This window comes from Panthera pardus, unplaced genomic scaffold (genome assembly GCF_024362965.1).
Source record: "Panthera pardus isolate Hobbes unplaced genomic scaffold, ASM2436296v1 HiC_scaffold_17, whole genome shotgun sequence".
In the NCBI taxonomy this organism is placed as follows: domain Eukaryota; kingdom Metazoa; phylum Chordata; class Mammalia; order Carnivora; family Felidae; genus Panthera; species Panthera pardus.
This window is the reverse complement of record NW_026526732.1, coordinates 145,313,579-145,572,465: the sequence shown is the minus strand read 5'-3', so window position 1 is coordinate 145,572,465 and position 258,887 is coordinate 145,313,579. Positions and strand designations below refer to the sequence as shown.

The 258,887-nt window shown below is 42.0% G+C and overlaps 3 protein-coding genes, 2 long non-coding RNA genes and 2 pseudogenes across 13 annotated transcripts; 5 read left to right on the top strand and 2 right to left on the bottom strand.

The window, feature by feature from the left end:
• Window positions 1-4,036: 4,036 nt before the first annotated feature.
• Window positions 4,037-5,688, top strand: LOC109271379 (suppressor of cytokine signaling 5-like; annotated as a pseudogene).
• A 1,415-nt stretch (window positions 5,689-7,103) lies between these two features.
• LOC128777832 (peptidyl-prolyl cis-trans isomerase A-like) lies at window positions 7,104-7,580 on the top strand (annotated as a pseudogene).
• A 21,740-nt stretch (window positions 7,581-29,320) lies between these two features.
• SLC26A8 (solute carrier family 26 member 8) lies at window positions 29,321-113,804 on the bottom strand. 3 transcript variants are annotated; one of them, XM_019456902.2, is made up of 20 exons: window positions 113,455-113,804; window positions 101,439-101,625; window positions 94,715-94,854; window positions 83,072-83,188; window positions 81,210-81,391; window positions 73,332-73,496; window positions 72,480-72,629; window positions 66,634-66,716; window positions 56,091-56,238; window positions 54,690-54,803; window positions 49,127-49,204; window positions 46,472-46,591; window positions 45,246-45,352; window positions 45,095-45,164; window positions 44,569-44,661; window positions 44,322-44,453; window positions 39,741-40,112; window positions 35,834-35,888; window positions 35,553-35,737; window positions 29,321-30,138 (listed from the first exon to the last, which is right to left on the bottom strand). In XM_019456902.2, the coding sequence occupies exons 2-20, from the start codon at window positions 101,621-101,623 to the stop codon at window positions 29,689-29,691; spliced, it is 2,946 nt and encodes a 981-aa protein (XP_019312447.2). In that variant the 5' UTR covers window positions 101,624-101,625; window positions 113,455-113,804; the 3' UTR covers window positions 29,321-29,688. The 3 variants fall into 3 exon arrangements, with proteins under 3 accessions (XP_019312447.2, XP_053761064.1, XP_019312446.2); XM_053905089.1 differs by lacking the exon at window positions 113,455-113,804 and adding an exon at window positions 111,353-111,491; XM_019456901.2 differs by lacking the exon at window positions 113,455-113,804 and adding an exon at window positions 111,353-111,491 and having other exon boundaries at window positions 46,496-46,591.
• Window positions 113,805-113,886: 82 nt separating this feature from the next.
• On the top strand, window positions 113,887-188,214 carry MAPK14 (mitogen-activated protein kinase 14). 6 transcript variants are annotated; one of them, XM_019456905.2, is made up of 12 exons: window positions 113,912-114,355; window positions 138,501-138,630; window positions 145,555-145,613; window positions 159,371-159,482; window positions 160,205-160,234; window positions 160,564-160,611; window positions 161,751-161,865; window positions 162,442-162,513; window positions 179,486-179,565; window positions 181,907-181,985; window positions 184,789-184,962; window positions 185,786-188,214. In XM_019456905.2, exons 1-12 carry the CDS (start codon window positions 114,240-114,242, stop codon window positions 185,851-185,853), a joined length of 1,083 nt encoding a protein of 360 aa, XP_019312450.1. In that variant the 5' UTR covers window positions 113,912-114,239; the 3' UTR covers window positions 185,854-188,214. The 6 variants fall into 6 exon arrangements, 5 of the variants coding, with proteins under 5 accessions (XP_019312451.1, XP_019312453.1, XP_019312452.1 ...); XM_019456904.2 differs by lacking the exon at window positions 179,486-179,565 and adding an exon at window positions 175,373-175,452 and having other exon boundaries at window positions 113,916-114,355; XR_002081992.2 differs by lacking the exons at window positions 179,486-179,565; window positions 181,907-181,985; window positions 184,789-184,962; window positions 185,786-188,214 and adding exons at window positions 175,373-175,452; window positions 176,286-176,426; window positions 178,504-178,600 and having other exon boundaries at window positions 113,896-114,355.
• LOC109271513 (uncharacterized) lies at window positions 116,279-126,103 on the top strand. The gene is made up of 2 exons (XR_002081993.2): window positions 116,279-120,834; window positions 120,959-126,103. It is a non-coding gene; the product is annotated as an uncharacterized LOC109271513 (long non-coding RNA).
• A 5,130-nt stretch (window positions 188,215-193,344) lies between the features above and the next one.
• Window positions 193,345-195,787, bottom strand: LOC109271514 (uncharacterized). Its single transcript, XR_002081994.2, has 3 exons — window positions 195,679-195,787; window positions 194,922-195,136; window positions 193,345-193,937 (listed from the first exon to the last, which is right to left on the bottom strand). It is a non-coding gene; the product is annotated as an uncharacterized LOC109271514 (long non-coding RNA).
• A 10,764-nt stretch (window positions 195,788-206,551) lies between these two features.
• MAPK13 (mitogen-activated protein kinase 13) lies at window positions 206,552-215,102 on the top strand. 2 transcript variants are annotated; one of them, XM_019456912.2, is made up of 12 exons: window positions 206,554-206,796; window positions 207,657-207,786; window positions 208,777-208,835; window positions 211,750-211,858; window positions 212,054-212,083; window positions 212,475-212,522; window positions 212,639-212,753; window positions 212,897-212,968; window positions 213,765-213,844; window positions 214,111-214,189; window positions 214,300-214,476; window positions 214,761-215,102. In XM_019456912.2, the coding sequence occupies exons 1-12, from the start codon at window positions 206,678-206,680 to the stop codon at window positions 214,841-214,843; spliced, it is 1,101 nt and encodes a 366-aa protein (XP_019312457.1). In that variant the 5' UTR covers window positions 206,554-206,677; the 3' UTR covers window positions 214,844-215,102. The 2 variants fall into 2 exon arrangements, with proteins under 2 accessions (XP_019312459.1, XP_019312457.1); XM_019456914.2 differs by lacking the exon at window positions 212,054-212,083 and having other exon boundaries at window positions 206,552-206,796.
• The last annotated feature ends 43,785 nt before the right edge of the window (window positions 215,103-258,887 follow it).

Below are 258,887 nucleotides of genomic sequence, written 5' to 3'. Positions count from 1 at the left end.
CTGAGGTCTTAGTGTCTCTGTCATTTTGGATGCTCTGCCCACCGCAGGAAAGTTAGGGGAAACAGGAGATTCTCTGGCAATGAGGAGGTTACAGAGATCGGTGGTTCCAGAGGCAGCTAGAGCCCTTGCCCTGCTCCCTGGAAGTGCTCCAGGGAGACAGCAAGGTGTTGCAAACTGACCTAAGATGATCATGTCCAACTCGGCCTTCTTTTTTTTGTTGGTTACAGTAGCTGCCAGAGAAGTCCGAAGTGACGAGGGGTTGCCTGCTTCACATCCTTACTCCCAGAATATGTAAAGAAAACGTTGCAGTCTAAAATCTGCCACAACCACACACACACACACACACACACACACACACACACCATTTATTAAACACTCATTAGCAGGCAGGCACAAAACAGCTCCTATGACTATATAGCTTCTTTGAGGTCTCTCTGTCCTTTTGGATGCTCTGGCCACGGCATGAATCAAAGCTTTACTCAGGGTGGGGCAACGGTGTCACAGAGGGAGGACTCTGTCTCCCACATGGGAGGCATCAGAGAACCAGAGAGGGAGTCTGCTTTCAACTTCGTTATGCTGTTCCAATCCTGATCAACCCCAGAGGTGACATCAGAAGCAGGTTTCCTCTCACGAGGTGAGCTGATGTCAATTTGTGTAATCATTGTCATTTTAAAAAGCTGTCGTTAGCGGGATTCGTGGTAATCGATTACCCTGAACCCTTGGTCGAAGCCATCTTCTGACTAGGATGCTCGCAAAGCACCCCTGGCAGAGGAATTGCAGATTACAGTACAAGCTGCCCCAGGGGGTGACTATGAGTAGTGCCTACAAGTGTCATTCTGTCTTTGCCCAAAGTTTTAATATGCCCCAAGTATTTTCTTTTGAAAGGGTGGGTTCATTTCTTGAAAAATGCCAATTAAAGAAAAAGGAAGAAACATGGGAGTCCAACACCAGAGGAACGATTCAGAAAGTTTTACAGCACCTCCCCTCCAGGTGAGTTGCCAAAACAGGGATACATCGAATCCTCTCTATGGTTCTGTAGGTACCAGAAGCCCCCAGGAGGCTGCCGGCCAGGCAAAGATGCTCTGCTATACTAAATACGTTCCAGGGGCCATGCAGACTTGGACAATAAAAATAACGGACTGGAGATCGGAAGTATGTACCCTATTTTCTGAGCAGTGCCTAAACCTCCCAAGCTCTTATGTGACCCTAGGGAGAGGAAGCCCATAATGACAGGGATTTAATTTCTCCAGTCTGGCAATCTCAGGGGCAGAGCGAAGGCAGTGTAGGCAATACACAGCAATGGTTTACACACTCGAATTCTGGAATCGACCTGCTGTGCCATGTTGAACCCATCTTGCTTTTCCTTCTCGCAGGTACTTGCCGCCATGCTCACCCTTCGTGACGAATTTATTGAGCGCCCGCCCGCAGGCCAGGGCCGTGAGAAGCAGAGAAGGAAAACACCAACTCCTTGCCCTATAGGACTTAATAGCTAACTCATATAATAATTACTGTTTACTAGACACTGTTGTCGCTCAGCTGTCAAACAACACTACCAAATCGGTGCTATTATCAGCATCTCTGGCAGATGAAGAAACTGAGGCATAACCAAGGCCACCCAGAGCGCCCAGGTGGCTCAGCCTTTAAGCATCTGACTTCGGCTCAGGTCACGAACTCACAGTTTGTGAGTTCACGCGGAGTGAGTTTGAGCCCCGCATCAGGTGGAACACAAGGCCCACTTCAGGTGAGGCCCAGCTTTCCCTGCCCCCCCCCCCTTTCTCTCTCTCTGTCCCTCACTCACTTGCGCCCTCTAAATAAATAAATAAATAGATACATAAATAAATAAATAACCAAGGCCACCCAAAGTAGTAAGAGGCAGGGTTTTGAATCTGGGCTGTCAGGTTCCTGAATCCACACTGTTGGCTGCAAACCATATCGCCTATCTAGTTTAGTGAGGGATGGACAGGTAGATAAATAATTCACATAGAGCACAATGGTCGAAGCACGAAGTACCATGGCAGCACAAAATGAGACCCTGACAGCTCAGGATCTGAGGAGGGATGGGGAGAGAGGTATCTCCCGAATGAGATGACACCTGGACAGCGCTGGAAAGCATGAATCGGTGCCAGCTGGGAACAGAAGAGAGGGGAGAGAACTCTGGCCACATAAGCAGGGTATTGGGGAGTGGGGGCGGGGCCTAAACACCGCAGCGTCACCAGAGAATAAAATGCCAGGGGGGAGGTGGGACACAGTTTGCTGGACAAATGTTTGTTGGGCCTCTTATATGTGCAGGACTGTGCTTATTGCCGAGGGTATAGCAGGGACAGGGTGTCCAAGGAGCCTGAACTTGAGCTTTCGAACATTTTGCTCCCCTAACTTACTAAAATAGCTCTTTAAGACTACCCCCATGCGAAACATTCAACACACTGGAAAAGGAAGGGAACTTCCTCAATCTGATAAAGGGCATCTCTGAAAACCCCCACAGCTAACATCGTATTTAATGGGGAGAGACTGAATGCCTTCCCTCTAAGGTCAGGAATAAGACAGGGATGTCCACTCTTCCCACTTCTCTTCAGTATTGAACCGGAGGTTCCAGCTAGAGTCACTAGGCAAGAAGATTAAATAAAAGCAAACAAACTGGAAAGGAAATTGACACTTTACAATAAAAGTGTTACAGGGGCACCTGGGTGGCTCGGTTGGTTGGGCGTCTGACTCTTGATTTTGGCTCGGGTCAAGATCTCATGGTAGTGGGATCGAGCCCCCGCCTCATCAGGCTCCGCGCGGAGGGTGGAGCTTGCTTGGGATTCTCTCCCTCTCACTGCGCGTGCTTTCTCAAAATAAATAAACATTTTCAAAAATAAAAGTGTTACATCAGCTTTGAATGCCATCCAGCGGAATTTAAATACTACAGCAGTTTGATGGCCACCATCATCCATTTATATGTAAATAAAGTAAAACGACTTTGTTAACTACAAGAAATGCTACATTATTCCTTTTTCTCCTTGAATTTGCGTTTTTATTCCATTTTACTCTTGCAGAAGTTTATCCTCAAGTAGTATAATTTTATGCCTGAAAGTTCTTATTGATCACCCTATGATACTTCTTTACCACAGAAATGTGCATTTACACTGAAATTCAATTTTTAAAAACATTTCCTGGGGCGCCTGGGTGGCGCAGTCGGTTAAGCGTCCGACTTCAGCCAGGTCACGATCTCGCGGTCTGTGAGTTCGAGCCCCACGTCAGGCTCTGGGCTGATGGCTCGGAGCCTGGAGCCTGTTTCCGATTCTGTGTCTCCCCCTCTCTCTGCCCCTCCCCGTTCATGCTGTGTCTCTCTCTGTCCCAAAAATAAAATAAAAAAAAAACGTTGAAAAGAAAAAAAAAACATTTCCTGTGATCATAGTCTTCTAAAAACTTTCTACCTATTATTACAAGGATTCTTATTGCAGAATTAATCAAAATAACGTACAGCATCATTTTTTGATAAATGAAGTCTTGTTGCAAATACTACCTCAGTAGAAGGGAGGTGATTTTTCTCAACGGGTCCTGTGTCGTTCTGTTCCTATTTTTTTTTTGGTAATGGCCAAGACAATTGGCTTGTATAAAACAAGTAGATGGGAATAAAAAGAGTTTTGCCATCAGCAATGTAATTCTCGGAGTTCTTTGGCAACTCCTTCCAAAGAATTTGCCAAAAATCATGCAGTAACCATCACCAAAGCTTGTCTTAATGACCCATCAACTGACAATTCCAGGAGGCGCTCATTGAATTTTATCAAAACCAAATAATTTGAAACTATCTGGCTTGCGGGCGCCTGGGTAGCTCAGTTGGTTAAGCGTCTGGCTTCAGCTCAGGTTGTGATCTCACAGCTCATGGGTTCAAGCTCCGCATTGCGCTCTGTGCCGACAGCTCAGAGCTGGCCTGGAGCCTGCTTCGGATTCTGTGTCTCCCTCTCTCTCCGCCCCTCCCCTGCTCACATTGTCTCTCTCTCAAAAATAAATAAGCATTAAAAAAAACTTTTTTAATTACCTGATTTGCATAAAGATGTGCTACCTGGTCATTAACGTTGTTTACTTGCTCAATCCAGACACCAGTATTTCAATATATATACATGTGTGTGTGTGTGTGTGTTTAATATTTATTTTTGAGAGAGAGAGACAGAGCACAAGTGGGAGAGGGGCAGAGAGAGAGACACAACACACACAGAATCAGAAGCAGGGTCCAGACTCTGAGATGGTAGCACAGAGCCCGACACAGGGCTCAAACTCATGGCCCATGAGATCATGACCTGAGCTGAAGTCAGAGTTAACCGACTGAGCCACCCAGGTGCCCCAGACACCAGTATTTCAATATGTCCCTTTGTTTGGACCCCTGAAAGGAAGTCAGTCTGTGGGACAAAGGTTGCAAGAACTGTGGGCTTGTGTTTTCCCACGAGAACTTACAACAAGTAGTTAAAGCCCTTCTTTTCTAAAAAAGAAAAATACACCTGTCTGAATCAAGCCTTTTAATACACCTTTCTAAATCCTGAAAATGCCCTTTTCCTGCTGGCTCAGATTTAGCTCCAAAATGGCATTTGATTACATAAGCATTCAGCCCCTGTGAAACCACATTCAACATTTTTTTTTTTGATACATTTGATCCATATTTGGCTTCTATAGAGGATAAAGAAGATAAGCTTAGAAAAAGAAGGTGGCTTAGTATTGCAGAAGGTTGACACCCCTCCTAATACACAAATACATCCATTGAAGCCACTGCACAGGCTAGTTGGTTATATTAAGTGGGACCGAAGTTAGCTGCTGGAATGCCTGAAATAAGTGGGGACGGTTTTGCCATTTCACAAGCTAGTTGTGACACAGAAGAGGACACAACCACCCTGTGTTTGCAGTCACGTAGGCAGAAGCAACGTCAGGTATCTGGAGATAGCTATCCACAGATTGGTTACGTCCACTGCCTCCTGTCTAATTTTTTTCTGATTACAGGGAATCCCCGTTGCTGGAGAGTGTTCCAAAGCAGAAGCCCTTTTTTAAAAAAAAAAAAATTATTTTTGAGACAGAGTACAAGCAGGGGAGGGGCAGGAGAGAGAGAGAGAGAGAGAGAGAGAGAGAGAGAGAGAGAGAGAGAATCCAAAGCAGGCTCCAGGCTCTGAGCTATCAGCACACAGCCCAACACGGGGCTCGAACCCGCAAACTGTGAGATCATGACCTGAGCTGAATTTGGACACTCAACCGACTGAGCCACCCAGGCGCCCCGGAAACCCTTCCTGAAGGGAAAGCTGCATTTTTGCTCAGGGGCTCTGGGCAAAAGGACTCCCTCTTCTCCGTGAGCTTCCAAGGCTACAGCAGATCCCTTCATGCCCAAATTGAACACTGGAACCCCAACTTTGATTTTGATGTTCACGCCCTGTGTCTATTTCACTCCTCCGCTGTTAACAGGATTTTTGGAACATGAAAAAGACCCCAGTTCTTACATGTATTTCGAGCCATTGCTTACGATATCACTAAATAGGACTTTGCCTTTTAGCCTGCAACATATCTGCCAAGCAGTAATGTGCAGAAACACTACATGTGATGGAACTGATGGGCTCCCTTTACCGTCAATGTCATGGGATTGTTTTTTTTTTTTTTTTAAAGAGTATCATTATAAATGAAAGGTTGAGAGTTCCTTGCTTAGAACAAGAACCAGTCAAGGCAAAGTAAACTCTCCTGTTCCCAAAGGGCATTAACTAGATCTGCTTTTACGTGCATCGGACACATGTCCATGTGAGGCAAGCACACATGTCTATGTTAGGCTTGGTCAGTACAGTGTACAAGCTTAGCGTTAGTACCTGTCAGATGTGATCTGCTGTTACTTAGGTAAGCGCGGTGCCTATTGAGGCAACAGAGGATAGAGCTACAGGTGTTCAGTAAGGCTACAGAAACATCTTGCCGATTTAACAGATTGGTTTTTAATATCTGCGGTAACTGAGTGACGCAACTCTGGGGCACTTGCTATAAAGAATTCTATTTCTGGGGCACCTGGGTGGCTCAGTTGGCTGAGTGGCCGACTTCAGCTCAGCTCATGATCTCGCAGTCCGTGAGCTCGAGCCCTGCGTCGGGCTCTGTGCTGGCAGCTGGGAGCCTGGAGCCTGCTGGGATTCTGAGTCTCCTTCTCTCTCTGCCCCTCCCCCACTTGCCCTCTATCTCTCTCTGTCTCTCAAAAATAAATAAATGTTAAAAAAAATTTAAAAAATAATTCTATTTCTTATTGAAGAGTGAATTATTTATATTGGGTGAGTGTTTCAACAGTATGACTAATTTTTTTTTAATGTTTATTTTTGAGCCAGACAGAGTGCGAGCTGGGGAAGGGCAGAGAGAGAGTGACACACAGAATCTCAGACAGGCTCCAGGCTCTGAGCTGTCAGCACAGAGCCCGATGCGGGGCTCAAACCCACAAACCGTGAGATCATGACCTGAGTTGAAGTTGGATGCTTAACTGACTGAGCCACCCAGGCACCCCGAGTATGGCTAATTTTTAAGTTATTTTTTTAAAAAGAATTTCTCTATAATCTTCCAAAAGCAGTGGTGCTTTTAGTTACATAAAGTAGGCTTTGGAAGTCCGAAAAATAAAGACTGCTTTCCTTTTAGGAAAAAAAAAAAAAATGCGATTTTCTGGCCACAAGGGCATAGTACAGTTCACTTAAGTGTTGATATAGTTTATATTCAGTCTCCTTGTCGCTTCTGCAAAAGGTTAAGTGAACTGTTAAGTAAACTGGTTTTCTAAATAACACTCATCAAAATTTCAGATTTATAAAGTTGGTAGTAAAGGTGTTTTTTTTTTTTAATGTTAATTAATTTTTTTAAGAGAGAGAGAGACAGAGTGCGAGCAGGGGAGGGGCAGAGAGAGAAGACGACACGATCTGAAGCAGGCTCCAGGCTCTGAGCTGTAGGCCCAGAGCCTGGCGCAGGGCTTGTATTCACGACGGTGAGATCATCCCCTGAGCCAAGGTCTGACGCTCGACCGACTGAGCCCCCCAGGTGCCCCAAGTTGGTAGTAGAATTTTATTTAAAGCCCTTAGCTACTAATAGTTCAATGAGTGCCTTAACTTAAAACGGACGTTTCAGGCCGTCCAGCCATGATCAACCCCACAGTGGCGTTCTTTGACATTGGCGGTGACAGCGAGCCGTGGGGCCGCATCTCTGTTCCAAAGATAGCAGAGAACTTTAGTGCTCCGAGCACTGGGGAGCAAGGCTTTGATTATAAAGGCTCCTGCCTTCACAGGCTTATTCCGGGATTTATGTGCCAGGGTGGTGACTTCACGTGCTGTAATGGCACTGGCCGTGAGTCCATCTATGGGGAGAAATTTGATGATGAGAATTTCACCCGTGAAGCACACGGGTCCTGGCATCTTGTCCATGGCAAGTACTGGACCCAAACAAACGCTTCCCAGTTCTTCATCTGCGTTGCCAACGCTGAGCGATTGGGTGACGGGCTTGTGGTCTTGGACAAGGTGAGAGAGGGCAGGAATATCCAGGAAGCCACGGAACACTTCGGCTCCAGGCATGGCAAGGCCGGCAAGAAGATCGTCATTGCAAACTGTGGACAAATCTAATAAATTTGACTCGTGTTTTTGTCTTCGCTGTAAGACTATTCCTTCTGTAGCCGGGAGCTACCCCGTTGTCCCCATCTGCTCGAAATACCCTTTAATCTTTGTGTTCTCACTGCAGTTCTGTGGGACCCATATTTTCCTTACCCTCCTCTGAGTCTAGCTGGATTGCAGAGTTAAGTTTATGGCTATGAAATAAACACCAAACAAGAACAACAACCCGCACTCCCTCCACCCCAAACTAAAAAACAGACATTTGGAACAGCTGTTGCAATGTAATCCTGTGTGTGACTTTTTAAACATTTTTTTTTAATGTGTGTTTATTTTTGAGAGAGAGAGCGAGTGGAGGAGGGGCAGAGAGAGAAAGAATCTGAAGCAGGCTCCACGCTGCCAGTGCAAAGGCCGACATGGGGCTTGAGCCCATGAACCGTGAGATCATGACCTGAGCAGCAGTCGGATGCTCAACCGACTGAGCCACCCAGGTGCCCCCTGTGTGTGACTTTTAAGTTGACGTGTGTAAGTCTAATCATTGATTCCCATGCTGAGTTCCTAGTCCCATGATAGTTTTGTGAACCAAAGAGAAAGTGAGACTAGACACTGCCCAGACAAATCAGATAATAGTAACTCCAGTGGCTGCTGATGTTGAAGTAATTGTTAAACTGTAATTAATAATTCGGAGGGCGGTATTTCTCTCTTTGTTGTAAACCCTAATAGCCAAGTTGCTTAAGTACAATTTATCGAGTTTCAGGGCAGTTACTTTTTAATGGAGAACCTGAAACCTAAATTGCAGATTTATTTTTAAAAAAAATTTTTTTTTAACGTTTATTTATTTTTGAGACAGAGAGAGACAGAACATGAATGGGGGAGGGTCAGAGAGAGAGGGAGACACAGAATCTGAAACAGGCTCCAGGCTCTGAGCTGTCAGCACAGAGCCCGACGCGGGGCTCGAACTCACGGACCGTGATGTCGTGACCTGAGCCGAAGTCGGACGCTCAACCGACTGAGCCACCCAGGCGCCCCCTAAATTGCAGATTTAAAAGGGACTGTTCAACCATTGTATCTGTAAATAAGTTTATTTGCACCCTTTTGTCACTCAGAATAGTACGAGATACTACTTGAGTGAACTATTGGGAAGTAATATCAAGTTTTAGTGTTTGCTTCGTAGTATTGAACTGAATTTACAGTTCTATCCTAGACATTTGTCACTAAGGTGGTCGAATCCATTCACAAGAATGGATTCTTTCACAAGAATGGAGTCTTTTTGTTAATGTGCTCAGAACCACTGGCGAGTGTCCCTGAGTTTCCTGACCGGTGCTGCAGAATGTTAGTTTACATCCCTCTGGCTATGGGCAAGGCTACAAAAGAAAAACAGCTATAATTGTATATAACCCTAACCCTTTGACTGCTAAGGTATGTTTCTACTTCATGTGCCTTGTGATGGCTGCTTTTTTGAGAGCTAATAAAGTATTTTTGGTGTTCTTGTAAAAACCAGAAACAAACCAACCAGCCCAAGCTAAAATACCTTCCTGATGCTCCCAGCAGAGGGTGACATAGAGTCCTGCCCCCTCTTTGCCCTTAAAGCCCTGCAGCATTTTCAAACTAAGGATCAGTGTATTTAGCATTACAGTCCTTGGGTTATAGCTGTCTCCTCCTCCAGCCTATGATTTCCTCCAGATTCATTCTGTAAAAACCCAGACTAGCATAAGGCTCAGCACTTGGCAAGCACTCAAATGTTCCCTAAGTGAAAAAATCTGGACGTGAACTGCTGACAGCATGGGTTGGCCCAGGACAACTTGCTCTGAGACTGGAGAGGCAGCCATGACCAAGGCTTCCTAAAAAAGAGGGTGAGAAGGGCACCTGGGTGGCTCAGTTGGTTAAGTGTCCGACTTCGGCTCAGGCCACGGTCTCCCGGTTTGTGACATTGAGCCCTGCATCGGGCTCTGTGCTGACAGCACAGAATGGAGCCCGCTTGGGATTCTCTGTCTCCCTCTCTCTCTGCCCCTCCCCCCGTCTCAAAATAAACAAATAAACTTAAAAAAAAATCACCTTGAGAACAAGAAATGCATGTTAGTATGGGTGATTTTCTCCTAGATTTAATCAAAGAAGCACCCTAATTTGCTGAAGTTTTAAAAAGTTCTATAACTTTGGGAGGGGAGCATCCTTCCATTGCTCTGAGAAAGCCCGTGCTCTCTAGTAAAGCAAAGAAAGTACCTCAGAATGTTAACAGAATTTATCTCTAGGGAATGGACGTACAAGGGATTCTTTTTTCCTGCTTTTCTGCATTTTGTAGATTTTCACTTAACAGCAAGTATTACTCTTAGAATGGAAAACTTTATTTTCACAAATGTATATTATGAGCCCCCAAAAGTCTCCATATGCAGATTGATAAAATAACGCAAAATTAATTAGAGCCTGAGGCTCCTGTGACTATGTTAAATCCAATATTCAGAGCATTGGCTATATTTAGAAAGATTTTTTCTCTCAGTTTAGGGGGAACATTAGCCCTAGACTAAACGCTGCTCTGGTCTCACCTAACGAAACATAAATAATACTTGAAGCGGTCAAAATGTTTCCAACCCATTGAACCATATCCCGGAACAAAGCTCAAGAATATTTCTAGGAATGCAATTGTATCCCATCCCCCAAAAGAGAAAATATCCAATATCTAATACGATTGGCCCAGTATCCAGTAAAAGTTCATGTGTATGCAAAGAAGTAGAAAAACGTGACCCTTAATGAGAAGGAAATGCTACCAACTGACATTAATCCAGAATGTATATTGATAGAATTAGTAGAAAAGTACATGAAGAACAACTATAACTGTATTCTGTATGTTTAGGAAACTATAGGAAATATTGAATACGTTAAATACAAATGTAAAAGATGTTAAAGAAAAAGGCCAATATTAAACTTCTAGAGGGGCGCCTGGGTGGCTCAGTCGGTTAAGCGTCCCACTTCGGCTCAGGTCACGATCTCACGGTCCGTGAGTTCGAGCCCAGCGTCAGGCTCTGGGCTGACGGCTCAGAGCCTGGAGCCTGTTTCCGATTCTGTGTCTCCCTCTCTCTCTCTGCCCCTCCCCCGTTCATGCTCTGTCTCTCTCTGTCTCAAAAATAAATAAACGTTAAAAAAAAATTAAATAAATAAACTTCTAGAAAAGAGAACAATAACGTCTGAGATGAAAAAATCTACTGTATGGGATTAACAGCTGAACAGACATTGCAGAAGGAAAAAAAATCAGTGAACCCGAAGCTCTCACTACAGAGGCTATCCAAAACGAAACACAGAAAGAAAGAATAAAGAAAATAAATAGAGAGGTGCCTGGGTGGCTCAGTCGGATGAGCGTCCGACTTCGGCTCAGGTCATGATCTCACGGTTCATGGGTTCAAGCCCTGCGTCGGGCTCTGTGCTGACAGCTCAGAGCCTGGAACCTGCTTCGGTTTCTCTGTCTCCCTCTCTGTCTCTGCTCCTTCCTTGCTTGTGCTCTCTCTCAAAAATAAATAAACGTTAAAAAATAATAATAAAATAAAATCTTAAAAGAAAAAAGAAAACTATACCAAAGCACATCATAACCAAATTGCTTAAAACCACTAATAAAGAGCAAATTCTTAATAAAACTAAGCAAAAATTAAAGTCCTGGTAATTCTTTTTTTAAATTTTTTTAATGTTTATTTATTTTTTTGAGAGAGAGAGAGTGTGTGAGCAGGGGAGAAGCAGAGAGACAGAGAGACACAGAATCCGAAGCGGGCTCCAGGCTTTGTCAGCACAGAACCTGACTTGGGGCTCAAACTTGCAAACTGCAAGATCATGACCTGAGCTGAAGTCAGACGCTCAACTGACTTGACTGACACTCAACTAGGATAAAATTGAATCACTAATAATATTCAATTAATGCAGATGAAGGCAGAAAAAGGAAAAATGGAACAAAGAACAAATGATACACGTAAAAAATAGCAAATGATAGACTCAAACCTAACCCTAGCAGGGATCACATTATATGCAGTTGTCTAAATATCCCAAAGTTGAGCCACCCAGGGGCCCCAAAAGGGAACAAATCCTAAAGGCAGTAGGAGATAAAAGACACATTACATGCAGGAGAACCAAAAAGAGTTGACAGCAGATTTTTCTGTAGAAACCACGCAAGCCAGGGATGCCTGGGTGGCTCAGCCAGTGGAGTGACTGACTCTTGATTTCAGCTCAGGTTATGATCCCGGGGTCGAGCCCTGCATTGGGCTCCTCACTGGGTGTGGAGTCTGCTTGGGATTCTCTTTCTCTCTCTCTGTCTCCCACTGTTCCTCTCCCCTGCCTTGTGCTCTCTCTCTTTCAAGAAAGAAAGAAAGAAAGAAAGAAAAGAAGCCATGCAAACCAAAAGAGAGTGGAGCAACCTCTTTGAAATATTGAAGACTGCCAAACCTAGGTTCTACTTAGTGAAAGCATCTTTCAAAACCAAAGATGAAATACAGACTTTTTTTGGACACAAAAAATCTGGAAGACCTACACTACAAGAAATGTTCAAGGAAGTCATTCGAGCAGAAGGAAAGTGATTCCAGATAGAAACATAGATCTAACCTAGGAGTGAAAAGCAATAGAAACACAATGTGGATAAATAAAGAACAATAAAATAAAGAAAATAAAATAAAGAAAATAAATTTTGTTCTTTTTATTTAAATCTTCTTAAAGATAATTAACTTGTTTAAAGTAAAAAACATAGTAGCAATACATTTGAGGGCTTCTAATATACATAGAAGTAAAACGTATGATCACAGTAGCATGAAGATTTTAAGGGAAGATATACAAGTATACAGGTGTAAGGTTCTTATATTATACATGAAGCCACACAATATTACTTGAAGGTAGACTGTGATAAGTTAAATATGCAACCACTAAAACAACCCAGTGAAGAGTTGTAGCTAACAATCCAACAAAAAGGATAAAGTTGCATCACTAATAATACTTAATGCAGAAGAAGGCAGAAAAAGGAAAAATGAAACAAAGAACAAACGATACAGATAAGAAATAGCAAATGATAGACTCAAACCTAACCCTAACAGTGATCACATTATATGCAGTGGTCTAAATATCCCAAATAAAGGTGAGAGATTTTTAGAGAGAAAAAAACAAGACAAAACCAAGATCAAATTATACACCACCTACAAGAAAACCGCTTTATTTATTTATTTTTAATTAATTAATTACTTAATTAAAGATGATTTATTGTCAAGTTGGCTAACGTACAGGGTACACAGTGAGCTCTCGGTTTGGGGTGTAGATTTCCGTGAGTCATCGCTTATATACAACACCCAGTGCTCACCCCAACAAGTGCCATCCTCAATGCCCATCACCCATTTTCCCCTCTCCACCCCCTCCATCAACCCTCAGTTTGTTCTCCGTATTAAGAGTCTCTTATGGTTTGCCTCCTAAGTGAAGAAAGTCAATCAGAGAAAGACATATCGTATGTTTTCATTCATATGTGCAACTTGAGAAACTTAACAGAAGACCACGGGGGAAGGGAAGGGGAAAAAGAGTTACAAAAAGAAACCCACTTTAAATATAAAGATACAAATATGTTAAAAATAAAAGGATAGAAAAAAGAAGACTTACCATGTAACACTATTCTAAAGAAAGCCCTAATGGCAATAGTAATATTAGACAAATGGCAACAATAATATTAGACAAAGCAAATTTCAGAGCAAAAGTATCACCAGGCACAAAGAGTGCCATTTCATAAAGAATGAATGTGTCCATTCATCAGGAAGACATAACAAAGCTAAGTATTAAGAATCTAAGAACAGAGCATCAATATACATAAGCAAAATTAACAGAATGCAAAGAGAAATTGACAAACCTATAATTGTAGTTGGAGTTTTCTTTTTCTTTTCTTTTCTTTTTTTTTTTAAAGATTTTATTTTATTTTACTTCAAGTAATCTCTGTACACTCAACGTGGGGCTTGAACTTACAACTCTGAGATCAAGGGTCGCACGCTCTTCCGATTGAGGCAGCCAGGTACCACAATAGTTGGAGTTTTTAATACCCCTGTCTCCATAATTGATAGAACAAGTGGACAAAAAATCAGTAATGATTTAGAAGATTTGAACAACACTATCAACCAACTTGACCTTATTGACATTTATAAAATAATCTTTCCAACCACAGCAGAACACATTGTTTTTAAGTGCACATGGACCAGTTGCCAAGGCAGACCTTCTCTGGGATCATAAAACAAGTCTCAAAAATTTTTAAAGGAATCAAATCATGCGAAGTGTGTTCTCTCACCACAAAGCAATTAAGTTAGAAATAAATGAAAGGTATCTAGAAAATCCCCCAAATATCTGGAAACTAAATAACACACCTCTAAATATTCCAGGGGTCAAAGAAATCAAGAGTTAAATCATTAAGTATTTTGAACTGAATAAAAACATAACATATTAACATTTGTGGAATGTTGCTAAAGCAGCAGGTGGATGGAAATTTATAGCATTGTAACACCAGTATTAAAACAGAAGTTCTCAAATCAATGACCTCAGCTTCCACCGTAAGAATCTAATGAAATAAGGGCAAATGAAGCCCAAAGCAAGCAAAGAAAAGAAATAAAGATCAGAGTAGAAATCAATGAAATAAGATCAGACAAACCGTATTGCAAATCAATAAAACTAAAAGATACGTGAATATAAAACAAGCATATGAGATCATTTTCAACATTATTGGCCACTAGGAAAGACAAATTAAAACCACAGTGAAATATAACTATATAGCTATTGAAACATCTTAAATTAAAAAGACTGAACAAAACTAGTGTGGATGAGGAGAGGGAGCAACTGAATTCTCAGACGCTGCTGGTGGAGACATCAAATAGTACAAACATTTTCAGAAATTCATTAATCACACGTTTACCATTTGACTCAGCCATTCTATCGCTGAGAAAAGTGGAAGTCTATGTTCATGCAAAGACTTTTGCATTACTGTTTATAGCAACGTTATTTTTAATACCCCCAAATTAGAAACAACCTTTATCCATAAGGAGATGAATGGATAAACAGACTATGAGATGCCTACACAGTGGAAAACTACATAGCAACAAAAAGGGATGAATTCTTGGTACGTGCAGCAACATGCATGAATCTTAAAGTAATTATGCTGGTTGGAGGGAAGATGGCGGCATAGGAGGACGCTGGGCTCACCGCGCGTCCTGCTGATCACTTAGATTCCACCTACACCTGCCTAAAGAACCCAGAAAACCGCCAGAGGATTAGCAGAACGGAGTCTCCAGAGCCAAGCCCACGGAAGAGGGTAGGAAGGGCGGCGAGGCGGTGCGTGCTCCACGGACTGGCGGGAGGGAGCCGGGGCGGAGGGGCGGCTCGCCAGCCAAGCAGAGCCCCCGAGTCTGGCTGGCAAAAGCGGAGGGGCCGGACAGACTGTGTTCCCACAGCAAGCGCGACTTAGCGTCTGGGAGGTCATAAGTTAACAGCTCTGCTCGGAAAGCGGGAAGGCTGGAGGACAAAGGGAGGGAGAGCTGCTGAGCCCCCGGACGACAGAGCTCAGTTTGGTGGGGAACAAAGGCGCTCGCCAGCGCCATCTCCCCTGCCCATCCCCCAGCCAAAATCCCAAAGGGAACCGGTTCCTGCCAGGGAACTTGCTCGCTCCACGCAAACACCCAACTCTGTGCTTCTGCGGAGCCAAACCTCCGGCAGCGGATCTGACTCCCTCCCGCTGACACAGGGCCCCTCCTGAAGTGGATCACCTAAGGAGAAGCGAGCTAAGCCTGCCCCTCCTGCCCCCGTGCACCTTGCCTACCCACCCCAGCTAATACGCCAGATCCCCAGCACCACAAGCCCGGCAGTGTGCAAGTAGCCCAGATGGGCCACGCCACCCCACAGTGAATCCCGCCCCTAGGAGAGGGGAAGAGAAGGCACACACCAGTCTGACTGTGGCCCCAGCGGTGGGCTGGGGGCAGACATCAGGACTGACTGCAGCCCTGCCCACCAACTCCAGTTATACACCACAGCACAGGGGAAGTGCCCTGCAGGTCCACACCACTCCAGGGACTATCCAAAATGACCAAACGGAAGAATTCCCCTCAAAAGAAACTACAGGAAATAACAACAGCCAATGAGCTGATCAAAAAGGATTTAAATAATATAACAGAAAGTGAATTTAGAATAATAGTCATAAAATTAATCGCTGGGCTTGAAAACAGTATACAGGACAGCAGAGAATCTCTTGCCACAGAGATCAAGGGACTAAGGAACAGTCACGAGGAGCTGAAAAGCGCTTTAAACGAAATGCAAAACAAAATGGAAACGACGACGGCTCGGATTGAAGAGGCAGAGGAGAGAATAGGTGAACTAGAAGATAAAGTTATGGAAAAAGAGGAAGCTGAGAGAAAGAGAGATAAAAAAATCCAGGAGTATGAGGGAAAAATTAGAGAACTAAGTGATACACTAAAAAGAAATAATATACACATAATTGGTATCCCAGAGGAGGAAGAGAGAGGGAAAGGTGCTGAAGGGGTACTTGAAGAAATTATAGCTGAGAACTTCCCTGAACTGGGGAAGGAAAAAGGCACTGAAATCCAAGAGGCACAGAGAACTCCCTTCAGACGTAACTTGAATCGATCTTCTGCACGACATATCATAGTGAAACTGGCAAAATACAAGGATAAAGAGAAAATTCTGAAAGCAGCAAGGGATAAACGTGCCCTCACATATAAAGGGAGACCTATAAGACTCGTGACTGATCTCTCCTTTGAAACTTGGCAGGCCAGAAAGGCTTGGCACGATATCTTCAGTGTGCTAAACAGAAAAAATATGCAGCCAAGAATCCTTTATCCAGCAAGTCTGTCATTTAGAATAGAAGGAGAGATAAAGGTTTTCCCAAACAAACAAAAACTGAAGGAATTCATCACCACTAAACCAGCCCTACAAGAGATCCTAAGGGGGATCCTGTGAGACAAAGTACCAGAGACATACAGACATACATAAAACATACAGACATCACAATGACTCTAAACCCATATCTTTCTATAATAACACTGAATGTAAATGGATTAAATGCGCCAACCAAAAGACATAGGGTATCAGAATGGATAAAAAAACAAGACCCATCTATTTGCTGTCTACAAGAGACTCATTTTAGATCTGAGGACACCTTTAGATTGAGAGTGAGGGGATGGAGAACTATTTATCATGCTACTGGAAGCCAAAAGAAAGCTGGAGTAGCCATACTTATATCAGACAAACTAGACTTTAAATTAAAGGCTGTAACAAGAGATGAAGAAGGGCATTATATAACAATTACAGGGTCTATCCATCAGGAAGAGCTAACAATTATAAATGTCTATGCGCCGAATACCGGAGCCCCCAGATATATAAAACAATTACTCATAAACATAAGCAACCTTATTGATAAGAATGTGGTCATTGCAGGGGACTTTAACACCCCACTTACAGAAATGGATAGATCATCTAGACACACAGTCAATAAAGAAACAAGGGCCCTGAATGATACATTGGATCAGATGGACTTGACAGATCTATTTAGAACTCTGCATCCCAAAGCAACAGAATATACTTTCTTCTCGAGTGCACATGGAACATTCTCCAAGATAGATCATATACTGGGTCACAAAACAGCCCTTCATAAGTTTACAAGAATTGAAATTATACCATGCATACTTTCAGACCACAATGCTATGAAGCTTGAAATCAACCACAGGAAAAAGTCTGGAAAACCTCCAAAAGCATGGAGGTTAAAGAACACCCTACTAACGAATGAGTGGGTCAACCAGGCAATTAGAGAAGAAATTAAACAATATATGGAAACAAACGAAAATGAAAATACAACAATCCAAACGCTTTGGGATGCAGCGAAGGCAGTCCTGAGAGGAAAATACATTGCAATCCAGGCCTATCTCAAGAAACAAGAAAAATCCCAAATACAAAATCTAACAGCACACCTAAAGGAAATAGAAGCAGAACAGCAAAGGCAGCCTAAACCCAGCAGAAGAAGAGAAATAATAAAGATCAGAGCAGAAATAAACAATATAGAATCTAAAAAAACTGTAGAGCAGATCAACGAAACCAAGAGTTGGTTTTTTGAAAAAATAAACAAAATTGACAAACCTCTAGCCAGGCTTCTCAAAAAGAAAAGCCAGATGACCCAAATAGATAAAATCATGAATGAAAATGGAATGATTACAACCAATCCCTCAGAGATACAAACAATTATCAAGGAATACTATGAAAAATTATATGCCAACAAATTGGACAACCTGGAAGAAATGGACAAACTCCTAAACACCCACACTCTTCCAAAACTCAATCAGGAGGAAATAGAAAGCTTGAACAGACCCATAACCAGTGAAGAAATTGAATCGGTTATCAGAAATCTCCCAACACATAAGAGTCCAGGACCAGATGGCTTCCCAGGGGAGTTCTACCAGACGTTTAAAGCAGAGATAATACCTATCCTTCTCAAGCTATTCCAAGAAATAGAAAGGGAAGGAAAACTTCCAGACTCATTCTATGAAGCCAGTATTACTTTGATTCCTAAACCAGACAGAGACCCAGTAAAAAAAGAGAACTACAGGCCAATATCCCTGATGAATATGGATGCAAAAATTCTCAATAAGATACTAGCAAATCGAATTCAACAGCATATAAAAAGAATTATTCACCATGATCAAGTGGGATTCATTCCTGGGATGCAGGGCTGGCAACATTCGCAAATCGATCAACGTGATAAATCACATTAACAAAAAAAAAGAGAAGAACCATATGATCCTGTCAATCGATGCAGAAAAGGCCTTTGACAAAATCCAGCACCCTTTCTTAATAAAAACCCTTGAGAAAGTCGGGATAGAAGGAACATACTTAAAGATCATAAAAGCCATTTATGAAAAGCCCACAGCTAACATCATCCTCAACGGGGAAAAACTGAGAGCTTTTTCCCTGAGATCAGGAACACGACAGGGATGCCCACTTTCACCGCTGTTGTTTAACATAGTGCTGGAAGTTCTAGCATCAGCAATCAGACAACAAAAGGAAATCAAAGGCATCAAAATTGGCAAAGATGAAGTCAAGCTTTCGCTTTTTGCAGATGACATGATATTATACATGGAAAATCCGATAGACTCCACCAAAAGTCTGCTAGAACTGATCCATGAATTCAGCAAAGTTGCAGGATACAAAATCAATGTACAGAAATCAGTTGCATTCTTATACACTAACAATGAAGCAACAGAAAGACAAATAAAGAAACTGATCCCATTCACAATTGCACCAAGAAGCATAAAATACCTAGGAATAAATCTAACCAAAGATGTAAAAGATCTGTATGCTGCAAACTATAGAAAGCTTATGCAGGTAATTGAAGAAGATATAAAGAAATGGAAAGACATTCCCTGCTCATGGATTGGAAGAATAAATATTGTCAAAATGTCAATACTACCCAAAGCTATCTACACATTCAATGTAATCCCAATCAAAATTGCACCAGCATTCTTCTCGAAACTAGAACAAGCAATCCTAAAATTCATATGGAACCACAAAAGGCCCCGAATAGCCAAAGTCATTTTGAAGAAGAAGACCAAAGCAGGAGGCATCACAATCCCAGACTTTAGCCTCTACTACAAAGCTGTTATCATCAAGACAGCATGGTATTGGCATAAAAACAGACACATAGACCAATGGAATAGAATAGAAACCCCAGAACTAGACCCACAAACGTATGGCCAACTCATCTTTGACAAAGCAGGAAAGAACATCCAATGGAAAAAAGACAGTCTCTTTAACAAATGGTGCTGGGAGAACTGGACAGCAACATGCAGAAGGTTGAAACTAGACCACTTTCTCACACCATTCACAAAAATAAACTCAAAATGGATAAAGGACCTAAATGTGAGACAGGAAACCATCAAAACCTTAGAGGAGAAAGCAGGAAAAGACCTCTCTGACCTCAGCCGTAGCAATCTCTTACTCAGCACATCCCCAAAGGCAAGGGAATTAAAAGCAAAAGTGAATTACTGGGACCTTACGAAGATAAAAAGCTTCTGCACAGCAAAGGAAATAACCAACAAAACTAAAAGGCAACCAACGGAATGGGAAAAGATATTTGCAAATGACATATCGGACAAAGGGCTAGTATCCAAAATCTATAAAGAGCTCACCAAACTCCACACCCGAAAAACGAATAACCCAATGAAGAAATGGGCAGAAAACATGAATAGACACTTCTCTAAAGAAGACATCCGGATGGCCAACAGGCACATGAAAAGATGTTCGACGTCGCTCCTTATCAGGGAAATACAAATCAAAACCACACTCAGATATCACCTCACGCCAGTCAGAGTGGCCAAAATGAAGAAATCAGGAGACTATAGATGCTGGAGAGGATGTGGAGAAACGGGAACCCTCTTGCACTGTTGGTGGGAATGCAAATTGGTGCAGCCACTCTGGAAAGCAGTGTGGAGGTTCCTCAGAAAATTAAAAATAGACCTACCCTATGACCCAGCAATAGCACTGCTAGGAATTTATCCAATGGATACAGGAGTACTGATGCATAGGGGCACTTGTACCCCAATGTTTATAGCAGCACTCTCAACAATAGCCAAATTGTGGAAAGAGCCTAAATGTCCATCAACTGATGAATGGATAAAGAAATTGTGGTTTATATACACAATGGAGTACTACGTGGCAATGAGAAAGAATGAAATATGGCCCTTTGTAGCAACGTGGATGGAACTGGAGAGTGTGATGCTAAGTGAAATAAGCCATACAGAGAGGGACAGATACCATATGTTTTTACTCTTATGTGGATCCTGAGAAGCTTAACAGAAACCCATGGGGGAGGGGAAGAAAAAAAAAAAAAAAAGAGGTTAGAGTGGGAGAGAGCCAAAGCATAAGAGACTGTTAAAAACTGAGAACAAACTGAGGGGTGATGGGGGGTGGGAGGGAGGGTAGGGTGGGTGATGGGTATTGAGGAGGGCACCTTTTGGGATGAGCACTGGGTGTTGTATGGAAACCAATTTGACAGTAAATTTCATATATTAAAAAATTAAAAAAAACAAAAACAAAAACAAAAAATAATTACGCTGAGTTAAAGAAGTCAGCTCACTCACGCTCCCCAGAAACAACACCTACTGTGTCTTTCGATTTTTGCAAAAGTCTAGAAAATGAGAACCAATCTCTGGTGACAGAGGGCAGGTTAGCGGTTGTCTGGGAATGGAGACTTGGTTGGAGAGAGCCAGGAGCACGGTCTTACAAGAAGGCACAAGAAAATTTTGGGGGGTGACCAATATGTTCATCTTGATTGTGGGGATGGTTTCACAGGTGTATACATAGGTCAGAACACCAAATTGGGCACTTAAAAAATGTGTCATTTATTATATGCCAGTTATGGCTCCATAAAGCTGTTGAAAATCAAAAATGACCTGAAGTCTGAGACCAAAACAAAACAAAACAAAACAAAAAAAATCAATCAAACAAACCAGAAAACCCTCCTTCAGATCAGTATCAATACTATAAATCTCCAAGATCGTTTTTTTTAAAAGAGGAAGTTGCCAAACATATTTAATAACCATTTGGGCAAGAAAAAGGGAACATAAGACTGTATGGTCACACTTACCCCTATTTGCATAAAGAAATAGCCGCACTGTTTTTGCATAAAGACCTACTAGAAGGTCCTAGAAACGCACAAAGGGAAGTCGTAGTAGTGGTTATCTGGGTGGGGCAGGGAAAAAGGAATATGGGAATGGGGGTGTGGGACAGGGCTAGGAGCAAAGATTCCTCACTGTCTTAACTGAGTAGTTTTTATTTTTTGAACTATGCAACTACTTTTACTATTTTATTTTTTCATTATTATTTTTATGTTTAGTTTTGAGGGAGAGAGTGAGAGAGCGCGTGAGCAGGGGAGGGGAGAGAGAGAGGGAGACAGGATCTGAGGTGAGCTCTGCACGGACAGTAGAGACTGTGAGATCAAGAGTCAGACACTCAACTGACGGAGCCGCCCAGGCGCCCCCGCTACACATATTTAATCTGAAATAAGGCATTAATCACGATCTCTGTCTTCCTCCTGAAAAATACAAGGCCTTTAGAATCCTTTGTTTCTGTACTGAGAGAATTGTGTTAAAAATCTCCAACTGTGCTCTGAGATTTGTCTCTTTCTCCTCTTATTTTTGTCATTTTGCATTATGTATTTTGTTTATTTTATTTTTAAGTAAGTTCTACTCCCAGAGTGGGGCTTGAACTCACAGCTCTGAGATCAAGAGTCACATGCTCTACTGAGTCAGCTTTATGTATTTTGAAACTGTGTTATTATCCGCACGCAAAGTTAGGATTGTTATGTTGTCCTGTTTCATTGACCCTTTCATCACTGAGAAACCTTTAACCTTTAGGAATATTTTCTGCCTTATGCTCTACTTTGTCTGATATTAACATTGCCACTGCAGCTTTCTTTTGGTTGCTATTCACTTGTTGTATTTTTCCGTCCTTCTACTGTGTATATATTTGCATATTCATATTTACATTGTGTCTCTCATAAATAGATAGTTGGGTCTTTTTAAAACATCCATCCAAAAAAGTCTGTATCTGTAAACTTTTTTTTTTTAACGTTTATTTATTTATTTTTTCAAGAGAGCGCTAGCAAGCAGGAGAGGGCCAGGAATAAGGAGACAGAGGATCCGGAGCAGGCTTCGCTCAGTGAATGCAGAGCCCGATGCTCACAAACCCAGAAGCCGTGAGATCATGACCTGAGCCGAAATCAAGAGTTGGCCACTTAACTGACTGAGCCACCCAGGTGCCCCCCAAAAGTCGGTATCTTAATTAGAATACTTAATTTATTTAGTTATGGATATAGTTGAGTTTGATTGCCATCTTGGAATTTCTTTTCTACTTGTCCTATATGTTGTTTTCTTATTCCAGTATTCCTTTGGATTCATGAAGTGTTTTCATTATTCCATTTATCTCCTTTATTAATCAAAAAATTTTTTAATGTTTATTTATTTTTGAGAGTGACAGAGACAGACCATGAGTGAGGGAGGCGTAGAGAAAGAGGGAGACATAGAATCGGAAGCAGGCTCCAGGCTCCATGCTGTCAGCACAGAGCCTGACGCCCCTCAAGCGCCCCTCTCCTCTATTAATTTTTAGTTATACCTTCTTTGCATTATTATTTTATATTTTTAAATTTTTAAAAATGTTTTTGTTTATTTTTGAGACAGAGAGAGACAGAGCACGAGTAGGGGAGGGGCAGAGAGAGAGGGAGACACAGAATCCGAAGCAGGCTCCAGGTTCCGAGCTGTCAGCACAGAGCCCGACGTGGGACTCGAACTCACAGACCGTGAGATCATGACCTGAGCCGAAGTCGGACGCTCAACCCACTGAGCCACCCAGGTGCTCCTGCATTATTATTTTAAAAGTTTCTTCTACCTTAAATTAGTTCTTTACCACTTTGTGAACACTTTATCTCCATTTACCATTTTGCTTTTTGCATTTTTGTAGTCTTATACTTTTAACATGTTATAAACTGCACACGATATAGTTATTATTGCTTTAAATGATTACAATCCATATTCTTTTATATGTTTCCACATATTTAACCCTTCCAACGCTCTTCATTCCTTTTTACAGTTCTGAACTTCCCCCTAGAGTAATTTTCCTTCAGCCTGAAGAATTTTCTTTTTATTATTATTTTTAAAGATTTTATTTCTAAGCAATCTCCACACCCAACATGGGGCTGGAACTCACAACCCGAGATCAAGTGTTGCACACTTTACCAATTGAGCCCACCAGGCACCCCAGCCTAAAGAACTTTCTTTAATATTTCTTGTAGAGTGAAGTGTAGGTAATGAATTCTCTTAATTTGTTAAAAATCTTTATTTCATCTTTATTTTTAGAGGATATTTTCACTGGTTACAGAATTTCAGGTCAGCAGATTTTTCACTTCTTTCAGAACTTAAAAGATATCACCCTTTGGTCTTCGGGTCTCCAGAAGTTCTGTTAAAAAGTCAGCAATAAGTGTTATTGTTGTTTTGCAAGTATGTGTCTTTTTTCTCTGGTTGCTTTTAAGCTTGGTTTTCTTCCTATTTTGCTTAGGGTTTTTTTTTTTTTTTATAATTTATTTTTGAGAGAGAGACAGAGAGACACAGACAGAGAGAGGAGTGTGAGCATGGGAGGGGCAGAGAGAGAGAGGGAGACACAGAATCTGAAACAGGCTCCAGGCACAGAGCCCGACGTGGGGCTCAAACCCACAAACTGTGAGATCATGACCTGAGTTGATGTCAGATGCTTAACCAACTGAGCCACCCAAGAGCCCCTATTTTGCTTAGGGTTTGCTAAGCCTCTTGAATCTTAGAGTTGCTATTTTTCACGTTTTGGGAAATTCTCAGTCGTCGTGTCTTCAAATATTCTCGTCTCTTCTCTCTTTCTTGGACTCCTATACACGTATATTAGGTCATTAGACTATGCTCTACATGTCTTGAATGTTCTCTTTGGTCTTTTCTATGTTTTTCTCTATGTACTTCATCTTGAAGATCTTGTGTTTACTGTCTTTCAGCAATATAATCTTAGCTTGTGCTATGTCCAGTCTGTTGATACACATGTCCAGTGAGTGTTCAGTTTCCAGTCCTAGAATGTCCATTTGATTCTTTTTCTATTATAATTCTCTTTTGAAATTACCCACTTTTTCATTATTTTTTTCCCTCTTTTAGTCCACTTTCTTAAATATATTTATAATAGTTTTTTTTTTTTTTTTTTTAAGTCTTTCACTGCTAACTACAACACCTGGATCATCTCTGGGACAGCTTCTATTGTATACTCTTTTTTCCCTTAATTATCAAGCATTTTTTCCTGTTTCTTCAAATGCCTTGTGATTTTTATTATTTATTTTATTTTATTTTTATTTTTTTAACAGTTATTTATTTTTGAGAGACAGAGAGAGGCAGAGCATGAGCAGGGGAGGGAGAGAGAGAGAGAGAGAGATACAGAATCCGAAGCGGGCTCCAGGCTCTGAGCTGTCAGCACAGAGCCCGACGTGGGGCTCGAACTCACGAACTGCAAGACCATGACCTGAGCTGAAGTTGGAAGCTCAGCTGACTGAGCCACCCAGGCACCCCTGCCTTGTGATTTTTAAAAATTATGTGCTGGAGGTGGTGCCTGCGTGGCTTAGTCAGTTAAGCGTTCAACTCTTGGTTTTGCCTCAGGTCTCACAGTTTTGTGAGTTCGAGCCCTGCCTTGGGCTCTGCACTGACAACAGGGAGACTGCTTAGGATTCTCTCTCTCCCTCTCTCTCTGTGCCCCTCCCCCCCACACACTGTGTCTCTCTCAAAAGAAACTTTTTAAAAATTTATAAAAAATGTAAATTAAAAAATAAAAATCATATGCTGGAGGTTGTGCAAAAAAGAGAAACTGAAGTCAATGTTATTTCTTCCTACATAGGATACATACTTCTGATTCGGCAAAAAAGTGAGGGACAGGTCATTCCTAACTGTATTAGAAATTGAGCTGTGTTGTGGCTTTAGCTAGACTCAGTCCATCTCTGGCTCCAAATGTCTCAAGGGCAAGGTCTTTTGTATGCTTATTAAAGGCCCCTTCCTCTCGTGGACTTTGTGTCTAGACAAAGGTACTTTGAGACTTGGGAGATTTCATTTTGCCTTTGTAGACCAATCCCTAACCTCCTGAGTGACCCTGGCACTCAGTGTCTCTGAGAGGAAACCAGTCAACCTACCAGCTTAAGTGGCCATCAAAAGCTTCATTAGTTTTTTTTCCTGGCAGAGTCCCTCTGCCTAAGAAAAGCTTGATTCCAAATTCAGCAAATAACCCTGAAGGAAAAAAAAAAAAAAGGCCAATAACCTCAACTCACCTAGGAAGGTATGAATTTATAGATTTTCCATGCTTCGTTTTTGTATTTGTTTTTTAACTTATTTGTTGAAGAAACTGGCTCATTTGTCCTGTTGAGTTTAAAAAAAAAAATTTTTTTTTTAACGTTTATTTATTTTTGAGACAGGGAGAGACAGAGCATGAACTGGGGAGGGTCAGAGAGAGGGAGACACAGAATCTGAAACAGGCTCCAGGCTCTGAGCACAGAGCCCGACACAGGGCTCGAAATCACGGACTGCAAGATAATGAACTGAGCCAAAGTCGGCCGCTTAACCGACTGAGCCACCCAGGTGCCCCTGTCCTGTTGAGTTTTTAGATTCCACTGATTGCCTCTACTCAGTGTCATTTAACATGTTCTTCTGACCCCTGTATTTCCTATAATCTGATAGTGAGACTCACAGGGTTGACAATATTCAGGTTCAATTTTTTTTTGGCAAGATTATTTCATAGGTTATGAAACCTCTTTTATCGTATAATTCCTATGTATTCTTTTTTCAAATACACTTTTTTTTTTTTTTTTTTTTAGAGAGAGAGAGTGCATGCACAAGGAGGGGAGGGGCACAAATAGAGAATCTTAAGCAGGCTCCACACTCAGTGTGGAGCCCAATGCAGGGCTTGATCTTACAACTGTGAGATCATGACCCGAGCTGAAATCAAGAGTCAGACGCTCAACCAACTGAGCTAGCCAGGCGTCCCTCAAACAAACGTTTTAATTGAAGAATAGTTGGCAATTTCTACATATTCTTTTTTTTTTTTTAATTTTTTTTTAACGTTTATTTATTTTTGAGACAGAGAGAGACAGAGCATGAACGGGGGAGGGTCAGAGAGAGGGAGACACAGAATCCGAAACAGGCTCCAGGCTCTGAGTTGTCAGCACAGAGCCCGACGCGGGGCTCAAACTCACGGACCGCGAGATCATGACGTGAGCTGAAGTCGGCCACTTAACCGACTGAGCCACCCAGGTGCCCCAATTTCTACATATTCTTAATGCCCAGCTCCAATATCATTTCTTCTTGGTAACTGTTTCCCCGGATCTACACTCTTTCTAACCCCTCCTCTCATCTACATTTCCATAGTACTGTACCTCTCACTGTCACCTTTTCATTTAGGAGTCTGTGACGCTCCCTCCTGCAATGCCTGTTTGTAGTTTGGGAGCTGTATGAGGGCAGAAATCATACTTTATTCACTATTTTATCCTCAGACCATGATGTCTTAGTTCAATTGGGTGCCTCTAACAAGATACTGCAGGCTACTGCCTTATAAACAACAGAAATTTATTTCTCCCGGCTCTGGAGGCTGGGAGGTCCAAGACCAGAGTGCTGGCAGATTAGGCATCTAGTGAGAACCCACTTCCTGATTCACAGATGATCATCTTCTTGCTTTGGAAGGCAGGAGGGGGTGGAAAGTAGGAGGGCTGTCTCTGAGGCCTTTTATAAGGACACTAATCCCATTAGTAATGAATAATAAGGGTGACCTAATCACCTCCCAATGGCCCCACCTTCTAATACCTCCACCTTGGGGATTATCATTTAAACATACAATATTGGGGGGGATATATTCAGACCAGAGCATTCCACTTCTGCCCCCCCAAGTTCTTGTCTTTCTCACATGTCATGAACCCGAAGGTCTAAGTCCAATGTCTCATCTACATATCGTCGAAATCAGATATGTATGAGACTCATGTTACAATTTGTTAGGCTTTGCGATATTTAACATATTTAGACACAGATAACCTAATGTTACCTATTTTGACCAGTTTCTTTTCCAGACCTACTGTTCTGCAGGCCTAATGATTCTACTTAGTTCTTCATATTTAAAAATCACACCGCAAGCCCCATTTACTATAGAACATGAGCTGCTTTGAGGTTTGTTTTTCTTTTTTCGGTAATGGAGAAAAATTTGTGCTAAGACACTTTCAGATCCGATCTGTACTGGTTTTTCAGTTTTTAGCATTTTTCTCTAGTCTCTCATTGATGATAAAGGCTGCAATGATGACCATGCTATGAAAAGTGGGCTAAGCAACCAAAACCAACCAAAACCGTAGTATTTTATAGAATTTGAAATATCTTAGAATCTCAGGTGATTCGCATTTTGGAAGAAGACTCAGCCCTTGAATTGTTACTTTATGTTTTCTTTAATGCCGTAGTAATTACAATCAATTAACCATTTGTATTTATGTTATTACTTTGGGGAAGGCTGGATGTTATGGGTTTATAGTAGCATATTCTTTAAAGATAGCCTGTAGTCCAAGCATTTAGTTGGGTCTTTCTGATGTCATGCACCAATGCCAAGATTTAGCTATGTTGTAGTTGCAGCAGAAAGCACCAGAGTCTAAACTCTACCACTTGCTAGTCAAGTGTCAGAAGCCAACTCATTCTGTATTTAAAGGCCTTCCTCTGATGGGAATGCAGGAATAGAAGGCAGCTGGTGTGAGAGGGAGGCAGTCCACAGAAACTGGGCTCTCCAAATATTTCTAGTCTCCTGTTTTAAGTGTGAAATACTTTCTTGGTCTTGACAAATTACTGTGCCTGCCCTTGCCACCTTGACAATTCATTCTGGGTCTGACCCAGTTTCTGATTGAGCCCTTGGTGCCATAGCAATTACCATAAGGTTACACCTAGCTGTGTTCCTGGGTACTCAGATTTTGTACCTACCCATGGCCACCACTCTTGGTTTCCCATTTGTCTCTGCCCTCCTAGCATTCATTGGAACTTGCTTTAGGTCTAACTTCTACTCATCCTTCAGGTGCCAGGTCATAGGTCATTGCTGTAGGGAGAACTTCTTTGACACCTGAGGTAGGTTCAGGCCCTCCTAATGTATGCCTGTAGACTTTCTTATATTTTACCTTCAAGGTACTTATCACAATTTATAATCATTTTTGTCGTCTCTTCTGTTCATCTTGTATCTTCAGCACCTGGGACAGTTCCTGGCACACAGTAGGAGTTCAATAAATGTATAATGTAAGCATGAACAAAGGAAGCCTGTGACTTGCGCTCCCACCTCTTTTAGGGTACAGTTGTATATGACCTCGGGCTAGTTACAAAACTTATCCGAGCCTCAGTTTATACGTATAAAGTAGGGCTAATATTGTTCTATCTACTGCACTGTTTGGGGTGTGCGTGGAGCAGATGCTTAGTGAATGTTTGTAGACTGAGTGATTGCACATGTCATCTCTGTGATAAGAGACATATTTTAATAAGAATTTCTTTAACCCAACGGGTGAGAGAAATTAAGTATCCAAGCAAGAGGAGTCTTGTTTATTGAGTGGAAAAGGATTCCATAAACCTTTGCCCAGGGGTCTATATTTATCTTTTGCTTGTAGCTTAAGGTATTTTTTAACGGGGGAGGGGGAAATTTTTAAAATGGATTTGCACCAAACTAGTAATGACTGACTTTTCCAATTCCTAAGAGGTTGTGTCTGTCATAGACTCCAAGTTTGGTCCACCAAGAATACAGATTCTAGATTACTTGTATCTTAAAAACTTGTAAGGACGAAACAGTGGTGAATATGAATCTGGATACCAAATAGAGCTCTATAGAGCTAACCTTCTCATCAGTTGGTACAGCTGACTAGTCTTCTGAAACAGTGGTAGGATTAGGAAAACATCCTGCTCTCGGAGTGATGACAAAAGTGTTTTCAGAGTAACAGTTCCTTAGATTATAAGCCTTGCAGGCTGGCTTAACTTAACCTATCTACTTCCCCATTTCCACCACCAGTGTAATGAAGATACCTTGCATATAAAATACAAACGCCACCGAGTTTTTCTTTTTCTTGCTTATATCTTCTTCACCATGTCCACCCACTTCTGGAATTTCTCCCACCCAACCTTTCTTTAGGCATATAGACTATAGAGAAGGGAAAGATGCAGGAAGTGTCCAAATGTAACTAGAGTTGTATATTTTATTTGAGTCTCATCTCTTTGGAGAAAGGGGAACGGAGATGAGAGGAGGAAGTTAGAGATGCTTGGACAAAACCCCCAGAGTACGGGGTGTGCAAAGAAGGAAATCCTTTACTAGAATATCTGCTGATGGTGAGATGAGGTAAGCCTAGATAGGGAATTCAGAGATAACTCTTGGTGTTTAGCATTGTGATCTGGGAGTGAGATCCGTGTTGAGAAGGAAGAGGCCAGCAGATGAAGGAGTCCCAAATCGAGTATTGCTAGTTTGTAACTAGTCTAGGTCTTCTGACCAAGTGACCCCATTTGGGTGGGAAGGGTTTGCCAAGGGAATCTTATTCCCAGTTCATTTCCTAACAGTCTTCAGTATTATTGTCCTTGGGTGAATATGAATTCATATGTTGACGCCTCCTCTCAACTGACGGTGTCCCACGCCGAGCCTGAACTGGAGATCTGGGAAGTGTAGACGGATACAGAGACCAGTACTGCTGCCAAGGATAAGTGTGAGCCCTTGGCCTGGGTTTGAGCTCAGCCTCGGGCTCGGGCTCAGGCTCCAACTCAGGCTCTAACTCAGGCTCTAGCTCAGATTCAGGCTCTAGCTCTGACTCAGGCTCCATCCCATGAGTCAGGTCCAGCTCGAGATCTAGTCCAGTCTCTTGTTCTGATTCCACTGTGGGCTCCAGCTCCAGGTCTAGCTCCAACTCCTCCTTTGTTATCGGTTCCTGCATCATGATGTAGTCTGGATTTGCGTTTTTAGAGACTTCTAGAAGATTGCTGCTCATTTCATGTCTTGGCTCTCCATTCTAAAATACACACAATTAGATGGGTTAAAATTTACAACTTAATTTAGCTTTTGAACAGCCAAGGAATTTCAGAATACAAAAGGACTTAAGACACCAAGAAATCATGAGTTCCTGGCAAAATAGGAAATCTTCCCGGCCACATCTGCTTTTCATCTTTGCAACCTCTGGTTCCTCAGTTACTCACTATTCTTCAGGCTCTATCAATCCATAACTTCTGATTTCTTTGGCTTTTCTAGCTAGCCTGGGTTTCATGGTCAACCGTTAAAACAGCAGTGGTCTTGATAGCATTCTGAAACATCTTGTCTTCTTGATCTTACTTGTCTTTCCAACCCCATGTATGATTCTTGGCAGGGCATGTAAGGCCCTTCGTGACCTGACTTCTTGTCATCTTCTTTAGCTTTACCTGTGTCTGTGGTCCCCACCACTACTCTGGCCATAAAGTTAACTAAAGAGTCCTGACTTCTGCTTACCTTTGCTCATGCTGTTCCCTGTGCCTGCCTTGTCCTTCTCCATCTTATCCACATACACTTATTCATTGTTCCAGATTCAGATCAAAGACGATCAACCAGGATCTCAGCTTCCTTTGTGTTTCATCTATACTTCACTCACACTTCTGTCATAGTGCCAGTAATGTATTGCTTTTTGTAATTTATAAATCTATTTCCCCTATTAGACTCTAAGCTCTTTGAGGTGGGGCAGTGCCTGGTTTTTGATATCCCCAGTACCAGTGACTGAGCCTATCACCTAGCAGATGCCCCATAGGCTTGGTCAATCAGTTTTACAGCAGCATTCCATAGAATTATCAACTTTCACCTCTCCTGAAATAGTTTTCTCTCTTCTGTCACACAATACTCTTTGGCTTTTCCTCTTTCCTCCCTGGTTGCTTCTTTCTGGTCTCCTTGTTGTCTCCTCTATTTCTTTTGGATTTCTAAATGTTGGCAAGCCTCAGGGCTTCTCTTCTGCATCTACACTCCTTCCATAGGCAATTTTATTTAGTCCCATAATTTTCATTATCATCTATGTGCCAGTGACTTTTTGATCATAACCCTTCCCCTGATCTGTTTGTTCAGGTACCCACTGCCATTCTGACATTTCCCCTTGGATGTTTAACAGGCATCTTGAATGCAATACATCTGTAGTAGAACTTGCTCCTCTCCTAGGCTTCCCTAGTTTAAATGCTAGAAAAAAATTTGACATATTCAATACAAAGTCTTAATGTAAGTCCTGATAAGAATGTTAGTAAACTAGAAAAATACTTTTTTTAAAAAAACACAGTAAATATAATGTCTGTCTTAAGCCAACTGTTACCACCTTACTAGAAATGCATAAGAAGTTTGTCTCGTAAAATTCAGGAGTAAGACAAGACCACCCACTAGTACTTACATTGTTCTGGGAGATGTAGCTCATGCTATAATATATGATACTGAGATAAGAATTTTGACAACTGGAAAATAAGGTATTTATATTATTTGTAGAAAATATTTTTTTTCAATCTGGAAAGCTCAAGAGAATTACCAATGAAACCTCTTGGGTCTGGTAAAAGGATTCACAAATGTAGCCAAATAATTTTATGCAAATCAATAGGTTTATCACAGGCTGGCAATTGCCAGGTAGAAAATGTAATTAAAAAAGAATGTTAATTTCAAAAAGCAATACATATGTAAAACAAAGTATAAAGTATCTAGGATTTGTCTATACAAAGAAAGTCACAGGGACACCTGGGTGGCTCTGGATGGTTGAGTGTCTGACTCAGGTCATAATCTCACAGGTTCATAGGTTTGAGCCCCACATCAGGCTCTTTGCACTGACAGAGCCTGCTTGGGATCCTCTCTCTCCCTCTCACTCTGCCTCTCCTGCGCATGCTCTCTCTCTCTCTCTCTAAATAAATAAATAAATAAACTTAAAAAAAAAAGAAATTTAAAAAAAGGAAAGAAAGTCACAAAACCTTACTATGAATGCAACATTTAAAAGACTGAATGGGGTGCCTGAGTGGCTCAGTCCGTTAAGCCTCCGACTCCTGATTTCAGCTCAGGTCACCATCTCACAGCTTGTGAATTCCAAGCCCCGCATCAGGCTCTGTGCTGACAATGTGGAGCCTGCTTGGGATGCTCTTTCTTTCCCTCTCTCTCTGCCCCTCTGGAATTCACTATCTCTCAGAATAAATAAATAAACTTAAAAATAAAGACTGTATAAATACAAAGACAGCTCATGTTCTTCAATAAGATGAACAAATACTGGAAAGATATCAATTCTCAATTTATTTTATATTTCTAATGCAATTGTAATGAGAATTCCAATGGGATTCTTTTGTGGGGGGATGCTAACAAAAGATTCAAAAATTTGCTTGGAGGAATAAATTGGTGAGAATGATTTAGCAAATTTTGAAGTAGACTTCAAACCAAACAGTAAATATGTTATAAATCTATATTAAAGCTATTAACAACAATGAAACAAAAACTATGCTACAAATAGACTTCAGTTTTCATAATAATGTAATATTTTATGAAAATAGCATTTCAAATCAGCAGAGGAAAGAAAGCTTATTCAATAGATGAGTTTTCTCAGAATTGTTAGCTGTACAGATAAAAAATAAAAGATTATTCTTTAACCCCATACACTGAAATACATTTTACCTAGATTAAAAAGCATAATATATAAACACTTAAAACATTAAAATCTAGAAGAAAACATAAATGATTAGTTTACTTCCTAAGTGAGAATGACATTCTAAACAAAAGGCAAACAGAAAATAAGAAAGGTTAATATGGGAAAGGCAATGTAATATATAACGTAAATCTGTCAAGTGTATCATAATTTATAAATAAAACAGAGAAACTTTCACTTATAGAAAAGGCAGACTACGTAATTCAGACCCACCCTCCTACTGAGGACAGCCAGGAGAGCTGGGTAAAATATTTTATTTTTATTTATTTTTTAAAGTTTATTTATTTATTTTGAGAGAGAGAGAGAGAGAGCACACGCACAGGAGGGGCAGAGAGAGAGGGAGAGTGAGAGAATCCCAAGTAGGCTCCACACTGTCACTGCAGAGCTTGATGTGAGACTCAAACTCATAAACCATGAGTTCATGACCTGAGCCAAAACCAAGAGTTGGACACTTAATTGACTAAGCCACCCAGGTGCCCCTGAATAAAATATTTTAAAACTTCTGCTTGAAGATACCATAAAGCTAACAAGATTATAATGAAGATTTGGAAAAGGTGAAAATCTATAGAGGTGAGTCTGGCATTTGGGACCACTTTTGTAGAAGGTATTTGATGATCTCGAAGTGGCACATATATGCAGAGAACAGTGCTTTTGACAGCTTTGAGGGCTTAAGGTTGCCAAAATTGCATTCTAGGGTCTGCCAAGGGAGGGACTGTGGCATACCTTCCCAGAGACTGCAGCTGGGCTGTGGGTCATCTGGATGGCCTAGAACACCTTGAGTCCTAAAATCAGATCAGTTACCCTGGATTGCTAGTGCCTCCAGGGACTTGGCAAAACAATGAAGTTCTTTCCAGAAGAAAAACATCATCCTGGATCTCAGAGTATTTTTATAAACATTTTCTAAATACAATGTCTGGCACACACCCAAAGATTGCCGGGCACACTAGACTTTGATAGCAAAAAATGCACATTGAATCTCTAAGGCAGTGGTTCTCAAAGTGTAGTTTCTGTATTGTTAGCATCAGTATTACCCAGTACTTGTTGGCAATGCAAATTCTCAGACCCTACCCCAGACCCATTGAATCAGAAATTTAGGGGAGATGGGGCTACAGAGAGGGCCCAGCAGTCTGTGTTTTAACAGCAGATTTTGGTGACTCAGACACATACTAACGTTTGAGAACCACAGGAAATCTCCAAACATAAGCAGAGGGACCGCTGGCCAGACATGTTGTTAAAAGAATGGTTACTCCAGGTGGGAATGGGCCTAAGAAGCTCTGAGATTTCTTCCAACTGAAAGGTTTTGTGACTCTGTGATTTTATAGACGGGAGTGGACTATAGAGCAGAATAGAAAAAATATGTCCATTGAGGAAAAAGTTGCTCTGGATAAGCGGAGGCACATAACCTGTGAGAATTCTCAATAAGCAAGGGAAAGACATTACGTTAAAAAGAAGAAGAAAGAAAAAGGCCATGTTTTATAAGCTTGGATATCTTTTACTTCTTAAAGTTTTCAAAAAAAAATCCACACTTTATTGCTCTGGTAATACTTCTCTTGTCATAAAAAATTCAAACATGATTAAAATGTAATAAGTCAAAGAATCAGGGATTTAATTAAAAAATAATTTCTAGGGGTGCCTGGGTGGCTCAGTTGGTTGAGCGTCCAACCTCAGCTCTGGTCATGATTTTACAGTTTGGTTCGTGAGTTCAACCCCGCGTTGGGATCTGTGCTGACAGCTCAGAGCCCTGAGCCTTCTTCAGATTCTATGTCTTCCTCTCTCTCTGCCTCCCCGCCCCCCGCTTGCACTCTGTCTCTCTCTCTCTCTCAAAAATATAGGTTAAAAAAATTAAAAAAAAATAATTTCTAGTTGTTAGATAATATTTGGTGCCCATCTGTGTTTTAATTTCCTTTTCTTTGTGGGGGGGGCACATTTAACCTTCACAGACTCTGATTTAAAAACACTGAAGTAGGGGGGCACCTGGGTGGCTCAGTCAGTTAAGCTGCCCACTTCAGCTCAGGTCGTGATCTCATGGTTTGTGAGTTCAAGTCCCACATCAGGCTCTGTGCTGACAGCTTGGAGCCCGCTTCATATCCTGTGTCCTCCTTGCTCTCTGCCCTTCCCCCACTCATTCCCTCGCTCTCTCTCTCTCGCTCTCTCTCTCTCTCAAAAATAAATAAACTTAAAAAAATAAAAATAAAATAAAAACACTGCAGTTGACCCGGGCCTTTACTTAGTATTAATAGACAGCTAAAAGTTCTGGCTTATGTATCATTCTCCTTTGCATTTTTCAGGTTGAGTAAATCTTATATATTACTCACAATGTAAATAATAGCCAAAATGTTAGACTGGCAGATCTTTACCTCTGTGAGTTCATTAGTTCTATTTTTCATCCCAAGGGTGGTGTAGGCATGGATTCTAAAGGTATAGCTGGTGGAGATATTTAAAATATTCAGGAATTTGGGATGGCACTGGCACTAATCAAGCTTGCTATAAAAGAATCCTTGAGACCTCTGCTGGGTTGGGTAACCCTCCTTTCAGTTGGGAAAGGGTCCTGAATACACCCAGATGCCACGGCAGTGGGGGAACTTGGGATTCAGGTCCACTGTTATTTACCAACTGATAAGGGAGCACTTCAACATCTCAAAGTCTGGCCCAGCCATACTCAAAAGCCTTTCCTAGACATTGCTCATCTCTACTTAATCAGGTGTCTCCCCACTGCTCGCCCCACACCGTGATGCTTCACATCATCCAACCTTGTCACTTTCTGAGTAGGCTTCCCGTATCACTGTCTCGGATTCATCCACGCTTAACTCGGAGGACTCTGGAAACTTCCTTGACAAGGCAAATAGCACGGCATCGTGGAGGGTGAGGAACAGCTGGGCCTTGGTGATGCCGGCGTCAAAGAAATCATTCTTCTCAAATGCCTTGACCACAGAAGCTGCAAACCAAACCCAGAACATACACAGGGTCAGACGCCTGAGGAGGACAGCACCCAGGGTACAAACAGTCCTCTCATAGGGTGAAGGATACTCACTGTGACACCCTGAAAAGAGCACCAAAATGTTGGCATTTTGGAAAGCGTTGCACATCTGTGGGGAGAGAGTAAATCAGCGTTAGTGATCTTCATACGCACTACGAAAGAGCCTTCTAATTAGAGGAGTTTTAATACCCCTTTGGCCATTCACTTGTCTGGGTATATGTACCTCTGCATTCCAGTTCAGCTCTATAAACATTTGATGCGTGGACTTCCATATGCCAGGAAATGTCTAAAGTGCTAGGAATACAAAAGAGAATCAGATGGTCTCATGTGAGGTGGGGAGTGAGAGGGAGTGTTGCCCATGGTCTCTTGGGGGCGGGGGGTGGGAAACAGTTCCCATAAAGAGGTAATGCTTCTGGGGAGCCTGGGTGGCTCAGTTGTTTAAGTATCTGACTCTTGATTTAGGCTCGGGTCATGGTCTCATGATTCACGAGATCGAGCCCAGTGTCAGGCTCTGTGCTAATAGTGTGGAGCCTACTTGGTATTCTCTCTCCCTCCCTCTCTCTCTGCCCCGCCCCTTCCAAATAAATACATAAACTTAAAAGAGAGAGAGAGAGAGAGAGAGAGAGAGAGAGAATGCTACTGAGGACAGTGCTAGAAGAGAGACAGGCATGGGTATGATGGGAACACAACGGAAAGCCTTCATGAACAGCCGTTCTTGGTATTATTGTTTAGTGTATGCATGTGACCCCCTTCTTCCTGGAGTTCGCTGAGCAGAGGAGGAAAACGAGGCTCAGAGCTGGTCAAGTGATATTGTAGAGAATGGAATTCAGGAGTCCTGAAGGTCATATCTGGAACTTCTCTGCAAAGTTGCATTTAACTTTAGTAAAACAGCAGATATTTAGGAGTAGCAGATCAGTAAACATCGGATACTGACCTCAAGTTTACTTCAGCCAGTATATCTGCTCTGGTGTGATAACTTTTAAAGTCCATGTTAACCTTAACACTCTCAGATTGAATAGACTCCAACCCTGAGCGTGGAGTTAAAATATCAAAAGACACAAATGAAACGGACTCTACTTGGGGCACTTAGGTGGCTCAGTTGATTGAGCATCTGACTCTTGACTTCAGTCCAGGTCATGATCTCGTGGTCTTGAGATCAAGCCCCACATTGGGCTCCATGTGGGCGTGGTGCCTGCTTGTGACTCTCTCTCTCTCTCTCTCTCTCTCTCTCTCTGCCCCTCTCCTCTGCCCATGCTCTCTCTCTTTCTCAACCAAACCAAACCAAATCAAAACAAAACAAAAACACAAAAACCTGATACTTCTTTTACTACCAAGAGGAAACAAGAAAATCATTCTTGATCATGGTCATTTGATAAAGAGCCACTATGGACATACTTTGTTTGTTTGTTTGTTTGTTTGTTTGTTTATTGGCAGAGGGAGAGAGAGAGAGAGAGAGAGAGAGAATCTTAAGAAAGCTCCACACCCAGCATGAAGCTCCATGCGAGTCTCCATCTCACAACTATGAGATCCTGACCTGAGCTGAAATCAAGAGACGGACACTTAACCGACTGAGCCACCCAAGTGCCTCTGGACATTCTCTAAATGACAAGCAATGGGAGAGTGACATTTCATGAATTAGGAAGAAGCTTAAATTGCATGATTGTCTCTAATAAGAATGACTGCTGGGATTTTTTTCAGTAAATTTAAGTTTTCAAAGTTAAAGTAAACAAAAAATAATGATTTCCTCCAATTGGGCTGTCTAAAACAATTAGAGAACGGTGGGGCGCCTGGGGGCTCAGTCCGTTAAGTGTCCGACTTCGGCTCAGGTCATGATCTCACAGTTTGTGAGTTCAAGCCCCACATCCAAGCCCCCGCTTTGGATCCTCTGTCCCCTTCTCTCTCTCTTCCCCTCCCCTGCTTATGCTCTTTCTCAAAAACAAATAAACATTTAAATCTTTTTAAAAATAAAAGAACAATTACAGAAGGAATGAAGAAATGTGTAACTTTAAGGTGAGAAAGTGCACCTCGAATCTCTGAAGGCTGTAAAGTAAAGGTGTCTACATTGCCTCTACATTGGGCTGGAGTAGAAAGTCATTAACACAGGCCAGGTGTGGATGGGTTATGCCAAGGACCAGAACATATGGTGCCTCCACAAAAAAAAGGAAAGCAAGAGGGGAGAGACAGAATAGCACAACTCTTACTACAGAACAGGAGGAAGAATGGTATAAAGTCAGATGCTTTGAGTCCCCATGCTGGGCAGGCCGCTTACTAGCTGTGAGCCTAGAACTCCTAAGGGGGAGTATGACTTGCCTCTCAGGGCTAGTGGGAGAATTAAATGAAATAGTGTATATGAATGTGCCCAACTCAGTCTGCCGTGTAGCAGGCATTTGATGATGTAGGTTTAATGACATCTAAAGCAGTAACTATCAAGTGAGAATGGGAGAAGAGAACGCACCCCAGCAGTACATCCTAAGATGGAGAAGCCCATAAGTTGAGACATCACCAAGTAGAACTGAATCTGCAAATGGGGTGGAGAAGAGGATGTCTTAGATGGGAAAGCCCTTAACGTTCATCTCTTCCAAGTCTCGTTTTATTTATTTATTTTTTACATATTTATTTGTTTTTGGGAGAACACAAGCAAGAGGGGCAGAGAGAGGGGGACAGAGGATCTGAAGCGGGCTCTGCACTGACAGGCTGACAGCAGCGAGCCTGATGTGGGGCTCGAATTCATGAACCGCGAGATCGTGACCTGAATCCAATCAAAGTTGGATGCTCAACCGACTGAGCCACCCAGGTGCCCCCCCCCGCCCAGGTCTCTCGTTTTCTAGATGAGCAAACGAAGGCCCGGTGCAATTTAGTAAATTACCTCAGGTCTGATGGACAGTGAACAGTAGCAAACCCAGGACAGAGTACACACCCACAGAGTGCCAACCAGAGTTCTTTCTGCTACGAGAAGCTTCCTGTTGCCTCAAACCAAAGAGGAACTGGACTCACTTAAGACAGAATCATATTTCTTTAGGAATAAAGTTTGATAAAATAGGATAAAAGAATAGGATAAAATAGGAATAAAGTTTGATAAAATAGGATAAAAGAAGGAAAGTCAACCAACGGAGCAGGTCTCAAAAAACAAAACAAAACAAAACAAAACAAAACAAGTGGGTGCAGTCAGCGTCCAGGAAGTGGGTGTTCAGGATGTTTAAACCTGAGCCACCACCAAAAGGAGCAAGAGTGAGGCAGAGGGCTGTAAACTGAGATAAGCTGGCTGAAAGGCAGATACAGTACTTATAAGACATCAACAATAAAAACCGATACAGTTAGCTGTGCATCTAAACTGTCCATGCTGTATAGAAGGAGAGGAATGAAAATTGTCAAGAGAAATCAGAGTAGGAGAGAAGCCGGGACTCAGGGTTACGGCTTCTGAAGGAGAAGTCTTCCCTGCCCTTTGCACCCAATGATGCAGGCAATGAGGAGGGAACTGGGGGAGATCCTGTAGGCTCCGGACTGGGCAGCCCCAGGCTTGCCAGGGCCATGTTATCATGTCTTCACATCTGAGGGTGTTTTACAATGTCTACCTCAGAGCAGATGAAGAGTGAGAGTTCTTGGTGTGCTTTTTTTTTTCCCTGTAGCATTCAGACCTATTGAAAAGATGTGCAGTGAACTCCCAGGAGATCCTGGGAGTTGCTGGGTGTGGCACAGATTGCTGTTTTCCATTTTGGATTTTTTGAGAAGTAACATGCCTTGCTTACAGAGCCAACCCCAGTTCAAAAGACAGGGTTGGTTTCTTTCCTTTTCATTCCAGTTGACCTTAAACTATCTTTAGTGTCCAAGTTTCTAGTGGCCCTGGGGTCACAAAGCAGCTGATCAGTGACTCAGAGGATTCGATCAGGGTCGGGGCTGGTGGGGGGGGGGGGCAGTGGTAGGAGGGGATCGGAGGTCTTGTGAAAGTCTGCTTAGTACTTACTTGTCTTAAGGACACTGAAGCCTGTGAATCCACGAAATGTACCATGGAGAAATCCAGGATAATGGTGTGGATGCTGGGTAGATGAGAGGTATCCGAGAAGGGAAGGAGTGACCTGTTCCTCTCTTGGGTTTCCACAGCGTCAGGCAGTGGCATCAAGCTGTTTCTACGGGGGTCATTAGAAACCCAAACTTTGTCCATGTCCTCGTAGTTTTGCCCTTGACTTCTGTAAGACGTGGAAGATACGATGTACGGTACTTCCTCATGGGACACGGATTGGCACATGTTCATGCTGTCGAAATGCGAGCAGCGGATCAGGTTAATGGAGGATGAGTCGCGGTCCTGTCTACTTTCAAATCGTTCTGTGTAGACAACCTGGGACAACAGAGTTAGGGGAGGACCGTGAGGAGGCTCGAGCAGGGGCTACAAGTACCTGCAATGATGCCATTTCTGTCTCCTGACTCACCTCCCTCTCCCTCAGGAAACCTCCCCACAGACCAGGTGCTTGGGTTTCGCTTGGACACCTCACTGTCACTTCACGCTCGTGACCGAAAAAGCCGCATTCGTCTTGCCATATCCTTGCCGCTCACGGCATTGCCCTCCCAACTTCCCTCTGCGTACCGAGGATGCTTTCATTGCCCTGTGAGCCAGACTTAAGATAATCTTTGGTTTATTCCTTCCCCTCATCCCTGGGCTCTAGTTTGTCTGGGTGCCTACTAAGAGTTTGTTTGAAGGGTTTCTTCCATCAGTCCCTTTTCTCAACACTTCCATCTTTCATCAGGCTTCCTTAAGAAGACAGAAATTACTCGCGCGGGCCTATTTTTCCCTTTCACTCCTTTCATCCTAATAGGCTTGGAGAGCCTGCCGTGGCTTAAGGACAGCACCAAGCACCGGGAATACAATGGCAGGGAAGAGGTGAATGCCCACTTTGCAGTCACAGGTAATGACTACGCGTCCCACCTTCTACCTGGGGAGAGGGCACGTGTCCGTTCAAAGCATCAACAACAACAGAGATGGACAAAAACCATGAGGCACTTGCTAGAGTGGTACAGTCTGGGCGATATTGTGCTTATTATATTGCTTATAAAATAAAAAGTTTTAAATACAAAAATGGGGGGGGCATCTGGGTGGCTCAGTCGGTTAAGCATCTGACTCTTGCTTTTTTTTTTTTTAAACAATTTTTTAAAGTTTTTAAATTTACTTTAAGAGAGAGAGAGAGAGAGAGAGAGAGAGAGAGCAAGTGGGGTGGGGACAGAGAGAGAGGGGAGAGAGTGAATCCCAAGCACACTCTGCATGGTCAGTGCAGAGCCTGATGCAGGGCTCGAACTCACCAATGGTGAGATCATGACCTGAGCCGAAATCAAGAGTTGGGCGCTTAACTGACTGAGCCACCCAGGCACCCCTAACTGACTCTTTTTTTTTTTTTTTAATTTTTTTTAACGTTTATTTATTTTTGAGACAGAGAGAGAGCATGAACAGGGGGAGGGTCAGAGAGAGGGAGACACAGAATCTGAAACAGGCTCCAGGCTCTGAGCTGTCAGCACAGAGCCCGACGCGGGGCTCGAACTCACAGACCGCGAGATCATGACCTGAGCTGAAGTCAGCCGCCCAACCGACTGAGCCACCCAGGCGCCCCCCTAACTGACTCTTGCTTTCGGCTCACGAGCTCGCGATTCGTGGGTTCAAACCCTGCATCAGGCTCTGTGGTGACAGCATGGAGCCTGTCTGGGATTCTCTCCCTCTGCCCGTACCTCCCCCCACTCAAAATAAATAAATACACATTTAAACAAGTACAAAAACATTAAGGTAAAAACTGTACGAGGTAGTATATTTTGCATAACAGAAAAAAAAGTGGTATGCACAGATAATAAGTTACGGTTCAAAGGACAGGGGTGTTCCTTAAGGCTTCGGAGTCACCGAGGCCAGGCCTCTGGAGGACAGGCACAGTGACAGGGAGATGCAAGATCCTTCAGGCAGAAGGAGACCTCTGAGAGCCTCCCTTTTCTCTCCTTCATCCACTCTACACTCTTGTCCTTCAAAGACTTTCATGATCCACTCGCGCTGTGTCTGCCTGAACTTACTTTCCAGGCCAAGCCTCTTGCTGTTGAGGACCTCATAGTTGTTTCTACCTCAGCGTCTTTGTTCAAGTCCGTCCACAGACGGAGAGTCCTCTTTTTTCCTATCTGACCTAAATCCAAATTTCTCTCTCCTGCCTAGCTCAAGCCCATTGCTATCAAGAAGTTGTTTCCTGACTTCTCGAACTCATGCTGATCTCCCTTTAAAATTGTTAAAATCTTTACTTAGAGTTGTTAAAATCTAAAGACACAGTTTTGAACGTGACAATATACTGTGTGGAATGGTTTACTCTCCTACTTCATCAATTTTAAGGTGTCCCACTACTTTCTATATTATCAAGAAAGAAAAGAAATCACTGCAAATTAAACTGTGGCATGCCATCAGCTGTGCCCTGAATCCAAATTTCAGAGATGTGAAAAAACATGGAGCATAGGATTGACAAAATACAATAATAGCCATGTAGGTCACATTAACAGAGAGTCATCTCCCTAGTTTGATTTACAATTCCATGAACTGGGGCGCCTGGCTGGCTCAGTGAGTGGAGTGTGCAACTCTTGATCTCGGGGTTGTGAGTTCGAGCCCCATGTTGGGTGCACAGATTACTCAAAAATAAAATCTTTTAAAAAAATTTCATGAATTGCTACAAAATAACTCTCGGAGTGGGTGTAGAGATGAAACAAAGTTGTCCATGAACTGATCAATCTTAAGGTGGATGGTGGGTACACAGAGGCTCATTATACTTGTGTCTACTTTTGTCAATGTTTTGAAGGACAAATGTCCTTTTTAAAAAAGGACAACCTGGGGGCGCCTGGGTGGCTCCATCGGTTGAACGTCCAACTCTTGATTTTGGCTCAGGTCATGATCTCACAGTTCGTGAGTTCCAGCCCCGCGTCGGGCTCTGCACTGACCGTGCAGAGCTTGCTTTGAATTCTCTGTCTCCCTTTCTCTCTGCCCCTTCCCTGCTCACGCTCACTCTCTCTTTCTCTCTCTCAAAATAAATAAACATTAAAACAATTAAAAATGAATGAATGAATAAATAAATAAATAAAATTAAAAAGGGCAGCCTGGATGAACCTTGAGGACATTATACTAAGTGAAGTAAGCCAGTCACAAAAAGACAAATACCGTATGATTCCACTTAATGAGGTATCTGGAATAGTCAAATTCATAGAGACAGAAGGTAGAGTGGTGGTAGCCAGGGGCTGGGCAGGGGGTGGGGGGGAAGGAGGAAACAGGGAGCTCTTGTTTAATGGGTACAGAGCTCCAGTTTTGCAAGATGAAAAAATTCTGGAGGTAGGTGGTAGTGATGCTTACACAACAATGGGAATATATTTAACACTACTGACTGTACACTTAAAAATAGTTACCATGGTAAGTTTTATGTTATATGTCTTTTTGCCACAAGAAAAAAGAAAAAGAAAACAGAGCTACTTAAGGGCAGAGACCCTTAAAATTCATTTTCTTTTTTCATTGCATCACAGTTCTGGGCACAGGGTAGAAACTCAAATGCTATGTGATCCTATTCTACTCTGAAGTGTATTTGCTGATGTCCTGTAAACATCCTCTACAATGCTCAGTGCAGTGTGGATACTGAACAAAAATTTGATACAGTGTTAATTCCATCCTCTTGGCAGGAAAGTTGGTGTTTTCAGGGAGTTCGGTAGAGCCTACACTCCACTAGGGTATATGGGAAGGAGAGTGTGTGCTTGGCGTTTGCAAGGGCCAACATGAGGAGGGGGACAGGAGATGTTTGTGGTGGGGGAGTAAATTGTGTGTGTGTGTGTGTGTGTGTGTGTGTGTGTGTGTGTGTATGTGTGTGTAGATAGAGCTGCCCCTCCAGGGTATAAGTATAGGCTGGGTGAAAGGCCCCCAAAGCTAGAAATGAGCAGCCCTGCTGAGGGGAAAGGAAATAAATATTAGATGAAGGGAATTAATTTAATTTAGATCAAGTCTGAATTGGAAATAATGAGCACTTTATAATTCATCAGCCAAAATAGCCTTCAGATGGTGTGAAGTTTCCATCTTTGCTTACCCCCCACCACCATTTCCTCGGTCACAGGCAGACATCAGGAGACCCTGGCATGTCCTTGAGAACAGCAGCCACCTTAACTCTGCTGCTTTTGTTGGAACTGGAAAACAATCTTTCAGCCACTTGTTTTCAGAAATCGAAAGCCAGGCAGGTGAAAGTCAGGGAAATAGGTATAACTAGGGTATTACCGTCAATCTCGGTAGGCAAACTGTGCTCTCTGTGCTCAGGTCAGTCACTGGCCATTGAGTAGCGACCCAAACATCTCCTCCTACCTACTAAGGTCAAGATCTACATCTCAAAAGGGGACCTGTGCCTTCATTGCTGGGTAGAAATCTCTGATTTCCAGTTACCCATGGTCCATCTAAGAGTCAAAGCCCCTGAGGGGGTTTTGATTTTCTTTCCTTACTTCTTCTTCAACTACCAGTGCACTTCTTTATAAAATGTGGAGAAAAATGCAGAAAGGAAAAGAGGTTTCCAACCCTGGGTGGTGGCTCCTGTTCGTCACAGTTGCAGAAACACTGACAAATCTTTTCTTCCTGTGAGCTGTCTTCATTTTGATTAAACAGGTGGAACACTTCTTCTTCTTTAAGAGGCACCCTAACCATTTCAACCTGAGAGATGTAAGAGAGAGGCCAGATGGTGAGTGGGGGAAGGAAGAGGGGGTGTCCCTGGGGAGGGGGCGGGGGAGGGGAGCAGGTGGAGAAAGGCAGGGGAGGAAGCCATCACCTCTTTTAATAGCTTGTGCTTTAGCTGATCAACATTGACGAATGTAATGGAGTTGCAGCACTGGAAGATTTTCACCCCAGGAATGTTTTTAACCTGCAAGACAAATGTGAAGTGGAGGGAAACTTCTCAGCTCTTTTGTAGAATAAGAAAGAATCTCTAGAACTCCCTAGAGAATCTGGATTCTTCTTCGTAAGAAGCCAGGATTAGCAAATTCTTCCCTGTCATTTTCACCCCCTGCTTTTCCTGCTTTCTTCTCCGCCTTCCATTTGTTCTTTTCTTTTCCTTGGCCTTCCCCACCGCCCCTCCCCACCAAGGACATGATCCTTAACTGGCTGCAGCACTCTGAGGATTTACCTACTTAAGTTCCCCACCTCCACCGTCCTGCATCACTTTCCCCGCCTCTGCAAACATGTGTCTGTAGGTTAGCAAACAACAACAGCAAAGGGATTGTTGCAGAAAAACCAAGCAGCGGGCCTGGTCCAGACCATCCTTTGGACAAAGGAGCGGGACTGATCTGGAATCTTACCTCCCGATAGTCATTGAAGCTTCTATAGATGTTGGTGTTAGGGATCTGACCCAGGAGGAAAATCTTAGTTCTGAAAGGAAACATATGTGCTTTCAGGTCATAGTTGCCTTACCTCGCCACAGCCAGCCTCCTATCACCTGAGACAAAGTACCTGTGTGACCGAACAGCGATGATGAAGAAGGCAAAGGCTAGTGAAACGAGTAGTCCCGCATCCAGTCCCAGGAAAATTGCAGATACGAAAGTAACCATCCAGATAATCTTATGGAGAAGTGGGGGGAAGGAAGAAGGGGAAGGGAAGACCATGACCATAAGCACAAGTGGGAAGATCAGTTGTATCTCTCAACCCATCTTCTCCTTCCCGCTCCCTCCCGAAACCCAGGGTGCAGAGAACAAACTGCACAGCCCTCTGGGCCGTCGCCTTCACAAATGATTGGGCCCCAACGCTGCCTAGCCATTCTTGCAGGTGTCCTTGATCACTCCTCTCTTCAATTCTCTCTTGAAACCTCATGTGCAAAATAGGGATAACAAAATCTACTTTATAGGCTTTTTTTGTGTGTGATTAAAAATATCATCCCCAAAGCAACACAGAGCACTCACCAAATAGTAGTTGCTATTTTAAGACCTTTTGTGGCTATTGGGAATCTTTAACATCCTTTTTGGCCCCTTACCTCACCACCTTCTCCATCGCTCTCAGCAAGCCACTTGACTTTCATCTTCATAGTGTGAATAGGCTAAAACTCCCTTGAATATTTGCTCCCCCCCCCCACCGCCACCTGCTACTTGTTAGTTACTGTCCCCACGTCATTCTCCCTCCCTGTCTCCAGTCCTGCTGGAAGGGCTACCCCTCTTCCTAGAAGTGGTACCTGTGCACTGGACCACATACCCTCTTAGCTCCTCAGGGACCTGGATCCGAAAACTACCCCCTTTCATTTCTCTTTGCCTCTATGGGGTTCCTCTCCTTTCATCGTATTATATCCCCCATATTTTATTTTTTGCTGTTTCCCCTTTGTGTCCCCAGTTTTGTGCTCTAGATGGGAGGAGGGTTCTCCAGCAGCTCTGCCTCTCAAGACACCGCCTTCTCATAGCAGGATTTGTCTCTCCTATCCTGGCATGCAATCACACTGACTGGATTAAAAGTCATTCGACTACTTAATGTGTGGCAAACCCTTTTTACTAGATTCATACCTAACTGTGGCCACTTCTGTCCTTTTCATTTAGTTTTGCATAGGTGGAATGACATTTCAGCATTCCATGCACCCATTTTTTCTTTTTTGAGGCTTGAGTATCAGCTGTCGACGAATTGCTAGGGTACTTCACCCTGATCTCTTTGTTTGTTCTCGTGCCCTTTTTCCGACCTTCCCCCCTGTCCTTCCCTACCTCAGCCAGCGCGTCTGTACTCACACAGTCATACTGGTTCTGCCTCCACAGATTGGGTACGTTGTAAATGGTTTCAAGGTAGGGGAAGATGTTGCTCAGAATAATACCAGCCAGCACAGCCTGCGGGGGGGGCGGGGGGGGAGGGGAAGGTAAGCCCTGTTTCATTTTCCCTTTGGAGAAAATTTGGGGTGGGGAGGGGTGGGGGTGGGGAGGTAAAACTCCCAAATCTTCACAAAGGTACCACAAAAAGTCACCCTTGCCACTCAAATGTAAAAAATCACCAGGACCTCAAAGCAGAATCTGGGGGCACCTGGGTGGCAAGTCGATTAAGCATCTGACTTCGGCTCCGCAGTTTATGGGTTTGAGCCCTGTGTGGGGGGGCTCTGGGCTGACAGCTCGGAGCCTGGAGCCTGCTTCAGATTCTGTGTCTCCCTCTTTCTCTCTCCCCCTCCCCCGTTTGTGCTCTCTCTTTCCCTCACTCAAAAATAAACAAGCATTAAAAAATGATAAATAAAAATAAAAGATAAAGCAGACTCTCACCTACTCTAAGAAACATTTTCTTGTTTTCATGAAGTCCCTGCATGAGGGTCACATTTCTCAGCCTTTTTCTAGCCATCTCTTCTGTATATGCTCTGCCTGGGCATTAGACTGATCCTGCCACCAGGAATGGCAGGTTACTCCAGTTTTCTGAGGTGACTTGGTGACCAGTGGGCTCAGTAGGTCAGCAGAGGAGGGAAGGGGCAAGGATGAAGTCAGCAGGAATCACTTCTCTCCAATCTCCATCCTCAGTCAAGAATCTCCACATGCTCTGCGCATTGCAGGAGGATGCGGTGGGAAGGAAAAGAAACTCAACCTCACGAGGTTCTTGCAAGAAGAGTAGGGAGTGTGAAGAAGAAACAAATCCTTTCACAAAGTCATACACCATAAAAATTTTACCTTTCTGAATGTGAACCTTCACATTGTGTTGGTCCCCTTGCCGACCAGTTGAGATCCTGGCCAGGATGCCCCAGCAATTACTCCAATAAGGATTTTGTAACAAGGGGTCCATAATCTCTCAAGGATGAAGGGCTCATTCATAGTTTAATACTCACAGAGCCCCATTATTAAAGCTATTCAGATATCCCACTGATCAGATGGTGTTCACATTTTCCCACCCAGAAAATGGTATAAAAATAATGTGACATAGCATGGTTAGCCAAAAGCAAGGGCTGTTCTGTCTCTAATGTATTGATAATAAAGGAGTGCCCTTAGTGGATTCTGACAGATCTTTAGTCTTTTTTTAAAAACATTTATTTATTTTTGAGAGAGAGAGAGAAAGAGAGAGAGAGAGGCAGAGAGGGAGACAGAGGATCCAAAGTGGGCTCTTCGCCAACAGCAGAGAGCCCCGTGCGGGGCTCGAACGCATAAACTGTGAGATCGTGACCTGAGCCAGAGTCGGACACTTAACTGACTGAGCCACCCAGGGGGGACCCCCTGACAGATTTTCATATGTTTGCAATTTTTAAAAATTCTGATCCTTCCAGCTGTAGAGAAAAAAAAAAAAAAATCACGTTCAGAGTAAATTAGTGAGTGGCCCTCCGAAGACAGACTTTCAGAGTGATGGCACCAAAGGTGCTATGTAAACTAAATTTTGGAGATGACTTCTGCTGGGCATCAGAAGACAGCTTGTGTGATGAATACAAGCTTGATCCCACCTTCTGTGCATAGATTCTGGGGCTGGGCTCCAAGGTCTCCGAATCACAAGAGCAGAAGGCAGCAACAGCCTTGAGGCAGTCCTGCTCTTCAGAAACCTGACTATTCACCGGGCGGGACGGAGATATTCAAAAGGATGGGGCTAACATTTACCACCACTCCGGCTTCAGGGACGGCCACCTCAGTGTCACCAAGCTGCTACCCCAGAAATGAAACCTCCTTCCTTCCACCTCCCTCAGCACTATCTAAAAATGGCTAACGGGAACATTAAGGAAATTTAAAAGGAAGTCATGGTGACTGAGCTGTGATCTATATGGTGACAGAAAACAAATTGATTATAGCCAATATGTAATGCACCTCTAAATGCAAGGTCATCAGTCTCTCACAAAGGGAAGAAATGGCACAGAAGTATAGAAGTGCACAGAGGTGGCTTTGCTGAACAGAGTTAAAAACTCAACTTTCAGACCCCTGCTTTCTAGTGTTGTGAACCAACCACAAGGCAGAGAGACTGTCACAGGGCAACTGAGTTCATATGAATGCAGAACAAGGCCTTCTGGAAACGGCTTGGGAAACAGATGGCATGCATACACAATGAGTTTCCAAGCCTGAGTCGGTGAGGGGCGTTCTGGCATCTGAAGTCTATTTTGGTCATCTTTAACTGAATCTTTACTTATACAGCTTACTTTCTAGCGTAAGCCATAAAATGAAGGTCAACGAAAATGAGAATAATTATATTATCTAATATTTCTTGAGCACGTATGACTAGCTCAACACCATTCTGTTTATATTAGAAATATCATCTTATTTACTCACCACTCCTGTGAAGTGGTTGCTATTAATTTAAAGGCAAGGGATGAGAGATAGGGTGGGGCGACCGCTGGGAACAAGGTGAATGCCCCACCAAGACGCAGTGGGGAGATCTGGTCTTTTCTCTACTCCACGTTCTTTATCAGTGCTACTTACATTTGGCAGTTCGTAGAAAAAGGGTCCCACCTTGACCATCAGGAGCAACATCACACCAGCGCCTACCAGAGATGCAAACTGAGGAGACAGAGCCAGTTGGAGAGAGACCATCGGGAACGTATTGGTCCCTGTCTGCAACTGATGCCTTATGCATGGTGAGAAGCGTGTCATTTTTGCTTAAAAGGAGTTGAATGTCACCATCCAGCACAAGTGCATTTTCACTGAACTGATATTTTCAGGTCTTGTCAAAGTGCTAAACACATACTAGGTACTCAATCAATATTTGTCGAATGAATGCGTGAATGCTTTCTGCAAAGTGCCAAACTGTCTCAGGTATTTGGATCTTTATTGCCATAGCATTGTGCTGTGCATCTGGAGTCTCCTAAAGTCTGGCTTGCCTTCCCTCCCAACTTTAACTCCTCCTGGAACAGTCTAGAAAAGCCTTAGTAGACTCGTCACTGTCAGCCCTAAAATCCCAACCAGTCCACTTTTCATATCAGTAAATATCTCCCTCCTCGCTCTCCTGTTTGGAGCTTGGATAGCTTCCCATTTAACAGTTTCAGTGGTGTTTCGTTTTTTAAAAATGTTGATTTATTTATATTGAGACGGGGGGAGGGGCAGAGAGAGGGAGAGAGGGAGAGAGAGAATCCCACAGGCTCCGTTTTATCGGTTCGGGGCCCAATATGGAGCCTGATCCCACGAACGGTGAGATCATGACCTGAGCTGAAATCAAGAGTCAGACACTTAAGCCACTGAGCCATCCAGGCGCCCCTCGGTAGCGTTTTATCTTAAAACTGCAACGATAATCATTTCTGATTTCCCTACTTCAGTTTTTCTCTGCTTCATTGCCATAAAAAAGGGTACAAATGTGAGCCAGGGCTGCAAATAGCAGCTCTGGGTCCTACACTGGCTGGGTTGATGACTCTGGGCTCAGCGTTGCTTGGCAAGCAGTGGTTGATTGGCAGATACAGAGAGCAAGCTAAGTTACGGTCTCAAGACTCTCTGGACATAGTCTTGAACTCAATACATCCTCTATGGATACGTTTCCATTGGTTAAGCCCCTAAAAATAAAAACTGATGGAAAGCAGTATAATCTCTCACTGCACTGGGGGATGTGTGTGTGGGAGAATAAAACTAACCACAAATCAGAACAATGGCATATACAAGCAAGAGCTGAGGGAGTCCCTCAAAGCTAAACTATCAAGTGACTGTTCAGCAGTGATTCTCCCATTTTTCTCTTTATTTCTTAGGTGTGAAAAAAAAGGAAAAAAGAAAAACCCTTCCTACTGGATTCCCTCTCACTGCGCACTGCTATTTGCATATAAATGCGCCACTGAAACTAACAGCGATGAAATCAATTTCCTACTTCCTTCTTTCCCCGTCCCAGCTGCTTCATAGTTGACACCAGGTGATGGTAGTACAAAAAGGGGGATTTAGGAAAATGGACCACTACAACAGAAAGTCAGGAAGTTCTAAGGGCAAGCATTTTATGCCTCGTGGAACTGAAACAAGTAACTGAGGCCATAAACTCCTTCAGCCAATGTACACATCAACCTGTTGTTGGATCTAATCTAAGCGTCTTGCTTTAGGTGGTCTTTGTTGGCTCTATAGAAAAACTACTTCGATCAGCACAGGAAAATACATCAGGACTTCCTATCGCTTCTTCCTTCACCTATCTTCCTATCATTTCTTCTTTGTTGGTGTTTTGTTTTGTGTTTTGCGTCCCTGTCCCTGGGTAGGCTCGACCTACCACTTCTTTTCTCCAAATTCTTCTGATTTAAAGAAACAAAGACATGCAGATGCTAAAATAAGCTGCGTTAAACCTAGATTTAAATGAGTACAGGGGTGCCTGGCTGGCTCAGTCAGAAGAGCACGTGACTCTTAATCTTGGGGTTGTGAGTTCAGCTCCATGCGGGGTGAAGAGTTACTTAACTAAATAAAACTTAAAAAAAAAAAATAAATGAGTACAAACTGGACAGTGAATCCCATAAAATTTGCGGCTGAGACAGGGTTGGGAGGTCTGCCAATAACGGTGTGTCTCCCCTGGCTGTGCACGCAAAAGGAGTGGGCTTTGGGACCACAGGGCAATCCTCGGTGGCATTGTGCCTTAGGAGGATGCTTGATGGCTCTCCGAATCTCAGCCTCTGTGTCTGAACAGGGTCTACAGACAGCAAACATGGAGAAGTCTACAACTCGTGCATATTTTGCTATTCCGTTCTCATTTCCATCACTTTCCCAGGCTTTCTTGAAGAAAAACGGGGACTCTGCCTTCTCTTTGGGAATTCAAGGCAATGTGAGTTCCCATAAGCCACAGCCACTGTGGACATGCAGACCCTCAGACACCAATTACTTCATACATAGTGGGTTCCATGAAGCAGAAGTGTTGTAGATTGCCAAGCACTGGCCGGGGCCCTAGGGAGCTAGGGTAGAAGCTGTGATTTTTGAACCTCTTAAGTGACAGGCACTATGATAGGCACTATTGTCACCTAATTTAATTCTCATAACCGAAAAGTTATCTTTATTCCCATTTTCCAGATGAGGACTAGAGCCTCAAAAAGCAAAAGTCCCAGGTCACACACACATCTAGGAACCACTGAGTCAGGATTCAATCTACCTGACCGGCTGACTCTGAAATCTAGGCTCTCTCCACTGTCCCGTTTGCTCCCTCTAAAAAGAATACAACACATATCTTTCTTTTATAATCTCTTTCTTATCTTTTTTAATTAAAAAAATGTTTTATTTATTTGGCGGGGGGAGAGGGGGGAGGGCAGAGAGAGGGGGAGACACAGAATCTAAAGCAGGCTCCAGGCTCTGAGCTGTCAGCACAGAGCCTGACTTGGAGCTCGAACTCACGAACCATGAGATCCTGACCTGAGCCTAAGCCAGACACTTAGCTGACTGAGCCACCCAGGCACCCCTCTTTCTTTTATAATAATTAATTTTTTAAGCAGTTCTGAGAGTCTGGGGACATGGCAAGACGGCCAGTCCTTGGAAAGCAGGGAATAAGGAAAGGAACCCAGTTGTGGAGCACAGAGAAACCCAGTGGTTAGAACTAGATGAGCCAGAAGACAGAGTGGGGGACAGTCCAACTGGCCATGGGTCTGGGGCTCTTCACATCCTCTCTGTCATGGCCTGCCAACACGGCAGGCCCAGGCTGTGGCAGCAAGAGTCAATAGGTTTTGCTGCAACCAGTGAAGGCAAGTGGGTTCTAGACAAGGAGAATTATGAAATCCAGGTACACATACACAGTTTGTATTTATGCCAGATTAAAAAAAAAAAAATAAAGTGGCCCTTGGTGGCAGGTCAGGTCTGAGAGGTACAGAGGCAGCCCCTTGCTTCTCTTTCCTATAGTCCTGAGGAACTTTGAAGAAGCAAGGGTGTTCTCAGGCAAAGTGACTCAAAAATCCCCCGAGAGAAGAGATAGAGCATCGGCCGCTGTGAGATGAAGAAGACAAAATGAATCTCAGGGGCCTTTGCTTGTCCAGATCGGAAGGGTGGAGGCTGGGTAGCTCCAATGCCTCCAGGGCTGGGGGCCAGCAGCGTTCTCTGCTCGAACTGGCGATTTACCCGATTTACCAGGCTCTCAGGGAAGGACTTAACCAGCATTCCTAGAAGAATGCCCCAACGTGAAGTGTCACAGCCCCGCAGAGACATATCATTGGTAGGGGAATGTGCTGCACAGGAGAACAGTGTAGCAGCAGAAAACAGAATGAGAGCCACAGGCTGCCTTTGAAGCAGGCACTTTGTCTGACAGGCTAAAGGCAACTCTGAGGCTGAACTGAAGCCCTTCTTCCTTCCGGCTATCTCTACATATCCTAACCCTCTTTCAATAATCCATGAAAATCCACTTCCTCCCTCATTCTCCTTCTTGTAATATTTATGGCACTTTTTATTTATGAGGCTTATTCTGCACTTAATGTTACTTGCCGTGTGATTTAATTTTTTCCACCTGTGTGCCTTTTTTTCTCCCCAAATGTATGTCATGCTTATATACCAAATAAACGAAGCATGTTGTCAAAGTTAGTGGGGACTGGGGCGCCTGGGTGGGTCAGTCGGTTGAGCGTCCGACTTCGGCTCAGGTCATGATCTCGTAGTCTATGAGTTCGGGCCCCGTGTCGGGCTCTGTGCTGACAGCTCAGAACCTGTAGCCTGCTTCAGATTCTGTGTCTCCCTCTCTCTCTCTGCCCCTCCCCCGCTCATGCTTTGTCTCTCTCTCTCTCTCTCTCTCTCTGTCAAAAATAAATAAACCTTAAAAAGTTAGTGGGGACTAATGTCTGGGAACGCCATTTCTACTTCTTATCATGAAATCCTCTCGTATGGATGTCAACGTTTTTGCACACTTGCACAGAACATTCTTCTTTTCTCCATAGCCCAAGTTCCTTCTTTCCATCAAACGGGAGTGGAAAAGAGGTATACCTTCAAGGCCAGCATGTCTGGCAGAAGCTTTATGACAAAACTCAGTCCACATGAAGTGATAGGACACGATCTTACTCTAGACCCAAGATCCCGCCCCTTCTGACTTTTATTGGCTTTCACCTTATATTTCAGCTCTATTTACCTATGGACTGGGACAGTTTGTCTTCCCCCCCACCCCAATGCAAATTTAGTGTCCATTTGTCTGACACTTCCGTTTCTGACCATTGCTGTACCTTTCTACCACACGTCTGTGGCCTAAGCTTCTTGTTGACCTCTGTCGTTATTTCTCTGCCTTCTGAGTCCTAACCCATTCCCTGGGCTTACTCCAGTTTTGATTCTGAGAGTTCTTTGACATTTCATCATGCTACATAGCTGAGCTGGGACATATCCCATGTCATAGAGCTGGAACTTTAATCTAGTTCAGAACCCGTGAACATTGGACTTATAAAATATCATGTCTGCAATTAGACAGAGTTCACCTTTAGAGCCTTCTCTGCTGGCATTCTCCCTCTCCCTCTTCTTCTCCCTCTCCCTCTCCCCTCTGCCCCACACATTTAGTTTACTAATTCGGAGCACCTGAAGAAAATCTGACTTGGATAATTTTCTCATATTCAAAGGCAGAACAGTCATAAATTCTCTAGGTTCATCTAGACAAAGGCCTTACTCTCTCTCATGAAAGGCTCTTATCATGCGCCTTGAGGAAGCTAGGGAAGTTTCTAGTTCTGGAGCTAGGATGGGGAGAGTTGTATTATTACTTCCCCAGACTAGGACCGGGAATATACCCTTCCATAGAAAGCAATGTTAATAGGTGATGGTTAGTTTACCTGAAATACTACTCTTTGGGGTGTGCTACATGGAAAATAGGTTTTTACAGACTAATCCATAGAAACCACTAAAATAGAATAATATTTCTATAGAAAATGACTTTCAAGTTCAACGTTGACAAATAGCTTTTAAGACAAAAAAAAAAATCTAAGCAAAAAATTAGGCAAGTGTGAAATCCAGGTTCCTCCAAGAGATCTTGCCTAACAAACATAACATTAAAGCAGCAACATGATTAAACTAAGAAAATCCCCTTCTGGGAATATACATGTGAATAGATATAAATATGCTTTTATATTAGGAAGAAGATTCTATTTCAACATACCTGTTGTCTTCCTCCAGACTTATCTTGGATAATAGTCCTGACAACAGCACTAGTAAACACACAAGATCTGAAAAATGAGCTGACGACATTGCAAAGGCCGATGGCTATTAAATCCTGGAAAGACATGGCAAACGTGTTAGGCCCGCTTTTGTTGAAGAAGGCAGACTTGGGTTTGAGCTAAAGACACACCGTCCATTTCCTATGTACGAAGACAGGATTGTTTACTTCACTTCAAACAACACAGAAATATTCCGTTTTAAAAAAAATGTTTATTTTTGAGAGAGACAGTGTGAGAGAGCACGAGCAGGGGAGGGGTAGAGAGAGGGAAGGACACAGAATGTGAAGCAGGCTCCAGGCTCTGAGCTGTCAGAGTGGCACCGAACATGGGGTTCCACCTTGCCAACTTGCGGGATCATGACCTGAGCTGAAGTCAGATGCTTAACCGGCTGTGCCACGCAGGTGCCCCGGAAATACTCTTACAAAGAACAAAAGGATGCCAAATCTGATTTCCGGATTAACTTGAATCTTCATTTTAGCTACCCATCCTAAGAAAAGCACTTTTTTCAAAGTGAGAAATGAAATTTTTGTCTTATTATTCCCTTTCACTGGGACTTCGGATGACAGGAGGAAACATAATACTAATTTTTCTCCCTTCCTTCCATACTATCTTAAAATCAAAGTGGGACAACTCTTTCTTCCACATTTCTCTTTTGAGTTCTAGGAAAAGGGCCAAACTCAGAATAGCTGGGAGATTAAAAAAAAAAAACAAAAAACAAGGACTGTTTCTGGGAGACCAATTTAATTATGCTAGTAGCCTGGCTTTGATATTCCCTAGCATTTCTTATCGCACCTCGGTATGTGGTTGACTCCTAAGAACTTGGAAAGGAGGATGAAATTAAGAGGAGAGGAATTCTGTTAGCTTAACAACATGATGCCATATGTTATCTTCTTGCCTCCCCACACCATAGCTGTTCTGGGCGAATAACACTCATGTTAATTTAAGTGACTTCAAAGTTAAGTATGCCATGCTTCTCAAAAATCCTTTGGTAATTATAATTCAAATTTTGGTCTCACTGACTCTCTAGTTACAAAAGAATGCAGTCTTGGGGCACCTGGGTGGCTCAGTCTGTTAAGTGGTTAAGCTAAGCGTCAGACTTTGGCTTAGGTCATGATCTCACGGTTCATGGATTCGAGCCCCACATGGGGGCAGGGGGTCAGAGCCTGGAGGCTGTTTCGGATTCTGTGTCTCCCTCTCTCTCTGCCCCTCCCCCATTCATGCTCTGTCTCTCTCAAAAATAAACATTAAAAAAATGCAATCTTCATGTTGACAGGAGGCTCAGATTGGAGAACAAAGACTTAAGGGTCAGAGGAAATAACAGAAATAACAGCCTCTCATCTCACCTGGTTGGAATTAACACGGTAGTTATGGCGACTGGCAACCTTCTTGCCCACAAATACCAGCAGAGAGGAGCTCACTAAAGCTAAGGAGAAGGCTTCTAAAATTAATTCAGGAAGAATGTTGAAATCTGGCATCACAGGAAACAGGAAGCTGGAATAAAATGGTGGAATTATTCCTAGAAAGCAGGAACCATTTATTGGCTCCTTCCCCACTCCAGCCTTATCATGTGGGGCAGGCAGGCCTGACCCTTTTTTGAAAATAACAATAAGAGGGGCGCCGGGCTGGCTCAGTGAGTTGAGCGCCTTCGGCCTCTTAATTTCGGCTCAGATCATGATCTCAGGGTTGTGAGATGGAGCCCTGTGCTGGGCTCCGTGCTGAGCCTGGAGCCCACTTAAGATTCTCCCTCTCTCTCTGCCCCTCCCCTGTTGGCATGCACGCACTGTCTCTCTCCAAAAAAAAAAAAAAAAAAAGTAATAACAACAAAAGATAGAAGAGTACTGAGGCAGCAGCCTGCCCAAACTGCCGGGAAACCCAGCCAGGTTACAAAAGCCACTGAGAGAACACTTGCTATCTTCCAGTTCGACATTCTTGCCATGTAGCAATAGCAACAAATAGGATAGGCAAACCACAAAGACTGACAGAAAATGGCCCCACCTACACTGTTAGGGACCATACCAGCGGATAAACAATAGGCAGATACCACATCTCAGATGGTTTGGAGCCAAAATCCCAATGAATCCCCTTGTATTCACACTCAAATCTTTTAGGGTATAATTTTATATACATTTTTTACGTCTTTACCTCTTTTATATAAATTACTTCCAATTCTACCTACACCTTCCCCCCTATAGTTTTCTCCCCCTCATTTCTTTTCAGTGTGGTACATATGCATTGCATGAAATCCACCATCTCACCCATTTTTAAGCGTGCCATTCAGTGGTGTTAAATACACTCGGAACGCGCAACCGTCTCCACCATCCACGCTGTAACTCTTTTCACCTTGTAAAACTGAAACCCTATTAATCCGGTTAACCAATAGCTCTCCATTTCCTCTTCCTCCAGCCCTGGCAACTACCATTCTCCCTTCTGTCTTGATGATTTGGACTACCCTGAGCACCTCATGTAAGTGGAATCATACAGGGTTTGTCTTCTTCTGACTGGTTTAGTCCACTCAGCATAAAGTCCTCAAGGTCAACCATGTTGTAGCATATGTCAGAATTTCCTTCCTTTTCAAGGCTGAATGATATGTATATATATTTTGCTTATCCATTCATCGTTGAATTATGAATTCTTCCACATCTTACCTATTGTGAATAATGCTGCTATGAGCACGGGTGCATGAATATCTATTCAAGACCCTGCTTTCAATTTTGTGGGGTATATATCCAGAAGTAGAATTGCTGGATCATCTGGTAATTCTGTTTAATTTTTTGAGGAACCACCATATTGCTTTCCACAGTGGCTGTACCATTTTGTATTTCTACTAACAGTGCACAAAGAAATCTACATCCTCACCAACTTTTGTTATTTTCTGTCTTAGATGCACACACACACACTGGTATAGGTTTATGTATATATGCGCATATATGTGTATGTGTATGTGTGTGTGTATGCACAAACACAGTAGCCATCCTAATGGGTATGAGGTCATATCTCACTATAGTTTCAGTTTGCATTTCCCAAATAATTGGTAATATTGTGTCTTATCATGTGCTTATATTTATGAAGATTTTTGTATCACTGATCATCAATGTTCCTAAGTTTTCTTTTCTTGTAGTGTCTTTGTCTGGCTTTGGTATCAGGGTAATGCTGGCCTCATAGAACGTGTTGGAAAGAGTTTCCTCCTCTTCAATATTTTGGAAAAGTTTGAACAGTTCTTTAATGTTTGGTAGAATTCGCCAATGAAGCCATCAGGGTCAGGATTTTTCTTTGTCAGGATATTTTTGATAACTGGTTCAATCTCCTTACTAGTTATAGGTCTATTCAGACTTTTTTTTCTTCATGATTTAGTCTTGGTAGATTTTGTGTTTCTAGGAATTTTCCACTTCATCTAGGTTATCAAATTTGTTGGCACATAGTAACAGTACTCTGTTATAGTCATCTTTATTCTGTAGTCATCTTTATTTCTGTAGAATTGGTAGTAATATCCTCATTTTAATTTCTGATTTGATCTCTTCCCTTTTTTTCTTAGAGCATCTAGCTAAAGGTTTGTCAGTTGTGTTGATTTTTTTAATGAACCGACTTGGTTTCATTGATTTCCTCTATTGTCTTTCTATTCTTTATTTCATCTATTTCTGCTCTTATCTTTGTTTCCTTCCTTCTGCTAGCTTTAGGTTTAGTTCATTCTTCCTTGAGTTGTAAAGTTGGGTTGTTGATTTGAGATCTTGCTTGTTGGTTTATTTTTAAAATGCAAGCATTTATGGCTACAAATTTCTCTCTTGGCACTGTTTTTTTTTTGTGTATTGTATGTTGTGGTATGTTGTGTTTTTGTTTCCATGTATCTCTGTATTTTCTAACTTCTCCTGTGACTTCATTGATCTATTGATTAAGAGTGTGTTAATTTCCACAAATTTGTGAATTTTTATGTTTTACTTTTGTTATTGATTTCTAACTTCATCTCATTGTGGTCAGACAAAATACTTTGTACAATATCTATCTTTTATAATCTATTGAGACTTAGGGCCCCTGGCTGGCTCAGTCAATGGAGCATGTGATTCTTGATCCCCAGGTTGTAAGTTCAAGCCCCACATTGGGTATAGAGATTGCTTAATAATAAAATCTTTAAAAAAATTTTTTTAGGGGCCTGGGTGGCTCAGTCAGTTAATTGTCCAACTTTGGTTCAGGTCATGATCTTGCGGTTCATGGGTTCAAGCCCCACGTCAGGCTCTATGCTGACAGCCTGGAGCCTGGTTTGGATCCTATGTCTCCCTTTCTCTCTGCCCCTCCCCCATTCATGCTCGCTCTCTCTCTCTCTCTCTCTCTCTCTCTCAAAAATAAAACGTTAAAAAAAATTTTTTTTAAAATTTTTAAATCTATTGAGACTTAATCTGTGACCTAAGTGTGGTCTATCCTGGAAAGTAGCCCATGTGCACTTGAGAAGAATATGTATGCTGTTGTTCAGTACAGTGTTCTGTGTATGTCTGTTAGATCTGATTGGTCTATTATGTGTTGGTTAGGACCTGTCTCCTTACTTATCTTCTGCCTGGGTGTTCTATCTACTACTGAGAGTGGGGTATTGAAGTCACCAACTGTTACTGTAGAACTGTCTATTTCTTCCTTTAATTCTGTCCTTTTTTGCTTCATGTATTTTGACGGTTTGTCATTAGGTGTGTAAATGTTCATAACTGCTTAATAATTATTGGATTATTTATAGCATACAAATAATTGGTTTGTTTATAACATATAATGTCCTTCTTTGTCTCTTGTAAACTTTTTAAACTTAAAGCCTGTTTTGTCTTATATTTGTATACCCACTTCTGTTCTCTTTTGGTTACCATATCTTTTCTCATTCTTTTACTTTTAATCTATTTGTGTCTGTGGATCTAAAGCACTTCTCTCTCTTTTTTTTAATGTTTATTTCTTTATTTTGAGAGAGAGAGAGAAAACGAGAGAGAGAGCAAGGGAGGAGCAGAGAGAGAGGGGAGAGAGAGAATCCCAAGCGGGCTCTGTGCTGTCAGTGGACAGCCTGACCCAGGGCTTGAACCCACCAACTGTAAGATCATGACCTGAGCTGAAATCAAGAGTCAGACGCTTAACTGACTGAGCCACCCAGGTGCCCCTAAAATGAGTCTCTTACAGATACCATATAGTTGGATGATGTGTTTTATCCAATCTTCCAATTTCTCTTTTGACCGGAGAGTTTAATCCATTTACATTTAAAGTAATTACTGATATGAAGGGACTTCTGTTATTTTGCTATTTGTTTTCTATATGTCTTATAGTTTTATATGTCCTTCATTTCCTGCATTACTATCTTCTTTTGTGTTTAGTTGATTTTTTTGTAGTGAAATGTTTAAATTCCTTTCTAATTTCCTTTTGTATATACTCTATAACTATTTTCTTTGTGGTCACCATGGGGGTTACATTTAACATCCTAAAGTTATAACACTCTAGTTTGAATTTACACCAGCTTAGCTTCAATAACGTACAAAAACTCTGCTCCTTTACAGCTCTATTCATACCCTTTTCTGTTACTGATGTCACAAAATTATACCTTTATACATTGTATACCTCAAAACATAAAGTAGTGATTTTTTTAAATGCACTGGTCTCTTAAATTATGTAAAAAATAAAATGTTGAATTAAAAACCATTGTTAATAATACTAGCTTTTATAATTTTCCAATATTTACCTTTACTGAGACCTTTATTTCTCCATACAGCTTTAAGTTACTGTAAATTATCCTATCATTTTACCCTGCAGAACTCCCTTGAGTATATCTTCCAAGGCAGGTCCAGTGGTAATAAACTCGCTTAGCTTTTATTTATCTGAGAATGATTTAACTTCTTTACTTTTGAAGGAAAATTTTGCTGGATATAGGATCTTGGTTGATGGTTTGTTTTTTTTTTTTTCTTTTAGCACTTTGTTGGCCCACTGCATTCTGGCCTCCAGAGTTTCTGACGAGAAGTCTCTCATTACTTTATTGATAAGCCCTTACGTATGAGTCACTTCTCTTTTCCTTTTCAAGATTCTCTTTGTCTTTTGAAGTTTGATTATATATCTAGGTATGGGTCTCTTTGAGTTTCTCTTACTAGGAATTTGTTAGAGTGACACGTTTACACTCATGTTTTTAAATCAAGTTTGGGAAGTTTTCAGCCATTATTTCTTCAAATGTTGTTCTCATCCCTTTCTTTCTCTCTTCTCCTTCTGAGTCTCCCACTGAGTGTGTGTTGCTCTGCTTGATGGTGTCCCATAAGTCCCTAAAATTCTGTTCATTTTTCTCTAATCTTTTTTCCTTCTGTTCCTCAGACTCAATAATTTCCATTATCTTATCCTCAAGTTCACTGATTCTTCCTTCTGACTTTTCAAATCTTCTGACTTTTCAAATCCTTCTGACTTTTCAAATCAGCAGTTCAAATCTGCTTTTGAATCTCTCTAGTGAATTTTTCCTTTCAGTTATTGTGCTTCTTAGCCCCATAACTTCTTTTTGGTTTCTTTTAAGTTTGCTATTTCTTTTTTGATATTTCCATTTTGTTCATACATTGTTTACTTTCTCTACATTTTCCTTTAGTTCTTTAAGTATCTTTAAGACAATTGTTTTCAAGTCTTTGTCTAGTAGATCTGCCATCAAGTCTTTTTCAGGACAATTTCTATTGTTGTTGTTTTCATTTTAATGAGCCATACTTCCTGTTCCTTTATCTGCCTTGACATTTTTGTTGAACATTGGATATTTGAATCTAATAATGTAGTACCTCTGGAAATCAGATTCTCCCCATTCCTAGGGTTTGTTGTTTTTTGTTATTGTTGTTGTTGGCTGTTTTTGTGTCAAGGATAAGACTTCAGTTGAAGAAAACGTTAAACTTAAGGTTTTCTCAGGTCTTTTCTGAGCCTGTTCCTTTCTCCAGGCATGTGTGGTTATTTTCTAATTTTCCCTGTAAGTGCAGGTATTTTTTAATGTCCTAATCTTTAATGTATGACTTCCAAAAAGGGAGAAAAAGAAAAAAAATGAAGAAGAAAAAATGGGGTGCCAGTTCTTTAAATCCCTTGGAAGTCACTTTTGCCAGAGGGGGAGGGACTTGAAACAATGGGAGTGAGGTGCAACAACAATGACTGCTCACCTTGTTGTCTGCACCTTTGTGACCAGAAGGAGCAAATTGGAACCTTTGTGCATTATTGGCAGGAAAGTAAATGGTGCAGTGTGGAGAGTAGTTTGGCAACTCCTCAACAAGTTCAACATAGAGTTACCATATGACTCAGCAAATCTACTCCTAGGTATATCCTCAAAAGGAAAGAAAACAGGTACTCAAAGAAAAACTTGGCACCTGAATGTTCATAGGAGCACTATTCATAATAACCAAAAGCTGGAAATAACTGAAATGTCCATCAACTGATGAACTGATTAACAAAATGTGGTATATCCATATATACCATAAGTATACTGTTCAGCCATAAGTAGGAATGATCCATGGTACAATATGGATGGATCTTGAGAACATTATGCTCAGTGAAGGAGGCCAGAGTCAAAAGGCCACATATTTTATGATTCCAGAATAGGCAAATCCTTAGAGGTAGAAAATAGATTGAGTGGCACCTGGCTGGCTCAGTAGGTAGAACATGTGACTCTTGAATTTGGGGTTGTGAGTTCAAGTCCCACGTGTGGTGTGGAGTTTACTTAAAATAAAAGAAAAAGAAAGTAGATAAAGTAGTAGCCAAGGGCTAAGGAGAGGGACAAATGGGACAGGGTTTCTTTTTGGGGGTGATAAAATATTTTGAAATTAGATGGTGATGATGGTTGTACCACTCTGAGCATATACTAAAATCCACAAAAGTGTACACTTTAAAATGGTGAGTTTTATGGTATATAAATTATATATTAATAATGCTGTTTACTAAAACAAGATAGTAAGAGAACATAAATAACTTTTTACCAATATATTTGACAACTTAGATTAAATGGGCAAATTTGTTCAATCACCAGGGAGCCTGGGTGGCTCAGTCTGTTAAGCATCTGACTCTTGATTTCAGCTCAGGTCATGATCTCATGGTTTGTGAGATCAAACCCCTCACTGGGCTCTGTGCTGACAGCAGGCAGGCTGCTTAGGATTCTCTCTCTCCCTCTCTCTCTGACCCTCCCTTGCTCATACAGGCTCATGCTCTCTCTCTGTCTCAAAATACATAAATAAATAAACATTAAAAAAAATTCTGTGAGTCACAAAAACTAACAGTACTCTCAAGAAGAAATAGATAACCTGAATTATAGACAATGCTTATGTAATTTAATAATAATTGTACTTAATAGACTATTAAAAAATTAAATTTGTAGAAAAAAAATTAAATTTTTGGTTAAGAACCTGCCCACAATGAAAACTCCAGGCAGGCCTAAATATTTTCACTGATGAATTCTACCAAATATTTTAGAAATAAATAATGCCAATTCTATAGAAACTCTTCCAGAAATTAAAGACAAGAGAATACATCCCAATTCCTTTTATGATGTCTACAATACTCTGATACTAAAGCCAGATGCAGATATTACAAGAAAAGAAACTCTCAGGACAATATTCTTCATATACATGAATGCAAAAATTCTTAACAACATCTTTGTGAATCAATATATAAAATGATAATACACGATTACCAAGTGAGGTTTATCTAAGGATGAAATGTTGGTTTAACATTCAAAAATCAATCATGACATTAACAGACTAAAAAAAGGAAAAGAAATTTTCATGATTTGGGGGCCAGTGTTATTTTCCCATAGATTCATAGAATAATCCTTTAAACTGAGTTTGGAAGCACAAATATGCTTTGGTTTCTATACCTCTAGGTTTATTTTCTAAGTAAAAAAAAAAAAAAATCTTCTAAGTGTTTTAGATGAGATTTACTATTTGAAATGTTTATTCTTTTGATTATTTTTATCATTTCACCAAGACACAGTTTTATGACTCAAAATTGACTTCTAAAGTTTTGTGTAAAATCTAAATTCAGTAAAATGAGCAATGTATTACCTACGACTTGGAAAAATTATTTTAAAATAAATTTTGTGATGTATTTTTAATCCTTTATCTAATTAAAATTTATTAGTTTATGCATTTTTAATTTCATTTTCCTTAAAGTAGGAAGCATCACTTAAAGTACTCAAAGCACTATCTCCTCCTGTTTTCCTATTTCATACCATTATTATGTACAGGAATCTAAATTCCTATTTTTGAATATCTTTTCCTTCACCATTTAACTATGTCTATGTTAGTTCCCTGTTTATTATATACTTATAATTTACAAGCACCTGGGTGTTTTCCAGGTAATGAATGAGCTAGTTAGAAATATAACTAAATACTCAAAGGCAGTTAGATATTTAACCTTTGGTTAAATTTCCCCTTTGTGTTCTTTTAAGAAGTTAGTTAAGAATGTGGCTATTCCCCCTCCCCCCCCACCAAAAAAAAAAAAGAATGTGGCTGTCCCAGGAGCACCTGGGTGGCTCGGTTGGTTAAGCATCTGACTCTTGATTTCAGCTCAGGTCATGATCTCACGGTTTGTGAGTTCTAGCCTCTCTGCACTGACAGCGCAGAGCCTGCTTGGGATTCTCTCTCTCCTTCTCTCTGCCCCTCCCCCCCCCAAAATAAATAAATAAACTTAAAAAAATATATATTGTGGCTTTCCCAAAGAAGTATACAGTAAATGAAATCTATTGCCTAAATCTGTGTTAGTAAACCTTAAATATTTATGTTTTTTCCTTTTTGATGTTCTCTCACATTTAATTCTTTCTTAGCTTAGGTTAAAAGGGGACACGGACACAGAAAGAACTAACTTAAATTGTTCAATTTTTCTAATCTTTAGCAACTTTGGATAAATATATAATAAAAAGGGAAGTTTATGGGAATGCAAGCTGGTGCAGCTACTCTGGAAAACAGTATGGAGGTTCCTCAGAAAACTAAAAATAAAACTACCCTACGACCCAGCAATTGCACCACTAGGCATTTATCCACGGGATACAGGTGTGCTGTTTCGAAGGGACACATGCACCCCCATGTTTATAGCAGCACTATCGACAGTAGCCAAAGTATGGAAAGAGCGCAAATGTCCATTGATGGATGAATGGATAAAGAAGATGTGTATATATACACAATGGAGTATTACTCAGCAATCAAAAAGAATGCAATCTTGCCATTTGCAACTATGTGGATGGAACTGGAGGGTATTATGTTAAGTGACATTAGTCAGAGAAAGACACAAACCATATTAATTCACTCATATGAAGACTTTAAGAGACAAAACAGATAACATAGGGGAAGGGAAACAAAAATAATATAACACAGGGAGGGGGACAAAACAGAAGAGACTCATAAATATGGAGAACAAACTGAGGGTTGCTGGAGGGGTTGTGGGAGGGGGATGGGCTAAATGGGTAAGGGGCACTAAGGAATCTACTCCTGAAATCATTGTTGCACTAGATGCTAACTAATTTGGATGTAAATTTGAAAAAATAAAAAATAAAATTAAAAAAATAAAGTGTATAAATGGTCATACATTACAATTTGAAAAAAAGAAAAAGGGAAGTTCAAAGCATTACATTTTGAAATGTTCACTTGTCTATCTATACTCTGAATCTTAGGATAAAACATAAGCAAAAGTTGACTGTGTGGTTTTTAAGTCATCAATAACAGAAGCATACTGAGTGTGTATGATAGAGTGATTATAATCATAAATTTTGGAATTAAAGAGAAATGGGTTCAAAAGTAGCTCTGCCCTTGACCGACTGTGTGATCACGGACAAGTAATTTAAATTTGGTAAGCCTTAGTTTCCTCAGCCATAAAAAGGAGTACTACTGTGAGGTGCAAATGAAATAAAATAATTATGCAAAACATCGGTCTTATTGTTGTTATTGTTATTTTTTTCAGTCTTATTTACCATTGCACTTCCTGGTGCCTCGGTGGTCTGCTCACATTTTTTTTTTTTTTTACATTTTTTTTTTTTTTTTTTAATTGAACAGAATTTCAAGTGACTTAGTCATCATCAGATTTCACGGAGAACTAACTGGTAGGACATGAGACTAATCCCATCTGCCTTCATCAAAGTAGCCTACGTTGTGTTCTCCTGGAGTCTGCCAGTATCGCGGACTCTGCAGTATTCCTTACTGAACAGCCTCAGGAAATGAACACTGCTCTTCCAGAGCCTGCCTGTGGGTGGAGAAACTGCAGTGCATTGCCTTCCTTAGCCAAAGTGATTCATCCGATCAAGGTTACGAGGTGTTGTTCCCTGTTGGTCTAGTGGTTAGGATCCAGCGCTCTCATCTGATCAGGGTTACGGAAATTAAACTTTCTTAACAGAAGCAAGAGTGACCCATAGTCACCGGTAAGAATCATAATGTAAATTAATCGCAAGTCCTTAAGAACTGCATATGCCCGACTACTCGAAGATAGCTTCCGACGCCGAGTGAGAAAATGTTTAAGGACCCCGATTCAGTCTAAGTGGGTGAAGACAGAAAGGAACACTCATCTCCTGAGCACTGAGCTCCAGGAGAGAGGCCAGGAAAAGAGGCATCTCTTGTTCCATCCTTGAGGGTTAGTTAGATAGGTGCAGAGGTTGAGAAGGCTCATGATATACTGCGGAAAAAACTGCGTGAATCTCTCTGGTTTCCAGCACATCCAACAGTTTCCTTGTGTAAGGAGACTGGCTCAACTATGAGAGTTAAGAGGCTGAGCAGAGACAAAACACAGGGTTGTCCTAGCCCATCCTCCTTCATGAGCTTCTGTATTCTAAAATGAATTTGAGCCCATTACCCAAATTTGACTGCTAGTGGAGACCATCAATCAGGCTGTCTGGTCAGAGGCTAAGCGAAGGTTAACACAGAGGGAAAAGTAATCCTGAAAAGTGGAGTTACCGACCTATAAGGAATCATATCGATGAGCGTCCTGCTGGTTTCTGTGGCCATGCTTATCTTGTTTGCAAATGCAGTGAAGCCAAGAATCTGTAGGGGTTAAAATAAAATGCATATGATCATCTAGATATTATATTTTGCTTCTAGGAGTAGAGCTTATAGCCTCTGGCAAGACAGGGAATGAGATATGTGGCACTCCCTACACAGAAGGTTGGAGAGAGAGGTGGGGCCAGGTCCATGGAGCAGGCATGGCAGAAATCCTCTCTGGCTCTTGGTTCCCGAACCTCTTGTTAGCACTGTAGCCAGAATGAAAAGCAAATTCAGCCTTGGTCTCTGACATAACAATGGGAACAAATGGATGTCCTCACCAACCTTAAACATCTGGACCCAGTATAAACATGTTTTCAGGTAATAGCTATACAAAGGCCTCAGGTGTAAAAGTCTTTAGATCTAGGTACTCTGTGTCAATATAAAGAATCCGTTGGGGGATTGTTGAGGTAAACTGAGAATCATTACTGACTAACCCACTAACCCTTAATAATAAGTAATGGAGTAGCGTTTGACAGCACAAAGAAAAAGTCTTCAGCAAAGCAATTACTTGCCTTTTTTTTTTTAAATCACCCTTTCATTTCCTCCTAAAATGGCAAGTCTCCCTTCCATTTCAACAAGCAGGAAAATAGACAACCCAGCAGCTGTGACACCTTACAGAGACCTCACACCAAAGCAAATCAAGCCAGTGACGGCAGAACTCAATGCCCAGGTCTTAGAATAATAAATATGGAGCTGCTGTACCCCATTTTCCCTACCAACACATAAATCTGCTCTGCGAGTTCAACCAGACAGCAAGCAGGATCGCAATTGGTTTGCCTGTGATGCTGTGATCTGATGAAAACACTGGGGAACCCTACAGATCGGAATGGAAAGAAGAATCTGGATCATAGCTTGAGTCAGAGAAGAGTTTTGTTCTTTACCTAGTTAAGGGACAGGAAGTGTACACACTGGCCAAGGAACTCTTTTATTTCCAATGTAAGGTAGTATTGGCTTATAAAGGAACACAGAGAAAATATGAAAAATTAAAAAGCAGAAACAAATCACCCAAAGACAGCTATTTTGATGCTTTCTTGGTGTTTGCCGTACAACTTACATAAACACATCCACAAATACACACACATATACATATATGTAAATTATGAACCTAAAATATGCATCATCTCTTATAGCTATAGGATTCTTGAATTATTTATCAGTGTCTTCTACCTGGGTCCCAGATATTGCCTTGAAACTTTCCCTTACTGTTTGACGCTACTGTGTTAAGGACAGACTGGTGGGTGTTTTTCTTCCAGCACATCCAGACAGTAGTGTCTTGGTGGGTGCCGTAAGAAGCTTTTTATACCCTCAGGCAGAACAGCTCTCACCCTCCCTCTCCCATTTTCTTCACTGCCAGGGGAAACATGGAGGTCTTTCCCCAGTTCGAAATGATATCCCCTTGCTCCTTGGCAGAAAGTGTTCCCAATCACTTGACTTGACATAAGTATATGTAATGCACTGCAGGCTTTGATAACCTTTGAGTATAAAGTAGGTCACAAAAAAGTTTAATGTCTCAACTGCAACAATTCTAAGTCTCCACTGACTTTTACTGCTGGACCTCAGTTTCCTCCCCCACCTGACTCCACGGTGCATCCTAATTATTTACAGCGTTTCCCAAAGGAATGTCTTAACTGTGGCTCACAAACTAATCTGTCAGCCATAGTCCACCACAGCACCCTCTATACTCATTGCCTTTCCTCATAACTTAACAGTCATTGCCTTTGAGGTTGCTTGAAGGAATGTCACTATGATTCCTGCTGTTGCTGTCTCTCAAGAGAGGGTTGATTTGGGGCACCTGGGTGGCTCGGTCAGTTGAGCATCTGATTCTTGATTTTAGCTCAGGTCATGATCCCAGGGTGGTGGGATCAAGCCCTGCGTTGGGCTCCACGCTGAGCGTGGAGCCTGTTTAAAATTCTCAGTCTCTCTCTCTCTCTCTCCCTCTGACCCCCTCCGCAATCACACTCTCTCTAAGATAAAAAAAAAAAAAAAAAAAAAGAGAGAGAGAGGGATTTGATTTGTGACAACATGGATGAACCTGGAGGGTATTATGCTAAATGAAATAAGCCAGACAGAGAAAGACAAATACTGTATGGTATCCCTTATACGTGCAATCTAAAAACAAAAACAGGGCCCTTGGGTGGCTCAGTTGGTTAAGCGTCTGACTTTGGCTCAGGTCATGATCTCACAGTTCGTGAGTTCGAGCCCTGTATCGAGCTTGCTGCCTGTCAGTGCAGAGCCAGCTTTGGATCCTCTGTCCCCCTCGCTCTCTGTCCCTCCCCCACTTGGGCTTTCTCAGGAATAAATACACATTTAGAAAATAAATAAGTAAAAACAAAAACAAAACAGCCACACTCATAGAAACAGAAAGGAGAGAAGTGGTTGCCAGGAGCTGTGGGTGGGGGAAATGGGGAAAGTTTGATAAAAGCGTAGAAACATTCAGGTTTAAGATGAATAAGGTCTGAGGATCTAGTGGAAAGTATGGTGACTATAGTTGCTAACATTGCACTGTATAATTGACATTTGCTAAGAGTAGGGGGGCACCTGAGTGGCTCAGTCAGTTAAACGTTCGACTTCGGCTCAGGTCATGATCTCGAGAGGTTCAGGGGTGCGAGCCCCACATCAAAGTGTGGAGCCTGCTTGGGATTCTCTCTCTCTCTCTCTCTCTCTCAAAATAAATAAACTTTAAAAAAACAAATTGGCTAGGAGTCGAACATAAATGTTCTCTCAGCACAGATGCACGCACACGCAAGATAAATACGTGAGGTGACGGAAGTGTCCATTAACTAGATGGGTGAATCCTTTCACAATATATATGCACGTGCGATCACCACGATGTACACTTTAAATCTCTTACCACTTTAGATGTCAATTATACCTCAATAAAGCTGAAATTAAAGAGAGAGAGAGAGAGAGAGAGAGAGAGAGAGAGAGGACTGATATCTGCATCACAGATGCCATCTGCTGGTGACTCCAAAGCCTCAGCTGAGGTACTGGGAATATTTGCTCAAGGGTGCCAGAGCTGAGCTGGGTTCCATGAAAAGGAGAGGTTGCCTGTGACCCTGCTCCTCATATTCCATGTGCACATTGTCCCCTGGGCTCTAGGGCACCATTATTTATGCACAGTGATTGGGAAAGTCTCCTACAAAAGTAGTCTTTCCGTTTCTGGACTTTGTGAATTAATAGCTTTTCAACTATTCCAAGGAAGGAAGAATATTCACGTCTCCAAGCAGTAGACGACAGTTATGAGATAGAGCTTGGTCTCAATTTCCAAAGCAATTCCCATCCTCTTTCAATCATGCAGAGTACAGACCTGGATTATTTAGTATAGAATAGGTTATGCTGTGGTAACATACAAACCATGAGATCTTAGTGTTATTTTTTTTGCCCTCACAGAGTGTTGTGGGTCAGTGTCTCTCCAGGGCAACTTCTTTGCAAATAGTGCCTCAGGGATCCAGGCTAATTCCACCTGGGGGACTATATTATTTTAACATACAGTCCTATGATTATCACACCAGGGAAAGAACATGGAGACTCACACCCTTTCTCCTATGCTTTGGCCCCAAAGTCACATGGTTCTGCCTAACTACGGGGCACCTGGGAAATAGACGGGAATACATGGACGTTTGGTGAACTTTTGGGATCTCTGCAACAGGACACTTCTTAAGGAGGAATTAATTCTCATGGACACCCAAGCACTCAGTGATCCTAGTATGAGAAATGCTGACTTTAAAAACCTGAGCTTTATTTATGAAAATGTCTTTATCATTGTAAAAATGTTAATTATAACTGCAAAAGATTAATTTTATCAGTGGACTTTTTTAAAAGAAAGAAGAGGGGTGCCTGGGTGGCTCAGTCGATTAAGTGTTCAGCTTTAGCTCAGGTCTTGATGTTGCAGTTCATGAGTTCAAGCCCCGCGTCAGGCTCTGTGCTGACAGCTCAGAGCCTGGAGCCTGCTTCGGGTTCTGTGTCTCCCTGTCTCTCTGCCCCTCCCCTGCTCATGCTCTGTCTCTTTCTCTCTCTCAAAAATAAACATTAAAAAAACAATTTAAAAGAAAGAAGAAATATTGCTATTAGATAGTGGTGAGCCCCAGCTCTGCCACTTACTAGTGACACGGACTAGGCAATCCATTTGACATCTCATCTCCCTCAATTTCTCTACTGTAGCATAGTGAGGATTAAAGGAGGCTGGATAACAGAATGATCACAACACTATTAAAATAGAAACAGGGGTGCCTGGGTGGCCTAGTTGGTTGAGCATCTGACTTCAGGTCATAATCTTTTTGTACGTGGGTTCAAGCCCTCTGCTGTCAGCATAGGGCTCACTTCGGATCCTCTGTCCCCCTCTCTCTGCCCCTCTCCCCTCTTTCCCTCACTCTGCCTCTCCCCAGCCCGTGCATTCTCTCTCAAAAATAAGTATTTACTTTTTTAAGTGTATTTATTTATTTTGAGAGAGAGAGAACACAAGTAGGGGAGGCACAGAGACAGAGGGAGAGAGGGAGAATCCCAAGCAGGCTCTGCACTGCCAGCACAGAGCCTGATACAGGGCTCGAATCATGAACCGTGAGATCATGACCTGAGCCGAAATCAAGAGTCAGATGCTTAACTGACTGAGCCACCCAGGTGTCCCAATAAAGAAACATACATACATACATACATACATACATACATACATACATAAGAAACAAGGGCATGGGCTTGCTCAGTCAGTGGAATATGTGACTCTTGATCTCAAGGTTGTGAGTTTGAGCCCCACACTGGGGATAGAGATTACTTAAAAAATAAAAAAAAGTAAAATAGAAACAAAATTCTACATAGAAGAAGATGGAAATTCACCAACACTGAGCATAAGCCTGTCATATATTTGAAAGAAGGAAACAGTGAATAAGTGAAAACCCCAAATTATTAATTGTAGTTGATTTCGGGAGGTGCAGCCACAGGACTTTCTTTTCTTCTATTTTTTTCTTATGTTTTTCAAAATTGCTAAAATGAGCCTGGATTGCTTTCATAAGGAAAAAAAAAAACTACTTATGAAATAGTATGAAAAAGAAGCAATGGAGAAAAATACTTTAAAAATAAGCATGTTTGGGGCACGTGGGTGGCTCAGTCATTAAGCATCCAACTCTTGATTTTGGCTCAGATCATGATCTCATGGTTTGTGGGTTCAAGACCCACACAGGGCATTGCTGTCAGTGTAGAGCCCACTTGGGATTCTCTGTCTCCCTCTCTCTCTGTCCCTCCCCTGCTTTTGCACACACACACACTCTCTCTCAAAATAAACAAATCAACTTAAAAAATAAGAAATTTATTGAAAAATAAAAATAAGCATGTTTTACAAATAAAAGCTAGTACTTAAAATTAAATATATTCTGCTTTGTCACGATTTAACATATGTTTTTTAAACATCATTTTTATAGTATCCTCTGATCTCTCCCTTCCTAGGTTGCTTGCTTTTAATTAAAATTTTTTTTTTAGGGGCGTCTGGGTGGCTCGGTCAGTTAAGCGTCCAACTTTGGCTCAGGTCATGATCTCACGGTCCGTGAGTTCGAGCCCCACGTCGGGCTCTGTGCTGACCGCTCAGAGCCTGGAGCCTGTTTCAGATTCTGTGTCTCCCTCTCTCTCTGCCCCTCCCCTGTTCATGCTCTGTCTCTCTCTGTCTCAAAAATAAATAAACGTTAAAAAAATTTTAAAAAAATAAAAATTTTTTTTTTTAGAAAGTAGGCATTTTAAATGATCTAAACCATGAATTGGGGGCATCAAAACACCTACCAGAAACACTTCCATGGGAAACTCGATGGGATACTGATTGAAGGACATTCTGATACATTTGTTGCTTCTCAGGGCTACAACAGCAGTTAGAAATAGTAGGATGCTGGTAGAATTAGCTTTTGGGAGAGTTACACAGTAGTTAACTATGTTCTGAAAGAAAACAAAATTACAGAGGCTTAGAAAGGGGTATGATAATTGCCTAAATCTAGAAGGTGACACTCCCTCAAGATTAGTTCAAAAAGAAATCCTTAGGCACAAAGGTCATTATGAGCATTACTAGCACAGTGAAGGGAAATGGGAGGATGCACATTTTTTTAAGTTGAAAAAGAGATATTAAAATATAATAATGCCCAATAAGGAGAGAATACACTTTATGTGTTTCAGTATAATGGAAAAGGACCCAGGAGTTCTGCTTACAGCCTATTCTTTACTATTTTTTCTAGACCATATATGCTCTTTAGAGTGACTCCTACACCATTCTTTTAAGGGACTACTTAGCCATTTTGTGTTCTTTAGATGTTTTAGAATACATGTCTGTTATGAGGCATGTAATGGGAAGAATTATGATAGATTACAGTATTCTAAAAACCAAAGTTTAATGCAAATCGTGTTTGTTTAAAAGGGCTGGGCAAAATGGTAATGAACTGAGAACATGTTAAATTAGAACTGTATATAACATGGTCCAACTGGCATCTGCAATTAATTCAGACTGTAAATCTAGAAGAGCTGAGATTATGTCTAGGACGGTGTTGACTCTGCTCCCTAGGCAGCAGTCTCTCCACTCGGGTCCACTTCCTTTTGGAGGCAAGGGGAGGGCACTGGTATCTCTGGGTGAAGGTAGAAATTACTCACATAGAAGAAGGAGATGGGACCAGAGTGGAAGCTAATCACAATCCCGAAGATGCAAGTCAGCTGGGACAGAATAACGTGTAGTGCCGTGGCCGCCAGGTAAGCGCTGATTGCCGCTTCCGGAAGGTAAGTGGCAATGAAGCCGAAACCTAACAAGCCCATTGATAGCTGTAGAAGGTTCAGATGAAAGAAAACCACAGTGAGAGGCAACCCACAATGGTGTCAATTAGGCACTCTCCAGGGGGCTTCCAACAAAAAAGTTCAGTTAGGCCCCTTGGATAAACTCTTCTCTCTTTTTCTCATCAACTGATATTGAAGATACAAGGAAGTCCTTGGTGTTGATTCAGCAGCTCTGTACAGGCACCAGACCACACTTCTTTCTTCAGGAGCACTTAAGCTAAAGTTCTTGCCCCAGAATCTAGTGACCTTATCAATGTGACGTTAACAGTGACCAAGTGATCAGAACAAGCTTTTGCCTTTTTAAAGCCCCTTTTGTTGCAAGCTTTGATAGCTCCTTTAAGGAGATGTTAATATCCCAGTGAGGAATGTGGCTTTTCACAAAGGAAAAGACAATTTAAAAAACTCCAGCTCAAACTTCTTGGCCTTCGACTTTTGTCTTTACTAAGAATGATTAAACTGAATTTGTCTTCAGGATTACATATAATATAATCTATTATAATATAGCTATATATGTATAATATATATATTATGTATACATATAGTATGTATGTATATGTATATATGTATAATGTATAGAATGTATGTATAATGTAAATATGTATATATGTAATCCTGAAATATATTATATATACATGTATTATAATAGATTATATTATATGTAATCCTGAAGACAAATTTAGTTTCTATAAGTTCAGTGTATATAATAAATGATTTAGATGTTATACATTCATATGTACATGTAAAATACTATATTATAATATATATATAGTATATATTATATATAATAAGTTATAAACATATTGTATCATATATTATATATTAAATATAATGTTATAACAAAGTATTTTATATGTACTTATACATATATAATATATAAATTATATATGTGTCTTATATATTTGTATTTCTAAATATATAAAGAATCTAAAAGGTTACACCCCGAACTATTATCAGAAGTTATCTTTAGGGGCGCCTGGGTAGCTCAGTCAGTTAGGCTGGAAACCAACTCTTGGTTTCCGCTCAGAACATGATCTCACTATTTGGTGAGTTCAAGCCCCATGTTGGACTCTGCGTTGGCACACAACCTGCTTTGGATTCTCTCTCCCTCCCTCTCTCTCTGCCCCTCCCCCACTCACTCTGTCTCTGTCCTCTCAAAATAAATAAATAAACTTAAAAAAAAAAAAAAGAAGTTACCTTTGGGGAATGGAATTAAAGGTTGAGGCAATACTTTAAAATTCATGCATTTTTTTTTTATTACTTGAGACTTTTGCAATCTACCTTTTTTTTTTCTTCAAGTAGGCTCCATGCCCAACATGGGGATTGAACTCAAGACCCTAAGATCAAGAGTTGCATGCTCTACTGACTTAGCCAACCAGGCACCCCCCATTTTTTATAATAAAAAACAATGAGAAAACTGATGGACAGGGCTGCCCGGGGGGCTCAGTTGGTTAAGTGTCCGGCTCTTGATTTTGGCTCAGGTCATGAACTCGTGGTTCGTGAGATCGAGCCTCAAGTCAGGCTCTGCTCTGACCGCGTGGAGCCTGCTTGAGATTCTCTCTCTCTCCCTCTCTCTCTGCCCTGCTTGCGTTTGTGCTTTCTCTCTCTCTCAAAATAAATAAACTTTAAAAAAAAAAAAAAGGAAAATTGATGGACAGACAGAGGGTGAGCTCCAATTCCCTTAAGAAGGCAGGTTAAGAAAACTTACAGAGCCTAGTGAAGAAAATGGGGAAAGATAAACAAGTGTTGAACCTACTACTGTTCGCATTTCGTCTGCCACTGCACTGGGACCTCAGAAAACAAACTTGGAAGAACCAATCTTCTAAGTTTAAAAGCTTTTTGTTTCCAAGCTTTCAGTCAGTTGGACACTGGGTCTCTAGAATCTCTGGTCATTACTGCCCAGTAGGCACCACTACTCTGGTCGGGCCAGTTAGCTTCTTGTCTTTTGTGTGATTTCTGTTTCTGTGCTTGTGCACAGAAATTTTTTTTTTCCATTCCTGCCAATCCATGTCCATCATCTCTTTCAAGAGCTCAGGAAAATTCCTCTTCTTCAGGAGATGTGGTGAAAAGAGCATGATTCCTAGGGATGAAGACCTTGGCTTTCGATCCTGGCTCTGCCACTCACTAGCTGTGTGAGCTTGGACAAGTTAACTAAACTCTCTGAGCCTGTTTCCCCATCTATAAAAAGTGAATAATACTCAACATGCAGTGTTTTGAATGAATTACATTGCTCATTTTTAATACCATTTCTTCCTTCCACCATGTAAGTGGCAAATATCTATAACCATAAAACTCTTTCTTGCTCAGCTGTGATGTAGCACCGGAATCTGTGTTAATATAATTTTGTAGGCAGCCAATGTCAGTCAGTCAGAGTTGGCCTAGGACATGAAACCTATCTGCTATTCTTATAGAAAGCAGGTACTAGGGGCACCTGGGTGGCTCAGTTGGTTGAGTGTCCAACTCTTGATTTCTATTCAGGTCATGATCTCACGGTTCATGGGATCCAGCCATGAGTCAGGCTCCCTGCTGACAGCATGGAGCCTGCTTGGGGTTCTCTCTCTCTTCTCTCTCTGCCCCTCCCCTAGCTCATATGCATGTACTTTCCCTCTTTCAAAATAAATAAATAAGCATTAAAAAAAAAAAGAAAGTACTAAAGGTTCAGTGAATGAAGAAAAGTCTCAATGTGTGGTTGTTTCCTTCACAGACAACTCCAACCAACTAAAGGTTATTCCTGTACTTTATATTCTTTTGACACAAAACACTTCACTTTTAGTAATATTAGCTTGAACTTTAAAATTATCTGAAGTGTGGATTCTGGAGGTAGACAACCATCAGTCTAATTCCCAGTTGGGATCTTACTGGCTGTGTGACCTTGGGCAATTCTCTTAACCTCTCTATACCTTTGTTCCCTTAAAATAGGGTCATAGTAATACCTACCTTCATACAAGGAGTCATAAGGATCAGATGAGATGATTAATGTAAAGTGTTTTGAACAGTGACTAGCACGTAGCCTTAAATGTTAAACATTATTATCTGGTGCAGATTTCTTTTTTAAATTTAAACTTTTTATTTTAGATAAGTGTAGTTTGATATGCAGTTGTAAGAAACAGTACAGAGAGATCTGGTGTACTCTTTACTCAGTTTGCCCTAATAGTAGCATCTTGCCGAACTACAGTTGATCCTGAGTACCACAGAGGTTAGGGGCACCAACCCTCCCCTCAAAACACACAGTTGAAAATCCATGTATAACTTTGATTCCCTAAAAGCTTAACTCCTTTTTAAATTTTTTTATTAAATTGTTTAAAAATATTTATTTATTTTTGAAGGAGAGACAGAGCATGAGCAGGGGAGGAGCCGAGAGAGAGGGAGACACAAAATTAGAAGCAGGCTCCAGGCTCTGAGCTGTCAGCACAGAGCCCGATGTGGGGCTTGAACTCATGAGCCATGAGATCATGACCTGAGCTGAAGTTGGACACTCAACCGACTGAGCCACCCAGGTGTCCCTTAACTCCTTTTTAAAAAAGATTTAACTGTAAGTAATCTCTACACCCAACATGGAGCTTGAACTCACAATCCCAAGATCAAGAATCATATGTCCCACATACTGAGCCAGCCGGGCGCCCCCCAAAAACATAACTCCTATTAGCCTACTGTTGACTGGAAACCTTACCAATAACATAAATAACTGATAAACACATACTTGGTATGTTATGTGTATTACATACTATATTATTACAATAAAGTAGGCTAGAGAAAAGGAAATGTTAAGAAAATCATAAGGAAGAGAAAATACATTTATAGTACTGCACTATATTTATCTTTTAAAAACTGCATATAAGCAGACCTGTGTGGTTCAAACTCATGGTGTTCAAAGGTCAATGGTAATTGTTTTAAATATTCCTGTCATATACATTTTGAATCACATCAGTGTTGTAATTTCGCCTCAACCATCAAACATAATTTAGAAAGCACAGGAGGACAAGGAAAATCTATCATATTCATCCATATTTTTACTCTTTCCATTGTTCTTTCTTCCTTCCAGTGTTCCAAGATTCTTTCTTTTATCATTTCCTTTCTGTTTAGAGAACTTTCTTTAGCCTTTCTCTTAGGGTAGGTCTGCTGGTAGCAAATTCTCTTAGTTTTTCTTCATGTGAGAACGTCTTGATTTCCCTTTTATTCTTGAAGGATATTTTCACTGGGTAAAGGATTTTGGATTGACAGTTCTTTTCTTCAGCAAATGGAAAATATTGTGCAACTTCCTTCTGGACTCTATGGATAAGAAATCTGCTGTCATATGAGTTGTCCACCCCCCCTACCCCATAGGTAAAGTGTTTCTCTCACTGATTTCAAGATTGTTTTCATTGTCTTTAGTTTTCAGAATAGTGACTATGATTCGTCTTAGTGTGTATTTCTATGGATTTAGTTTTTGAAAATTTCTCAGCTTTTTGAATCTGTAGGATTATGTCTTTTGCCGAATTTCAGGAGTTTTCAGCTGTTATTTCTTCAAGTAATTCAGCCCCATCTTTTTTCTCCTCTCTTTCTGGGACTCTTGTGATACCAATATTAGGTATATTAGGTATATCATTATCACCCTACTTGCCTCTGAGGTTTTGTTCATTTCTTTTTCCTGTCTACTTTCTCTCAGTTGTTCAGGTTGGATGATTTCTATTGCTCTTTCTTTGAATTCATTCATTCTTTCCTCTGTCTCCTCTATCCTCCTATTGAGTCCATTCTTTCCATTTTGAATTTTGGTTATTGTATTTCTCAGCTCTAAAACTTCCATTTGCTTCTTCACACTTTGTTTATTTGCTGAGAGTTTCTATTTTCTCACTTGTTTCAGGAATGTTCATTATTCCTCACTGAGGCATGTTTAGGATGGCTGCTTTAAAATCTTTGCCAGAGGATTCTAACATCTCTGTCATCATAGTATTGGCATCTTTTCACTGTCTTTTTTCATTCAAGTTGAGATTTTCCTGGTTCTTGATATGACAAGTAATTTTCAGTTCAGTTGTAGACATTTTGGGCACTGTGCTAGAAGATGCTAGATCTTATTTAAATATTCTGTTTTAGCTAGCTTATTTTGACAAAGTGCTGGCAGGGGAAGGGGCAGGTGCCATCTTGTTACTGCCTATAGATGTAGAAGCCCAGGTTCTCCCCTCAGTTTCCACTGACTGCTGAGGCAGTGGGGACTCCTCATTATTGTCGGGCAGGGGTGGGAGTTCTGGCTCCCCACTAGCCCTCTGCTCATATTATCCTGGCTGGAAGAGACAAGAATGTCTTTACTTCTTCCCACTTGGCCTCCATGGACACTGCAGCAGAGAGGGTTGTCCCCTTTATGAGGCCATCTCTGACACCACCCCAGCAAAGGGTGGAAAGAGTGTCTCATTACTGCCCAATGGGAGTGCAAGTGTTGACTCCCTATTTGGCCTTCTCTGACAACCCCCCAGTTGGGAGTGGGTGGGCACCTCATTACAGGTGGGTAAGAGTGATATGGTCTGGGCTCTTCAGTTGGCCTTTGCTGGTATGAGGGGGCTGATACCACAGTTTTGTTTTGTTTTTCCTTGGTGTTTGTCTGGAGTATAGTAGTTATTATGTAAAATAACTTTTCAGTCTTGCTAGCCTCTTCTTGGTGCTGTGGCTATAAAGAACAGACATCTGTTAGGGCTTCTTTTTTTTCTTCCTATTTTTCTTTGTCTTCACCTATTAGCATTTTGGGTTTCTGGCTTCTTCAGCACCAAGTCTGAAATATACGAGGCAAAAAGAAAACCCAGGGAATTCATCACTGTGTTGTTCCTTGGGTCCGGTGGTTCTGAGTCAGTTTGCCCTCTTCTCTCCACTTTTCAGAGTGTTCTTATGTTTGCTTTATGTATAACGTTCCAAGGTTTTTAGTTGTACTTAGCAGGAGGAATAGGGAAAAGTATATCGATTTCATCTTCCTGGAAATGGAACGTCTCCTCCTTTATTAAAATTTTTTTTAATGTTTATTTATTTTTGAGACAGAGAGAGAGAGAGACAGACGCGAGCAGGGGAGGGGCGGAGAAAGAGGGAGATACAGAATCTGAAGCAGGCTCCAGGCTCTGAGCTGTCAGCACAGAGCCCGACACGGGGCTTGAACTCATGGACTGCGAGATCATGACCTGAGCCGAAGTCAGACGCTCAACCAATTGAGCCACCCAGGTGCCCCAATTTAAAAAAATTTTTGGGGCGCCTGGGTGGCGCAGTCGGTTAAGCGTCCGACTTCAGCCAGGTCACGATCTCGCGGTCTGTGAGTTCGAGCCCCGCGTCAGGCTCTGGGCTGATGGCTCGGAGCCTGGAGCCTGTTTCCGATTCTGTGTCTCCCTCTCTCTCTGCCCCTCCCCCGTTCATGCTCTGTCTCTCTCTGTCCCAAAAATAAATAAAAAAAAAAAAAAAAAAACGTTGAAGAAAAAAAAAAAATTTTTTTTAAAATGTTTATTTATTTTTGAGGTACTGACTCAAAAACAAATGAGTTTTAATGTTTATTTTTGAGGGTGCTGACTGCCCATTATTTTGTCTTCTCTTACAAGACTGAATTTTTTAACCACAGGAATTATATTTACTTTTTTATTTTTGATCTCTGTCAAAGTACCAAATTCATTATTTCTGTGCCCAGTAATTATAACATATCGATGCTTACTATGTGACAGGCTCTGAGCTGAGTGCTTTACATGCATTTTCTCATTTAATCCTAAGAGTCCTGCAAATGTTATTATTTCCATTTTATACACGAGGAAACCAAGGCTCATAAAGGTAAGGTGATTTAGGTAAGTTATATAGCTGGTATCAGGGTCGGAGTCAGCTCACTCTGGGAGCCTGATGTAGGTTCCCAATAAATCCTTACCTAATAAAAGATGGTCTCAGGAGAGATCAGCAAAAATTAGCTAGAGAGAGGATTGATTGGTTGAGAAGAAAGAGAAATAAAGCTAGCATATGTGACTTTAGGTCAATGGATGAAGCTTTAGATGGTAAATTCTCACAGAGAATCAAAGACATGCCAAAAATAAGTTTTGATATCTTAATAAGTCATGGATATTATTGTCCTTTAACTGTGCTTCTGTCATTGAAGAAAAGAACTCCAGGTCTGACTCTAATGCTTACTTAACCCAAGATATAGTATGTGAGCCTACAAGTGCTATTCTTGTTGAAAAAATACAAAGAATTTAAAAAACTTTTTTTAATGTTTATTTTTGAGAGAGAGAGAGACAGACAGACAGAGCACGAACAGGGGAGGAGCAGAGAGACGGGGAGACACAGAATCCGGAAGCAGGCTCCAGGCTCCGAGCTGTCAGCACAGAGCCTGATGCAGGGCTCAAACCCACAAGCCGCAAGATCATGACCTGAGCTGAAGTCAGACGCTCAACCAACTGAGCCGCCCAAGCACCCCAAAAGAATTTTTTTTAAACGTGAAATCGTGAATAGAACTCTAGACCATAGTCCCTGGAACCCTTCTTTAGCTTTATGGAAGGGACTGATGAGACTGTTCAGTATCTCATCCTGAATCAGTGGTGGGTGGAGGAGGAAGAAGTTTCGTCACTGAGGAGAGTGTATCTACACATCCCATAGGCTTCCCCCAAATAAATCACTAAAGTTCCACATACATCACAATGGATGACAGGACCAACAAAAGGAAGAGGTCTGTTTGTAGCTCCTTTGTTTATTTCAGGGGTTCAGAGACTCAGATCCTACCTGAATAATCCCAGTCAGAAAAGTTGTGGATGCCACCACACTCAAGGATCTGTTATAGTCCTCAAAGAAGGAGGGCTTAGAAAAGTCATCCTTGATGAAAGCCCCCAGAATCAGGTGGCCACTGTTGAACGGGTACAATCTCAGGACATTGATCATCAGAGCACTCACAAGGAAGTAGGAACCTATGAAAGAAGGTGTTTAGGCAGAAAAGAGAAGTTTAAAACAAAAATTTTTAGTGTTTATTTTTTAAGAGAGAGACTGTGAGCAGGGAAGGGGCAGAGAGAGAGGGAGACACAGAATCCGAAGCAGGCTCCAGGTTCTGAGCTGTCAGCACAGAGCCCAACATGGGGCTTGAACTCATGGACTGTGAGATCATGACTTGAACCTGAGTCGAACCCTCAACCGACTAAGCCACCCAGGCGCCCCGCTGAAGTTTTAAATGCAGGTAAACTGACATATTGGACAGAAGGAAGGTATGGTGTGATGTTGTTTTGCCTCTGACCTCAAGAACTTTTCTCTTTTGAAAGTGGCCACTGAGAAGTAAGAAAGAGCAGAGGAAAGAACTCTGGTTCCACATGCTGTGACCAACTCCTAGCATTTAGGTCTTGGTGTCCACATATTACCCTCTCTGCAATGGGGGCATATGGAGTGGGATCAAGGGGAAATTGCATATGAGGCTCAGCCACTTTACCTGGTCTTAGAGACAGTAAAAAGTGAGATGGTGGTGAGAGGATCAGAAAACAAAGCTAATCAATAAGAAGAAGAAGAAGAAAATAACACCTAACACTTATGAAGGATTTACTAGGTGCAAGATGACACTGAGCTTAGCCTGTTTCAAACATAATTTCATTTAGTCCTCACATCGACATATGGGAACAAAGGCAAATCTTACCTTTAAACTACCTAACAGAAATAAAACTCTAAGTGCCTTATTGTCTGTACTTGGAAATGATTGCAGTGTGCCCCAGGAGCCTGGAAATATGGCAGTAAAAGTGTCCTCTCAGTGTCCAAATGTAAAATCAACACATAATGGATTTTAGTAAAGACGTGGGATATTGTCCTTAAAAAAGGCAGGGTAGCACTCTGCATCTAGGACAATGGGATGGTAACCAGCCTCAATATATAAACACATCTGGAGAAAAAGTGTGTCAGTCAAAATGGTCAAGGTTGCCTGGGTGGTCAGTCGTTCAGTGGGGAAGCGCAGGAAAAGGCACTTCACTAGGCAGCTATTGGCAATGCCCTTCCAACATTATTGGGCGTTTTGTATTTGATTGCTATGCCGGTTTACCTAGGTGAAGAAAATGTGCTGCTTCTATGACCTTCAACCAGTGTGGTGCCTGTAACAATCATTTCTAAATATAAATTAGGAGTCGGACTTTTGACTCAGGGAAGGGACGTGCTTATCCTTGGATTTGAATGCTTTGATTACTGTGGCAGCATTTTCTTACTGTAAATTATAAGCTAACACAACTATTAGAAAGTAGGCCCATGGACTTTGGTTATTAAAGGTCCAGATGAAAGATGGATGCACTCTAGGAATACTGGCAAAATTGCCTCTGAATCTTCCAGGTTGAGGGCAGTCAGATTTCAAACGTGTGGTAATTTCACCAAGGGAAGTACCTCCTGCCACTTAATTCCTTTGGGAAACAGCTCGCTGGCCGATTTGTCTGGAGGTGGCATTGATAATGACACACTGGAAGTGTTCAGTGTCTAAAATCTGAACACTGAAATGGATAGAATGTCCATCTTCTGCCTCCATTTTTTTGTACCTGAAACATAGTTTTAATTTGGGTTCTTGGCAATAAGGAAACGATTAAGACAGAGACTCTATCCACCTCCTGTGGTTCCAGTGCTGAACTCACCAATGGACATTTGATGACACGATCCAAAAATGACATAAATTACTGAAGAACAGAAAGCTGCGTAACAGACGTTGAGAGGAGGAATCAGCTGCCTTGCCAGCAAACTAAACGTCAGGGCTGAAAAACAAGATAATTTAAGTAAGCAAAGGTAGGCTGGCTTTTAAAAGCCACCCTGAATAAAAACTGTAAAGAATATTTAAAATAAAAACAATCCAGTATGTAGCTGACAGAGTGTGGGAACAATATCTCTGGATATAAGGCTCTTAATTAGCAGCTTTATCATCTCCTTTGATTCCTAGCTTCTACTTCTACTACATGCTTTTTACACCTCAATTCTAAATCAGAGGCTTAAACACCCTTCACTGCAAGGTCTTCATGCTAATCATGGAAAACAGACATCATAACAATGAGACCTCTAATTCCAACAGCTCAGAAGCAGCCCCTAGAAGCTAACTAGAAGCTAGTCTAGTTAGCAGAAGACCATGGGAATCCTCTAGGACTGGAAATAAAGCTGGAGAGCGAGGCAAGGATCCCACTTAACTGACATGATTCCAATTTGGTATGTGTTGTCTCTCTTCCATATGCCAATCACTCCAGTCTCTTCTTTCAGCTCCTTCTTCTATGCTTACTTTCTTTTCTTTTCTTTTTTTAAAGTTTATTTATTTTTCAGAGTGGGGGATGGGTAGAGAGAGAGAGGGGGACAGAGGAACCGAAGTGGGCTTTGCACTGGCAGCAGAGAGCCTGACATGGAGCTTGAACCCACGAACCTCAAGATCATGACCTGAGCCGAAGTTGGACACTTAACCGACTGAGCCACCCAGGTGCCCCTACTTTTTAAGAAGCACCATGAGAATTCGGAAGTTTTGAAGCAAATGGATTAACATGCATGGTGGCATCCTTTGATGTCTCAAGCCCACAGCTCCTGCCCTGAGGGCCTATCTTCAACTTACATCATTCTGTGTGCTCATCTGAATTCAGTTATGAGTTTAGTGAGCTGATTTAGTGTCTTAGACAAAACAAGGCTCTGTGTGTGTGTGTGTGTGTGTGTGTGTGTGTGTGTGTGTATAGAAGGTCAAACACATACAAAAATAGAGTATAATGAACTCCCATGTACCCATCACCTGCTTCAACAGTGGTCATCTCATGGCCAGTCTTGTCTCCTCTATTCCCTCACTCCTCTCCCACTCCATATTAGTTTGAAGCAAATCCAAGACATCAAATTATGTCATCTGCAGATATTTCAGTATATATCTTTAAAAGAAAACCCTCTTTTTTTTTTTTAAAGTAATCTTTATGCCCAACAAGGAGCTCAAACTCATGACCCTGAGATCAAGAGTCTCATGCTCTTACTGACTGAGCCAGCCAGGTGCCCCAAAAGCAAACCCTCTTTTAATTTAACTACAATACCATCATTATACCTAAGCAATTAATAATAGTCAGTGTTCAAATTTCCCTGCTTATCTCATAAATAGTTGTTGCAGTAGACAGCCCTTAAGATGATTTGCTCATTGCTATCCATGCCTTTGTGTGACCCCCACCCCCTCAGTGTGAGATGGACCTAGTAACTTACATCTAATAAACAGACTACAACAAAAATGGTAGGGTGTCACTTTTGAGAGTAGGTTGCAAGAAGACTGTGGCCTCTGTCTTGGTTGCTCTCTGACTCTGTCTCTTTCATCCAGGTCACCAGTTGCCAGACTTGGCTTCAAAGGGGTGTGACCAATGCAATTACACGGGCTCAGAAGGCTCCACACTTGGCTTAATACTCTATGACTATTTTGAAATTCTGAATAATTTTTGAACTAGGGGTTCCGCATGTCGTCGGCCCCTGCCAGCTGTCATGTTGTGAGGATACTCAAGCACTGATGGAGAGGCCCCCAAGGTGAGAAGCACATGAGGGAGCCTGAAGGCTGATCCTCCAGCCTCAGTAGAGCCTTGAGATGACTGACAGCTTGACTACAACCACGTGAAAAACCATAAGCCAAAGATATGGTGGGTTTGGGGGTGATCTTTAAAAAAAAGCATTTGCTGGGGCACCTGGGTGGCTCAGCCAGTTAAGCGTCCAACTCCTGATCTCTACTCAGGTCATGATCTCATGGTTCTTGAGATCGAGCCCCATGTCAGGCTCTGTGCTGACAGCATGGAGCCTGCTTGGAATTCTCTCTCTCTCCCTCTCACTCTCTCTGCTCCTGTCCCACTCCTCTCTCTCTCTGACTCTTTCTCTCAAAATAAATAAACATTTAAAAAAAGCCAAACTGTTTTCCAAATGGCTTTATAATTTACACTCCCACCAGCATTGTGTGACAGTTCCCATCAACTGCATCTGGGTTAGCATATGATAGTGTCAGATTTTAAATTTCAGTGTGTATGAGTTAGCATGTAACTCATTTAAATTTCACTTTTCACTGCATGGATTGTCAATAATATTGATCAATCTCATTGCGTTGTTTCCTTACAGATATGTGGGAGTATATATATTACAGATTTGAATCCTTTGTTGGGTGTATGTGTGACAAATATCTCTCTGATTCTGTGGTTCGCTTTTCAATCTTTATGTATCTTTGAATGAACAAGACTTTTACTTAATTTATTAATCTTTTCCTTTTAGGTGAGTGCTTCTTATATCTTGTTTAAGAAATTATTTTCTGCTTCAAGATCATGAAGACATCCACCTCCTAAATAATTCTAAAAAATATTTATTATTTTACCTTTCACATTTAGGTCTTTAATGTACCAGGAGGAGGTTTTTGTATATGGCATGGAGTAGAGATCTAAAAATTGTTTTTTCATATAAGTATCAGGTTGTTTCATATCATTCATCAAAAAGTTTATTTCTAGGGACACGTGGGTGGCTCGGTCAGTTAGGTGCCTGACTCTTGGTTTCAGATCAGGTCATGATTTCATGGTTCATGAGTTCTAGCCCCTCCATTGGCCTCTGCACTGATGTTATTGAGCCTGCTTGAAATTCTCTACATAAATAAATAAATAAATAAATAAATAAATAAATAAATACATAAATACATAAATAAATACATAAATAAATAAATAAAAATAAATAAATAAATAATTTTTAAAGCATTTTTCTATAGCGACACATCTGATATAAGCTAATATATATGCGTGTCTCTTTTCCGTTCCATTGGTCTAATAGTCTATTTCTGCAATACCACAGCCTTACTATCTTGTAGTAATTAGTTTAGTAATAATTTTGGTGTTAGTAATGGCCTATTTTTATTGTGAAATGTAATGCACATATATAAAGTGCATTAAAACAGATTTTGAGCTGAATAAATACTCATAAAACAAACACCTTTGTTATCACCACCCCAGTATTTGATTACAATTCCATCTATCCCCACAAAAGTATTCATTATTTTGATTTTTGTGACAATACTTTCTTTGCTTTTCTTTATAGTTTTACCACTAGTGTACAGATGGAGTTATTACACTGAATACAATTTTTATTTCTGCTCTTTTGCTCCGTATTATATATATGACAGACTTCCATGTTGGGGTGAGTTGCTTGAGACTGCCCATGTTTCTTCTGTGTATTCCAATATATGCATATATGAGTGTTTGTTTATTCTGTCCACTTTTAATGAACATTATCTTAAATATTATAACTTTATATTAAGTCTTGATAATTGGAGGAGCAAGTCCTCCCATGTTGCTTTTCTCCAAAGAATTTGACCATTCTTGGCTTTTGAATTTACATATACATCTTAGAATCTTCTTAAAATGTTCCATTAAAAAATGGATTTACATTAAAATTATAATGAATCTATAAAACTTATTTTGAGAGAGCTGAGATCTTTAAATATTGAGTTTTCTTTTTTTTTATGTTTTATTTTATATTTGAGAAACAGAGACAGACAGACAGAGCGTGAGCAGGGGAGGGGCAGAGAGACTGAGACAGACTCTGAAGCAGGCTCCAGGCTCCAAGCTGTCAGCACAGAGCCAGATGCAGGGCTCAAACTCATGAGCAGTGAGATCATGACCTGAGCCAAAGTCAGACACTTAACCAACTGACCCACCCAGGCACCCCTAAATATTCAATCTTCTAACCCATGAACATGTTATATTTCAATTAATTTCCATTAACTTAATTAATTAATATTACTCAGTAAAGTTGTATAATTTCTCTAAATGGGTATTACACATCTTTTCTTAGTTTCATTATAATTTACTTCATATTTATTATGCTTTGGTAAATGGCATCTTTTTAAAAATTTCACTTCTTGTTTCCTGCAGGTATATAGAAATATAATTGATTTTTATATGCTGATCTTGTATCCAGCAACCTTGACAAAATCTCATTAATTCTATTAATTTATTTGTAGATTGTTTTCTTCATTAAAAATTATCGTCTATGAATAATGAAGTTTTATTTCTTCCTTTACAATCCTTACACCTTATATTTCTTTTTCCTACTTTAATACACTATGAATTCCAGTATAATGTTGAATAGCTCCTATTTACTCTTGATAAGCAACATATAGCATAAAGAGAAAGCCTTTTGAAATGTAGGGTTTCAAATAATTTACCAATACAAGGAAGTTAGAGAATTACTTGGTAAGTGCCTGAGAACTAAGTGATCTAGTCTCAGGTAAGCTTAGGCTGTGGAGAAATAAAGGGAAACCAAGTTTCCAAACTTTCCAACACTTTAACATTTTTTTAAATTTTGAGCTAGTTTTAGACTTACAGAAAGTTACAAAAATAATAGAGAGTTTCCATATATCCCTTACCTAGCATCTCTTGATGTTAACATTTTTTATAGTCTTGGTATAATTATCAGAATCAGGGAATTAACATTACAAATTAACTAAAGACTTAATTTGAATCTCATCACCGTTTTCTCACTAATTTCCTTTTTCTGTTCCACGACTCTATCCAGAGTCCCACATTGTATTTGGTTATTATTTCTCCTTACCCTGCAATCTGTAATAGTTCCTCAGTCTTTGTCTTTCTGGACTTTGACGCTTTGAAAGAGTATTAATAGATCAGTTATTTTGTCAAATGCCTCTCATTTTGGGGTAGTCTTTAGGTTTCCTCATGAGTGTACTAAGGTTACACATTTTTGGCGAGAATGCTACAGACCTCATCTGTTGTGTCCTTCTTAGTGCATCATATCACAGGATTCATGATCTCTAAATGCCTTACTGTTGGTGATATAGCATTGGTTGTTTCAAGTTGTTTCTCCCAGATTCTCTAATGTAGAGTAGTGGAGTAGTTAACAAATATCTTTAGGAAGATACTTTGAAACTATGCAAATCTCTACATAATTTGCAAGCTTTCACCCACTAATTTTAACATCAGTTAGTGGATTTTATCATGACAATTATGACTGTGGTGTTTCCCTAATGGTGATTTTGTATTTTCTTTTACATTTATAAATTGGAATTCTACTATGAGGAAGATCTAGCAGTTTTTATCTATCTATCTATTTATTTAATTTTTTAAAAGATTTTATTTTTTTAAGTGTATTTATTTATTTTGAGAGAGAGCACAAGCAAGGGAGGAGCAGAGAGAGGGGGAGAGAGAAAATCCCAAGCAAGATCTGCACTGTCAGTGCAGAGCCCGACATGGGGCTCAAACCCACAGTCTGTGAGATCATAACCTGAGCTGAACTCAAGAGTCAGACACTTAACCAAGTGGGCCACCTAGGTGCCCCCTAAAAGATTTTATTTTTAAGTAATCTCTACACCTAACACGGGGCTCAAACTCACAACCCCAAGATCAAGAGTCACATGCTCTACCAACTGAGCCAGCCGGGCACCCCTAGCACTTTTTAAATAAGTTCTTCACCGTGAAGTACTTTTGTTTCATTTGAGAAAATCATTAAATGTCAGGTACTACCTATTCAAATGTAAGTAAAACTTTTGAATTATTTACACTACAAATTATTCCATTATTCACACTACTTAAAATAATACACAATCTCTCAGCCAGTTAGCAAGAGTTGCTCAGATTCATGCATTTATATAGTCATGTGATCATTATTATTCCACAAAGATCTTGAGTACCCACTATGTGTTAGATACTGTGCTGGGTACTAGGTATACTTACATGTCCTAATGCCATTCTTCTTTTGGTATGAAATTACACTGATGATTTGGTAATTTAGCAATGAGACATCCACAACTTTGACCATAAATAAAGGACCTTTCATAAGTGGCAGTGGGTAGAAGGCTCACAGTTAAAGAATCAGTGCCAAGAGTTCAGGTCTCTCATTGCAGCCCCACAGGAATGCTCTAGAGACTTTCTGATATTTTCCTGGAAGTGAAGGTACTCACATGAATGGATCATTTTGGTTTACAGCCGCCACATAGAAATTTGAAAAGGTACTCCTTTATTCCAGGAATGCAAGGCTAATTCAATATTTAAATATCAATGTAATCTACCATATTAATGGTCTAAAGAGAAAAATCACATGGTCATATCAATAATACAGAAAAAGCATTTGACAAAATACAACATCCACTCATGATAAAAATTCTCAGTGAACTAGAATAGAATGGAAAATTCCTCCACCTAATAAAGGGCATCTACAAAAATCCTACAGCTAACATCATACTTAATGGTGAGAGATTGAATGTTTTCCGTCCGAAGATCAGCAACATGTCAAAAATATCTATTCTCACCACTCTTATTCAACACAGAGTACATATAAGTCTTAGTCAGTACAATAAGCAAGAGAAAGTCATAAAAGCCATTCAGATTAGAAAGAAACACAACTGTCCCTATTTACAGATGACATGATTATCAATGTAGTAAGTCCCAAGGGATCTACAAAAGATTCTTGGAACTAATAAATGAGTTACAGGACACAAGGTGAATAGACAAATCAATTGTATTTCTATATGCAAACAATGAATAATTGGAAACCAAACACGTTTTTAATCGCCACACAGAGTATCTCCAAAATGAAACACTCAGTCTAATTCTAACAGCAAATGGGCAGGATCTGTATGCTGAAAACTCCAAATGCTAATGAAAGAAATCAAGGAAAACGAAAGTAAATGGAGAGACATACTGTGATCATGAACTGGAAACTCAATATAATAAAGACATCAATTATCCCCAAAGTGATCTATGGACTTAATGCAGCAGCTATCAAAATCTCCATAGGGTTTTTTGGTAGGTTAAACAAGCTGATTCTAAAAATTATATAAAATAGCTAAAACAGCTTTGAAAAAGAACAAAATTGGAAGGATCACACTATCCAATTTTAAGACTCATTATAAAGACAGAATAATCAAGACATGGTATTGGTAAAGGGATAGACAAGTAGATCAATGGGACAGAATAGAAAGTCCAGAAATAGACATACAAAAATATGGCTCTTTGATCTTTGACAAAAGTGCAAAAACAATTCATTTAAGGATAGTCTTTAAAAATCATGTTGAAAACACAACAAAAAATAAAGCTTGACCTAAACTTCACACTTTATGTAAAGATTAACTCAAAATGGATCATGGATCTAAATGTAAAACATAAAGCTATAAGTCTTTTAGAAAAAAACATAAAAGAAAATCTTTGTGACCTGGGGATTAGGTGTAAAGTTCTTACATACAGTAGGAAATTCATAATCCATAAAAGGAAAAAAAATGGATAAACTGGACTTATTAAAATTAAAACCTTTTGTCCTGTCAAAGACACTCTCAAGAGAAAAAAAAGATAAGCTACACACTGAGGAAAACTATTTGCAAATTGTATGTATGACAAAAGATTGGTATCTAGAATACATAAAGAAGTCTCAAAAATTAACAATAAGAAAAGAGAATTTTTTTTTTCAATTAAAAAATGGGCAAAGGACTTGAACAGGCACTTCACCGAAGAGATTATGAGGATGGTGAATACGAACATGAAAAGATGTTCAACCCCATCAGCCATTAGGGAAATACAAATTAAAACCACAATGAGATCTCACTACATACCTCTTTTAATGGCTACAAGAAAAAATACTAAAAACTAGTCCTCATCAAAATTGAGAATTTTGCTCTGTAAATACTCTGAAAAGACAGGCTACAGATTGGGAGAAATTATCTGCAAAACACAAAAGACAAAGGACTAATATCTAGACTATAAATAACTCTTGAACCTCAACAGTGAAAATGCAAACAATCCAATTAGAACATGAGCAAAAGACAAGAGCCATTTCATTAAAATATTTAGGTGAGTAAATTAGCATACGAAAAAATGTTAAACATCATTGGCCATTAGGGAAATGCAAACTGAAACCACAAGAGACCTCACCACATCCCTACTAAAATGGCTAAAATAAAAAGTAGTGACAAATGCTAGTGGGAATGCAGAGCAACTGTATCAGAGATTGCTGGTAGGAACATAAAATGATACAACCATTCTAGGAAATAGCTTGGCAATTACTTAAAACTCTAAACCTGTAACTACCGTACAATCCCATAATTGTGCTCCTGGACGATTATCCCAGAGAAAAGAAGACTATGTTCATTAACCTACACACAAATGTTTCATAGCAGCTATATTTGTAATAGCCAAAAACTTGAAAATGATCCAGATGTACTTTAAGGGTAAATGTTTAAATAAGATGTGGTGCGGGGTGCCTGGGTGGCTCATCAGTTAAGTGTCCAACTTTGGCTCAGGTCATGATCCACAGTTTGCGGGTTCCAGCCCTGCATCAAGCTCTGTGCCTGACAGCTCAGAGCCTGGAGCCTGCTATGGATTCTGTGTCTCCCTCTCTCTCTGTCCCTCCCACCCTCACACTCTGTCTCTGTCTCTGTGTCTCTCTCAAAAATAAATAAACATTAAAAATTTATTTTTTTTATTTAAAAAAAATTTTTTTTAACGTTTATTTATTTTTGAGACAGAGAGAGACAGAGCATGAACGGGGGAGGGTCAGAGAGAGGGAGAAACAGAATCCGAAACAGGCTATAGGCTGTCAGCACAGAGCCCGATGCGGGGCTCGAACTCACGGACCGCGAGATCGTGACCTGAGCCGAAGTCGGCCACTCAACCGACTGAGCCACCCAGGTGCCCCAAACATTAAAAATTTTTAAATAAACTGTGGTGCATCCATACCATGGAATACTACTCAGCAATAAAAAAAAGGAATAAACTATTGATACATACAACAACCTAGATGAATCTCCAGAGAATTAAGATGGGGGGAGGGGGAAGGCAATCTCAAAGAGTTACATACTATATGACCCTATTTATGTAACTTTCTCAAAGTGACAACATTCTAGAAAAGAACAGTTTAGTGGTTTCCAGGGTTAAGGAGGGGATGGGGGCAAGGGGTAAGTGGGGGTAACTATAGAAGGGAAACATGAGGGACGCCTGGATGGCTCATTTGGTTGAGCATCTGACAACTGATTTTGGCTCCGGGTCATGATCCCAAGGTTGTAGGATCGGGCCTTGCATTGGGCTCTGCACTGAGCTCAGAGCCTGCTTAAGAGTCTTTCACTCTCTCTCTCTCTCTCTCTCTCCCTCTCCCTTTGCCCCTCTCCCCCGCTCGCAATCTCTCTCTCAAAAAATAAAACAAAACCAAAACCAAAACAAAACAAAACAACCTTAAAAATAAAGGGCAACATGAGGGATCCTTGTGCTGGTGGAAATAAATAAAAAATACAGACAATATAAAATGAAGGGTGTGGAGGAACTAGAATTCTCATACCTTGCTGGTCGGAATGTAAAATGGCAGGTACAGCCACTCAGGTACATAGATTGACAGTTTCTTATAAAGTTAAACACACACCTACCACATGACCAACCATATCACCTTAGAGAGATGAGAGCTATGTTTACATAAAAACCTGTGCCTGGGGTGCCTGGATGGCTCAGTCAGTTAAGCATCAGTTTCTTGATGTCGGCTCAAATCACGATCTTGGTTCGTGAGATTGAGCTCCTAGTCAGCCTCTGTGCTGACAGCATGGAGCATGCTTGGGATTCTCTGATTCTCTCTCTCCCTCTTTCTCTGCTCCTTCCCCCGCCCCCCACAAAATAAATAAGTAAACATTTTTTAAAAACCACCTGTACCTGAATGTCCATGGCAACTTTATTTTTGACAACCAAAAACTGGAAACAAAATATCTATCAATAAGTAAATAAATAAATAAACAAACCATCCTATGGACTGTTACTCAGTCCAGCCATCCTATGGACTATTACTCAGCAATGAAAAGGAACAAGCTATTGATGCATATTACAGTTTGCATCAATTTCAAAGACATCATGCTGAATTCAAGAAGCCAGCCTTTAAAAGTTATATACTGCATGAATCCATTTACATGATATTCTCAAAAAGGCAAAACTATGGTGATAGAGAACAGATTAGTGGCTGCCAGGGGAGGATGTGACTTAAAGAGGCGGCATAAGAGCATTTGGGGGCTGATGGAACTGTTCTGGATCTTCACTGTGGTGGTAGTTACAGAAATCCATACATGTGTTTAAATTTATAGAACTGAACACCAAAAGGAAAAAAGTCAATTTTACTGCAGGGTAATTAATTATTTAAAAAGGGATCCCTTTGGGGGGCGCCTGGGTGGCTCAGTCAGTTAAGCGTCAGACTTCAGCTCAGGTCATGATCTCACGGTTCGTGGGTTCGAACCCTGTGTCAGGCTCTGTGCTGATAGCTCAGAGCCTGGAGCCTGCTTCGGATTCCGTGTCTCCCTCTCTCTCTGCCCCTCCCCTGCTCATGCTCTGTCTCTCAAAAATAAATAAATGTTAAAAAATTTTTTTTTTTAATTAAAAGGGATCCCTTTTCTTCAATGATCAGCCTTGTGCCACATTTGGATGTCCGGTACCTACCACTTGCTCCTTTGCTTGGCCTCTTTGTGCTTTGCACAACCTGTATGATCACAGGATTCAATCCTACCTGGCTGGCTCCAGAAAAATAGAGAAATAGTATTTAAACAATACTACGTAGGGAATTGCGTGGTACTCTGAGTAAAGAATGAATACAATCTTTTCACTTTCTCTGTGGATAAATTTGATGTTGGGTTCACTTTCCAGTTGTTTCTTTGGAAACCTGGTAATGGTGGAATGTCAGCTGTGTTCCCAGCTAATGCTGGTTATGGTAAAAATGAGCCCAATTAGTCTACTATACCTGGACCAAGAAGACTGGTCCAGAACAATAAATACCCAGTGGGAATCCCTAGTTTTGGGCTTCTTGGAGCACAATAACTCTTGTAATGGGGCATGCCATTTGTGGGACTCTGGAAGCAACAGATAAGAGAATGACAAGAGATGTTGGTTCTATTTGGGAAATGAGGCTTCTAAAACCCAGATAGCTCCCATACTTATCCTCCACCTTCTTAAGAAAAACTAATGCCCACTGAGGTCTATTGTAGCTGTGTGAACATGAAATAACTAGTCAAGCAAAAAAAACACAAAAAACAAAACAAAACAAAACAAAAAAATGACCATTGAATGGGCATTGCAAATAATCTGGAAGATATTTATAGCTCTAAACTGAATCTTTTGGAACCATGCTGGAAGAGTTCGAAATCTGGCTGGTAAGGGAAGAAATGATAATAATGTGAGTGGAACTCACCTATTTTTTTTTTTTTTTTTTCTATTCGCCTAGCAAAGTAAATTGTTTAATCTGGGTAAGCAGACAAGGCCTGATAGGTTGTGGGTGAAAAGGCTTTGTATCTTCCTTACCTTGGGGAACTTGCACAAGGCCAACACTTATACCGGCAAGTAGGTCTCCGAGAAGCCAATCCTTGAATCGGTACAAACACATCCACTCCAGGAAGGGAAAGATCGTTAGCATGCATCTTAGGAACTTGTGCCATGAGCAGCTGCGAGAAAGAACAGAGACTTGATTCGGTTTTCCGAAGAAAAAGCCCGCATAGCCAAGAAAAGGCACAGTGCGTCGTTCTTCCCATACAGCAGAGTTTCTTGTCAGCACTGTTGATGTTCTGACAAGCCAGGCTAGATGACTCTTTGTTGTGGGACCGTCCTGTGCACTGCAGGATGTTTAGCAGCATCCTTGGGCCTCTACCCACCAGATGCCAATAGCATGCCCTCCTCAACTCGTGACAAGCAAAAAAAAGTCTCTAAACATTGCCAAATGTTCCCTCGGGGACGAAATTGCCTCTGGTTGGGAACCAAATGCCATACATATGACAAGAACTCAGCCTTATAGTCTAGCATACAAAACAGGATGTTTGGAAAGAATTAAACCTAGAAACTTTCTAGTAGAAAAATGGACTGTTATTGCTTTCTCTTGATAAGCACAGTGTTTTGAGATGTGATATTGATGGAAACCAGGGGCAATTAACACATCCGTGTCATTCCATATGCTTTTTTTTTTTTTTTTACTGAAAATTAACTATATTTGGTTTTGATCTGTAGTATGTCGAAATTTATAGAAAATATAGGCAATGGAGGGGCGCCTGGGTGGCTCAGTTGGTTAAGTGTCAGATTTTGATGGAGGTCATGATCTCGTGGTTTGTGAGTTCAAGCCCCGCATCCTGTGTGCCGTCAGTACAGAGCCTGCTTCAGATCCTCTGTCTGCCTTTCTCTCTGCCTATTCCCCCACCTCTCTCTCTCTACCTCTCTCAAAAATAAGTAAATATTAAAGAAGAAGAAGAAGAAGAAGAAGAAGAAGAAGAAGAAGAAGAAGAAGAAGAAAATGTAGTGGATGGAATCCTGTGCTTTAGGAGTTAGCTATGTAAAGAAAAGGCATTAAAATAAAGCTTTATTGGGGCGCCTGGGTGGCTCAGTCGGTTAAGTGGCCGACTTCGGCTCAGGTCATGATCTCACGGTCTGTGGGTTCGAGCCCCGCGTCAGGCTCTGTGCTGAAAGCTCAGAGCCTGGAGCCTGTTTCAGATTCTGTGTCTCCCTCTCTCTGACCCTTCCCCATTCATGCTCTGTCTCTCTCTGTCTCAAAAATAAATAAATGTTAAAAAAAAAATTAAAAAAATAAATAAATAAAATAAAGCTTTATTATCCTTTAACCTAGTGGACATCAATCAGAAACAATTTTGTCATTCAGGGGTCATTTGGCAATGTCTGGAGACATTTTTAATTGTCAACAACTCAGGGAGGGGGTGCTATTGGTAGGCAGTGAGTAGAGGCCAGGGATGTTGCTAAACATCCTTCAGTGCATAGGACAACCCCCCACAGGAAACAATGTTCTGGTCCAAAGTGTTAATGATGCTGAGATTGAGAAAACCCACTTTAACTTTTATTTTACTTATTTATTTTTAAATGTTTATTTATTTATTTATTTTGAGAGACAGGGAGAGAGTGTGGGGGAGGGGCAGAGAGAAGAAAAAGAGAATCCCAAGTAGGCTCCGCACCATCAGTGTCAAGCCTGATGCAGGGCTTGATCTCAGGAACAATGAAATCATGACCTGGGCTAAAATCAAGAGTCAGACGCTTAACAGACTGAGCCACCAGGAGCCCTTTATTTATTTTTAAAATAAATTGATTAATCTACCTCCCTGGAAATACTTTTTCTAAAGTAGGCTTCACGCTCAGCCCAGAACCCAACACAGGGCTTGAACTCATGACCCTAAGACCCGAGCTGAGCTCAAGAGTCAGATGGTTAACCAACTGAGCCGCTCAGGCACCCCTAATACTTAGATCATCTAAAACAGCAGAATCGTTGTGAATCAATCAGTCGCTCAGCTAATCAGTCAGCCAGTTTATTTATTTTTGAGAGAGAGAGACAGACAGAGGGTGAGCAGGGAAGGGACACAGAAAGAGGGGGACACAGAATCTGCAGCAGGCTCCAGGCTCTGAGCTGTCAGCACAGAGCCCGACACAGGGCTCTAACTCATGAACCAGGAGATCATGACCTGAGCCGAAGTCAGATGCTTAACCACCTGAGCCACCCAGGCGCCCCAAAACTAATTTAGTTTTAAATTGCTCTTTGCTGCTTATATTTTAGTGTGGGCTGAAAGCAAAATGTATGAAGGTTTTCCATGTGTGCGCTATAGTTGGATAGCTGAGATTTGACTATAGTAACAAATATAACTTTAGTGTATGCAAGGCTAAAATGTGTGCTTAGAAAGAATTTCACATGTTTGATTCCCACAACTATGAGCCTCACTTTCCCTAAGGTAATTAAGACCAACTAAGTGTAAGTGACTTTTCCAAGGTCGCAGTAGTGTGGGCAGAGCTGGGGCTATAAACCACCGGGTCTTCTGATTTCTACTTCCGTGTTCTGTACACTCTATTACCACCACAATTCCTACTGACAGCTATTGAATTCTGTTTGGGAGCCAGGAACAAGACCATTGGTTTGGAAGGAACATCACATTGCTATTTTTATGAGAGTCCCTGGATGTTAGGCAGGTGCACACAGTGTGCTCTCTCCAATTATAGCCCCCAAAGGGGAGAGCAGAGCATGTCACTGGGACAATTTGTTTCTTCATCCGGTCCAGTCTCTCCTTCTCTCCATATGCCACTTGGCAGAAGACAAGCCACTGTAGGCAGAGTCATCAAAGCTCATTAGCATGGAAAAAAAAAATACACAGGACCTCGAATGACAAGGCTCTAAAACTGAAAGAAAATCAAGGAAGGAGCTAGAGGAATAGGAATTAAAGCCAGTGGGGGAAACAGTATAAGCATTTCAACATGAACCTGGATTTGACTTAAGGCATCATTAAAGTGAGGAATGTAAGAGTCATTGTGAAAGCACACTCCCTTGACAACAAAGGGAGTATTTGTGGTTGCTAATAAAAAGGGAGAAAATGAGGAAAGAGATGAGGTTTTCTGTAAAAGAGGTAGAGTTCAAAGATTTTTTTAAAACTAAAAACCCCCACCCATATAGTGTTTTCTATTTGGTAGGTGCCTTACAAATACTCTTTAAATCCTCACAATCCCCTTATCAAGTAGCCGTAAGCATCATCCTCATTTTTACAGATGAGGAAACTGAGGCAAAGTAGGGTTGGAGAGCTTACCTAATGTCACACAGTTGGGAAGCAGCAGAATTGGGATTCAAAACCAGGCAATCTGGCCTCTGAGTCTTGCTCTTAACCACGGAGCTGTGCTACCTTTCACGTTAAAACCCAGAAGTGGATATAACTGTACATTTTAGAAGTAGGGAGTAAGACAAAAGCCCATGGGAGGCAGAATTGATCAGATTTAAGTGTCTAAGGATAGGGCAGGTGGAGGGGAGTTAGGCTGAAATTTCTTTGATTGAAACTTTTAAAAAAATTTTTTATTTAAAAAAAATTTTTTAATGTTTATTTATTTATTGTGTGTGTGTGTGTGTGTGTGTGAGAGAGAGAGAGAGAGAGAGCGAGCAAGAGAGCAAGCCAGCTGCACTGTCAGCACAGAGCTCAATGGGGAGCTTGAACTCAAACTCTGAGATCATGACCTGAGCCGAAAGCAAGACCTCAACTGACTGAGCCACCCATGCCTCTTTGGTCATACATTTTTGTGATGAAGTATAAGTCAGGAAAAGACTCTTATTTTGTAGAGACAAAGCCAATGTGCCCCCAATCTCCTTCTTTGACATATGACCTCTGACCCATCAGGAGCAAAGAACATGAGAGTAGTGATGTAGGACTAGGGAGGGTCTCTGAGACTACAACTTGCAAAAGGCAGGATATGGACAAAGGAGAAGGCCTCAATAAGGAAGGTCTACAATTGGGCTGCATGGAGGCCTTTCTTTTTTGTCACCCAACACATGCCAATAGTAGTGATAAATCAAGGGATGAGAGGGACTGAAAATCCCAAGTATGAGTGAGAACAACTTGAATAATTAGGGCTAATACTATGATATAGGTCACAAAGGGTCCTTAACCTGAGGTCTATGGACCCCCAAGGGGTCTATGGATAGAATTTGTAGAGGTTTACGAACTTAGGAAAAATTCTATCTTTGTTTTCGTTACCTCCTAACTGAAATTTAGCATTTCCTTCAATTATGAACATTGACAGCAAACCACTATAGTATCAGCAGAACCTGACTTTGTCACTAATAGAAATCACAATATTTTCATATTACACTAAAATTGCTGCAGAGATCATAAAACATCATTTATTTCATCACTACTTTGAAATTATGGCAGTTACTAGATCCACATTATTAAATAACATAATAGTGGTATTTTTTCTATTCTGAGAACTGTATTTCAACTGGTTTCCTTTATAATCCTATGTATTTTATGCATTAAAAAATATTCTGGGGGTGCCTGGGTGGCTCAGTCTGTTGAGCGTTCAACTTTGGCTCAGGTCATGATCTCGCTGTTTGTGAGTTCGAGCCCCGAATCCGACTCTGTGCTGACAGCTCAGAGCCTGGAGCTTGCTTCAGATTCTGTGTCTCTCCATCTCTTGGCCCCTCCCCTGCTCATGTTCTGTGTCTCTCTGTCTCTCAATAATGAATAAACGTTAAAAAAAAAATTCTGGCCAAGATCATTCAGTGGGGGAAAGAACTGTCGTCTCTTCAACAAAGGTGTTGGGAAAACAGAATATCCACATGGAAAGAATGAAGTCGGGCCCTTACTTTATACCATATACAAAATTAACTCAAAATGGAAAACAATCTAAATTTAAGAGCTAAAACTATAAAACTCTTAGAAGAAAAGATAGAGGAAGATCTTCATAATCTTGGATTTCACAATAGTTTCTTAACTATGACACAAAAATCACAGGCAACAAAACCAAAAAAATAGATAAATCAGATTTCATTAAAATTAAAAACTGTTGTGCATTAAAAACTGTGACACTATCAATCCACAGAAAGACAATCCACAAAATGGGAGAAAACATTTGCAAAATATATATCTGATAAGGGTTTAATATCCAAGATATATAGAGAACTACTACAACTCAACAACAAAAAGGCAATCTAATTTTAAAAGGAGCAAAAGAAATAAATAGACATTTCCTCAAAGAAGATATACAAATGACCAATAAGCACATGAAGAGATGCTCAACACATTTAGTTATCAGGAAAATTCAAAAAACAAAACAAAACCCCACAATGAGATACCGCTTCATGTCTAGTAGGATGACTTTATTTTTAAAAAATGGAAAATAACACAAGTTGAAGAGGACACAGAGCGATTGGAACACTTGTACATTGCCAGTGTGAATGTACAATGGTGTACTACTGTGAAAAAGTTTGGTAGTTTCTCAAAAAATTAAACATAGAGTCACCATATGATCCAACAATTCTACTCTCAGGTATACACCTTAAAGAATTGGCAACAAGTTCTCAAACAGATACTCCTATGCCAATATTCACAGCAGCATTATTCACAATAGCCCCAAAGTGGAAACAACCCAAGTGTCCATCAACAGATGAAGAGATAAACAAAACGTGATATATACACACAATGGGATATCATCAGCCATAAAATGAAATGAAGTACTGATCAGGTTACAGCATAGATAAACTTTGAAAACATTATGCTAAGTGAAACAAACCAGACATGAAAGACAAAAATTGTGTGATTACACTTAAATGAAATATCAAGGGGGCCTGTGTGGCTCCGTCTGTTAAGCATCTGACTCTTGATTTCAGCTCAGGTCATGATCTCACAGTTTGTGAGTTCGAGCCCGCGTCGGGCTCTGCGCTGACAGTGCAGAGCCTGCTTGGGAGTCTCTCTCTCTCTTTCCCTCTCTCTGCCCCTCCCCTGATGGTGTTCTCTCTCTCGCTGTCCCAAAATAAACTTAAATAAGAAAAGGAAATATCTAGAAGAGGCACAGCGATGGAACATAGAGGAGAGGTTACCAAGGGGTAGGGTGAGGGGGAAATGGGGAATTATTGCTTAATGGGTACAAAGTTTCTGTTTGGGATGATGAAAAAGTTTTGAAAACAGTGGTGATGGTTGCACAACATCATGATTTGTACATTTCAAATGGGTTAAAACGGCCAATTTTACGTGATACGTGTTTTACCACAGTTTTTAAAAGTAAAAAAAAAATATTCTGAAAAGATGTTCATAAGCTTTACTAGATTGCTAAAAGACTCGCAGCACAAAAACAGGTTAAGAGCCCCTCAACTTCGGACTTACACAATCACACTGGGTATCAGGGGGGTAAGTCCTATGTTGTACGACTACAAGGACTTGGTGGGCACCACTGGCTATGAGGTTAGAAGGATCCCATTCTGCTACCATTAATTAGTCCATCCCAGTTGCTTCTTGTTAGGAAACTGGTAATAGTGGTTAACCGAACAATGTATTTATTAAATATCATCCCTAGATGCTGTGGGGGGCATCCAAGGTCTTTATGCCCAAGAAATTTATAATCAAGAGGGTGCTACAAGACAAACCACAAACAAGTGACTGAAGAAAAATTGCACAGTAAACTAAGGGTCCTGATGACAGGAGTTCAGAGGAAGAAGACAGAAGTCATCACCAGAGGAATAGAGTTTTGGTGCTGACAGCTTGGAGGCAGTTGAATGACCCCACACACCCACCGGCACTGGATGTGGTGTCTGAAGGTAGTGATGTCAATATCCAAGTTCCCAGAGGAAATGCTCTTCCTTCTGTGGTCTTGTTGAAAGGTCTCCTCATTGTACACATCTCGCTGGACGTCATAGGCAAAAGAATTTTGCTTACGTTTAAAGCCAAAACCCTGGAAGTCTTTCTCTGGTTGCATCATTTCTGGTTGAGTGGAAAGAGATAAAAAAAAATTTTTTTTTAATCTAGATTCTCAGTACACTTTTATGGAAATAGAATTTCCATATAATGATATTTTACATTTGCATAACAATGCTGTTTTGCAAAACTTTCTCTTGTACAATTTTATACTCAAAACCACCCTATAAAAAAAATTCAAGGCATATATTAATCTCATTTTCCAAATGGAGAAACACAGAAGGTTAAACAGCCTTGGTTGTCTAATAATTAGAATTGGGGCTAAAGCCCAAGTGTCTTGCTGGGAAGCCTAGTTTTCTTTACATTCAATTATGTTGCTATGTTGTGGGGAAGTGATTAAGAGGTAAAAGTCAGTATCACCTCCAATTTTCACCAAAAATACTAAAGATTAACTGGTCAATACAACATCTTCCCTTTATCCTTTCCTTTTCTTCATAGCACTTGTCAGGACCTGATTCAATGTTTGTCCATTCATCTAAACCCAAGAGGCAGGACTTTTTTCATGGTTGTGTCCACAGGTGCCAGAATAGTGCCTGATACTTAAGATTGCTATTTCTTAAATGACTGTCAAGTACCCAGTTAGTGGCACCACAGTGTAGCAGAAAAAACACTGCACAGGGTATCAGGAGACTGGGGTTCCAGCCTTGGCTGTTTTTCTAACTAATGGTATTATTGGGCTTAAGTTTCTCAGAAACTGAGTTTCAGTTTCCTTCAGTTTCATGCATAAAATAACATGGTTGGAACACACAGTCTCAAAGGGTCACAGTAAACTTTAAAAATCTATATCATCCTGGGGCACCTGGGTGGCTCAGTGGGTTAAGTATGTGCCTTTGGCTCTTGGGACATGATCTTACAATTCATGATTTTGAGCCTGGCATTGGGCTCTCTGCTGTCTGTGCAGAGCCAACTTCAGATCCTCTGTCCCCCTCTCTCTCTGCCCCTCCCCCACCCCTTTCTCTCAAAAATAAATAATAAAAACTTAAAAACCAAATCTATATCATCCTGCTTTTTTTTCATCCTGCTCTTTTAAGAAAATGAGGAGGGACCCCTGATTGGCTCAGTCAGTTAAGTGTCTGACTCTTGATTTTTGGCTCAGACTATGATCTCATGGTTCATGAGTTCAAGCCCCGTGTCCATCTCTGTGCTGACAGTCTGGAACCTGCTTGGGGTTCTCTATCTCCCTCTCTCTCTGCCCCTCCTGTGCTTGCACTCTCTCCCTCTCTCTCCCTCTCCTTCCCTCTCTCTCCTTCCGTCTCTCTCTTTCAAAAACAAATATTAAAAAAAAAAAAAAAGAAAATGAGAAGGAGGAGTTACTGAGGATAGCTATAGATTCATTTGTGGAAGAAAGTACAGTCTTGTTTAAGTTTTTATTTATTTATTTTGAGAGAGAGAGACAAATCGAGAGAAGAGAGAGAGAGAGAGAGAGAGAGGGAGAATTCCAAGCAGGCTCCCCACTGTCAGTGCAAAACTTGACATGGGGCTTGAACCCATGATCCATGAGATCATGACCTGAGCTGAAATCAACAGTCAGATGCTCAACTGACTGAGTCACACAGGTGCCCCAGTCATTCTTGATCATCTATGTTTTTGAATAATAAAAAAAGCATAAACTCTAAATTGCTTCCCACATAAATATGGAAAAGTGTGTACACACACACACACACACACACACACACACACACATATCACATAGCTATAAGATACTCCAAATATGTAGATTACCCAAGTAGTTCTTTTATAGGTGAAGCTGAAAACAAGTTTAATGTGTCGGCAATGTTGTTTTCCTTCAGAATGCTCATTTATTATCATCATCATCATCACCAATATTTATAGAGCACTTACTATATACCAAGCATTGCACTCAATTTTTTTCACGAGTTATTTCATGTAATTTCCACAACAATCCTAATATTGCTGTTATCCCCATTTTATAGGTGATAAAACCGAGATTTTTGAAAAGTGAACTGATTGGGCCATAGTCCAATATTGTATTTTTACTTTCAAAGCACTGGGTAGCAGTTGTGTGTTGTATAGCCAGTCCTGTGAATTAAAGATCACAATTCAATAAAGTGAGAATGTGGTTGGGGAATATAAAAGAGGATGGAAGAGGTATTTTACAATGTATCACTTAAGAGAATTAGTAATTTGTAGGAATGCAAGCTGGTGTAGCCACTCTGGAAAACAGTATGGAGGTTCCTCAAAAAACTAAAAATAGAACTACCCTACGACCCGGCAATTGCACTCCTAGGCATTTATCCACGGGATACAGGTGTGCTGTTTCGAAGGGACACATGCACCCTTATGTTTATAGCAGCACTATCAGCAATAGCCCAAGCATGGAAAGAGCCCAAATGTCCATCAATGGATGAATGGATAAAGAAAATGTGGTATATATATACAATGGAGTATTACTTGGCAATCAAAAAGAATGAAATCTTTCCATTTGCAACTACGTGGATGGAACTGGAGGGTATTATGCTAAGTGAAATTAGTCAGAGAAAGACACAAACCATATTAATTCACTCATATGAAGACTTTAAGAGACAAAACAGATAACATAGGGGAAGGGAAACAAAAATAATATAAAAACAGGGAGGGGGACAAAACAGATTCTTAAATATGGAGAACAAACAGAGGGTTACTGGAGGGGTTGTGGGAGGGGGGATGGGCTAAATGGGTAAGGGGCACTAAGGAATCTACTCCTGAAATCATTGTTGCGCTAGATGCTAACTAGTTTGGATGTAAATTTTAAAAAAATTAAAAATTAAAAAACAAGAGAGAATTAGTAATTTGTGTCTTTTACAGAAAGAAACAGAACTGTACGTTAAAATAAGCAATATTTTTCCCTTTCTTTCCCCCACCTGTAGGAATATTCATCCAGTCTTCCTTACTTTTCCCATGTAATATTTTTTTTAATGTTTAGTTTTGAGAAAGAGAAAAAAAAAAGTGTGAATGGGGGAGGGGACGAAGGGTGGGGACAGAGGATCTGAAGCAGGCTCTTTGCTGACAGTAGAGAGACCAGTGCAGGGCTCGAAGCTACAAACTGTGAGGTCATGACCTGAGATGAAGTCAGACACTTAACCAGCTGAGCCACCCAGGCGCCCCTTCCTATGTAATCTTACAACAAGCTTCCTTTACTGGAATGTATCTGTTCCTGGCAACTGAGAGAGCCCAGTAACCTGCTGAGTATAATGAGATGATGAAAACTGCCATCCTGGGTTGGGTCCAGGGTCTTGAATCCAGCATTTTGTTCCTGAAAATGGCACTAAGGTGGGGTTGGCATGAAGCAGGCAATATATGCCCATCGAGGTACTGGGTGGGGGGTGGGGTGGAGGGACACTGGAGCTGACAGAGGCACCAAAGGCTACTCATTTCCAGCTGGCATGGGTCACGTGGGGCCCAGCATGACCAGATCAGATCTTTTTCTTCCTTTCTTTATTTAAAAAAAAATTTTTTTTTAATTTTTTTTAACGTTTATTTATTTTTGAGACAGAGAGAGACAGAGCATGAATGGGGGAGGGTCAGAGAGAGGGAGACACAGAATCTGAAACAGGCTCCAGGCTCTGAGCTGTCAGCACAGAGCCCGACGCGGGGCTCGAACTCACGAACCGTGAGATCATGACCTGAGCCAAAGTCGGCTGCGTAACCGACTGAGCCACCCAGGCGCCCCTAAAAAAACTTTTTTATGTTTATTTATTTTTGAAGGAGAGAGAGACTGAGCAGAGGGAGGGGCAGAGAGAGGGAGACACCGAATCTGAAGCAGGCTCCAGGCTGTCAGCACAGAGCCCAACTCAGGGCTGGAACTCAGGAACTGTGAGGTCATGACCTGAACCGAAGTCAGAAGCTTAACCGACTGAGTCATCCAGGTACCCACAGATTGGATCTTTTTCAAGAGAAGCCATAATTTTTTATCTCAGATTTTTATCTGACTTGGAAGTGTTGTCCATCACTTTACATATCCCATTGAACAAAACACCTCTGCAGGCCAGAAATCAGCCAATGGACCATCAGGGTGTGGCCTTTGCACCAAGAGCTTTTTCCCCCAAGAATTTCTCTCTCTTTCCACGCTAAAGTGTATACGTTTTCTGTTGTCACACCCTTTGGAGGTATTGTATCCCACTAGTTCACTTACAGAAAGTAAGATTTCATTTTATTGTCTTCAATCTACATCACTGATATTTTGAGAGGTAGCCCCCATCTACCAGACTAAGTTTGGATAGGTCTGTCTGCTTTTATTTTCACAATTTTATAAATTTCTACCATATGTACTCTTGGCCTTCCTTTATTTAAAACATTTTTTTAATGTTCATTTATTTTTGAGGGAGAGAGAGAGAGAGAGAGAGAACAAGCAGGGGAGGGGCAGAGAGTGAGAGGGAGACACAGAATCTGAAGCAGGCTCTAGGCTGTCAGCATGGAGCCTGATGCAGGGCTTGAACTCACGAACCATGAGATCATGACCTGAGCTGAAGTCGTACACTTAACCGACTGAGCCACCCAGGTGTCTCTCTTGGCCTTCATTTGTGACTTAAGAATTCACCTACTATTTCATCTGTGGTCAATTAATTTAGTATCCCACAAACATTTGCTGAATGCTAGGTGCTCTGGGGATACAAAAGAACAAAGACTCTGTAGTTTAGTAGAATAAAAATCCCAAAATATAGTGCTGTAAGAGTTTAGAAGTGGGAAAGACAGGTATTAACATTTATTGCTGCCCTGCTATTTGGCAGGTTCTTCACACACATCCTCTCAAGAGAGGTAGTATTTTCCTGATACTGATTGTACCCATTTTACTGATGAGTTTAGTTTGAGTTTCTCAGAGTCAAATAGCAGAGCCAGAACCTGAACTCCATCTTTCTGGCTCCAAAAAATGCTACATCCAAATACCATGTGACCTACAGAGTCGGGTTAATAATTCCAACCTAGGGGGATGAGAAAGGCCTCCTGGGGGAGGGGGGATATGATTTGAGCTCTGCACTGTCTAAACTGGGGGCAGGGAGAAGAATCAGGTATTTCAGGAAGAAAATAAGATAAAATTACAGAGATAATATAAAGCAAGTAATTTAGTAGATGGAGTAAAGTCAGTGTCAAGCCCAAAAAGGTAGGTTGAGGCCTATTCCTGGAGGGCCTAAAATGCTGGGTTGAACCTGGATTTTTTAGCTACTTAGTATTTGAAACAGCATTTTTCCCAGAATTAGAACAATCTTAATATTTGTATGGAACCACAAAAGACACCAAATAGACAAAGCAATCTTGAATAAGAAAAACAAAACCAGAGGTATAACAATTCCAGGCTTCAAGTTATATTACAAAGTGATAGTAATTAAAACTGTATGGTACCGGCACAAAAACAGACACAAAGGTCAATACACTAGAATAGAAAACCCAGAAATAAACCCCCAATTATATGGTCAATTAATCTTTGACAAAGGAGGAATAAATACACAGTGAGAAAAAGTCTTTTCCACAAATGGTGTCAGGAAAACTGGACAGCAACATGCAAAAGAATGAAACTGGACACTTTCTTACACCATACACAAAAATAAACTCAAGGGGTGCCTGGGTGGCTCTCGGTTAAGCATCTGACTCTTGATTTCAATTCAGGTCATGATCTCACAGTTCGTGTGATGGAGCCCCACATAGGGCTCTGTGCTGACAGCGCAGAGGCTGCTTGGGATTGTCTCTCTCTTTCTCTCTCTGCCCCTCCCCACTCACACACATGCTCTCTCACTCTCTCTTTCCCTCAAAATAAATAAATAAACATTTTTTTTTAAAAACCCTCAAAATGAATTAAAGACCTAAATGCAAGACTTGAAGCTATAACAATCCTTGAAGAGAACACAGGCAGTAATTTCTCTGACATTGACTGTAGCAACATTTTTCTAGCTATGCCTCCTGAGGCAAAGGAAATAAAAGCAAAAACAATTATTGGGACTACATCAAAATAAAGTTTCTGGACAGTGAAGGAAACAATCAACAAAACTAAAAGGCAACCTACGGAATGGGAGAAGATAGTTGCAAATCACATATCTGAAAAAAGATTAGTATCTGAAATATATAAAGAAGGGATACAACTCAATACCCCAAAGATAAGTAATACAATTAAAAATGGTCAGAAAACATGAACAGACATTTCTCCAAAGAAAATATCCAAATGACCAACAGACACATGAAAAGATCTTTGTCATCACTTAATATCAGGGAAATGCAAATCAAAACACAATGAAATATCACTCATACCTGTCAGAATGGCCAAAATCAAAAACATAAGAAATAGCAAATGCTGGCAAGGATGTGGAGAAAAAGGGATGTTGGTGGGAATGCAAACTGGTGCAGCCACTATGGAAACAGTATGGAGGTTCCTTAAAACATTAAAAATAGAACCACTATTGCATTACTGGGCATTTCCCCGAAATACAAAAACACTAATTCAAAGGGATATATGCACCCCTCTGTTTATTGCAGCATTATTTGCAATAGTCAAACTACTGAAGCAGCCCAAGTATCCATCAATAGGTGAATGAATGAATGAAGATGTGGTGTGTGTGTGTGTGTGTGTGTGTGTGTGTGTGTGTGTGTATGCAGCCATGAAATATATATGTGGTGTGTATATATATATATATATATATATATATATATATATATATATTCAGCCATGAAAAATAATTAAATCTTGCTATTTGCAACAACATGGATGGAGCTAGAGAGTATAATGCTAAGCCAAATAAGTCAGTCAGAGAAAGACATATGATCTCACTCATATGTGGAAGTTAGGAAACAAATGAGCAAAGGAAAAAGAGAGAGAGAGAGAGAAACCAAGAAACAGATTTTTAACTGTAGAGAAAAAACTGATGGTTACTAGAGGGGAGGGGGTCGTGGGGATGTGTGAAACTGGTGATAGGGATCAAAGAGTACACTTATCATGACAAAAAAGAAAGTGTTTGAGCAGGACTAGTAATATGCACAGAGAAGTGCTTTTTGGCAAGACAAAGTGTCAGTGGTATGGTCTAGAGCTATACTATCCAGCATGGTAGCCACTGGCTACCTGTGGCTATTTAAATTTAACTTAATTAAAATAAAATGAAATGAAAGCTTCAGTTTTTCAGTTGCACTAGCTACAGTTCAAGTGCTCAGCAGCCCCATGGGGCAGAGGCTACCATACTGAATATGAATAGTGCGGGTATAAAACATTTCCATCACCACAGAAAGTTCTATTGGACAGTGCTGGAAATGAAAGAGACTGAGGCAGAAAGTCCAGTTGGAGACCATTATTATTACTGTAGCTTAGGGGGAAAGTAATAAAGTCATCACTCATGGGAGGGACCACAGCGAGGCTGGTTAGGAGGGACAGGAGGAAAGCTGTCTTTAAAGAACTCATCACATGATAAAGATAAAACACATGATTCCTTATTGGTTTTTTTTTTTTTCAGTCATCTCTAGACTTTGTGCAGCTCCATTATGTCTTTCTTGATTTCATAGGAACCCTATTGGTTGATTTTCATGCATTAGCAGGACACTTCTGATGATAAGAAGCTCCTATTTACAAGTGGCAGATGCAGTTTGGTGTGGAGAAGGTGGTACATTTCAGAAAAAAGTTATCAAAATACACTGATGGGAATGACCTTTCAGCTGAGACACAACACAAGAGGGGGTCTCTGTTGCTGACTCCTGAGGGCATCAATGTGATGGGTCTTTGCACATGGTGTGATCAATAACATGCTAAGTTCCACCCATAATCTTGAAGCTAAGTGTCTGCTTAGAAAACAATTCCCTGATGCTTCTTGACATCAGACAAAATATTTAGGTGGGTGGACTATGGGTCTGAAGTTCCTAGGGTTTCATTTTCTTTTTCTACAAACGTGATTCTGGGCATCTGGCTTCACTACCAACAAATTATTTTCATCTGTGTAGCCCACACTTGGTGCCCACACAAATAGCATCAGCATAATCTGGGAACATGTTAGAAATACAAATTCTCAGGTCCCACCTAGCAAGACCTAATTAATCAGAAACTCTGCGGATGGGCCAGCAGTTGGTTTAAGAAACCTCCAGGTGATTCTGCTACACAATAAAGTGTGAGGACTGCTGTAAGTATAGCCAATTATTTATTTATCATTTATTTGGTTAGTCTTCCCATGCTCAATTTGGGGGCATTGTTAAAAACAGGCACTTTTACTGTCTCTCTCTCCTTCAAAAATAAATAAGCAAAAAAAAAAAAAAAATGTTAAAAAGGGGGCATCTGGGTGGCTCAGTCGATCAAGCGTCCCACTTTGGCTCAGGTCATGATTTCACAGTTCATGAATTCAAGCCCCACATCGGGCTCTGGGCTGACCGCTCAGAGCCTGGAGCCTGCTTCAAGTTCTGTGTCTCCCTCTCTCACTGCCCCTCCCCCGCTCATGCTGTCTCTGTCTCTGTCTCTCTCTCTCCCCCCCCTTCAAAAACAAATAAACATTTTTAAAAATGTTTTTTTAAAAACAGGCACTCTTGGGATACCTGAGTGGTTCAGTCGGTTGAATGTCCGACTTTCGCTCAGGTTATGATCTCACGGTTCACAAGTTTGGGTCCCACATGGGGCTAGCTGCTGTCAGTACAGAGTCTGCTTTGGATGCTCTGCCCCTCTCTCTGCTCCTGCCCGCTTGCACTCTCTCTGTGTCTCAAAAAATAAATAAACATTAAAAAATAAAAAAGGCACATTTGACCTAGCCCCTGCATTCCCCAAACTACCCCTGTCTATCAACCATCTGTTGATTTATTTACATAATATGTTGAAAGTATTTTAAAGGCCAATAATAAAAAACTTAAATGCAACCCAAATTTCTGACTATTAACCTGATTGATAGATGTGAAATCCTGAACCTTAGTTTAGTTGCAAGAATATCTTTTGCCTCGTACTGTCATCTTTCCTATATTCTCTATAATCATGGTAAGGTAATATCCACTTCCAAAATTTCAAATAAGCATTTGTAATTTCATCAGAAACAACAGCCCTTTGCCCGTTACTACCTCCATTTTTATAGGGAATGTATTTGGGATATAGCAAAGGCACAAGCGGGGTGCACTGCTTTTAGTATCCTTCAGTTATGCTGTCTGGTGGCTGCGGATGAAGAGCCTTGAGGACTGGGTCGACAGCCATCAAAAGCATACACAACTACCTTCGATGCGTCCAGTGGGGTGTGTTGGAGAGAAACTCATTGTCAGGGTGAGGATGTTGGAGAAGGCTTCACAGGGGGGCACTGATACATCAATAGGAGTTGAAAGAAAGAGAAGGGAGCCATGGCAGGTGGGAGTGGGGGCGCAGTCCGAAAGAATAAAATGAACAGGGCGGTGAGGTCTGAAAGAAGAAGGCGCGCCTGGGCAGTGGGGCCGCAGGAGGAGACAGACGGTGGTAGCGAGAGGATCAGGCTGCAGCTCAGCTCTGGGGCTTCTGGCAACTCGGACCAAAGAGTTTGAAAGGCTCCGATTGCGAATCGCATGCATCGCCCCCTGTCCTTGCGGTTCGGCGGCCTTTCATCAAGCAGAGAAGATACCTCTGAGAGATAAGCTCTCAGGGATACCGTCATTCATTCATGCCACAAACACTGAGCGCCCGCGACGCGCCGGGCCCTGCCGGCCACTGACGCAGCCCCCGCCCCGGGACTTCGGAGGGCAACCGGGGCTGGTGCCCCGCACCCGGACGCCCGCGCCCGCCTCCACCCTGCAGCCCCCGGCCCCGGGCGGCTCTCTGCCACGGCTCCACCTGGGTCTCCCTGCGGGGACGCGGGGGCGGACGCTGAGGTCCCACGCAGCTGCGGCCTGGCTGGCGGCGCTGTAGACGCGGACGCCGGCCGTTCCCGAGCCGTTGCGGCCGAACCCGAGGGCATTCTGGCGGGCGGGGCACCAGAGAGGGGGGCGAGGAAGGAGAGCAAGGGCAGCTACGGTGCGGAGCCCCGAGCGGGGGCTCCTGGGGCCAGGGAAGCCCTTTAATCTGTGCCACCCAGGCCTCCACTTGCTTTGGGGTTTGACTGCTCTTGATTGGGGGCCCTCTTGATGCCAGCCCTCGTGCCCGGCACGCCGCACACAGTAATTCACTTAAATCACGCGACGACCTTGTCAGGTCGGAAGACACACAAGGAAAACTGAGGCTATAAGGTCACCCAGGTCTCCAACCCTAGCTCTCTGCCATCATTAGCCTGGCTCCTCCCACGGAAGGACACTCTCCAGCCCAAGTCTCTTGCTCTGCTCCCTGCCCTTTAACCTTCTGAAGTTTACTCAGTCCCTGTCACTGTCTCTAACTATGCCTTGTATTCCTGCTTGGCCCCTTTGCAGTTTTAGACTTGACTCGATTACTGTGTTAGTGTGTAACGCATCATTCACTGGACCTATTCCTTTTTGTAAACTGTCACCCCCATAAGGGCGGGGAATTTCATCTCGTTCATTAACTGCTGTATTATCCGTGCCTAAACAATGTGGTAGATGCAGTAAGTGCTCAATAAATTTGTGTTGAACGATTGGATGATTGCCCTGCTGTTACTGTAAACTCCATGTAGGCAGCATGTTTGCGGATCCCCATTAATCGGAAGTGCCCCGCACCTAGGAGGCATTCAGTACAGATTTGTTGAAGGAGTGAGTGAATGGATTGCCTCCTGAATCTTTACCCTTTCAGTCACTCTCACCTCACCATCCCCATTTGTTGGATAATTATATGAATTCCGTAGGATTCCATCGTCCATTCATCTCCTTGATTTTCCACTCCCACTTGCCATTTTTTTTTTTTCAGTGACATTTTTGCTCTCATTTCCTCCTTCAGCCTTCATTCTTTCTTGGAAAGCTCCCTAACCTGCAGGTTGTCCTGGGACATTTTCAAGCAGCATGTCCTCCTAGGCAAGAGAATCCAGGCTAAGCCACACAATCCCCCCCAAGAAAGACTTTCCACAAATCATCCACGACTCTGGTTTTTGTTTTTGTTTTCTTTGAGGAGAACTAAGGATCCTGCACCACCTCCTAAGGGAGATCCTGCTCATTATTCATAATTTGTTCAATAAATATTTATGAGGTACCTATTATGTTCTAGGCACTGTGCTAGATGCTGTGACAAGCATAAGCAAAATCTGAGCACTCCAAGGGAAGCATAACACCAAAGAGAATAATCATGGGAAGTGTTGAGAAGTGTCCTGGATTGGATCTAGTTATTTCTAAGAGAGATTGGAACAAACTTTAACAAAGGAATAGGATTGGTAACAGTGGGGGGTAGGTATGGGTTTATAATACCTTGCCCATTTACACTTTATTATCTTGTTCAGCTTTACAAATGACCCTGTTAGGTGGGAATGTAAGGCAGGAATTTTTTTTTTTTGCAGAAACTGGAACTAGGGTCAAGAAAGGTCAATTGACTTGCCTAATGCAACACTTCCATAAAACAGTGTAATCTCTGCCTTGTTACTCCTTAATCTGAGAGGAGTGAATCAAATGCTTAAAATCATCTTCGCTGGAAGCTCTTCAGAGCAGGGCTCGGTTTCAAATCCTCAGAGTAATGATTTCAGAAATCCTTCTCAAAGGGAGATACCGGAGACTTTTCCTGAATCAGAACTGCCTGGGGCATATTGTAAAAATGCGCATTCTTGGCGCCTTCACCGACCCTATACTCTTAGACTCCCTGTGCGTCCTGGGACTCTGCATTTTTAAGCACCCGAAATGATTCTTCTGCACATAAAAGTTTAAGAACCACTAAGAGTGTGGAAAAACCTCAGCCTTCATGCAGGGCTAATATTTGCTTTGGGGACAGTTTTCGTCATAATTCCGAAGAATAAGCCATATGTCCTTGAACGGATGGAATACAACGGCTTTCTGGCCAGAACCTACCTTTTTAAATGTATTTCTTGGAAATTAAGGGTTCCACTGAGCAGATGCTCGGCTGTTGGTGACTACCCGCAGTTCAAAGATCTTTCGGTTCTTTTGCCGACACCCTATTAGTCACTGTCGCTCTCCAGCACCGAACCAGGCATTCGCCCCGGTGACCACGGTGGGGCGCACGCGGCATGTGTTGCCCACTTATCCCTCCTTCCCGGGTCCGCCTTCGCGCCCTTAAGAACAGTCCCTGAGAGTTCCTGCCTCTGGTCGCCAGCTGTTGCTCTTTTCTCGCGAGAAGTACTCCTCCCATCCTCTCCCGTCGTCAACCCCCTCCCGTGGGCGGGTTCCATATTGGGTAAAATCTCGACTCGCTGAGAGTCCCGGGAGCTGTTCTCGCGAGATTACGGCCAGAGGCTCCTGTTCGCTGGCTCTGGAACCGCGACCACTGGAACCTCAGCGGGCGCTGCAGCTGGAGCGGTACTCCCGCGGCGCAGTCTAGAGTCGGCCCGGTGGGGGAGAGGGTGCAGGGGGAGCGTGGTGGTCGCAGCCTCGAACCCCGGAGCGTGCCCTTGCCCTCAGCCGGGCTCGCTCCCCGTCGCTGAGGCGCTTCCAGCAGCTGCGGCTGACAGGGGCCGCGCGGGCGCGGGACTCGGCGGGGTCGCGTCTGCAGCACCTGCGCCGCCTGCCAGCGCCGGGTCCCCCGCCCGGCCAGGCGGGCGACGAGGGCCGGGGAGCCGGTGCGGGCGCAGGCGGGGCCCCTTAGGGCCACCTCCTAGCCCCGCGGCCGCCGCTGGAAGATGTCTCAGGAGAGGCCCACGTTCTACCGGCAGGAGCTGAACAAGACAATCTGGGAGGTGCCGGAGCGTTACCAGAACCTGTCCCCGGTGGGCTCCGGTGCCTATGGCTCCGTGTGGTGAGTGTCACCCGGCCTGGGGCTGCGGTGGGGCTGGGTGGCCCTCAATGCCCCAGAGCCAGGCCTGCCCCCACAGCTCAGCGATGCACCAAGCGGCAGGAATTTTCCTTGGGGGAGGGCATCGCTGCCCTTCGACCCTTGCCCTGCACTCCCTGTACCCCTTGCACCCCTCACTCTGCACTCCAGGTAGGTGGTCAGTTGTGTGCAAGATGCAGGTCTTCGGCGGGCGGTGGTGCCGGAGCTCGGCCCTGGCTCGCACCCTGCGCCTGTCGGCTGGGGGTGGGGGGTGGGGTTCTGTTCCGGGGGCTGGCCTGGAGGCGGGGGTGTCTCATCGGGGGTCTCCCTGCCCGCATGGAGCAGAAAGACCCTCTCCGGAGGTGCTCCCGCTTTGGGCGCCGAGCGTGCCCTCTAAGCAGACGACAAGCCCTGGGAGCTGCGGGGAGAAGCAGAAGGGCAAAGCTCGACCGGGAGAGCGCGGTCGTCTGAACAAAACTGACGACGAAGGGCGTTCTGTCCCGGCTTCTTTTGCAAACCTCTTTCGAAATCTCCTTTTGAGAAGCATTCTTTTTGAATTCGCACTTGAATCAGCAGCGACCCATAGAGCCCGAAATACCGACTTTATCTCGGCGAGCCCAGTGCCAGCTTGAGTGGTGTGTTTCCGATTCGGCTGAAAGCGTATTTCCTTTTCGCAGAGTGGGGGTGGGTGGTAGTGCCTGCAAGAATACTGCAGCTTGAGAAACTGGCGGCCTCACTGATTAGTCACATACCGCTGCTCATTTAGGTATTGTTTGACAAAACAGTTTTCTCCTTTGGAGCAAGTGAGATTCAGACCCGTTGGACGCGCTCGAGGTCAAAAAGTTGTTGACAATGCTGGGAGGTATTGTAAATGTTGTTTTTTTAATTGCAAGACATCTTGCGAATAACTGTGTTTTCAAAGTCCCTTAGAGAGTTTGCAGGGAACTTGTCTCCATTTGTAGCGTGAGGTACACCATGGTTTTCATAAGGATATGGAATGTAACCCAGAGGAAGGAAGAGACACATCTCAGCTTTCATTCACATTGTGTGTTTTAAATGAAATTGATATAAAACTTCTGGATCCGAAATGTTTCACTAACTTAGGTTTTATACACTGTAGTTTAGATTTACTGTGTCTTGAGAGCTGCTGATCTGAGAGTAATTCATGTATTCATGCGCATGCATCATTTGAAAAGGGCCTTTATAAAATTATTTTTTTTGTTTTGGAACAAACTCCAGGCTTTTGGACGTGTTAATCTTTGTAATTCCTGTGTTTCTTAAAGTCACATTATGAATTTCCTGTTTGGTAGAATCTTCTGGGTAATTGAGATTGTGCAACTGTGTCAAGCAACAGATCATATTGCATTTTCTAGTTCAAGCTGCTTGAGTTAAGTTGCTGATGATACCACCTTGACATCTTTCCCCATTTTTATAGTGCGACAGTTTACATTTTAAGGGAATTTGCAACATTTTACTACATATACACATATATGTGTGTGTGTTATTTGTTTGCTCATTTTCAAAGATGTATTTGGATTGTGGCTCCTTTAATAGCTGATTATTTTACCTCTATTTTTCATTCTTGAATTGACACGTTAATTTTTGTAGTACCAAGTTTTTGTTTCCAATGATGCTTAAACTTTAATGGAATGGTAAAGCAGAATATCTTAACTATGGGGAGTTGAGTGAACTTCAAAAGAACTGCTTGCAGTTTTCCTGTTGTTGGTATGAACAGCTTTGCACTGGAACTAGAGATCCAGATTTACAGTAAAGTGTCATTAAAATGACCTTTACATTTCTTTAGTACTATGCTTTCTGGCTTACAGAAGCCTGCAGTTTCTGACACTTTGAAGTACTTTGTTAAACAGATTTTTAAAAATAGGTAATACATTCCACATTGAAAAGCCTCATTTCCTTTCTTGTTCCCCAACCTTGCTATTCCTTTCCTCAGAGACCTCCACTGTTAAGTTTCTTAAGTGTTTTTACAGGGAGGCAGAGCTTGTTCATTGTTTTTTAGTAGTATTTCCCCAAGGGATTGGAAGTGTAACCTATGGTATATTGGTGGAGGAATATACATCTGATACTATGTGACAATTGACTGTAAATAAATGTAACTGATTTTGGATTGAAAATATCAAAATTTGGATTTACAAGTAAGTGTTCTCTCATTCAGAGTTACATGAAGATTTTCTTTCAATTAGCAGTTTTTCGGGTGTTGCAGAAAACTTTTTTTTTTTTTTTTTTTAAATTTCTTTTAGTATCCTTTCTGGAGCCTGTGTTATTTTTTGCTACCTTCATCCTTTGGGAGCAGATTTGACTTTAGGGAATAACAAAATCAAACTGAATCCAAATAAGAGAGTTTGTACTCACGTCTGGTGAAAAAGATTAGGCATTCAAGTTGATGATACAGTTTTAGGTCAAATAGGAGTTGTAACTGTAAAGTAATGACAGAATTTCTTGTGTGACTCGTAGAACTGGATCTGAGGTCTGTTCCAAAAAAGAATCTCTGAAAGTGTTTCAAGGAATGCAGCCTCACTAAAATATGTGTCAGTTTCCTAATTTGATTGCTCTGAAGTGTGATACGCTTTGATGTATAAGTTAAAAAGTTTTCTTATATTAAGCCTATTTTCATTATTTTAATTTGTACTAAGTATATAGTAAAAAAGCAAGTAGCAGCCTGTATGATAACCAACTATGAATCAAAGATCAAGGAATCAGACTAGAAATTGAGAGTTGATAAGGTTTTATAAATATGCCCTTCCTTTTTAGGGGGTAAAGGGAACTAAACCAAGTCTTGAAGTTTTAAGGAACTTTGTGCATTGTCAGTGAGGGGAAATGAAGCAAAATCGTTTAAGAATACATTGTTGCGAAGCATTGATTTTCTGGTTTGGAGACAGAAGGGGGGACTCTTTGTGGTGACTTTAAGGAAATATAAACAGGAACTTAAATGCCTTTCCTCTGGGTATGGTTTTTCCAGACCTTTGCTGTTGATTAGAGGAGGTGGAACACTGGCAGCCATAAAATAGGCGAGAGTTGAGAATTACTCTTAAGTCATATTCAGTTGTTTATTCAACAATACTGAATACCAACTACGGATTAGGTAACGGGCTAGGTTTCTTGAGATAGAGCCCTGAACAAGACAGAACGAGGTAATCCATTCCCTCGGAGAGCTTATAGCCTAATGCGAATAATAACTACATTTTATGGATTGCTTACTATGTTCTAGGCATTTTGATATGTGGTTTATATTTATCATCAGTATATAAAGCACATACAAGATTTTTAGTAAGAGGATGGCAAAATTTACTAAGATATCAAATCCAGCTTCCTGAATGCTTTGTGGAACAAGATTGTATATACATAAATATAATAAAAATAAACAAAGCTAAGTTTTAGTGTTACTAGCCATTCACCATTTTTAATCTTCTTTTTTTTCCTTTTAGGATGAGCCAGGGCACAAATAAATGAATATACATCATTGTTGACTATGCAAAGATGACTTTCTTGACTCCTGATCAGTAAGGGGGGCATGCCCTTTATTTTTCTAGTGGTGATAATAGGCCCATGCTGATCTTTCTTCCCGTTTGCTTTTGTTTGTAACCAAAAGCAAGGTGATTGGCTGCATGTTACCAGTACCAACCAATAAGTATTTAAAGATAGTGGCAAATATTTATATTATTTATATATAAAGACTTTTAAGAAAGAATTCAGTCAAGTTTGTTATAAAGTCGTATTTTATTTATTGAATCCTTTTTTTTTTTTTTTTAACTGATGCTTTTCTGCTGGCTCCCATTTTTAAATAAGAGTATTCTGAATCTCTGGCTTTTCAGTTCTGCCAGTTTAATTTCTTGATACTGAAGAGTGCTCTGTTTTTGATTTCCCTCTAGCTCAGCTTCAGAGGTGATCTGTGTGTTGACTTTGGCCTTTCATGGGCAACAGTGCACATGGCATTGAGCCCCTGAGGCTTAGGATCCAAAGGTGGAAAAATTCACTGGGCTAGATCACTCTCACTTTAGTATACATTGACATTTGTATGGGATTTTACACTATAAAGTATTTTCACTCAGAGCATTATCGTTCAGTCTTCACCTGCTCTCTGAAGGCTGGTGTTATTAACCTAGTTATATAGGTGAAGAACGAGATTCATCCGTTGAAGGAAATGGCTTGCTTGCCAGTGGTACCTTGGATTTGGTTCTAGGGTTTCGACACTTTAGAAGTCGTCTTTCCTCTACATGTAAGCTGCTGAGGTTGTGTGATGACATCTCTTGTGCTGTTTGTCCTTCCCTCTTCTTTTGTGAAGAAGGGTTGCTGAGTCACTTGCAATAGAGCTGTGACTGTAGAGCTCCAATCCTACCACCATCATTGCCTAGGTGATCTGAGGGGTAGTGACCTAACTTATTAAAGTTACCCCTCTTCCTCAGAATTGATAGACCAAAAATGAACTCATTGCCCAGATTACATTTTTTCCCCCAAGTAATTATTAGTGCAAATAGTTATTTCCTGAATTTATGAATCCTGTTGGTTTGGAATTCTTCAATGTGCATTTTGTAAAGTTGGGACTATCTGTACATATTTGTGTTATATAACTATAGAAATAGTTGCTTATCCAGGCTTTTGAAAATACATTAGATTTTTGCTTTTTACTGTGAAATTTTGTATTGATTTGTTCCTATCTAAGAGGTATCATTACTGTAATGCTCAATAAAAAACTCATAAAGTGAGTTTCCCTGACCTGGAACCTAGGGATTTCCTCTCATGGTTGCCATGTAGTTAGAAGTCACGCGCATGTTTTTTCAGGACAAGAGAAACAAACAAAAAACAAAAACAAAAAGAGAACTATTTAAACTTGAAAAATTTTTTTGTAAATAAAGCTTTCAGGGATTTTCATAAATTAAGTGCATGTGTGTTAAAGATTTATAAAATTAGCTGGTTTTCCAGCATTTCAACCTGTTAAGAATTTATTTTTAAGAATGAGGAAAATGGTGGTCTGTAAATTCTGCACTTTTGACAAATGGGTCCTGGATTCTGAGTTGTTGGCTCCTAGGTGGAAGGTGGGGGAGAAAGAGTATAGAAGAGAGGAGTCTAGGATTACCCCTAAGTTTTGACTATGGACAAATGGATAGATTTTAGTGCCATTATCTGAACTTTGGAGTATTGTAAGGATTGTGAAAGCAAAGGGAAAGAAAGATGGGTTCCTTGAGGATAGGACTGTGTGTTAAACTGATACCCTGAGCGTCTACTATGTATGGGTCGTTCTTCAGGTGTTGGAAATGGAGTATGAACAATCAGACAAAAATTTTTGCCCATAAGAAATTATATTCTAAGAGGGATGAAAGTAGAAGTAGATAATAAATTTAAAAAAATTTTTAGTATGTCAGATGGTTGGTGCTGTGGGGGAAATGAAGCAAGGTAAGGAGAGGAATTACTGGGATGGCTGTGTTGCACTTTTAAGCAGGATAGTCAGGATGGGCCTGGATGATGAAGTGACAGTTGAGCAAAGACCTGCAGGAAGTGATCTAGAACACTGGTTGGACTTGGGTGTGGAGGGAAGAACATTCCAGGCTGAAGGATCAGGAGTTGCAAAGGCTCTGAGGCAAAGGCCTCTTTCTCCAGAATAGCTAGGAGACCAGTCTGGCTAGCACTGAATGAACCAGGGGCCAAACAGTAGTAGAAGAGGGTGGAGGGGCTGCAGATGCACAGGGATCACGAAGGACCTTACTTGGCCTTATAAGAACTTTTGTAAGAACTGTTAGCACCCATTAGAGGTGCTAATAATACTTCAGGGTAGAATGGGGGAGTCCGATGAGTTGGTGCATTGCCCCAACCCATGCGCACAACTGTCATTCCAGAAGGCTCTGAGTACTGGAGCCAGTACTTTTGTTGGGCCCTAGAAATTCAGGGTATTCCAGTCCAGCTCTTTAAATAACATGGGCTTATTTCACTTTTTCAGGTTTCTGTTGCCAAAAGGAAGGGAGCAAAGAGATTAGCTCTAGACTTCTGCTGACAAAAGAAGATTAGCCTGCTGGCAGGTTGAATGTTTTCTAACTTCTTTGGGCTTCTAGGTTTTTTCGTACTATTGGGTCATATTTTAAAAGACATTTTTACCTGCCTTCAGCATTGCAGATCTCATTTATTTTTTGTTTTATTTGGCTCTGCATCTGCTTTACATTCCTCCACCTTCCCCCGATGACTGTTACCTGTTACTAATGTTTTAGCTGTGAGGCTCCAAAGCCGTCTCTGTTAACTTGAATGAATTGAAATAGATCGATTAATTTGAATAGATTGAAAGATCCTGCATGTATGTGACCTTACAAAACCCCATAGGATTTATTGTCTTCCTTGCCTTTATAGATACAGGCTTCTCTCCTCTTTCACGGGAGCTATCCCCCTTTTACTGCTCTATCATCTAGTTGCGGAAAATAAGTGTTCCTAAACACAGATTCCCATGGCAACATAACAAAAAGGTAATAGAACAAATGTTTATTTTGTCTAGCTGCTGTCTGAGTAACTTTAGACCCTGAACACGTTGGCTCCTGTTACTTTGAATGATGTTGTTACAGATTTCCTTGTTTTCCTCAAAACCTCTAGGCCTTGGTGGTATTGTCACTGTGCCTGTGACATGAAGGAAGGTATGTGAGTATGTGTGTTTTACTGTCAGTCTGCCCACAAGTATGCATTGGTTGCTTTTGCAGGCTTATGGTCCAGAGTGTAGGCATCACACAACACACAACCATGCCACAAAAAAAAAAAAAAAGGCAAAAAAGCATACCAACTGTCCCCTTTGTTTTCTTGAATTCATTAATTCAATATTGGCAGTGCTAAGCACTGTGTTAGGTGTTGTGTTTATAAAGATAAAAAAAAAAAAACTGAAAAAGCAGGAAGGGTGCCTGCTTTTGAACATACCAGTCTAAAAGGGACACGTTTACATTGGTTCCTCAGAGGTTGCTTTGGATGTCCTCTGTAGCTGTTCTATTCTGCATTCTTTCACTTAAGTTGCCATCTCATATCTACCTTTAGGTTTCTACTGCTTCCCTTGAAATTTTCTTTTAGATTCTTTTGTGTCTCTCTTGACTCTAGTGATATACTGGTCACTTTTTATATCTAAGGCAACTTTGTGTAAGGATATGTATTGGATATCTGTGTCAGAGAAGCCTTTTCATCTGATGATTCACATCTAGAAAGTGATGACATCAGCACGTGCCCACAATAGGTCAGAACTTCTTCTTTTGATCTGCCTAGGGCTCAGGGAGGCTGTGTTTTAGGGGAAGCAAGGGACTGTGAGGGTAGAGGTCCTTTAGATTCTTAACCCAGTCCTGTACTTCCACTTGGGATGGTGCCCTTAATCATGCCCTTAGTCTGTCCTGTGACATTCAGCCTGAAGTGTCTGGGTTATGCAAGTGTAATATCGAATTCTTCTTTTTTGTATTTCCTCATTCCTGTGGTAAAAAGAACTTTATCCCCAGAAATAAATGCTTTATTCTTAATATCCCCAAGAGCTATTTCTTTCTTTTTTTTTTTTACCCCCCTCTTCTGTCCTATCCATGTAGGGCTTTAGCTAACTTGAGCCTCTTGAACTTAGACTTTTGCATAATAGTTTCTATTTACGTTTTCTGCTCCAGGCTACCAAATGCTCGGAAAATCTTAGTTATCTTCCTCATTTGGTGTAATAAAATTAGGCTTCCTAATGATTTTAGTACTAAGTCGAAGTGAAATATCGATGTTGACATCTTATATTGATAAACTTCTAATAGTTTTCTTGACATTATACGTTTGTCTTACTTCATTTTCTATCCTAGTTTAGCGTCCTAAGTGCCTTCTTTATGCTTTGAATGATCTCCTTTGAGGTTAGCAATCTCAATAAGTTAAATGATATCGATGCTAAAAGGAACCAAAGGGAGGAAAATAGCAAATTAAGAAAACTGACAGTTTTATGAACATCTATCAAGCTGTGTTTACATTTCCAAATATAATATAACCTATTGACATTTTGGCTGAGATAATTTTTTTTGTTGGTGGGAGGCTCTTAGGCATTGTAGGATGTTTAGCAGCATCCCTGTACCCTACTTGTTAGATGCCAGTAGCAACCTCCAGTTGTAACAACGAAAAATGTCTCTAGACGTTGCCATATGTCCCCTGGGGACAAATCACCCTTTGTTGAGACCTACTTATATAACCCTACATATTTGGATTGATTAACCCTGAGGAAAAACTAGATAGGATAACTTGAACCTTCCACCTCCAAAAAGATAGAAAAACTATACTTTCTGTACATATTCTTTTTGAATTCATCATCTGATACAATCTTAACAGTAGCCTTGCTCATACACTTGTATGTCCATATTTGTATTTCCAAACCTTATCTCAGAAATATCTAACCCTTTGGATTTCAAGTCCATTGAAATGTAATGTTTCATGCTTTCCCTTGATAATTTTTCTACACATTGCTTGAGGATGATCTCAAATGTGGCACTAACTACCCTATGAATAGATTGATGTTATAAGCTTATATGGTTCATCCTAAGAGATATGGAGGTGATGTTTGAAGGAAGCTTTCATTGGCACTGATAAATGACAGTGCTCATGAAAACTGCAATCATATAATGAGTCAAGTACCTGAAGGTTTCTGTAACTAATATTAAGGCAGCATGATTTTGAGAGTTAGAAATGTGTGTGTATATGTATTCGTTTATGCTTTGGATTTACTGTAGTGAAGAAAATCTGTTGGTCATCCATTAGTGTTAAATGTCCATCAATGTTAAAAGAAGTAGACATAAAATATAAGTGAACTGTGTATATAAAAAAGGTATTGATGTGTCTAGAGGTATGGGTGCGTTGTGGGCTTTTGTAGTTTGAGTGGTTTCATGGAAGAAAAAGCATTTGAAGATTATTTTGAAAGATGGGTAGTATTTGGAGAGGAGGAGAGGGAATGTTTTAAGGTAACAGGAGAAAACATAACTAAGAGAATTAGCTATGAGATGGACTAGCTTGACAGCAAGAATATCTCAGGTAGGGTGAACCCAGTTGTGATTCTCATTCCGGTTGTACTTCAGAATCATTTGTGGAGCTTTTGTAGATTCTGGTTATACTTCCGAATCATTTGTAGGCACTTGGGTCCTACACCCAGAAATGAAGAACTAGGTCTGGAATAGGGCTAAGGCAGTTGCATTTTTCTAGGCCATGGAGGGCTGTTAAAGTTTCTTGAGTTGTAAAGTATCGTGAGAAAAGTGTTTTAAAATTGATACTGACTGGAGTGTGTAGAATGGATTGGAAGAAGCAAATGTATTGCTTTTAAAAGTCTTCAGTGATTTGTTTATGTGAGTATTTATTCTGACTCCCCAGCTAGATTTCTCAGTTTCTTGAGGTCAAGAACTACCTGTTTTGGTATGTATTTATTAATCTTGCATTATGTTCCAGGTACTGGAGGATACACAGATCACCTATAGCTTCTGCTCTCCTTCATGGGAAGGAGAAACAAATAATAAAGGGATTTTTTTTGTTTTTTGTTTTAGTTCAGTGTCTAAAATATTGGCTACATTATGTTGCTGATTGTAGTCTTAGATCCTATCTAATTGCTGAATAATGTATATTTTAACTTGAGGAAACTATATTTTAGTTATCCATATCATGACAACAAATGATCAAGGATTTGGTCCCTCAATTATATTTTAATTTCTCTATTTTACTGTTATCTCAGAGGTTTACTCAACCTCAGATTTGAGAATAAGAGATCTAAAAATACATATTGAGAATCTACTATGTGTTAAACCCCATGCTGGAAGCTGATTGTGAAACTATTTTATAATAGCATGTTATTTCAACTTAAAACATTTAAATTTTTTTTAATGTTTATTTATTTTTGAGAGAGAGAGACAGAATGCAGGTGGGTTAGGGACAGAGAGAGAGGGAGACACAGAATCTGAAGCAGGCTCCAGGCTCTGAGCTGTCAGCACAGAGCCCGACGTGGGGCTTGAACTCATGAGCTGTGAGATCATGACCTGAGCCGAAGTCGGACGCTCAACTGACTGAGCCACCCAGGCACCCCTCAACTTAAAACATTTAAAACTATCTTTTATAGTTCGTAAAGTAGTCACATAATCTTATTTGAACCTCAAAACAGCATTGTGAGATAAAGAGAGCTGGTGATACCCCCATTTTATTGATTTGGGAACAGGCTTGTAGAAACTTTGTCTGAGATCACCTGCTAGGAAGTGCCAGAACCAAAACTAGAACTCAGATCTTTTGACTACTAGTTTACTTTTCTCTGTATCACACCGCATACGTTTATGCTTAATAGAAAAATTTGAGATTAGAGCATCAAAATCCCTCAGAGACCATTCACTAGGATGAAAAGTAGCTTTGTTAAATGGAATTCCAGTGATTTTTCTTGGGCAGTAAAAAGATTCTTAAGTAATACAATATTCCCAAAAGTAACTGAGATATCTCGAAAATTCCAATATTTTGTTTAAAAAAATCAAGTCACTCTGTTTAGTGATTTAAAAATATGACCATAAATTATTTGATGCTTCTCCTTTACAGAGGTGGAGCTCATAATCTTCACCCTCAGTGAAGGTTGGACTTACTGACTCACTGTTCTAATATATGGAATGTGTAGTAATGATGGAGTGTGATTTCTAAGGGTAGGTCATAAAAGATATGTGGCCCCCATCTTGCTCTTTTCTCTGAACGTTTCTCTGAAATGAGTTTCCCTAGAGCAGTTTTTCAACTTCAGCACTATTGACATTTTGGGCCAGATAACTCTTTGCTGTGAGGGATGTTTAGCAGTATCCCTGGCCTCTACCCATACAGAGATGCCAATAGCACCCCCCTCCCCAGCCCCCTCAACACTGCCCCCCCCTCAAGTGTAATAGGCAAAAATGACTCAGCCATTATCCAATATCCCCTGGGGGAAAACTGCCTTCAGTTGAGAACCACCACTTCAGGGATAGCCAGCAGCTATGCTGAGAAGACACCCAAGCAGTCCCGAAGAGAAGCCCGCATTGCGAAGAACTGAGGCCTGCCAAAGCCATGTAAGGCAGCCATCCTGGAAGTGGCACTTCCAGCCTCGGTCAAGCCTTCAGATGACTGTAGCCAACTAAGGCCAGCATCCTGACTGCACCCTCATGAGAGACTATGAGCCAGAACCACTCAGCATCCTGCTCCCCAATTCCTGACTCACAAAAACTGTCAGATAATAAATCTTGTTTAAGCCACCAAATTTGGGGGTAATACATTAAATGTTACTGTAAAATATATGTCATATAAGATGGAGAGTCACAGACTAAGCAAACCAAAAATTGTGAAGGCACGTTAATGCCTGTTACATGCATCTATAGATACTCATGTTCATAGCATATACTTGTAAGGGTGCTTTTCTGGATATGAAGCCTATCAGCACTATTACTGTAAAAGCCTTTTAATTGTAGTAGCAAAGCAAAGTTCATTGATTGTAATACTAAACAGTTACAATGTAACATGGTTAGTTTATTTCATATTTGCTTGCATGCAGTTAAAAATTATTTAATGATAACTTCAAAACGTTTGTTACTGAAGTTTTCAAACACAAAAGTAGAGAAGATAAACCCATGGTGACAACATTCTAATGGGGCTTGGGAAAATAATGCCACATGTAATAAAATAATCCACATGTAATATTTTTGTAATCAATATGACGTAACTATTGTTCTTGATGCATATGTATCATTTTGCATTTGCAATAAAAAAAATACGTTAACAGGGGCACCTGAGTGGCTCAGTTGGTGGAGCATTGGGCTCTTGGTTTCAGCTCAGGTCATGATCCCAGGTTGGTGGGATTGAGCCCCACGTCGGGCTCTGCACTGAGCATGGAGCCTGCTTGTGACTCTTTCTCTCCCTCTCTCTCTGCCCTTCCCCTGCTTGTACTGTCTCTCTCTCTCTAAAATAAAAAATAAAGTAAAAAAAATATGGTAATAGACACCACTGTGGCATTTATTTACTTATTTATAAAGTTTATTTGTTTATTTTGAGAAAGAGAGAGAATCCCAACTAGGCTCTGTGCTGTCAGCACAGAGTCTAATGTGGGGCTCAATCTCAGGAACCATGAGATCATGACCTGAGCCAAAATCAAGAGCTGGAGGCTTAACTGACCGAGCCACCCAGACATCCCTCCACTGCGACTTTTAAAGCTTCAATGAAGAAATATCTTACAAAAATCATTTTATTTTCTTTCTTGTTTTGTTTTTGTTTTGTTGTTTTTTAGAAGGGGAGGGGGAATGAGCAGGGGAGGGACAACAGGAGAGAGAGAGAGAGAGAGAGAGAGAGAGAGAGAGAGAGAGAGAACGAACCTTAGGCTCTGCACCCAGAGCAGTGGGTGGGGCTCGATCTCACCACCTTGAGATCATGACCTGAGCCGAAATCCTGAGTCCAATGTTTAACAAACTGAGCCACTCAGGCGCCCCAGTTTGGGTTTTTAGACTGCACGTCTAAGTGAATTTCTGCATTGTTTGAATTTAAGTTTTCATCAGGCTAATAAAAATTGAAGCAATTGTGAAAAACATTTTTGCTCCAGTTGCTTAGAAGTTTTGCAGCAAGAATTGGGCCAATCAGGAGTGGCAAGTATCTCGTATATGTGTTGTCATGCCCTGAATTCCAGCCACATAACTAGTGTCCCTGATAAATGCTGTCACAAATACATTTTCCTATCTGAATGAGATTTTCATGAAAATACTGAATTTGCATAAAAGTTCTTAATAGTTATGTAAGGCGAGTTATGTGGTCAATTAAATTCCTTTTTCCATTCAGGGTACTAATCTGTTGATAGGGTTTTTTATATGTTATTTGTGTTTTGAGCTTCTTTGAGAGGAATATTTAAAACTGAAAAGCTAGAGAACTGGTCATGTTGTACATACTTGTAACAATTGTGTTAATAACATCTGTTGTTCTGCCCATAAGTATGAAAGTGTTATTGTAAGAAATTCCACTTAAAAGTACTATATATAGTTGCAAATAGTCAAATAATTTTGTGATTTTTTAAAAAAAATCAAAGTGTTATTTAGAAAAAGTATTTGAGAGTTAGTGAAGATATTTTAAAAAAAACTAATAATGTTTCAAATGTTACAAGTTTTTAAAGTCCGTTTTAAGTTTTAAGTTTCTTGCTTCTCTGAATATTTTTTGAGGTTCCTAAATCAAAACTTGAGTTCTAGTTTTTGCATAAATTTGCCTTATTTTCATGACATTATTTCCAAAATGGAGGGGTAGAGCATAAAAATAAAAAACTCCAGGGATACTTGCACATTTGCCTGAATTTAGAAGAAAGGAAAAGTGGATTTCTGTAATAGAGGGAGATGTGTGCCAAAAAATATTTCCAGTATGCTGTATATTGAAATTTGTATCAGGTGTTCTAGGTAAAGAGAAAGTTCCCAAGTTAGTAGTATAAATTACTTAGTTATTTAAAAGGCACATTTTAAAGGCTGTTATCCATTAACCTGAATTCAATTGGAAAAAAGCCTCAAACTGTATGATCGGGAGAAGAGATGTCATGTTTTTGCAAACTATTTCTTTCCCCTTAGATACACATTAAAGTCTATTTATTTTGAGAGAGAGCGCACACGTGCGTGAGCAGGGGAGGGGCAGAGAGAGAGAGAGAAAAAACCCCAAGCAGGCTTCATGTCAGCACAGAGCCAGGCGTGGGACTGGATCCCATGAACCATGAGATCATGACCTGAGCCCAAATCTAGTTGATGCTTAACCCCTTGAGCCACGCAGGTACCTCTCCCCTTAGGTATTTTAATTAATGCACTAATGAGAATTTGTTAATTCATTGTAACTACAAATTTTAATATATTTACATTTTTCATTAGTTTCCAAAAATAAAATTGTGTTTGTCTTTTTAACCATGATTGAGGGTTCATTTTTTTCTCATTAACATCATTCAGGGATTAGTGAAGTCATCTACGACCATTGAAAGAAACTGTAAAACCACTTCTGATCCCCACAGATTACTCAGAGACTTGTCAGGTGATTGCTCATTCTTCATTCTGTTGCGGAAAACCCCAATTGTTTTTTGAGGAAAGACCTGGTGCTGTCATTTGTACACTCCCACACACTGTGAGTGTGGGCACTTGTCCTCGGTACGCAGCCCCTCGCCTTTCTTAAGGGGCTGTCTCTCTTCCTCTACCTAGCAGCTCACCTGGCGGGGAGCGTGTATTGATCTGCCTCTACTTTGCGACACAAAATCTGCAAGCTAGGTGCCAGCCACGGAGCAGAAACAAAACCTGTGTCTCTAAACCTATCAAAAGCTCAGTTGGTGAAAATCCTCTTTGGAGGATTCTGAGGAACATGGAACTTACTCTCTTTTTTCTAAACACACTTAAAAGTTCCTCTTTGATTAAGTCTGTCAGAGAGCAGAGTGCCATGCTATCATGTGCTCTCCACCCACCTTTGCTAATAATGAACTGTATGTTGGCTTTATGAAAGTCTCCACTGATGGATACTCTAAGAAAAGAACCATCAGAAACCCACTATTATATTTGTGTAAGAATGGTGATTAGGACATTTTTACCACATTATACAGTGTCTCCTTCATAAACATACGCAGGAGGAACTTTTCCCTGGTTTTACTACAGGAATAATTATGCCTTTCTTCAGTTCTCCTGAGTACCCAGTTTGTTTTTATTATATGGTTCCTGTGACTCATGTCTTAACTGGTTGTGTTCTCTTGTTGTGTGATGGCTTTAGTGGACTCAGAGCCAAAATTGAGACCCACCTCTAATGGGTATTTAGAAAGGACCTCACAATATACATTTTTTTTTCAATTTTTTAAATGGTTATTTTTGAGAGAGAGCATGATTGGAGGAGGGGCAGAGAGAGAGGGAGACACAGAATCCCAAGCAGCCTCCAGGCTCTGAGCTGTCAGCACAGAGCCTGATGCGGGGCTTGAACTCACAAACTGCAGGATCAAGACCTAGGCTGTAGTCGGACGTAACTGAGGCACCCAGGCGCCCCTCATAATATATATTTGTATATTAACCTCATCCGTCCAGAGTTTATTCTCCTGTTATCACTGTCATTTCAAATTATGTGTGTACAGTTCCAGGTTGCTTTAAATCCATTGTGGAATAAAGTAGGATAAATAAATTTAGAAGTTAAACAATTATATTAGGCTATATTAAGAATCTAGTAAGCCAGTTTTTTTCAGGGAGGGAGGAGGCAAGTATGAATGTGTACTTAACCATTCAGTTTTATTTAGTGAATATTATATCCTATGCACTGGATTCATAGCAGATGAGTGACTGCGACATAACTGCTTTCAGTGAGTTTTACATTTTTTTTCTTTAGTTTTTTCTTTACCATATCAATAACTTTATAAAATGTGAGTTAATTTTAGAACTTTGGGAGACTTTATGTGAATTTACAGTTGGAGGAAAAACTTATTAAGCAATGTATCCTGAGTTTTAGTTTGGAGAACCTCACCATTGTAAAGATAATTCCATTTTATGATGTTGTTCATGAAAACAAGGTTTTTATTTGTAGCTCTAATTTAAAAAATGTGATTAAGAGGCCCAACTGGTAATACTAGTAAGTGAATCATTATCATAAAGGCAAAGCCAGTAGCTGCTCCTTGGGTTGCCCTTAATCCTGGGCAGTTTGGCATTCTGGAAAAAGAGTGAACACTGAAATTAGACCAATCTAGGTTTGAATCCCACTGTGTATGAGTTACATGACCTTGGGTGAGTTGCTAATATTTCTGACCATCAGTTTCTTATTTTGGAAAGTAAATATAACTATCTCAAAAAGTTATTATAAGGATTAAACATTTCCCAGATAGTATGTGACATGGTCAGGTGTTCAGTAAATTTGAATTTCTTTCCTTTGAGTATTTAATTGGTTTTATTAGGTGATTAAGAAATTATTAATAATTTCTGCTTTGGGTGATCACAGTGTTCAATTTAGGATTAAATGAGTGATTTCTCCTCTCTCCAAACATTGCTTTGATTAGTGATAGTAACGGGAGGCTAGGTCAGAGCAATTAAATGCTTAAAGCAGTGGTGTTGGGGATGGGTCGTATATTCCTTGTTTCAGTAGCTTTGCTATAGGGATTCTGCTTAACTGATAAACAGAAAGCAGTTTCTCTGAACAATTCCTGCGTGTTCTCTTTTGTAAGCGTATTATGTTTTAAAAAGTGCAAGTGTATGTCCTTTGAAGTAAAAATTATTTGTTCTAGGGAAATCATGCAATTATTGATGAAGCAGTATGAATTAAGATGTCCATTGTAGTATGTGAATGAATAGAATGGCTATAATGCCCATCAATAAAGAGAATAGTTAAGTAGATTGTGGTGCAGATATTTAAGGAAATTACTGTAAATTATTGTTTAGTAAAATGGAAAATGCGTATGGCTTATGAATAGAGGATACAAATTTATGTTCTGTGAGTATAGCTATGTAAGTATCATTTGAAGGAGATACAATGTTAATAGTGGCTTTATTAAAGTTAGTACCTATTTTTTTATTTTAGGTTAATAGAACAATATAGATGACTTATGCTTGTAATTTACTAATGACCTTATTAAAAGATATAAGCTCATTTTTTTAAAAATCAGAGGATAGAAAAATATAAATAAGTAAAAATGTTAAAATTCTGAATATTTTAGATATTTCTTGTCTGCACATGTATATATACATGTATAAGCACACTTTTTTTTTCCCACAGATAGGCTCATTCTTTACTTCTGAAAGTTGTTTCTTCCCATCAATAATATAACATGTACATGTTAGTACTACGTGGAGATTCTTGTTAATGGCTACAATATATGGGAGAATGTACCATAATCTAAATTCTCTGTCGTTGGACATTAAGGTCATTTCTGGTTTTGTTCTTGTGAACAGGCTGCAGTAAACATTTGTATATTTTGAACCCAATTTATATACTATATGTAATTTTTATTATTTTTATTTAATCTAATTTTTTTAGAGAGCGAGAACACACAAGTGAGAGCGTGTGAGCAGGAGAGGGGCAGAAAGAGTGGAGGGAGGAGGGGGAGAGAGAGAATATTAACCCACACTGGGCTTGATCTCACGACCCTGAGATTGTGACCTGAGCCAAAATCAAGAGCTGGACGCTTAACCAACTGAGACACCCAGGCACCCCATAAGTACATTTTTTTTTTTAAGTTTTATTTAAGTAATCTCTACACCTCACGTGAGGCTGGAACTCACAACTTTGAGATGAAGAGTCACATGCTCTTGCGACTGAGCCAGCTGGACGCCACTATATATAAATTTGTATACTCAATGTATATGTTTTTGAACCCACTTTGTAGAAACGTGGTCAACTGTGTATAGTTACACTGTGTTGTTGGGCGTTCTTTGCTTTCATGTATGTTTCATAATCTCAGATGGCAAGTTCTGTGATATCAGGTACTATGTTTAGTGTTTCTTTTATATCCATAAAGCTCTCGTGAAGGAGATATTTCAGCAAATACTCAGGAAATGATACTTTGGTATTTGTAAGAAACCACATCATTGACTCCATCAGTGTCCTAGATTCACAGGGAGTAGTTAGAACTTTAGGGATTGAGAAACTTCCCCTACATAAAGTAATGCATCCAGAGTGAAAGTTTTTTCTTCTGAAATGCTTATTAATGCTATCCTGAGTTCAATGTAAAATTACAAGAAATACTTTGTCCATATGAAATGCAATTAATTATAGTAGGAAGCATTTTAGAAAAGCAGAGTTCATATAATTAGGATATATTTAAAATGGACTGAACTGTTGGCAAAGTTGAACTTCATTATTCTTTAAGAGTTCCATTCAGAGATCCATTAAGTAGTCATTCAATGGTATCCATTAAGAGTTCGTGCTTGAAAACATACCAGTTGAATCTGAATGTCAGCTCTGCCATTTTCTGTCCATACTGTGGGCACATTGTTTAATCGCTTTGTGCCTCAGTTTTCTCATCTGTACAATGGAAATAACAATAATGTCTTTCTTTTAAGAGAGTGAGAGCATGCACCAGCTGAGGAAAGGGGCAGAGAGAGAGAGAATCCCAAGCAGGCTCCATGCTCAGCAGGGAGCCCAACGCTGGGCTTGATCCCCTGACCCTGGAATCATGACCTGAGCCGAAACCAAGAGTTGGATGCTCAACCAATGAGCTACCCAGGAGCCCCAATAATGATGTCTTTTTGATAAAGATGTTCATTTATGTAAAGATCTAAAAACAGTATCTTGCAATAACAAAGCACTCAATGATTGTATGTTTTTAACATTACTATCAGTTTCTTGTTGGATGCTATTGAATTTATTTTTCTTTTAAGATTTTATTTTTAAGTAATTCTACACCCTACGTGGGGCTCGAAATTACAACCCGAGATCGTAAGTCGAACACTCCACCGACTGAGCCAGCTGGGTGCCCCTGGATGCTACTGAATTTGTAAAAATTGAGAGCCAAATAATAAAGTTGAAGATTTTTCTTTCATGTTTCAGATAACTGCATTACAAAATACTCTTTCATGCTTTTGTTAAGCATATTTTGAGAGTGTGCCCCTGCCGGGCATTATGCTAAGTACTGTGCAATACAGAAGTGATAAACCAGAAGACAGTAACTGCCCTCCAGGTGCTTATGATGAATGGGAAAGGCAGACATTATTAATGTCTAATAATTAAGCTTTACTATAGGCCAGGCCCTTTTGCTAAAGCTACTACAAAAGTTATCACATTTAATCTTAACAAGCATTCTCCTTATTAGATACGTACCTTATCCTCATTTTATATATAAGCCCGAGAGAATTTAATTAACTTTCTCAAGATTATATAGCTACTAAGTGACAGAATTTGAATTAAAATCCAGATTGTCTAATACCAAACCCTTATTTAACCACCCTGCTGGGTGGTAAATAAACATACAGTAATAAATTTTTATTATTGGGATAGGGTACTGATTAATCCTAGCCTACCTTTTGCTGAATAGATACAGGAGTCAAATAGAGATGAAAATATGTACTTTATTACTGTAAAGCTGGCATGGAGAACAGCTTGGACAGGCAGCTCAAGTAGCCTTCTTATTTTTTCCCTACTGAGTTTAACTTGCACATTCAGTCATAGGCAGGTCAGCTAGAAACCTGATGACATTCCTTGCTCCAGGAGGTCCCCAAGGGCTTATCAGTGGAGGAGAGAACATGTTCAGCCCACAGGTGGGCAGGCAAACTGAGGTGGAGAGTTGAGGAGGATGGGTCACATAGCAGGGGCCATTTTCTGTCTCACAAGAGCCATTGAGGGGTTTAGAGAAGAGTCTAAGTTTACTTGGTACTTCCAAGAGGGAAGAAGTTATTATTTTATGGGTTTGTAGGAACAGGAGTGGGAGAGAAGAGAACACCCCCTCCCTTTTTGTAGGATAAGGAAGGAAACAAGAAGGAGGGTGTTGTGACAGAGAATAACAGACCTGTTGATACATCTCTGAGGGGGATGGCTATTTAAACCAATGCTTGAAGAAGAAGGATTCGGCTGTAGGGTAGAGTGGAGGTGGGAGAGAAGAGCAGCTCAGGAACCAGAAACAGCCTGTCTGAAGAGTTTAAGGAACTAAAAGGAGCCAGCATGTTCAAAACATAGTGGTGGGGGAAAGGAGAGAGTCATGCAGGAGCAGGTTAGAGTGGTCATTGGTGGTCAGGTCATCTGAGCCTTGTAGGCTATGATAGGAAACTTGCATTTTATTTTATGTACCAAGGAAATTTCTTGAAGGATTTGAAGCAGTAGGTAGTGTCATCTAATTTATATTTTTAAAAGATTGAATTGGATGCTTGTGGTGAGTATATTAGAATGTAACAAAACAGGGGCACCTGGGTGGCTCAGTCGGTTAAGCGGCCGACTTCGGCTCGGGTCATGATCTCTCGGTCCGTGAGTTCAAGCCCCGTGTCAGTCTCTGTGCTGACAGCTCAGAGCCTGAAGCCTGTTTCAGATTCTGTGTCTCCCTCTCTCTGACCCTCCCCCATTCATGCTCTGTCTCTCTCTGTCTCAAAAATAAATAAATGTTAAAAAAAAAAAAAAAAGAAAAAAAAAAAGAAAAAGAATGTCACAAAACAGGAGGTAGGGAGACCAGCAGAAGGCGGCAGGCTGGTGACGAGGATGATTTGGACTAGTATGTTAGCAGTGCAATGAAGAGAAGTTGAATTAGAGATGTATTTTGGAGATGGGAAACTACAAGACTTGCTGATAGGTTTGGATGGGGACCAGGAGGCTGGAGCTGGAGGAAAGGGAGAAAACAAATGATACTCAGATGTCTGACTTGAGCAATTGGATGAAAGTCCATTTATTGAAATATAAGAGACAAGGAGAGGAAAATTATAGGTGTTTTGAACTTGCTAAGCTTTAAGGTGCTTATGTGTTTTTCATATGGAGATGTTAGGAAGGCAGTCAGGCTCAGAGAAGGGATTTCAGTGAGAGACTTGGGAGTTTTCAATATAAGATGGCATTTAAGTCTTGGACATAGATGAGATTATCCAGAGATAATGTAGGAGAGAGAAGAGGGCCTAGTGCCATGCCCTGAGGAACTAACAGAGAGTTCAAGTAGAGGAACCACATGCAATGAGGACAGAGAGGGAGCTGCCATAGAGGTCACAGAAAACCAGTAGAATGTGCTGATACGGACTCCAGAATGGAGAGTGTTTAGAGAAAGGGGAAGTGTTAACCATGTCAATTTCTAATCCAGAAAAGTGGCAGTTGGATTTGGTAACAGGTCATTAATGACCCGAGAAGAACGGTTTCAGTGTAATGGGTTGAGGAAAGAATGGGAGCCAAGGAAATGACTCACACCTTAAGATACACATGAATTACCTGGAGATCTTGTCAAAATGTAGATTCTACTTTAAGGCCTGAGAGTCTGCATTTCTAAAGAGCTCCCACATAATGCCAGTGTTGCTGGTCTGTGGAATGGCAGAGGTAAAGACTTCACTGTGGGTTAGAGTTTTGTGGCGGGCTTCATAAAATACAGATTGCCGGACCCACTTCAGGGTTTCCAATTCAGTAGGTCTAGGGTGACACCTGAGAATGTGCATTTCTTATAAGTTCCCAGGTGACACGAATGCTACTGGTCTAGGAACCATACTTTGAGAACCCTTGGAGAACATTAACATTAACCCTTGGGGGAACTTTCAAGGTTAAGTTTTTGTTTGTTTGTTGAGGGTGGGAAATACCTAGAGCATATTTATGTTGATGAGAATGATCCAAAAGATAGGCAGAAACTCAGAATGGAGAGAGAAAAGGAATGAAGGAGTAAAGAACTTGAAAGGAGGAGGGAGATGGCTCCAAAGTGAGAGCCATCTTGGATTTTTGTAAGAAAGGACATGTGTTCTTAGAGCAAGAGACAAAGCAGAGAAGATAGGTCCAACTGCAGGTGGTTTTGTAGACTTACCCAGGAGGCAGATGGAGCTTCCCTCTGATGGTTTCTATTTTCCCAATGAAGCCAAGGACAACTTTGAGGGAAGAGAGTGAATTGGAGGTTTGAAGAGAGTGACAGTGTAAAATGATGACTTTGAGTAAGAAAATGGACTTCCTAGGGAAAAAAAAATGGCAGTTTTAGGGCACTTGGGTGGCTCGGTTGAGTGTCCAGCTCTTGGTTTCAGCTCAGGTCATGATCTCACGGTTCATGAGTTCAAGCCCCGTGTTGCATTCTGCACTGACAGTGCAGAGCCTACTAGGGGTTCTCTCTCTTCCTTTCTCTCTCTCCCTCTTTCTCCGCCCCTTCCCTGCTCATGTTCTTTCTCTCAAAATAAATGAGTAAACTTAAAAAAAAAATTCTTAAAAAAAAAAGTGGCAGTTTTGAGAGCCTTATTTGCGGGTAAGGCCAGAAATTAAGAATGAAACCAGTCTGTATGATTGTCCATTTTTTTTTTTCTTCAACCACAATTTGTTCTTGGATTCAGACAAGGGAAATAAAAATAGTTGAGATCACCCAAAGTCGGACTTTATCCAGGTGAGTATGGGAGAGAGAGGCAAACACACAAGGGAACATGTAATCTAAGCCAGGCGAGAAGGAAAATGAAGATGGGAGAGGGCTTGAAGGGTCGAATCAGGCAATGATGATGAGGTCCACAAATTGTTGTAGTCAGGATACAATTAAACTAGAAGTAAACTGAAAGGCAAAGAAGGTTTGTGATGGAAAACGGGTGCTGGCATTCAAAATTGTGTAGGCAGGGCAGCTTTTGGTGGAGACAGAGGTCCAGGGTGTGACCATGGAGGTGGCTGGACGAGGTGGAGTTTCCTGGAGAGGTCAGGAAACCGAGAGGCCAGGATGTTGGATGTGCCTTCCACCTGGATGTTGAAGTTGCCAAGAATGATGACAGATGTTGAGGGTGGAGAGGGACTTTGAGATAGGAACTAACTTTTTGGTAAATAATGGAAAATTCCAGGTCAGTGGATTATAGCAGCAGGGAGAATGGAACTAATGGAGAATTAGAGGCTGGAAGTAGGCATGGTTGGCAAGGAGGACATCTGCCCCACCTGCTAGCTTTGAGGTACTGGGATGTGCCCGCTAAGGGCAGGGCTGTAAGACAAGTAGTGTCTTCAAGGTAGAGCCTAGTTTCAATTAAATCAAAGAGTTGGAGGGAAGGCTCAGAAAAGAGGTTGAAGATTTACAGGAGTTGATAACAAATTGGGAGTTGAAGAGTAAGGACATAGTGTAAGGATTTGGGAGTGAAGGGAGGGGAACTTCTGGAACAAGTACAGAGTCACATGGGAAAGAGTTTGGTCATGGTAGATGATCCCAAAGTCTTGGATGCCCATTAGAGGCTGAGATAAACAGGAGGATGCGGCATGATTGGATTAGCCCAGTCTCTAAAAATAATTAAAATATACATCAGGATTCTTGCTGTAGTTGTCCTACATGATCTAGCCTCTGCCCATGCCTCTGACCTCATTCTTTTCTACTCTCCCCTTGCTCCTTGTGTCCCACCTACACAGGCCATCTTTATGCCCTCCAGCACGCCATATTTTTTCTACCACTGTTTCTTTTTTCCTTTGTTTGCACTAGCTCTTCTGAGAGGCAGCATGGCAAAGTGGTTAATAGCATGAGCTGTGGATCCAGATTCCCTGCTCCTGCCACTTTCTAGCTTTGTGATCATGGTCAAGTTCTTAATCTCTCCGTGCTTCAGTTTCCGAATTTCTGACTGGGGGAATGATAATAGCATTCACTTTGTAGGGGTGTTAGGGATTAAAAATTATTTTTATTTTAATTTTAAAAATTAATGTAAAGGGCCTAGAATAGTTTCTGGTATGTGATAAAGACTCCATAAATATTAATAATACTGTTGTTGTTTTTTTCTGTTTGAAGTTCTTTTTCCCTATACCTTTATATGGCTATTGCTTTCTCATCATTCAGTCGTCTCAGCTCAAATGTACTTCCTCAGACATTCTAGCTAAAGTAGCAAAACCCCACTGGCTGTCTTCATTTGTCCCATTCTGTTTTATTTAGTCCTAACATTCATCACTATTTGAAATTATTTTTATTATCCTGCTCTTCCCTCCCCCCATCCCCTGAGGGCTGAGATTTGTTGACCTGTTCCTTACTACATCTAAGCTTCTAAAAAGTGGCAGATACTTTGTAGATGCTCAGGAAATTGTTGTGCCAACTCATTGCCCTGAAAGCATCCCAAGCCCTCCTCTCTGGTCAGGCAGTATTTGGTGGCAAGGTGACAGTGAAGGCTACATCAGAGAAGACAGAGTCCAGCTCTTTATATATCAGTCTACTGGATCATGTAGATGAAGTGGCTGCTTATTTTCGTGTTAATTGGAACACAACTACATCCATTTTTAAATTTATTGTCTAGCTGCTTTCTATGACCACAGAGTTGTTGAGGAGTTGTGACAAAGACCCTAAGCCTCCCAGAGTCTAAAATATTTACTATCTGGTCCTTCATAGAAAAAATTTTCTGATCCCTGATTTAGATGCATCAAAAAAAAGATGAGAAGGAAACACCAAAAATAACAGATTACTTTGGATAGTGGGATTATAGGTTGTTTTAGTTTTTATGTTTATCCTTTATACTTTTTATGTATCTTTGTGTAGACCCATTTAATCTGAAAATGGAAAAGCCTTATAAATACTGATTTTGAAATATTTAAAGCACATTTAATGATGAATTCTTCCTGTTTTTTTTTCCCTTAGTGCTGCCTTTGACACAAAAACTGGGTTACGTGTGGCAGTGAAGAAGCTCTCCAGACCGTTTCAGTCCATCATTCATGCCAAAAGGACCTACAGAGAACTGCGGTTACTTAAACATATGAAACATGAAAATGTAAGTTATTCATTCAAGGAAGAATAAATGCTGCTGTTGAATAAACTGGAAAAAGTTGTGTTTTAATTGCTGCAAATGGGCGTACATTAGAAGGCATCACGCTGTGGACCGTGCCTCTCGTACTGGGGTGTAGTGGCCACTGCATTGAACAGACTTTTTTTAATGAAAGGATTTTTGAGAGAAAATATTAAACAAATTTGCATTCTTTACTACATTTACTTCAGGCTGTAGTGTCCAAATATGGGAGTCCAAGGCTATTTTATGTTATTATGGATTATTTCAGTGGGGAAGTTTGAGGCAGCATGTGTTAGGCTCACTGAATGTCCTTTCAAAGGTGGCTGTTATTTTATGGATAATTTAATATTATAATTTTCCTTTTTAATCTTTTTCAAGACAGATTTTCCAAATTCAGACATTTTAATAAATGTGACAAAGACATTGTTTAAGTTAAATATAACTTTTTCTTTTCTGCCAGTTTGGGAACTTGAAAGCAATGCCATACTGCAAAAAATCCTAAAATCCTAGAAAATCCTAATACCGTGGGGGCGTTTGGGTGGCTCTGTCGGTTGAGCATCCGACTCTTGATTTCAGCTCAGGTCATGATCTCATGTTCCGTGAGATTGAGCCCCGAGTAGGGCTCTGTGCTTGCCTGCTTGTGACAGCACAGAGCCTGCTTGGGGTTCTCTTCCTCTCTCTCTGCCCCACCCCCACTCTGCTCACTGGCACGAGTGCACACACATACACACACTCTCTCTTTTTGAAAATAAATAAATAAACGTAAAAACCCTAATACAGTAAATAAAGGGATGCAATTGCAATGTTAGCTGAAAGAGAAAAAAACGATTGAAGATACTTTCCTAAATTTCAAAATCAAGTTTAAAAGAACTTATGTGATTGTGTATGAAAGGATCTGTAAAATTTGTAGCATTGTAGAAACAGTGGCGATAGAGATTTTAGAATCATTTGACCCTATGGATTGTTACTGTGTAGAAAAAAATTCAAAATCTGTAAATTTATTACTTGGCTATTCAGACCTTTTCTGTCTTAATAATTGATTTTTTTTCCCATGGTAAGAAAAAAATTACAGAGATGTGATCCTTTATTAACATACATTTGCTTCCCAAGGTACAAATTTCTTCTACATTGGGAGCATTGAGACTTAAATTTGGAATTGGATTATGGATGCTCTTGTAATTATAGCTGTAGCTTCTTATTTATTTTCATATTTTGCTTTAATTGCATCCTATTGAGCAAGTTGTTCTCCACAGGTAACCTGTATTCCTGGGTATAGTGTGCATAAGCATCCATGTGCAAACCTGAGTTTTTAAAGAGTTCCGTGCAGAGCTGCAGCCTTCCTAATCAGTGACATGTTTACAAGAAGTTGATATACATGGAAAAAGCCAGCAGGAGAAGCTCTCTTCCAGGGTCTGCATAAAATCAAGGTGGCCTGGCAGCTTAACCGATGTGTTTACATTTGGTTTTTAACACAGTTGAGTGTGTATGCTGTTTTTCATTACACGTTAATAAATGTGACAAAGACATTATCATAGCTTTTAAATAAAGAATACTTTGAAAATGGAATACAAGCCAAACATTTATGGAACCCCAAAGCACTTTCAGGAGGCCTTGGGATCCCACCGATGCTGCCAGCGCTCATTTACGAACATCTGGTTTAGATTACCAGCGCCACACTTTATTGTTCTGCCTCGCTTCATAGACCATTTAAGCCAATGTTTAGGGCAGGGATTCTTTTGGGTTATCTGAATCCATGCCTTGGCTTTTCTACTGGTCATAAGAAACAACCTTATTTAGTTTTTTGTGCTTTAGTTTTCTGTGATGAGACACTTCAAAATGTGTCTTATATGATATTAGGCTGGTTACATTTGGGTCACTCTGTAGAAACGAAAAGGCCACAGTGATGGGATATAATTGTTCTAATTTAGGAGAGGCTAAAAGAATCTTTTAAAAAAGAGGACTGATAGTATTAGGATTTTAATCTACACAAGGTGTTGTATAAGCAGCTTGCTTAATAACAGTTGGTCTTTTTATGGTAACATGTTTAGGTTTTAGCGGTATGAATGTAGCACACCTGTACTTACGTATTGGTGATTTGGTTTTGAACAAAAGAAGGCACATGGCTGAACGTTTCAGAGTTCTCTCTTCTGTTGGCAAGTATTTGAAGGAGGAATGGGAAGGGGCTAACAGACTTTGACTCCATGTAGAAAAATTCCTGAACTTCAGCCTATTCTACAAACCCTTAGGAACTGACAGTGTAAAAGTAGTTTTACCCAGGGAAGAGCCAAGGCTTCCAAGTAAGTTTAATCGAGGATTTTAAGAGGAGTTCCTCTCCTTCATCTTCCTCTTTCTCTTCCTCTTTCTTTTTCTTAAATGACTTTTTTGGGGGTTGCCTCCCTGACCCAGTCAGTAGAGCATGTGACTCTTGATCTCCGGGTTGTGAATTTGAGCCCCACATTGGGTATAGATATCACTTAAAAATAAAATCTGTAAAATAAATAAGTAAATGACTCTTTTGGGCCACGGTACCTCCAAAAACACCAGGCCTCCAAAAACAGTAGCAGCTTAAAACTCTTGACAATATTAAGTATTGGTAACAAATGTAATTTCTAGGTGCCAAATGCACATGTGATCTTTTCCCCAAAAATGCTGGACTCAGAATCAATATGTCATCTTGAGTTTATTTCTTCTATTAGTGATAACGAATGACAGACACACATTTACCAGATGGGTAAAGGGGAATGAGCTAGGGAGAATATCCTCTGTGCCTATAAGAGTTATTCTTTGAACAAAGTTACCTGGTGCATTCCTGATTGAACTTGCGACCTTGATCTCATTAACACCTGCTCTAAGGAAACATGAAAGGGGAGCATCTTGCCAGCTGCATCTTTTTGCCTTCTGGGTAGGTACTGTAAAGATTGCCTGGAGTTAAGGGCCTGGAGATCTGTGCATTTTGAAATTTAAAACTATTCAAGGAATCCTTTAAAAATTTTTATTTGGGATCTACCTTACCGTGGTAGATCCGGTCATTGTTTTGGTGCACTTGTGTTAAAGATATTAAATATTGTTGGTTTCTGAGTTAAAGTGGGTTTTCTCTTGAGTGTGTGCCAATTTGGGAAAAATGTATCACTTCTGTCTATCAGTTTTTGACCATTGTACGACAGTCATCAGGGACATTTGCTGATTATTTGTATTGTAAATGTCTTTTCTAAATAATTGATTCCTGGGTTACTTTTGGGTGTCTGAAAGCAGGAGTAAAGAAACAGGCTAAAATACAACTTGAATTAAAAGGAAATTTCCATTCAAGAAATGGGAAATAGGGGCACCTGGGTGGCTCAGTTGGTTCAGCATCCAACTGTTGATTTTGGCTCAGATCATGATCTCACGGTGTGGGATAGAGCTCCTTGTTGGGCTCCGTGCTGAGCATGGAGCCTGCTTGGGATCCTCTCTCCCTCTCTCTGCCTCTACCCCACTCGTGCTCTCTCTCTCTCAAAGTCAATAAACAAACAAACATTTAGCAAAATAAGAATTGAGAAGTGAATAGATTATGGAATGTTCCCCCAAGTTCCCCAGTTTAATGCTGGGAAACTCGTTTTATAGTATTTTCCTTTTCGTGAGTACTCCATAAATACAATTAATGTAATGTAATTAATGTAAAAGCCCACAAAAAATTAAAGATACTTTGATGTAACATGGGTAGTTTTAATCTCATAAGATGTGTCCTTTTAAAGAAATTAAAATTTGATAGACTGTTTACTGACATGCTTGTGCTGTTATTTTTTCCAAATCAGTTTATTGTGCTTCTTGCAGGCATGCTTCTTAGTCATTTGAATAATTTAGATTAGCTTTGTATCTCAGATTTCGTTACTGGAAGTAGCTGCTTCAGATTGTTTCTGTGATTTGTATTTTGTAATTCTTTATAAACTCTAAGGACTGTGATCACCACTTAATTTGGTAATCCACAGAGGGTCAGTCCTTTGTGCTAGGCACCTTCAGTTACACTGTCTCCTTAATCTTCCTCGCAATGTGATAAAAATACGCATCCCCCTCTCTTTCATATGAGGAAAATGAGGCTCAGAGAGGATTCCTTTCTTTCATTTATTTAACAAATATTACTTGAGGTGCTGTGTGCCAGACAGTATTCCAAGTGCTGGGGTTACTGGAATGAAAAAGACATAAGTTCATGGATCCAGGAAATCACAAACTGACTGTGGAGTTCAGACTTACAGCTGTTTGATTCCAAAATGCTTGTTGTGTTTTCAAATTGAAGTTGGAGCTTTATTTTAAAATATTTTGGACTCACATTGTTTTACTATCTTTAAGGTAACTCTTACATGAAAAATCCTATGTAAATTGACATCTAGTGTTTTAATTTTACTTTAATTTGAGGATTTTCACAATCACAATTGAAATAATGTAAAACAATGTAAATTGTTTTAAACTTTTCCTGTCGTATTGGGGAGATGGAACATCTCACATAATAAGAATCAATGATTAAAAAATATTGGAACAGTTGAACAAAATCGACTTCTAGATCTCAGTTAACTAAAGTACAAGTGGGGATGGGCAGAGTAATCAAAAGACCAAAGATCTTAAGCCAGGAGTATATCAGACTCAAGAAAAACAGTTATGGTTTAGATGGAGAAGGTAAAAGAAAATGATTTGACTTAAATTTAAAGCACGATTCAGAGCTGTTATAAGGTCACAGATACACTATTGGTGGGAATGTAAATTGACCTCAGCTTTATGTAGAACAATTTGACAATACTAAGATCTTTAAATGTATCAGTATCCTTTGATGCTGTAATTCTATTTGTTGAAATTTATTTTCTGGAAGGAAATACAGGATGTGCAAAATATATATTACATACACATGTACATGCACACTTGCAGTGTTCCTTAAATGTCCAAAGATAGGAAATTGGTTAATTAACGGTATATACAAATGGTAGAGCATGAAAAATATTTGAGGATATGAGAATAGTCATTATATAGTGACAAGGCAGGATATAAAACTGTATGCAGAATATAACTCCAACTTATTTTACATATATCAGAAAAATCAAAGGAAATATCTCAAAATGTTAATGATAGTTATAATGGGTAGTACAGTTATAAAGAATTTTGGTTTTCCTTTTTTTTTTTAAGTTTATTTTGAGAAAGAGAGAAAGCATGAGCAGGAAGGGGCAGAGAGAGGGGGAGAGAGAGAATCCCAAGCAGGCTCTGTGCTGTCAACAAGGAGCCAATGTGGGGCTCGATCTCACAAACTGCAAGGTCATGACCTGAGCCGAAATCGAGTTTGACATGTAATCATCTGAGCCACCCAGACATCCCAGTTTTGGTTTTCTTGTATACAGTTGTCTGGGTAATGATCTTACAGGTACCTTTCCTTTGGAATAAGATGGAAAGTTTTGGAAAGCTATTCTCCTTGACTTCCAAGGCCTTTCCCTTTTGGGTTCAGGCTATATAATTGAAATATAATTGAAATTGCTTTTAAAAGCCTGATAGTTGAATGAGTGGAGTAACATTCCAATTAAAAGTGTTCTTTTTCATGATAAGGTTTTGAGCATTGGTGTATTTTACTTTCAGAGCTGTTTGTTTAGCTTGGTTGGTTAGAGCAAGATGCTAATGAGGCCACTGTCATGGGTCAATTTTCATGAAGGCCATTTGGCTTTCATTTGTTTCATTTCCAGATATTCTTTTTTTTTTTAATATATGAAATTTATTGTCAAATTGGTTTCCATACAACACCCAGTGGTCATCCCAAAAGATGCCCTCTTCAATACCCATTACCCACCCTCCCCTCCCTCCCACCCCACATAGCCCTCAGTTGGTTCTCATTTTTTAAGAGTCTCTTATGCTTTGGCTCTCTCCCCCTCTAACCTCTCTTTTTTTTTTTTTTTTCCCTTCCCCTCCCCCGTGGGTTCCTGTTAAGTTTCTCAGGATCATTTCCAAATATTCTTAACTCTTGTTTTAGAAGTAACTGATGGTGGTTGGGGGATGGTGGTGGTATAAATGGATTGATCAATATAACTCCACGACCAGAAAAACTGCAAAGACCATGGATTACTGAGTATTAAGTAGTTTTCTCTTTATCCTTGCATAAAGATAGCCTTTTGAAAAAAGCTTTAAATTTTCTGATCCAAATACCTGATGATGATTAAGAAAAGTATCTGAATTTTAAGACTATTGTAAGAATAATACCAAGATTATATACTAAGAGAATATTTTGGAGCTCAAAAATATCAGTCTTGAAGACTACATCTGGAAAATTTTCATGGAATGATAATACGTTTAAAAAAGATACATGATGCTGGGGCACCTGTGTGGCTTAGTTGGTTAAGTGTCCTACTCTTGATCTCTGCTTGGGTTATGATCTCATGGTTTGTGAGATTGAGCACCGTGTTGGGCTCTGTGCTGATAGTGCAGAACCTTTGTGATTCTCTTCCTCTTTCTCTGCCCCTCCCCCACTTGCATGCATACTCGCGCTCTCTCTCTCTCTCTCTCAAAATAAATAAGTAAATGAACATTAAAAAAAAGAAACATGATATTGTAACAATAGTTCTAGAAGTCTGACCTTTTTCTGCTTGTTAATCATTAGTCTATTAGTGCATATGTGAGTCAAGAGCCCTAAATCTTTTTGCTTCTTATTTACAAGTGGCTAAATGTGAGCAAATTCTAAAGAGATGAAGTTTTTAGTGGTAAAATATGTTACGGGAAATGATGTTAACAAGTAAAAATCAAAACCATAATATGGGTAAAAAATAAGTTGTAGTTAAATGTATGATGTTGTGGTGTTGTTGAACTGAGATGGTAGGATTTGAAATTCGTTCCTATTAAAATGACTAAGCTTGATGGGTACTATGGTTCTATATTTATTTACTGTCTGATTTTTCTGTTTTCTCATAGGTGATTGGTCTGTTGGATGTTTTTACACCTGCAAGGTCTCTGGAGGAATTCAATGATGTGTGAGTGAACCTTTTGCATTTGCCTTCCTTAGCTAGATGATGAATGGCAGTCTATTTCTATTCCTGTTTAGCAGTAAACAGACTTCAAAAGATTCTTTATTCCTGTCATCCAGCTCTTCTAGGGGATGGGGATGAACACAGAGATGGTATATTATGTGTGGTGTAAATCTGCATGGGAGGGGTCGGTGCCCAAACTCCTGCTTTGTTCAAGGGTCACCTACATAGTAGTATCTTCATCATTTTAAGGCACATTGTGAAGATTCAGTAGTGAGTCCTTGCAGAGTTCCATGGAAAGGAGTATAGGGAGTTTTGACTATGACTTTTGTTCTCACATTGACTGTCCCAGTTCTTAAAGAGACGCCTTTCCACGTTACATCATTAAATTTGCATCATTAAATTTACATCAAAAAACCAGGACCTGGTTTTATACAAGTTCTTCTCTCTTTTTTGTCCCACTTGCGTGTGGAAATGATACTAGACTTGCACACTCTTCTTTGAAGAACTGGATTTCTGTCCTGGGACAAGGGGTGGACCTCACGTGTTGAGAAAGCTGATGAATTGTGCTGATTCTCCCAGTTGTGACCATCTCTGTTGTGTCAAGCCTGCGACCCACCCTGGAAAACAGACCCTGAGATTCTCAGAAACCAGTAGTAGGGGCTTGGGAAAATGAAGCAGGAAAGAAAGCTGCTATAAGGTTATTTATTTAGGAGGTCACTACTGTGGGCAGTTGGGCTGAAAACTGCCAGAATCTTCTAGGAAGCAGTTTCAATGTACCTCAGATGGGGAACATTTATCCCCTGGCCCCTGACCCCATTGGCAAGGGTTGCTCTATGGGGAATTAATGACCTCACATGCCCAGGTTGCACATGTATGAGTTCAAGATAGATTCCAGCAGGTGTTCTTGTGCATGGAACAATCTACTGTAGCTTTCCCAGTATCTGAATTAGCACACCTCCCTCTCATCCCTAATTCACAGATACACTATGCCGTAAGAGAGAAGTAACACCTTAAATTCCAGCTTTATTGAAATGTAATTGACATAGAACGTTGTGTAAGTTGAGTTCTGATTTTTTTTTTTTTAAGTTTATTTCGAGAGAGAGAGAGCAAGCACAAGTAGGGGAGGGGCAGAGAGAGAGAGAGAGAGAGAGAGAGAGAGAGAGAATCCCAAGCAGGCTCTGTGCTGCTAGCACAGAGTCCAACTCAGGGCTCAAAGTCACGAACCCCAAGATCATGACCTGAGCCAAAACCAAGAGTCGGATACTTAACTGACTGAGCCACCCAGGTGCCCCAGGTTCTGATTACAGTAAAACCTTGGATTGCAAGTAACTTGTTCTGCGAGTGTTTTGCAAGACAAGTAAACATTTCTAATAGATTTTAACTTGATAAACGAGCAATGTCTTGCAATACAAATAGTACATGATGCCAAACATCACATTATCACAACTGAGCCAATGGTTCTTGAAATTCCCTTTGATATACAAGTGCTTTGGACTATAAGCTTGTTTCCAGAAAGAATTATGCTCACAAACCAAGGTTTTACTGGATTTATAAACAAGAACTGAGTTTATCTCTTAGGAGGAAATCTCAGTACCACTTATTGAATATTTGCTGAGCAGAGTGTTAGAAAAAGCCTCAAAATAATGGAAAACACTACTCTTTGCCCTTGACAAATCAAAATCTTACTGGGGGAAGGAAGTAAATTTAAAACACATTTGTAATCAAGAAACGAATTGGCTATAGGACCTTGGACTAGTCACGTTGCCTCCCTGGGCCCCCAGTGGTTCTCTAATTAAACCTAATAGGCAAATAATGAAAATTGGGGTGGTTGACTTCTGAAGCTTTTTTAATACTGGAGAATCTCGGAAAACAGAATGGTGAACCTAAGGTTGCCTTAAGAAAATGTTTCATTGTCTATTTTTCTATAATGTTTATATCACTGAAAAAAATTAGTGCTTGTCCAGGACTGTGGTTATTTCAGAGTTTTCCAAAGTCATTTCAGAATTTGCATAAGAGACCAAACATCTTTGCCTACAATTAATTGCAAGGTTTGCAAATTTAAATACTTCTAGGGACAACTAACATAAATGAGGCTCAGCATTATACAACTGGGAGTGGGTGTGTGTGGTAAAACAAAATACTGGTACTGTACTTCCTTAAAATAGTCAAATTCACATTAAAACAAAGCAGGCAGATAAAAACCCACTATTCTGGCCAAATCAGACGCGCTGAAGGCTAGAGTGGTTCTGTAGCCTGCCAGGTTTAGAGTAGGCTGTAATTTTGAACATGAATTTTTTTTTGTGCTAATTAATAAAATCTCTAGTTACTTTTCATATTTACAGTTGAATTTTAATCATGTGTTATGTGTATTTGTGCCTTTATGTTGCAGTTAGCATTTTTCATTTATCATACAATTCAAATACAATTTTCCTGAATTTGTAACTTCTTGGTTACTAGGCATTGTGCATACTTCATTTGTAAGACTATATACTTTTTTATTTTAAAAAAAATTTTTTTATTACGTTTATTTATTTTTGATAGAGACAGCAAAAGTGGGGGAGGGGCAGAGAGAGAAGGAGACAGAATCAGAAGCAGGCTCCAGGCTCAGAGCTGTCAGCACAGAGCTGGACATGGGGCTTGAACCTACAAGCCGCGAGCATGACCTGAGCCGAAGTTGGACGCTTAACCAACCGAGCCATCCAGGCGCCCCAAGACTATGTCCTTTTTTAAATTTAAACTTTATTTTGAAGTAATTTCTGCCCCCAACATGGGGCTTGAACTCAGAATCCTGAGATCAAGAGTCACATGATCTACTGACTGAGCCAGCCAGGTGCCCCTGTGAGAACATAACTTTTGAGAAAGGAACAATAGGTAGTGAGTTTTGGTCATTAGGAACAATGTGAATCTAACAGAGAGAGAGATTGTTTGGGAAATGTGGAGTTAAAAGATGAATATATGAAGCTGTTCTTGACTGCCATATGATGTCATACAGATGGCAAAATTTTGTAGTTTGGTGACTGAAAATCATTTGGACATTTCTCTTGGCTTCTTGATGGTAATGTTTGCTGGGAGGTGGCATGTATATGCATATGTATGCTTCAAATACTTAGTTCCCAATAGAAACCCAAAGAAATTATTTTTTAAAGTGTTTATTTACTTATTTTGAGAGAGAGAGAACACATGAGTGAGGGAGACAGGCAAAAGGAGAGAGGGAGAGAATCCCAAGCAGGCTCCACCCTCAGCGTGGAGCCCTATGCGGGGCTCAGTCTCACAACCATGAGATCATGACCTGAGCTGAAGTCAAGAGTCAGTCTCTTAACCAACTGAGCCACACAGGCACCCCAGAAATCCAGAAATTTTAAATGGCACTGGCCATTTAATACTTGATTAGAACCTAGCCCCTAGAGAAAGCTGCAACTTTGTGCAACAATATTGCCTTTTCTTGGGGGTGTCAGTTCTCTAATCAAGCTTATAGGCAATGAAGAGTCTTTGGACTCTTAGTGGGAACGATTTCCTCAAATTTCAGGAAAGCTGAATTGTCATGGTAAGTGGAATTTTCTACTGCTTTTTGCATTTTTTGTTTTTTACACCTTCACATTGCAGGTTTCTTATACCTGAGTTCCTTATCTCTGCTTAGTTCTTGAAGAGGAAATAGAAGGGTTTTAGAATCTGCTGTGATCTAGCAGAAGACCTTACAACAGGGTCAGCCAGCAACCATTGCTTCAGTGAAAACCAGTGTGCAAATTATCACCTTGTGTAGAGTTACACTTGATAAAAATGACTGTTCATCTAACAAGTGTAGCTTTTTTCCTTTAAAAATTTTTTTTAACGTTTGTTTTTGAGACAGAGACAGAGCATGAACACGGGAGGGGCAGAGAGAGGGAGACACAGAATCTGAAGCAGGCTCCAGGCTCTGAGCTGTCAGCACAGAACCCAACTCGGGGCTTAAACTCATGGACCGTGAATCATGACCTGAGCTGAAGTCTGATGCTTAACCGACTGAGCCACCCAGGGACCCCTAACAAGTGTAGCTTTTTTACGTCATTGTAAATAAAAGCTGCTGAGCATACTGCATTGGTAAAGAGAGTTTCTGGATTTACATTTAATCTGATTTCATTCAGTATTTGAACACCCATCCTATGCTAGGCACGGTACTAGTTTCTGAGGAATGTAACAGTAAATAAAGATAAGCATGATCTCTGATGATCGAGTTGAGACTCCTCATAGGAGAGAAGAAAATTTTTTTTTTAAATTTTTTTTTTTCAACGTTTTTTTATTTTATTTTTGGGACAGAGAGAGACAGAGCATGAACGGGGGAGGGGCAGAGAGAGAGGGAGACACAGAATCGGAAGCAGGCTCCAGGCTCCGAGCCATCAGCCCAGAGCCCGACGCGGGGCTCGAACTCACGAACCGTGAGATCGTGACCTGGCTGAAGTCGGACGCTTAACCGACTGCGCCACCCAGGCGCCCCAAAATTTTTAATAAACCATAGGCAGTGTGGTAGGTTCTGGAAGATCCTACATGATTTGTTCCTGTGCACTCCCTGACCACATCTAATATTCTTCCCACCCACTCTCTGCATCCGTCCACTCTGGCCTCTGTGTTCTTGCTTGAATATGGACATCCACATTCCCAGTGGGACCTTTATCCTGGTTTCTAACGTTGGCCTGAACACCCTCCCCACATATCCACATGACTGGCTCCTTCGTTTCTTCCAGGACCCACTCAAAGGTCTCTTCACCAGAAGCTCTTTTTCCCCTCACTAGCATAGCTTCAGCCTACCACCATCCGTGTCTACGCCTTACTCCACGTTGTTCTTAGCAGATGTTGCCATCCTGTATTTGTGATTGTGTCTCTTCTCCCTCTGGCTTGCACGGTCTAGTAGAGCAGGGAGTTTGTTTTCTTCCTTGTTGAATCTTTAAAGTTTTGTTTTTGTTTTTGTTTTTTTTATGTTTTGTTTATTTTTGAGACAGAGAGACAGGGCACGAGTGGGGGAGGGGCAGAGAGATAGTCGAATCTTTAGTACTTAGAGGTTTCAGATGAGGAAACTGTGGTCGAGAGAAGAACTGAATTCTGTAATACTACATATGAAATTGCATACAACTCAGGTCTTTTGGCTCTAAATGTATTTTTTTTTTTCTAAATGTATTTCTAATGACATTTTTCTTGATCCAGGGCTGTGATTATTATTTGAAAGTCTGCCAGCCTTTCTTACTGGGTAGATACTATGATTGGTTCTGTGTAAGATGTCACAACTGAAGGCCTTCCAGTTGTATGTGGTGCCTGATTTTAATGAGACAAAACATAAATGTTTGCCTAAAATAACTAAAGGACCAAGTCAAATTTCTAATGTCGAAGCAACATGCAGGGTCTCAAGACACAGGAGAAACTCAGTAGAGGAAAGCCTCTAAACACAGTAATAATTGGGTCTGAAGAAATAGGTAAATATAGATGGGGCTTAGAGGTTGAAATTTATTCCAGACAGTCAAAGAAATGAAGAAAACGTGTCAAGTGTACAGAAAAAGAGATTTGATTGAATGGAGAATGTTAAAGGAGTTGATAGATAAGCATTGATTTTTGTTTTGTATTTGGATAAAAACTGTGTAAGTAAATTATGATTGATTGGCTTTTGTGGCAGAGAAGAGTTATTTTCCTAATTTAGCAAATAAGCATTATCTGCTCGGAAGTAATGCTTTCCTCTATCACTGTGAAAGAAATACCCAGCCTCATTGTTTGGGCTTACAGAAATACTTTCATTCTTTGAAAATAGGCTGAGCACCCAAGATAGGTAATGCAGGAAGAGAAGCAGTCTGAGAGAAAGATGAAGGAGTTAACTGTATCAACGGTATATTTGCAACTTACTTCCTTCGCAGGTCTGCTGCCGACCTGCCGAGGGTAGAGAGTTGGTGAAACTCCTTGTAGCTGTCTTCAGTGACTTACATTTAATACCATTGAGTTTTTGTCTGATATGGTCAATAAGATGTCCCCCTTTTCTCAGATGAGCTAATTTAAAAAGGTAAAGAAGCTTCAGGGTCTGGCTTAGAGTTTGGGTCCTTCAATAAATCTTTCCCGGGGCGCCTGGGTGGCTCAATCGGTTAAGCGTCTGCCCTCAGCTCAGGTCATGATCTCACAGTCCGTGAGTTCGAGCCCCGCGTCGGGCTCTGTGCTGACAGCTCAGAGCCTAGAGCCTGCTTCAGATTCTGTGTCTCCCTCTCTTTCTGCCCCTCCCCTGCTCATGCTCTGTCTCAAAAATAAATTAAAAAAAATTTTTTTTTTTAAATAAAAAATAAATCTTTCCCTTCAATTAACTCCTTCCTAAGTCTGGGTTGGGGCCCTCTTTTGTGTGTTCTCTAGCACCTTGATATTTTATAGCTCTAATCATGCTTTCTTAGGAGTTTATATTCATAAATGCCTTCCTCTCATCTAAATTCTGTAACTCCCTTTTTTCATCATTGCATCCCCAGTGCTCAACAATTAATATTTGTTGGTGGAGTGATTGAAGAAATAACCTTGTGCTGTCTTGTTTACAACTGGTTGATGATCTAATTTTCTGGTAGTATGCTCAGTATATTCTCTTTTGACTAGCTTTTTGTTTTTATACTGTAATGTAGACCATATAGTAAAATATTGAGTCCAGGTTTATTGATGCAGATAATTTAGAAGTCACCTCTCAGTGATCTTTGCTTTAAATGAGGCGAATAGTTTGTTGTGAAATAAGCTGGCTAAGCTGTCTACATGGCTGCTAAATGGTGCCTTTACTCCTTACATTAAAACCATCTGGTCTGCTTACCAGATAAGATCTTTGGCATGAGTATTTTAATGAGATGTATCTTCCTTGGTCCTACTAGTAATTCTATATGCATTGTCCTGAGTCATTAGATTCTGTTCAGTAGTAATTTAGTGCCTACTATCTACCAGATACTGTTCTAGTTTCTATAGATACTACAGGGAACAAAAATAATTTTGTCCTCCTTGAGCATTGTACAGATAGATAACAATAAACCATGAGCATAAAAAAAATTTAGTGTATTAGCAGGCAATAATGCTGTGGACAAAAAGAAAAGGTAATGTAGAAAGGGGAATTTAGAAGTGTGAGGGCAGGGTGTGAGATGCAGTGGCCAATGGCCTTCTCATTGCGAAGGTGAATTTTGGAGCAAACATTTGAAGGAGTAGAGGAATTAGACTCACGGATATTCTGGGGGAAGAGCATTCCAGGCAGGAGAGCATTCTAAGCAGAAAGAATAGCCAGTGCAAAGGTCCTGAGATAGAAGACTCCATGCTGAATTGGAATTTCAGCAAGGGGTCTCTGTGCCTGGAGTAAGGAGGCCAGTGTGGAGCTGAATGGAACAGGGGAGAGAAGTAGATGATGAGGTCAGAGAGATATTTGGGAACAGGGTGCTGGATTATGTAAGGTTTTATTCGGCCATTGAGGGGGTTTTTATCTTTATTCTAAAGGAAAAGGAGAGAAGTGATATGATCTGATTTTTATTTTTAAAAAATTACTCCGCTGCTGTGTTGCAAATAGATTGTAATGAGTCCCAAGGATCACTGGATGTATTTCAGAGGCTTGTGGTTACAAATTGTCAATCCCTGTGATTATTTTAAATACTTTGTTTAAGTGTGGAAATATTTTTTTGCCTTGTGATGATTGCTTTATCAAATAGGACTAACAGTAGTAGACATGCCAATCTATAGATATAAGAGAGATTTTTTTTTTTTCTATGAAGATTTTTTCTGATTGTATCATGCTTTAAAAAGAAAGGTGGTAGGGGAGGAGTCTTGACAATTGGGTGTTATCGAAGAAGTGCTTAATAAGTGAAGTTCTAAAATGGGGCACTGTTGAGAGTACTGAAAACCTCTTAATGTAGAGTTCTGCCTTTTTGCTGGTACAGTAGATTTTACTTATGATCACTTTGGGAGATGGTGATTTGTGCTCTTTATGTTTGATTTAATTTAAGGGAGACCATCTTCCAAGGAAAGTGAAGAACAAGATTTGAATCAGGCCATGAAATTGTCTTTTCAGCCTTTAGACTAATAAAGTCCAATTTACTTAATTCATTTTTTTAAGTGCATTTTTAAAATTTTTTATTATATGAAATTTATTGTCAAATTAGTTTCCATACAACACCCAGTGCTCATCCCAAAAGGTGCCCTCTTCAATACCCATCACCTACCCTCCCCCCCCTCCCACCCCCCATCAACCCTCAGTTTGTTCTCAGTTTTTAAGAGTCTCTTATGCTTTGGCTCTCTCTCCCACTCTAACCTCTTTTTTTTCTTTTTTTTTCCTTCCCCTCCCCCATGGGTTTCTGTTAATTACTTAATTCATTTTTAAAGATGGGAGCACTAGAAAGGGAAGAGAGGGACCCATGTCTCTCCACTGGCTGCAGCCTCTATGCTCACAGCTCAATTTGCCCAGAATCCAAAGGCCTCCTTGGCCAAGGGCTCCATCATGCTGGGTATTTTCATCCTGATGTTCTTTGCCATCCTGGGCCTGGTCATTCTGGCCTACATTCTCTGTCTGCTCTAGTGGCCTGCGGCTGCGATAGGGAGCCCTCAGAACCGTTCAGCAGGGAGGGAGGAAGCTGACTGGTCGAGCATCCTGCTTGGCTGACACACCAGTGGATCTTTGTTTCTGGTCATTATTTCGGCTCCTGGTCTCCAGGCCAACGCGGGGCCTCTTATCAACAGCAGCAACCCTGCTGCCCAGCAGACCTCTTCCAGAGCCTTCTGGATACGGTTAACCACTGTTAAGCAGGGGGCTTTTTGAGCTGGAGATAGAGGGTGTTGAGGACACAGCTGAAATGTAGACCATTATGGAGAACTGCTCAAACATTCATCTTGATAGCCTTTCTTTAGGTGTAAAGGCAACTGCTTATGATGCTAAAATATGTTCTTTCCTCTCCCTGTCACATGCGGGGGGGTCCCTTGTAAGTTCAAGAGCACATTGTCTATCTTCGTCTATGAAGTAGTCACTTTATCAGTGTCTTTACAGATTGCACAGTCTAAGGCTGTGTGGTATCCCTGTCTCACTCTGTAGCCAAAAGGAACTTGTCATTTGAATTTAAGATTTATCATAATTTTTACCACTCCATACCACTTGTGCCGTAGGTTCTCATTTAAAGAGAGAGATGGTTATATGGTCCTCATTCTTTGTGACTGGGTGAGTTATAAATTCTTGAAATAGGGTATCTATAACTCATCTTGTTATTTGAGAAAAATATCTCTCTTACCCTAAATAAATGTCTTTAATTTTGTCAAATATTCCTTTTATGGAAAAAAAAAAACTTTCAACTTATTTCTTTGTCCAATTAGGGTTGAGGAAACCATGTATTTTGGAATCCAGACGAGGCTTGGGCCCCAAATCTGTGGTAGTTAATTTCTTTGAAAAGTCCATCATAATTGTTCTACATTTGATTTTCCTTTCTAGCTTAAAAATAAACAGAGAGAAAGAAAAGATGACAACTAGATAGCATTCTGGCTTTCTCAAGTCAAACCTCTGTTAATTTATTTGAGGTATTATGAACACTGACAATAGTAGTCATGTCTTTACCAAAATGTAACTAAATTTGCTTTCCAGAGACAAATGCTGTAGAAATGTGGTTATCCATGAATGCTCCTTTTGGAATAGACTTATTCAAAATGTGTTCATCTACATTTTCTTCTCCCTTGTTCACCGTTTTAAAAGTTCATACCTCTTCCATAAACATTCAGTAACTTTGCATGATGCTTGCTTTTGTCCACTGTTGGAAGGTTTATTTTTGAAACCTTTCAGTGTATGATGAGCTGGAATTTGACAATTGGTTGTTGTGAATTAGTCTTTGGGATTCGTGGAAACAACATACAGTGATTAGGTTACTCCCTGCAAGACATTTCTGCCATGAATGCTTTTTAGTTTATTTAATTGTAGCCTGGCAGCAATGCATGATAGTTATTACTATATAGACTCGTTAATTTAATGTTTTGACAGTCTCACCCTCTACCTGGAAATTTTACTGATAAAATAGATGTGGTCTCTGATAGGGACAGTGGTGGAATATTCTAATTAAAAGCATGCTCTTTGTCTCTCAGGCTGTGCACTCAGTGGTCTTCTGGCTATATAGGATTTCTTAAAAATTTTTTTTTCTTAATGTTTATTTATTTTTGAGAGAGAGAGAGACAGAGTGCGAGCAGGGGAGGGTCAGAGAGAGAGGGAGACACAGAATCTCGAGCAGGCTCCAGGCTCTGAGCTGTCAGCTCAGACGCGGGGCTTGAACTCACGAACCATGAGATCATGGCGTGAGCTGAAGTCGGACACTTAACCAACTGAGCCATCCAGGCACCCCTGGCTGTATAGGATTTCTTAAGTCACTGGTAACCATTTAAACACAATAGTTATATTTGAAATTACTATGGTTGTTTTGATAATACTGCTTAACATCTTTGTGAACTAGAACAGGCATATTAGAGAGTTAAGATTTTTAGGTTTTATTTCAAGACAAATTAAGGGAGATTCTAAGTGGAATCATGTAGAACAATGTTCTCTTTGTTTACCTTTTCTCCTTAAAATTATTTTTTAAAATCGAGAGAATAATCCTTGTTCTATCCAAAGTCATAAAATGTAATTCTTTGCAAAACACTTATAAAATAGAAATTGGATTCTCTCTTCCTCAACCTGAGCCTTACATTTTGTCATAATTGATATTATGCATATGGCAACCATTATACTTGATCTTCTGGGAGAAGTCCTGATTTCAAAATATTAACCAGTTATTGATAACATTCTCATATTTGTCAGATTATGTGTTAGTTGGGGCTAAAAAAATACAGTGACTGTGATTAAGATGGAATATTGCTAGGCTTTTGCCAACTTTCTTCTTTCAGTAAAGATTAATACAGTAAAGATTGATACTTACTATCAAAGTTACTTACTTTGATACTTACTGTCAAATTACTTAATTGAGAATTATTATGGAAATCATCTAGAGATACTGCTTCCCTGATTATTGTGGCACTTAGAAAACTTTTTTTTTTTTTAAAGAAGATCATTCTTTTGACTTACATTTGAGGTCAAATGGAAGAATTTGGAAGCAGTATGTGCTGTGATTAAGACCATGGTCCTGGGTGCCTGGGTGGCTCAGTTGGTTAAGCATCTGACTTCAGCTCACGTCATGATCTTACGGTTTGTGGGTTTAAGCCCCTCATCGGGCTCTGTGCTGACAGCCCAGAGCCTGGAGCCTGCTTCGGATTCTGTGTCTCCCTCTCTCTCTGCCCCTCCCCTGCTTATGCTAGCTCTCTCTCTCTCTCTCAAAAATAAACATTAAAAAAAAAGTTAAAAAAAAAAAAAGACCATGGTCCTGAGAACAAACGGTTTTTGATTCAACCCTTGGTATTATCACTGTTTTAACCTTGAGCAAGTTACATATCCTTGTTGTGTTTCTTCATCAGTGAAATGGCAAGGCTAATGAGACTTACCTTATAGAGTTGTCGGGAAGAATACATGAGACACAGGCATGATACACAGAGCAAGCACTGACTACATTTGGTTGTTATGTTGAGCTTGGAACATCTCTTAAAAGAGAACTACCTTTAATGAAGCCTTTCAAAAAGTCCAGTTTACTCTTTAAATTACATTTAGAGTCTGCCCTTTCCTCAAGGACGTGTAATTGTGCAACCTTTAAAAATATGAAATGCTAAAGTCTTACTTTTATATCTAGGCTAAGTTCTTTTGATCTATGTGAAATTGGGAACTGACCATATCCGCCCAAAAGGGAAATTACGAAACAGGAGAAAAATTCAGTTCCTCTTTAAGGAGAGAAAGTAACAATATAATGTGTGGTGTGGTGTGATGTGGGGTGGGGTGTGTGTGTGTATGAAGAGAGATCGTGCACATATTTATATAACGATTAATAGATTTAAATTTACTGGCCTAGTCTCTTTTCCTCTAAATTTATAAAATATAAAAATAGAAATGAAATGAAAGCATTTGTAATAGCTCAACTGGTATACATTATTATTCAGCCTCAGGAACGAGTAGTGATTCTTACACAGTAGATAAAACCTAACTTGATTTTTAAAAATTCAGCCTTTTTACTGCTGATCTGGTTTTTATGTTCCCATAGCTGTGTAATACAGTAATGAGTGGGTAAGGCATTGCATCTAGAATATTTGTGGTGAACCTGTTGGACTTGAATGTAATCGTTTCCCTAATCTTACCACGTAAGGTTAATAACCAGGACCACACCTGTGCGGAGAGGTTCTGGAATGCCCCATTTTGCTTTATAGATAATATTCCTCCTTCCTTTAAAGTAAATGCAGGAATATTGTCAGTGAACAATATCCTTTTACCAGTGAATCCTGAAAAAGGAGAATTGTAATTTGAAAATTTAAAAATGTTCCTATTTTAGTGCCTACAACTTGGTTTATAATGAGGTGAAAATAACAATGATAGATTTAAAAATCAAGATACTTCATCATGGCCATGTATTTAGTTGCACTGTGTATTTCTCATGCAACATTTTTTTTTAAACTGATATTGACACATACATCATTCTGATCTTCATCTTTGCTTTTTTGTCTCTTTCTTCAGACAACCTAAGAAAAGATACATCTAGTAAGAATGATTATAGAAATTTTTAGAAAACTAGATGGAAGGTGGTAAAGTTAGAATAGGGGTAATGAGCCCCCCATGTAGTTACTAAGTTTTTAGCTGTCACTGTCATACTTACTGCCTTGCCTTCCCTTCCCTTCCTTCTCTTCCCTTCTCTTCTCTTCTCTTCTCTTCTCTCTTCTCTTCTCTTTTGTGCATCATGATAACTGTACTCTTTTATCCCTATCACCTATTTCATCAACCCCCCTACCCACCTCCCCTCTGGTAACCATCAGTTTGTTCTCTGTAGTTAAGAGTCTGTTTCTTGGTTTGTCTCTCTCTCTCTCTCTTTTTTTCCTTTATTCATTTGTTTTCTTAAGTTCCACATATGAGTGAAACTATATGGTATTTGTCTTTCTTAGACCGACTTATTTTGCTTAGCATTATACTTTCTAGCTCTATCTATGTTGTTGCACTATGTATATACCATATATGGTATATGAAATATTACACTGTGTATATATATACCACATCTGTATTCATCAGTTGATGGACACTTGGGCTGCTTCCATACCTTGGCTATTGTAAATAATGCTGCTATAAACAGAGGGGTGCATGTATCCCTTTGAATTAGTGTTTTTGTATTTTGAGGGTAAATACCCAATAGTGTGATTACTGGACATATGATAGTTCTATTTTTAATTTTTTGAGGAACCTCCATACTGTTTTCCACAGCAGCTGCACCAGTTTGCATTCCTACCAGTAGTGCATGAGGGTTCCTTTTTCTCTACATCCTCACCAACACTTGTTTCTTGAATTTTTTATTCCAGCCATTCTGACAGTCATAGGTGGTATCTCATTGTGATTTTGATTTTCATTTCCCTGATAACGAGTGATGTTGAGCATCTTTTCCTGTGTCTATTGGCCATCTGTATGTCTTCTTTGGGGAAATGTCTGTTCATATCTTCTGCCCATTTTTTAATTGGATTATTTGCTTTTGGTGTGTTCAGTTGTATCAGTGCTTTATATATTTTAGATACTAACCCTTTATCAGATATATCATTTGCAGATATCTTCTATTCAGTAGATTGCCTTTTAGGCAATTGCCTTTTCTTAAATACTTCTAGAAGTCTTATGAAATTAAGAGCTTTCACAGGGGTTCTGGATTATTGTGTAACTCTCCATTAATTTCTAGGTATCTGGTGACCCATCTCATGGGAGCAGATCTGAACAACATTGTGAAATGTCAGAAGCTTACGGATGACCATGTTCAGTTCCTTATCTACCAGATTCTCCGAGGTCTCAAGGTATAGTCTCCCTTTCTCCATCTCAAGGCTTAAGAGAAAGAAGAAGAAGAAAGAAAAAAAAAAAAAAACCCTTTCTTATGGAAAATTTCAAACATAAAATCACAAGTACAATTATACTGTAATGAACCCCTGCGTTTACTCAATGACCACAGCTACCAAAATATGGCCAATCTTGTTTCTGTTGTATTCCCCAAGCCCTGGATTCTTTTAAGACAAGTCCAGACATCATATCATTCCACCCATAATAGATATTTCAATATGTATGTCTGAGAGCTCAGGACTCTTCATTCTTCCTTCTAAAGAGTAGTCATAATCTCTTGATCTAATCTAATGTCTGGTCAGAGTCATGTTGAAACTTTAAAAACCTCCTCTAGGATGCTAATTTGTTTGTGGGAAGGGCAGATAAGTAATGTTTTAAAATTAAAGCACCTTTGACATTGACATTTAGCAGCTTTGAGTCCCTAGTGAGCTCCAGAGCACTAGCCAGAAAATAGGTTGAAAGCTGTTTCACTTATACTTCAACTCTATGAATAGAGTCGATGGTATAGAAATCATAGTTATGATAAATGTTCAGATTACTGATAATTACTTGTCATTTCTAATGCTACTTTTTAATACTAGTAGTTCTTACTGATTCATGAAAATATACTTTAACTATGTCATATGGCCATAAGAGGTTGGAGATAACTTTTTGATTTAACTGACTTTTTTCTCTTTCACAGTATATACATTCAGCTGACATAATTCACAGGGTAATGTATTGTGATTTTGATTGCATTATTTGGGGAGGGAGCGCTGAAGTGGAGAGGACCGGCATGTGGCCAAGATCCTAGTCTAAGCTTATTTTAGCCATTGAACTATTGATTATAACTTTACTCTAAGTTTAAACTGATTAAAGAAATGTGTGTGGTTTTTACTATTTAAGGCTAATTAGGACTAGGTAGTGACTGACTATAGATGGAGATCACTTATAGCTGAATAAAGTCTTACTTTTATGTTTGGATCTTCATCATTACCTGTGGGGAGAAAACCTAGCATGAATCATAGAGTTGATCATGTCCTCTCTGGACTTGCTTCCTAGGACCTGAAGCCTAGTAATCTAGCTGTGAATGAAGACTGTGAGCTGAAGGTAAGATGAAGAGATGGTGGGAATTGTTTGTTTCCACTTGTAATTACATGTTTGACTAACCAGGCAGACCTACGTAGTAAATGGGTTTATAAAATCATGACATTTTGTCTGAAAATTCATATTTTCCTTAGAAATATCAGAGTTTGAAATTTGAATCACAGACTTAATAAGCCTTAGTTTAAAGGATATTGAAGGTGGCATCAGGTGTCGTATTTTCATTCTAAAATAAAGTTACATTAGAAATTTAATTTGTTAGTTATAATAAAGGAAAATCATAGTCTGAATATTAAGTAAGCAATCCTGAAGAGATAATTACTAGATTAGTTTCCTAAGATAAGAATGGCAAAAGCCACTCATTCAAAATAATTCAAATAGGGGATAAATATAAATATATAGAGAGCAAGCAGCTTTGGAATATTTTTTCTCATTTTTAATCACTCTTTTAAACGTAATTAAATGTAATAAGAAGAATCATTTTAAGTGCACCCTTGATAAATTTATGTATCCATTTAACCACCAACACAATTAAAATAAAGAACACCTTTTCACTTCCAGAAGCTGACTTATGCTCCTTCCGAGCCACTCCCTGCTCCTCTACCCCTAATCCTGGACCACTGATCTAATTGCTGACACCATAGAACAGATTTATTTTTTTCTGGAATTTCACACGAATGGAATCATACAGTATTTGTGTGTGTGTATCTGATTTTTGCTTCGTATAATATTTTTGAGATCTGTGTTATATCAGTAGTTCATTCCTTTTTGTTGCTGAATAGTATCCATTTTGTGACTATGCCACGATTTGTCTATCCATCTACCTGTTGATAGACCTTTGCTTCGATTCCAGTTTGGGGCTGTGTAAAGCTGCTATGAATATTCATATGCAAGCCCTTGTGTGGCTGTATGTTTTCATTGCTCTTGGGTAAATGCTTTGGAGTAACATTTTTGTTTTGCTTTTTGTAATTTCATTTTTTAAATTGCTGTGTTTATCATGCATTCCAAACATAGACTTGGAAGTATGTTTATGAAAGTGCTGTATTGTTCTTCCCATTTCTGAGGCAGTAGAGTTTTTACCCTCCTGCCTTATGAGACTTAGGATCCTGACTGTTCCAGTGCCTGATTTCTCTTCTCTCCCTTAGATCTTGGATTTTGGACTGGCTCGACATACAGATGATGAAATGACAGGCTATGTGGCCACTAGGTGGTACAGGGCTCCTGAGATCATGCTGAACTGGATGCATTACAACCAGACAGGTATTGCTTTTATTGGTTATTTAGCACCTTCTTGGGCAGCATGTTGAGCGTATTTGGGATTCTCAGAAGCGGAGGTAGTGGGAATGGGAGGAAGCATCTTTTGTTTCCATCAGTAATCCTTTTAAAGTCGACAGCAAATATTTCAGTCGCTCAGATAGAGAAGGGGGGTGGTGTTGTATGTACACCGCTTTCAAACTTTATGATTTAGCAGTTGAGTTTTTATTTATTTAGATTTCCCGCGTATTCTGTGAGTACTTCTATCTGAAGACAATGGGTTCATAATTGTAACCTCTCAACATGACTTGGGAGAATCCACCATTTCCACCAATAAGAGTCTCTATCCCTTTGTGAACAGCTTATTTCTCTTTGTCTTAAGTATGTTTTGATATCCTACCTATGAAGCCCGTTAGTGGGGTGAAGGTCTTAGTAAGCTAACTTCCATAAAGATGAGCATGAATCGTGGACCTCAAATGTCTTAAATATTAAGTTGAGTATTTCACTTCTAGTTATAGTTCCATTTGTGGTCAGGTATGATAACAGTGACATTGTATGCCCTTTTCTCTTTAATTTTGCCAGTTGATATTTGGTCAGTGGGATGCATAATGGCCGAGCTGTTGACTGGAAGAACGTTGTTTCCTGGTACAGACCGTATCCTTTAAAAAGTTTTGGATTCTTGTTTCTTATCTGTATTCCAGTGTCCATGGAAGTATATTATTTTTACCTATCTCTAGAGAAGCTCTCAGTTACTTGCTTATGTAGTTGAGACATGCGTTATGAGATCTGCCCTCTGGCTAAGTGTCTTGCCTTGCCAACAAAGTGCCTTCAGTTTTACTTGTGAGTTGGAAAAATTCCTCACAAGCTGGGGAACTCTTTATATCTTTCACCTGTCATCTTTTGCAGTGAGTTCTTTATTACATTAATCTTCCCACAGCAGTTCTGCAACCCGAGCGTATTCCTGAGAGACTCCAGATCTCAATGACTGGTTTAGTCTACTTGTACAAACACTTAATGAGAGCAAGATACCCATTTATAAATCAGGGGTGTCTTTAGCTTTTATGTTTGATTTACATGTTAAAAAGATTATATTTCATCCCTATAATGATGTACCTGCTGACTCTCTTTATATTTGTTGTTTAACAACAAATAATAAAAGGAAGACATGATAAGGTCATCCTGCCATGTGATGGCACAATTTTTTTTTTCCAGCACAATTTTGTTTTTATCTAGATTGTAGCCAAACCTTAATTTACTGCCAGATTTACCATCTAGCCCATGGTTTACCATGGCCCTTTTATTTTAGGCCCTTTCCCATCTGCTGTATGCCCATTTCATGCTTTAGAAGTAGTATCATCCAAATGTGGTTTGTTAGAAGTCCCATTACTTTCACTTGGGGAAGATGTTCAAGTGAGAAAGAATGTTAAAATATGTGTCTAGAATTAGGTTTGAAGATTTTTGTAAAATTCATCTGGCTAGCCTATAGTGGGTTTGGCTGGGCTTTAAAAATGCTGCAGTCATGCTATGAATGTGTTCTATCATGCTTAGAGACCTAAAAGCTGTTTTAACGGACCCTCACCTAAGCAAACTCATTGAATTTATACCAGAATGTCCGTTTACTTGCTTACAGTTTGGGATATACTTTTGTGGTGACTGTGAATGTTCATGCTATCTCTCCACATGTTCTATCTATCTTCTGCTGAAGAAAAATGTGCTTTCCTAATGAACTGAAAAGCTTCTGTCCCTCAGGCAAAGTTGTGTATTTCCCTGACTATTTCTGCATTGATAGAGTTCTGTCTCCCTGTACTGAACTCACCTTACTGCTCCTCGGTCCCGGATTCTTGGTTAAATACCTAGTGTTTGTTTCATTCACCTTATATCTGCCTCTTAGAAATGTGGTATATACATTATAGTCCAAGCTAAGAGAATTAGGGAAATTTTTAATTCCCCTTTTCCTCAGGTACACAGCTCAGAGTCCCCATCCAGCAGACTAATGTCTCTCTTCCCAAGCACACTACTCTGATGCATTTCTCGATTCCTCCCTCCCCTTCCTCTTCTTTATTATCTGTAGCTCCTTTTACCTGCAGTCAGCTTTGGACACGCGTGCCTGCATTGACATGCAGAGTAGTGGAGAGAGACAGTAGGGTGTACTGGTTGAGAACACATACTCTGGAATCAGATTTCCTGGGTTTCGATCCTGCCTCTTATGCTCCCCGCTGTGTGTTTTCTAACCTCTGTCTCTCGATTTCCTTAACCATAAAAGGCTAATAGTATGTACTTTACAAGGCAGTTGTGAGAATTCAGTGAGACAGTATCTGGAAAGTAGTTAGAGCCTGGCAGGAAATGTTAGCCATCATCTTCATTACTGACTTTTGGGAAACACTTTTTCCCTTTACCTTCCCACTTTACTGTCTGCCTGTGAATCATTAAAAGTTTTTGTTTGTTTGTTTTATTTAAATTGTGTGACAAGTAGTAAAGGATGGAGCCCCTTGGCGGGCTACTGGTAGAAAGGTTTTAAAGCAATTGTGCCCTATGATTTTATCTCACAGACTTACTTACTCCCTGATGGCTTGACTCTTTTAGAATGCTAACTTTCAACCTGTAAGACATCTTCCCTTTATTTTTTCTTATTTTAGAGACAGAGACAGAGTGTTTGCACATGTGTGCAAGCAGGGTAGGAACAGAGGGAGAGAGAATCCCAAGCAGGCTCCGTGCTGTCAGTGCGGAGCCTGACGTGAGGCTCGATCTCATGACTGTGAGATCCTGATCTGAGCTGAAATCAAGTGTTGGACGCTTAACTGACCAAGTCACCCAGGCGCCCCAGAAGTCTTCCCTTTTTGTGCATACTTCTTTTCCTTCTGTGAGCTTTAGCTAGAAAACCTAGCATTTAGGCTTTTTACCATGGGCTTTTTTTTAATACACGAAAATTCATTTCAAAATTCCTATTTTAGTACTACACCATTTCTTTTGTACTTGGCTCTTTTTCAGACAGATATTCTACCGGATCATAAAAGTCAAATTCAGAGGATTTGTATTTGCAATACATACCACCCCCATCCTGTCAGTTGCCAGCTGTGTGGATGTAGATTTGGTGGCCGGACAAGGAGAGAGGAAAACGTTTTCTAGGACTTTTTCTTGCCTGAAGTGTACAGTTATGTGCATTCTAGCATAGTGGTTCTTAACTCTCATTTTCACCAGAATACTTCGGGGAGCTTTTAAAAACTCCCAAGTGCCAGGGCACCACCTCACAGACTCAACTAAAGTTGGTGTGGGGTCCAAGCACAGGCTTTGACGTATGTTTTAAGTCCCCGGTTGTTGCCAATGTGCAGCAGGTGCTGAGCACAACTAGAGTTTAGACCAGTTGATTTTTACTCTTAACCTTTCAGGCTGATCCTAAAAAAATTAGTTAGGCAGTTTTTCCTCATTTTTTTTTAAAGTTTATTTACTTATTTTGAGAGAGAGAGAGAGAGAGAGGGAGGGGCAGAGGGAGAGAGAATCCCAAGCAGGCTCCATGCTGTCAGCGCAGAGCCCAACACAGGGCTCGATCCCACGAGCTGTGAGATCACGACCTGAGTCAAAATCAAGAGTCAGATGCTTAACCGACTGAGCCACCCTGGCGCCCCCTCATTTTTTTTTAAAGGTACCGATGAGATGAGAAAGTTAATAATTTAGACTTATCCACTTGGGGGCCTGGAAGGATATTAGAAAACATCTAATTGAACTCCCTGTTTTTTATACATGTGAGGAAACCAAGACCCAGAGAAGATAGATCCAAAACTGTTACTTATGACTCAGGTCACAGTTTCTTTACGTTATTTTATTTGTTACCTATTCCCCAAATTTTTCTTTTTCTTAAATTTTTCTTTTTCTTTTTCCTTTGGAGGATGTGCTGGCCCCACACATTCTTTCTTTGCCCGGCAAGATGTGCAGCCACTGCTTATTTATGATTTTTAAATGCAACTGAATGCTGAGGCAGCCTCTAGAACTGCTCTTCTGTTGAGTGCAGTTTTCTCCCTGTTTTCCTCACGTATTAATCATATTATTCTCATCTAGAACTGGTGGTTTTAGGGGTGCGTAGGTGGCTCAGTCCGTTAAGCGGCCGACTTGGCTCAGGTCATGATCTTGCGGTTCGCGAGTTTGAGCCCCGCGTCGGGCTCTGTGCTGACAGCTCAGAGCCTGGAGCCTGCTTCGGATTCTGTGTCTCCCTCTCTCTCTGCCCCTCCCCCGCTCACACTATGTCTCTCTCTCTCTCTCTCTCTCTCTCTCTCTGTCTCAAAAAAAATAAACATCAAAAAGTTAAAAAAAAACTGGTGGTTTTAGCTGCTAGATAAGAACTATCTAATAGAATTGTCTGTGGTATTGTGAATGTTTTCTGTTTGGGCTGTGCACTGGTTGGTAGCCACCAGTGACATGTGGCTATTGAGCACTTACAATGTGGCTAGTGAAACTTAGAAACTGAATTAAAAATATTTTTGTGGTAAAAGGTATTAACATAAAATTTGCCATTTTACCTTTTTCTTATTGTGGTAAAAAACGCATAACATAAAATTTACCATCTTAACCATTTTTAAATACACAGTCCACTGGCACTAACTATACTTACAAAGTTGTGCAGCCATCACCACTATCTTATTTCCAAAACATCTTCATCACCCCAACGGAAACTGTACCCATTGAACAATAACCCCCATTCTTCCTTCCCACAGCCTCTGGTTTCCTCTCTTCAACTTCCTCAATTGGCTTATTCTAGATATTTCATATAAGTGGAATCACACAATATTTGTTCTTTTCCTTGATTATTTCCCTTAGCCATAATGTTTTCAAGGTTCTTCTGTGTTGCAGCATGTTATCAGGACTCCGTTCCGTTTTCTGTGTATTCCCCTGTGTGTGTATGCACTCATCTTTTCGTTGACACTTGGGTTATTTCCACCTCTGGCAATTGTGAATAGTGCTGCAATGAACATTGGCATATAGCTCTCTGTTTGAGGCCCTGCTTTCAGTTCTTTTGGGTATACATATCTAGGAGTGGAATTGTTGGGTCCTGTGGTAATTCTACGTTTACTTTTTTGACGAGCTATCAAACTGTTTTCCACAGCAGCTGTACCATTTTACATGCCCACCAGTGATGTAGGAGCTTTTCTCCGTGTCTTCACCAACACTTACTCTTTTCTTCTTTTTTTAAAAAAAAAAATTTTTTTTTTAATGTTTTTATTTATTTTTGAGACAGGGAGAGACAGAGCATGAGCAGGGGAGGGGCAGAGAGAGAGGGAGACACAGAATCCAAAGCAGGCTCCAGGCTCTGAGGTGTCAGCACAGAGCCTGACGCGGGGCTCGAACTCACGGACTGTGAGATCATGACCTGAGCTGAAGTCGGACGTTTAACCGACTGAGCCACCCCGGCGCCCTCTTCTTTTTTTTTAAATTATAGCCATCCTCATAGGTATGAAGTGGTATCTCTTTGTGGTTTTAATTTGTATTTCCCTAATGACTGATAATGTTGAGCATCTTTTCCTGTGTTTATTGGCCATTTGTATATCTCCTATGGAGGAATGTCTGTTCAAGTTCTTCACCCATTTTTTAATTGGGTTGTCTTTTTGTTGTTGAGTTTTTAGTTCTTTGTATATTCTGGATATTAAACCTTTGTTAGATATGTGATTTGCAAGTATTTTCTCCCATTCTGTGGGTAGTGTGTTCACTTTCTTGATAAGGTCCTTTTTTAAAAAAAATTTTTTTTTAATGTTTATTTTTGAGAAACAGAGAGAGACAGAGCATGAGTGGGGGAGGCAGAGAGGGGAGAGAGGGAGACACAGAATCCGAAGTAGGCTCCAGGCTCTGAGCTGTCAGCACAGAGCCCAATGCAGGGCTCGAACCCACAAGCTGTGAGATCATGACCTGAGCCAAAGTCAGACGCTCAACAAACTGGAGCCACCGAGGCGCCCCTCTTGATAATGTCCTTTGATGCACTGAAGTTTTGATTCTGATGAAGTTCCAATTCATCTATTTTTTCCTTTTGTTGCTCATGTTATATCTAAGAATGTATTACCAAATTCAAGGTTTGAAGATTTACTGTGTTTTCTACTAAGAGTTGTATGTGTTTCTCTGTCATACCTAGGTCTTTGATCCATTTTGAGTAAATTTTTGTATATGATGTCAGGTTTGAGGTCCAACTTGTTCTTTTGCATATGGAAACCCAGTTGTCCCAGAGCCATTTGTTGAAGAGACTATCCTTTTCCCACTGAATAGGCTTGGCATTTCTGTCCAAGGCTAATTCTAATCCATTTGTCTGTATATCTATGCTTATATAACAGTACCACACTGTTTTGATTCCTATAGCTTAATAGTAAGTTTTGAATTCAGGAAGTATGAGTCCTTCAACTTTGTTCTCACTGTTAAATGGCTGGGGGTTTTTGTTTTTTGTTTTTTTGGCTTTTCAGGCTCTTTTGTAATCCTATATGAATTTGAAGATGGGCTTTCCCATTTCTGCAGGAAAGGCTGTTGGAATTTTTTTTAATATGTATTTTTAATGTTTATGTATTTATTTTGAGAGAAAGTGTGTGCACATGCACAAGCAGGGGAGGGACCGAGAGAGGGAGAGAGAGAATCCCAAGCAGGCTCCAGGCTGTCAGCACAGAGCCAGGCACCAGGCTCCATCAGTCCTACAAACTGTGATATGACCTGAGCCAAAATCAAGGTCGGATGAGGCACCTGGGTAGCATCGGTTAAGCATCTGACTTCGGCTTAAGTCATGATCTGTTTGTGATTTTAATTTGTATTTCCCTAATGACCAGTAATGTTGAACATCTTTTCCTGTGTTTATTGGCCATTTGTATATCTTCTGTGGAGGAATATCTGTGTGCTTGGAGCTCAGATCCTAGAGCCTGCTTCAGATTCTGTGTCTCCCTCTTTCTGCCCCTCCCCTGCTCGCTCCCTGTCTGTCTGTCTGTCTGTCTCTCTCTCTCTCAAAAATAAGTAAAATATAAAAAAACAGAGCTGGATGCTTAACTGGGCCACCTAGGTACCCTGGAAGGCTGTTGGAATTTTGATAGCAATTGCATTGAATTTTTAGATCACTTTGGATAATATTGACATCTTGACAATATTAAGTCTTCCTATCCATGAACACGAGGTGTCTTTCCATTTTTCAGTTCTTAATGTCTTTCAGCAACGATTTATCATTTTCATTGGACAAATCTTTCACCTTCATGGCTAAATTCATTCCTAGGTGTTTTATTCTTTTAGATGCTGTTGGAAATGGAATTGCTTTCTTAATTTCTTTTTCAGGTTGTTTATTATTGGTGTGAAGAAACAAAACTGATTCTTGTTGACTTTGTGCACTGCGTCTTTACTCAACTTGTTCATTAGCTCTAGTAGGTTTCTTGCGGATTCTTTGGTTTTTCTATCTACAGGATCCTATCATCTGCAAATAGAGATGGTTTCAATTCTTCCTTTCCAGTTGCTCTGGCTAGGATTTCCAGTATAATGTTGAATAGCAGTGGTGAAGTGAGCATCCTTGTTTTGTTCTTATCTTAGAGGGAAGTTTTTCAGCCTTTCTCCGGTGACTGACTATGATTTTAACCGTGTATTTTTCATAAATGCTCTTTATCATGTCAAGGAAGTATCACTTCAGAGAAGTTCCTTTGGATTCATAGTTTTATGAGTCTTCAATCTGAATTTCAAATCTTACTAGATTTTATTTAGATTACATTGAAATTTAGTTAATCTCATGTGATTACTGGTATTGCATTGGACAACGCAGTTTTAGATCTCTATAAGTCTTCTTCGTATTCTACCTTTTTCTCATTTTTTGTGATGAGTCTCCTCCTTGAGAGATGCTTTTAGTACTGGTTGTTAATAATCCTTGGAGTTCCCCTAAAGGTGTAAGAAATACTAATTTTTGTCTTAAAACTAAGTATATATTGTTAGGTTTGGAGCTATTCTCATTTATGACTTTGTAGAACACTTTTTCCATCTAGCTCAAAAACAGGATTATTGTTTTAAAGAATAAACCTTGCCTTAGAAGTCCAGTCAACTAGGTATATCAGGTGGACACAGCTGGTGAACTTCACATTAGAAGATAGTGAGGATACAGAATGTCCCTTCAGGCATAGTGCTAGCCTATTTCAAATGTCATTGGTTTTGAGAAGAGTGGCCAGTTAGAAAATGGTATTACCAATACTTAATAGTCTGTAGTGTAAGGAAGAGAGAAAATGAGTTTCAGAGCCCTGTTACACATCAAATACTCTTTCCTCTTCTGGAGACCACAGTGTTTGTTTGCTGTCATTTTCCTTTCCTAAGTAATCAAATGAATTTCCTTCATGTGTAAAACTTTTTTTCCTTCTTTCATTAAAAAAATTTTTTTAATGTGTTTTTATTTTTGAGAGAGAGAAACAGAGTGTAAGCAGGGGAGGGGCAGAGAGAGAGGGAGACACAGAATCTGAAGCAGGCTCCAGGCTCCACACTGTCAGCACAGAGCCTGGTGCAGGGCTCGAACCCACAAACCGTGAGATCATGACCTGAGTTGAAGTCGAATGCTTAACTGACTGAGCCACCCAGGTGCCCCTCCTTCTTTCATCTTAATAGAAGGGGTACCTTTAAGATATTAACCAGAGGCTAATGGGGCTGTTGAGTTATAATCTACTTGCCATTAGCTGCTGCCTTACTCCATATGAATTTCCTTAGTGTATTAAATTTGCTCCTTAATTCTACTTTATTTATTTCTTTTGATTTTTTTTTCAAAGATTTTATGAAATACAAAAAAAACAAAGAATAACATAATGAACACCTGTGTTCACAGCTCCCAGATTATGGGCTAAAACACGCCAGTAAAAAATTTCTGATGTACCCCTTGCTGTCACGTCTACCCCTCACTTGCAGTCACTAGTTTCAAATATTCTCTCTTTTTACTATTTTTTTAATTAAAAAATAATAAATAATCTCTACCCCCAGCATGGGGCTGAAACTCACAAGCCCGAGATCAAGGGCGGCATGCTCCACTGACTGAGCCAGCCAGGTGCCCCTATTCTCTCTCATTTTAAAGCAGTTTCATGGGGTGCCTGGGTAGCTTAGTTGGTTGAGCATCTGACTCGATTTTGGCTCAGATCATGATCCCAGCGTTGTGGGATCGAGCCCCTGTGTCGGCTCTGTGCTGAGCATGGAACCTGGTTAAGATTCTATCTCTCTCGTCCTCTCCCTTCTCCCCAAATCACGTGCTCTCTCTCTCTCTCTCTCTCTCTCTCTCTCTTAAAAAAAAAAAAAGTTTCACTTTAGACACTGAAAGCAAGGTCCTAATAAATGCTGAAGAAGAAAAAAAATTTTACTACATTATTTGCCTTTTCTTCTCCAACTTGACATTATATTTTCCCAGAAAAGATTGGAATTTTCACGTGTGTCCACAAACCTAAAGTACCTTAAGAATTTTAGTGTGCGTGACAGTGAAAATGACTATTTTGACAACCAAGAAGAGAAGAAAGTAGGCCTAAGTCTTCTTCTAGTCCATCCTGTCTGTCATAGGAAGGTTTTCCACCCTCCAGACATTAATGTTCTGGCTTTGTCTAGAACACTTAGAGGTGAATAGAATATTGGTTTTTTTATTTTCCTTCTGATTACCCCATTAACCTTAGGTTGATTTCCTCATCTATTCATTCTACCTATTACTTTTGTTACAGAGAACCTAAAGAGTAATCTTGGGCCTCAGTGGTTGTTTTAGAAAGGACCAAGACATCTATGATTTGAATTTTGACAATTTGATCATTATAACTGAAACACATGTTTACCTAACAGGAAAAATTTCTTCTATCTAGGGGGGAAAAAGAGGGTTAAACCAATTATGAAGGATGGCTTGTTGTGGAGATAACTAATTGTCATTATGTGATACATTTTGCTTTGCTCTGCTTATGTAGCTGCTTGAAGCACCTTCTGGCCTTAACTGCCTGGACAAATTGTAGTGGCCTTACAGTAGCTGGTACTATTGGAAGACTGACCTGTATTTCAATGGATTTGCCAGCTCTTGGAGAACCTATGGTGATTTCTTCTGAGGTCTGCCTGCTTTGACTTCCCTCTTACAAGTGCTTTTAGCTACTAAGCAGATTCTTGTTTTGCATTGTGTGCTTACTAATCTCCCAAGTATTGGCTATCATGCTGTAGCAACTCTCTTTGCTCATAGCCCTTACACACTCATGGCATTATACTTGCGTACTCTTTATGGTGTAGACACTTCAGTTGGAAGGTTTGAGGGCTTTGTTAGGCCTGATATTAAGTGAAGCAACTTTTCTGGACTACTTTTTGTATTTAGACTTTCCATTGAGTATGATCATTATAGGTTTTTTAGGGCAAGGTAGAGGGCTGGAGCTGAGTTAGAAAGCATATTATGACTAGTCTTTTTAAGCCAACCAATATTTATCAAACTACACTGTGGAAGGTGCTGGGGATAAGATAGTACCTGTCCCCCAAACCAGAGTGATCATACTCAGTGGAAAGTGAGTTATAGGAGTTACCAGAACAAATGTCTACTCTCTCATTATAAAATAAGACAGAGTGATAAAAATGCTATAATAGAGGTACAAATAAGTTATTGAGAAGAAGTAAAGTAATTCGAACTTAAGATATCCAGGAAGACTTCACAGCACAGTTCTTGTTTGAGTAGGACTTTGTAGAATAAATAAGAAAAGACTTGATAGGAGGTGAGAACGGAGGATATTCCTGCATATGACTTGCATAAATAAGAAGGTGGAAGCTTAGAATTGCCTAGAATATTTGGTGTGCGTTGAAGCAAACCGTCTGAGGCAGTCAGAAAAGAAGCTTGATGCCAAGTCAGGGAGGGCCATGAGGGGCTAGGAATTCGGGCTTTATTCTTCAGACGTGTGATTGTTTTATACTGGCAGAGACACGGGGCCCCCAGCTCATTGCTGTCGTGAGCCTCTGTGACTAGTGGGAGTGCCACACTCTTCAGGTATGATGAGGTGAAGGTAGGGCGGTTAAGAAACTCAGCCCAGAGTCTTCTGGCTTCCCTGAAGGGAGTGTAAAACTTGACTCTCATTTCAGTAGTCAGAAGTCTCTTAAACAAGAGTACCAATCTCAACAGTTTTATTTCCCGAGATTAATTTTGATGCATATATTGTAAAACTACCTGTTTAAGAGTTGAAGCAGTCTAGTTGGTTTTCATATATGATATGCTTTGTGTTGTGGGAGAGCTACCCAGTTAAATTTGTTCCTGGAGAGTGTGAAGGGACTTAATACTTGTAAACTGAATCAATTAAAATGGGCAGAGGGGATCCTGTACTAAATTCTGTTGTCATATAGCTAATTTTATTATTTTATTTATTTTTTAATGTTTTTCTATTCATTCTTGAGAGAGAGAGAGACAGGGCATGAGTGGGGGAGGAGCAGCACAAGAGAGGGACACAGAATCTAAAGCAGGCTCCAGGCTCTGAGCTGTCAGCACAGAGCCCAACACGGGGCTCGAACTCACAAGCCGTGAGACCATGACCTGAGTGGAAATCGGACGCTCAACCGACTTGAACCACCCAGGCGCCCCTTAATTTGATTGTTTTAAAGCAAGACCATATTCGTCCATCCTCCCCTCTCTGTCCCCATTATTGCACGCTTTAGTTTTTTTTTTCTTGTCAGCACTTTGAACTAAGAGTCAGTATTGAAATTTTAACCTCCAGAACACATTGATTTTTGCCATTTGCAGATGACAAAGTTCTCTACTATATTTAATTTAGAAATGATTTCTGTGAGTGGACTTGTTTCTAATTTAACCTTGTTTTCTACAGAACACAAATTGTTTGGGTCTAGGCTGAGGTTTGGCAAACCTTTTCTTAAAAGAGCCAGATAGTAAATATTTTAGGGTTTGGGGACCATCTGGTTTCTGTTGTAACTACTCAATTCTGCTGTGTAGGGTGAAAGCAGTTACAGACAGTACATAAACGAATGGGCATGGCTGTGTTCCAATAAAACTTTATTTTCAAAACAGGCAGCAGGCTGGGGTTTGCTGACTCCTGTCTAGAATGTTCTTCCATTTAAGCCAATTTCTTAGCTGGGGGTGGGGGTGGGGACGGGGAAGAACAGGGCAAGATGCCAGTGATATTGCGTCAGTAATTCCTGTAACTTAGGCAACTGTGGTTTGCAGAAGCCATTATTTTAAGTTACACCGTATTACCTTTATATGTGTAATCATAAACAGAAATATTTCTTCCATCCTCCTTTCCTTCCTGCTTCCTGAGGAGAAGATCTCCTCAGATATTTCGAGTGCCCACCATGTAGCAGATAGCAGGCTAAGCACGGGGGATAGGCAGCAGTCAGGGTGGCCCGTGCCCTCATGGAGCTACATACAGATCAGCAGAGGTGACAGAAAGCAAACGAAGTAATTATAGATTGATGTTTGCAAGCATTGTGCTGGGGTAGAGAATACAAGGAAGAAGGGGCTTTCTTATTTAGAGTGTGGGGGGAGTCCTCTCTGAGGAAGTGAGACCTGAGGTTGAGAAGGATCTAATATGCCAACAACCTGACAGGATGTGTGATAGGCACCAGAAGACAGTCATCCTCCCCTCCTTTTCCCCGAATGTCAGTAGAGACGTGGATAAACTCTCACACTTTCATAGAGAATATTAAAAGCTTACTTTATATAACTTTTTTCTCTCCCCTTTTAACTTCCTTTTTGGGCAAGACTAAAGGCAATAAGAACAAACGAACAGTTTCTGTCTTCTGGTTAATATATGCACATATGCGGAATAGTTGGCTACCCGAATAAGGGTTTGGACGTTGTAGTCTATTGTGTAGAGCCTCTGGGATGTGTGAGGTTTGTCACTGCGCTTGTGAGATGGAAAACTCTCCTGTTCTGCTTCATGATGGCGCTCCTGAAGAACACGCGGATGCAGTGGGGGAGTGGGGCCCTCTGCTGGCCGACTATCACTCACAGCTCCTCTCTGCCTGCTCTAGCCATTGCAGAGGGACAGGTTTCCCAGAGGGCACGCTCAAGTGGTGTTAGGCCCTGGGGTAGTGGCAGGCTCCTGTCCTATTACAAGCTCCTTGGGTCAAGCCTTTCAGGGGAGTATTCCCAGGGGAGCTTGGCCAGCCCTAGCTCCTATGCTCTGCTGCTCTTTCTGTTCGTGTAGCACTCTGCTTACCAGTGCTTTCTGCTCAACTGGCTTCTCACGCTTTGGTGGAAGGTAAAGAGGTTAGGTGTGGACTGAGTGAAGCTTTTGTGCTGTCACCTGCTGTCTTTGACCCAGCTAAAGTCACTTCGCTTTACTGATGGGTAATGTTGACAGATGCCCAGAATGAATATAAATTGGGGGTGTGAGTGGTAGTATTTTGAGTCTTTGCACAGGAGGAACATGTTCTACTTGAAGTGACCATCCATGGAAGCCCTGATCTAGGTTAATTCACCATTTTGGCTTGGCTGGGGGTTTTCACTTTTTGTTATTGGGGTATTTTGTTTGTTTGTTTTGTTGTCGTTTGTGTTTTTTATTTTTATTTTGTCCCAACATTTTCCTTTATAGTCCACCATTAGATATTGATCAGTTGAAGCTCATTTTAAGACTCGTTGGAACCCCAGGGGCTGATCTTTTGAAGAAAATCTCCTCAGAGTCTGTGAGTTGATGCTTTGATTGTAATTATCTGCCCTGTTGGGAGCCTCTGCCGCTTCCCTCAATCTGTACTTTGACCTGGGTATGTTTGTAAGCACGTGTGCCCTTTTGTGCTGACTTCCAGGATGAAGTATAAGTGTGTGTGTATGTGTGTGTGTGTACACATTTGCTCACGTGCATGTGTTTCGTTCTCTATTGGAGTACATACGTAGATCATGAGAGCTGGTATTGAGCAGTCGTGTCCCAGTAAATGATCTGAGATTCTAACTCATTCCAAGAGATCAATGGAAAATTGGTCTCTGTTACCAAGCCCTGACATCATTTTCCTCGGCAGTGTCACATATACCTGAGCTCTTTTTATATTCTGGTTAGTGCTTGCTCTCAGAGCATGAGCTTCACCATGTACTAGTCTAGCTTCATCACCACAAGGATGAAGTGTGCATTGGGTGCACGCTACTGCCCTTTTCCAGAAGTTCCTGCTTTTTATTGTTTTAGAATCGACAACTCTGCATCTTGTATAAGTTGTCTATTCTCAGCAGGGCCATCTCTCCACCCTGTCTCCAGACCAGTCCTAGTACCTCACATCCACTGGAGTTGGCTTGTAAATCCTTCCTCCCACAGCCTGCCTTTGTAATTACAAGTCAAATAACCTGAGAAAAAGCTTTAGAGCTAATGCTTTCCTGCCTCTAAGCAGGGGTTTAGAGAGAAGCCGTGGGAATGTGACTCTGGCTTGCTTTGGCTCCGATTTCCTGCTGTTGGTCATTTTCTGGGGCCAGAGATAAGAGAGAGATCATGAAAGCTCAGCCTTTCTCCCTTTTCTCCTCTGTCTGCCGCCAGGCAGTTGACTAAAAGGGAAAAAGAGCTGTGGAGCCAAGCTCCAGTCGTGCCTTCCTGAATTCTCGTCCCAGCATTCTGACTAACGGGGTCCCTTTGCCCAATTGGAAGGACTGCTGGGTAGCTGGAGGCAGGCTTGAGCAGGTGAGTTTGAATGGTTCATCGTCTCCCTTACAAAATAAAGAATATTGTCATCTGGTATGTTTCCGGTACATTCCTTTAAAAGAGCACAAAGTCCAGTGTATTTATCAATTTCTACTCTGAGGGATGTAAGAGACTGTGCTGGCTCTATTATTTTGTTTCATTTATTTATTTAAGAAGAAGAAGGAAAAGCACAGAAAAGCTGTGACTTGCCTGAGTCATGCACTGAGTCACTTGGCAGAGCTGAGCATAGATATCAGATGTTCTGATAACATGATCTCTAAACTTGAATCTCATGCGATTGCACACTATTTTGAAAGTCATTGTCAGAGTTACTGACCACAGTGTTAACCCAAAGGAGTGTTTTCTTTTGCTTTATGAAGTGCAGAAGCTGGATAGAATGAATCAAAGAAGATACGAGATGCTGCGTAGTGAGGATGGTGCTTTATTGTTTTAAATGCATTTGCTGAGAAAAACCGGTAATAGAGAAAACACGGGGGCAAGGGAGCGGGGTTGGGAGGAAGTTCACTTTGTTTACTGATAGTACTAATGAGACTAAGATAGTAAATTCATTCCCTGTCTGGGAAAGGCTGTTAGCAGCTCCTGCTTAGTCGTGTCTCCCACCCCAACCATCTGCCTTATAGGTGTGTGCTGTTAGTCATAAGAATTTCTGAAAGAAAAAGCATGGGTGATACAGTATTTACCTATTATTAATCCATCATTTATTGTTAAGAAAGAAACAACATCAAGTGCCCAAACTAATAATGAGATCACCTTTATCTTGGGTGAAATAGGATATATTATACATTTAAATAGCTCTAGAGTTGGGCATAACAAAATGGAGTACCAGAATATAGAACGCACTCAAATAATATTGTATCGAGTACAGGAATAAGAAAGTTTTGTGTTTTTTTTTTCCTACATGGTTATGGCGAGTAGATAAAAGGGGTTTTAAACTTTCAAAAGGGTAAACAAGATTAATTTGATGTCAGTGATACTCCCCAAGTACCAGTTTATTTTAAAAGCACATGATGTGTAGGATACATGCTGTGTAAATAACAAAGCCAGGTGAGGAAACCTGTGTAAAGGTATTAGAAATAAAAAGAAAAATTCATTAGTGAAGGAATGTAATAAAAAAAGAAAGCCAATAGCTATTTTCATCACTCGTGAAGAATAGTGAGGTAGTGATGCCATCACTGATGTAGAAATTCAATCAATAAATAAGAAGACATTGTAAGAAAATGCAATAACGGGTGGGCTGATTGAGAACAAGTTGGGATGTGCTGGGAGAAAAGGGGATAAAATGGGTCATGGTGGATGGCTGAGGAGAGAGTTTTTTGGTTAGTGACCCAACACCTATAGTAATCAGTGAAAGAACAAAAAAAAAAAAAAAAATCATACTAAAAAAGCAAAAGCCCTTTCACCGACTCACATTTTTCTCTAGAAATCTATTCTTCCTAACCTCCTGACAGGAAGGGGGTATAAGAACCTATTTGGCTAAAGGAAACAAAGACAGAAAATGCACAGGCCAAGTATTGTTCACAAGAAAGACAAGAGAGGTGGCAGAATTTTAAGATTTTAAAACCCAACTGGTGTTCCACTACTGCGGGGGGGGGGGGGGGGGGGGGCGGGGGGGGGTTTACTTAGCGGGCCCCCTGTGGTTACATTTCTTGGCATGCAAAGTAACGTTCGTTATGTAACTTGCTTAAAGGTAAATCTAAACTTTGTTGAGAGAAAGTTAAAACGACTTCATGCCACCTTTTGAATCTGCTGGCCTGTCTTTGGGCCGGTGTGAAACAGAATGTGACAGGCAGGGTGGAGCGTGTGGCCCCAGCCCTCTCCTGATGGCCAACCTTACACACGTCATCCGACCCCTAGGGCACTGGAGCTCTGAGGATGAGTTAAGGTGAAAACTTACTGAAGGGAGCCCCAAGGAAGTGTAATTACTTGACCAGGGTGCTCACTGAAGATGCCACGCCAGCCGCAGCGGGGAACGAAAGGTTTAAGAAGAAAGGGAATACAAGACCATTTTTATTGAATTGTGTTGATTTTCCAAATCCCATCACTTCTCCTTTAATAGGAACACATGATAAACTGGCAGTTCTTACAGCACTTTGGAGGCGGGGGAATTGTGTTAAAGCTGATGGGACAGCACGAAGAGGAAAGCTTGGAGTGCCGCTTACATACGCGCGCGTACCTACAGAAGACCTCATGGTTCGGTCCCGGCAGACTGTTTTGTAGGCTCCCTCCCGGCTGTTTATGAAGTGGAGTCAGCCTGTCCACCTGTTAGAGACTTGTGGAGGAAATCACTGAGGCTTGCTAGAACACCATCAGTGGCCTGTGACTTCTGTTCCGTCCTTGCCGTTGGCTTCTAACTTTCCCCCGTGTCTCCTGTTTCTTCCTGTGTGTTTGTGTGTTTGTGATAACACACAAACTGTGTGTTTGTGGCATGTTATAAATGTACCACGACTAATGTCTTTGAAACTTGGCATTGCTTATCAGCTCACACACCCGGCCATGTCTTGCGTTTGGAGGGGTGGTGCCTTGGAGAGTCACCAGAACCTGTGCCACAAAAATTTAACCTCTTCCTTGAATGGATATATTGAAAGTTTTATTTTGTCCAGAGCCAAATCAAAATTTTCTGAATCCTCTCCATTTACCTCCCCCCCGCCCCCCCCCCCCCGCCCCCCATCCCCAAGCAAACAGGTTTGGGCCATCCTGTTGAAAACAGTTCTCTGGCTGGCATCCTGGATCACAGGGCAGTCTCTTTCCAGGGAGCCTAAAATATTTCATGTTAAAGATGATGCTAAAATGAAAGAAAAGCAATTTTTCTTATCTGCATGGCCAGTCACTGGCTGCATGCCTAATAACTCTCATGCCATTCATAGAAGTGTGCCTTAACATACAGCCTTGGGCTCTGGCCTGGGGTGGGGGGTGGGGGGAATGAGTGGGTGGGTTTTTCCTTTGTTTTGGGGTGGCTTTTTTGGCCTTCTTAAAAACTTGAGTTGAAAGTTATTTTTTTGCACTGTATGTTTAACAATGCCCTTGACTAGGCATCTAAGATATTAACCAGCTTCAGCAGATTATGCGTCTGACGGGGACCCCCCCTGCTTATCTCATTAACAGGATGCCAAGCCATGAGGTGAGAACAAACAGACTGTATAGGGATATCCAATTCAGAAGGCCACATTTCATTTTATTGCCACTGTATAATCAACACAGTTTTTAATGTCACTGAGTGCTTTTGCATGTGCCTTGAAGGCTACTGATGACTGCCTGTGTGCTGTTGCAAGATGTTGACATTTGGGATAAAATGTCATCCAATCCTATGGATTGAGAATATAATTTACAGGCTTGTAAATAGAAAATGATATTACTTCTATATTTGGGTTTTATGAATTCAGTGCTTAAGAGACTGTTGTGTGTTCCTAGTTAGGGTATGTTACCATCTGATGGCTTTAGGCTGGAAGTGTATTTAACTGAGGACCATTAGGATGGGCTATTCGTCAATTTTTTATAATGAGCAAAAGAGTATTCTTCCTTTAAAATACAAAAAATCAATAAAATATCCAACACTAATAAGTACTGTATTTAAAAGAAAATATGTAAATAATATGGAATAAATATGAACACTGATACAGGATAAGGTGTCTTCTTGACCAGTTCTTACTACTTAATCTAATGCTAGCTTTCTTATCAGAGGTGATTGGGGCACTTCTTTCTAAGGCGCCTTTAATGCTTTTGGGAGCCAGGCTGGCATCCAGAGGCCCTTCCCAGCAGCTTTGTTTCTATTTCAGCTATATTTCAGTCTTGAAATTTACCTTTTTTTAAAAAATCTTATTAGAGGGATGACTGTTCCCTGCATGAGACAGACAGGTCTCTCTTACCTCTGTTTTCCCTTCATCCTTTTATCTTTACGCTCAAGTAGGAAGGGATTACAGCCATGTGGACAGTCGAGTTCTTTTCAAATCGGACCCAACGGCTTTTCAAAGCGGACCTCTACTTGCGCCACATACAATGACTAAGAAGGTGAAGTTACCCTAGCAACCAGAACTTTTTCTAAGGTCGTGTGTGCGTGTACATTTTTACACACATACGGCGTGCACACATACGTTTAGTGTTGAGCCTTGTTAAAACAGGAATTTTAAGGAAGTGGTTAAGATAAAAGAAATTTTATCTCAGATGGACTGATAGTGAGTGGGGTTTACTTTTTGAAACAGGGATGTCCATAGACATAGTTTAATACCTACTGTCTGAAGTACACATTTATGAGTTACATTTGTATTTATATGATTATTCTCAAGACCAGTTTTTGGTTTGCCTTGGTAGAGCTCTCAGTCCTGAATAATATTTGGTGCCTTAAGTTCCTTCGGGTGAAATTCAGAACTTGTGAAGTTGAAACACCCTTAGTGAATGAGAGCAAACTTTCTAAAGGCAACAGTGTTGGCAGTTAATGCCTATTGAGCCATCACTCTGAACCAAGCACTGTGCTGAGGAAGTGCTGGCTTATTATCTCTAATCCTCACTGCAGCCTGGTGAGGTCAGCATTGTTAATCTCATTTTACAGAAGAGGAACTCAAGACTTAAAGAGAGTAAGTGACTTACCCAAAGTGATAAACTCAAGATACAAACTCAAGCCCGTTCCACCGTAGGCACCAAACTAATAACAACTATATTGGTAATATAAATGTTTGTGGCAGAATTTTAGTTTGAAGCTCTTTCATAAACTTTTATCGTACTTGAGTATCACAGTGACTGTATGTTACAGGCAAGCCAAATACTAATATCTAATACTAATATTTTGCAGATGAGGTCACTGATGTGTTAGCTGAGGACTAGCCCCAAAAGATGTACCTTCTAAGTGGTAGGGGAAAGATTTCCACACAAGCCGTGTAACTTATAGCCCACTATTGTTTGTTACTCTTAATAATGAGTATTTTTTAAATGTGTTCAAGACTCTTAGAATAATCTACTAGGGTTATGTTTACTTTCTTGTTACCAAGATTACTTTGTTAGCAAGGTTTAACATGAATATCCTTTTTATGTACCAAGAGTACCTACTGAGATCAGCACCATCAGAAGACTGCTAGTCCCAGACTTTCCTTAGGAGTACCAATCCCTGTGCTAATTTTAGCTTTCTAAGAAGGCTGTTTCAGAAAGGGGAACTTCTTAGATCTCCTGGCCTCTTTTTTTTTTTTTTTTAAACTTCTGATCCTTTGATCAGAAAGCTATTAAAAGGGAACTTAATTGGTTAGCATTCTCATTCACTTGAAATGTAACTGTGAGAGATAACCAGCATAAACAAAGGTGATGATCATACATAAGGCAGTAAAAGAGAAGTCTTTAACTGAATGTCAAAGACAGTCATAAACACTGAAGCTAGCAGATTTTGTTAGTTAACACTTGTTCCTTGGCAGGACTGAGACTCTGGGAGCAGTAACATTATTGAACAAAGCCATTTTGAAAACCTTTTATTTTTACAGGCAAGAAACTACATTCAGTCTTTGACCCAGATGCCGAAAATGAACTTTGCAAATGTATTTATTGGTGCCAATCCCTTGGGTAAGTTGATCGTATCCTCATCTCAAGGATATTGACTTGTTTATGACATAAATTGGGGATCTGAAGAAGAGTTTTTCCTTTTGATTAAATAGGGTACCACTGGGGCACCTGGGTGGCTCCATCAGTTAAGCGTCCGACTTCAGCTCAAGTCATGATCTCACGGTTTGTGAATTCAAGCCCCACATCGGGCTCTGGGCTGACAGTGTAGAGCATGCTTTGGATCATCTGTCTCCCTCTCTGCCCCTCCCCTACTTGTGTGTGCACACTCTCTCAAAAATAAATAAAACATTAAAAAAAAAAAAGGGGGAGTTGCTTTATTCCTTAAAGCTAGGGCTAATAGATGCTTTGGTTGGCCCCTAAAAGTGTCATTGCCTGAGCCTCTAATTCCCTGATTCAAGGACTGTGCAGTGGACAGTGATTTTTAACGGCAGACACAGAAAGATCAGATCAGGGCCTTCCTATGACAGGGAGGGGGCAATGCTATGATAATAGTATAATCAACCTTCTCTCTTTTCTGAAGATTGTGTTGTGTGTGTTATATGTCACATGTTATATGTGCAAGATTGTGGGATGTTTTGAAATCTCTCAGTGGGTCCTCCCTCTCCTTATGGGTCCCAGCAGCTGCGCTTCCCATTTAGTTTTATCCTCCGAGGGCTGATAATCACGACTCCCTCTTCAGGTTGTAGTGAAGGCTGAGTGGCTTTACCGTTTTAAGTACTTCTTCCATAGTGATTGTTGAGAGTGATTTCAGTGTTACTGTGATAATTCTTACAATAGCAGAGATGCTCACCTTTTTTGAAAAGTTGGGCAGTACTGGGTGAGCCTGTGTCAGCCTTGGAGATCGTAAGTGTGCCAGACCTCAGCTGGGCCACTCTCACATCCAAAAATGAGTCCACAGACTCATCAGGGGTATACAGAATTCTGTGCGGTCGGTTGAGGTTTGCATCTGCCCTGGTACGCTCCCGTTGGCTTTGTATGATTTATTTGAGCTGTAGTATCCAGTTCAAGGATCTGTGAGAAGCTCTCTTTGAGTCGTAAATATGCTAGGATGTTGGGAAATCATGTTGTATGCTGGTAGCTTTCTTGTCTGTCATTCTGTTCTGAATGTATTTTCATCCTATCAGTTCATGTTTCAGACCTGGCAGTGCTCACTGTTTGACTTCCTCTTAGCCAACTCAAAGAGACTTGTTAACTCACTTTTCTAGAGAAGGGGGGAGGTATGCGTGTGTCCCGGCAGTTTATTTAGGTCACATCCATCCTTCTCTGGAATCATGAATTTAAATATTCTCAAAAGAACTGGATACCACCTAGCAATACAGACTGCAGATGAGTTGAATGGAGGCTCTGGGCCATCTGGTGTTCAGCACTGCACTTGTCAGGATTTAAACATGCCTCGTAGCTCACTGCCAAACAGTGATGTCATACAAAGAGTTTCTTCTTGCAGACAGAACATGTTGTTACTGACCATGAACTTGTGCCCAGCATATTAACTGAGCAGGAGTACACCAACGATGTAAATAGTGACAGCTGTATTTTGTCAGTCACTGACATCATGTTTAACTGGCATTCTCAAAACATGAATTAAAACTTAAATTGCCCTTTGATGTGGTGTGTATATTTGTATCTGTCAAGATCTTAGAGGAATCTTTTTCTTACCCCAACCTTACTCCTCATCAAGGTATCGGTTATTAGGACCTGGTACTTTTCACCCTAGGAAACCCAGTCAAATGCAGTGCGTGACCCTTAACTGGATCTTGGTTTGAACAAACTAGGTATAAAAGACAACTTTAGGATAATTGGAGAAATGTTAACATAAGCTGGATTTTAGATGATATTTGAGAATTATCTGTTTGTCAGATATGATCGTTTTGTGACTATATAGAAAGATGTCTTTATGCTGAAATATTTAGGGGTAAAGTACCATGCCTATCATTTTATTTTAAAATGGTCCAGCAGAAAACACAGCTAAATAGATAGATAATGTTTTCTTGTTTTTTTTTTAAACTTTTTAAAATGTTTATTTTTGAGAGAGAGAAAGACAGCTTGAACAGGGGAGGGGCAGAGTGAGAGGGAGACACAGAATCCAAAGCAGGCTCCAGGCTCTAAGCTGTCAGCACCGAGCCTAATGCGGGGCTCGAACTCACAGACTGCAAGATTATGATCTGAGCTGAAGTCGGATGCTTAACCGACTGAGTCACCCAGGCGCCCCTAGATTATCTTAATTGTTGGATATGGGTGGTGGTGGGCACATGAGTATTCACTGTACTATTGTTTTGTACACTGAAATTTTTCATAGTGAAAATTTTATTTCCTTTATCCAAATACCGTGTCTCGCCCACACACCCATGTAAAACCCTCAATTTGTTCATTGTTTGAAGATCTGTTTAATGGATACTCATTGCCTTATGTCAGTAAATAAACAGTGCAAGCAGACAAAAAAATAAAAAAACAAAAATCAGGCTGCTTACCTTTTCCTGATTACTTTGGTTATAGGCTTTCATTTTGACACAGTTTGACTACAGTGGTAGCAGTTTGACATTGGCGTCCCACAAAAGCTTGTTCAAACAGAATCTCAGTTATTTTTAAAAATTGCTCTTTAGTAATGTATTCTTAAAAAGCACGATACAACACACACACACACACACACAAGAAGAAGAGGGATAATGTATCCTAGAGCAGACATTTGGGAGGAGAATTCTTTTTATTATGAAGAGTCAAAATTGTGTGTTTGCTTAATGAAGCATAATTTTTTGCTGTCATGTTAAAAACTCTTTTTTTTCCTTCCAATCCATGGTACTGATAGCGGTGGACTTGCTGGAGAAGATGCTTGTACTGGACTCAGACAAGAGAATCACAGCGGCCCAAGCACTTGCACACGCCTACTTTGCCCAGTACCATGATCCTGATGATGAACCAGTGGCCGATCCTTATGATCAGTCCTTTGAAAGCAGGGACCTCCTTATAGATGAATGGAAGAGTAAGTCATAAGAGCAGGATTAACATCTAGTGTGAGGACTTAGATTTAAAAATCTTTCTTAGGTGAGCCACTAACCAAAAGCTGTGGGAAAATAGAATTTCTGGTTATAACCGACTTGTTAAAACTTGTCACTAGTGTCTTTGATGCAGAACGAATATGTTTCCCTGATGGCAACTGTCTGTTGTAGATGATACTCTCTGGACCTTTGAGGTGCTTCTGTCTGGTCTGATTTTGCACACAGCCCCTCACATCTGTATAGAGCTTTGAGGTTCTCAGAATCTGCATTTACAATATCTCTCTAAGTAGGGAATAAGGTATTTTTATAGTTTTACAGTTGATAGAACTATAGAATTATAGTTTTACAATTGATGGAGAGTTTTTATCTTGTCTGTTACCTTAGACCTAGTTAGGGACACAGCCAGAAATGGAGCCTATGTCTCCTCTATGTCCAATCTCAAATTCTTTCCATAAAACACACATTCAGAACTCCAGTTAAATCCCCAAGCCAAAATTACCTGTTGCTGTAGCTTGCAGGAGTGCTCTGTTATTCCTGAGCACCTGCTCCAGAGAACTTTAAAGAGGAGACACTGAGGAATAAAACAAATAAGTAAAAATGGTTCTTTCACGTGTATCACTGAACTGCTGTGTAATCACACGTTCCATTAGGATAGGCACATAAGCAATGAGGCGGTTCTTTGAAGTCGCCCATCAAACCATTAGCCTGCACGGGGAGGAAGGATCTCGAGCTTAGAAGCTTCGAGTGCTTGCCAGCGAAGAGAATCGTCTAAACCCTCACATCCTACTTTTCCTTCCCAATTTCCAGGCCTGACCTACGATGAAGTCATCAGCTTTGTGCCCCCACCCCTTGACCAAGAAGAGATGGAATCCTGAGCACCTGGTTTCTGTTTTGTTGATCCCACTTCACTGTGAGGGGAAGGCCTTTTCATGGGAACTCTCCAAATATCATTCAAGTGCCTCTTGTTGCAAAGATTTCCTCCATGGTGGAAGGGGTGTGTGTGCGTGCGTGCGTGCGTGTGTGTGTGTGTGTGTGTGTGCGCGCGTGCGTGTGTGTGCGTGTGTGTGTATGTGTGCGCTCCTGTGCGTGTGCATGTGTGTGTCTGTCTCTGTGGGGGGTGGGGGGTAAGAATATGAGCAAACTATGATCACAGTGACTTCACGTGGGGTTCCAGAAGCTCTGTGGCAGCCACTGCTTGCTCTTTGTGAGAGTCAGCTCAGGCAGGCGAGAGCTGCCCTCTGGTTAGGGTTTGTCAAATGCAAAGTAAAAAATATTAAACGTCCCAGATCCCAGCCATGCTTTTGCCATTTTGGCCTCTCCTGTGGCCCCGCCTTGCAGTGGGGGGTAGACGCGCCTGTATCCCACAGTGGCACAGAGAAGGGGCTCACACTTTCTGGCTGCTTCAGAAGCCGTCCCTCAGCGACACACGCAGCCGAAAAGGACCAACTGGCTTCTGTGCACTAGTCTGTGATTGACTTTGCTTAGTATGAGTCTCAGAACTCAGCAGGTATGTCTGAAACTGTAAATATGCTTGTGCCTTAAAAGGAGAGAAGAAAGTGTAGGCAGTTCGAGAGCGCGGCAGATGAACGTTCTGAGCCAGGCAAGTAGTCAGGTTGTTGGACGGCCACTCGTGAACCCAAAGTAACCAGGGAGCCCCTGGAGGCATCGTGTGTGCATGTGCGAGCATGCGTGTGTGTGCTTCTCTCCCCCTCGCCCCCCAGGTGTTGCCCTCTCTCTGCTCGCCCCCGACCTTCAGTGCCGAGGTCTCACGCATATCGGCCCCAGCAGGCAGAAGCCGGTTCTTGCTGTCAGTGTACTTCCTGTGTGCTCTTTATTCCCAGCAGAGTGATGATGTGTTTTGCACGTCTTGCTAGTTGAGCATGCACAGCTGCTTGTCTGTTCTCTTCGGGAGGCCCTGGTGCCTGGCAGGTTTGCCGGTGAAGACTTCTTGGGTAGTTCAGAGCCCACATCACCTCGGCCGATGCCACGGGCAGGTGACATCCTCTCTCCAGTCCCAGTGCTATTTTGTGTTGAACACAATTGATACTCTAGGTGCTTTTGATGTGAAAACTATGAAGAAATGGAACAGATGGGTGGATAGCATTTTCACTCTTGCCGTCTGGTTTTTGACAAACTATTTATAGGGAACCGTCACGGGAAAGATCAGGGCTCTTCCCGGGAATATCTCAGACTTTGAAAAACAAATTGTTCTCTTCACTCCCAATAGCCAATGCTAAGAAATGCTGAAAATCAAAGTGAAAAATAAAAACTCATGAGGCCAGAAACTCCTTTTGCTATCTTTGTCTAAACGTGGTTATTAGAGAAGTAACGAGGTGTCTTTTCCACCCGTCTTTGGGAGAGGGTCTTCTTGGCAGCTTAACATTGAAATCTTGGTCTTGGTTTGGGGAGAAAAAAATTTTGTTTCAGAATTTTGTATATTGCAGGAATCCTTTGAGAATGTGATTCCATTTGATGGGGAGAAAGGGCAAATTATTCTAATATTTTGTATTTTCAACTTCATAAAGATGAAATATCCTCAGGGGTAGAGAAGAGTTGCTTCCTTAATTTTCTGAATTTCAGGCATCTTGTGCCCCCTAAGGGCCCACGTATTTAAACCTTTTGTGAAATAAGAAAGCGTAAAGCCGCTTCCACTGTTGGTGGCGCGACAAAATCTTGTATTTGGGACAAGGTGTATCCATTTCTGTATCACAGTGCCGTGGTGCATGCCCTCCGGAGGGACGGGGAGCTCCCCTGAGTCAGCTGTGGAGCGAGAAGGAAGGAGGCAGGCTGATGGTGACCGCACCTCACCTGAGATTCTCCCCCTCTTTAAAGAAAAATGGACGCAGAGGCCTCATCTCCTTTATGTGCAGTTCAAATCCTCACAATCCACAGCAAGGTGAATTTTATCGGCCGTGTCTGATTGTAAATGCTAGTGTGATTTCCTGAAGAAATACTGCTCTGAGTATTTTTCATAAAGGTCTTTGCACATGTGATTGTGTATGTGTTAGGAGTCTGAATATGCTCCGGGAGCCTGGACTCGGCTGGAGCCTATGGAACAGCTCGTTGGTTTCTGAGCATCAGGCTCCCATCTCCTGATTTCTCTGAACAGAAAGCAAAAGAGAGAATGAGGGAAACTGCTATTGTATTTGTATTCATGAACTTGGCTGTAATCAGTTATGCCGTATAGGATGTCATACAATACCACTGGTTAAAATAAAGCCTATTTTTCAAATTTAGTGAGTTTCTCAAGTTTCTTATATTTTTATGTTGATTGCATTTTATTTAGTGCACAATATGGCATCATATCGATGTTCTTTCCATTGTGGCCTGGCGTACGTTTCTGATAGATCTTAATATTACTCCTGAAATTTAGAAAACATTTACAGAGGTCCTTAGTTGTCCACTTTATGGTGAAGCAGATCTGAGTCACTGATGGGACGGATAGAGCAAATCGCAAATAAGGTATAACACAGCAGGCTCTGTATTACTACGCTTGGGTGTCAGAGTAGCCCAGGACAGGGGTCCGCAAAGTATGACCCCAGAGCCAGATCCAGTCTACCGCCTGTCTCTGTAAAGCCCACTAAGAATGGTTTTTACATTTTTAAGTGGTTGGGATCAAAAGAACAGTATTTTTGTAGCGTGTGAAAAATAATAGATTCAAATTTCAATGTCTGTAAGTAACATTTTATCAGAACACAGTCACACATTTATGTATTTTCTATGGCTGCTTTTGTGCTGCAGTGACAAAGTTGAGTCGTTGCAGCAGAGGCCATACAGCTCACAGAGTCTAAACAATTCACTCTCTGGCCCTTTACAGAAAAAGTTTGCCGACCCCTGGCCTAGGACTTCAGTCTCCTCATGTGTGAAATGACGTTTGTTTAAGTAGTTGTTTGGGTTCTTTTCAGCTTTGACATTCTATCTGTAGAAAGTATATTTTCATTTGGAAATTGCCAGAGAGAAGGTTGCATGTGTACCTATATATGTATATTGTTTATAGATTTTTAAGCAATCTGTTTTATGACTCATTTATCTTATGACCCCTGACAGTATTCCTCAAAACAAGTGACTGGCACCACAGGATTAAAGGTCCACGAGGTCTCGTGGCTGTTTTCAGGGCCTGTGTCCGTGTGTGCTTCCTTTCTCAGTGGCCGAGGAATGCTGACAGGTGTCCCAGGCTGGATTGTCGAGGCCCAGCCTGCGAGGATATCGAGCGTGTGCAGCTGGGTGTTCTGTCCTGCGGTGTGTGGTCCCAGGCTGGCAGCTGGGAATAATGGCAGAAGGCAAACTGAGCACAGACTCTTTGTTTCATCCTGTCCTCATCCGCTTCTTAAGAGGGTAAAAGGAAAGGGACCCAGTTGTCACACGTGATATATAAGCCCCTGCAAGGATCAGACAGTTGCAGGAAATATTTTGCCTTCGCATACCAGGCACGAGTGCTGTGACTCAGCCTTCCTCCTAGGCTTCTGAGTGGGTGCTGCCTGGTGGCTCAAGAGAATGGACACCAGAGAGAGCTCCCTAAAGTGAACCCATTGAAAATGGGGACCAGAATCTCCTAGTACGTGGTGGGGATTGGAGGACAGGGGAAGTCTGTTTGGGATGATCATGAAAACTGAGCAGAATTGTAAAAGCATATTCATAATTTCAGATAGGCTTTTGTCATGAACAAAGAACAAAATGTTTCTCACGTGACACCGTCTTTAACAGCCTGCGGTATCCTTCCCATTTTGATTTTTGCAGCACAATCAGAGGGGGAGTTTGGGCAAGAATATTTGAGGCTTCCTCAGTTTTCCTAAAGACCTCAATCTTTGGATACATTGTTCTTTTTTCTAAGTCTCTCTTGGTGATCACTTTATTACTTTTCCCTTTTTATTGGCCGGTCTGAGTCCGCCACATCCACATTTTTGAGATCTAAGCAGTTTTCGAGCGTTATCAAGTTTATCAAATCTTTTTTGCAAAGTCTTTTGCAAGATTTACTTGCTGCAGTTAATCTGCCTTATATTTGTGTCATTGGTCATATGCGTACAACGTAATTAGAGACTAACAGAAGACTAGAATGGGTAGGATAGACACTCTGGGTTCAGATGCTTATGAAGCAAAAAGGGACAGATTTTCTAAGTAGTCCGTTAACTAGTTGAATGTGCTTGTGTGATGACCTTCACTTCTCTGTACGATCTGATAGCTACGAGGACTTAGCTACCAAATATGCAAATGAAGACCTTTTTAATAATACAGATATGTCTTAACATATGCTTTGGACTTAACACACTTCTCACAAGTGCACGAATGAAAAAATAAAAGGTCACTCGGGGTCTTGTTCTTTGCGATAGCAAAATATTGACATTTCTGCCAATGAGAACTTGAATAACACGGCCATCTTACAGTGGAAAACCATATATGGAGACGGGTACATGTGCAGGATATATCAGGAGCGAGAGAAGGTAAGTGGCAAGCAGAAGAAAGATATCGTGTGTGTATGTGTGTGTGTGTGTGAGACCCGGAGAACCATCCCCCAATTTCAGTTTTGCCAGGGTCAGAGCCCAACTTTCCAAGACAGGAGAACACAGGGTGGAAAGGGGCTGCACCCAGCTATGGGGCCTCTTGACAAGCATAACACAACCACTCCTGTGTAGCCGGATTCTGCCCCCAGCTGAGAGCCTTGGGTAGTTTCTTTCCTAGTAGAAGAGTGTATCGGGGGGGATCTGAAGCAGGATTTTTCAGTTTTTGACACTGTTGGCATCCGGGGTCACATTGTTACTTGTCGAGGCAGACCTGCGCATTGTAGGTTGTCAAACAGCATCCCTGACTTCTGCTCACATCATGACAGTCGCATGCATACTCCCTTCTCTCCCAGTTATGACAGCCAGAAATGTCTCCGGACATTGCCAAATGTCCCCTGGTGCAAAATCATCCCTGGTTAAGAACCACTGGTCTAACGCTGAGACACCTCGGGGAACCTGACTGGCTAAGTCAGTAGATCATGTGGCTCTTTGATCTGGGGCTGTGAGTCAAAGCCCCAAATTGGGCTTGGAGCTTGCTTTATTTTTTTTTAAATGTTTTATTTATTTTTGAGAGAGAGAGAGAGTATAAGCAGGGGAGGGGCAGAGAGAGAGGGAGACACAATGTGAAGCAGGCTCCAGGCTCCGAGCTGTCAGCACAGGGCTCAACGCGGGGCTCGAACTCACGAACTGTGAGATCATGACCTGAGCTGAAGTCGGACACTTAACCGACTGAGCCACCCAGGCGCCCCATACTTGGAGCTTACTTTAAAACAAAACAAACAAAAATAAATAATAATAAAGCTGGGACACCTCTAGTCTTGCAGAATAACAAAGAGCCTTTCCTTTTTTCTTTCTTTATTTTTGAGAGAGAGAGAGAATGAGCAGAGGAGGGGCAGAGAGAGGGAGAGGGAGGATCCAAAGTGGGCTCCGTGCTGACAGCAGAGAGCCCAATGCGGGGCTCCAACCCATGAACCATGAGATCACAACCTGAGCCAAAGTCGGACACTTAACCGACTCAGCCACCCAGGCGCCCCACAAAGACCCTTTTCTTGAAGAAATAATTGAAGGTTAACACCTACTAACCTATTCTCAATGTAGGAAAGGGCTTTTTAAAAACTGGAGTAGATCTTTTTTGGAGAAAAGGACAGTTCAGAAGAAGGTATGCTTGATACTGGATTAAGGCTATTCCATTTCTCAAAAAAAGAAAAAGGAAGTGGGTGTCGAGTGGATACAATTATTCTTTGTTCAGAAGCTTTTGGGCCATTGCCACAGCCAGAAAATGTATTAATTAAACTGGGGTACGACTGCAAGATTTTCTTAGGCAGGTGTGGGTTACAGTGGAAAGCAATACTGGGTTTTGAAGCCATAAATCTCAGGTTCAAATCCTGACTCAAGCTTTTGTCAGGTATGTGATGCTGGGATAATAGCTTTTAGTTTTCAGGTGACTGATGATTTGTAAATGAACAAAATAACAAACCTCTGTGCCCAGTATGCTGTGGACACTCAAGATACTGGTTAGTTTGCATCTCTCTTGAACTGACCTTGGGCATTGAGGCTGTTCTATTAGAGTGAGTGTGAGAGTGTCCTCCCCACAGTGTGAGCTTTTCTTTTTTTTTTTTTTTATGTTTATTTTATTTTTGAGGGGGAGGGGGGAGGGGCAGAGAGAGAGGAGACACAGAATCCAAAGCAGGCTCCAGGTTCTGAGCTGTGAGCACAGAGCCCGACGTGGGGCTTGAACCCACGAACCGCAAGATCATGACCTGAGCAGAAGTCAGTGCTTAACTGACTGAGCCATCCGGGCGCCCCTCCAGTGTGAGCTTCTGAAGCCACCTGGGAGGAGAGCTCCCTGGACGAGATAGTCCAGGGCCTAGCTCCAGGGAGGTTTCTGGAAAACTCCTATTATTGAGGCCAGAGGCTGTGGCCTGAGTACCCATCGCCAGCAGGACACTGTTGTACTGCAAAACTTCTTGATTCGTTCAGTTAGGAGAATGTGCTTCATGTAGAAGTCATTAAGCAATTAAGTAAGGAAGTAACCTTAAGTCCAATTTTGCAATGAAGAAAATATATAAACACCACCACCTTTTGAGTGTCGTTTGACGGTGGGCACAAAGACGATGTAAAACCACAGGGCCAACCTGGCCCCTTGGCAAAGAACAGTGGCTCTCAATTCTTTATCAGATCCAACATGCTTTTGCATAACTAATGTCTTGAGACATTCTTTTGATGATCCTGAAGTGAAATTCATAGACAACGCGCACACACACACACACACACACACGATTTCAAAGCAGATAGAACGATCTAATATAAATGATGGATACAGAAAAAAAGATACACTTCAACATGCTAATGCTCAAGCATAACCACATAAGAGACATACTGAAGCAGGGGCACCTGGGTGGCTCAGTCAGTGAAGCTTCTGACTTAGGCTCATGTCATGATCTCACGGCTCATGAGTTCAAGCCCCCGCGTCGGGCTCTGGGCTGACAGCTCAGGGCCTGGAGCCTGCTTCGGATTCTGTGTCTCCCTCTCTCTCGAACCCTCCCCTGCTCACGCTCTGTCTCTCTCTCTCCAAAAATAAAATTTTTAAAAAGAAAATAAATATATAAATAAATAAGTAAATAAAAGACATACGGAAGCAGTTAGGTACTTGCTCCTAAACCTAGAATCGTGTTGAATGTGACCACTGTGTCGTGTTGTCTTGGCAACTCAAATGCCATGATGGACTGCTGTCGGTCATGTGACTTTCTGAAATTGGGGGACAACTGTTGGTAAAATTTCAAATGAAACAAGTATAATCTTTTTTCATATACTCAGTTGTGATCCCGGAAATTTTAAGTACATACACAAAAAACCACCAAACAGAAAAACCAACGAGCCTGTGTTTTACACATAAAGTCAAGTTACAGCCTAGGCTCAGATAACCATAAATAGGTTTTTCCACCCCTGTGAATGTCCGGCAGGATGTATTTTGTCATATGAAGCAATTCCCGTTGAGAATCTCACCCTGCAGGATGCCTCCTGTGCGCTACGTATCAGAAAGCTCTGGTCGTTGCAACAACCAAAAATGCAACGGCTTCCAAAGGTCACCCTTTGAGAACGGCTGACATAGAAATGACTCAAGGGCTGTAGAGCCTTAAGCAGCGAAACCTCCATGTCGATGATCTGACTTCCTCTTCTCCCCTGTCGGTTCCCCGCCTTCCCTGCTAAAAAGCAGTTACTGACCCCTCCTGCATGCTAAGCAATTGATATCCTTACTTGTATAGTCTCTACAAGTACTGTCTCAGAGCCTCATCCCGAGTCACGTGACTGTTGACGCTGGATTCAAAAATCAAAAATCGCCATTGAAGGACTCCCAGCTCCACAGTTTTGCAGCATTGACATTAGACACGCCCCTCCTGGTTTCCGAAAGAAAATCAAAACTGTATTCCTTCTGCATAGTTTCCCTAAGGACTTGCTGGCTGAAAAGAGGAGAGGAGTGAAAAGGACACCAGTGTCCACGGCAGCCACAGCCGGGCACTTGGTGCCTCACCTCACTCAGGGCACCCTGGGCGTCTCCCAGGCCCCAGTCCCCTCTCCCTTGCCTTCTTGCTCACCTGGGATGGAAAGGTACCTCCAGCGCTCGGGAGAGAAGTGGGTCTGAGGACGAGCTGCATGCAGCTACCTGTGCCCCCCTTCAGTGCTTCTGTCCCCAGCTGTCACTTCTCCCTCCCTCGCTAAGGCGGTACTCTTCGTAGAATGCCACCATGTAGAATGCCACCATGTGTTTTAAGCCTTGTCTCCTCTGGTCTTTGTGCATGGCGTTCCCTCTGTGCAGAACCCCCTGCCTCGTTCTTCACTCCTCCAGGCTGGCTATCCACACCACTCCCTCCGCAAACCTTCCCTGGCCATCCCCCAGCTTGGATTAGCGGTCCCTTCCGGGTGCCGCTTGTGCATGTCTGCATTGATCCGTGGTGGCCCTGGCCATGTTTTGTCACGGCCTGATGTTTGTATCACCCGCTCGAGAGCAAAAACCTGCAAAGGTCAAGGACACAGGCTCTGGAAACAGTCTGCGTGGGTCCGAGGCCCAGCCCCTCTATCTCCAAGTGGTACGATCTTGAGTAAATTACTTCATCTTTCGGAACCTACCTCAGAGGGTTGTGGTGAGGATAAAATGAGTTAAGGCACGTTAAATGCTCAATGGCATACATTAAACGCTCAATAAATGTTAGTTCAGGGCTGTACGTCCTCAAGGGCACAAGCCATCTTATTTGCGACTGTGTCCCATCACCTAGCATGGTGCCTGACACACAACAGGCGGCCGATCTTTACTGACTGCGTCACTGAATGACTATCATCTTTTAATCGCTTGCAAATCATCTTGTCCTCTGCTTCCCGTTTGTATAATCAACAGTCTTTCCGAGCAAAGACCATCAAAAGAAAGATACTAAATATGCACAGATCACCTGCCCTAAGAAACGGTGCGGTGTGGAAGTTTCCAGCTCAGGAACGGCCAAGTTTCAGGATAAATGGACTCTGATTCTCTTGGCTGCATCTTGCTGTATGACTCGAGTCGGAGGCACCGCAGTTTAATGAATTGGAACAAGAATCAAAAGATGATTGAAGGTGGCTGATGGCCATGATCCAGATACTTCCTACTGTTTCCCCATCCATCTGCCACCTTCAAATGAAAATATCAGGGAGAAAGAAGGGGAAGTTGGAAGTCATTGTGGTATCTCGCACCCTCGTTCAATTTCACAGACATCTGTTGGGTCAGGCACTGGGAACACGAGAAAGACTAAAAGTCAGAGTCGTGCCCTCTTGGAGCTGACATACTAATGGGGAAGAAGACAGTCGCGGGCGACGACAGTACCACTCCCCTGGCACCCCAAGAACAGCACGTCTGAGGGCTCATTGCTGGTGGCCGTTTCTGGGCCGGGTGCACCTCTTGCTCCCCCTCCCGGGCGCGCGGCCGACGCTGTGCGACTTTCTCATGGGAGTCCTAGGCCTGTGTGTCCCCGACCTCGTTAGCGGGCTCCACCTGGCGGGCGGGGCTGCCAATGCAGTCATCTGTTTCCGGCTGTGAGGTGTAAAGCCAGCATCCGCTGCCGCGACACGAAGACCCGTTTCCCCTCGGCCATGGCTCGGGTATGACACAGGCCATGGGCCCCGTACCGAAAACCCACACCCGCAGCTCCGTCCAGTGCCAGAGGCAGTGACTACCTGGTAATGACTGCTGACAGATGCTTGCGGCGAGGCGTGTTCCCATCTGGAGGCTGTTCTACCGCGGACGAGTCCCACCCGCTCCCCAGTTAGGAAACACCCCAGCGCGCACGCGCGGGGCCTCCCCCCCCCCCAGCCTCCAGTCACGTGACCCCTCCAGCTGTTTCTGTAACTTGCACCAAGCACACCAGTCGCACACGACTTTTTCTAACTACCACTATTCTTTTGTGACCACGAAACCTGTTTCCCTGTTGACCATTTTTTGTTTCTTTTCCGTTTATTTTTTTTATTTATGAGGGCGGGGGAGTGTGTGAGCACGAGAGGGACAGAGAGAGAGGGAGAGAGAATCCCAGGCAGGCTCCGTGCTGGCACGAGGAGCCCGACGTGGGGCTCGGTCCCACGAACCGTGTGAGATCATGACCTGCTCCGAAATCAGCAGTCGGACGCTTAACCGCCTGAGCCGCCCAGGTGCCCCTGTTGACAAAATTTTAAATGCAGCTACCTGGCGTCCATTATCCCACTTCCCAGAAATAAGAGCTGTTGACAGGGTGGTTTAACTTCTAGAAGATTTTCTAAATCTGTAAAAACACATTCTACGGAGGTGACGCATGTCAGTCAGTCATCTGTGTCAGTAAATGGTGTCGAGACAACTGGACAGTTACTTTCCTCCATTAGCTGTAATCACTTCCAGACAAACCAAAGATCTGAACAGAGAAGGGCTTTCGAAGCATGTCACAAACCCCAGAAATCATAAAGGAAAAGGCTAATGCATTTGACTACACCAAGGCTGTGAGTAAAACTTGCACTGGTTGGAAGAAGTTTGGCAGGACTTAGCAAGGGTAGAAGCTGCATATATACCTTATAACTCCGCATCCACTTCTAGGTCATTGTTCTGGAGAAACTTCCCCACTGGGCTCAAGGAAATGAATACTGGGGCCTCTTCACTCAGCATTATGTGTAATAGAAAAAAACAGACAAACGGGGTGGGGGGGCGCCTGGCTGGCTCCGTTGGTGGAACGTGCGACTCTTGATCTCGGGGTTGTGAGCTCGAGCCCCACGTTGGGTGTAGAGATTGCTTAAAATAAGCGGCAGTATGTTCCTACGACAAAATCCTACACAGCGGTGAGAGCAAATGTACTAGAAGGACTCTCTGCCTCCTCCCAGGTTTTGTCTGTCTGACGTGGGGCAGGGTCCGGAGGCATTTTTGGTTGGCGCAACTTGGGGGTGAGGGGTGAGCTGCTGGCATCTAGTGGGTAGATGCCAGGGCTCTGCTATGATGCGCTGGACAGCGTCCCCATTCCCCCCCCGCCCCCCGCCAAAAAAAAGAATTACCAGGCCCCAAGTGTCGCTGGTGCCGAGGTTGAGAAATCTCGAGCTAGTCTGAATCAACATGGGCAGACCTCGCCACCAATCTTGAGTGAAAAGGGAAGTTGCAGCGTGATCCAGTTTGATATTTTTACAGATACATATATAGCACAAGTAAAAAATCACATATGGGAATAATGCACACCCACTCTGCAAATCTGGAACAATCCGTCCAGGCCCTTTTTTCCTTTTTTTCTCACGATGCTGGAAAGTTCTCTTTATTGCTACAGATGATAAACAACACTGATAAGTATGTGCCCCCTTGTCCGTTTTATGTCGGCTAAATTGACAGCTACGGAATCCCCAGGATAAAGGAGGCTCACGTTTTCACCCCTTACATCTAAGGGGTTGTTCAACGTTCTCCTAAAAGCTTGTACCAATTTACATTCCCACCTGCAGGTGACAGTGTGTTCTCATTTCCTGTTTTGCTCTGCCTCCTTCACGAGGGTATGAGTTTCTTGAGGACAGAGGCTGTGACATTTGTCCGTGTATCTTCCCCGTCCTGATAGGCGCTCGGTAAAATTCAGTGGAATGGATTAAGGCTTTACGACACATTGCTCAGTAGGTTCGGAGGACAGAGAGAAATAAAACACTCATAGCCTCAAGACAGGCAGTTTAGTCTGGTTTGAATGTCAACTGACAGTTCAAGTTCTCACGGCCTGCTGTGTCCTACAGGAGTCAGAGGAGGAGAACGCACTTGGGTAGGAGCGGCCAGGCAAAGCCAGCCCCAGGAAGTGCTACTGAGCCAGGCCTTGAGGCACGAGGGTCCCTCCCCACCCTTGGAGAAGCAGAAGATGGGCATTCCAGAAAGATTGGCATTCCAGGAAGGCAACAGCTCAGGCAAAGGTATGGTGCCAGGGATGAGTAAGGCACGTCGTCTGCGCCCCGACGCCGTGGAGGCTCCGATTAGCCAGAAAGGCAGGGCCCGGATGACGGCAAGCTTTGTCCAACAGGCTAAGGAGTATTAACTTTTTCCCCCGGAGGCAAGAGGGAGCTACCAGGGGTGGGGAGTGTCGCGGAGGAAAGGCTGCTGTAACCAGGAGGACCAACCACAGCTGGGCTGCCGGTCACACCTGCGCTGGGCCGCTGGCCCGCTGGTGCACAGTCTGCTCGGCGGGCGACCGAAGCCAGATCCCGCCCTGGGCGAGGGAGGGCGGCCTCACCGAAGTGCGAGGGTCCCGGGAGGGCCTGGGAGGCACAGGCCAGGGAGCAGCGCAGTCCCTGGGCCCAGCGGCCCAGCTGGGGGTTCGTGCCGCGCATCCCACCTACCCCTGTTGCCGCATCTTTGCCGACAGCGCTGGGGCCCGCTGGTTGTGGCTCTCGACAGCTGACGTCGAGCACCTCTTCTCGACTCCATGTTCGGCGACATCACGTCGGTGGCTTGAATTTGGCCGTGATGGAAGGATTATGCCACAAATCAGTAAGCGCTAGGCACTGGGGCTCCCCCCTCCTCCCCTCCTTCCACCTCCACCCTGTGCCAGTTTTCTAGCACACCACTGGCCGTTTCCTTCTAGAAACAAGGGAGATTCAGGGATTAGATAGGGAGGATAGGAAAGGAGATTCTTGTTTAGGGAAGCCAAACGGAACCTTTAGGAAGATAAGTGCGTGGCCAAACAACGGAGACGCCATCTGGGATTGTAAATTCAGATTCCTAAAAGGCAAAGGCTGGGCCTTCAGGGGCGCTGTCCAGTGCAGTTCAGCACAGTGGTTACCAGCGCGGACGGTTGAGACGGCCCCAGACTTGACTCTTGGCTCTGTTCCTTACCAGCTGTGTGACCTTGGGTGAGTCACTTTGCCTCTCTGTGCCTCATGTTTTTCATATACAAAATGGAGGGTATTATTAACCCATCTCTTAAGGTTCTTAAGGGGACCGAATGAGTTACATATGGATAAAGCTCTTGGAACAGTTTTTGGCAAGTAATTCGCGCTCTATCAATATTTGTTAAGTACAAAAAATAGAAAGCTGAAGTACCCAAAGAAGCAGAACTGGAACCAGAGCCCAAACTTCTGTCATGGCGGGTAGTCCTACTCGTCTTATCTGGCTTTCTTTGACCCTGACAAGGGTTGTGGGTTTCCTGGAGATGATTCATGTGTCCTAGTGTTGGATGTTTACACAGAAGGGGTGGAGCAGGCGGGCCCAGTGGCCTCTGCCCTGGAAGGGCAGGTTGTCGAGATGGCCTCCAGGGCACACAGCCTCCTCTGCCCAAAGCAGGGCACACAGGGACCCAGGCAGGACGGTGACCCCATTACCCCAGTTTGGCAGATCGTCGAGCTGGGACTGCCCCAGGCCCGAAGGTAAGTTCGGCCAACCTGTCAGTTGCAAACAAAGAAGACAGAGTTGCACAGTCGTAATAGCAGCTTCTGCTGAAAACCCCCACTACGTACCCGCCATTCAGCCAGCGACTGTATGCAGGGCACTATTCTAGGACCTTGGGATTCAGCAATGGGCAAAATCATCAAAACCCCTATTCCCTAACCCTGATGTTCCAGCGGAGGCAGGCGGATAATAAACGAGTGAATTGAGAGCTATAGAAGGTCTTCAAGGAAAATGAGGCCGGGAAAGCAGGTGGGGCATGGCTTGCAATGGGGTCAAGGAGGACACTCAGAGGAGGGGACATGTGAGCAGTCCTGAAGGATGAGAGGGAGCAAACAGGAAACCAGAGTCTCATCAAATCCTCCTGCGTGTCCTGGCTAAGTGGGCGTTGCTCTCCAATCTTACCGATGAGGAAGCTCAGAGACATGCATTCACCCACTCAAGGTCAAACAGCCTGTAAGTGTTGACCCAGGATTCAAACCCTTGGTCTGCCTCCTGGTCCTTGTCGACCTCTCCACTGGCTCCCAGGAGTATACCCAAAGACACTGTGGTCATCACAAAGCCTGGGTGTGTGCGGTGCGGGGAAGCCAGGGTCACGGGGGTAGGAAGGGTATACAGTGGGGTACGGAGGCAAGCAGGTCTAGAGTTCACTCTTGAACACCCCCTGGAAGAGGTGAGCTTAGAGCTGAACTTTCAAGATCAGGAAGGAAGGGCAATTCCAAAGGGTAGAGGGTCTGGCTTCTCGACAGGGTCAGTGGGAGCAGTGAAGACCGTAGGGGGTGGGGGGACTGCTTTACAATGGAAGTTTGGTGCAGATTGTTGGTGACAGAAGAGGTCCCCAAGGTCAGGTTGTGTACCCTGGTTCTTAATCAAAAGCCTTTTACCACCACATGTAGGAGCTGGAGGGTCACACAAGCATAGAGCCCCTAGGCCTTGCCTCAGAGAGCAGTGAAATTCACAGTGTAGACCCAAAATCCCTTCAGGATAGAGCATGTCCAACCAAACAGAGACCACACGTTCCAGACACTTCATGGGGGACCTGATTTCAAGCAGGGTCCCTCTTCTGTTGCTTCCTCACTTCCACCTTTTGGGTCTTCAAACCACGTTCCGGTCATTGCCTCTTGAACCCGCAAGAGATGAAAATCTTTGGTTCGTTCATTCACTAGGTGTTTACTGAGCACTTACTGTGGAGTAGGCACAGGGCCAGGGGCTCAGCAGTGACCAAGATACTGCCGACCCAAGGACTCATTTGTCCGGTGGTGGAGGCAGACATTTCAATAGAGGACAGTGCAGATTAATTGAGATTACGATGAGCACCACAAAGGACAACGCAGATCAAATGGAGAAGTGTCCTCGGCATCCCTGGAGTGTCTCACCAGGCTGGCCCCAGGCCACATCTTCACAGGATTGGGTCAAGGGTGCAGGCTGGATAAAGAGAGACAGGTGTTGGGGTCGAGTGGAGGGGTGTATGGTGTAAGGAGGGGAAGTTCACCTTCCGGGTCCCAAGAAGGCCAGCTGGGAGGTGCCACTCCAGCAGAGCTGTCCCCAACCCCGCACTCCACCAGGGGGTGCTAAAACTGAGGGCAGGGAGGGGACCACGGCAGAGCGAAGGTGGCTGGGAAAAAGGCTCATTCAGTTGAGGGGCACCAGTGAGAAGGGGGAACCGATGTCCTGTTCTTGAGATGGATGTTCTGCTCAGGCCCTGAGTGGGCCCAGCCCCCCAGAAGAGGAAGAGGTGCTGGGGAAGATGGCCCAGTACCCAGATGGGGCCAGTGGGCTGCTCCCAGGTGTTGTGAGCTGGTCTCACCCACCTTCAGGGACGCTGAGGGAAGGGCGTGGCCAGGGTAGCGCCAGATGGGGGAGCACAGGGGAAAAGTTTCAAAGGCAGGCGGGAGATGTGCACAGCTCACTCCTCCGTACATTCAGGTGTTGCTCACCTATCGCCTCCTCAGACGGACCTTCCCTGACTCCCTGCCCGAAAGAGCACCACCGTCCTTCTTTGTATCCTTACTCGGCAGTATTTTCTTCACAGTGCTTACCGCTATCTGACATTACATTTGCTTGAATCCCATGAAATGGTCAAATATCAGCAGTTTCATGTGGTTCAACCTAAGGCTAGAATTTGTTCATTGGTTTTCCCTCTGCTTCCCCCCTAGAATGTCAGCTCCACGCCACGGAGCGGGGGGGGGGGGGGGGGGGGATCTTTATCTGTTACTTTTTGGCCACGTGCCCAGAACCTGGATCAGTATCTGGCAGGCAGTAAACATTGAGTGGATGGGCCAATGTGTCCTGGGGCTGGGTTAAAAAGAAGAGGGAGGGGGCGGGGACCAAGAAACAGACTCTCAACTACAGAGAACAAATTGATGGTTTCCAGAGGGCAGGTGGGTGGGGGGATGGGTGAAACAGGTGATGGGGGTTAAGGAGGCCACTTGTGCTGAGCCCTGGGTGTTGTATGGAAGTGCCGAATCACTATATTTTACACCTAAAACTAGTAGTACAACGTATGTTAACTAACTGGAATTTAAATACAAACATTAAAAGATAATCAAAGGCGGAGCCTGGGTGGCTCAGTTAAGGGTCCGACTTCTGCTCCGGTCATTATCTCACGGTTAATGAGTTCGAGCCCCGAGTTGGGCTCTCTGCTGTCAGCTCTGTCTCCCTCTCTCTCCGCCTCTCCCTCTCCCTCTCTCTCTTTCTCTCTCAAAAATAAATAAACACTTAAAAGTAATAATAAAAGCATGATAAGGGAGTAGGATGGGAGCAGAAGCCACCTAGGGAGTGGCTTCTGGGGCAGGGGGTGGGGGATGGGGTGGAGCAGTGTGGGTCTGGCAACGGGAGGCAAAGCTGGATGACACTGGGGAAGGAGCCTCTGGAGGGCCACCTACCATGTGCTAGCCACTGAATTAGACACTTCTCCCAGCATCTCTTTTAGTCCTCGTGACGTCCCGTGAGGTGGGTCTTGTTACCAGCCCCGTTTTACAGATGAGGAAACTGAGGCTCAGAGAGGCTAACTTGTCCAAGGCTAGCTAAGCTAACAAGCCTCAGGGCAGCCCCCAAGCGTGGCCTTCCCTCTGCAATTCCCTATTTTGTCTCCATTTTGATTGTTTCGTGGAGTTTTGGAAGTCCCTAAGGAGCAGGGGAATCTCCCAAAGCTGGAACCAGAGCTCTGGGGGCCCCTTGCTGTTTCATCCCGGCAGGAGCCCCAGGCCCATCATGGTTTCTCATTTCGTAGAGGTCTCCTGGCCAGCTGTGGTGAGGGTTTGAGTCATCGGCCCTGTGTTTGGGACAGAGGGGGCTCTAGTATTTGAGTGGCCGTGTGCCTGAGGCAAGATGGAGTCAGGGTGGCCAGGATAGGGGACACGGGCAGCCAGCCTCAATGTCCCATGAGGCTTTGTCTCCATTCTAAGAAACCAGTCACCAATCCCCCCAAAACCCACGCCCCTGCCCTCCGGAGGCTCACAGCGTCACCGGGAGACCACACTACAGCGACAGTCACTGCACAGGTGCTTGTCTGGTGTTGGGCCGCCTAGTTGGTGGTGAAACATGCAGACTCTGGAGCAGGACAACAGGTTTGAAGACCCCATCCACCACCTTCTTGGTCTTGTGGGACTCTGGCCAAGAGGTGCCCCGGTCTCTCCATCTGTCCTAGGGGGAACGATAGCATCTTGACAAAGCAAAGCAGCCGTGACATCCGGGAGCTGCCTGGCCCAGCCAGGGCCTGGTGTGGCTCCCGCTGAACACGGACAGGGCCATCCGCCACCGTGAGGGACTGAGACAAACACAAGAGCACTCCGGAATCACGTCTGAAAACAGACAAAACGTGAATAGCGTCCATGCCACAAAAACGACCAAACATCCCCCGGGCAGCTAATCCGAGTAAAGACGACTTCTCTACCGGTGACCAAGTTCTCTCCTCTTTCTAGCTGGCCCTCCTCCGAGGTAAGATGTAAGATCCCCAATCACAGAGTCACCTCCACTTCCCGACAGCCTCTAATCCAGATCAAAGTCCTGCTTCCCGAAACCCTCCACCAATCGCCCAACATAAACCCAAACATTATAGCGAGTCCTTTCCAGCACCCTGCTACCAAGACACCCCGTGGTTCCCCTGGTGTATGTTCCTCGCTGTGACGAGTAACAGACCTGGCTTGTTCACTCCCAGGTATGTTTCGAGTGATCTCTGGCTGGAGGCGCCGACGGTCCCCACCTGGTCGGGCACGTGGGATGATACACTGCCAGGACTCTTTAGATATGTTTGCCCTGCTTTCCTTTCACTTCTGCTTTACAAGGAGGGCACTGAGACCCAGACAGGGGCGGTGGCTCTGCCCAGGGCCACACAGCTGGTAGTGCAGAGTCAGGGTGGAAAGCCAGGTCACGTTCCAAAGTTGTTTTCCTAACGCCCTTGCCTCGGCCTCGAGAAGGCAGAAACTAACATGACAACACAGGGCCAAGCATCTGGGAGGAGAAGAGCAGGGGGGTCTTGGGGCTGAAAGAGAAGAGAGCCCTGGGGCGGCAGGAGGGAGCACCCAGGACGTCCTCAGTCACCCCCTGTGACTGCTCTCCCACGTGTGACTTCCCAGACTGGATCCTCCAAGGCATTTCTGTCCGAGGCCGCCCGGCTGCTGAGTAAACACAGGCCCAGCTGGGGCCCGAGGGGGCAGGGGTCAGTGTCATCAGTCTGAGGCCTGAGTCACTTCCTGACCATTGCTTCAGAGGCACCCAGAGCCACAGCCTGAGTGGCCAGCTCGCGCCCTCATGGGGTTGTGCCCACCTGGGCAGGAGCCCCGGTGTTCCTCACCTTTCTGGGCTCACCTCTGCCACGCTCAGGTGATGACACAGACGGGGGAGTCAGAAGCCTTGTCCCCACCCTGGGGAACTGGATCCTCAACCCAGAAGAAAATCTCAGTCCCCCGGACAATTCTGTCTTGCCTGCGCCCAGTCCTGAACTCTGGCTTCCAGGACGTCACCCCAGCCTCAGAGTCAGGGTGCCTTCCCCTGGCAGCCTTCCCAGGCAGGCTGTGGCCCCTTCCCTTTTCCTCCCACAGGGTCTCAGGGCCAGAGCAGAGGATGGGGCAGGGAGGGTGGGGAATATGTTGGACACCCTAGTACGGGATGTGCAGAGGAAGACATGGTTTGATCAGTCGACATGTCCTCACAATGTGAGTGAGGGGGATGATTTGGAATGCAGACCATCTCCTTTAAGAAGCAAGGCCTCTCAACCCCGAGACGCTGCATAGACTTGGAGCTGAGAACATAGCCTCTAGAACCAGAGCTCACTTCTTTCTTTTTTTTTTTTTTTTTAACTTTTTATTGATTCATTTTGAGAGACACAGCTCAAGCCAGGGAGGGGCAGAGAGAGGAAGAATCCCAAGCAGGATCTTTTCTGTCAGCACAGAGCCTGATGTGGGGGACACTTGACCAGGTGCCCCTGTGCTCACTTCTTCAACCCAGCTCTGCCCCTTGCCGGCTGTGCAACCTTCAGCAAGTTACTTAACCTCTCTGTACCTCGGGTTCCTCATCTCTATCATGAGGATAATAATCATACTGACTCACAGACCTCTTACCAGGGTTAAGGGAGTTGTCTACGTAAAACACTTAGAATAATGACTGGCACATGGCAAACACAAGTGTTCAGTAAATATCTTTTCACTTCAAATGGGCTGATTTTTCCATTCCATTTCATTCTCACTACAGTTTTCGATCTCCTACCGTGTGCCGGACATGAATAAGGCAGATTCCTTACCTGCAATGCCTGTTGGGCACTTCTGTGGGATCTCTGCACGGTCCTCACCCTGCGGTGGTTTTCCAGACCGTGCCCGATGCTGCATAACTTGCACAACTCTGTGGGAGGGAGCGTGGCACAGGATTTGGGGCCTGCAGACTCCCTAGTGAGGACCCCCAGCTTGCTGTAGGCCACAAGCAAGTTGCTTTCCTTCTCCAAGACACCCTCTCTCCCTTTGACAACTTGGAGGGAGAGGTCCCCACCCCTTCCCCAGGCCAGTGCAGTTTAAGATAAGTCAGGCATGTGGACCTCTTGTGGTTATTCTCTGCCCACCCTGCCACCCCCGCTTCCTGGGAGGCCTCCGTGCTTTAATTCCAGCACAGAATCTTCTTCAGGCTTCATGAGCTACCAGACACAGGTGGCAGAAGGCCCTGGCTTATCATTGCCCTCATGGGGCAGTAGGAAGTCACAAAAAACTGTCCAACTGGAAATTTGAGCCTGGACTGGATAGTTGATACTACAGAATTCCCGTTGTTAATTTTAAGTGTAAAAATGATATTGTGGTTATGTTTTAAGAGTAGTCCTGAACTTTTAGGGGCACGTGGTGGCTCAGATGGTTAAGCCTCTGACTTCAGCTCAGGTCCTGATCTCAGGGTTCGTGGGTTCGAGCCCCACATCTGGCTCTGAGCTGACAGCTGGGAGCCTGCTGAGAGCCTGATTCGGATTCTGTGTCTCCTTCTCTCTCTGGAGCTCCCCCCCCCCCCCCCACACTCTGTCTCTCTCTCTCAAAAATAACAACATTTTTTTTTTAAAGAGTAGTTCTTATCTTTTAGAAATACAAAAAATATTTATGGGTGAAATTATATAAGGCCTAGTTTTGCTTCAAAATGATGGAAAACAAAATTGACTAAGAGTTGATATCATTGTTGCAGCTGAAGGATTGGGGTCATTCAGGTTTACTAGAACCTCACCGACGAAGTGCCGTCCAGAGAGCCCCGGAGCCTGGGAGCCGGTTAGAAATGCAGAATCTTGGCTCCACCCCAGATCAACTGAATCAGAAACTGTATTTTAATAAAATAAAATTCCCAAGGGATTCGTGAGCACGTTCAAATGTGAGAAAGCACTGGGCTATTCTACTTTCGTGCATTTTTGAAACTTTCCACAATCAAAAAGTTGTGGGGTGTGGTTTTGCTTTTCCAAAATTGTCTTCACCAGCCCCGGGCAGATCTTCCTGCCGAGTCCCGGGCTGGAAGGACCTAGGGGGCCCTGTGGTGTCCCGCTCCGCCCTACGCGGGACGCCCTGGGGTCCACCAGGCCGCCAGCGCCGCCCCTGCACCGTCCCCCGCAGCCCCTGCAGGGCAGCGCACCTGCCGCCCCGGCTGGGTCTCCCGCCGCGACCCCACACCGCCTGGGCCGTCGGGCAGGCCCGGGCGTGGCCGCGCACCGCGCACCTGGGCGAGCCGGGAGCCCGCCCTCGCGCGGGGGAGGAGCTGGCGGCGGGGCGGGCCGGGCCGCGACCGCGAGCGGGGGCCGGGTGCCGGGAGCCCGGCGGGCCGCGAACGCAGGCGCCGCGCCGGGGCCACCGAGATTGGGTGCCCGGGATGAGCTTCACCCGGAAAAAGGGCTTCTACAAGCAGGACGTCAACAAGACCGCCTGGGAGCTGCCCAAGACCTACGTGTCGCCGACGCACGTAGGCAGCGGGGCCTATGGCGCCGTGTGGTGAGACCCCCCGGGCCTGCGCGCCGCAGGGGGGCGCGGGGGGGGCGCGGGGCGTCGGGCCGGACACGCGGCGGGCGCATAGGCACGGGGACGCAGGTGGAGCCTCCCGACAAGCCGGGCCAGTGCACCCCTTCCCAGACCCGCCTTGGGGGTCCCCTCCGCCGCTGGGCCCTCGGCGCCGCTCGCCCAACCGCCTTGAGCGAGGACCCCAAGGTCCAGATTCCCTGCGGGCTTGGAAGACCCTCGCAGGGGCTCTTCCTGAGCTGAGCGCTTGGAGCTGGGAGGAGGCGACTGGGCAGCGGAGTATGAGCAAGAAGCCTCAGGCTGGCAGAGGCTGGCCTGAGGCCACTACAGGCGCCATCTCACTTTTCTCACTTTGCGGGGTCTCTGTGGCTTGAATTAGGACTGGGTCTGGTTCTCCAGGACTTGAACCTTATAGGGGACCCCGGAGTTCATCCAGGTGAATCCCTGATGTTACAAGTGGGTCCACTGAGGCCCAAAGAGGGAGAAGCGACTTGCCAAGTTGCAAAGAGTGAGCTTCCCTCCGGGTTCTGGATCCTGTTGGCATTAACTTGTGTATCGCCAGGCTCAGTGCACCCCTGTCAGTTACTGCTGGTCCCCTCTGATACCCCTGACCTGTCACTGTACCTGAGGCTGCTCCCCCATGTCCCGGGGGGGGGGGGGGGGTGGGCTCTGTGCCTCCCAGCCTAGCCCCCTGGCCAGGAGGGATTTTTTGGGGGGGGGGGGGGTGGTGGATGGCCTGGACTCCCCCGAGTGACCTGGGAGATGCCACCCGGGATGTGGAGTGGGGGCTGCTGGGCAGGAAAGCCACAGCCCGCTCACCTGTCTGTGCCCTACAGCTCCGCCATCGACAAGCGGTCAGGGGAGAAGGTGGCCATCAAGAAGCTGAGCCGGCCCTTCCAGTCGGAGATCTTTGCCAAGCGGGCCTACCGAGAGCTGCGCCTGCTGAAGCACATGCAGCATGAGAATGTAGGGCTGGGCCTGGGGGCTGCTCCGGAGAAGGGGAGGGGGAGCCCGGGAGGGGTCCTGACCAGGTCCCTCCCTGTGTGTGTGGATGAGGGGGGGAGGGCGCCGGCCTGAGGGGTGCAGGGAGCTCAGGACAGGGCCAGGAGAAGGGGACTCTCCTTCCTGCCCCTCCCACTCTTGTTCCTCACCTCATTAAAACGAGGCGCCAGGACCTGCCCTGCCTACTTCCCAGGAAGGGTGAAAAGGGTAGTTTTGGCAGTGGAGCAAAAGGAGCTTTGGGAGGTGCAAACATACTGTTTCATGGGCACAGAGGCGCTTTGTCATTTGTTCTGAGGTCTCAGAGCTGTGGTGCCCCCCATCCTGGTTAATGTATTTGCACACGTGGCCCTGATAATAACAACAATAACCACAGACAGTTGAGCACCTACTGTGTGCCAAGTGCTCTTCTCGGAGCTTTGCAGAAACTGACTTGTTAATCCTCACGTATTACAAGAGTTAAGTACTATTATTCCCAGGTACAGAAGAGGAAACTGAGGCACAGAAAGACTAAGAGGTCATATGGTTAGTCGGTGACAGAGCTGGGATTTGAACCTAGGCTCTGGGGCCTCAGTGCAGAATTATGAGAGCATCTTGTCTGACAGAAGCAGCTGGGAAAGCTGGTCACCCAGCTCTGGGCCTAGCAACTGGGCTTTGGAACAGGATACCTAGGTTGGAGGGTGAACATTTAAAATAATGATTTCAAAACATTGGGCACGTTTTAAGCCCCGTTGCTCTTCAGCCAGCCCCTCTGCATGGCCCCCAGCCACAGGTGATCTTGCTCCTGGATTCCTCTTCTGCCCTTTTTACTGCTTCTGAGAAGGCCAGGAGCCTGCCTCCTGCTGGAGACGGTGTATTAGGAAAGGGCCGGTGGTCATAGGCATGGCTGGGGCCCAGGGGCTGGGGGGAGAGAGGGCTGTGGCAGCTGCCCAGCCTCACTGACAACCTTCTCCCCAGGTCATCGGGCTCCTGGATGTCTTCACCCCAGCCTCCTCCCTGCGCGGCTTCCATGACTTGTGAGTTGGGCTGCACTGGGTTCCGGGGCATCTGCAGGCCTTACTTGCCCTCGGGAGCAAGCTGGGGGAGAGTCCAGATTTCTCTCTTCTGGGTAGGGGGGCTTCCTGTCCTGCTAGTCCCTTTGTGCCGTCCACTAATGCGTGATTCTGTCTGGATTCTGTCTGGATCCAGCCAAGGGTGGAGAGAAAGGCAGGCAGGAAGAGGTGGGAGGGGCTTAGCGGGGTCCTTGACTGACACAGAGCTGTCTGCTTGTTGGCTTCGCTTACTACCCGCTTTAATACCACCAAGACCTCATTGCCAGTCCTCACAGGATCTGCACCGGCTTACCTCCCCATTCTGTGGGGTCCCAGGTGTGGGTCTGGGCATGGAGCGAGGAGCGGGAAGGCTTGGCTGCCTCTGGCTGATGGGGTGTTTGACAGTCACATAGAACCAGAAAATTTAGACCAGTGCCTGGTCTAAAACGTAGGAACCTTTGGGAAGATGGAGTCTTTCTTTTTTTCCCAATCTTTCTTTCTTTTTTTTCTTTAAGTTTACTTATTTATTTTTGAGAGAGAGAGAGAGAACAAAAGCAGGAGGAGGGGCAGAGAGAGGAGAGAGAGAATCCCAAGCAGGCTTCATGCTGTCCTTGTAGAGCCCCACGCGGGGCTCAAACTCACGAACTGTGGGATCATGACCTGAGCCGAAATCAAGAGTCAGATAGATGCTCAACTGACTAGGCCACCCAGGCTCCCTGAACTGACCCTATTTCACATGCAGCTGAAGGTCTTTTTGTTAGGATGCTTTTGTTTTAAATTTAATGCAGTGATTCCGAATGGAGTTTTTTTTCCAATGAAGCCAGCTGCTGGGCTTAACGTGGGGAATTTAAAGTGGACCAGCCCCCCAGGAAGGGTGGGGTGTAGTCTCTAAATGAATACTCACAGTAGTGTGGTCGGTGCTCTATGTATGGTCAAGTGCTGGGGACTGTATGCTGCCTCAGGGGGCTTCACAGAGGAAGCTCGAACTCAACCCCAAAGGGTGAGTAGATGTTTGCCTGCAGTAAAGGTGCCAAAAGCATCCTGGGCAGAAGGAACTGCATGGACAAAGGCCATGGTGCATGAAAGAGACTGGACTGTTGGGGCGATATTGAGAAGTTCACTGTGGCTAGTGAAGGCCAGTGGCTGGTTTGGTCAAGGGAAGAGTCCACACTTGATCCCACAGGCAGCCTCAAGTCCAGGGAGGATTTGAACATTGGGGTAATGTGGTCAGATAAGATTTTGGGGTGCACTGTGGCAGGAGAGAGAGCCTGGAGAGTAGTGTCCCAGACCCAGACCTTGATCTAAATAAGGCAGAGGTGATGGGATGCCAAAGAGCAGACCTGAGACCTGTCAAAAGGCCCTATCTGTTGGGACGCAGTGGCTGGGAGAGGGGGGCGTAGGTCAAGATGCCAGGCTCCTGCTTGAAATACAAAGTGGAGGAAGAACAGACGTTGGGAGAAAGAACGAACTCCATTTTGGACACTACTTTTGAGGAGCCTATGAACGTTCCAGTGTTTAATCAGCAGTTGCAAACACATCTGGAGCCCAGGAAGGTCTGGGCTAGGGTAGAACATGGTATAATACTGTTGATTAAGAGATCAACAGAGAATCTTGAGGAGGTGTCAGACTGCAAGAGGTCCAACAGGAAGAAAGGGAGCCACAGGTGTGTGTGTGGGGAGGAGGGCGGTCATTGGTGATCTTGATCTGAGCCATTTCGGAGGGGCAGAAGCAGACACCAGATTGTTAAGGGATTGGAAGTTAAGGCAGCGGGTCAAGAGGTGTGGTCCACTCTTTCTAGAAGTTTGGCTGGGGAGGGAAGGAGGGAGAAAGGGTAGTTATTTGAAGAACCAAGTCAAGGGAAGGTGGTTCTAGCATGGTGAGACTTCAAGTTTGTCACCAGAGAAGAAAGAACCAGGGTCCATGTAGAGGTGAAAGACAACACTAGGGAGGGGACAGTGCATGAAGCAGGGTCCCTCATGGGGGAGGGCAGATGATCAGGTAAAAGAAAGTTTCAGAAAATCACAGGCTCATAGAGATGGCCTTCATCACATCCTTTTTTTTTTTTTTTAATATTCCTTTTTAAAAATTGTTTTTAAGTTTATTTATTTATTTTGAGAGAGAGAGAGAGCAAGCTGGGGAGGAGCAGAGGAAGAGAATCCCAAGCAGGCTCTGTGCTGTCAGCGCAGAACCCGATGCAGGGCTCGATCTCACAAATCGGGAGATCGTGACCTGAGTAGAAAGCAAGAGTCGGATGCTTAACTGACTGAGCCACCCAGGCACCCCTTTGATATTCCTTTTTAAATCATATTTTGTTCTGGACGTTGCTGTTACTACCTTGAGCAACAGCTATATTTTGCTGACCTTGACCTGTTTTGCAATCCCACAGGAGGGTACAATGGCTCAGCTACTCCTTCTTCCTTCTTCTGCCCTTCTATAATAATAAAAATAAAATGTTTTATTATTTCCTTCTTGAAAGGGCACACATCCTTGGTTGTTTGTGGAGTTCTCCCAGCTGGGCATGACCCTCTGGGGGAAAAAGTATTTAAACAGAAGCAGAGGGGAACTCTGGCAGATGTTTCTAAGTCACAGCTGTGGCTTTCTGTGGGGCGTGGAAGGGGGCAAGGCGAGGGCACACAGATCCATTTGGTTTTCCTGAGCACGCTCCAGCTAGAATGCTTACCCTGAGCTCTGCCAGCTGGGTGGCCACCGTGGCCAGGCTGGGGGCCAGAAGCCAGGAGGCCCGTGTGGAGGTCCGGCTGGCTATGGCGGGGGCTGGTTCTTGCACACGGAGGCCACCTCTAAGGCCTGTGCTCTGCCCCAGCTCCTTTGCACCTCCTGTGATCTCAGGCCTGGGGCTGGGCGGGACTGGGGACTGTCAAGAAGCTCTCATGCCTTGCAGCTACCTGGTGATGCCCTTCATGCAGACAGACCTGCAGAAGATCATGGGGATGGAGTTCAGTGAGGACAAGATCCAGTACCTGGTGTATCAGATGCTCAAGGGTCTTAAGGTGCGTGGGGGCCCGGAAGGTGACCGAGGGGGGCGCCTTGGTGTTGACACCTGAGGTTTGGAGAACACCAGGACTTGGGGGCTGGGAGAGCACCCTGTGACAGGGAAGAGGAGGTTTGGAGGCAGCCTGAACCACCTGGTGTGGAAGCCGGGTGCCGGACTCACCCTTCGCACTCTCTCCCTCTCTCTCACACAGTACATCCACTCAGCTGGGGTCGTCCACAGGGTGAGTGCTCTCTCCGCTCCGGTCCTCAGAGGCCCCTCCACCCTCCGCACCATGGAAGGATTCTCCACAGCCGGGGAGGAGGAAAGGAGTGGGGAGGCGAGAGTCCTCTGGAACCTGGCGTGTGGATATTTCCCCCCCAGCCTTGGCCCAGGAAGGCCTGCTCAGAAGAACGTTGTGTTCTGGGGAACTTTCTGGGTGCTGCAAACGAAGCAAGCCTTGAACTGTTTCAGGCTCCAGGAATCAGGAGTATCTTAGAGCTAGATGGGCCCAGGAGGACACCTGGTGCAGCCGTCATTTTCCACACGAGGAGACTGACACCCAGAGAGGGGAGGGGGGGGCAGGCTCCCATCTCTGCCTCTCGGCCCAGTGCTTCCTCTCTCCTCTCATCTAGGACCTGAAGCCGGGCAACCTGGCCGTAAATGAGGACTGTGAGCTGAAGGTGAGTGGGCTTGGGCTGGGGCGGGTTGGGGTGGGCTCCTCTCCCCTGGGAGCCCCCAAAAGCTGCTCCAGGACTGTCTGCAGCAACTCTTTGTCCCTCTGTCCCGCGAGTCATAGATCTTGGATTTTGGGCTGGCCCGGCACGCAGATGCTGAGATGACCGGCTATGTGGTGACCCGCTGGTACCGGGCCCCTGAGGTGATCCTCAGCTGGATGCACTACAACCAGACTGGTCAGTGGCCAGCTGCTCGGGGGTGGCAGGGGCTGGGGATCTTCTCTGGAAGCTTCTCCAGGGCCGTTGTAGTTCCTTTGGGTCGACTGACTGCCGGGTCCTGGTCAGCTGGTCCAGGTGATGCTTCCTCCCTCCCTCCGCAGTGGACATCTGGTCTGTGGGCTGTATCATGGCAGAGATGCTGACCGGGAAAACTCTGTTCAAGGGGAAAGATTGTATCCTTTGCTGGAAAAGCCCACCTCCATCCAGGGATTCATTCCTTCAACAGACACTTTATTACTTTAATCCCTCTTTTTTTGTTGTTACTGCAGAAGTGGTAGGTGCTCACTCTAGAACAACTGTATTATTTTATTTTTAATGCTTATTTATTTATTTTTCAGAGAGAGAGAACAGGGGAGGGGCAGAGAGGGAGACAGAGAGAGAGAGAGAATCCTAAGCAGGCTCTGTCTGCACTGACAGTGCAGAGCCCGATGCAGGGCTTGAGCTCATGAACCACAAGATCATGACCTGAGCTGAAATCAAGAGTCAAATGCTTAACTGACTGAGCCACCCGGGTGCCCTCTGACTCTAGAACAATTTTAAAATGCAGGTAAGGGAACTGATGAAAAGCACCACTTGTCATTCCGGCACCATGTAGAAAATACCTCATGCTTTGGCATCACACATACTAATTGAGCCCCTGTGTGCTGTGCAGGAGGAGAATATGTGGAGTCTGCACTGCCGAACTCAGTGTGCGGCAGGGGGGACGGTGATGAAGAGAGGGATGAAGGTGGCTGGGCGGGATGGGAGCTGGAAAGGGGTCGTGTCCAGGAACATTTGTGGCAAAGGACTCTTAACCCAGCCTGGTGGGTGGGAAGCCTTCCAGAGACCTGTGTCCTCTCCGGAAGGAAGGCACGTCTGGAGCCTGGCTCGTTGCCACGGGGCCTGGGTGGGAGTGACGGAAGGGCGGCGGGAAGGGCAGCCTCAGATCTACCAGCAGCGAGTGAGGCGGAGCCTTAACCCACTGCCAAGACCTGGACCAGCTGTCCCAGATCCTGAAAGTGACCGGGGTGCCGGGTGCAGAGTTTGTGCAGAAGTTGAATGACAAAGCAGTGAGTGGCAAATGGGTCTAGACTGGCCTCGGCTGTGTACTTGGCTAACCAGGGGTCACGTGGGCTGTGGGCCTTTGGGAAGGAGGGCTCCCCCGTTGCCTCCTTTTTGCCCTGGCAGATGCTCTTGCCTTCATCCCACTTTGGGCTTTGACCTGAGCCTTCAGCCCGGTTCCAGGGCATTTCTGGGGTCCCCCCGCTCTGTACCCCAAGTCCTGAGCCCGAGGGGCTGACAGATGGGGATTACTCAGTGCTTCTCTGTCTTCCAGGCCAAATCCTACATCCAGTCCCTGCCACAGAGCCCCAAGAAGGATTTCTCTCAGCTCTTCCCACGGGCCAGCCCCCAGGGTGAGTCTTGGGCCCTGCCTTCCACGGGTCTCTGACGGGCCTCTGACATCTGTCCCAGCGGGCGGGCTCTCCCAGGCCTGGGATGTGAGATGAGTGTTCTGTCGCTGCAGCCACAGACCTGCTAGAGAAGATGTTGGAGCTGGACGTGGACAAGCGTCTGACGGCCTCGCAGGCCCTCGCCCACCCCTTCTTTGAACCCTTCCGAGACCCGGAGGAGGAGACAGAGGCCCCGCAGCCATTTGATGACTCCTTAGAACATGAGAAACTCACAGTGGATGAATGGAAGCGTAAGAGCTGGGGGCCTCGGGTTCGTCCTCTCTCTGCCTGCAGCCTCTCTCTCCTTTGGCTCCACGGTTTCCATGCGTGGCCTCTGGCGGCCCCACCGCCCTCCTGGATCACTGTCAACACCTCCTTCTCTCTGAGCAGATATTGTCTCCTGTGTGCATTTCTTACTCCCTGAGCTGACTTCTGCTCCACGTTACATCCGGGGAGGGGGCCTCTCTTTTGCTCTGGGCACCCGCCCCCCCCCCCCCCCCCCACCTCACACCTCGGGCCACCCTGTGTTTCTCAGAGCACATCTACAAGGAGATTGTGAACTTCAGCCCCATTGCCCGGAAGGACTCACGGCGCCGGTGTGGCATGAAGCTGCAGTGACCTGCCCAGCCTCACCCTTAGCTGAGCCCAGGGACCACCACCCGGCACCACCTGCCAGACACCGCCCCTGGGACCGATGTCTGTTTGTCACTACTACAGTTTCAGCTCTTCTTGGATTATAGCCTTCCAGGCGGAGGACACAGGGCCCTTGTCCTTGTGGTAGGAAACAGGCCTAGTACATGCAGAATTCAGGGATGTTGGCTGGGAGAAAACAGCTCTGATCACAACCAGCCACATTAAAATGCCAGTCTGGAGAATCGCCTATGTGTGGGGTCCTTCTTTCAGGCTGAGGGGCAGACTGAGCCAGGGCAGGGGGTCTGGGCAGTGACAGCTTATTCGTTCGCTAAGGCTGCTGTGACAAATCCCCACAAACCGGATGGCCTAAAACAGCAGGACTTTATGCCCTCACAGCTCTGCTCGCAGGAAGTCTGAAATCAAGGTGTCGGAGGGGCCATGTTCCCTCTGAAGATTCAGAGCAGAATCCTCCCTTGCTTCTCTTCAGCTGCTGGTGGCTTCTGGAACCGTTGGTGTTCCTTGGCTTGCAGTTACATCACTCCAGTCTCTGCCCCTGTCTTCACGTGGCCTGTTGCCCTCCGCGTATCTGTCTGGCCTCGCCTGTTCTTATAAGAACACCAGTGATTGAATTTAGGGCTCACCCTAATCCTGTCTGATCTCATCTCGGTCCTTGCTAATTACATCTACCCAGACCCTGTTTTCAAATAAGGTCACATTCTGAGGTTCTGGGTGGACATGGATTCGGGGAGGACACTATCGGACCCACTACCGATGGCCACGAGGGAGGGGCTCCTTCCTGGGCCCCGCGCTCTGTTGCCGAGCCAGACGTGTTTGGCTGCTAAATTAAGGGAGTTGCAGAGAGCTGCAGCTGGTGAGACATTACATGCAGGTTATTTTGGGTGAGTGATAAGCAATCAAGATACGAAACAATAGCAGGTTTGCTGACTGGGAGCTGCAGAAGGCAGGCAGAAACAGGCTTTTTCCGGGCTTTCTGGAAAACTGTTCCACTCCGGCCTCCTCTCGGGAATGATACATCTCTCCTGAGCTTTAACCTGACAGTGGATAGGATTTTTCTGTTTACATTTGAAGAGCTTTGGCAAGAACAAATTCCCACGCACAGGGAAGGAGCCAGGAGTCTGGCCTTGTCATTCCAGCCCTGGGGCCTGGGGTTAAATGCAGATTCCTGGGCCCTACCCCAGACACTCTGATTTAGCAGGTCTGAAGCTGAGACCTGAGAACATTTAATGAAGACCTCCCTGACCCATGCCCAGGGATTCTGATGGACGCCAGACCTTATTTAGAAAAACATTTCATTGGGTTCAGTACCATTTGTCAAGGCCTAAATCAGCAACCTGCAATGGAGGACTTACGTGGGCTTCACACACTCATTTTACAGAAGTGAAGACTGAGGCTCGGGGCACTTTTAGGGGGGTGAAACTGTTCTGAGACTATAATGGTGGACACATCACATCATGCATTAGTGAAAACCAGCAGAAAATACCACAGGGTGAACCCTCAAGTAAACCATAGACTTTAGTTAATAATAATGTATCAGTATTGGTTCCTCACTTGTAACAAATGGACCACACTAATTCAACCTGTTAATAATAGGGTAACTGTGAGGCAGGGGCGGGAGGAGTGTTGGGGAGGGAGTATATAGAACTTTCTGTACTTTGGCATGAGTTTTCTGCAAACCTAAAATCGCTCTAAAGAAACCATGTCTACTTTTAAAAAAAGAGAAGAAAAAAGCTTGAGGTCCCAGGGAGATAGGGTCTGATACCCACAGCCAGGGAGTAGGGATGTCGGGAATTGAACCGAGCAGCCTTGACCACTGGGCCCAAGACACTTAACCCACACTTGGATTCAGTGGTGGCTCAGCCTTCTGTACCTTCTAGCCTGCCTCTCTGAACTTCTCTGCCTATGTCCATGGATTCTTCCTCTCCCACAGGGTGAACCTGCCGTCAAGGAGAGAGGGGCTGGCCATGTCCTGCCACAGCCCTCACCTTGCTGGTTACTAAACTGCCCCAAGTCCCCCGAGTCAAAATCCCTCAGTTAAATCTTTCAGCCTTCTGAGACTCCTCACTGGTCCCAAGGACACAGTCCAGTCTCCTTGGCCTGGCATCCTACCTAACATCATGTACTCCTACTGCCTCCTATTTTCCTTCCCCCCAACGTGACTTGCCAGTCCACCAGTCCTGGGATACACCACGGGGCTCACTTTGCACATGAACAGGTTAAAGGTTCTGACAAGTCCGTCAGTAAAGAGGTCTGCTCAACATTAACCCTGAACTTGCCAAATGTCCTTAACCACAAGACCCCATCTCCTGAGAGCCATCACACACACAGCCCCCATTTGCACAGTGAAGCTCAGGGCACGAGTCCCAGGACTGCTCCCCAGGTGGGCCTGGAGCTTCTTTCAGAGCCTCTGCCTAGGAGGTCCTTCACCCCCCTCCTCACTTAGGAAAATCCTCCTTAGCCTTCGAGACTCTGCCTCAGGCCGCCATCGAGAAGAAAGTTCTCCATCGACGGCCATACCACCCTGAACGCGCCGGATCTCATCTGATCTCGGAAGCTAAGCAGGGTCGGGCCTGGTTAGTACTTGGATGGGAGAAGAAGTTCTCCATAATCCTCCCTAAGAGAATGGGTGTTTTCCTCCCTCTGCCCCAGGCCCTCTGTGGGCGGTAGCTACAGTCTGTTACAGTCCGTGTGGTTCTGCCTCCCCTCCCCATAGCACACTGTGAGCCCTGCTTGGGACAGCTATCTGTGAATGGGCAGATGTCGTCCCAGGGTCCTGCCGATCATGTCTCTGCCCCCACCAGACTGCATAGTATCAAGGGCAGAGAACAAAGCAGGAAGCAGAAGCAGGTGGCCCTGGCCTGCATCTTAGAGTTGCTCCCCCGAAAATTTCTAGGCTTTCAAACTCCCAGGCCTTTGCCCATCATCCCAGTGTCCCTCCAGTCCCTCCCCATCCCAGAAGTAAACTTCTGTGTGTCACTTCAACCCCTTCCCTACAATCCTCTCAAACCCGGGAAGTTTCTCCAAAGGGAGGTGACAGTGCCGGGCAGTGGGAAGGGGTTCATGGATTCTGGCCTCGCCCGTCGGGCACATGGCTGGAGGGACAGGAAACGAGTCCAATTATAGGCTGGCTGGGGGACTGGGCTCAGCTACTCTCAGAATCAGCCTGCAGGACCTCTGACGAGTCTCTGTGTCCCTCCTGTTGGTGGACAAGGTTGTTTTTGCCTGCGATAGGCAGGGAAGCTTGAAATTTCCTGACAGAGATAGGGAAGCCAAACTCAGGGACTGGAGACAGTTCAGTGACAGCACACTGGATCTCCTCCTCTGTGAAAGGAAGGGTGTCCTTGTACAATGTGCAGCTCTTCTCCCAAGGCCACTGGGGCCTACAGCCGGGGCCCGGCCACCAGTGTCACCCAGGCCAGGGCTTGCCTGGTGTGTTAGGGGTGGCGCTGTTCCCAGTGAGGGGCAGCTGATGGGAGGCTGGAACTGTCCCTGCCGGGAAGAGCCCAGTGCATGAATGACCCAGTGCCTGAGGGGCCACAGGCTTGTTTGAAAGGGGAAGGGATCAGCTTTCCCCTGGCACAGAGAGAGAGCTTTGGTTCCCTACCAGGGTGTGGGAAACTCACTTCTGAGGAGGGAGGAATGTCTTCCTACCTCTTCTCCCCACTCCAGGCTTTTGTGTCGTTAAATTCAGTTGAAACAATTCCCTAAGCACTAGTGCTGGGGTGCCCCCTCCCTCTAATCCACAGTGAGCTCGGGGCTCTGTGATCCTCCCTAAATCCTCCTGTGATTTAAGGTAAGAAGCTAGTGACTTTCTCCCTTTTCACAACGGGCAGCAGAGACTCGACACCGTTCAACCAAATCGAAGATCTCAGTGAGATGTCACCATGGAGGCCTCACCCCTGGTCCCCTGCCCGGAGATTTCCTGGGAATTCTCATCTAATCCCTCCTGCAGATGTGGAACCTCTGCCCTCGCTCTGGGCCAGTGACAACAAGGCACCTCTGGGTGGGGGGCTCTTAACCATTTTCTGTGCCTTGGATCCCTTCTCAAAACAATATTTTCATAAACATAAATTGAAACACACAGGATTACAGCAGAAGCCAGTTATGTTGAAATACAGTTGTGAAAACATTTAAATGTGTGATGTTGTAATTCATGGGTTTCTTTATTAACGCATTAGATAACAAGATCTAGCCGTGAGCCTGATAAACCACAAATCTGAAGTAGAAATGAGCATGAACGATGTTTCAAGATAACTGCAGCAACTGTAGAGGGGAATGAAAAGCTCTGTGCTTTCTATCGATGCTGCTCATATGACCTTAGTCTGCAGCCTCTGTTTAGAACCGAGGACATGGCAGCAAGTGGCCGGAAAATCGTAATATTTTTCAACCCAAGTTCACGGAGTCTGAATTACAGGGTGCAGTCTGTGATTGGTGGACCCAGTGAAGAACCCTTGTTATAGAAACTAAAATGTGACTTTTTTAAAAAAAAATTTTAATGTTTATTTTTGAGACGGAGAGAGACAGAGCATGAATGGGGGAGGGGCAGAAAGAGAGGGAGACAACAGAATCGGAAAGCAGGCTCCAGGCTGAGCTGTCAGCACAGAGTCCAATGCGCGGCTCAAACTCACGAACTGTGAGATCATGACCTGAGCCGAAGTCAGATGCTTAGCTGACTGAGCCACCCAGGCACCCCCGATGTGTATTTAGTTTTGAGGGAGAGAGAGAGAGAGGGCAGGGGAGGGGCAGAGAGAGAGGGAGACACAGAATGTGAAGCAGCCTCCAGACTCTGAGCTGTCAGCACAGAGCCCCATGTGGGGCTCGAACCCACAGACCCTGAGATCCTGTCCTGAGCTGCAGTCAGATGCATAACCGACTGAGCCACCCAGCTACCCCTAAAATGTGACTTTACATATCCTCTGCTATTTCTTTTTTTTCTTTCTTTCTTTCTTTCTTTTTTTTTTTAGTGTTTATTTTTGAGAGAGAGAGTGAGCAGGGGAGGGACAGAGAGAAGGGACAGGGATCTGAAGCAGGCTCTGTGCTGGCAGCAAAGAGTCTGATGTGGGGCTCAAACTCACAAACCAAACTGTAAGATCATGACCTAAGCCGAAGTCAGACACTTAACCCACTGAGCCACCCAGGTGCCCCAACCTCTGCTATTTCTTAACTGATCCCCCAGCCCCACCACCACCCGCACCCACTCCCTCTCACCCCGTCCTCCGTCTTGTGTAATCACAGAGCTGGATTGGAAACTTTCACATCTGCACCTGGAAGCCTACAACACATATTACACCCCCCTCCCCATTTCTCTGTGTCTCCTAACCTCACAGTCCAGTAGGAAAGGTCTGACTGGGGCATTTTGCTCAGGAATTTGCCGAGGCCTCCATAACTAGTTTGCAAACTGCATGGAATTCTCCCATCCCAACTTTACCGCATTTCCTCTAAACAATTTTAGTGATGAAGACATTGGGTTCCAGAGTAGAGATGGGGCCCAGGCCTCCTACCTACCATATACTGTTCTTTCCACTGTGACGGTGGTGTGGTGATTTATTGAGAACTGCATTACTGTCCCTGTCACCCCAACCACCACAGGCATGAAGACAGCCAAGCCTAGAGATGGGTTTGTGTTAACTGGCCGACAGAGGAAGCTGTGAGAAAGGCATTTATTTCTCTGTTATCCCCACGGTCTCATCTTTGAGAATATTTTGCTAGGATTCTGGGAAGAGAACAGGTTGGGAGGTGAGTAGGTATGAGAAGCAGTGGGCCTGTTGGTCCCCATATTCTTTTGAGACTGTGACCAGCTCTCTGTCAACACCCTTGCAAAACTCAAGAGGAGACTGCTGAGTATGCTTGGGAGCCCAGGGCTCCTAATCTTGGCTGAAATTCCTGTGTGACAAGTGTGTCCTGTGGCATCAGAACCATGGACCTGAAAGAGCCCTGTGGACTGGGACAGGGGACTTCTGTGACAGACACAGTTGGTTTCCTATCCATCAGCCACCCTCCCTTCTTCTTTCAAGAACCCACATTTTGTTCAGGCTGCAACCTGCACAGAAACGTGGGCCTCTTCCCCCAGCCCCAGGTGGTGACCCATGATTGTTCTACACCAAAGGAGCTAATTCTCTCTGCTGTTTGTGGGCTTAGGACTCAGTTCTGCCCAAGAGGACTTAGGGGAAGTCTGGGAAGGAGATCTAGGTGGTGTGTACCTGCCATCTGCCCTGAAGATGGTTTTGTGAGCTCTGCAGCTCTGGCAGCCATTCTGTAACCACGAGGAAACAAGCCCAAGGCTAAAAAGTCCATACACTGAGGATGATAAAATGTAAGGATGCCAAGGTCCTGATTTCTTGGAGACATCAGGAAGCTGATGACACCACTCCAGGGACTGCCTGCCTCCAGGCTTCTTATTATACGAAATAACTACATAACTTTGTAGCCGAAGGCACCATCACTCAGAGATTCTCCTACGTGTAGGTCACACATTCTTAACTCGTGCACCTTCACAGTGGTTTTAGGCACAGATGGATTATCAGAGACGTTTTCTTTGTGTCGTGGGGTCCAGAAGATCCCAGAACTTTTGTGTAATTCTGAGGAGGAGCCCAGCCCAATAGAACAGGGCCTTGGCTTTAGAAGCTCTAACTTCGTCCGGCCTCTTCTTTTTTAGCCCCCATCAGAAGAGCGGTGCCTCTTTCTATCCCCGTTCTTTCCCTGTGCACAACACCGGTTAAGTTTTGGGCTCTGGACGTGCGCTGCCTGCCATTAACCAGCCGTGTGATCTTGGGCGTCTGTTTCCATACCCCAAAAATGAAATTAATAGAAGGAAAGCATTCAAGACAGTGTCTGACACATAAGAAGCGCTCACTGAGCATTAAGTGTGATTTTTTTCTACCACATCCTCTTTTCTCCTTGCTCACCCCATCTTCCTGTCATCTTCCCTTCCTCCTTCTCAGAAGCAGCACTTCCGGGGTGCCTGGGTGACTCAGTCAGTTAAGCATCCAACTCTTGACTTGATCAAGCGATCAAGTGATCTCAGTTCAATGAGATTGAGCCCTGTGTCGAGCTCTGCTTGGGATTCTCTCTCTCTCTCCCCCTCCCCTGAGCATATGTGTGTGTGCACATGCAGGCACTCTCTCAAAGTAAATAAACTTAAAAAATAAAATTACAACACTATAATTAAAGAAAAAAAAGAAAGAAAGAAACAGCACTTTTCTTCACTCACCTGGTCTCCACATCAAATCCTCCTTCAGTAGGTCCTCAAGAGACTACGTCCCGGTCACTCTTGGCTTATATTATGACTCTGGGGTCTGGGAGGCTGCATTGTGTGGAGGGCAGAACAGGGGCTTTGCAGACAAAAAGCCTTGGGGTTAAGAGAAAAAGAGTGGGATTTAAAGAACTGGCTCACTTGCCCGGGGAGGGGGTGGTGTTGGCAAGTTTGAAATCTGTAGGGCAGGCTGGCAAGCTAGAAATTCAGGCAGGAGTTTTATATTACACTCATGAGGCCAAATTCCTTTTTCTTCGGGAAACCTCGGCTTTTGCTCTGATGACCTTCAACTGTTTGGATGAGGTCCACCCACGTTATGGGAGGTAATCTGCTTTTATTTAAAGTCACTGGTTGTTGGGGAGCCTGGGTGGCTCAGTCGGTTAAGTGTCTGACTTTGGCTCAGGACATGAACCCATGGTTCAAGGGTTCAAGCCCCATACCGGGCTCTGTGCTGACACCTCAGAGTCTGGAGCCTGCTTCACATTCTGTGCCTCCCTCTCTCTCTGCCCCTCCCCTGCTTGCACTCTGTCTCTCTCTCTCTCTCAAAAATAAACATTAAAAAAATGTTTAAGTCCACTGATTGTAAATGTTATTCATATTCAAAAATCCGTCGAAGCAGGAGTGCCTAGCTGGCTCAGTTGATGGAGTATGTGACTCTTGATCTCGGGGTTGTGGGTTCAAGCCCCACATTGGGTGTAGAGATTACTTAAAAAACAAATAAATAAGTAAAAATTTAATAAAAAAAATAAAAATTCTTCACAGCGTCATCTAGACTCGTGTTTAACCAAATAACTGAGCACATCGCCTAGCCAAGTTGACCCATAAAATTAACCATCATACCAGGTGTGTGGGGCAGGATACTTCTCTGAGCCTTGTGTTTCTTCGTCTGAAATGGAATAATAGAAGAGCGCACCGTGCAGGACTGGTGAGGGGTGAGTGCATACAGAGTGCACAGTAAATGATAGTCTTTTCCACCGTTGTTATGGTTGTACCAGGAGGCGCTCGAAACACATGCTGAGGGTGGCAGTCAGTGCTCTCGGGCTTCCAGGGAACAGAAGCCATGGCTGCTGCTCTCTGGCTTTCGGTTGAGTAAGTATCACACAAAACCGTGCAGGTGCACTGTTCTCCTCTGACTCATCACCCAACAGAGGGGTCCAGAACCTCTGGTGCGTGGGAAGACGCCCAGGGAAACGGATCGTCAGGAATTCTTCACCCTCTCCTTTATGTGGAAAGGAGGAAAGTTTTTCCACTGGTTTTCTTTCTCTTTGAGACAGTGGAGGGCTTGGAGCGATATGTCAGAAAGAATTAAGTTTCTCTTCTTCAGCAACCATTTCACATTTTGTAAGAACTGCATATTCATGAGGGTACGCAGCCTAGTAGGGACCAGATGACAGCTCAGTTTTCCTGGAAATCAGGAAATCAATCAAGCTGCCAAACTGAGATGTCTGCATTGTGAAATACTGCTAACATTCCAGAAAGTTGTTTTAAATGAGAGTTATTTTTAAAAAGGAAATTCTTTCTCTCTCTCTCTCTCCCTCTTCTTTTTCTCTATTTTTCTTCTCCTCCCTCCCTCCCTCCCTTCCTTCCTTCCTTTCATTTTTTAAGCTAGTGTTACCCAGCATTGGACTACTTCTTCTACTAGGTTCAGAGTAGGCATGAGTTTTTAAAAGTAGGTGGGATTCGGGGTGCCTGGGTGGCTCAGTCGGTTGAGTGTCCTTCTTAGGCTCAGGTCATGATCTCGCGGTTCGTGAGTTTGGGTCCTGCGTCGGGCTCTGTGCTGACAGCTCAGAGCCTGGAGCCTGCTTCGGATTCTGTGTCCCCCTCTCTCTCCACCCCACCCCTGCTTGTGCTCTCTCTCTGTCTTTCAAAAATGAATAAACATAATTTTTTTAAAAAGTAGGTGGGATGAGATATGGGTCTCTCTGCCTCTCTCTGACATTTTCCATTGTTCCAACTAATTGGCACCCCCTTCTGCTTGTCCAGGAATCCACATGCCTTTGTCCACACTTGTCCCCCACTGTTTCCTGTGTTTTTACAGTGAAACCAGGACTTCAGCCACCTCCTCCAGAGTCAGGAATAAAATGATTCCAAAAAACATTCTTTGTGTCCAGTGTCAAGCTGTACTTGAAAAAAAAAGAAGAGAGAAAGGGGAAAAAAAAATTGTGTGTGTGTGTGTGTGTGTATTATATCTATATATGTGTTTTACTTGTAAAAGTATGTATACATAGGGCGCCTGGGTGGCTCAGTTGGTTGAGTGTCCAAGTTCGGCTCAGATCATGATCTCGCTGTTCATGAGTTCAAGACCTGCATCAGGCTTTGTGCTGACAGCTCAGAGCCTGGAGCCTGCTTCATATTCTGTGTCTGCCTCTCTCTCTGTCCTCCTCCACTTGCACTCTGTCTCTGTCTCTCGCAAAAATAAACATTACAAAAAAATTTTTAATGTATATATATATATATATATATATATAATAAACTTTTAATTACAGAACAGTTTTAAATTTACAAAAAAGCTGCAAAGAGGGTACAGAGAATTCCCATATACCTGGATCCCACTTTCCCTGTTATTATTATCTTATGTTAGTATGGTACATTTGTCATAACCAATCAAGCAATATTGATATATTATTCTTGTTTTTATTTTATTTTTGATTTTTTAAATTTTTAATGTTTATTTTTGAGAGACAGAGTGCAAGCAGGGGAGGAGCAGAGAGAGGGAGACATAGAATCTGAAGCAGGCTCCAGGCTCCGAGCTGTCACCACAGAGCTTAATACGGGGCTTTAACCCATGAACCACGAGGTTATGACCTGAGCTGAAGTCAGACACTTAACCGACTGAGCCACCCAGGTGCCCCTAAGATTTTTATTTTTTAAGTAATCTCGACACCCAACATGGGGCTCACACTTGCAACCCAGAGATCAAGGGTCACATGCTCCACTGACCGAGCCAGCTAGGTGCCCCCAATGTTGATGTATTATTAACTAAAGTCCATATTTCATTCAGGTTTCCTTAGTTTTTACCTAATGTCCTTTGCTGTTCGAGAGTCCCATCCAGGATGCCACATGTCTCCCGAAGCTCCTCTTGGCTGGGACAGTTTCTCAAACTTCTCTTGTTTTCAGTGATTTGAACAGTTTGGAAGTGCACTGGTCAGGTAGTTTGTAAAATGTCTCTCAGTTGGGGTTTGTCAATGTTCTCCTACCGGGGTTCATGTGTTTTGGGGATGAAGGCCAAGGGGGTAAAATGCCGTTCTTATTACATTGTATCAACACACATACTATCAATATGATTTATCACTGTTGATGTCAAGCTTGATTGCCTAGCTGAGGTTGTGTTTGCCAGATTTCTCCACTGTGAAGTTACATCCCCGCCCTTTTCATGCTATTCCTTTTGGAAGCAACTCACTAAGTACAGCCCACGCTTCAGGAGGGGCAGTTATGCTCCACTTTCTTGAGGAGAGAGTATCTAAAAAACCTATTTGGAGTTCTTCTGTATGGGAGACTTATTCAGCAATTTATCGACATCAGCATGGACTCATTGATGTAGCTTTATACTTCACATAATAAATAAAATAATAAAATAAAATAATTAATAGCAATAATAAATAGCAAAAGCTTTACCTTTGACTTGATTTGTAGATTTTCTTCCTTTCATGTGGCTTGAGCCCGTATCCTTGAAAGGATCCGGAGATATTGTCCGCAGCCAGGAGGTGAGCCCACTCACTGATCATGCAAACGAATGGGGTCCTAGAGGTCTTGGGAAACATTTTTCACTTCTTCCATTTGGATGCTGGTCATGCCACAAAGTCCACGTTGGATGCACACCCTGAAGGCCCTTCCTCTCCTGTCCGCCTTCACCCTTGTTGCTCTTCAGTCTTTTCCACTCCTATGTGCACCCACACCTAGTAAGGATTTGGGGGGGGACCTTTATTCTATTTGGATGACAGAATAGGGCTAAATACAATAAATAACATTCATAGGCCTTATAGCTATTCCATTATTGCATGTTTTCTAGGTGCAGTGTTTTGGGTACTTTTGAGAGAGAGAGAAAGCACAAGTGCGGGAGGGGCAGAGAGAGAGAGAGAGAGAGAGAATCCCAAGCAGGCTCCACGCTGCCAGTATAGAGCCTGACGTGGGGCTCGATCTCACAAACCATGAGATCATGACCTGCGTCGAAATCAAGAGTCTGATGTTTAACTGACTGAGTCACCCAGGTATCCCCATATTATTTCTAATTTTCACACTAATTGCAAGGTAATTATTATTGCCGTTTCACACATGTGGAAACTGGGTGTCTGAGGGTTTAAAAAACTTCCCCAAGGCTTTCCTTTACCTGTAAACTGTGCTCCGCCTCAGCAGTTTCCTTCACTCTGCTGTTCTCATCCATTCTTAATGTTCCCTTCTGCTCATCTCTTCCTAAAGTTCCTCTTTGCGTGCACTTCCCTTGTCAGCCTCAGTTTGTCTTGTGATACTGTTGGATGAATTCAGTGAGATGCATGGAACACCTCAGTGCCAGGTTCAATAAATGGCATCTGTAATTACTGCTAATTTCAAGAGGATTACATTAACTATTTAATAAAAAACAAAAAAGCAAAAAAAAAAAAAAAAAAAAAAACCCAAAACCCCAAAACCTCTCTCTTTCTATTCTTGGCCCCTTTCCTGTTTATGCTCACCTTTTAGTGGTCCCTTCTCTTCTCATGGCTTTAAACACCATCAATATGTCAGTGAATACTAGCTGCATATTGCTACTTTTTATCATCCCTGTGAATTTCAGACAAGTCAACATCTTCACTTGAGTGGTTTTTTTCAAAATGTTTTATTTATTTTTGAAAGAGTGAGTGGGGGAGGGGTGGAGGGCAGGACAGAGGATCCGCACTGACAGCAGTGAGCCCAACACAGGGCTCAAACTCAGGAACCATGAAACCATGACCTGAGCCAAAGTCGGATGCTCAACCAACTGAGCTACCCAGGCACCCCTTTCCTTGAGTGTTTTACAAAAGTTGAAGGTTTTTTGTTTTTTTCTCAATAGTGGTCAAGTAGCCTGTATTGTATTTTAATAATGATAGACTCTGGACAAAATTAAAAAAAAAATTTTTTTTAACGTTTTATTTATTTTTGAGACAGAGAGAGACAGAGCATGAACGGGGGAGGGGCAGAGAGAGAGGGAGACACAGAATCGGAAGCAGGCTCCAGGCTCTGAGCCATCAGCCCAGAGCCCGATGCGGGGCTCGAACTCACGGACCACGAGATCGTGACCTGAGCTGAAGTCGGACGCCCAACCGACTGAGCCACCCAGGCGCCCCTAAAATTTTTTAAAACACACAATTTGAAGGGACTAGAGAGAACATAAACAGGCAGAGACTGGTGGAGAGCCAACCGTTGGTAGAAGGGAGGGGCAGTGAGTAAGATTTGTGATTATAAAAATTTTTGCCTGAAGGCACTGTGTAGAATATGTAGCATGTGATGGCCAGAATTCAAGCATAAATTTGCTAGTCTTACTTGTTTGACAAGTCAGAGAATAGGAAGGAAGAGAAATCCAAGAAAGGAAGAATTCACAGAGGCTTCCTATTTATCTCTCTATTATCTCTCCTTCTCTCTTTATTTATCTAAAGTAAGCTGTAGGTCCAATGTGGGGCTTGAACTCATGACCCTCAGATCAAGAGTCACATGCTCTACCTACTGAGCCAGCCAGGTGTCCCTCATAGAGGCCTTTTAAAAATTCACATAAAACTTGGCCAAACACTTGGCTGACTCCTGATCTGTGCACGTGCAGGGGATACTCTAAGGACCCTAGCAGAAAACAACTAGAAAAAAAAAAAAAGTAAATAAATAACTGGAAGTTGAACAAACAAGGTAGAAATTTCGGTGCTGCCCATCTCAGAGAACACAGAATTTGGAATTATATGCCTATCAAGTTAACTGCCTACTAAAAATAAACACTCTCCAGAGGAAGATATTAGAATCTTGATTTTCTACAATGTCTCATTTACAATGCCCAGTATTAAAAGATTTTTTTAAAAACTCCACTAAACTTGCAAATAGGCAGGGAAATGTGAATGCCACAGAAACTGGTCAATAGAAACCACACTTCAAAGGGGCACCGGGGTGATTCCGTAGGTTAAGCATCTAACTCATGTTCACACCATTTGTGGGTTCGAGCCCCACATCAGGCTTGCTGTTGTCAGTGACACAGCCCACTTCAGATCCTCTGCCCCCCTCTCACAGCCCTCCCCCAACCGCTCTCTCTTTCTCTCTCTCAAAAATAAACATTAAAAAATTTTTAAAAGTAAAGAAACCATCCTCAGATAACTCAGATTATTTAATTAGTAGGTGAAGATTTCAAAGTGGCTTAAAAAATATAATCATAATGAATGAACAGATGGGCAGATTCAACAGAGAATGAAAAACTAAGAAAGAACCAAATGGCAATTCCAGAATTAAAAAGCTTAGTACCTGAAGTGAACAGTTTACTAAATAGACTGTTTAGTAAACAGTTTACTAAATACTTAATAGAATATTGAACATGAAAGAAGAGTGAACCTGAATTTTTAAAAAATTATACCAACTGAGCAATTACCTCCAGTTGTCTTATGATTGGCAATTGTCCTAAGACAACTGGGAAGCAAACACACAACTCAGACTGCTTTTATCCCACTTACCCTACCAGGACCACTGGTTTGCCTTGCCTCCTTCCCTACACATCAATTCAAACAGCCTCATATGAGGCTAAGTGGAAGCGGAGATAGCAGGCAACCTTGCCTTGTTTTAAAGGAAGCACTTCAGGGGCGGCTGGGTGGCTCAGTCAGTTAAGCGTCTGACTCTTGGTTTCGGCCCAGGTCGTGATCTCATGGGTTTGTGGGTTTGAGCCCTGAGTTGGGGTCTGCACTGTCAGCGCAGAGCCTGCTGGGATTCTCTCTCTCCCTCTCTCTCTGCCCCTCCCCACTGGCACACTCATGTGCACACGCTCTCTCTCTCAAAATAAATAAATAAACTAAAAAAAACACAAAGGAGGCACTTCAAAAATACTTAATGTTGTGGTTAAGTACGAATGTTTACTCGGCAGTTAGGAGTCACGAGTTCAGAGGGGGCAATGTGATAGGGGAAGATAGGTTTCCCTAGGCAGAGAGGGAAAGATCAGGGCCTGAGGTCCCCAGGTGGGAAAAACACCTATTTTGGAACCATGCTGGGAGTGTCTGACCAGAGCAAGCCCCCTTAGGCATAAGGTTCCTCTTAAGAACTTAACAAACCCCATCTACTCCCCCTCAGGTTCCCCCTCAGGAATTTGACAAAAGACCTAGGTATGGCCATAGACCACACCTTATACAATGGAAATGAGCCAATCAGGAATGGACAACCAGCACCTAGAACCATCAAGCCAATAAGCCCCTGAGAAGGGACAAGGGGGAAGGGCTGACAGAACCGTATAAAACAAAGACCCTGGCCTATAGTCCTCAGGCATTTGTTTTTGGTTGTCCCCTCTCTGAAAAAAGAGCTTTCCTACTATTCTTCTTTCTAATCTTATATTCTGATTAAACTTTTGCCTACTGCCAAAAAAAAAAAAAAAAAAGTGTGAATATTTACTGATTTTTGGTACATACACTTTATCAGGTTAAGGAAGCTGACCTATGTTAAATGGTATTGAATCCTTCTTCTATAAAAATTATGTCTTTTTCCCCCTTTAAATCTTTTAATATGCTAAATATATTAACAGATTTTCCAAGATTAACCTATCTTCAGATTCCCATGATAAATTCTTCTTGGTACATGTACTATGTTTATTAGTGAAATTGGTGTGCCATCTTCCTCTCCCCCACTAGCTTCATTTGATTAATGATATAGTTATTTTAATCTATAAAATGACTTTGAGAGTTCTCTCTCTCTCTCTCTGGAAGGGTTATATATCTGTATTAGAATAAAATGAGGGGCACCTGTCTGGCTCAGAAGGTAGAGCATGTGACTCTCTGTCTTGGGGTCATAAGTTTGAGCCCCACCTTGAGGGTAGAGGTTATGAAAGAGAGGAAGAAAGAAAGAAAGAAAGAAAGAAAGAAAGAAAGAAAGAAAAAGGAAGGAAGAAAGAAAGAAAGAAAGAGAAAGAGGAAGAAGGAAGGAAGGAAGGAAGGAAGGAAGGAAGGAAGGAAGGAAGGAAGGAAGGAAGAAAGGAAAGATGGATATGTTCTTTAAATGTCTGGAAGAAATGATTATTAAACCATTTGGGCCTACTGGGTGTGTGTAAATATTTAACAACTGATTTGATTTTCTTGGTTATAGGTTCATTCAGATTTTCTGGTTTGTGTTGTGTCATAGCGTTACAGATGCTTTTGGCAGTAAGCAACCCACAACCTAACAGTGGCCTAAGTAACGAGTCCCTCTCATCCTTCTGCCTCGCACAACCAGAGTGCAGAGGAGGTATTTGCAGGCTGGTGTAGATACTCAAGGACACAGTCTCCTTCCACGTCCTCACTTCCTTATCTTCAGCTGCTGGCTTGTCACTTTGCGTTCTCAAATTGAGTACAGCACCTCTAGGCACCGTGTGGATCCAAACAGGGACAGGCTGAGAAACGTTGTCTTTTCATTTGGGACAGCAGTTGGCGTTGGGACTGATCTTTTCTGAGATCAAGGAATCTTTACCTGCTATGTAAATAAATTGAAGTTCTGTGCATGCATGCGTGCATGTGTGTGTGCACACAAATATGGTTGTCGAAGAGGCCACAAATGGATAGTGTTTGTCAATTAGTTTTGGTAAATTGCAATTCTGTAGGAAATTATACTATGTATTTTATAAGAAGCTATATGTATTATGTATAATCTAAGATTTTAATATATCAGCATAAATATTTTCATAGTATTCTCTTAGGATTTAAAAAATCTATGCTCTATCTGTAGTTATGTATCTCTTTTCTTAATATTGCTCTTGGCATTTTCTGTTGCTCACTCCCTCAATTTTGCCTGAGCTTTTTTACTTTACTAGTCTTTCTTTTTGTGAAATCAACTTTTGGCTTTGTTGATCTGCTATATATTTATTTTGTGTTTTCTTTTTAAAAAGTTCATTTCTATTCTTAGCTTTCATTCTTTTTTTAGGTTTATTTTATTGTTCTCTTCCAACTTCTTAAATCGGATGCTTAGCTCATTAATTTTCAATTTTTCTCCTTTGCTAATATACATATTTAAGGCCATGAATTCACTTCTCAGCTGCATCCCATAAGATTTGACACATATCTTGATTATTATTATTAAATTTTTTTTCAAATCTTCATTATGATTTCTTTTGAGGCTAGTTATAATAAGTTTTTACATTCCAAACATCTGACATTTAAAATGTATCCTTCTGTCAGGCATTTCTAATTTTTGTTGTTGTTAGAGAAAGAGAGTACAAGGGGTGGAGAAGGGCAGAGGGAAAGAGACAGAATCCTAAGCAGGCTCTATGCCCAGCACAAAGCCTGACATGGGGCTTGATCCCACAACCCCGGGATCATGAACCAAAATCAAGAGTTGGACGCTCAACTGACTGAGCCACCCAGGCACCCCTATGCATTTCTAACTCAGCTGCATTGTGTCAAAGAACATGTGCTAATGATTCTTGAAAATAGACTTAATATTTTAGAGCAGTTTTAGGTTTATAGCAGAGTTGAGCTGAAAGTACAGAGGGTTCCACATATTCCCTCTCTCCCTCCCCACAAGGTTTCCCCTATTATTGACATCTTTTAGTATATTTGTTACAATCAATGAGCCAATATTGATATACTCTTATTAACCAAAGCCCATAGTTTACGTTAGGATTCACTCTTCATGTTCTTCAGTTGCATTCAACTGAAGAAGTTGCATTCATCTGAAATTCAGATGCATTTTTTTTTTTTTTTTAATTTGGGAGAGTGTGTGCATGTGAGCAGGGGAGAGGAGCAAAGGGAGACAGAGATTCCTAAGCAGGCTCCACGTGGAGCAGAAGTTTTTAATTTTAATGTAGCCCAACTTACCTATCTCTTTTCCTATGGATCACACTCTATGTGCTGTATCTAAAAACTCATTGCCAAACCCAAGGTCATCTAGATGTTCTCCTATATTACACACGTATCTGATTTAAAATGTTTGGCTTTTCATTCTTCACAGTATAATTTACTTTTGTTTTTGACTCAGAAATTTCTGAGCTCTTCCTTCTAGTTGTTCCAATTTTAGCAGTCATATTTCTGAATCTCTCATTTCTCAGGTACCAGTTTTCTTCCCTAGTGGGTAATCATCTCCCAAGTCAACTATTTTTTAAGTTTATATTTATTTATTTTGACAGAGAGAGCAAAGAGAGAGGGGGAGAGAGAGAGAGAGAGAGAGAGAGAGAGAGGGAGAGAATTCCAAGCAACTCCGTGTGATCAGCACACAGCTTGATGTGGGGCTTAATCTCAAGACCATGAGATCATGACCTGAGCCAAGATCAAGGGTTGGATGCTTCAACTGACTAAGCCATCCAGGTGCCCCAAGGCTCAGTATTTTTTCAGTTTTCTAGTGTGTCTGGTCTCACAGCTGTGTTCTTTGAGTTTTGGAAACCATCATTCCACTCTTTAAATCCTCAAAACATTGCCACAGAGGTCAAAAAAGGGAGGAAAGCAAATGATAAGGGGGTAGCATTTGCTAGTTTCCAGAACGTGCCTCAGGAGATAAAAGAACAAACATTTCCCAAACTTTGTAATTCCAGCCTGTTTGATCTAAATTTAAGCGCAGTGCCCCCTTGTTAATTAACAGCCTTCTTTATTGATCTTCCTTGCAGCTTTAGCAAGAAAATGCCTGTAAGAAAAGGTTTCAGTTACAGAATTTAAACTGACAATATCTCTTATATCAGAAAAGAAAACCTAACTCATTTCTTCTTATTTGCCTTTTTGGTAACTGAGTAATTTGAATTCCTAAAGGTTCTAACAATCATACCTTTATTTTTCATTCAGAAACAATAAGAGGAAATGTGTTTCAGAGACTTGGTCGGTAAGTGGTTTTATAAATGACTGCCAGTTCTGATTAAGCATGCTTCTTTTTCTTTTTTTTCATTTTTCATTAATTATTTTTTTAATGTTCATTTATTTTAGAGGGAGAGAGAGAGCACAGGCGAACGTGCGTGGCAGGGGCAGAGAGAGAGAGAGGGAAACAGAGAATCCCAAGCAGGCCTGATGCTTTCAGTGCAGAGCCCAGTTCAGGGCTCCAACTCACAAACCGCGAGATTATAACCTTAGCTAAAATCAAGAATCAGCTTCTAAGTTGACTGAGCCATCCCAGTGCCCCTGATTAAGCATGCTTCTTATACAGATAATCAATTAAACCATTCACAGGATGTCTGTCTTACATGTTCAATTTAAACAAACTGAGACAAAGGGTATGTGTTAGTTTCCAAAGGGCTGTTGTGACAAATTTGCACAAACTGGGTGCGTTTAAACAACAGAAATTTGTCTTCTCACAGTTCTGGAGGCCAAAAAATCTGAAATTGAGAGGTTAGCAGGGTGGTCTGTGCTCCCTCTGAAGACTCTGAGCAAAGAAGAATCCTTCCTGGCCTCTTTCTAAGCTTCTAGCGGACGCTGGCTGTCCTATCATTCCTTGGCTTACAGCTACATCACTCTGGCTTCTGCCCCCGTCTTCACATGACCATCTTTCCTCTGTGTGTCTCCAAAAGTCCTCCTTCTAAGCATACCAGTCATTGGGTTTAGGGCCTACCCTGTTCCAGCACAACCTCATCTTAGTAATTATGTCTTCAAAGACCTTTCTCCATATAAGGTCACAGTCACAGGTATCGGGGATTAGGATGTCAACATCTCATTTTGGGGAACACAATTTAATCCACAACAGAGTTCATGCTGTAGGCCTAGGCTATAAACATCAAACTCAGAGGAGATACGCTAAAGAGAAAACCACACAGGACGAAACGTGCCTCAGGAGAACAACTGGGTAGGTGGTGGTATGGTTATAGCTTAGAAGGACTACTTCAGACAAAGAAGGTGCCTACTCTAAACCTTCTAAGAGAAACGGGGTCTAAATTTATGTTTGACTTTAGCCCTGAAAAGAATAACGAGGAAAACAAAGAACCCAAATCTTCAATATTAACTAAAGGGAATTATCAAAGTTAATAACAGTTAAAAGCAAAATAATTGCAGCTCCACACGGACAGGACCTGAGAGACTAGGTCTCACAATGGGGTCACCAGCCAAGTTATAAAGGGCAACATAATCACTATACGTTAATTTTTGTTTCCTTGTGTTCCTTGTTTGTGTTTGGCTTCATTGTCAGTTGACCAAGCATCTGGTAAACATTTCTCATCCATATTACGGGTTGGCATTTCCCTCAACCATTTGCTCAAGTCTCAAAAAGCACTGGCCGTGCTATCCTGCCACTCAAGACACGTGGGAGTCTAAGGGGGAAAGACTTCAGAGTCCACTGAGAAGTACCTGGAAGGAAAGGGTGAGTCACTTTTTTCCTCCAGCTGAGGGACAAGTCTGACCTTGAGTGGAACTTCTTCCATCAGCGAGTGAAGTGATTATCCAGTAGAGAGAAAGGACCGTCTTGCTGGAGTTGCTCTGTGCTGACTACTCATCCGAGGACACCTGGGATTCACGTGGTCTCTGGTTGTTGTTTCCTGTGTCACTGGTGATTGAAGATTGCAGTGCGGTGCGCTAAAGAATGGGAACTGCACACACTCCCTCCAGGAGCTATGTGACTGGAAGGACATAGAGGCTGAGGGACCCTCGGCACCACGGCTTCCCTGATCTAATGTGCCCCATATGCATACAGCTCTTGTCACTCCTCATGACTAAAACACATGCCGTGAAGCAACTGGAGCCACTGAATCTCCCACTGGTGTCACACGTGTCTGTGAAGGGTTGGCTGTTCATAGTGCTGTCTTCTCTGCTCTGTGTCTTGTCCTAAAGCTAGTAATCTTCGGCCTGTAATCACGAACATATTGTGCTTTCCGAGTGTGACTGACAAGCTGAGGCCAAAACCCACTGGTCCTGTGGTGTCTCAACTCTTACGGCGCTGGAGATTACAGTGAACCGTTTTAAATGTCAAATTTTATTGACTAATTACAGTATCAATAAAAGGTCATCTCTCGAATTAGCAGAGATTTTTCAAATTTATTTGTTAGTTCTAGAAGGGTGGTTTTTTTTTTTTTTTTTTGATCCACTCCGTACCTACCGTTTTATTGTGAAGATTTCCTAAGTTTTCCTAATGCAAGCCTCCCCAATGCTATTATATGTTCTTATTCTCCCCTTTGCTACACAAAATGTATAGTTTACCCACTGACACATATGTGCTCATCCAAACTTGGGAAAGTGTGTATCACATCGCTTAGTATGCTTTGTATCACTTAGTATGCTGTGCCAAGTGCCTTTAACTTTAAATACTCACCAAAATATTGCATATTATTATTTTGGAAAAAATGAAATCCAGAAGATATGATAGGTATGCCTATTTGTCCAAGCCTTCTTTTGTGTCACTCAGTAAATGGCACATTTTTTGTTAAACTTATTTCTCGAAATGTTGTCTTTTTGGTTGCAATTGTAAGTAAAACTCTTCTTCCATTAACCCACTGATCCCTGAATATTAATTTTGCATCCAGTCACCTGAGTAAAGTCTCTTACTATGTATAGTACTTTTTAAATGGTTTCCCCTAGGTTTTCCAGTTGGAACAATTATACCATTTAAAATAATCATAAACTTTTCTTCTTTCCGGTTATTTATATTCCTTAGTTCATTCTATTATTATTATTATTATTATTATTTTAATGTTTATTTATTTAGAGAGAGAGAGCATGAGCAGGGGAGGGGCAAAGAGAGAAGGAGAAAGAGAATCCCAAGCAGGCTCCACACCACCAGTGCACAGCCAGATGTGGTCTCACAAAAGAAGATTTTTTTTTTTTAATTGTTTTTAACATTTATTTATTTTTGAGAGACTGAAAGGCAGAGCATGAGTGGGGGAGGGGCAGAGAGCAAGGATCTGAAACAGGCTCCAGGCTCTGAGCTTTCAGTACAGAGTCTGATGTGGGACTCGAACTCATGAATCGTGAGATCATGACCTGAGCTAAAGTCGGATGCTTAACCGACTGAGCCACCCAGGAGCCCCTCATGAAATAATATTCTTTGTTGAAGTTTTAGAGAACATCTCTGAGATACAGTTAAGATTTGCAAAGAGGATTTTTTTTGGGGGGGGGGGTAAAATTCACATAACATAAAGCTAAATGTTTTAAAGTGAAAAATTCAGTGGCTTTTAGTACAGTGTTGTGCAACCACTCCCTTTATCAAGGTCCAAAACATTTCATTACTCCAAAATAAACCCCATATCCACTAAGCAATTGCTCCCCATTCCTTCCTACCTCTTGCCCCTGGCAACCCCAAGCTTTCTATAGATTTACCTATTATAGATACTCACATAAGTAGAATCATACAATATGTGACCTTTTGTGTCTGGCTTCATTGACTTAGCTTAATGCTTTTAAGGTACATCCATCTTATAGCATGTATCGCTAAGTCATTTCTTTTCATGACTGGATAATACTCCATTGTATGTATACACCACAGTTTGTGTATCCATTTACCCACCAATGGGCATTTAGGTTATTTCTGCCTTTTGATTACTGTGAATAGGGCTGCTATGAACACTGGCGTATAAACATTTGTTTGAGTATCTGTTTTCAGTTCTTTTGGGTATATAACTAGGAGTAGAATTGCTGGATAATACGATAGTTCTATGTTTAACTTTATGAGGAAATGCCAAGCTGTACGAGTTAAATTTTAAAGATATTTTGACTCAAATAATGAGAGAGCAAATGTAGACTAAAAGGGTGGAGATAGTGGGCAGGGGTGAATGGAGAGTTCTTTAGATGGAGAAGTTTAGTGTGATTTCCCAGGAACAAATGCAGATATAATCGTATTTGTTATTTTTCATAAATCTTGGACAAGGAGTGTAAAGTTAAGTGAGTTTAGAGATGACATTAGATGATGTACCAAGCAAGAGGGGACAAGCTGCAGGAAGGCGTTGAGAAGCTGTATAACTGGTCAGAACATTAGCAAATGAATTATAATATGAGCAAATACTAAGTGAGGAAAATAGTATCAATAAAGGTGTGAGAATTATGAACCCTAAGCTATTACTTACTAATGATGAGAAAACAGCTCTGTCATAACTGATTATTCTCTTAAGAAATCGCCTTACTGAGGGGTGCCTGGGTGACTCAGTTGGTTAAGCGTCCAACTCTTGAATTCAGCTCAGGTCATGATCCCATGGTTCGTGAGTTTGAGCCCCCAGTTGGGCTCTGTGCTGACAGTGCAGAGCCTGTTTGGGTTTCTCTCTCTTCCTCTCCCTCCCTTTCTCTCCCTCTCCCTCCATCTCTCTCCTTCCTTCTCTCTCCTTTCTCAAATAATAAATAAAATTAAAAATAAAAAAAAAAGAAATTGCTTTAGTGAGATATGAATTATTGTGCAAGAAGAATCTTGGACCAAAGGAAATATCACCCTATTGTACCACATTTGAAAATTATAGTCATGACTCAGGTGGACAAAGATAGATAACTTTATTTTTATCTTTTAACTGATTTCAGCCTTGCTGAGCATCAATCATTTTTTTTCCCAGCAGCAATAAACAGAAATGCTTGCCAAAAAATGTAAGTACATAGTCTGGATTACAAATAAGTCTCTCCAGCTTCCCCAGGCTCTTTTGTGTGTACCCTAGTGTGGCATTGCTTATGGGAACAACCCCAGACAATGGATTTGTCTGTTCTATCACCTTGTTTGTACCTAAATGACTATGAATATCAATATCTAGCTCCTTCTTCATTAAAAGGCACATGAAAAAGGCACTCACAATACAAAGGCATGAGATATGAGAGTCTTTCAGCCATTTTTGAGATGAACTGCCACTGACTAGTAGGAAGAGTCTCATCCATGTTAACTCTGGCTCACTTGATCAGTTCCTTTTTAATCAGAGGATAGAGGTTCCAACACAGGGAGTGGAAACCTTTGATGAAATATCAGTGCCAAGTATTTTTTTAAATATCCTTTTTTTTTTTTTTTTTTTGGCTTATGCATACTTTTTCCTTCACTATTTTTGGGAAGTTCATATTTATTATCACACTTTTGTTTTTTTTCTGAGAAAATGTTGTCACGATATTACTATTTGCTAGATTAGAGCAAAAAATGTTCTTAATATGATGATATTAAGATATTAAGATAATGATATATAACAATATAAATATTGTAGGCTGATGCTTTCTTCTCTTTGTCTCTTTAACAAATGGGATAGCTGGGCTATTTTGTCTCTCTACTAGTCACTTACACAAAATCCATCCTGTTTTGTTTATTTAACAGTGACAGACTGCCATATATTGTGCCAGATAAAGAGGATCTAGGGGTGCCTGGGTGGCTCAGTCGGTTGAGCGTCTGGCTTCGGCTCAGGTCATGATCTCGTGGTCTGTGAGTTCGAGCCTCACGTTGGGCTCTGTGCTGACAGCTCAGAGCTTGGAGCCTGCTTGGGATTCTGTGTCTTCCTCTTTCTCTCTGCCCCTCCCCTGCTCGTGCTCTGTCTCTCTGTCTCAGAAGTAAATAAACATTTAAAAAAATTAAAAAAAAAAAAAAGAGGCTCTAAGGACAAATAATGACATGTTGTGCCCTGAAACACTTATAGTTCAGAGGGCAGGGAATGGACACAGTCAGTGCAGACATGACTACAGTTTTGTGTGTGTGCGTGTGTTAAAATATGGTGCACATAGACCTGACAACATTTTTACCAGTTGTTATAAAAGCACAAAGGAGGGCATATAATTGAGAACTGGGGATGAGGTAGGAAAAGAGGATTCAGGTAATACATTATGGAGATAGGGATATTGGAATTGAGTTGAAGGACACATTGTAGTGTGAGAGGTGAGAAAACAGGGAAAGATATTGTAGGCAGAGGACTGGTCTGAGCGGTGGCATGATAATAAAGCACACTTCAGGAACTTCAGAAAACACAGCAAGCTGCAACACAGAATGTAAGGGTTGGAAGAGGTAAGAGATGATGATGGAGAAGTTGGCTTATTCAAAATGTAGTTTAAAAAATTTTTTTAAACGTTTATTAATGAGAGACAGAGAGAGACAGAGCATGAGCATGGGAGGGGCCAAGAGACGGGGAGACACAGAATCCGAAGCAGGCTCCAGGCTCTAAGATGTTAACACACAGCCTGATGGGAGGCTCAAACTCACAAACCGCAAGATCATGACCCCAGCTGAAGTCAGATGCCCACCCGATGGAGCCACCCAGGCGCCCCTCAAAATGTAGTTTTAAATCTTTAAAAAAATTAGTGTCTGGGATGTTTTGTTGAGTTATAGTTTTAGTATTTGTCATCCTCTAATTAAAAAAACAATAACCCAGCACTTCTATTACACGTATGTTGGTTCTTCTTTGCCTTTCCTGAATATTTGCTATTTCCCTCAAAATTTTTTTTAACTTTTTCTTCATTTACTTTAGTCTTAAAATTTTCTTTCATTTCACCTTTTATCATTATTAAAGTTTCATCTGTTGTGTTTTTTCACTACTGTGTTTCTTTTAATCAGACTTTTGTTTATGGAATGAATTATTTTGAATTACTTCCTGAACTCTGTCACTTTATCCTGAGTGTTTGTAATCCTGATTTAGGGTTTTTTTAATGGAATATTTTATTTTATTTTAATATCTTTTAGCTTGTTTTAAAATAATATGTTATCAGATTAGACCCTGAATAGCCAAAGTAATGTTGAAGAAGAAGACCAAAGCGGGAGGCACCACAATCCCAGACTTTAGCCTCTACTACAAAGCTGTAATCATCAAGACAGTATGGTATTGGCACAAAAACAGACACATAGACCAATGGAATAGAATAGAGACTCCAGAATTGGACCCACAAATGTATGGCCAACTAATCTTTGACAAAGCAGGAAAGAACATCCAATGGAAAAAAGACAGTCTTTTTAACAAATGGTGCTGGGAGAACTGGACAGCAACATGAAGAAGAATGTTCTTACATCATTCACAAAAATAAACTCAAAATGGATACAGAACCTGAATGTGAGACAGGAAACCATCAAAACCCTAGAGGAGAAAGCAGGAAAAAACCTCTCTGACCTCAGCTGCAGCAATTTCTTACTTCACACATCTCCAAAGGCAAGGGAATTAAAAGCAAAAATGAACTATTGGGACCTCATGAAGATAAAAAGCTTCTGCACTGCAAAGGAAACAATCAACAAAACTAAAAGGCAACCCACAGAATGGGAAAAGATATTTGCAAATGACATATTAGACAAAGGGCTAGTATCTAAAATCTATAAAGAACTCACCAAACTCCACACCCGAAAAACAAATAATCCAGTGAAGAAATGGGCAGAAAACATGAGCAGACACTTCTCTAAAGAAGACATCAAGATGGCCAACACGCACATGAAAAGATGCTCAACATCACTCATCAGGGAAATACAAATCAAAACCACACTGAGATACCACCTCACGCCAGTCTGAGTGGCTAAAATGAACAAATCAGGAGACCATAGATGCTGGAGAGGATGTGGAGAAACGGGAACCCTCTTGCACTGTTGGTGGGAATGCAAACTGGTGTAGCCACTCTGGAAAACAGTGTGGAGGTTCCTCAAAAAATTAAAAATAGATCTACCCTATGAACCAGCTATAGCACTGCTAGGAATTTACCCAAGGGATACAGGAGTGCTGATGCATAGGGGTAATTTTACCCCAATGTTTATAGCATCATTTTCAACAATAGTCAAATTATGGAAAGAGCCTAAATGTCTATCATCTGATGAATGGATAAAGAAATTGTGGTTTATATACACAATGGAATACTACTTGGCAATGAGAAAGAATGCAATATGGCCTTTTGTAGCAACGTGGATGGAACTGCAGAGTATTATGCTAAGTGAAGTAAGTCATACAGAGAAAGACAGATACCATATGTTTTCACTCTTATGTGGATCCTGAGAAACTTAACAGAAGACCATGGGGGAGGGGAAAGAAAAAAAAAAAGAGAGGGAGGGAGCCAAACCATAAGAGACTCTTAAAAACTGAGAATAAACTGAGGGTTGATGGGGGGAGGGAGGGAGGGGAAAGTGGGTGATGGGCATTGAGGAGGGCACCTGTTGGGATGAGCACTGGGTGTTGTATGGAAACCAATTTGACAATAAATTTCGTATTAATAAATAAATAAATAAATAAATTAATTAATTAATATGTTATAGCTTTGATCTACTGTTTGGCCTCTCCTGGCATGTGTTAGGTCTTCCAGCTACTGTGAAAAATGCTGCTATTAACATGGGTGCACAAATATTTCATTGAGACTCTGGCTTTGAATTATTTTGGTTATGTCAGAAGTGGAATTGCTGCATCATATGGTAATTCAATGTTTAATTACTTGAGGAACTGCCATGCTATTTTTCACAGCAGCTATACCATTACATTCCAACCAAGAGTGCACAAAGTTTCCAATTTCTCCACATCCTCACCTTTCTGTTTTTTAGATAGTAGTTATCATAATGGGTGTACGTGGTCTCTCACTGTGGTTTTGATTTGCATTTTCCTAATGGTTAGTGACGCTAAGCATCTTTTCATGTGCATATTGGCCATTTGTATATCTTCTTTGGAGATATGTCTATGCAAGTCCTTGGTCCATTTTTGAGTTGGGTTGTTTTTGTTGTTGCATATTGGCCATTTGTATATCTTCTTTGGAGAAATGTCTATTCAAGTCCTTGGTCCATTTTTGAGTTGGGTTGTTTTTGTTGTTGAGTTTTAGGAATTTTCTATATATTCTAGCTATTAATCTCTCCCATTCTGTGGACTGCCTTTCTATTTTGTTCCATTTATTTATGTCTTCTTTACTCTCTTTCAGCAATGTTTTATAGTTTTCAATGTATTTTGCTTCCTTGGTTAATTCCTAAGCATTTGTTGTTTTTGATACTACTGTAAATGAACATTTTTTTCTGTAATTTTCTTTTCAGATTGTTGTTAATGTATAGAGAAGCAACTGATTTTTGTGTGTTGACTTTGTATACTCTTTGCTAAATTTATTAGTTGCAACAGTGTGTGTGTGTGTGTGTGTGTGTGTGTGTGTGTGTGTGTAATCTTTAGTGTTTTCTACATATAAGATCAATTATCTGCAAACAGACAATTTTTACTTCTTTTTTCTCTCTTTTTTAAAAATATTTATTTATTTATTTTGAGAGAAAGAGAGAGGGAAGGGGCTGAAAGAAAGGGAGAGAGAGAGAATCTCAAGCAGGCTCCATGCTGCCAGTGCAGAGCCCGATGCAGGGCTTGAACCCATGAACCATGAGATCATGACCTGAGCTGAAACCAAGAGTCAGACACTTAACCAACTGAGCCACCCAGGTGCCCCAGTTTTACTTCTTCTTTTGCAATTTGGATGCTTTTATTTCTTTTTCTTGACTAGCTGCTCTGGCCAGAACTTCCAACACTATGTTGAATATAAGTATTAAAAACAGGCATCCTTACCTTATTCCTTCTGTTGCTCATTTTTATATGAGCTGGTTTCCCTGGACTTTTAAAAGGAGGTGTGGCCAGAACAGCTTTTCTAAACTAGCAGAGTTCTCTTTTCTGTTTTTGTGTAGTGTTCAAATAAATGGCAGCTTACTTTCTGGGATTTCCTGGTTCTCTCTCTCCTCTCCTTACCCCCTCAAATTTTATTTTGCCTTTATGTTTCCTTTGCTACTTATATTGTCCCTGTTCTGCTCAACTGTGATTCCACTCTGTAGTTTCTCCTCAGTATGGTGGTCCTGCGTGGTCAGTCTCGTGAATGTATATAGAATTCTCCAGCACCCTTAGATTTTCCTGGGGGATAGCCTTGCACTCACAAGCTACTGGAGTGAGCAAAACTCAGGTTTCTGCTGCTGTTCTCAGAATTCCTGTTTCACTTTCCAGTATTACTTCCTTGGGCTATTTTGGGATTCTCCTTTTCTAAGGCCCTCCAGACACACCATTATTCCCTCTGCTTCCTCTCACGCATATGATGATACTGGGCAGGTTTGGTGCTGTTGTTTTGACCCCTAGCTCTGTTATTTTGGGGTTTGCCATTTAATTTTACAATAAGTATTACCCACAAGGTTTTGGTTTCACTATCTAGTTGTACTTGTTTTTTTAACACTAGGGGAAATTCATTATGATATCTTAAGATGCCACATATTGTGTGATTCCATTTACATAACATTCTTGGAATGACAAAATTAAAGAGATGGAAAATAGATTAGTGGCTGCCACTGGTTAGGGGTGATAGGAGGCACAAGGAAGATCTTTGTGATGAAGTAGCTCTGTACTTTGAGTGTATGGCAGTTATGTGAATCTACACATATGACAAGATAATGCATAGGGGCACCTGGTGGCTCATTCAGTTAAGTATGTGACTTGGTTTCCGCTCCCGTCATGATCTCGTGGTTTCATGAGTTTGAGCCCCATGTGGAGCACTGCACTGGCAGTGCAGAGCCCCCTTGGATGCTCTCTCTCCCTCTCTCCCACTCACGCTGTCTCTGTCTGTCTCAAATAAATAAATAAATAAACTTAAAAAAAAAAATGTTACGCACACAATGGGTACCAATGTCAAATTCCTGGTTTTGATATTGTACTATCGTTAGTTAAGATGTGACCATTGGGAGTAACTGGGTAAAGAGTACAAGACACCTGTCTCTCTGTACTATCTTTGCAAATACCTGTGAATCTATAACTATTTCAGAGTTCAAAAATGTTAAAAAGAGGAATGAAATATTATACATGCTATAATGTGGAAAAACCTTGAAAACATTATGCTAAGTAAAGGAAGCCAGTCACAAAACACCACATATTTATAATTCAATTAATATGAAGTGTCCAGAATAGACAGACCTAGAGACAGAAAGTAGATTAGTAGTTGCCTAAAACGGGGGTGTGTGTGGAGAGTAGGGAGTGACTGCTAATGGGGGGTGATGAAAATATTTGAAAATTAGTGGTGATGGTTTCACAACTCTGAATATTCTAAAAATCATTAACTTGTATACTTTAGGTGGGTGAATTTTATGGTATGTAAGTTATAACTCAATAAAAACGCTTTAGGGGTGCCTGGGTGGCTCAGTCGGTTAAGCGTCCGACTCTTGACTTTGGCTCAGGTCATGACCTCATGGTTTGTGGGATTGAGCCCTGCATTGGGCCCTATGCTGGCAGCACAGAGCCTGCTTGGGATTCTCTCTCTCTCTCTTCCTCTGCCCTCCCCAGCTTGCTCATGTGCATGTGAGCACACGTGTGTTCTCTCTCTCTCTCAAAATAAACAAACATTAAAAAAATAATAATAAAGCTGCTTTAAAAAGACTTGCTATACCAAGAATTGGTGAAGACGTAGAATCACTGGAACCCTAACACACTGCTGGTGGGAATGTAAAAACCACTTTTGAAAACTATTTGACAGTTTCTTAAAAAGTTAAACATAAATCTGGGATGCCTGAGTGGCTCAGCCAGTTAAGCATCTGACTTTTGCTCACATCATGCTCTCACAGTTCACAATTCGAGTCCCACACTGGGCGCTGTGCTGACAGCTCAGAGCCTGGAGCCTGCTTCAGATTCTATGTCTCCCTCTCTCTCTCTCTCTTCCCCTCCCCCACTTTCACTCTGTCTCTCTCCTTCGAAAAATAAATATTAAAAAGTTAAACATAAATCTGCTATATGATCTGGCCATTCCACTCCTAGGAATTTACTCAAGAGAAAGGAAATATATGCCCATAAAAACTTGTTCTCAAGTGTTCATAACAACTTTATTTGTAATGTTTAAAAAATTAAAATAATCCAGGTCACCTGGGTGGCTCAGTCAGCAAAGCATTTGACTTTGGCTCAGGCCACAATCTCATGGTTTGTTAGTTTGAGCCCCGCATTAGGCTCTGCACTGACAGGGAGAAGAACCTGTTTTGGGTCCTCTGTCTCCCTCTCTCTGCCCCTCCCTCCCTCTCTCTCACTCTGTCTCCCCAAATAACAAATAAATAAACATTTTTAAAAAGTTGAAATAATCCAATGTCCATCCACAAGTGAAAGGTAAACAAACTGTGGTATATCCACATAATGGTATACTATTCAGCAATCAAATGACTATTTCATACATGCCACAAGATAAATCTTAAAATAGTTATGCTCAATGAAAGAAACCAGACATAAAGGAGTACATACTGTATCATTCCATTTATGTACCATAGGTTTTCTGGAAGGGGAGACAGGGGAATAACAGAAAGGAATTACAAATTGGTCTCACCTAACTATTGGAGGTGATGGATATGTTCATTATTTCGATTGTGGTGATGGTTTCATGGGTATATACATAAGTCAAAATTTATAATTTATACTTTACACATGTACAGTTTAATTCAATTACACCACAAAAAAAGCTTTAATTTAAAAAAAAGTACTGAGGTACCTGGGTAGCTCACTCAGTTGAGCATCCAGCTTCGGCTCAGGTCATGATCTCATTATTTGTGAGTTTGAGCCCCGCATCGGGCTCACTGCTATCAGCGCAGAGCCCACTTCGAATCCTCTGTCCCCTTCTCTTTCTGCCCCTCCCCTGCTCATGCTTTCTCTCTCAAAAATAAACATTGAAAAAAAATAAATGAAAAAAAAATACTATGACGCTATCATCATATTCCTAAATTCAGCAATCATATTTCTGATTTTCAAGATTCTTTACTTGTTCTTTTTCTTCATAGTATTGTGACTTGTTTTTGTAAAAAAAAAACAAAAAAAACAAAAAAACACACACAAAAAAACCCTGTATCTTTGGGACTATTAATTACCTGTTGTTGCTATTGTTGTTTCTATCCTATTTCTTAAATTGTCTCTGTTGTCAGATGTGGGTATTTTTTTGTTTTGTTTTGTTTTTTAAAGTAGGTTCCACACCCAGCATGGAGCCCAGTGCAGGGCTTGAACTCACAATCCCAAGATCAAGATCTGAGTTGAGATCAAGGGTTGGACACTTAACCAATTGAGCCACCCAGACACCCCTGTCAACAGATGTTTTTTCTATATATATTTTTTATATTGGTTTTCCACTTTCATGCTATAGGCCTTCCTCAATGTTGGGTGATTTTTGGTTTTCTGTTCATATTATAAAAATACAAAAGAGAACAGCTCAATGAGGGCCATACACATGGAAGGCCTGCACTTCTTTGGGTAAAATGTTGGGATCTTGTTTTGAATGAAGTTCTCAGAATGAGGAGGGCTTTACGTGAGGTGCCAAAATCGCACTAGCTACCCTAGATCCCTCTTGCCTTTGTCTTCAGTTCTTTTTAGAGAATTATTCTGTGCTCTTTGTGCTAGGAATTGGTGGAAGGGACTGTCAATTGCCTTCTTATATTTAGCTTCTTATGTTCATGTCTACTCTTATACTCATTAAAACAATCTCTTTCCCCTTATATGATGAAGCTGTCCTCCCTTGCTTGAAAACACATCTACTCCCTTCCCTTGCAAGAGAAGGACAGTCCTCTATAACTAGAGTCAGATGTGGGCATGCTCTGGGAGAGAAAAATTCAAGTCAAATCTTGGAGAAGGTAGCCTATACACAAAAAATAATTATAGAGATTTTGCTGATTTATAGCAGGAGTGGATTCTGTGTCTGCCCACCAAGTTAGGAGGAATGTAATTTTAGATTGGGACTGAATTTATTGATGTTGGTGTCCTCACTGAAGATTTTAAATTCATTGTGCTGGCAGCTGAGAATAGTTTTAATAATTTGCTCAGCTGGTTAACCAAAACCCAGATTGACAATGGCCTCCATTTAACAATGGACCACACCAAATTGAAGTACCAGAAGTTTCTTGAAATAATGCATTAAAAGAAACTTCAAGACTTAGGGAGACAGAAAGCTTGGAACAATTTATGTAAATACCACCATCACCACCATGTACATACAATTATGGGCCCTGAGACAGCCCAGAAGTATTTTCTTCACCAAAGCCTTAAGACGTTGGTGAAGGAGTGTCACCATTTTTGAAAAGCACTTTAACATCTCTTCTCTGGAAGCCACCTATGCTGCTGGAACATAGAAATGAGATGGAATATCTAATTTTAATGGGGTTGGGAGCTTCCAGGGTGGCAGAGGTCACACAGTGGCACTTTACCATCAGAGGCAAAGTGGGTATTGTTACCCAAATAGTGAGTATTGTTACCCAAATAAGCTACAAGAGAGTTTAGAGGTGTTTACTTTGAGTCTGTATTTGTCATGGTGTTTGATTTTCTAACGTCTATTCCACCCCAAATCTCTAAGTCAATCATGGTACTCTTATTCCCTTTGCCACTGATTGGTTTAGGACATGCCAATTCTGGAGAAGGAGCTATGAAGGGAATTCTACTGGAAGGTTTTGGAAAATGTCTCGTTGGTCCTAAAGTAAGACACCCACCTCAACACAGGAAGAGGAGAGGAGGGAAGATTTCTTCTTCCTGTGGACTTTATGTCTGGATGTGACACACAAATTCTTGTAACCACTTTGTGAACTTGAGGGAAGCCAGCCTGAGCAAGGCCACCATACAGAGGGATGGAAAGTAGAGCAACAGAAAGAACCTCTGTGATGATAGTACTGAGTGCTGATCATAAGGAACCCCACTGACTCACACCCTATGATTCACAACTCACCTGACCTCTATAGACTTTCAGTTTATGTCAGATTGTGGCATTTCTTATCATTTAAGACAGTTTGAATTAGAGTTTCTCTTGTAGTTAAAAACATTCTGATGTGTCCCTGGGATGGAAGAAGGTGGACAATATACTCAAGTCTTACTTGACGTATATATTGAAAAACCCCAGTGAAGAGGCAGAGAATTCTTTCACTTAGACTTTATGACCCAATGTATCCAATAATGTTCCATGAATGGGTGGCAGATGAGAAAGCCATGTGGAGTTTATGGCAGGCCTCAGTAGGAATCTGAGCAGAAGCCCCTAGAGTCATGGAGCAAAACTATGACCTGTCAGACAAGTAATTCTTTTCATTTTGAGAAACTGCTCTCGTTGTGCTCCTAGGTACTTGGGGAGCCCAAATGTTGGTGTACATATTGAAGCTGCCCACTGGGAGTCATCTGAGCCATCTAGCTACAAAGTTGGACATTCTAAGCAACACTTTATCATTAGCTAGAAGAAGTAGAATATATAGGATTAGGCTCCAGCCATTTCTGAAGACACGTTAAGGGGTATGAGTATGTCACTAATACTCCTCCATGCTTAGACCAGCAACTTGCCTTACAGGACAGTGGATAGGCCTACTGAAGATCCAGTTAAGCTTCCAAATGGGACAACACCTCATGAAGTTGGGATCTGGCCTGCAGGAAGTATTATATGTTCAGAATCATGAACCAATATATCTATAGCACTGCTTCTCCTATAATTAGTATATGCAAGTATGAAAACTATGAAGTGAAAGTGAGATAGTGGCTTTTGTGATTAAGTCAAATAATTGCTTCTCTTCTCCATGACTTGGGGATCTGCTGCTTTGGGCTTTGGGCATACAAGAGATTGCTGCTTCCGTAAGGGAAAAAACAATGTTTCTGCTGCTGGTCATTTTGGGCTTTTATACCACAAATGACTAGGCAAAAAAGGAGGCCATAATGTTACCTGAGGTGACTGATCCAGAATAATCTTGTCTATCAAGGGGGAAAAATACTTCAGCTTCAAAGTGGGCATGGAAGAATCTTAACAGAACTCAGATATGTAGTTCTGGAGCAGGTCTTACACTACCACATCCAATGGAAAAATTAATGGAAGAATACCATGTCCCCATAAGAATAGAATTATCAAAGGCTCAGATCCCTTGTGATTTTGGTAAGAAACCCCAACTCACTGAGTACCTGTGTGAAGGCAAAGGGAGCATAGCGTAAATTATAGTGGGTGAAAGTCACAAATACCAACTACATCCTCATAAGTCATTACAGAATAAAGACTGTCGCCTCTACACATATTTCCTGTTGCATAAATGTTTATAGATTTCAATAAATTTTCATCTTCCTCTCCTCCACTTCCACTATTTATATTTGGCATGTAAGTAGTAGTTAATTATACGATATTGAAATCTAATATCTGATATTTAAATATCAGGTTTACTGAGGTATAATTTAGTATAGTAAAATTCATCTTTTAGGTATATAGCTCAATGAATTTTGACAAGTGTACAGTCATATAACCACAACCACAATCAAGATATCAAATATTTTTTTTAGCTCTAAAGTTCCCTCATGCCTCTTTGAAGTCAATTTTCTTCCCCAACACCCAGCCCTTGGCAACCACTAACCTGACCTTTGAACCTAAACTTTTGTCTTTTATAGAATGTCATCTAGGGACTTGTGCACCATGCTCCCCTTTGCATCTGGCATCTTTCACTTGGCATAGAATATTTTTAAATGTATGAAATGCTTAAAGCAATAAAAATGCAATCACACTATGAGTGAACAACAAAAGACCCAAAATGGAGCACAGAGAGCTAAGATGTTGGAAAAACTCAGAAAGACAGTTTAAGGGGTATGGGGGAAAGAATGAGAAAGTCTAATATCATCTAATAAGCCACAGAAGAAGAGATTAAAGGGACTGGAGAGAAGCAATGTTTGGAAAAGTAATCACTGAGAATTTTACAGACCAGATGAAAGACATGAGTCTTTAGATCTAGGATGCAGAATGTACTATGCATTATAGTTTTTTTTTTTTTTTTAAAGAACACCTAAACACAGTATAGTAAAATTCAGAACATCAAAGACAAAGAGAAGGTTTTCAAGGCAGATAAAGAGAACAGGCTGATTACCTACAAAGTAAAACAAACTAAGAGCAGACTTCTCAATAGCAACAGCAAATTCTAAAATACTGGAATAGTGTCCAAAGAGCTGAGAGCAAATATCAACCTAAAATTATACATTAGATATGGGTATAGTTCAGGAAGAGGGAAAATAATCCCAGTAAGAAGTTCTCAGATGCAAGAAATAACTGAAGGCTAAAAAGAATTGTAAATGTGTAGGCCAATCTGAACAAACACTTTGTAAAATGATAATAATGAAAATGTCTAATACAGGAGCACCTAGGTAGCTCAGTCAGTTAAGCGACTGACTTGGTTTTGGCTCAGGTCATGATCTCTTGACTTCATGGGTTTGAGGCCCACATTGGACTCTGTGCTGGCAGTACAGAGCCTGCTTGGGATTCTCTCTCTCTTATTCTCTCTGCCCTTCCCCCACCTGTGCTCTCTCTCAAAATAAATAAAGTTAAAAAAAAGAAAATGTCTAATGCATAGAGTTAATAAAAGGTCAAGACTTGTGGTAAGAAGGGATTGGTGAGAGCAATTTTTCTTCTTAAAGATGTCTTGCATAGGGGCGCCTAGGTGGCTCAGTCAGTTAAGTGTCTGACTTTGGCTCAGGTCATGACCTTGCAGTTCATGGGTTCGAGCTCTGCATCAGGCTCTGTGCAGAGCCTGGAGCTCAGAGCCTGGATCCTGCTTCAGATTCTGTGTGTGTATCTCTCTCTCTCTGCCACTCACCTGCTCACACTCTGGGCCTTTCCCTCTCTCTCAAAAATAAATAAACATTAAAAAAAAAGATGTCTTGCATTAACTACAAGATATATGGGGCATTAAAAACCAGTAACTCCATTTTCAGCAAGACTGAGTGACAGATATCATATGTATACTCAAAAAGGCATACATGCTGCCAAAAGCATTACAGAAGCTACATGGAGATCAAGTACAATAGATACTACAGGAGATTAAATGAACAGAAAGAGGCCAGAGGTGACAGATCTCAGAAAATATTAGTAATACTACATTTCCTGTGGGTAAAGAACACTCACCTTGAAATGAGCAACCAACATCTTTTACACACCACAAGAGCTGGAAACCAGTAGGCAGAAAGCAACTGGTCAGAAACTGTATGGTTGGAAGTACAATAAAGATGAAGGGAGAACAGAGAAATGACACAGAGGTGGCAGATCTCAGAAAATGCCCACATAATACACCCACCGAAGGAGCCTCCTGCCAATGGCTGGGCCAAAAAAATCCAACTCATTGCATAAAGCATAACAAAAAGGGAACTGGCACATCCTCATTACAAAAATACTATAAGAAAAAAGGTGGGAAGGGATAGCAAAAGAGATGAAAACCAACAAGGAACAGATTAAAATTCAGATCAAAAGTTAATTATAACCAAACCAAAACAAAATAAGTAACTGCCTCAATGAAGAAAGGTTTCATAGCAGAAATGCAAGAAACCAAGGAAGAGACAGCAAGAAAACAGGAGATGGAATATAAATTGGCCAAACTTAAGAAAGAAGTAGAAGAGGAAAAAATAAACCATCTTTGAATTCAGTATGTAGTTAGTAAGGGCCCAAGGGAGAATAGACATGATACAAAATACAGTAAGGGACATAGAGGACAAAAGTGAAAAGAAAAAACCAAAATGCAATGGAAATAAAGGTGTTCATTGTGGTAGCCTCTAGCCATGTGTGGCTATGGAGCAGTGAGGCCAAGGAACTGAATTCTTAACTTCATTTAATTCTAATGAATTAAATGACCACATGGGGCTAGTGGCTACTGTATTGAGCAGTGTAGGATGAGAGAGAAAATGATAGGAGCAGAAGACAGGCAAAGGAGACAGGATCCCACACGTAACTGGAATCCCTGAAGAAGAAAACCAAACCAATGGACATTTAAGTATTTATGATATAGTTCAAGAACTATTTCAAGATATAAATGTAAAGATCTTTCCTGAAATCATACAGAAGATTTGGATGTTCTTTTTTTTTTTTTTTAATGTTTTTTAAATTTGTTTTGAGAGTGAGAGAGAGAGAGGGAGAGAGAGAGAATGCAAGCGCAAGTCAGGGAGGGACAGACAGGGAGAGAGAATCCCAAGCAGGCTCTGTGCTGTCAGCACAGAAACCAATGTGGGGCTCCACGCATGGCTGGAACCCAAGAACCAAGAAATCATGACCTGAGCTGAAACCAAGAGTCCTACATTTAACCAACTGAGCCACCCGAGCACCCCTGGATGTTCTTTTCAAATCAAAATACACACCATGTAACAGGGAAAACAGATTGAAATATGTCTTAGTAAAATCACTGGATCATAAAAACAAAGAAATGTTTGGGCAGCCAGGTTATCTTCCCCGCCCCACCCCCCCCCACCCCCCCACTGGCCAAAATAAAGTCACTTATAGAAGAAAAAGTTCAGACTGACTTCAGATTTCTTCAAAGCAATACTTGGTGCCAGGAGAATGTAGGGCAATACCTGAAAGATACTTAAAATGTGAGCCAGGGATTCACCATCCAGCTGGGCTGGGCTGTCTTTCAAGTATAAAGACTACAGACACACAAAAACTCAGGGGATATTGTTCCCCCGAGCTCTCCTTAAGAAAACATCTAAAGGTTAAACTTCAGCCAACTAAAAGATGATTGCAGACTATGACTACAGTGTGGTGATGAACATTTAACCTAATATATAATCATTGGAATAAGATTAAAATAAATGTTGAGATCAGGATGGCAAATCAGTATGTAATGTAATATGGTCTGATGACACAGAAATGGTAGGACGAACAAAAAATGGGAAGGGAAGGGAGGGGAAAAAGAAGATGGAAAATATATTACATTGAATAACTGCCTCATCTGGAACATCTTGGGGTCCAATAATCCCATTCAGAGTTGGCAAATCAAGTGATAGAAGTAGAACCATATTTCACATTTCAAAGGTAAACACAAAGAAAGGTATTTTTTTATAACTAACATTGGACAGTAGAAGAAAAGGAGGGCAATGGGAAAGAAGACAAAAACACTGATTTTAATACGTCATAGTAGGTAATTTATACTATCTAAAGAAATAGAGAATTAAGGCTATTATATCAAATTATAATCATAAAAAGGAACAATGAAACAAAAATGAAAACCTCTCTAAATATCAGAAGAGCCATATGACAAAAAGCAAAGCATAGTGAACATACTGAAAGATTTAAATAGAAAAATATAAAATACATGATAATTCAAATATACCCATCACATCAACAAATATAAATGAGCTTAAATCATCCATGAAAAGAAAATTATTTACCCAAACAATAATTCAGAAAGGTAAAATATACAAAAGGCACATTTTAAAAATATAAGAGGTAGATGCAAATTTTTGAAAAGTGGGGTCTTGCTCTTAATGTCAGAAAGGTGGAATTTAGGCATTAAAAAAGAATCAAATGAGGCAAAGAAGATTGCTCCATAATTCTAAAAGGCACAGTTCACAGTATAGATACAATTCTGAATATCTATGTAATAATACAATAATCAAATTAATAAGGCAGACCTGTCAGGAGATATAGGAAGAAATACACTAGCAGGATGATACTTTAATTCATTCTTTTCAGTATTTGTAAGATCCCCATGACTAAAAACAAGGCTAACACACACACACACACATACACATTCACACCTAGTGTGTGCACATAATTTATACTCTCATATTGAGAATATACTTTCTTTTCAAGGGACCATGGATACTTATCAAAAGACACACACACACTAAACCTCACTGAATTCTCAAAAGTAAAGATAACACAAACTGCATTCTCTGAATTCAAATGTAGGAATTAACAATAAAATCTGAAAACAAAAGCTTCTTCCTGGCAACTTAAAAACACTCTCTTAGGCAATCTTTTAGTCAAAGAGAAACTCAAAACTGATATTACAGAATTTCTAGAAAACCATATATTAGAGCCTGAGGGATATAGCTAAAGCTGAAAGGAAAATTCATAGCTGTCAGTGAACGAGAATGAAAATAAATAATGCATCCCTACTCAAAGAGTTAGAAAAATTTTTGTTCAGGAAGGACATAATTTTGACTTAAAAGTATATAACAGATACATTTTTCTTATATCCTCACCAATTTTGAATAAATCTCATATTGTGATGGCAACTCTCTCCTGATCTAGTATCTGCTTTGCAGGGTGAAAAATAAGTCGCTGGGGAAACCTTTGTTTTAATTTGAGATACAATTAACATAGAATATTATATCAGTCTCAGGTGTACAACATAATGATTTGATATATGTATATATTTTGTAAAATGATCACCACAATAAGTTAACATCTCTCACCATACACAGTTATAAAAATTTTTTTCTTGTGATAAGAACTTTTAAGATCTACTCTCTTAGCTTAGCATCTTTCAAATATAAAATACAGTATTATTAACTGGAGTCACCGTGCTATGTATTACATCCTCAGGACTTATTTATTTTATATCTGGAAGTTTGTACCTTTTGAGCTCCTTCACCCCACCCCAACCTCCACCTCTGGCAACCACTTACCTATTCTCTGTATCTATGAGTTGGTAGGTTTCACATGTAAATAATATCATACAGTATTTGTCTTTCTTTGACTTATTTCACTTAGCATAATGCTGTCATGGTTCATCCATGTTGTTGCAAATAGTAAGATTTCATTCTTTTTTTATTGCTGAATAATGTTCCATTGTGTTTTCTTTATCCATTCATCCACTGATGGACACTTAGGTTGTTTTCATGCCTTGACTATTGTAAATAATACTGCAATGAACATGGAGGTGAAGATATCTTTTCAAGTTGTTTTCATTCCCTTTGACTACATTCAGAAATGGATCACATGGTAGTTCTATTTTTAAATTTATTTTTTTAATTTTTAAAATTTATTTTTTAATGTTTATTTTATTTCTGTGAGAGAAAGCACACAAGCTGTGGAGGGGCAGAGAGAGGGGGAGACAGAGGACCTGAAGCAGGCTCCACGCTGACAGCAGAAAGCCGATAGTGGGGCTTGAACTCATGAACCACGAGATCATGACCTGACCCGAAGTTGGACACTTAACCAACTGAGCCACTGAAGCGCCCCATTTTTTAAAAAATGTTTGGTAGTTCTATTTTTAATGTTTTGAGGAATTTCCATATTGTTTCCCATTGTGGCTGCACCAACAGGGCATAAAGATTCTCTTTTGTCCACATCCTTGTCAGCACTTGTTATTTCTTGGCTTTTTGATACTAGCCATTCTAACCGATATGAACTAATGTCTCCATATCTCTTTGTGGTTTTGATTTGCATTTCCTTGATTATTAGTAGTGTTAAACACCTTTTCATGTGTCTTTTGGCCATCTATATTTCTTTTGATCTTCTGCCTATTTTGAAATTTTGTTATTGAGTTGTATGAGTTCTTAATGCATATTGCATGTTAGTCCCTATCAGATATATGATTTGCAAATATTTTCGTCCATTCAGCTGATTGTTTTTCATTTTATTGGTTTCCCTTGCTGTGCTACAGCTTTTTAGTTTGATGTAGTCCCACTTATTTAGTTTTGCTTTCAGAGTCAGATCCAAAAACTCATTGCCAAGACCAATGTCAAGGACATTACTGCCTATGTTTTCTTCTGAGAGTTTTATGGTTTCAGGGTCTTACGTTCAGGTGTTTAATATATTTCGAGTTAATTTTTGTGTATAGTGTAAGATAGTGGTCCAGTTTTATTCTTTTGGATGTGGCTGTCCTGTTTTCCCAGCACTATTTATTGAAGAGACTGCCTTTTCTCAATTGTATATGCTTGGCTCATGTGTCACGATTAGTTGACCATCTATGTGTGTGTTTATTCTGGGCTCTTTCTTTTGTTCCATTGACCTATGTGTCTGTTTTATGCCAATACCATACTGTACCATACCATACCATACCATACCATACTGTTTGATTATAGTTTGTATATGGTTTGAAATAAAAGAGTGTGGTGCCTCTCAAGATTGCTTTGGCTATTCAGGGTCTTTGGTGGTTCCATACAGATTTTAGGATTGTTCTATTTTCTGTGAAAAATGCTATTAGAACTTTGGTAATGATTACATTAAATCTGTTAATTGCTTAGCATAGTATGGACATTTTAACAATATTAGTTCTTTTAATCCATAAGCATGGAATATCTATTTTTTATGTCTTCTAGATTGGCAGCTTATTAAAAACACGAAACATGCAATTACGATATGACTCAGCAATTGCACTCTTGGGCATCTATCCCAGAGAAATAAAAACATATCACATAATAACCTGCACACAAATGTTCATAGCACTTTATCCACAAAGGCCCCAAACTGGAAACAATTCAAATGTCCTTCCATGGGTGAATGGTTAAGCAAACTGTGATATATCCATATCATGGATTATTACTTAGCAATGATATGGAACAAATTATTGATAAAGGCAACAATCTGGATGAATCTCCAGAGAATTATGTTTAGTGAAAAAAGCCAATCCCCAAATATTATATAATGTAGAATTCCATTTACAAAACAATCTACAGATAAAAAATTACAGAAATAAAGAACAGATTAGTGGTTGCCAGGATTTAAGAGGGTTACTTGGGAAGGAAATAGGTGTGGCTATTAAAGGACAACATAAGGGATCCTTGTGGTGATGAACAGTTCTTTATCTTGACTGTATCAAAGTCAGTATGATAAGAGCCACTTTCAAAATGGTGGAGTAAGGACTATCAAAAATTTGCTTCTTCATAAAAGCAATGAAAGCACAGGTAAAAATGATCAAAGTCAACATTTTCAGAACTCTAGAAATTAACCAAAAGCTCAGAACAATCCGAGTATTTATTCATGAAAAATGGCTGAATCTCAGTAAACAAGAGAACTTTGTGGCATTTTAATTTGCTCTGTTCCTATCCCTCTCTCAGTTTCACAGTGGCATTGGAAACCAACAGCCCAGCAATCATGTTATCCATGAAAACCAGGAGGCTAGTAATCACTAGAGGGGACAAAATAGGTTTTGGAGCTTCTCAAAGGTCCCATCCTCAAAGATAAGTCATTATTTGACCTGTCTCGCAGTTCCAGGTAAAGCACCACTCTCAGGACTTGTGTTTATTTGAACTGACTCATACTTCACTCAGGGTGAATGCCCTTTTCCCTGGAACATTTATGGAAAACAATCAGTGGCAATTGTTTAACATCTCTGGTGCTCTAGGTGAGAACAATTGGGTGGGGCAAAGAAGTAGACAAAACCTAAAAGGAAAAATTTGGGAGTAGGATATCTATGGCTATCTTTGAAAAGTTCCGACATATTCCTGGGACTGTGTGCATGCCTAGGAAAGGCCTGAGAAGACTTAATTTCTCTCACCATTGGCAGACTTTGAGGCTTTGCACAAACAGGAAGTAAAGACTAAAGAGTTGTCCACAGTGTGCTAGAGTGTCGAAGATACACCCTAACACACACACACACACACACACACACACACACACACACACACACCTTTGGCAAAGGCTGGGAAACTTATTAATGAATGGCACGTAAGGAAGTGTCTGTCCATTCATTACCTGTTCACTAAGCTAACCAAGCAGAGATTATAGTAGCCACATATGACAAAGAATAGACTTTACAGAATTGGTTCAGGAAAATCACTAAACAAAGAGCAGCAGCAGCAACAAACAATAAACAGCAACACCAACACACACTGGGAAGTGAAGGGAATCTGATTTCCAGGGTTGCCACATTATATTATTTAAAATGTCTAGTTAACAAAAACTTATGAGACATGATAAGTAGCAGGAAAATATGACATATATGAAGGGAGAGGGGGAGGAAGCAGTTAATAGAAACTGTTTCTCAGGAAGCCCAGATGGATAGACTTTGCTAGACAAAGACTTTACATCAGTTATTATAAACATGTTCAAAGAACCAAAGGAAATCATGTCTAAAGAACTAAAGGAAAGTATGAGAATGTCTCACCAAATAGAGGACATCAGTAAAGAGACAGAATTACAAAAGAACCAAAGAGAAATTCTGGAATTGGAAAGTACAATAACTGAAATAAAAAAAATTGCTAGAGGGGCACAACTACAGGTTCAAGCTGGCAGAAAGAGGAATCAGCAAACTTGAAGACAGGTCAGTCGATTCTCGTCTGAAGAATAGAAAGAACAATGAATAAAGAAAAGAAACAGAGTGTCAGAGACCTATGAAACACCATGAAATGTGCACACACGCACACACAGACACACACACACACACACACACACACACACACACACACACATACACACACATAATGGAGGTCCCAGAAGGAGAGGAGAGAGAGAAATATTTGAAGAAGTAATGGCCAAAAGCTTTCCGGACTGGGTGTAAACCATTAATCCACATATCCAGGGAGTTCAACACACTCTAAGTTAGATAAACTCAAAGAGATACACACCTAGACACATCAAAATTTAAACTGTTGAAAACCAAGGACAGAGAGAACCTTGAAAGTAGCAAGAGAGAAGTGATTTATCACATATAAGGAAGCCTCAGTAAGATTAATAGCTGAATTCTCATCAAGATCAATATCCCGGTTGTGATATTCTCAACTGGGAGGAAACTGGGTAACATGTACATGGAATCTCTTTGTATTATTTCTTATAATTGCATATGAATCTACAATTATCTCAAAATAAAAAATTTAATTAAACACACACACACACACACACACACTTGAAAAACAGCCCTTGGGTCCAAGATGAAATCATAATAGAAGTGTAAAAAATATTTAGAACTGAGCAATAACAAAAATGCTATGAATCAAGACTTGAGAAACAAACAATAGTGATAATTCAAGGTAAATTTATAGCCTTGAATGTTTATATTAGAAATGAAGAATGTTGGAAAAGAGCTAGACACCTAACTTAATTAGAAAAATAATAATAAACCCAAAGAAAATGGAAAGAAGAAATAAAAATGAAGAGCATCAAGAAAGAAAAATACAGAGAATTAACAAAGCCAAACGCTGATAATCTAGGTGGA

Excerpts from the sequence above, each read along its gene's own strand:
- SLC26A8 (XM_053905089.1), bottom strand. The coding sequence starts at position 111,476 with ATGCCCTCGGGTTCGGCCGCAACGGCTCGGGAACGGCCGGCGTCCGCG. Across the intron at positions 66,717-72,479 it reads TTCCCATGGAAGTGTTTCTG|ATTCTTGGCTTCACTGCATT; the intron begins GTAGGTGTTTTG and ends TAACCCCTACAG. Across the intron at positions 44,454-44,568 it reads AGCACAAGCTATTAAAAGAG|GTTGAAATGGTTAGGGTGCC; the intron begins GTGATGGCTTCC and ends TACATCTCTCAG.
- MAPK14 (XM_019456905.2), top strand. The coding sequence starts at position 114,240 with ATGTCTCAGGAGAGGCCCACGTTCTACCGGCAGGAGCTGAACAAGACA. Across the intron at positions 159,483-160,204 it reads AGATTCTCCGAGGTCTCAAG|TATATACATTCAGCTGACAT; the intron begins GTATAGTCTCCC and ends TCTCTTTCACAG. Across the intron at positions 179,566-181,906 it reads ACAGGATGCCAAGCCATGAG|GCAAGAAACTACATTCAGTC; the intron begins GTGAGAACAAAC and ends TTATTTTTACAG.
- MAPK13 (XM_019456912.2), top strand. The coding sequence starts at position 206,678 with ATGAGCTTCACCCGGAAAAAGGGCTTCTACAAGCAGGACGTCAACAAG. Across the intron at positions 208,836-211,749 it reads CTGCGCGGCTTCCATGACTT|CTACCTGGTGATGCCCTTCA; the intron begins GTGAGTTGGGCT and ends CATGCCTTGCAG. Across the intron at positions 212,754-212,896 it reads GATGCACTACAACCAGACTG|TGGACATCTGGTCTGTGGGC; the intron begins GTCAGTGGCCAG and ends CTCCCTCCGCAG.